Genomic DNA, 255230 nt, shown 5'->3' with positions numbered 1-255230 from the left:
ATCAGCCCTTCTTTTCAGTGGGCTGCATACCTGATGAGCCCAGAGGGGTTGGGAGGGTTGGCTCCAGCCATGGGCACAGCCTGGCTGGTCTCCAGGTGATGCCCAAGACTGCTCTGTGTAAGCAGGAAATCTCCAATTCCTGCTGGGACATCTCCAAGATAAGGTTAGGGCTGGCTAATAGGGCCAGAAGGCACCCCACATCCCCTGGAGACAGCACCCATCTCCTCTCAATCGCTGTGTAGAGGCCTGTGACACCCTCCAAAATGCAGCAGGCCAGCAGTGGAGTCCAACAGGCCACAAGTTGATGCTTGTGAGAAATCCCTCTAAGGCATTCCAGAGCACCCCAGCCTTGCCCAGGGCTCCCCCCCACCTCACCTACCCGCTCTCTCTCCTCCAGGGGCAGGTTGGAGGGTCCCAAGGTCTGGATTGATCCAATGATTTTCCTCAGCTGGGGGTCACTGAAGTTGTTCCACTTGTCGCCATAGAGTTCCTTGGCTTTCTTCCCCCACAGCTCTGTGAAGTTCTGCTCCCTCAGTGATGCTGTGACCTGCATGGTGAGAGAGGACGTGGGGGCTCAGGACCAGCCCTGGGACACGCCACCACCCAGGCGATGGCTTGGGGGCCAGGGACAAAGCCATGAGGGTTTGTGGAAGTCAGAGGTGTCAGGACATGGGGTGACAGGCAGGGCTGTCCCCAATCCATGGCACCCATGGACAGAGACAGCAGTTTCCATTGGCCCTGCAGTGTCTGCAGCCCCTGCTCCCCTCTGGAGCCCTCGATGAGCACCTGCTGGTGGCCTGTGAGGGTTTTAGGAGGGAGCTCCAGGGTCTCATTTGGGATGGGAGTGCTGGCATTGGGTGTCCAGGCCATGCAGTCAGGGTGTCTGGGTGCTCCTGGGCTGGCTTTGACATCTGCTGGACCCTGGTTTTGGAAGGAGCTCTGAGGTCTGGCTTAATTTTATTTCTATTCCTGCTGTCTCTCACTTTCACAGAAGCCAGAAAGATAACTATAAAGGTGCCACATTCACCTTTCCCCTTCCTGTATTCCTCACTGTGTCTGCACACTCCTGTTTCTGTAACTCCTCAATTGACTGTCTGCACCCTGTGGCCTGTGAATGCCACATCTGGTGTTCACCCATTTGCTCTGAGTCCCCAGTTTTGGGGGTCTCTCTGCCACCCAACTCCTGCCAGCCCTGATCTCCCTTCCTGGGGCCATGGGCTGGCAGTAAGCTGCCAGCACTGTGGGGTGTTATTTGGGCAGGGGTTTCGGGATGGGGTGCATTGCAGGCTTGTATCCCAGCCTGATCAGTGTCAGCTGTATTTTTGGGAAGCTGCAATCTTTCCAGAGTGTCCTGGCCTGGTGCAGGTGGAGTGAGATGGTGCAGAGTGCCTGGTGGGGTCCATGTGCCGTCCTGGTGTGATTTATGGAGCTCATTAGCTGTGACTTGTGGCATTTTCAGCCTGGCTTCAACACGCCTTGTTTGTTTTATTTTAATCTTCACATTCCCTCAGCAGGCAGCAGGGAAGGAAGGGAGTTGTGGTGTGGCAGAGTTGGAGGCTGCCCGGGGCAGATACCCACACAGCTGTGGGACATGAGGGGGGGGAATGCCAAAGGTGCCAGGTGCCCCTGGCTACCCAGCACTGCTCCCACTGTTTCCCTTGGACATCCCAGTGCCCACAGCATCGCTGGTATCAACTGGCTCCAATCCCCCAACATGCTAGGACATGCCAGCCCCACAGACACCCCGCTCTTGCATCACCCCTCTGAACAGGAGATGCCTTTCCCCCTTCCCAGACCCCGTGCAGAGCTGGAGGAGCTGGAGGAAGCAGAGCTCAGCTGTGTTTTGTTTTCTCCTTGAACAGGCACCTGTGTTTGGTCAGGCAAATTGTACCCTAAGCTCTCCTGACAGCTCTGGTGGAGTGAGTTGAGGCCAGTGGTGCTGCCTGAGACACCCTTGCCGTGGCCATGCCCACCAGTTCTGGCCCTTCACCCCCTTTTCTGGGATCTCTCTCTGGAGGGGATTCCCCTGTGGGGGGCTCAGAAGCCCCTTGGCACCCACAGCCCCAAAGCCTCCCTGCCAAAAGCTCTGCCCCAGCCCCTCCCTGCTGGGTGCACAGCGAAGGCTCAGGATGCAGCTCAGGACACTGGGACTGCCCTGGCCCAGGATCTGCTGGAATTCTGCACCCAAACATGAGCAGCCCCCAAGCCCCATTGCCAGCCTCTTGCCCAGAACCCCAGCATGTGAAAGATGGTTCATCTATCTGTCTGTCCAGCATCCCTCTGTCCATCCCTGTCCCTGCCTTTGATCTCCTGCCTTTCATGTCCCCTTTTGTGGCAGGCCCCAGAGCTGCCCGTGTCCTGGTGGCCTGGCTCGGCCCCTCTTGTGTCATGGATGTGTAGGGTTTGCCTGGCCCAATGCTCTCCCAGATCCCCCAAATCCAGCCTTTTGGGTCCTGCTGGCCCGCTGTTATTCCTTTAGCAGCCAGTGGCTGCCCATCCCACCACACCTCCCTGCTGCCCCACCAGGGACTGATCTCAGGGGTCCAGACCCCCTCGTCTGCCTGGGCTGGCTTAGGAGCCTTGACATTGCAGGGAGCTCCTGGACATGATCCTCACACATTAAATAGCTCATAAAGGGGGGAAAGCTGGTCTGGAAACACCTTCTGAGAAAACGCCATGCAAGGTGCTCTCCTGGCCTTAGTTATGGACTCGGTGTAGCTGGGACGCTCCTGCTCTGCCCCAAGGTCCCCCACCCCACCCCATCTGCAGCTAGAGCTGGATGCCTGCCCAGACATCACATCAGCTTGACAAAAAAAGGCTGAAGGGGCACCTGGGCCCTCTTGAGTGTCCTGCCAAATTGGCAGTGCCCAGACCTGGCAGTGATCTTCCCCCTACACAGGAAGATGCGTTTCCTTCCTGCACAGGACACGCCGTGCTCCATCCCCACGGGATCTGGAGGGTTCAGGGCTCTGTGTGCCAGCCCCTGCGTGGCACTGGGCTGGCCCAACACACCGTGGTCACGAATGGGCTGCACTGCCCCTTGTGCCCCTCTAGCCACGGGTCTGGCAGATGTGCCCCGAGCTGTGACTTGTCCATGACCCCGTGCTGGGGCCACCTGCAGCTCCCCGAGCACAGCTGGGACCGGGGGAAACCACTGCAGCCTGCCCACCTACGACCACTGCCTGGGCTGGGCTGGGCTGCAGCTCAGCCCCGGGGCTGTTCCAGCTCCCTGCCCCCCTGAAAACAGCCCAGACACATGCCAACCCCTGGGAGAACACACACAAGCCTGTGGGATGCACACAGCGTTGCAGAGGCTCTTCCTGCACTAACCTGATGTCTAATTCCTACAGCCTGGAGTGCTTTCCCACCACTGTCTTTGCCCCCGTGGGCTGGGGACACAGGGACGAGAGGTGGCAGCCTCAGTCCTGATGCCACCCAGCTGCTCGTGTGCACTTTGGGCTCCTGGTGTCGGCCCCAAACTAAAACCCTCAGCGCTGGGATGGGGTGACACCAGAGAGGGACAGGGACAGGGACAGCTGACGCCTGGCCCAGTTCTGGGAAGGGGAAAGTGGAAGGTGCTGGGAGCAGGGAATCACCTCTAAAAATAACCTTGACTCTGCTCTGGGACCAGAGCTGTCATTCTGGGGCAGAGTCTCTCTGAAAGCCAATTTGGGGCAAACCCCTACTGCTCCTGGACTGCAAGTCCCAGCCTCGGTTTGCCACCCCGAGGTGCTGAGACAGAAGCCCGCAGGGAAGAAGGGAACCACACCAAGTGTCTCCACCGTGCCCCAGCCCCCCCAGTCCCCGGTGCTGGTGGTGGCATCGCCCCGGTCCCCCGTGGTGGCATCGCCCCCGTCCCGCCACCCACCTGCAGAGCAGCATTTTCGGCCGTCAGGTTGGTGTTGTAGTTCCAGCTGGCCGAGACGCTGTCGAAGAGGACGCTCTCGGCCGTGGTGTTGTAGTCGCTGGCGAAGAGGGCGGCCCCTTTCTCGGTGGCTTCGTACTCGGGGGGCTCGATGCCGGAGCCGAGGGCACCTGCGAGGCTCAGCCCGAGCAGCAGCCCCAGCGCCGCGGGCATCGCGGCGGGAGCGCCGCACCGAGGGGCCCCGTTCGGTGCCTTCCGAGACAGCTTTGCCTCCGCCGCCGGCTGCTTATAAACCGGCAGCTTTCGCGCAAACCCTGCCCACCGAGCCTGCCTCCCCTCGCAGATAAGAGCCGAGTATTCCGCTCTCCCTCCGGCGGCTCCAAGGCTCGCGGGAAGGAGCGGAGAGCGAACCTTTGGGGTTCAAAGTCCTTTTGGCTCCTGGCAGCGCCGCCAGGGAAGGGGAAAGGGGCTGGGGCAGGAGGGAGGGAAGGAGGTGGAGGAGAATCCCGGGAGAGGCAGAAAAAAGAGAAAGGAGAAAGGCTACGGTGGATGGGGTGGGTGAGATGCAGCTCCATCCCTGCAGGGTCCCAGTCCCCTCCCGATTTGGCGCAGGGGGATGCAGCTCAAGTGGTCCCTAGCAGAACATCGCCCCTCTCCCGCATCAGCATCGCACCGCAGGCGCCCCTCGGCAACATCCCGACCACCTGCGGGGGGCTGCAAGGGCAAACACGGGAGGGAAGCTGTTCCTGTGGGACGCAGCCAAGGGTCTGTCTTGCACTGCTTCCTGCTGAAGGGATCTCCTTCCCGACAGAACCTCATTTTTCAACAAAACAAGAGTATTTCTCCTGGCTGTAAAGGAAATCACATCACATCACACCAAGTGTTTTGGACTTGGAGGAATTAGGCTGATGACAAATGAGTAACAAAAAGTTCCTTCAAAATGAAAACCAGACCCATGTTGGTGGGCTTGATAACTCCTTTGTTTTGTTTTGTTTTGTTTTCTATTTAATCAACTAAATCTCTTTTCCCCAGGGCCTGGCCTCAGCCCTGGGAATGGTGCCTGGGCTGAACTTAGGCCCTGGGTTGACTGACCTCACGACGCCTTGTTGGAGCAACCACCCCACAGACACACAGTGAACACCTGCCAAAAGAGAGCTTTTTTGGGGGGGAAACAGGGGGAAATCCCTTGACCTTTTGTCCCTGCTGGGAGCTGCAGAGCAGCTGGACACCATCACGGCCCCTTGGAGTGAGTCAATGGGGTGACTCCATGGGGACAGCGTGGCCACTCAAAAAGGGACATGTCCTCCTGTCAGCCCTGGGCACCCTATGGGGTGTGCACAGCCATCAAAAACAAACAAACAAACAAACAAATCCCCACAAACAACTTAGAAGACTGCAACCCTCTGATGTCTGTTAAACCTCACTCCAAAAATCCCAACTTCACACCCTGTTCTAGCACCCTCCACCTGCACAGGCTGATGTGGGCACATGGAAACCCTTCATCTCCCTGACCCTAAGCCCGTGGGGGAATCCCCCACGCACCAGCACCACCTGTGAGCCTGGACATTGTAGAGCTGGAGGCAGAGTCAGCATTTGCCTCCAGCCCCCCCTTGCTGACCCCTTTCCCCACCAGCCGCAGTCCTCTGGGAAGTCCACTTTACTGGGAAGTTGGAAAAAAAAGGTTGGTTTGGGTCCAATTTGGCTGGAGACCAAGCGCCAGTGAATGGAGGTTTCCTGTCCCCCTCCAGCTCTGTTCCCAGCTGCACCAGGGAGGGGTTTTCCCGGCCCTGGGTCGTGGGGCAGCCTCTGGCACCAGGGGGGGTTCCAGGAGATCAGTGAGGCCGAAGCAGTCTGAGCAATGTCACTGGTACCCAGAAATCCCAGCACCCGAGGCCTTTTCCGAGGCTGATGTGTCCAATGGATGATCCTTCAGGAGAAGGGCAGTTCTCCATCCTTTTACACAAGAGTGTCTTCCAAGGTGCAAGAGGGGCTGCTGCTGCTGCTGGACTTTGTGCAGGAGAAAAAGTTCTTCTCGAAGGCTGCATCTCCAAGGATGCCCATGGCTCTGTGTCACCCTCTCTTACAAAACTCCAGCTGCGTCAGGCAGAAAAGTATCCCACATGTAGGATTTCACTGGCAGGTTATGTGGCTGCTGGTCCAGGCAGGCAGGTGAGATGCCTGCAAGCTGTCAGATGCTCCGTGCTGCCCCAAATCCATTCTGTGCTCCAGCACCCACCCAGGATGGCTTCTGAGTCCCCTGGGGGCATTCTGCGGAGCCCTGGGACCAGTCCCTACCGTCCCTGCCCCTCCCAGGGGTGCTGGGGTGGGTGATGGACATCCATCTGCTCCCGGCCTGCAGGGTACGGGCGCTGCCAGCGCCACAGACCAGAGGGGCAGGAGACACCGAGGGATGCGAAGAACGCGTTGCCACGGAGACGGATGCGGAGCCGCGGGCTGGGGGACGCTGGGCGAGACGCGGTGTCCCCGGCAGCTGCCCTGGCCCGGAGGATGCTTCCCATCGGTTTGAATCGCCATCATCGCTCCGTGGAGACTTTTTCTCCCCCCTCCCTGGAGCACGTGTGAGCGGACACGTGTGCGATGGCCGGGCTGTCGCCGCAGCGCGTCGCGGGGACACCGCGGGGACACCGCGGCGCCGCCGCACACACCAAGGAGCATGACTCGCTCCCAGCATTTCGGGTCAGTCCCTCGGCTCGCCACACCTGCAAAATCTCCCTGCCCACGGCCAGCAGTGCTGCAAGGGGCACTCACTGGCGCAGCCCAGAATTCCCGGAAGAAAGAAATAAGGAGTTTCGACAGTAAATGTTTCTTTGGGGGGGCTACAAGGTGCCCACGATGGTGGCGTGATGGGAGACGGTAAGCAGGGGTGGTGGAGCAAAGGAGCAGGAATCCGGGGATGGCCCTCGTGCTGGGAAGATTTGGTGATTTCTCTGGGTGTATCCCAGCACTAAGGCCTCTGGCTGGGGATTCTCAAGCTTGTTTCCCCCTTCTTTCATTATAAACCACATTTTTGGCTTCTCCATCCCACCATTTCTTAAAGGGTTCAAGGTTGCTTCATGACTTCTGTCTGATCCGTCTCTCTAAAGAACCAACGAGCTTCTGGAGGGGAGAGAAAGGGTTCCCTTTTACAGAGAAATCATTCCTTCCTTATTTAGACCCAGAAGGAACGTCTTTTGTGTCCAGAGTGCAGTGCTGTGTGTCACCTTTCCTGGTGGCTGTGGTTTCATGGGCAGGATGACTCCCGCACCTGTTGGTACAAACCCCTGCATTGAGAATTTTTCCTCCCTCTCCAGACCCTGAGTTTAGAGGTGGCTGCTTTATTTACTGATGAATTCAATCAATTATCATAGCGTATAATTCCCTAAGCTGCTTTTCCAGCTGTGGTGATGCTGTTGCGAGGGAGAGGGGAAAAAACCACCCCTCCAGCCCAAATTTTTCATCCAAACAAATAGTTGTTTTTGGATTTTTTTTCTCAGCCTTCCAAAAAAAAAAAAAATTAAAAGAAATGCCCGAAGAAATCAGGCTTTTTACCATTAATTTCAGACCTCTGATTGCTAAGATAATTTTCAGCTATTCCAGTGAGTGCTGAGGCTGGTGGAGCCCCTCGAAGTCACCTGGATTTGGGGATTGTAATGGCAAGAGGACACAGAAGTCCTTGCTCCTGCTGTCTGCTTGCAAAAGGTCTCTGCTGAGCAGTTTTGGCACCACTGTGAGGCTGTTTCTGGCTTTTCCCTGGATTTAAGGTGTGTTGAAAGCCTGGTGTCCCCTCTGAGTGGGGATGGGGGGCCATGAGCTGTAGGGGAGCTCACCCTGGCCCCTGACAGCAAGCGTTGCTTCATTACTCGACATGCACACTCAGTGCAATGCATAGAAAGCTCCTTATCTTCACAATTTCCACCCCACCCCATAAAAACTCCCTCTAGCACATATCTGCCCTAGGACAAGGGTCTATTGTCCCGTGAAGACTGGACCTGGCGCAGGTGTGGGGACACATGTGACCCAGGCTGGCTGCACGGGGCAGCCTGAGAGGGACCATGTGTTTTCCCCAGCTGGGCAGCTCGTTGGGGCTGGAGGTGAGTGGGAAAGGGACAGACATGTGGTTTCCACCACCAGATCTCCTCAGCCTCATTCGCAGCCTGGGACCAGCGCCAGCAGCTCGGGGATGTGCCCATTACAAAGAGAGAGCCCTGAGGATGTGAGGTGATGCTGCAAGGCCCTGGATGTGCAGCGTGCTGCAGGCGCCGGTGGACTCAGGGCTCCTAAATGATTCCCATGTTTTGGAAGGGTCCTAAATAAATGTAAGACCCCACTAGTCCAGCCCTTGGGGAGCCCACAGCCACAGGGTAGGGTATGTGCACAGTGCCAGGCACACAGGCAGGAACATCACAGGGCAAGAAGTAAAAACCTGGTGAGAAATCATTGCTAGTTCTTCATCCTTCATCCTTCATCTGTCCTCCTTCCTCCACATTAATTTCTCATCTTTCATCTCTCATCCTTCACTCTTTGTCCTTCATCATTCATCCCTCATCCTTCATCATTCCATCCCCCATCTTTGCCACTCAGCCAGAGCTGGGCATGACACAGGGCGAGCAAAGAGGCCAACATGTTCCCCTCTGCACCTATCAACCCGATAAAACATGGCAAAGTCCATTATTCCCCCCCCACCTTTAATAAATGAAAACAATCCCAGCCCTGAGGCGAGCGAGCGTGACTGTTCCAGGAGCATTAATCATCCCCTGGGAGCCCAGCACGGGTTATCGACGCTGTTTATCCAAGCTGCTATTAAAAAATGGCCATAAACTTGCCTTCAGCCTCTCCTGAAGGAGATGAAGTGTCTGCAGGGGCTGCGCTGGGCTGATTGTATCGTCCACCCCACGCAGCAAAGTTGTGTTCCTGGCGAGGAGGAGGACAGGGTGGCTTAATTGCTGCCAGGAGGAGAACCAGAGTCTTTTCCAGCTGATTTGCAGCCTGGGAAGGATCCAGGTTCTTGAGGAAGCTTTGTCCCGGCAGGGAATTACCTGTTTTTCAGCCCTCACAGCATCCCAGGGAACTGGAGATCAAGCTTTTTCATGTTACCCAGTGCTTAATCCCAAGCCACCCCTCAGCCACCCTCTTGGCAGCCACTGAACCTTCCAACGTGACTGTTATTTTTCCTCTTATATTTAGTGAAAAATGGTTAATTTAGCCCCAGGTTTGGGGTTTCACATGGAACAGCAGCAGCTTGAGGTTGTTTCAGGCTGCACCTCGGCTCCTCCGAGGCAGCTGGGCTCTTGAATTGCAATCCTCAGGGGAGGCATCTTGCAAATTAGCATTTCTTAGCAATAGGAATTTGATTTAGGAAGGACAAGAAAGAAACCAACCAAAAGAAGTTAGATCAGCAAAATGGTAATTGATAATCTGTAGCGGAGAGAGGGAAGATGCCCATGCCAAGGTGGGAGGCACAGCTGGGCAAGGACAAGGACTGCTGGTTTCTCCATGAACTTTCAGCTGGTGATGCTCTTATTGATCCCTGGATTCTTGACAGCCCAGGACAAACCTGGAAGGGGTTCCAGGCTCAGCCAACACCTGGGGAGCTGGAGCAGCATCTCCAGAGCCACTTCAAGTCACTGATCTGAAGGAAGCTGTGGCAGGCCCAAGCACACCTGAGCATGCTTGAACACCTCTAAGCATCCCTGAACATCCCACAAGCATCCCTGGGCAGCCTTGAACATCCCTGAACATTCCTCAGCATCCCTGAGAGGCCTTGGGCAGCCCTGAGCAGCTCAAGAGGTCTCAAGCATCCCCTCAACCTGCAGGTCCATGCCAGGACAGCCAGCACAGGTCCTGGTCCCTTAGTGACACATCCCCATGCCAGCAGTGCCACAAGGATTTCATTACCTCCAGCCTGGGGAAAGCTTCAGCAGATTTAATAAAGCCATTACGCCCCTGGCAATGCCTTTAATTAAAGAGCTCGTTATAAATGGCTGCTGCTCCCTGGTAAGAGGAGCTCAGCAGTGAAGCAGCACATTTGTGCCTGGATTGGCTGCCACCACGGCCCTCAGCAAGCACTGCCGTTGTTCCTGCTGTATGGATGGGACAAGATCCACCTCCATTTCATCCTGGAGGCTTGAGGGCTGTTTTCTTTCCTTGTCTGCTGGAAGTTGAGACGGTTCAGCTGGACACATGTTTATAAACATTTCTAAACCTATTTGGTGTTGGGTTACACAGCGCTGCTCTCATCAGGGCGAAGCTTTATGTCTTGCCAAGTATCCTAAAGGATGAATCCCCAGTTCTCATCCTCTTTGTGGATTTTCCAAGGGTCTCAGCTGGGCTGTGCTGGGGGGAGTCCCCCCTCTGCTCTGGCCAGCCCATCCCAGCCATAGCACAGCCCCATGGCTGAAGGTTTTCAGTTTGTGCTGACTTTTATGGCTTTAGCAGATGACTCTGCCATAAACCATTTTCCAAGCAATGATAAAGCCCAGGGCAGGCTGGGCGCTGACAGTGACTCCTCTGGCAGGCCGTGCCCCATATCTCCCAGCTCACCTCCCTCTGCTCGGGGTGGTGGCTTTGGGACTCTGCCCCGGGCTGCAGCGGGGCTGGACTTTGCTGCTGCTGTGTCAGGTCCCCACCAGGCTCTGGGGCTGCAGTGGGGTTCCAGTTCTGCTGAATCACGCCGCGGTGGCAGTGGTGGGTCCCCATCTCCTGGGGTTTGTGCCCCAAAGCACAGGGCCCTGCTGGGCAGGGAGAAGGGAATGGGGATGTTGGTGGGGGGGACTTTGGGTGCCTTTACTCAGGGTTTCTGTGCGGATGACAGCAGACTCGAGTGCCCAAGAGAGGGGCTGGGGGAGCAGCCCTGCACCCCAAGAGAGGCTGTTCCACCTGATCTTCTGCACCACGGGAGCCCCAGATCCCAGCAGCCACCCCAAGTCCCAGGATGCTCCAAGCTCCCGCGGGTGGTTGAGGGCAGAGGGTGCTGCAAACCCCGCCATGAGTAGGGGTGCGCTTGTTCGCCAGGGTGCTCTGGGGGTGCCCCGGGTCCCTCTGGGGGTCCAGCCTCAAGGCTGCTGCCGTTCCTAGCCTCTCCCTGCCTGCTCTCTGCCTCCTACGGGTGATCCAGGGCGGAGGATGCTCCAGATCCCCGGGGCGCTCCCTCCCTCCCTCCCCGGGGCTCTGCGCGCCGCGGGCTCCTGGTGACATCTAGCGGTGTCACACACAGGGACAAACGCAGGGACAGGCACGGGAACACGGACACACAGACACAGCGAGGGGAGGGCGGGCCAGGGGTGCTGCTCGCCCCGGTGCGCAGCGCTGCACCCCCGGCGGCCCTGCCAGGAAAAGCTGAGATGGGGCCACCCCTCCTCTCCCCCCAGTTCCCGTAGTTCCCCTCATATCCTGTCCCCAGGCTCTCTCTCCCTCAGGGATTTCCCGCAGGGAGTGCAGGACGTGCCCGGCAGTGGAAGGGCTTGCGGTGGGGCAGATGGAGGTGGGGCACGATGTCACCCCTCTGCCACTCCTCCATCCACCACTCCAGTCACCCCTCTGCCACTCCTCTTCCACCAAGGGGTTCTGGTTCCCAGGATGTCACTCCAGGGCTGCTGGCCCGCGGGGATGAGCCAGCAAGGCCCAAACACAAATTAAATGGTGACAAAGCCCGCGTGCAGGGGACAATCCTCGGCGTGCATCCTGGCCCGTTTGGGGCTGGGGTGTCACAGGGCGCAGGGGCTCAGCTGGGTGCCTGGAACAGCTGGGTTGGGGGTGTCACACACTCTGTTAGTGAGCCACCTCCTCGGGGACTGTCCCCAGAGCACACAGACCCCACTTGGTGGTGATCCCCCTCTCCCCCACCGCCTCTGCTCCTGACACCCTCCCTCTGCAGCCGTGCTGGGGTGCAGCTCCCCCTCGCTTTGTCATCGCTGCGTTGCCGTGCCAACGGTGGCCCTGTCCCTGCTCAGACACTGCCACCGCTGGGCCCGGCACAGACAGCAGCAGCCGGCACCCACAGGTAGGGCTGGGGGACATGGGGGAGCAGCTGTGTGGGTGTCTGCCTGCCTTCAACCCCTCCAATGCGTCACTCAGACCCTCCTCGGCTATGAACTGGAGAGAATCCCCTCCCCTGCATGAGCACATAGCCCCCGTGGAGAGCAGAGAGAGTCCCTGAGCCCCCCCTGGCATTTTGGAGAGCCCGTGAGGGGCTGTGGAAGGTGCATCCTCCTGCCCAGGGCACGTGGGTTAAGCAGATGAAGCAGAGGAAACACCCTGCCAAAAGCAAGGAGCACTGGGCTTGCCCTGGGAAGGGGGAACTGCGGATGCGCTTGGGGCTGCGGGGGAGACAGAGGTTGGGAGGGGAGCAGGCAGGTCCTGGAAGGGGTCCAGTCACCTCCGGTTTTCCCAGCACTCAGTGGTGGCTAACGGGCAGCTCAGAATATCCCGCTCCCACCGGCACGCCCTGTGTCCCGCTGCTGGGGGTGTTCACTGCCTGTCCCTCCATCCTCAGTGCTGCTGGGGACTGTGTTTGCCCCGTGTGACTGCCAGCAGGGCCAGATGCTTGCATCTGCTGGGAGGGCAGGGCAGGGCCACATGGGTCCCCATCTGCAACCCCCAGATGTGCCAGCAGCCCCTCGGTGTGACGAGAGTTTGGGGGAGGCTGTTGTGATATGGGGGAGCCGGTGCCTCTCGCTGTCCCCCCCCAGCCTGGTCCCCCTGCCCATCCCAGAGCACCCCATGGCCCCAGGCAGTGAGGCTGGACACAGGCGGCCTTTGCAGTGCAACTTAATGGGATAAACCAATTCCCTTAACCCACTTATCTGGCTGATCCAATAAAGGTGGCTGGGAATAAAGTGTGTGCGTGGTCTTAATGCGTTTCCCCCTCTCCACGCTCCCCCAGTCCTGGCAGCATCTTGGGTTTGTCTGCCACAGCTGGCAGGGGGCTCCTCCCCAGAGGCAGTGCAGAGGGACCAGGGCAGAGAGGGGACGTCGGACCTGGGGACAAGGACCTGCTGGCTCTGGGTGCCAGGGAAGACGAGAAGTGGCTGTGACAGTGGTGGAGGTGTCTCTGATCCACTGAGGGACAACCCAGCACGAAGCACAGCACAGGTGAGTTGTGGGGGCCATGGGAAGGGTCTCTGGTGTAGGTGTGGTTGCGTGACACCATGTGTTTGTCCCCCCCCAGCACAGATGTTCACTCAGCCCCGTGTCCCCAGGGGCCATTGCTTTTACCGTGGAGGGGGTCCCTTGCTTACCCCTGCACTTCCTTCCTCTCAGGCTTTGGGGCTTGTTGTGGGGGTCTGGGGAGGGGGTAAAGGTGGGACATGGAACGAGCATGGAGTGGGAGGGATGGGGCTGGAGGGATGGGGGATGAAAAGGATGGAGGCAGGAACAGGCAGGACAGGCACAGAAGGACAAGGATGGAGTGGTACGGATGGAGGGGTACGGATGGAGGGGCGGTGGTTGCAGGAGGGCTGGGGCAGGAGGAATGAGGCACGCAGTGCAAAGGCAGGGGCAGGAGGGTTGGGAAGAAGGACAGGAGCAGGCAGGAGGTGCAGAGCTGACGGGGATGGGTGTGCCGTGGCGGCCGGGAGCCACCTCCAGGTGTGGGTGACGCAGCGAGAGCAGGAAGCGTCCGGCTCCGTGGCAGGTGAGGGTGGAGCAGAGCTGACGGACGCTGCTCGGAGCAGGACCTTACCCCAGCTTCGGCCAGCCGGGACCTGCCGTCGCTTGGGGCCACCGTGGCTTGGCTGCCCCCTCCTCTCTGTCCCTGCAGGCTGCCATGGACGGGGCGCCGCCGCCCCCCAGCCCCAGCGGGCTCTCGGCGTACGTGGCCGTGTCGCAGCTGCTGGGCCTGACGCTCCTGGGCACCACAGGGGCCTGGCTGGGCCGCTACCGGGGCGGCGTGGGCTGGCACAGCCCCCTGCAGTTCAACGCCCACCCCCTGTGCATGGTGCTGGCCATGGTGTTCCTCCAGGGTGACGGTGAGCAGGACCGTGGGACACGCGCCCTGCCCCGGCTGCAGCCCCCAAAGCCCGGAGCTGCGGCCAGGCAGGGGGTGAAGGGGACACGGCGGGGACCAAAGACACGGGGAAGGTGCACCGGCACCCCTGGGCGGTGCTGGGTGAGCCCTGGGGATGCTCAGGTGGCCTCTCTGTGCAGCTCTCCTGGTGTACCGGGTGTTCAGGCACGAAGCCAAGCGCTCCACCAAGGCGCTGCACGCGCTGCTGCACGGCCTGGCCCTGGTCATCGCCCTCGTGGGTGAGAGCTGGGCTGGGCTGGGCTGGGATTGATGGGATGGGATGGGATGGGATGGGATGGGATGGGATGGGATGGGATGGGATGGGATGGGATTGATGGGATGGGATGGGATGGGATGGGATGGGATGGGATGGGATGGGATGGGATGGGGGATGGGATGGGATTGATGGGATGGGATGGGATGGGATGGGATGGATGGGATGGGATGGGATGGGATGGGATTGATGGGAGAGGTGGGCTGGGCTGGGCTGGGATGGGATTGATGGGATGGGATGGGATGGGATGGGATAGGATGGACTGGGATGGGATGGGATGGGATGGGATGGGATGGGATGGGATGGGATGGGATGGGATGGGATTGATGGGATGGGATTGATGGGATGGGCTGGGAGAGGTGGGCTGGGCAGGATCAGCCCTGCTGGTGACAGGCTCCTCTCCACAGGCATCATTGCTGTCTTCGAGTCACACCGGACCAAGGGCATCCCTGACATGTACAGCCTGCACTCCTGGTGTGGGATGGCCACCTTCGTGCTCTACCTCCTGCAGGTGAGGAGGGGGAAGCCCCTGGCCCCCCCAGCAGGGAAGGGGCTCTGCAGCGCCTGTGACATCCCTGTGTCCCCACAGTGGTTCCTGGGCTGTGGTTTCTTTCTGTTCCCCGGTGCCTCCTTCTCACTGAGAGGGTGGTACAAGCCCCAGCACATCTTCTTTGGCATCACCCTCTTCATCCTCTCCATCACCTCCTGCTTGCTGGGCATTACTGAGATGCTCCTCTTCAACATCAGGTGGGTGACTGAACCGGGGTGAGGGGGTGGCCCCCCAGACCTCCAGCAGAGGGATGCCCCTGTCCCTGCTCGATCTGTGGCTCTTCAATCTCCCCTCGAGGCCTTTCTTTCTGCTGCTGCTGAGTCACCAGATGAAGTTCAACAAGGGGCTGGATCCTGCAACAGCTTTCTTTGGGAATGTGGATAAAATGCCCCCTGCCACTTCCCTGCGTATAGGTGTTTGCAGAACCACTCAGGGACTCGCACCTGAGACCTCTGCTCCTGCAGCTGGAGGACACAGTGATGACCCCAGCTGCACACTGGGGTCACCCCCAGCCCCAGCACTGTGGGGACAGGGCTATGGGGCACCCCAGGAGCCACTTGCCTCCAGCAGGGAGGGTACTGGGCTGCCTATAGCCCCAGCACAGGACTGTGCCACCAGTTTAATCTGCTGTCACCAAGGGTCTCTCCCAAAAGTGAGCAAACCACCAGCACTCCTCTCTTGCTCTGATTTGGGGAAGGGACCTTCCCCATGGTGTGTGCCTGAAGGATGAGGATGGGGATGAGGATGAGGAGGGGGTCCCAGCCAGGATAGGGATGGATCACCCATCCCTCAAGGCTTGAGCATCCCTCTCTATGCCAGCAGTGATTCCTACAGCCACTTTGTGCCTGAGGGCATCCTGGCCAACACCCTGGGGGTGCTGCTGGTGGCCTTTGGGCTGGTGGTAGGCTACGTGCTGACACGGGAGGAGTGGAAGCGCCCACCACTGGCAGAGGAGCTGGCCCTGTCCATGGACTTCAAGACCCTGACAGAAGGAGAGAGCCCTGGTGGTGGCAGCCAGTGACATCTGCAGCTCCTGGTCTCCAGCATGGGCTTCTTGTGATGTCTGAAATGTTCCTGTGCACCCTGTCCCTGGTGGTTTGCATCTCTGCCCAGCCCAGGGTGACGAGGACAGCTGGGGAAGGACATGCTTGGTGCAATGCTGGACTCAGCTTGGCTTGGCCTTAATCGTCCTAAGCTCTGCCCTGTGCAGGCCCTGGTGACCCCAAACCCGTCCCAGCCCTGTGGGAATGGCAGTGCTGTGAGCAGGGCAGGGGCTGGCAGGGGCACAGGAGAGGGGTCTCCAGGCTCTTCCTCTTCCCTGCTCTGGGGACAGAGTGGGAGCAGAGATTTCTGCACTGGGGGCCAAAGCCTGCAGGCTGTTCCCAGTGCTGACGGGCAGAGGGGATGTTTGCCAGCACTGGGATGTCCCACTCACCGGCAGCCCTGTACCCATAGCCACGGCAGGGGGATGCTCCCCTAAAGGGCTCCCTGGGGGCTCAGAGTGACCCTATGCCTGTGCAGGTTCAGCAGCTTCGTGTCTGAAGTGTTTTCTCCCCACGCATGATGTGCTTGCTCAGTGGATGCTCCTGACCTAATAAATGTTTGCAGCTAACCCTGTCCTCCTGACTCTGCCCCCTCAGATGAGTTTTGGGGTATCCTCGAGCTCCCACACGCCGAGGGCAGCTGGAGAGGAACTGCCTGGGTGGGTGTTAGGGGTGGGACTGTCCTGTCCAGCGCTGCAGACCTCAGTGGCAGCTGTGTGAGGAACCCCATGGGCACATCTCCAGGGTCTGGCCACGCACTGGGTGTTATAATTATTATCCACAATACCATTATTTGCCTTTTGCTGGCGGCAGCAGTAGCCCTGCCTCCGTCACCTCCCTCTCCTGGTGCTTCCCAAGTCTCTGCTGCCACCCCCATGCAGTGACTGTGAGACCCAACTCCCACACCATCACTTCCACACCGAGAAGCATCAGAACACTGACCCCAGCGTGGGAAAAACAGCAGCCCAGACACCATTTCCAAGTGTTAACCATTTATAAATAGGTACATTTTTTCATACATACAGTTTTCATTGTACAGATTACAATCTGTATACATTGGGGGGGGAAATGCATTCTTTTGAACTTTTCACATCTATCTCACAGCTCACATGTACAGACAAGAAAACTCTGCTCAAGCAAATACAGCAAAGGAAAAAATATGTTTTCTTCTTTCCTTAGAGATGAGAGGCGAAGGCCTCTGCTGTTGGCAGGGGCTGCTCTTCCCACTGCACAATATCACAACTGTGTGGTGTTCAATATATCAGAGAGAACAGAACATGCATTGGATAATATACTGTACAGAGAGAAAGTCCTTTACATCTGAATTATAGAAAAGCTAAAGGAAAATTTAAGTGTCTTAAAGATCTTCCCAGCAAGTGTCTCAGAGGATGGCAACCAGGCAGTTGTACAAAGCACAAGGCAGGTGTAGTGGACGTGTTTGTACCCAACTCAGATCCTCTTGGATGTGAAGACAGAAAGGAGATGGAACGCTGAATGCAACACTATGGCAAAGAAAAGGCTGGACAGGGATGAGCCCGGCAGTACTGGCAGAGTCCACACCAGTCTCTGGCTTATCAGGGTAGCAACACAATGCGCTTTACGTAGCACACAGTGCTGCTCTCAGTGGCTGGCTGAGCAGTGCACAGCGAGGCAGACCTATGGGGACCCAGCTCTATGGGCACGAGGCTTTCCCACCTACCCATTCCAACCCTGACCTGCCTCCCCCCCGCCGTCCCTGGACGGCATCTCCCAAAGGGACGAAGTCTTTTAGCAAAGCAGCCCTCTGTGTTCACAGCCACAGGGTGTGATCCCATCAGATGGGACCCGGCTGCTGACTCCCCAGTACTGTGACAGCTAGAAAACAAGCAGGAGGAAGGACACAGCTGGTGGGCTGGGTGTCTGCTGGCTTTCCCCGCGACAGCCGCGCTCGCTGTGACCTCCTGGGTCAGTCTGTACCAGTTTGGTGAGATCCAGCTGTAGAGTCAAGAGTTGGACACGAATGCATCTTGCTAAAGAATTGAGCCCTTAGTGGTTTATATTAGAAAAAAGAGTTTGATTGAATGAAAATCCAGCAATTATTCACATAAAGCTGAAAAAAAACGCAGATTCACTTTCAACCATTGTGCTTTGTGTCCAGCACACCCTCCACCAGCCTGCGAGGTGCAGCCGGCATGGGGCGAAGGCTTTGATTTGCAGAGGTCCCAGCAGGTACAGCAGCTCTTTCCCTAAGCCCTTGGGTAAAGGCTGATAAACCAGTAGAAGAGTTACCTTGAATTCCCAAGAGCACAACCACCAAGGAGCTGGCGGCAGCGCACTATGGACCCCCGCGGGCGAGCAAGGCGGAGGACGAGCAGGCACGCTGGCTTGCTTGGTTCTCTAGATAAGGCAGAGCTGGCACTTCGGGTTTTAGCTAAACTTCTCCTGGGTAACCCTGAATACACAGCAACCTTTGCAAAGGAGACCGAGGCCGCTCCCAGTTTGCCACCCACCCTGGTTGCAGACCCAGTCCCAGCGTGACTGCGGTGTTGGGCACGCGCGCGCTCACCCGTTCACGCCAGCCACACGGTTTTCTTCACGGCCAGGTTAAAGAAAAATAACCAAAAAAAGTTCAGCGCCCAGGCAGACTGAGCTGGGCACTGGTGCCACAGCAGACAGACAGATGGACAGACGCACATCTCAGATTGTTGGAACAATCACAGTCCTCCCAAACAGTGACACAGAGAAGGCAGCTCAGGCTGGACCTCCTTCGGAGACAATCTCAAAGGACCCATCTTTGTGAAACCCTCCTTTTCCTAAGCACTTTGACGCCCACTCAAGACTATGTCCAAAGCCCTCTGATGCCACTCCCAGCCTGGCTGGTGGGATCCTGCAGAGCCCCCCACCATGTGGGTGTCCACTCCCCTGGGACCACAGCATCCTCCTGACCTGGCAGAAAAGTGAGAGCCAAAGAACCCCCACTGAGGGATGGGGCAGACACCCACACCTGACGCTGGGAGAGAAGATTCCAGCTCTGTGGCAGCGCACCTGGGTCTCAAAGCAGCCACAGGTGAGGATGAGAGACACCTGGTGGGAAGGTTGGCTAAAGAAAGGGGTCAGCTTCAGCGTCACTTTTGGCACTGCCTTCTGCCCGTACCCCAAGAATGAAAACTGGGGTTTCAATGTCATCAAGAACCTGCTTTACTTGGCGGACCCAAAATCCTGCTTGCTCGAAGATGGGGCTTGCCAGTGGTACCACTGCAGTCAGGAGGGCATGAAAGCACCAGCTGGCAGCATTGACCTGCATCTTAATTACTCAAAAAAGTAATTAAATACACAGCACAGACGTACAGGACAGCTCAATGTCTGAAACTGAGTGTGATCCCACAGTGTGGCCTGATCCTGTCAGACCCAGATCTAAGAGTAGAGGATGAAAGGCCCTCAGGATGAGATCTGACCTTGTGCTCCCCCAAGCACAATGGGGCCATGCCAGCACAACACAGAATGACCTCTGCTTCTCCTCATGCAAAGACCAAATCATGACTTTGAAGACGTAGGGGATTGAGCAAGAACAGCTTTTCCAGGAAGAAATGTGCTTCTTACCCACCTGGTGACCACAGCAGCCATCCTGCCTCACGTGTCCCTAAGAGAATTGCCAGGGAAGTGCTTTAAAACCACTGGAAATAATTTTGTATTCAAAAATTACTCAATCTGTTGATGCTTATATACAGGAGTCAGTTCTTGTGCTATAAATGTTATGATTCATTGCTTTGCTTCTTTTCTCTTCTGTTTTTTTTTTTTTTTTGAAAAATACACTAAGAGACATGAGCTGTTTTGCTATTTTTCTAATGAAGACACTACTCACGCTTAAATATCCAGTATTTATCATAGTAACAAATTCAAACAGTAAAGTGCACCCATTTACAGAGAGAACAGATGGAAAACCATTAGTGCAAGAATCCCGTGGAAAACGGAACACGTGGAATCGTGACAAAACCTGCATGCTGCAGTGTTCCAAGCCTTCTTCAGCTTTGTGGCTGTGTTAAAAGCGTGAGCTGTTTTCTTTTCCCTAAAAACATCTCCAGAAACTGGGAAGTTACAGGAGTGCTGTGGGGGGATGTTCTGAAGGGCAGCACTGGGAGCACAAGGCAGTGAGTGGTGGAAGCAGAGCAGGGGCAGTTCTCCTGTCACTGCCCCTGGACCCTGCTGGCGTGGCAGGGGAGAGGAGCACCCGCGGCCGCGGCGTGTCTCACTGGGCCGGACAGCACAGCGACAGGGCTGGACTGGGCTCCTTTTTCCTTTCAAAGAAGCAACTAAAGGTAGGAAGCCACTCACTCGGGCAGAAAGCTGGAGGATGGGAGGCACTAAGCAAAGTGACTGATGCTGCTCCAGACCCAGGATATGTCTCCCAGCTATGGGCACGTGGTTTGCAGAGGAGAAATCAGTTATTCCTTACAATACAGAGCACGTCATTTCAGAAATGAGAGGAAGAAAGAAAACCATCACACCCCATTGGCAAGGAGAGAAACCATGCACAGACCTGGGTGTCCCCACGGGGTACCCAACCCATTGAAAGGGTCCCAGCCAGCCCACCATTTTACAGAGCTCTGGCATAAAGCAGAATCAGCACTGGGTTGCACCTCAAGGAAGAAAACACCAACCTCAATCCAAATACTGGCTTTGACAAAGACCAAATGGCCCCCGGGGCGTCCCAAAACCGCCAAAACTCAGAGCAACCCCCCCTTCCAAATGCTCTCACATGAGACACAAGCCTCCCCTGGCCCTAGGTGTGCATGTCCCAGCTTGCTCTGAGCAAGTTAGGCAATGAAATAGCAATGAGATGTGCTGAGCAACACACAGGGGGAAAAAAATGCCCTATCAAAGCCAGGGTTTGCTTCAAGAGCTCCAGACCCTGTCCTGAGCTGGTGTGAAGTGGTGCAGCTGCAGCGATGTGTTGCTGGGATATGCTCACTCACACCAGCAGAGGTTGGAGCCCGTGATTTGGTTCAAGAAGTCTTGCAATCGATTCACAGTAGCCCTTTGGAGGTATCGCTCCCCTGCTCAGCACTGAATCGCTCCCAAGAGTTGATATGAGTGAGGTTCTGCATTGGGCAACAGGCACTAGTTTGCTTTAAAACAAGCTACAGCGTTATCACTCTCCCTCCCATCATCCCACCCTTCACCCTCAGAACAGAAAAGGCAGATTACAAACCCACCAGCAATAAAGGAATCGGGAAAGGAAGTCCTCCCCCCCCCCCACCTCAAAAGAAATTTTCAGCAACTAATTGAAAAAAAATTTTGGAAATCCTATAAAAAGGATTTTGGAACCGGCCTCTGCTTTTCACGTGACTTGCATTTGATTACAAAACCAAAAATAATAGAAAAAACCCAACCTGAACTGGAAAATGTCCTGAAATAGATAACATAAATAAATTATAAATAGGTGTCTCTGAGCTACAGCTTCTCAAAAAGCAACACACGCTCTCTAGCATGTACAGATATGGAACAGGTGTCCCTTTCCAGGATTTTGGGAACAGAGAATCTTAGAGGAGCACAGCCCTTGCTACAGCCCCTGCTCCCTGCCAGGACTGAGCCAGAGGGAAGGGATGCTGCAGGCCTGGGGCTGCAGGAGGACCCTTCCTCTTTTGGGACCATCATGCCACGTTCTACATCCTCATCATAAAAAAATGTAGGAAAAAAAAATTAAAATTGCAATTTTCCTCTTTGGATACCATTTCCTAAGTCAGATTTTTGCTCTTCCTTGCAAGTGATAAATCCCCCCCAGATGAAGTCCCCAACACTGACTTGCCCTGTGCAAATGCTGTGGGGGAGGTGAAGTCTGCCAACAGGGTGAAGAAGTCAGTGCAACCCCAGCTCATGCACAAGAGGCTTCCCTTGGCTGATTAAAACACATAACGAAGGGCCAACCTTACACCCTCAATGCTTGTGAAATGCCCCAGAGCAAAGAAATCAGTGTGAGGGCACCTGGCAGGTACTTGGAGAGCAGCAAAGTGCTGTGTGATCCCCACCCCTTCTGGCCAGTGACGAGTTAAATAAGGAAGGAAAGGGCTGTAAGCCAGCAGAATCAGAACGGGTATTGTGGGTGCTGTGCATAGCTACTGGTGTTAAATCACATCTCCCAGGGTAATCCACTCTTTGTGGCAAAGAGCCAAACAGCCTGGCTGGCACGGGGACCTTGGATGCCGCCTTGGGAAAGGCTCCTGTGGAATTCCCTAGGAATTCCCATCAGAGTTGAGTAAGAGATCACTGAGACAAAAGAAACCAATTTAAATCCAAGGCAATTGTCTCTTGAAAAAGAGCTGGTTACCTCCTGCTGCGTAGGGATATCTCTGGACCACCCCACACCATGGACTAAGATATCCTGGTTGGAACTTTGCTGGAATTGGGCAAATGATACTGGCTCGGCTGATGTTGGCTTCACAGTCAGCTGGGGAACAAAAGGGCTGGAGCACGTGCATGGCTGTCTGACCACCACATAAAGTACCGGAGAAACTCGATCATGTAGCTATCAAAGAGAAATAAAAATAATAATAGTAGTAATAATAATAATTATAATAGTATGCATGGAAATCAAGCTTGGAAGTGTGTGCTGAAAACATGAGGGTCTCACTCCAACAAGTGTCTTTTACACATTAGACTCCACAAATGGTCTCTTTGGTTTGATTGGGGACGTCTGCCCTTGCCTGGAGTCCCTGGAGAGCTGCCTGTACAGGTTATCCTGGTAGGCCTGCGCCACGGGCAGCGTCCTTGCCACCTTGACGTCGGGGTATGAGGAGGCTTGGGTGACTCTCTCCAGGAGGTCTCCCCGGGACCCATTGGCCAGCATCCCATGGGGGCTGTAATAGTCTTCCTCTAGCAAATGGCCATTCTGTGCATTGTTGGTTTTGTTATAAAAGGCAATGTTGCTGATTGAAGAGGGTGGGCTAAAGGATTCCGGCTGGGGCAGATTGCCAGGAGACGTAGGACTAATGACAGTGTCCACTGACGACACAGCCCAGGTCCGGTTCTGCTGATGGAGATGGGGGTACTGCTGAGTCCGAGCAGTTTTATCTATGATTCCCATGAACGGCGTGGTCCGGGAACGGGCTGGCTCGCTGGGGTAGCCCCCCTGCGTGGGCGAGACCGGAGACAGCTCATCGCACGATCTGTCGTAGGCTGGCTTGAGGGGAATCTCCATTTGCTGAATCGAAGCAGAGGGGCGAAAGTTGGGAGTCAGGTTGGAGGTGGAGGAGATGCTATTGCTGGAAGGGGAGAAGCGGAGGCCAACGCTCTGAGAGTGGAGTAGAGGCCTTGGAGTCGGTGGGTGAGGCTTGATTTCGCTGGGATTGACTGTGATGGGCCTTCTTATGAGGTGAGACACATCTGGAGAGCCCAGCTGGTTGGCGGGGAGGGAAGAACGCTCCAGGTCAAGTTTGGAGTGGCACACCGGATAGTAGGAGGCGGACTGGCTTCGCCCAATCTGAGGCGTCTGGCTGTACCTCATCCCCCCTCTGTAAGCCGAGGACGGTCTCTGTGGAAGGTCTTCTTTGGCCAGCCCTCCATGCTGACAGATGGCTCCGGCGCTGAGACTCGCCTGCACGTGCTGCACGGGCCTGCTGTCACCCACGATGCCCCCGATGGAGCCCTGGTAGACCAGGCGGCTCTGGCTGACCCCCATGTCCCCCGATGATGACTGGTACTTGCTGGCCATCGAGTGGGCGACCTGGCTGTACGCGCCAGTTGGGATGACGGTGCTGGAATGGACGGCGGAGCTGGGCTGATTGCTCCTCACGATCTGCGCCTTGGCCGGCTGCAGCCTCAGCCCCGGCTGCGGCACGGCCACGGGGAGCTGGGGCATCTGGAAGGATCTCTGCGTCATCTTGGACAGCGGAGACTTGGGTCTGCCGGGGAGCTGGGAGACGCCGCTGGGCTCCTGCTGGTAGCGGACCGGGGAGCCGGACTGCGAGCGATAGACGCTCATGCTCTCTGCGGGGGGACTGGCGCGGTACTGGGGGCCTCTGCGCAGCGGGGACGGCGGCGGGCTCTGGTACTCCTTCCCCTGGCTTCCCACGGGAGGGGGGCTGAAGCGGTAAGTGGAGCCCTGGTGAGCTGGGGATGTGTGTGGAGGGCTGGGTCTGTAATGTGAGTTTTGGTGTGTTGGAGACAGAGCAGGAGATGTGGACTGGTAGCCCTGCCTGGTCGGTGAACCCACAGAGCTGTTGGACCTGAAATCAAAGACCTGATGAGAGCCAAGAGGTGAGCCGGAAATATAGGCCGAGTCCCTGTGAGCTGGAGATGGGGGTGGGCTCTGGATGATGGGCAGCCCTTGGTTTGGCCTGGACTCTGTCTGTAAGCCAATGGAAATATTCTCTACATCCTGCTCGAGGTATTCCTCCTCAAAGATATCTTGCACAGAATACAGCTCTTCATGCTGGGCTTCGGGTTCTGGCTCCACGGGGAGCGGAGGTGATGGCTGCTGCTGCTGTTGCTGCTGCTGCTGCTGCTGCTGCTGTTGCTGCTGCTGCTGCTGTTGCTGCTGCTGCTGCTGCTGCACCTGCCTGCACTCCTCCTCCACCCGCATCAGCAGCCGCTGGATCTCACGGTTGTTAGGACACAGCTTGATGGCCTCGTTCAGGTCCTCCAGGGCTGCTGAAAACTGCCTGCTTGACAAAGGAACAGAAATGAGAACTGGAAGTACTTTGGATTTGGATGGAGCTGTTTTCAGAGATTCCTGGGGAATAAAGTGGCTTGTGCATGTTACTGAGGGAGAGAGCTGTGGTTGCTACTGCTTGCTGCACCTCTCACACGCTGCCTTATGGGCCTCCCTTGGATTTACGTTACCCAAACAGAGGGAAAATTCTGGAGAAGAAGGGAACACAGTCCTTAGATGGCACAACCCAGACTAGCAAACACTCCTGCCTCTGCAGCTTACGTTACGGGCTAATTAATTACTCCCCCTAGCATCACCATGAGCTTCACCTCTGTTTTAGAGAAGGGGACACCAACACATTGATCACCACAAGCCCAGCTCACCAACTGCTGTAAACAAGCTCCGACAGAGCTACAACCACTTGCGCCAGTGAAAATTTAACTCCTGCCTGATGCCAAGACCACACAGCGTCAGGCCTGGCTCCAGAGCTCAGGAGCTCCCACAGGTCAGCGCTCTGGGCAAGGCTTGTCTCTCCAATTTTGCAGTGGATTTTGGCTAACTTCTTTGGAATGAAGCAATCAAGCAATGTGCCAGAGGCTGAGAGCCCAGGGAAGCTTTTGTGAGGGAAAGGCCAGCCTAGGAGGTGTAACAGGGAAGTGGGGGTTTGGGAAGGGGGCTGTCATTTACAGGGACACTGTTCACTCTGGAGCAAAACTATGTGTTTGAGCATGACTGTGATCTGGGAAAACCCACCCAGATGGGGGAAAAGCTCCCATCTGTGATCTCCTCAGCACCTCCCAACACCGGCCTAATCTTCTCTACAAGCCACTGAAGATCAGGAATAAGGAAAGGCCTCCTCTTCTACCAGCTGTGTGACCCTAAGGGTGCTGCTGGGCAGAGACTGGGACAGGAAGAAGTAAAGCCAAAGTGGTGACAGTTTCTGTTGGAGAGACCCGGGGAGAAAAGGACACTGGCATGTGGGAGGCTGATATCATCTGAAAAGGACATGGGTCTTAAGGTTCCTCTTAATGTTATGGGAACAATGGAGAGGAAACCATTAAAGGAAAGGCATTCGGTGTGTGTACAGCTCAGCTAGCAGGGCTGCTCTGTGGAACAGAAGGTTACACCTTCACCTCCCACATCATGATCTGGTGGACCTGGACCACCTGGGCCAGGGGCCCAGTTCCACACTTGCCTCCAGCATGGAATGTCACACACTGGTGGTGTTTGCTGAGCTGGGATGTTTGCACAGAGGGGCTCCCATACCTGTGCTGCTACGTGAGACATTGTGGCTGCCAATTAAACAGAGATGCAGTGGCAGGGTGCCCAGTCCTTGAGAACAGGACTCCCAAGCAGCCCTGCTGCTCATTAGGAATGGCAAATGGATCTAATCTCACATCTTTTAGCCTTCAGGGAGGTAGGTGAACAGGGAGATCCCTGTGCTGCAGCTCTCCAGGAGCTGGCTGCAGTGCACTGGGCACAAGTTCTGGCTGGAGGCTCCCTGGCCAGTGCCTGCCTGCAGCCATTGCCCAGCTGGTCAGCAGATCTGCTGGACAGAAAGGGCTGCAGGACAGAGACACACAGATTTTAAGGCTACAGGAGACCACTGTGATGAATGAGTTTTCCCCCTTGTACAACACAGGCCATGAGTCATATTCTGCTTTGAGTCCAAGCTGTGGTCAAACTGAAGTGTACATTGAAGAAGAACACCCCACTTTGGTGCACAGCTCTCCAGTGCTGTAAGATGTCCAGACAAAGCTCTGCTAAGACAAACCTCCCAAAACATTTGGACTCAGAAATCACCAAATGAGGGAGGGCACTACTTTGGACTTCAGGATGATTGTGATCTCACTAATGAGCTTTCCTTGGCCATTTCTTCCCACGGGGGCACTGCCTGGCTCTGCAGGGTGGGTGCCCACACTTGATGTGACAGGCTCACAGAGCCTGGCCCCTCACACCCTCTCTCTGCCCCTCCTCACCTGCTGCTGCGTTTGGCCCTTGCTCTTGCATAGTAAGCTTCGTAAGACTTCGGTTTCAGCTCCAGTGCTTTAGTGGCAAATTCCTCTGCCATTCCAAAATCCTGTCATTTGAATAGGTGTGCAGGTAAGTAACTGAATAAATTCAGAAATAAAAAAATACATACAGCACGGAAGAAAACAAACTTAGTATGGATAGTATGGACTTTTTTTTTTCATATTGCATGGAAAACGTGATGGTTTTGGAATATTTTACGTGGATTCAGCATCATTTATAGACAGGGAGCTATGATGGCATTTCCAAAGACTCAGGCCTTGTTAACCCAAGTTGCTGTCATCACCCACAGAGGCCAGCAAGCCTCACTGTGTCCCCAACATGTGCATGTAAATCCCTCTCCAACAACCTACAGTCTTGAGGAAACATCTGGTCTTGCAGAGGCTGGAATTTTATCTCATGAATAATGTTTTTCCATGGTTGAAAGCCATGGGAAACCTTTCCCATGCCCTTCTGCTTCCCTGAGCAGACTGACATTCTTTGAGGGACTGAAGAAAATTTCCTGTGAAGGACAGGGCTGCATTAGGTGCAAACAGGACTTGCCTGGCAAAGGTCTCCTATGAACCCCACTGCTCCTCATTCTCCACGACAGCTCACCTGGGAGGATAGCTTGGGAGCAGGGAGAGGGTGACAGTGTGGGATGGGACTGCTCTGGGTGCTTTCCAGGGGCAGTGCCATGAGACCAGGTTATCAGCTCTGGTTCAGACCCTGTCACCACCCTCCCCTGCCTTGCTCTGAATGCTTCATGGCCCACTAAGCTCAGCACTTGTGAAAGAGAACTCCTCCTAGTGGGGAGGATTCCATTTCACAGCCAAACATTGCTTTGGATTGCTGCACTGGGCTATGACCTGAGCAGCTCTGGGAGAAAGGACTGAATGGTGCTGCTCCTGATTTGTTCAAAAACTTGTGAGGCCAACTCTTGCTATGGGCATGCCCTGCCTGGGGAACCTTACACTCTGTTTGTACCTGCAGTAGCAGTTACTGTCCAACAAACTGAATTGGGAATGCAGTCATGAGACAGGTATCTTTATGGTCTCATCTATAGGTGCAAAAAAAACCTGCAGACCTGCAGGAGCAATTACAACCCTCTAAAATAGTTTCTATCACAAAACCTGGCATTGCCAAAAATCTTGTCCTCAAAGCACAGGACAAGAGCTGGAATTGATTAGCTGTGAATTGGCTGATTTACAGAGAAGCTTCACACTTTGTTTGTTCACCAGCATTAAGATTTTACTCCCCTTGTTTTCCATCTTTCTTCCTCACAGGGAAAAAAAAAAAAAAAAAAAAAAATAGTGTCCCAAAAGCTCCTTCCCCTCCAGTGTAACCTCAGCTGGCTCATGACCTCAGCTATGTCACTTTTTGAGCTTATGGGGACTTTAATTTGTGGAAGTGAAAGTCCCTGCCCTCCAAATCAGAGAAGGGGGGCAGAACAGGCATCTGCACGAGCTGGTTGCTGGATGCTGCCAGATTGCAGTGGGGAGAGTGACAGGGATCTGGAAGTTCTGGGCTGAGGAGGAGTCTTGTGGAGGTGTTTCTGGATGAGTCACTGCCCTGGGGAAGTGCTAACCCCCTAAGCATATGCTCCTTCATTTGAAATTAATTAGTATTCAAAGGAGCATATCTCCTGGCTCCTCCTCACTGCTGTCCCAGAAATCTGGAAAATGCCTCCACCCCCATGTGACGATGTGAATATCATCATCAAAAGGGAGTAATAAAAAATTCAAAGAGCTATAAACACAGCAATGAATTTTTAATCATCTGAAACACATACCAAATCACTACTGCTTTGGAATTATGAAATGTCAGTGCTCTGTGAAGGACAACCAGGTTACAGAGAGGAGAGATCTGAGAGGCCAAAGCACGTTAGGGGTGGACACGTCTCTGCAGAGGCACAAAGCTGTCGGGCTGTGCCATGAAAAGAGGGGACACTTACATTCATTTTCCTTCGACACCGGGACAGGTTGAGAAGCAGCGACACCTTCAGCTCACGGAAGGTTTTCAGGTCTTCTCCAAACCCTTCTCTGGGGAATTTTTTCAGAGCATACTGGTAGCGCTGGGCAGCCTCCTTCACTTTACCTTTCTATTAGAGGGAAAAACATGTCAAAACTCACCCTCGGATTGAGTGTAGCACCCTGCTGAGAATTCACTCACCAGCCCAACCAATGTTTTAGGTGGCTAAGGAAGCACAACTTCACTACTTAGCTCCTTCCTAGAAAAGAAGGGCAGAACATTTGATCAAGGGAACATCTGAGCTGGAAAGGCAGATGCCTTGCACAAGTTGAGATCTCCCACTTTCATACAGAGCTGTCACGCTACAGCAGGAAACGTGGAGAAATGGTGTTAACTCGATACAACTCCATCTGGTTCTTGGCTGGATGGTCTTTTGAGCTGGGTGATCAGTTACCCGTTCCTGGAAAACACCTTCCACCCAAAGCTTAATACACATCCAGGAGGGGAAGGAACACAAATTGTGGGACTTTGGGTGGAGCTCTGGGGCTCAGAGAAGCCTCTGCAATAGCAAAGACAAATGTTACGGCACTGCCATGGCTCTGAACTTGGACAAACAGGGTGAGATTCACCTCCCTGGACTTCAGATGCTTAAAACTCTACATCTAAGTCTGTTAAGTGGGTTCCGTTTATAATTATTGGTATGCAACAGTCACCTTCAAAGGTGACTCATCTCTGCTATTTTGGGCAACTAATTTCGGGATGGGATGATGTGCACCCTGAAGGGGGGCAGCTGACAGGCAGGGTGAGAGAAAGAGGGCAGGATGGGATCTAGGACACACACAGTTCCTCAGCACCCCGACATAAATTTTGCAGCTACAACCAGTGATTTTTAAAAACTTGTAGACTCAGGTTTCTCAGCTGTATCATGCATCTCTGGCAGATAACTCCTACTACAATGCCAGATTTTTGCATTTGTATTTTCTGCTTCACCCTTAGAGCCTCACAGTGAATCATTGTTGTACTTGCACAATTTCTACGTGTGTGCAAATCACCAGGTTTTAAAGGTTGGCTTAAAACAAACAGAGAGCAAAAAAAAGACTACCTAACTGTAAAAGTAGAATGTCTCCCATGGGCTAAAGGATATGACAAAGCCAGCTGTGTCCTGACAATCTCTTCTCATTGCAAGGAGTTTTTCTGGGATATTCTATCCTGTTGCCTTGATCCCCAACAGTCAGCCCACTAGGTAATGACAAGGCTGCCAGACCTGATGCAATGGCAGCAGCACTCCCAACGAACACTTGAGCCTGCTGTTTTCAAAGAGGAAATGAAGTGCTGGCTCTAATCCAATGCAACTTGGCTTTGCTTCAGCTTTGTTACAGATTTGGGCAATCAATCCCCTCTTCTCCAACCCCACTAACCAAAACCAAAGAGTTGAGAACACAAGGAATGCTGGGAGTGGGAGCTTTTACTTGCCACGGGTTAAGGCAGCAGCATCAGGATCACAGAATCATTTAGACTGGGGAGGACCAACCACTGACCCAACATGGCCAAAACCTCACACCAAGTGGTGCTGCAAGCCGTATCTGTTCCATGTTCCAAACCCACCCTTCTCACCTTATAAAACATGTCTCCCTCCTCCATCAGCTTGCTCAACAGGATGATCATGATGTCTGGTTTGGAGGTTGCCATTGCCCAAGTTGCTGGACCTGTAGTGTACAGGATGCATGATGGGTAAAGAACTCATACAATGCAAGGGTGGTAGGAAGCTGGGTGGAAAAAAATACCCTGGGGTGGGAATTTCTGCTGGAGAGAACAACTTGGCATGGTCAAAGGGCAGAGTGCTCCAAAGGACTGAGCTGACAATTCCTCTGACACCTAAATTAATGTCATCCCCCTTGCAGTGGTTTTCCTTTGCAGTCATTAAGGCTAATCCCAGTGGTCTGGGAAAGGATGGAGCAGTTTCCACAAGAGGGCAGTGCTGAATATGGGACATGCTGAGATGGGGGAAACAAACTGTACTTAAAGGAAAAATCAGAGTGGTTACATAAAAGCATTTCTAAACTCAAATCTATGGAAGTGTACTAGGGAATCTGCAGTCTGACTGTTGATAGGTGGTTTGTGGTTAAGTGGATTGTGATTTCCAGCTTCACAGGATGTGAAAGACTAGAGTAGAAAATCCATTAAGGCAGAAAAAATTACAAAGGAAAGGTTGCATGTAAGTGCTGCTGGTGTTGAAGGCGTCACTGGGCTGGGGCACTGGCTCTGCACAGGGGCCACCCTGCAGAGCCAGCTCGTATCTCAAGGACTAATACTGGGAGGGAAGGGGTGGCAAAAATTTGAGGACAGCTCATTAGTGTGGGTGAAGAGTAAGTCAACAATATTCTATAAGTAGATTCAGTACGTTTCGGGGGAAGGAGGTTAGTTTTTGAGTTCAAGTTATTCTCTGCAACAGTCATTAAAAAAATTATTTGAAGGTGAGGTAAATTAAAAGATTAGAGGTGTTGGGGACGCATGCAGACTAAATCAAACAGGAGAAAGCAAGGCTAACAAAGCTATCAGATCGAAGCTGATGCTGACAGCAATGAGATATACCTCGTGGGCGACTCGGTAACGTCTGACAACCTTCAAAGAAAGGAGAAAACAAGAAGTTGTAGGAGAGAGGGGGGAAAAAAATGGATGAAGGTGAAAAAAAAAAAAAAAAGAAAGGAAAAAAGCAGCTGTGAGAGGCAGGCAGCGAGGAAGCCAATGCACCAGCAAAATCCCCTTTCACAGGAAACGTAACGTGAGCAGCTGTGTGGCGCAGTGCAGGTACACTGAGGTCTGGAAGCATACACAGAGCAAGTGAACGCAGCAGCTCACAGCAAGGCATGGACAGAGTACACTTGGCAACTCAGACTAGTAAAGATAGAAAAAGCGTTACCAGAGGAAAGACCTTGCCAAAGAAACAGTTGTTTATTGATTAACTTTTGCTAAGTAATATGACAGGAAAAAAAAAAATCAAGTCCCCATTTTACGAAAGAGAACCAAGTAGTCCTGACTCGCCGTCTGCTTTCAGAGCATAAAGCAGTGGCTGGGGCTGAGCCTGCCTCTGGGTTATACTTGTGTTTTTTAGGATGCCAGCCCCACTGTTTGAGTCCTGACTGAGCGCAGAGCTGATGGCAGTGCCCCCCTGTTCCTACCTATCTTTGCTCCTTTCTTCAAGAGGGTGACGACGACCGAGGTGTTGCGGCAGCCCACTGCTCTGTCGAGGGGCCGCATCCCACTGTAGTCAACGTGCTCGATCATGGCCCCATGGTCCACCAGGAACTGAACCTGCAATGAGAAGCCCAGCAGTCAGTTCTGTTCTTGGCTGAGACCCCCACACGCTGCTGGGGATGTAGGATCAGCAGAAGCTTGCTCTTCTGCACTGCCTGGGCTAAAAGCACGTCCACGGCGTCTGAGGGTACACTGTGGGAAGCAGGTCGAGGGAGGGGATTCTGCCCCTCTACTCCATTCTGGTCTCTGGTGAGACTGGAGGGCTGTATCCACCTCTGGAGTCTCAAGCACAGGAAGGACATCAACCTGCTGGAGCAAGAGAAGGCCATGGAGATGCTCCAAAGGCTAGATCACCTCTGTTAAGGAGGCTGGGAGAATTGGGATTGTTCAGCCTGGGAAAGGCAAGGCTCCAGGAATACCTTAGAGCCCCTTCCAGTGCCTAAAGGGGCTCTAAAAAGGTTTAGGAGGGCCTGGAATGACAGAAGAAGGGGGAATGGCTTTAAATTGAAAAAAGTGGGTTTAGATTGGATATTAGGAAGAAATCCTTCCCTGCAGTGGTGGTGAGGCCCTGGCACAGGGTGCCCAGAGAAGCTTCCCCATCCCATGAAGTGTTCAAAGCCAGGCTGGACAGGGCTTGGAGCAACATGGGATGTGGAAGGTGTCCCTGCCCATGGCACAGGCTGGAACAAGATGATCCTTAAGCTCCCTTCCAACTCAAACCATTCTGGGATTCTCTGATCAGCTTCTGTGGAAGCACCTTCCCATACGGAGGGCCAGGACTACGTGTGCTCACTGCTGCATCAAGCTGAACTGTACGGTTTTATGGCTTTTCCAGCAACTGCCCACTCTGTCTGGGTGTGCCACAGGCCACTCACCACCTCAGCATCGCCGTAGAACGCTGCCAGGTCCAGCGGCGTGCGGCCGTTCTTGTCCGCGTGGTCCGTGGCAGCTCCGTTCTCCACCAGGGAACGCACCACGGGCAGGTGGCCCTTCAGGCAGGCCCAGCTGAGGGCTGTCAAGCCCTCTTTGTCCATCAGAGAAATGGAGGCACCTGAAGGAACAAGCAGCAGGTCACTTCAGAGCTCTCCACTGTTTAGCACTGTTTACCGCAAACGCTCTGCTCAGCAATGACGGCTTGTTTTCAGAGAGCTCTGTACATAATTATTAATTCCTTTATTAACGTTTCTCCCACCACAGATCCCACCCTCTGTGGCAACTTCAAATACACTGATGGGAACTGTGGCGAATGAGTTGATTCACACCAAGCTGCAAACTTTTTCACGCCTACCTCTGCGGGCTTTCCTGGCAAACATCTGAGTAGCATGGTAGATCTGACTTCCCTCATCTCAGACATCATCTTTTTAACGTCTTTTTTTGGTTTTTTTTAACTTAATCCAACCCCATTCCAGCCTGTGTGAGTCAGAGATGAAGACCATTTTGCTGTTTCAGCAGGTCACCATGGGGAATTAAGTCAATTCAGCTCAGTTCTCCTAAAAAAGCACATATTCTCCCTTCTTCACTCCCCTCCCCTTTACCCAAAAGCACACAATTTCCAGCAGTACTTCTTCCTGAACTTTACCCAATATAAATACAACGTTGTGGGATACACTACTGCCAACTGCAAGCCAAGGAGAGGAGGACTTGACGTTTTCTTGGATGAGGAAATGGCGCTGCCATACCAATGGGTCAGTACTGCTCCACACGGCATATGGATACGGATATGAGAGCTGAACAGCAGTTTTTTAAGTGAACACTCCTCTTCATGGCATGAAGACAACTCCTGTTGCCATGGCACAGCCATGGCTCTGGCTCTGGAGAGTGCAGAGATTATCTGTATCAGCTCTGCTCCTCCAGGAGCTGCAGCTACCTGCGGGATGCTCCTGCCAGCAGCTGGGATGAATTGCTGCTGCAGTGCTTCTCTCCTGGAGGCAAACTCTAAACCTCTCAGCGTGAGATTCCCTGCCTCTAGAATGTTCAGCAAATGTGGGAGAGATGTGAATTTCCTAAACGCTCCCGTTCATCCCAGCTGACACATCCCTGGTCTGCACAGCTTGCCCAGCTGAGAGCAGACTAAAAGAGGTCTCCCTGCTGGCACAAACTCTTTGTGGAGGAGTACAGCATGGCAATGTTTGCTCCAGCTGTGTCCAGAAACCTCTGGCCAGAGCTCTCAACAGCATGGAGTGTCGGGGGGGGAGGAGGCAAACAGCACCTGGAGCAATCAGAAATGCCAAGGTGGGACACGGGTTGCAAGGTACAGGCTCAGGGAGGACAATGTAGAACCACAGACTCAGAGATCTAAGTTGGAAAAGACTTTAATATCATTGAATCCAACTGTCCCACCAGCACTGACAAACTCTCCACTAACCACACCTCCAAGTGCCTCATCTTTAAATCCTTCAAATCTCTCCAGGGATGGGGGCTCCACAACTGCCCTCAGCAGCCTGTGCCAGGGCTGAACAACCCTTTCATCCCTCCCCTAGAGCAACTTGAGGCTTTTTCTTCTAGTGCCTTATTCCCTGGGAGCAGAGCCCGACCTCCATCTGGCTGCTCCCTCCTGCCAGGGAGTTGTGCAGAGCCAGAAGATCCCCCCTGAGCCTCCTTTTCTCCAGGCTGAGCTGCTCCCAGCTCCCTCAGCCACTTATTGTGCTCAGACCCTTCCCCACCTCTGTTTTCTTCTTTGGACACGCTCCAGCACCTCAATGCATTGCCAGTCTTTTCTCATGTTGCCCACATGTACCCAGGAACCATTCTGAAGCTGTGGGAAAGCCTCTCCAGATGATCCTGAGCTGACCCAAGCCCAAATTTTGGTGCGGATAAAGCCGGAGCTGGTGTGGTGGGATGCACCACAGCTGGTCCCCAACACCTCCCAGCGTGTGCTCTAACCTTGTGCAAGCAGGAACTCCACAGTGCCCAGGTGTCCCTCGGACGCAGCCATCATCAGTGGTGTCCTGCCCTGCTTGTCTGCCATGTTCACATCAGCACCGTGTGTCAGCAGGAGGTCCACAATCTGCAGCACACAAAGCCAGGACTCGGGTTACACATGGAGACACAGCTGAGAAGATGCCAGAGCCAAGGAAGAGCAGAACAGACCCCACATTCTAAAAACTCCCACCTCTACAGGCACGTAGGGGATTGCTGGATGGATGATTCAGGATTATGAAAATGAAGGGAGGTACAAGGACAGGAAAAATGTTCTTGTAAGTCATGAGCATCCCGTTTGCTTCTCAAATGGTGACACAACCAGAGAAGCTGTGGCTGCCCCATGCCTGCAAGTGTTCATGGCCAGGCTGGATGGGGCTTGGAGAAACCTGGGACAGTGGAAGGTATCCCTGCCCATAGCAGGGGGATGGAATTAGATGATCTCTTAAGATCTCTTCCAACCCAAACTATTCCATGATTCTATGATAACACAGGACTTAAGCAAAGCTGTCTGCAGCCAGCCAGAGCTTGGGGCGATAGAAGAACCAGTATCACTTCTTTTTGCTCTGACCTCCCCCCAGAAGAGCTGGGGCTTGTCTTCTCCATGCCTATTTCCAGCAAGACAGAAGGGATGGCCTGACCCACCACCTCCAGGCAGCCCAGGGCGAGAGGAGCCCACTGACCTGCCAGTGGCCCTGTCTGACGGCGCTGAAGAGCGGGACGACCCCGCGGCGGTTGGGCTGCGCCACGGCGGCGCCCTGCTCCAGGAGCAGCCTGCACACCTCCAGCTTCCCGCGCCCCGCCGCCGCCGTCAGAGCTGCACGAGACAGGAAAGCAGTCAGGGAAAGAGCCACGTGCCCACGGGAGTGTTTTCCTACCTGGAAACGGGTCTTTCTGCTGGATACCTAAGTGATGGGGCCTGAAATGCCAAAGCTGTCTCATGGCAGGAAAAATCAACAAAGAAAATGGGCTGGATTGGTACAGCTTCCACTCTTGTAATTTTAGTTACCTCAAAGGTCAACTCTTCCATGAAAAGTCTGCATAATGTCACGGAACGAGGCTGTTTGGGACAATCAGCTTTTACTGTTTTCTGCAAGTCACAGTGAAATGGGATGAGAACCCCAGGAAGTATAAAATAATCTACAGGCACTTGTAACTGAGGTTCAAGGGGTGTCTGAGGTCCAGACTGACTGAGGTGAAAGGTGTGACTTAGGTTCAGGTTTAGTTGCAAAGAAATGTGATCATGAATCTGTTCCTGTTTTCCTTAATGCCAAAGCCACAGGCTGTGAGGCCAAATGTGTCTGAGTAGGGGCACAATATCCAGAGAAAAGAAAGGTCTTCAGGTACTTGAGAAGACCTTCTGCAACCTGGCATTGTCTCATCCCACCATGAGTACAAGGGAGCAAGTGAGGGATCAAGCAGGAGGCACTGACAGATCCTGGTATCAGTCACATTTGTGGCTTTTCTTTGTCCAAATAAGCACAGAGCAGTGTAATCCAGATGGAGGACTTTTATTTTCCATATCTCACTTTAGTCTGTAGATCTTTGAAACCAGGGGAACAACAGGAAAGAGAAACAGGGTGGATTTGTTCACCTGTTTTCCAAGAAGAACACTATTTCTTTGTTCTGAGGCTTTGTTTCTGGCCAGGGCTGATCCCACCAGCCAGGGTCTTTGTGCAAACCCAAAAATATCTCTCCTTTTCATATGCTCATGATATTACAGGAGGGTAGAAGCAACACCTGAGACTTCTTTCTCTGATAAAATGTGCTCTGTTAACTCAGAAGTGTGGTTGAGTTAGAGAACACATATTCAATCTCAAAATAGTTCCAAGTTCAGGACCTGCCGGTGCCTTGTTTCAGTATTAATTTTAGACTTACTGGTTCCTCCCTCTCCCTAACTTTCTGTGCACTTCAGCACAGCTCCACTGGCTCCACGTTCTGCTGCTTCTGGTAGGAGTTGGAGCAGAAGGTGGGAGTCTATTTCTGACTGATGTCGCTTGTTTTTTCTTTGAAGTACATTTCTGTGGGTTGGCCGATTACAAGGTGTTGATGGGTTTCCAACTGCAACACTGTTAATGGTGGGGGATTTAATTAATTCTCAATTCTCTTCCTTATTATGGCTGAATTTTCTTCACTCGGCGTTGAGAGACACCAAGAGTTAAATGAAAAATCATTTTGCTGCCACAAGCAGAACATTCTGCAAAATCTATAATCAGATCCATGTGGGTTTTAAACGTAAGCTACAAATATAGAAGGAGGCAGAGGGATTGGCATGCAGGGCTGCTGGGTTCCACTGCTAAACCTGACTGCACTTGAAATGTTGCAGGTTAATTTGAGGTATTTTACATCAAAATTACTTATGTTTGCAACAATGAAAATATTGTGAATCACTCCAGTGTTTGGTGCTTGTTCTTTGGAGAAGACTTTACTGAAACGGAATGATTTGATCCATTATTTCTCTACTTTCCCTTGCAATTCCTTCTGCTGTAGTGACACATCTTTCTGCTGCTCTTGGTCCTCAAGGTCCAAGCCACCTGGAGTGGGTATGTGGCTCCAGCCTGTCCTTTGCAGCTCCAGCTCAAGGGAAGCTCAAAAGCTGCTGTGCTCATGAGCAGCCAGACCTTGCTCCTCCAGGAGGAATTAAGGAGGATGAAATTGGGTTGGTTTGAAGTTTCACAGTCTGCTGGAGAGCTCCCATGGCCCAGCACAACCGAGGTGAGTCCACTGAGCCCAGCCAAGGGGCACCAACCAGGATCCAGTGCTGGTAAACAGGAACTGTGCAGCTTTTCCATGAGGATGCATTTCCAGAAGGACCACTCACCGTGCAATAACCAAGTCCTGGCATAAACACCACACAACAACTGCTGTGTTTCTCAAAAGAGCTCCAACAGAGCCTGAGACCAGGTTCAGCTGTGGATGTGCCCATCTCCATCAGCAAGCAACGTCAAACCACGGCCTCCTACACCAGGGATCTGCAATTCTGCTCTGCTGCTGTGTATTCTGTTTCTGCTGCTGTGTTTTCTTGTAGAAAAAACAACTTTATCTGGAGAAGGAATCATTAAACTGCTCCTATCCAGCACGTGTATCTGTTTCACAGCCTGGCAGCAAGACAAACACTTTGATGGAGATGTTTTTTGCACCTCCAACTCTGATGGAGATAGCATGAGTGACTCAGACACTTTTCTGCTGGGTTTTGATGTTAGTTCTGTCCCAGGGGGAAATGCTCCATCTGGAATTGGCTATAGTGTGCTGTCAGCAGTTCTTAAACTTATGATGTCACTTGGCACTGCCATTTGGATGATATCAGGCTGATATCATTGAGCCAGGCATTTGGTTCTGCTGCGTGGAAGATGAGACATGAGCAACAAGTATCAAAACTCAGACAAGTTAGGATTCAGATTTTCAGAGCAGATTGCTATTTTTAGGTGGAAACCTGAATTTCTCTCCAAATTTATTTAAACACTCTATTTACTTTTGGGAAAATAAATAATACAGTTATGTGAAAGTGAGTCTTGAGTTTCACATGAACTTACAGATTTGTTTCATGTAGACAAAAGGCTGCTTCGTTTGGTGCTTGGCTCATTTTTGCTCATTTTCTCATCATACCTACTACCAATTTTAATGTAAAAGCGCATGTTCCTTTGAGATGGCTCCCCAGTTTGTTTGTGATTTGTCGATCACAAATCCACATTCCCAACTCTCCCAGTTACTCAGAAACCCCTCTCTGATAAAAAACTCCAAGATGTCTGGTTAGTCCAGCTTTTTGCATTTTGGGGGGCAGAGGTGTGGGACAACAGAGATGGAAAAGGGCAGGCTAGGAATGTCAGAGCTACCCAGGGAAGGGAAGGGAAGGGAAGGGAAGGGAAGGGAAGGGAAGGGAAGGGAAGGGAAGGGAAGGGAAGGGAAGGGAAGGGAAGGGAAGGGAAGGGAAGGGAAGGGAAGGGAAGGGAAGGGAAGGGAAGGGAAGGGAAGGGAAGGGAAGGGAAGCCACAGCTTCTACAGAAATCACCTGTCTCTCCCCAGAGGCTGTCAAAGCTGTTGATCTGTGCCCTCTCCACCTCCTCTTCATCTTTTTCTGGAAGATCGAGCAGGTAGGAGACGATCTAAAACAAAATGATGTGTCAGATCATGAACCCGAATGTGTTACACAGGAACTGCTGACACCATCACACGAGCTGCTTGTAATACACAGAGGGATGGGAACAGTCTCTGCCTGGCACCTTGAGATCAAGGAATTATTCTTTCTGAGATTAATCACTAAACTTGCTGCCCTGTACAAGCACAAAACCCTAACCAAGTGTCTTGATATGATGAGACTTGGTAGGGCCAGTTCCCTGTGACTGTGTCAGTTCTGCTGGAGATGACCTGGTGTGTGCCTTGGGTGCATCTCTTGGAGGAGGTGAGGCTGAGAGGAGGTATTTGGTAGGAAAGAAACTCATTTTAAGGAAAGGAGAAGGAACTGCGGGTCGCTGGGGCTCTTTGGAGTACTAATAGCAGTGGTGGGCTTGGCACAGGCTTAATGGTTGGACTCAATGACCTCAATGGTCTCTTCCAACCTAAACCATTCTATATATCATTTTCCCCATCATAAATCTTCGTCAGGATGGCAGGAGGAAGCTCTCTGGCTCTTCTCTCCCTCGACACACAGTCCAAAGTCACACGTTCTCACACTCCCCATCCGTGCTGCAGGAGCGGTGTAGGCAACGTGTGTCCATCCCTGCTTAAAAGTTTATCCCAAAAGTTTATTCTGACAACTTAAAGGCTTGTTATCCTTCCTCTCCTGGATGCCTGCCCAGACCACAGGGTTTGCCAAGGGATCTGTGAACACTGGGATGGGACAGGGAGGAAGAGCAGGACAGAAGTACTCTGGACTCCACCTCCAGACGTTATCTGGTGAGTGGGCAGGAAAAGGCCAACCCTTGGCTTCCCTCCCTGCAGAGGCAGAGTCGGTCCTACCTCGGTGTAGCCCATGCTGGCAGCAGCAATGAGGGCCTGCTGGATTGCGTGGCTCTTCTTGAACACTCCCTGCTGCTGGCCAGCCATGCTCCAGTCACACTGGATCAAGAACTTCACCACCTCCAAGTGTCCCCTGAGAGCGGCATGGACCAGGGCACACTGCCCGTTTTTGTCCAAATGATCCACCTTGAAAAGAGATGAAAAAAATACAATTAAACGAAATCACGAGCGACACATCTTTGCTTCTTCAGAGTTTCCAATCCCTGTTTCAAAATAATGCCACATGTGCAAAATGTGCATTTTTCTGGTAAAGTATCACTTCCATGACCAGAAAACAAACACTTCCAAAGCAAGGTTCCAGGCTCTGGCATTATCTTGGCCACAAATGTTTGCTTTGGGGAAAATATCATTACTTTTTTAAGGTTTCTCCAGTTTTCTTCAAAAACTCAAAGACCACAAAAATATTTTTTCCTTTGTGTCCTGAAGTCCAGCATTCACATTTTCTTGTGCATTGAAATATTACAACCTGGTCCTGGACACTTCTAGGGATGCAGGGGTAGACACAGCTTCTCTGGAAACCTGTGCCAGGGCCTGACACTAAATTACAATTATATAATACATATGAGAAATATTTAATATATTAAAACACATTCACATCAATAATATATCAATATTTCTCTTTTTTTCAACTCCTTCAGTAATCAGTATTGCAATTTTCTGCAAATATCTCAGTCTTCAAACTACACCAAACTGTTTTGGGGTATTTCTCAGTACTGTTAGGGATATTCAAGGAAAACTACGAGTGGCAGGACTCACACCACTAAACTCTCTCAAAATATCCAACAAAAGCAAAATTCTTTTTTTCCTTCACACTGTCCTCACATTATTACAGACAACACAACCCAGCAAGCTCTAAACACTCCCTCAGTCATCCTGACATCCGTACCAAAACTACATAAACCCATATTTTGCCTTTTGAACTAAAATTAAAGATATAGAGAAACCACAAATTGTTTTCAGGAGGCTCCGCTTGGAAAATCAGCATAATTTTCTTCTTCAACAAAGTATTTTGACTTGACTCATAATATACAATTAAAACTCCACTCATCACAAAGCTAAACAAAGGGGATTTTTCTAGGACAAGTCTGATGAAAATTTTAGGAGAATGTTTCTCAGGGAGATATTTAAAGAATGTTTTTGTGCTGGAAAAGCAGTGTTGCCATTTTAACCTTGTGAAGTTCAAGGATTTCTCCAGAACATCCTTATGCAGGTCACCAGTGCAGTGTCACCAGGCAGCTCCTACCTCAGACCTGAATTCCAGACACCAATTACTGACTCTCAGGAGTTGGTGTCAATGTGGGACTTTGAAACCCACTACATTTTAGCAGAAAAAAATCAACACCAAAAGCAGCCTCCTGGCTTCATCTGCTGGAGGATGCTCCCTAGCAAGTGCTCCACGTCCTGCCTGCAGCTCCTACCCAGCCTTGAGCAAACGTGGAGCAGTTTAGATCAGCTTTTGGGCAACGTGGGTCCTTTACCTTGGCTCTTTTCTTGCACAGCAGCACCACGATGCTCAGGAAGCCGGCGGCAGCCGCGTAGCCCAGCGGGGTCAGGCCGCTCTCAGAAGCAGCATCAACGTTGGCCCCAAACTCCAAGAGCAAGGCCACCATCTCTGCGTACCCCAGGTGAGATTGGACACACAAAATGGGGGCGTTGTTCAGAACTTCCGTCCGATAATTCACGTTTGCACCTCCTAAAATCAGCAACCGACTGACCTGCGCAAGGAAGGAGAGCCTTAGGATGAGCTTTGCAGAGAGACAGGAGCACAGTGTTTGCAGGGCACCCCCAGAGAGGGGAGAGAACGATGCACCTGACTCCATCTTATCAGAAGGCTAATTACTTACCTTAATTTACTATATTATTCTATATTATATTTCACTATACTACATTACATCTAATCTGAATCACAGAATCTCGTGGCTGTCAGCGACAGTCCCGACACACACACACAGGCTTGGCCCTGACAGGCCAAGGAAACAAAACACCTTTGGGTAAACAATCTCCATACTGCATTCTACTTGGGCACAAACACAGGCACAGCAAATGATAAGAATTGTTTTTCCCTTCTCTGAGGTTCAGAGAATGTGAAATCCAGAAATATTCTTGGGAAGAACTGTGCCTTGCTTTTCTCTGTGGAGAGAAATGTGGTGACACGGGAGCTTATCGCCAGGGCGACACCACAGCAGAAACCAGGGCCTTGACACACCTCCAAACAAACAGCAAAGCACATAAAGTGCTCAGCAAAACCAACTGCCCAACAGATGGTCCATTTGATGCAGATGGAGCAGTTTCATCATTTCCCAAGTGGCTAGGAAGTGGGCTGAAGGGTGCCGCCACCCTTTGTTTTGGAACAAAGTCACTCCAGCCCCGCTGCAGCATCTGGGGACATGGCAGGGACAGGGAACCACAACACACAGCTGGAGAGAGCTGTACTCAGCACCCTTCCCATGGGATTCCTCTCTAGGGCTGGTCTGGCTGTCCCACCTCACGGCTCCCTTTGCCCTCTGCACCAGTGGAAAAGCCTGCACCTGATGCTCGAGAGTGACAAGGAAGGGACATGGGGACAGACACTGAGCTCACCTCGCCTGGCTGGGAGGGACCTGGGTTAATCATCCTCCCACGTGAGAAGACAATTCCAAACCTGTATCTCTGTCTGAAGTCCTTTCTGCTGTAGAGATGGGCTCGCTTAAGACAACACATTCATCTTAGCACTGCAAAAGAAGTGCCTGATCCAGCACATGGGCATGTGCTGTTGGATTTGGTGTCACCTCAGAGTTCATGCCTATCTAAGCCAGAGCCCTTTACATGTCAAGTTCCAACATCAGGTATTGCATTCCACATCTTTGGGAAGGAAAAATCCCATTTTGCAGAGGCACAAACTCACTATTTACTCATTGCAATGAAAAGGAGACCCTTCGCCAAAGTAGTGGAGCTGACAGACCACCTCACAAGGTAAAAAAATCTCAACTGACTAAAGGCCTCTCCTGAGCTCAGGACAAACACCCAGCAAGCTGCTCAGCCTGGCCAGGACACTGGACACAGCTCCAGTGAACACTCTGCATGGTCACTGCCCACTGCTGGAGCTTCTTGTGTGAATTCTGAACCCCCCCAGCTCTCCAACTTTTTTCCAGTACCTTTATGTTTGGGGTGTAGAGGTTTCTTAGAGATGCCAACGCCATTGAAAGACCTTCAGTGCTGTAGGAGATCCAAAGCCCTTGCAGGATAGAGGAAGATACCCCAACTTTTTTACTCAGACCCTGAAAAAGAGAAAGGAACTTAGATCCACACTTACAAATCTGCTTAGTCACACTGGGCAGATCCTCCTGGGTCTCTGCACTTCAAAGGAGTATCAGGACAATGATGACTACACCCAAGATAATGTGACAATTTGCCAGATCTGACCTTCACAGTCAATTAACAAGCTTGCAGAAAATTACTTGTAAAGGTAATGTAGCCATCTCCAAGGTCGAGGAAAGGCAGGATCTAAGTGTGAGCAACCAGATCCATTCAACACCCTCACAAAATGCCATGTTAGGAACACAGATTGCTGCTTTTTTTTCTTTTTCAACAAAGTACACAGTATCTGCTCACAGTGAGATAAATTCAGGAGCTTTCAACCACAGCCTGAAGCAGTATGCCCTGGTACCAGATCGTCTCCAACTTTTCTAGTTGGTGCCCATGATCAGGTTATACATAATATATTGAAGGTCTGATGTATTTTCCAGCACCCCTAATTGGCAGAACATCGTTAAGCAGGTTTCTCCCTCCTGTGGAAGGAGCCATAATTTCTCCACAGCCAACAGATGGGAGTGAACAGCTGCATGGAAGAGCAGAGGGGTGGGATGGCGACTCCAGCAGGAGCCATGCCATGAGTATGCCCTGAATGCTGCTGTTCTGCTACTGATTTCCCGTGAAAGCCTGCTGATTCCATGGAAACTGCACAGGCATCTTGCACTGCACATTTAATTCTGTTTCGAGATGCAAACCCTGATTTCTGCTTTCTCACACGCCGGGTGGTCACTCCCACCCCTGTGAAACAGCAGGGTCCCGGCTCCGGTTTGGGATGGTGCTGGATGGGATTAGGATGGTGCTGGTGCCACCAAACCTCAGCACAAGGTGGGATTTGTTTCCTCTGGAGGAAGATGTGTGGGAATCATCATCCCAACCCCTTGCTGGACTCAGCTGCAACCTCTAATTCCTCTGTGTGAAAGATAACCTGCAGCATCACCCTGGCCGTCAACGGATTTGTCATTTGAAACGGTTTTATCACCAAAAGAAGCAATAGATTAGACAAGCTCTTATAAATAACAGCTCCATGTACTTGTTTCTTTAAAATTCAGGCAGCTAAACCACAAAAAAATACCTGCTTGTGTTGAGGGAAAAAGAGCTCAGGAATTTGAGCCACTGCTAAACACTGCTTTTGAAATGACACAACACAGGACATCAGAGGTCAATATTAAATTCCATGAACTCAGGACGGTGAAATTGGAAAGGGAAAGCATTTTTATAATAAACAGTTAAAATCATTTAAAAATAGCTGTACTACTATCAAGCCCATGAATAAGCTGCCTGAATCACCACCAGGACCAAGGAAAAGGGTAGATATTTTGGGAATAGCCCTCTGAAGATAATCACAGATGCTATAGAAATCTTAACTGTTGCATTAGAATATACATATATATATATATATATATATATATATATATATACACTTAGATGTTAGTGCAAGACATAAAAGGTGACATTCACTCCTTAAAGAAGAAGTACATTCAACACCATTATCATTCAGTTACCATTCAGGCAAAAGCCTGCCCTACTTCTCATTTTTTAGCTCATATCTTTCTTTTCTAATTCCCCCTTCAGAACAGTGGGGCAGAGTGAATCCTTCAGCAAAAAACAAATCCCAGCTTCATAAAACATCTAATCAAAACACCACCAGTGGTTCCCACTTCATTGGGACCATCCAACACAAGACCAGTGTATGGTCTGACAATTTGAGCAATTTTGCCAGCCCCCACAACCCCGGTGTTCAAACAGCTGGTTTTTCCTGTCCTGTCTTGCAGGCAAGCTGTCAGCATCTTTAATTTTTACCTTATCACTTCCTCTGCTATTTGGCCATCAGCACCTTACAGAATCCCAGAATTCCAGACTGGTTTGGGTTAGGAGGAACCTTAAAGTCCATCTCACTCCATCCCCCTGCCATGGGCAGGGACACCTTCCACTAGACCAGGTTGCTGCAAGCATCACCCACTTCTGTATTACTGATATTTTAACTAATTGAAGATTAAATTAAAGCCTTCTTTTTTGATGATTTGCAAAACATATGTCATCCTGAAGTTTGGATCCTCCTGTACCACAACTGCACATTTCTCTTTGTGCCCTTTTATTCCAAGCCAGGCTTTTCAAGTTGGCTTTCTAAATGCTCCTGTTAAGACTGGCAACTGATTTAAAAGACTAAAACATTTGTACTTTTTTTTTTTTTCCCTGAAAGGTTTGAGGATGTTTGTGTTTAAAAGAGAAGACAAACCATCAGATCTCAGCCAGCAAGAGAAGATGGGAATGTGAAAGTGTCTTCCCACCCACGTGTCAGGTCAGCACTTTGTGTCTGTGCACCACTTACTTTTTTTACACCTGGAAATTCCAAGTGTTCCACCATCACCTTGCTAAGGTACCAGTGGATTCAAACTAGCAAAGATTGGAGAAGGATAAACAAATTTTCTGCTCTGTTTTATTGAAGTTTGCCTCCATACCCAGCTCTCAGTGGCTGGACAAAATGCTTTAGCTCTGGTCTAATATCCTCCTGGCTTCCTGGTGAGTACATAAAATGGAATTATAATGGCACCAGGCCTTCATAAATACCTTCAAAATTAGGATCCTTGTGTCTGCAGAACAATCTTTGTGTCTGCTGCTGTAACATGGCAACTTGAGGAAAAACACCCTGAATTGATGACCTGACATGCTCCCTGCTTGGCAGAAGGACCACGGCCACATTGCTAATGGCTTCAAAAGCAGAAGATCAGCCAGAATGAAAAGGCTGAATGGGAAAAATGCTTGTTTAGAAACAAATACAGTCGGTAACAATGGGCAAAGAGTCTGTGCATGTACTCTTGGAAATGTTTTCTTTAAAGAATGCTCAGGCTCTTAAATATGGTCTGCAATATTCCAGCCTAGTGCCTCCTTCAGAAACTAATGCAGCTCTTATTTCACTCAGTACACACTCACAAATGCTCAGTAAACACTTGTTAAAATAAGCAATAAAAATAAATCTATTCAAGGAAAAGCAAAATACTAAGCTACAGTTTCTAATCTGGCTAATTCAAACCCTTTCAAAACTTTGTAGTACTTGTAAACAACATTCTGTTATGCTTATCAGTCACTGTGACATGGTCTTCCTGCTGATTCTGCTGAGTGATGTGGAACAGAAGGCTGGATTGATACTTGTCATATGCTAACTAGCATTTTCTATTATTGTAAACACCACTCAATTAAACCTGGAATCTATTGGAAACTTGTCCACTTAATGAAAATTGTCATTTGCTCTGAGTCTGAACCCCTGTTACTGGTTCCCACTGTGGATGTGTGAAATGAAGAAGGTTTGGAACCAGATTCAGATGTAAATGGCAGCTGAACAGTAAACTTGGCTTTGGGAATGTAACTAAAAATGTGAAATTGATACCCTGAGGGGCACTGCACCAGTCTGGGGCTCTTCCCTTTGGCCCCAGCCATTGTCCTGCCAAACAAGGAGACTTTGCTGCTACACCTGATGGTGAATCTGGCACAGGGAATACAATAAATAAATCCAACAGGACTGACACCAGGCAGAAATCACCTGTTAGCTCCAGGAACAGAAGCTGCAAGTCTATAAAATCATACAGAGACCAGATGAAAATACAGCCCTGTTTTTACTAGTGTTAAGCACCCACAGATCCTAACACTTTTAAGAAAATCTGCATTTCCTGTGACCTTACAAATCCACCCTCTCATTCCCACCTTCTGGTGCCTGGGCCAGCAGGAAGACTGATATTTAGTTTATGGGTCATACTGATACAGCCAAGTTTGCCTTTCAATTACCCAGGCCTTACATATCAGTGTGAAGAGCAGGATGGACCAATCAGCCAATTTCAACAACAACCAAATTTTCCCTAAATTTTCATTAGACTCTTCAAAACTGCTCTTTTTAAAGATTCCCTTTTTTTTTAAAGATTTCCTTTTTTTTCTAGATGCTGCTACAAGAATTCATCTTTCAGGGCGAGAAGCATCTTATGGTGGAGAGCAATTTTAGGTAAGGAGGCTATCTGCTGAATTTACCATCTGAAGGAGGGTTTAATTTGAAGGATTTCTTAGGTATCACAGCCAATTTTCTAAAGCTCACTTCTCCAGGCTTCAGCAGCCTCAAGCAATCACACTTCTTACACCAACCCCACGACGAGACGAGACCGAGCGCTGCCGGTGCTGCGGGTGAGGTTGGTGTAAACCTCCATCTGAATTTTTGTTAAAAAATTATGTTAATTTTTTGTTAAAATTTTTGTTAAAAAATTACCTTAAAAATATGTGCTTTGAGAATGTGATGTCCCAGTTCAATAGTCTGCTGTCTATTTAATTTTCCTTCTTGTCGAGAAAACCAAAAGGCAAGTAGTGTGTGGCCACTCCTAAAATCAGAAGAGGAAAAAGTAGGTTAGTATTTCTCATTACACCAACAAAACAACTTTTGAAGGCAAAAATGCTAATCCTTCAACCACATCCAGCTTTGGGAAACAGAGCTTCTCACTTGTAAACCAACAACTAATTGCATCCTTTACTACTGGTGATCACTGACAGCTCAAAAGCCCTCAGACATCAGCAGACAGCAAAAAAAAAACCCAAACCCCAATATATTTTATATATATATATTTTCTATGAGTAGATGTAAATTTAGAAACACCAGAGGTACAATGTAATGAAAGCTGCAGGGTTGCTTTTATAGTCATTTCATCGAGGCAAAACACATTTGCAAAGCATGTAACCAACTTGAAGCCACTAGAAAATGCCATATTTAATATCCACACTTTGAATAAAATGTCCTTTAAATGATACCTGCACTCGCTACCCTGTGGACAGTCCCATGGAATGAAAAACTCTATTTCTTTGTAAAACTCCTTCTAAACACGTTCTCAAGCTTCTCCAGTAATAAAGATGCTTCTGGCAATGCCCTACCAGATTGACAACCACAGCAAATTAACTGAACTACACACCAAGTCCTCTTTAAGGGAAAAAAAAAAAAAATTAAAAATCAGATGATAACTTCTGCTGCTAAAGATCATTTTACTGACATTTTTAAACCTTTAAATATTTACAGGTTTCCCTCTTGTAATGCTGCAAGTTCAACATGGCTGAATCTTCTCAAAGATGCGAGAAGACGACTCTCCACAGACACCAAACACACGCGATGCACAAGTGTGAAGTTTTAACACCATTTCTGGGTGAGATCAGTAAATACCTGCTCCTGCAGGTGCCCCAGGCACACGTGAATGCCACAGCAGGACATGCAGCAAGCAGGGCAGGAGCCAGAGAGGCTCCACCCTGGGACCTCAGTTGTCTGTGTGATGTTTTTTTTTTTGGTTTTGCCAACAAAATTATATTCTTCCTTAAGCCCCTGGCTGATCCCAAGGGAGCCCTTTTAAGCCACTTCATTTCTGGAAGTACATAAAAATGGGACTGCACTAAAAGCAATCTAACCCCTTCCAGCCAAGGAAAATAAAATATGATATCAACTGTGGCTTTAAAAGGGCTTTTAAGGACAGGAAATGTTATTAGCTCATCCCTGTCTGGCAAAGCAAAGAAATACCTTGGATGGCCAAACATCTAGTAAATATTACACAAGATAGAAGCTTTCACAGCACTGGGGATTTACCAGCTCATCCCCATTCAGGGATGAATACTATCCATCTCAAAATAAACTCAGAAAAAAAAAGTGAATGACTTCTAGTGCCCTGGCCAGGTTTTTGGCAAGGTGTCCCCTGAGCCCTGCCAATGAACCTCCTTCTGGATTGGTAACACATGGATTTGTGTGAGCAGAGCCCAGTGATGCTCTGTCAGCCCTCATGGTGCTGGGAGGACAAGAATGTGCCTGCTGGAAAAACAAATAACAATTTTTCTTACAAGGCAGGACTCGATCCTCAGGTTTGGACAGGTGAGAGAGCACCACACCCCATTTACAGGTAATAAAACCGTTGCACTGGTGGGGAATTCTGTTGTGCTTCATTCCAAAATGCAGCTCTGTTTCTAGAGGCACCACCAACTCAAATAACAGTTTTCTGAAATGTTTTTATTGACTTACAGTACTTTCACTCTTAGGTCATAAAAAAAAAATTGAAGAAAATCCCCTTTTTTTGCCTGTCAAGCTGCTCTCCACACCTTGGCCTGGCACACAGCCCGTGGTGGGATCCCATTGCTCCATGCTTCCCCTGACTGGAGGAAAAGCCTCTCCAGATGGTGACTCTGCCCATCCCAACACTGCTCTGATGCCTCAGCTGAGTGCTGAAAACCCATCACCATGCCCTAGTGCAAGGGAGTGCCTCTGATCCCAGGCATCTGCGCCGCGAGAACTCTCCAGATAGCACCACCAGAAGGGACAAAACATAAAAAGCTGGAACAGAAGGGCCCTGAAAGTGGTTATAGCACCTTGAGTCAAGCCCAGCTTGTTGCCTTGCCTCCCTTTGGCTCTCCCCCTCTTTGGAATGGGAGGAGAATGCCAGGTCTCCAGTTAGAGAAGACAGACAAATACATTTGCTCGTTACACCGGTTAACCTCTGGGGAAGAAGGAGATACAGGTCAGAAGGAAACAAGTGACTGCGAAACACAGCTTGAGTGTTGCCAGATACTGCTGGAGGTCAAGTGGAATGGCAATTGCTGGGCTGGACCCAGCCCCATTCTGCCAGATGATGAAAACCTCTAATTGCTGTAATGCACTCAGGCCACCCCATTAACTCATCAGATCCACAAGGCTGTGATGGGTTTTGAGAGGGGTCAAGGTGCTCAGCTCCACCCAAAGGTTGGTGGAGCAACTTCAAGAACTTGTAGGTCACCGACCAGGGAGCTGGAGAGAGACTTTGGACAAAGGTCTGGAGTGATAGATTAAGGGGGGAACAGCTTCAAACTGACCGAGTAGGTATAGATCAGACATTAGGAAAACACGCTTCCCTGTGAGGATGGTCAGGGTGCCCAGAGCAGCTGTGGCTGCCCCATCCTGGAAATGTCCAAGGCCAGGATGGACCGGGTTTGGAGCAACCTGAGACAGTGGAAAGTGTCCCTGCCCATGGCAGGGGGTTGGACCAAATGGCCTTTAAGGTCCTTTCCATCACAAACCATTCTAAGGTTTTATGATTCCACGATTCAGAGCCGTCAGCTCCTTCCCTTTCTGGGGAGATGCCCAGGCAGGGATCAGGAGCTGCATCCTTCTGCTCCAGCCTGTGAGCAGCTGTGCCCAAGGACTCTTCAGCCACACCCTCGGCCTCCGTGTTCCACATCACAGGAGAGCAAACCACACCAGCTTTTTGCTTGCTGGTGAACAGCTCTTTGAGAATGTTTAGGAAGGCTCTGAATGGATCTGTAACTGCATTAATCCTAAGCATGAACTGAAAATCCAGAAGCTTCTGAGGTGCCTGTTCTTCACAGCAAGAGCTGAAGTGCAGCTCCTGCCTGACACACCAGTGCAGTCAGCTCCTAAACTGCTCTTCAGCTGCAGCTGGAAAGGCATTTACCTAAATTTCATGATAGACATGACTCTGGTGTTATGAATAAGGCAGGTCTGAACTACTCCAGAATAAGGTACAGCACTCATGAGTAATACATTACCTCTGCAATGCTTCCCAGACCTTGCCTTTCGGCTGCTTGATAAATACTTGTTCTGTCAACATTAATTGGACACTAAACCAGACTGCAACAGCACAGGCTTTTTTTTCCCCTTTAATACAGCAGAGTGGCAGTAATGATTTCTACATCAAGGAGCTCAGTGAAATGATATGCTTTGAATTTCACCACTGCAGAGTTTATAATCAGAGATTTTTCTATTTTTAATGTAAGATTTTTATTTTTTTTTTGGGGTGAAAAATTAATAGCTCTGCCAGCTCAGCTCCTGCAGCTTTAATCTGCTCTCCGTGCCTGTATCAACTCCTGTCATGGTCAGGAGTCTGCCTAGACAGGCACATAAGAGTCTCTCTGTGTGTGTGTGCATATATACAGTGTGTATATAGATAAATAATTATATATGTGTAAGCATGTATGTATTTATGTATGTAAAAAAGACATAAAAATGAGTCTCTAATCATTCCAACACCCTACACAGCATGAACCAGTGCACACCTACAGCAGCTCTAAGGAAGGTAAGAGAAGGCTGCACACGAGGTTATGTGGAATTATGGAATGGTTTGGGTTGCAAGGGACCCTAAAGTCCATCCAGTCCAACCCCCTGCCATGGCAGGGACACCTTCCACTGTCACAGGCTGCTCCCAGCCCTGTCCAGTCTGGCCTTGGGCACTGCCAGGGATCCAGGGGCAGCCACAGCTGCTCTGGGCACCCTGTGCCAGGGCCTCCCCACCCTCAGGAAACAATATTTTCCTAATATCCAATTTAAACCTACTCTCAGTCAGTTTGAAGCCATTCCCTCTTGTCCTGTCACTCCATGCACTTAAAAATAGATGCTGGATCTGATCTCTACACAAGTGTCCCTTATCCACCCAAACATGAGTCACACACAGCTCTGGGAGCAGAGCAGGATGATGCTGGATGTTGGTACCTCAAGCACAGTCCCCAGGTGACCCCATTCCTCACGTCACAGATGGAAAAGGACAAAGGCTCACTGATAAAACGCTGGTGTGACCAAAGAGCAGTGAAGGAGAATGATTAAATACAAAAGAAAATATTAAAAGCTTCCAGATCTGTGCATCATCTAAACTCTTCCACTTCTCAGGTAAAAAAGATTTTAAAGAGTGTAAAATTACTCCGGTGTTAAAGCATTGCAACACCAGAGTAAAAGACAAGTAAAAAAGAAATGAGAATCAGTCCTGTTCACTTTTGAACCTACCAACGTCCAAATTCCCTGATTTATACCCACATCTCCCTTCTTCCAGCTAATCCCATGAAAACATTCCCAAATCAAGAGATTTGACACCGTGCCCAGTGAATCTGGTCTTCAAAAGATGTGTACTCACATTTTATCCAGCTCTGCCAAGTGTAATGTCATAACTGCAGTGCAGAGACTGATGTGTGCTCTGACAAAGCCCAGAGCCTCTTTCCCTGCAGAAGGATATCTGGATGGCTGTCCTGCAGAAAGGCCCAGCTCAGCTCCAGGAGCCCCTCTCAAAGGAACAGTTTATCACCTAAATTGATTTATTGATTTTTTTGTCATGTTGTTTCCCTCTGATGTCATAACTGCAAATTAACTTGGAAGGAATTCACGTTATGAAAAAAACCCTCAAATAAAATAGTCAAGGCTACTCTCTCCTGCACTGCTGGAGGACGATTTTGCTCTGAAAGTGGGTCTTAATATTTGAGGAATAAAGTAACAGGAAGAAATTCAGCAGCATTTCTTTCTTCAATCGGTTTCTGGTTAACTCTACTCCTCTCTTCTTGGTGGCTCAGTGCCACAGGATGAATTATTCTGTGCATATTTTCTCCCATTAAGATGTGGAAATGGCCCAGCAGACAGCAGTTTAAAGTCCAGAAGAAAAGAAAAAGAGCAGATTTTATGAGGACAGTAACTTAAAATACTGAATATATTCAACCCCTCACTGCATCCCAGTGCTGAGGTTTGCATGTCTAATGAGCCAGTTAAAATGAGCTGCTCTGCTGATGTCCTTTATGGTGGCAGTGATCACATCTGCTCTCCATCTCATCTGTCATCGTTTATAATCTGTGCCTTTTCTCCTTGTCTCTTCCAACTGACACTGCAGCTGCAGTTCAGGGCAAAACCTGCAGGAAAGTCACCTCACTGCACTGCTAAATCCCTGTTACAGATTCCCAGCTTGCTACCAACAGCTTCAGTAATTTATTTTTGACCTCTGATTTCTGCATGAGATTAGAAAGGGACTCCAAGACAGCTGGAGAGGGCCTGGAGTAACAGGACATGGGGGAATGGCTTTCCACGGCCAGAGGGCAGGGTCGGATGGGATATCGGGAAGAAATTGCTCCCCACGAGACTGGTGAGGCCCTGGCACAGGCTGCCCAGATCATACGTGGCTGTCCCATCCCTGGGAGTGTGCCAGGCCAGGTTGGATGGGGTTTGCACCACCCTGGTGTAGTGGAAAGTGTCCCTGTCCACGGCAGGGGTGGAACTGGATGGGCTTTGAAGCCCTTTGATCACAAATCCCTCCATGACTCTGTGACTGGAGTTAAGGTCTTGAGATGCCGGAGATGCGGGATTTGCATATGGTTATGCTCACTTTGTTATTGCCCGTTCTTTTTACATTTCAAAATTACTGGGTTCCAAGTCGTGCAATCAGAAAAAAAAAAATGTTTTTTGGAAGACATATGGGAGGCCTAAAAGTTGCACTCCATACTTGGTGAGCAGATTGGGTTTGCCTCTCCAGTTTACTGGAGGACATCATGACGGACTCATCGCTGTGATTCACAAATATGGCACTCAATAAATATGGCTTGGGGGGTAAATCAAAAGAGTGAGAAATGTCACACTCCCCTTCCCTTGCAATGGGTGCAGAGGACGTTCTGCCTGAAACGACAGCCCAGCCACCACTTCTACCACACTTCTGCCAAAATTAGAGCTGGGGAAAAGATCTTGAACAACCAGACCCCACCGTGATCTGGTCATTAACTGCACTAACTGAGCACAGGCCTTGCACAAGTGCAGATGACCAGGCAGCAGGCTGGGCAAGGAAATAACCTGACCTCACGTATTTTGGTGGCATGTGGCATCCAGCCTGTGGCTGGGAATGGCAAAATAACTGAGAACATGTCCCCAGTGGCTGGGCTGACGTGGTGAGTGCTGCCTGTACCTCTACCTGGGGCACTCGGAAAGCCCACTGTGAGCTGCAACACTTGCAGAGCTACAAAACTGGCACTCTGCAGCAATGAAAAAGATTTAAAGAGAGGTAATTCCAAATGGAAAGCAATGCCAAATAATGACAGCAGCCCCTTTCCAATTTGAAAAACCTGATTATTCCATCTCTGGCCCCACAAGGTACTAGTGGGCACTGCATTGTTTTTAATTTTCTGCCAAACATATAAGGAATTCAAATAAATTCTAAACCCATTATTGTGCTTCACCTTGAATTCAAACAGTACCTCTGCTTTGCTGAGTAAAATCCATCCCTCACGGATGTGGAGAAAACAATGAAGACCTACCCTGGGTTTTGGTGAACACTTGATCATTTCAGCTAACAATCAATCTATTTGAAGAGCTTTTTGAGAGTCTTACAATAAAAAAAGAGAAAGAAAATCAATTAATCCATGCACCATAATGCCCAAGTGATGGCCATATGGAGGACTGATCGGGGGGTAATTTTTAAAGAAGCTAAGAGGTGTAATGCAAGGACCAACTCCCCATCTAAAGCCGTTTGTTATATTCCTGAATTGCTAGAAATATCACTTTCACCAACTTCTTTTCTCTCCCAACTTTCTAAATGAATTATCTTTACACTGAGGACTGTTATTTGTCAATCAGATTCAGCATTCCATCAAAATAAAACAAAACCCCCCAATTTTGCTCTAAAGCCTTCACTCTATCATTTTGTTGGGTAATACATAAAAACATTAATTTAGTGCAGGAAAAGTCTCCACTTGCAATGTGATCCCAGGAGAAAAAAAAGGAAAATGTAAAATACCTACAGAGTATTGTACTGAAAGACAGCTCTGCCAGAAACCATGGCAACTCTGGTGTTAGATGAGAGCTGTTTCCTTCTGCCTGGATTGCTGCTGCATGTTTATCCACGCAGTGTATCTTGAGCTGGGGTTTGGCAAAAGGATTTGGTTTATGAATGTCAAAGAGGAGGGAAGAGGCGAGGAAATAGCCTTCTTTTGGGTTCACAAAATGCTTATCCTTCCAAACACACTGCCCTAGGAACAGCAAACCTACACCGAAGGCAGCACCTCTGCTGCTTCCCATCTCTGCACAGGTCACCTCCCTGGGACAGGATGTCCATGCCTCAGTGTCCCTGGAGGCCAGGCCAGGGACTGGGGTTTGGGCTCCAGCTGGGGTTTGGGCTCCAGCTCACCTCAGTCAGCAGCCAGAAGAGGCCAGATGAACTGCTCCAAGGACTCAAGGAGATGGGAATGACTGCCTGAGCAACAGACACCTGCACGGCAGGCCCTGAAAATTAGGTGAGTTTTGGCTTCACCATGCCAGAGCTGAAGCACTGGAGGTGAAGATCTAAATTGTTTCATTTTGCTAAGGTCCCACGGATGCTGGGACACCCCCATGCAGCACGAAGAGCCTCTTCCCTCAGCCACCACCACAGCACACACAGTGTTGGTTGGTCCGGTGCCACCCTGAGACCCAGAAGCCCAAACTGGGATACTCATACAGCAACAGCACTGAGAGTATCTTTATCCCACCCCAGCTTTCCTGAGCAAGGGAAGAAAATCTGTGAATCTGCTTCTAAACCTTGTGTGTGGAGTAGAGGAGCAGCCTGGAGTGATTCACTTCATCCAGCGCTGTCAGTACTGGAAACATCTCCTGGGGATCCCACCATCCTGAGATTCCTCATAACTCAGCTGGAGGAGATGCTTCCCAGGCACTCCTCATCTGACCTACTGCAGCCTTTTAGCTCAGGATGAAATTAATCACTCTAATTTCTCTCCTCTGACTATAAAGCAAGTCTAGACAAGTAACTCAGACGTTTACACTAAAACCTGGATAAAGTAATTTCACTTCTGGGGTCCATATCTGACTACAGCTCTCTTACTGCCTTTGCCAGGGAAAATCACTTCATTTCTGTCCTGCTCATGGCTCCTTCAGCAGCAGCACAAGGATAAAACATTTATTAGTGTTGTAAAAACATGGAAAATAATTGCATAGAAGTTTCTGTTTAAGTCTGGGCAGAAAAAAAGCAGTGCATTAGAGCAGAGTTTAGGTTTAGAAATACAAGTGTAGGAGGAACGTGTAGTAAGAACCACTTTCTCCAAGCACCAGTCACAAAGGATTGGGTCTTTCCCCAAAATGTTTCATGCTATTTGTCAAGGAAGCCACTTGGTTGATGTGCTGGCCTGACAGGCTGGGGAGGTCGTTACTGCAATGCTGGTTAAGTGCTCTGACAAAAGCCTCACTGGAGGCCTGTGTTAAAAAATGGAGGGGTTCATCTCTGGGGAGAGCAGCAGTGAGAACGTTACCCTTCAGAGCCAATTAGCCTTTGCTTTGGACAGCAAACACATGATGAGGGTTCAGAGAAGAGGGTCAGCATCTCAATGGGCTAACCAAAACCCCAGAGGGTGGAGAGCTGCTGTTCTTCTTAAAAGCATAGAAAAATGTGGTAATTCCTGTGTTCCTTCTCTCCCCTCCCCTCTTTTCCATGCTTCTGAGAACATGAGAACTCGCTCTCACTAATGAAATCAGGAAGATTATCCCAGCTGCAGTGCTGGGATATGAGTGGACACGAGGCCCATTATCCCAATTTCCTTCATAATGGTCTCACACCTGGACACTCTGTCAGGGTCAGTCAATTAAAAGCAGCTTCACAAACCCACACTTCACTTCAAAGCTCTTCTTGCAGGGAAAAATATCAGCCTCAGCAACCTTAGTGTCACCGTCCTGACGCGGTACGGTCCCACTGCTTCACGTACGACAGCCCCGAGGACTGCTCGGTACAGTTGTCATGTCTGCTCAATTCCCAAGTGAGCAGAAAGAAATCCATCTGGCTGTGAACAAACCAGATGCAGACAAATGTTCACAGGCTACTGCTGGGAGCTCTGTCAGTGGCCAGCTCTGCTTCTCTTCCAAGAAATAAAATGAAAAATCATGACTTATCTTGATTGTTGCTTAGGGTTTCCCATGCTCTGAGCTCAGTATCAGCTGGACAGGAGGATTTTGTGGAGTGCCATAGCTCAGGGATCCCTCTCTATTAATCCCTGGATTGTATCTGGTCTCATTAGTTACCATCAGAGCATAATGCAATTAGTGCACATTATACATCAGAGATATATATTAGTCCTCCAGTATGTATGGGCTCATGCCTGTGGTAGTGAGAGCCTGTTGATGCAGTGGAATCTCTTTTTGCCTGTGGAGAGGAGCTAAGCCAGGTCAGCTCTGTGGGGATATCCTGCTTGCACAGAGCATGAGTGGTCCCCATGAAGTCACCATTAATTTCCTCACATATATGAGATGGAAAGTGTTATCTGAAAACCTCCTACATGGTCTTGAGGGCAGCACAATGTGTTTGTGATGCTCAGGAAAGGCAGCACCAAACCCAAATGCTGGGCAAAAATATTTCTGGTGACTAGTTGAGTGAACACGGTCCAATTTGTGCCTTCACGTTGATTACACACTTTGTTTCAGTGCAAAAACATCTAAAATGCAGCACATGTGAATTTCCTTCTGAATCTGGTATTCTGAGAGTGCCCTTTTCCACCAGTGTGAGGATGAAGAGAATTTCTGGACCCACAGTCCCCAGGTTACTCAGCCACAGGCACTGCTACCACCCACAGCACCCAATACACGCCTCACCCACCAGGGAAGCATCCTGCACCTGGATTCTATTTTCATGGTACTGATGGAAAGCAGCGATTTGGAAAGCAGCGATTTGGAAAGCAGCGATTTGGAAAGCAGTGATTCTTCCGAGTTGCTATTGTTAGGGATCATTCTGGCAGGTGCTGCGTGATCAGTGATAATTGCCAGGAGTACTGGCTGCTGTCCCCTCACCCAGCTCACAGCAAGCTCTCTTGCAGCCAGGCCCCACAAAACCAGTAGCACCAGTTGGGAGTGACTGGGATGGAGGAAGCTCTCAGCTCCATTGGAGCAAGCACTGCACAGATGCTGCAATCAGGGTACAACAGCAAAACCTGGTGGCAAGCACTCAATGACTTCCAGGTAAGGATATTAAATAACTCTTTGATGGATCTGAAGGCACCTGCTGCTGTGAGATGCTTTACCAAGGGTTCACTCAACAGGAATATTGTCAGACCCCACTAAAAACAAGAAGATGCCCATTGGGAGGAGCTGTTTTGTATTTTTCTACTGCAGCGTGTTTACCTTGAAATTTAAAGTTGTAAATTACTCTGACACCACTAACAGCCACAGCTGCCTTGATCAGCCAGGTGCTTTCCAGCTCCAGCAGATACCATGAGATTGTCTTCAAACTGACCACTGGGTCACTGGCACATCCTTGAATGTGAGTGTTTCCCTGATGATTATAATTATATTTTAAGAAATGGGCAGAAAAATGGAGCAAAACTTATGAGGGTAAATGGTGAGAATTACAGTCAGATGGTCTGTTTCCACTTGTCACCAGAAACAGAAGTCATGTTGTTGATAGAGATCACTGGGCTTAGAGAACATAAATCTAACTGTGATTAAATTCTGTTCCCTGTGAGCTAAGCCAGGAACTCAGCTGCTGTCAGGACAGAGATTACAGATGCATTTACAGTCCAAAATCACTACAGAACAATTCTGCTCTTTGTTTTCAAAAAAACCTTTAGTAGAACTACGAGGAGCACAACTTGAAAAATAAGCAAATACAAACGATGTATCCACACTACTTATCTTTCCACTTATCTTCTACTTCCTGTGCCTTTGATACCTTTGGAGAAAGGGACAATGATGCCCCCCGATGCCCCTTCCCCAGGACTGAGCTGGCAGGAGAAACCTGCCCCTGCTGATAACTGAGCTAGGCAGCCTGAGGCCTTCTGAGGAACAGCTCATCTCACTCTAAAGATGACTGTTATGTTTGCCAAGTCAGGTGTGTGCCCAGGGGTGCTTGTTTCTTTCCATGAACAACATAAAGACCTCAGGTGACCAGGACAGAGCGCAGAGACCTACAGTGTACACAGAGAAACTCTGTGTACGGAGTAACTGCAGCCGTGCACCACCTCATGAAGTAAGATGATTCAGGTAACAGTGCAGAGTAACACACTGGTAAGCTCTGATTTCTCAGAGCATTTGCTTACCTTGGATCACAAAGAAACTTGGTTTTTTCACCTTCTTCTCTCCAAATGAGCCATTCTCGGAAAGAGGGATGAACAAACATTCGCGTCATGTCTCTACGTTTGATAAGAAACATAGAAAGGTTCTCCATCCTCTGCTGAAAGTCCTCCCACTCCAAAGTGCCCTCAATGTTACCTGCATTAATGGCCTGAAAAATATGTTCATCTGTTAATGGGTGCAGAGAAGCCACTGCTACGTTCAAGAGAGGCATGACCCGATCAAAGGAAGACTGTGTTGGGAACTTCATATTGCACTGCAACAGGTACACTTCGGACAGGGACACTGGGACCACTTTGTAGCTGGAGCTTTTTAGAACTAGGTATCCTTTCTCTATGAGATCAAAAGTAAGTTTCAGGTATAGGTAGGACCCTTGGCTCAAGGTCTTGAGGTGAGAACTGAGTTTGCCAAACGTAGTGTTGTCCATTTTGCCGTTGAGCGAGATGTTGTTCTGGATCTCCGAGCTGCTGTGTATCCGGTGAAGGATGTATGCCTGCAGGTCCTGGTCGATGGCTTCATTCTCTTCCAGTCTATCCAAAAATATTCTGTGGAAGGGCAACAGCTTAATTATTTCCTACAAAGAAAGAAAGAAAAAAAGATACTCATGCCTGCAGTGCTTACTATTCATTAAGTAAACTTTGTTTCTATTACAATAGCACCTTTGAGACTCCTTTAAGGCCTTCCATCAGGGCAAGAACACAAACAGCACTTTGTGCCCTCAGGCCTCACACTCCCATCTATAATCAAGCAGGTTGTGTGTGACACATGAATCTAAAAACAAGGGACACTTTCTAACAGTACGTCCATGGAAAGGGCTGGTAAATTCACACAGGGCAGAATTATTCCTGTTATTCCTATCCCTCCCAAGCACAGATTGAGCTCCCATCCCTTCTGCTGTCCAGGACATCCAGATGACAGATCTGAGGCCACAAGAAACTTGCTGAAGCTGAGCCCGAGAACCTCCCTGGGAGCATCTTTCTGCATTCTACATCCACGGATGCACGGAAACATCAGGACAGACAATTGTGAGTATTTTCCAGCGCAAAGCAACTGTGTCTGTCTGCTGCACACCGCGCTCAGGGAATGCTCATCTACTGAACTCCCTGGTTCAACACCAACCAAAGATCACCAAAGGCCTCTCCAAAGAAATTCTTGCCTCACGCGCTCTCAGCTGCTGCGAGGAGAGGAGAAGTGATGCAACAGATCTGTACAAGGCCAGCTCCAGGAAAGCCATAAGCTCTCCAACAAAACAGAGAGGGGGAGCACAGTGCAAACTCGAGTGGCAGTGAAGACTTTATGGATGCAAAAGCCTTAATTAAATGAGGAATTCAAGTCATCGGGATCCAATTTATTTACAATTACAAAATTATTTCTTCCAAATGATATTTAATTTACTCCATTACTGAGCAAAAAATGGACCCCAGCACTGAACAGCAAATAGTCTGTGCCCTCCTGGATCTTGGGAAGCAGCTGCCATTCCCAGTGACAATGACTATGTGGGGGCTGGCTGCCCTGATGGGGCTGGAACCACTCAGCTCCCTGCTGACCTGCTCAAGGTCAACAACAGTCTTGAGCTGAGTAACGTCTTGGCCTAATCAGACTGAAATCATCGTGCTCTGGGTCACGCTGAAAGGAATGAAGATCTGAATTCCTTTGCCCTTCCACATGGAGCTGAGGATGTTGTTTAGCTGCACAGGCTGCCAGACACCAGGCTCTGCCTTCCTAATGGCTCCATGAGTCAGGTCCTACTGGCATGTGAACAGTCTCAGAAAATGATCTGAGCTATTTGCTGATAAACATTTATTTACATGAATAAGCGACGATGGATTAGATCCTTCCAAAGCTGTAGAGTGAGCCTAGGGACGTGGATGTAAATCCAAGAATAAAAAAGCCAAAAGGATAACCTGAAATAAAGGTTTTGAGCAAATCCAGAACATAACATCCAGCAAGATCTTCTTTACCAAAGTCCCATCATGACAATGACACAGTTTATCCCTGTTTTGGGTCTCAACGTACCTGTAGACTTGTCCTGACTGTCACTACCAGCTTCAGCCAGGAAGGGAATTTTCCAATCATTTTGCTCAGGAACGATACTATGGTGTCTCCGTAATCTGGCTTGTGAAATTCAGCCTCATTTAAACCGTCAATTAATATAATGAAATCTTCATCAGGGATCTTCCTCTCTGAGAGAAAGAGAAAAAGCATTTATTGGATAGGCTGTAGACAGGCAACCATAATGTACTGCAACATCACTACAGAGTTTTGAACCATGACCAGATATTGCCAAAGAAGAAAACACCTACAGTAGCAGCACCTTTTTAATGATACATTAATTGCATATTGACCTTTACAGGTCATCTTGTTCCACCTCCAGATGGGGACAGGGACATCCTGTTGTTGTTCCAACCTGGCCTTGAAAATCCTACAAAAAGTAAATCATGGACTGTTTAAACAGGATTTTTTTTTTGCTGGAGAGTACAGTAACCCAGGTGATGCTGACAATGCAGTCATTTTTTCTATGGCAGACACTGAGAGCTGAGTATGGCTTTACAACTAATGGTAGAGATACTTTTGGACTTGTATCTTAAGCTCAAGGGGTACCTTCTCAATGGTAATTTTGCCTAGTAAGACTCAAAACCAGGTGTAAAATGTGAAATCTGAGTCTATTGATGGCATATGCTATTCACATGTACCACATGTCAGAATTTAGGGCAGATGGGGGTCAACCTCCTTGAGAAGAAAAATAAGAATCCTCCAAAACACCCTGAAATCAAGAGCTGAAGCATCTTCCAAGGAGCTACTGTAATAACCAAGAATGATTTTCCTCTAGAGCAGTGGTTCCTAAATGTATCCTTTTTCTTTTTCTTTTTGCCAAGAGTGATGACAGGAAAGAGCAACCACGCTCCTTCCACAGTGACATTTCTCCATGCCAGGAAAACCAACCACTGGCACGCTGTGCTGGCTCTACATATGCTGTGTGCCTGGTGGAACAGGGCAGCTTGGACCCAGATGCTGCTGCTCAGAGCTTGGACACAGTTCTGAAGAGCTGATTTGAACATCAGGGCTTTGAATCTGCCACAAGCTGCATCTACTTCATGTTGCATCTTACGCTGTAGTGTGTAGGGTGGTAACAAAATTAACTGAACTATTTTTGCAGCCAAGATGCAGCACAGGCACAGTAATAAACATGATTCTGCAGGACAACAGTCTTGAACTCTGCAATGCTCTGACAGTTTTCATGGCAACGAGCAAAGATCTTAAATTTAGTGACTGTCACAATGAATTACTTATAACTCGCAGAGGGGAGAAAGAAAAGAAGACAAAATCAATGCTGTATTAGAAAAAGCTCTGTTATCAGGATAAGGCTTGTCACCAGCTCCCCCAGAAGCTTTACACAGGGTGTCCATGGACTTTTCTGATACCAGTTCTTTGGTGAAAGCTTCAGATTCTCCAAAACCCACTAAATAGTGACAGGGAAAGGGAAAAAAATCACCCTTGCACAAATAAATCAGAATATTTTGCTGTAAGGAGTGCTGTGAATGGAACTGGTCGCTTGTTTTCACCTTGAGAACTGCAAGGACAGGTCTGGGATATGAAAGAAGCAAGAAAAGGGAAGGCCAAATGGGATATTGGGAAAAAATTCCTTCCTGTAAGGGTGGGGAGGCCCCGGCACAGGGTGCCCAGAGCAGCTGTGGCTGTCCCTGGGTCCCTGGCAGTGCCCAAGGCCAGGCTGGATGGGGCTTGGAGCAGCCTGGGATAGTGGAAGGTGTCCCTGCCATGGCAGGAGGTGTAATGGGATGAGCTTTAAGATCCCTTCCAACCCAAACCACTGCATTATTCTCAGTCTTCCCAGCTTCTCCAGATCCCACCTCTTCTCTTCAGCTCGAGAAGCGACGCAGACAGATGAACCCATCGCTTCGTTTCAACGCCCAGAACCCAACCGAGCATCACTTTAAAAACCACCACAAAAAAAAGGTGCAGGGGAGGTTGGGGCACGGCGGAGGAACAGCAGTACCTTTGTGCAGGCTCTCCAGGGGCTCCAGGACCCCCCTGCGGAAGGAGGCCATGGGGTCCTGCACGCAGGAGCGGAGGCTGAGCAGGCTCTGCAGGTGCGGCTCGCGCAGCAGCTGCTCCCGGTAGGCGACGAACTGCGGCGAGCGGCAGAGCAGGGCGGCCACGTTGTGCACGAACTCGGGCACCAGGCAGGTGTAGGCGTTGTCAGCCTGGCAGTAGTGGTAGGCTACGACCTAGCAAAGAGGAAAGAATGAGAAACTCCGTGTCTTCATCAGAGGCACGCTGGGACAGCTGGAAAAGCAGCGGTTTTCCCTTTGGTGAGTCTGAGCTGCTCTGGCAGGTGAAGTCTTTAAGAGCAATGAGTGTTAACTGCCTATGACAAGAATCCAGACAAATCAGTTGGTAAAAACAGGCACTGATCCTGAAAAATGACTGGACCTCCCCCTTGAGGAATAAATGAAATTAAGCTGTAGCTGTTTGCAGAGACAGACAGTGACAGTGACAGTGGTTGACGTCTCTGAAGTGCTGTGCTGAGCTTGTGCTATGCTCTGAGTTCTGTTTAAGAACTTGGTGCCAGTAAAAACCTGTGATTGTTTTCTTGAACTTACCCTTTATCTGCTTTGATCTCACATGTCAAGCTCTGTGGAAGTGGCCAGACAGCACTCCCTGACTCCATCATAGTGAGGCAGCACCGTGGGTACAGATTCCCCTGAGCTGGGGGCGATGGCGGGCTCACTGTACTTTACTCATACATTGTGATCCCACACTTCATTAAAAAAATTAATTCAATTTAAGAAAAAAAAAAAAAAGTTCCCCTTTTCCCAGCTTTCCTCTGATTTTTCCAGCTCAGCAAACTCTGCTAGAACTCTGCTACATTCTGCCCACTTATTAAAACAAGCAGAAAACCAGTGATATCTTCTCAGGCCATGCTGCCAACTTTCTTGTTTTCTTTTGCAATATAAAAAAGGCCCTCAAAAATCTGTCTCTGCTTGTGAATCCCCTGGGAAGCTGCTCTGGCACCACTCCAGCCCAGCTTCTCCTGCTCCCTTGTTGCCTCCAGCCTCAGGCACTGCCTGCCCATTTGGAATGAGCCTCTGCCAGGGCACAAAGCTTTTCTCCAGCTCCCATTCTGGACTGGGTTTTCTTTTCAAATATCACTGAGTATCCAAAAATATCCCAGCAAGGCAGGTGGGAGCAGTTCTGTACCAGAACCACCACTGCCCTGGAGCACCGCAGCACAGAATGTTGCAAAATAAATTGCATTTTTGAACTTGGGAAGGATAATATAGCTGAGGACACTGTGAAAAGGAAAGGCTCCTCTGGAGCTCAGGGCAGCTGGGATGAAATGTGCCCATGGCTTTGGACACGAGGAAGGCTTTCTGTCCCTCCACCTCCAAAACCTGTCCCTTAGACTGCAGGAGGCTCCAGGGTGGCTAGGGCAGTGAAGGATAGTACCAAGGAATGAATCAGGCTGTGGGGTCCTCACCCATTGCTAGCTCAACACTGGCTTTTAATTTTCAATATGAAATTACCCACGGGATGTAATGCAGTAATTTCCTCTCCCAGTCAAAACGAGGTGTGACACATGCAGTGATGAGAAAGCTGGGCTGTTATTTCAAGCATCAAGCTCTAATACATGTATTTAAGTTTTAATGGATACCTCCAAATTCCTTACAGAATTTTTCCTACCAGATAGTTAAAATATAATGAATTCCCTTAGAGAACAGCACTATGTAAAGTAATTACAGAGGTAATGATTTCTTTTCATCAATCCTATTTATTTGGGGATTATAACTTGTGCATTTCACAGAATGAAGTTTGCAAGTTGCCATTCCTTGATACCAGGTTCCACTAACAGAAATTACTGTGATTTCCTATGCAATTTGTGTGTAGACACAAAACTAAAGTCTCTTTTAATGAGAGGCCAATTAATTTCTTCCAGGAATCTGAAGAGTCGTGTCATGGAAAAAGGGTCACGCATAATCATCATCACCATCAGATTTTGGGACACACATGCAATTAAAACCCAATTAATTTCCGTCACTTGCCATGCATTACAGTTAGACTTGATGATCTTAAAGAGGTCTTTTCAAACCTTAGCAATTCTATGATTCCACGGTTCCTGATCCCTGTGCTCGATTTACTGGTGTATCAACTAAGCCTTATAACCAGCAGGATAAACATAATGCTTAAAGGGTGGATCTGAAGCTACAGCAGTGAGCAAAGGAAGATTCCGGGAAGCCAACCAAAGCACAGGCAGAATGACGTTCTTAGAAAACGCAACCTGAGCCAGAATTTCATCTTGATGTTATTTATTCTCTGTGACATTTTCTCTATCTTCAAATCACAGAGAGGCTGCCAAAAGCCAGTGCTGCGAGTGGAGCCTGGTGCTGGAGATGGGGCTGAGAACCAGGCTCCTCACTTACGTGCAGCTGGGTGGGAAGCAGTTTTCTCACACTGTAACACTTTTCAAGGTTTCCAATCCTGTTCCACCCTTGGGAATGAGACCAGGTTACTGTGAGAAGTGAGTGTAAGAGCCTCCAGGATGGCCAGGGGCTGGTGTGGATGGGACTCTTCCCCAAACAGGTTCAACCTGTTCTTTCTACCCTGTATTTGCTGAATGCCAGTAATGCTCTGGGAAAGGTCCCTTTCCAATTCTATCACCTTAAATACTTCATTAATTGTTGAAGGTTAATTTCTCCAGGAAGAGGGATGGATTACCAGCTTCACTGCTAATGATTCTCCTCTATGATATGCGAGACCACATGCAGACTTTGCTCAGCATCTGAAATGACCACTCTCTGTTCTCTGCCACAATCACTTCCCAACTCTGCCTTCATCCAGCCTCATGTAATAACCTTCACCTTCCTGCTGTCCCAGAGAAACAGTTGCTGGATGAAGGATGTCAAAAGCAAAACAGCTCTTCTGAGGAGAACGGAAAATGCGGGTGGATGAGTGGGCAAGAGCCACAAGAGGATGAGGGTGAGAGGGCAAAGGAGAGGGAAAAATGAGACACAAAAGAGACTGTGTATCAGTCATCAAGTACAGAGGGTGAGAGGGGACTGAACTGTGAGGGAGGAAGAGAAAAGAAAGAGAAGGGGAACAAGTGACATGGCAGGAGAGGGAGAAGATGACAGTAACAGGAAAGGCTGGAAGGACAGCATGAACATCAAAGGAGTGGGAGGGTCTGGAGATGTCTCAAGGGAAATAAGTTATTTTTAATTATTAGCACAGGCCAATTTTATGCAGTTCTTCAGCAATGCTTCTGAAACGGAATCTACTCCATTTAGGCAGCATTCCTTTGCCATCACACCTCCTCTGTGGTTTGTCTTGGCTTCCTTCTGGAAGTGTGTCGTGCAAGGACAGCCAACCCCCCTTGGACCAACTCCCAGACCCCTGAGCTCACAGCAACACCCCACTCTCTCCAGTGCTCTTCAAGGGCTTCAGCATTGTATTTTAACGTTTAACAAGATTTTTTTTTTTAACCATACAAAATAGCTTCAAATAAATGCAGTGTAACACTTTGACCTGCCACTATGCCACATGCCAGGCACAATGCTGGCTGGGAAAATGGAAATGGCCATTGGCACTGCATGTGACTGTGACCCAGTACGTGGCATGTGGTGACCCAGTTTATTGGGAATGTTCATTGCCTTTACATAGCTGAGTATGCTGGTAAATGCTTTCTGATACTCATTAGTGGCCCAGGGCATCAGGGCTCAGCAGCAGTGAATCCCTCCACCTCTGCGTAAGGCAGGAGCACTCTGTTTTTATATGCCTGCAGCAATGTTAGTGATGCTTTGGATATGGCTTGGAGGGTGGGGAGAAGAGCCTCTGGAACCACCAGCTGTGTTCAGCATCAGAAAAATGAACTAATGCAATGGATGTGAAGCTTCTCCACCAGCTGCTCTGCACGGGGTACAACCCATTAGTGCAGCTGAGCTGGGTTTCAGGTCCATTTGTTTAAGTGCTGCTACCACAAGCCACCACACAGCATCCAGGAGCCCGAAGAATAAAGCTGTTCAATGGGTTAGTTAAAACTGGGTAGCCAGTCCATTAAAAATCCTCTGTAGCAAAGGATAAACCTTCAGGGAAAAGGAAAGGTCAGCATGGCAGGACCCAGTCGAGCTTGCCAGTCAGCAGTTACTTAGGTCTAAAATTAATGGTTTGTTCATCTCTGACATTAAGAGCTAAATGCAAACTTTGCCCCCAAGAATTTACTGTACAAAAACCAGGCATAAAAGTACAACCCTGAGTAATCCAGAGGAGGAAAAGCAACTGTTTGCTCACCTTTCATTTCTGTCATCATAGATACACAACTTCTAAATATTGGGATAAGTGACATTTTCAGAGGGAAGGGGAGTGGGTGAGAGGACAACGAGCTTCCCACCAGCATTCTGGAGCTTGCACCAGCCATTACCTAAGACTGTTTGTATATTATTAATCTGCTTTTGTAATGATGTGCATTTCTCCAGCACAGGGACCTCAGCCCAATCTGAGAACATTCTGCTCTGCTCAGCGCAGGCAGAGGTGGAACATCTGCACACAGCTTTCTCCAGCTCCTCACATATGGTTCATCTAGCTCCTAAAATAACCCTGACAATTGTGGTTGTCCATCACTGTCAACACTTTCTTCTGTGCTTCAATTCTGACTTCAGTGTAAACATAACTGTAAAACACACACATCCAAGAAATACTTTTCCATCCAGATAGTCTGAAGGACCTTAAAACCCTTCCTAAAGAGTCTGCAGCCAAGGTACAACCTATCTTCACTTTAATTTTGGCTGTAAGGATTGTTTTTAGCTCTTTCTCCAGTGATCAGAGATGCAAAAAAATCTTCAGTGAGTGATCTATGCCATGGATGTGACACAGTGTTTGAAAGAGCCATACTCCTTACCTGCTCCAGGAGGAAACTGAAGCTAAACCAGCATCCATTTATCAATTACATACCCAGCAGGATGACTTAAGCACTCAGGGGAAGTGATAGATGAGGTATTTTAAGCAGAGACAGCACACTTTACTGCCCTTTCTGGTAGTCTGCAGAGCTTCAGATTTGCAAGGAATACAGTGACTAATGCAACCTGAACAAAACCAGACCTGGGCACTGCATTCCTTTCAAGAACTCCATGCGTAAGAGGAAAGAATAAAATCTTAGGATTTGTTTATGCAGCACGTGCTACCTGCCTGGCCATCTGTGTGCAGCTGGAAAGCAGACAGGACAAGGCAGTATCTGGCACAAAAAGCCAAGCAAAAGATGTCCTGATAATAACCTAGAACAGAGACTTTTCTTGCTATTTTCCCCTCTGAAGTGGGAGCAGGTGACAGGAAAGCATTACCTGCTCCCATCCTCCCAAAAGGTGGAGGAGGAGCAAGAGCAAACGCCTTGGATTTCAAAGCAATAGAATGGCACCTTCCCACCACCACAGAGCTAGGGTTAAATCTCAGTAATACAATAAGATGCAAGCTGTAAATCTTACGTACATAAGTGACAGTGTTCCATATGTTCCATACAAACCATTCCTGCCAAAACAGCAAGTAATTTGTGTATTGTTCCAAAGGCTATGGTCTACTTTGGAGAATTTTCCAAAAAAATTCCCAAGTGCACACACAGCATTAACACTCAGCTTGTGCCTTCCCCAAGTACAGTACCTGCCCTTTTCAAACAAAACACTGCTCAAGCACTGGGCAATTTTGTTCTCAGTGCTGAAGAAAAACCACAATAATTTCAATAACTGTGTCGTATCCTAACATTTGCAACGAGAAAGTGGGGTGGCTGTGAAAGACAAACCCTCAGAGTAACAGGGAGGTGTATTTGATGTAGAGGGAGTTTCATTTTAGGGAAATAACTTCCCCAGCTACTAGAACTCCTTCCAGAAGTCACCCTCGAGGCTCCCCAAGCGAGCATCTGAACGCAGGCATTTTCCCAAGTGATCTTTCAATGACGTTTCCGAGCGGGAGGAGTTCCAAGGAGTGGCACTAAAGCTGCCCTTTTCCCAAGGAGCCCGGAGCCCCCAGCCGGGCACGGGGCACTGCCATACCTGCGATGCCAGCCTCCGCATGGCCTCCTCCTGGCGCCGGCGCATCTCGGGCGTGCCCGGGCAGCTCCCGCTGGCGATGGACGCGTGGGCAGAGGGCGGCTGCGCCAAGGGCAGCTCCCGGTTGGCATCCACATCTGCCCAGGGAAAGAGGTTAGGACAAGCACTGACATTAGTATTGAAAACCAGGCAGCTGCTGTTTCCACATCTGCCCAAGGAAAGGGGACAAGCACTGGCATTATCACTGAAAACCAGGCAGCTGCTGTTGCCCACGCATGGCGGGTAAAGTACTCCCCACAAATACTCTGGTGGGGATTTCAGGGATTTCTAGGCCACAGGGTCCTCAAGAAACTTCTTTTGGAAGCGGAAAAAGACCACTAAGGAAAAGCCTTGAGCTCGTCTTATTCATCTTCCCCACTGTAATTTCATTGACTTCAAAATAATGACAATAATGGAGTGAACTGGGCCCTCTGGCAGGCTCTGCCTTCAGGTTTGGTGGATTTGAGTGCAGAGCTCTCCTGCTCTCCACTTCTGCCAATAGACCTTCCCTTGTTATGAACAATTGCTGGTTAATTTGGTTCCAAATCCTCCTTCAGCACAGACAGCCAATTTTTCTGAATTACAGGCCTACTTTCTAACATAAATAAACGAAGAGCCCCAGCTAATACAGCCATCTGAAGCCCATTAATTTAATCAGGGGGAGAGGAGCAGGAGCAGCACAAGGATCTGGAAAAGGCTTGCAAGCAAATAATAAATTATCCTGGAATAATCTCTGGCAAGTTTAACTGTGTCCTAGTGCATTTTAGCTGCTTCTTTTGCCTGGTAAAGCAGAAATTGGTTTTACCAGCAGATTGCTACAGAAGCTCATCCACCTGGCCTTTATGGATAACATTCCCAAACTATTTTTATTTTCATTTCAAAGTACTCATATGGAAGGTTTTTGAATGACACCACAACGAGCAGCACTTGGTGATGTCTAATTATTGATTATTTTAAGAACACCACCACTCTGAAGTGCAGTCTGTGCTGGCAGAGGGTTCTCCTGACTGGATTGCTGCAGTGCATCCCTGAGCTTGACTGGAAATAATCATGCAAACAATGACCCATTTAATGGCAAACAACAGAGGAGAACGACGGCTGCCTCCATAATTAAACCCTGAAAGTGTTAGAATGAGGCACATTCTTGATTCTGAGCATAACACCACTGTCACCTGTATTCATTTTCTGAGAGAGGAATTAGAAGTATGAGGCTGCATTGAAGCCAGTTTAATTAGCTGATTGCACAACTGCCGTAGCAGAGTCAGACCACCTGATTAGCACGCATTAATTAGCATAGACTTAATAAGTATAATAGATTTTTTTTTCCAGCATGTGGAAAAAGAAATGACAAAGAAACTTATCACAAAATCAGAGATGAATCATAGAATATCCTGAATTGGAAGGGACCTGCAAGGATCTTGCAGAATAATTATTATCTTCTACAGCTAGACTTGTGATCTCTTTAGGAAATCAAGTCTAATTAATTACTGATTCTGAAGGTTTCCATCCTAATAACTAACACTGAGAAATCACTCGGCTTTCAACTCCATGGACACACCAGAGTGAACTAAACAATGTGTTAGGTGGGACCAAGGATCTTCATCATCTGTGGACAAAGGGTGCAAGGCACCCCACGTGAGAAATCCAGCTTTTAGTGCAGAAGGAGTTTAGCACAGCCGTATCTTTAATGTCCACCATCATCCTAAGGAGACTGGGGACACACACTCGCAGCTGGTGCGCCGCAGAGCTGCAGTTAAAATATAGAAACAAGCCCTGCTTTCACTACACATTGTTTATTTAGCTCTGACAAGTGACACTGTTCAACATGCCAGTCCCGGTGACATTTCTGCTCTTCTGATAGGGCAAGAGCACAGCATTTCCAGTAAACAGATTTAACTACAGCTTCACTGAGATACAGTGACCTACATCCTTAAAGATACCTTCAGGTACCTAGCTCAGTATTTTTAGTCCTGTCTTACTGACTCACTGAAAGCTGAGTGATTTTAAAATGCTGTCATCTCTACCTGCAAACCTGCCAGTGCACAGTGATGGGAATTGGATGGGACCAGAGGAGGCAGAGCAATGTTGGGTCCTGAGCCCACAGGGGCTCGTGACCTGCATGGAATATTTACACCATTATTCAAGGAGATAAACAATCTGTATGGGAAGAAGAATGCATTGGCATGCATTCATAATCATAGAATACCAGCAGCCTGATCTGGCTGGAGATGTCATGAGCAGGGGGATTGGACTACATGACCTTTAAAGGTCCCTTCAAACCCAAACCATTCTGTGATTCTATGATTCTAAAATTGGAGTCTTCCCAGCCAGAGAAAGTCTGTGATGTTTCTAAGCCAGACAAGTCAGAGACAGACTATTCTGACTCTTCAAAAAGCAGCTTTGGAACAGGAGCAGCATAAAAGCTGCCTGCAGCAGTACCTAGAGGGACTCCAAGAGAGCTGAAGAGGGACTTTACACAAGGACATGGAGGGATAGGACAACAGGGAATGGCCTCAAACTGAAGGAAGGTAGATTTAGATTAGGAAGAATTTAGATTAGGTATTAGGAAGAAATTCTTCCCTGTGAGGGTAGGGAGGCACTGGCAGAGGTTGCCCAGGGAAGCTGTGGCTGCCCCATCCCTGGAAGTATCCAAGGCCAGGTTGGATGAGGCTTGGAGCAACCTCGGATAGTGGAAGGTGCCTCTGCCTATAGCAGGGCGTTGGAATGAGATAATCTTTGAAGTCCCTTCCAACCCAAACCATTCAGGGCTTCTATGGCACATTTCTCAAAGGTCCTTCCTTTGCTTAACAACAAAGGCCAAGCTGATTCCCCGGGCCTGAAGAGAAATGTGTTTATTTCCACCAAGACCACTCTAAAAGCTGCCCTGAAAGCTCTGAGTTCCGGAGACCCGCGTGCTGCCGTCCTTACGTTTTGGAGAGGCGTGGGGGCTGTCTGAAGCGATCTGCCTCATCCTGGTGCCGTGGCAGCTGAGCGCCACCAGCCTGGAGATGATGGCGGTTTTGCCGAAGCCGATGTTGCCGACGATCACCACGCCGCGGTTGACGCTGGCGTTGGAGCTCTGCAGCTGCGCGTCGATCTCGTGGAACACCCAGTCGCGGCCCACGAACACCGACTCGGTGGTGATGCTGGGCACCTCGAAGAGCAGCGGCTTCAGGGAGATGTCGGGGGGTCTGTAGGGAGCGAAGCGCACTGGAAAGGGAAGACACGGGAAGAACATCAACGTCCGCGCCAGATGGGAAGGCAGAGTTTGGAAATGGATGTTTATCTCACAGAGAAATCTTTCTGCTATGAAAGGTGAAAACACAGCTCTGTATCACCCACAGGTTTGTTGTGAAAGCATCTGTCTCATCCACAGTATCTTCCACTAAAGGCGTTGAGGATTTTACAGGGAGTAGCTTAGAGCTGGGGAAAAATTGTGGCTGGAGAAATGACTTTTATTCTTAAACCCAGCACCTTTGAAGGCCCTGGGCAGAATGCTGCACTCTGCACAGCATCTCCTGGGAGACAGGACTGATGGCTGAACATAGAGGCACACAAGGGTGTCCACCTGCTCAATCCAACGCGCCCGCAACAATCTCAGCACCTGCAAGTGTTAATTCAATCTAAGCAAAGTCATTTCAATTCTTCTGGAGTAAGTCAGCTAAGCCAGATCGTTGACAGGATATTCCTGTTTGGCAATTAAATCATCTTCTCTTTTCACAATGAAAAAGGATGCTTTAAAGCACCATAAAATTATCAAGAAGAGCAAGAAATACCTCCCCAACAGACCATGTGTGCTGGTGCTGAAGAAATACTGCACAACTTCTGCAGAGCCCAAGCAACAAATTAAAAAACTGAACTGAAACATTGCCCACCACATGCAACTGAGCTCTTCCCTGGTGCTGAAAACTTCAATTCAAGCAACCCAGATCTGGGTGTATTGTGTTAAACTAAGCAAATATCTGAGTTTATTTCCTTTGCTTGCTTTAGACTGCAACTTTTGGATAGTAGGAAAAATTTATTCCCTTAAAGGGCTGCTCAGCCCTGGCACAGGCTGCCCAGGGCAGTGGTGGAATCCCCATCCCTGGAGGGATTTAAAAGGATGTGGCACTTGTGGACATGGCTCAGTGGTGGCCTTAAGCAGTGCTGGGGGAATGGTTGGATTTGATGAACCTACTGGATGCATTTCAAATCTTTATGATTCTTTCAGGAGTCACCTTAAATATCTACATCCACTGGGATGAAACCAGTTCCTTTTTTTTTCTGCAGCCTAAAAAGGCTAAACTATTTTTTAGTGTTTCTAAGAAGCACATGAAACTCTCTTACCCACAAGGCAACAGTATTAAACACACACTGTGAGTAAAATCCCTTGAAAACGATAAAAACAACTTAAGGAAAGCATACCCACTGCCATATTACATACACAGATCCACAATATATTGGGGAGTTGGAACTCCATCCCAAACCTCACCCAAAAATCTTGGTTCTTCCCATCCCGCAGCACTGCTGACATTTGCTGTCTGGAGAAGGAAACCCATGGTACATCACAGCCATCAGCTTGTGCCTTAGGTTACAGCAACCTGAAGAGCCTCAAATCCCCAGGGGTGAAAATGGGGAAAGCAAAAATTGCCTTCCCCATCCCATTAAAAAGGTGTCACTGGGGCGCATCCTTATCACACTCTTAGTGTTGGGATTCTTCTGTTGCTCCCCTCCTTAAAGTAACTGACTTAACAAAAAATAGCAGAGACAATCTCCCATTTAGTCTCTCACTGGGATTTTGGAACACTGGGAACAGACAGTGGGCTGTAATGTGTCCCCCAGCACAGGGCCACGAATGTCTTCACTATTTCAGCCCAGAGCCAAGACTAAGGATATTAAAATTAAACACAAGTTTAGGATTTCCAGCTGGAACAAAGAGCTGCAGTTAGTAACAGACCAGATTGATGCAATTTCACAGCAATAGCTGCAAAATGCAGCATTTCAGGGAAGAGCCCCCCCCTTGCATATGCAATGACATGAAAATATTTCCAAATAGTGATGGTTTGCTTTTTCACATCTTCTCCTCCCTCTCTTTTTAAAAACAGCACAGCACCTCAGGTAGGATAAGAACAAACTTTAAAAAATTGAAACACTGCTGCTATTCTCATGCAACTGTCACAAAAAGGGGGGAAAAAAACCTCAAAACACAGAAGGAAAATATGTAGTGCTACAAGGGTTTCAAAAGTGTGTCTGGAAAACAATTTGATTCTGTTCCTACAATAAAGTTGAATGTTTTGGATGCAATCACTGCAAATTACACAGCCTTGGCAAGCTCCTGCCTCCGAACATATGGAAATTTGGTCTGTCAAACTTTGCTTTCTTCACTTACTGCCTGCTAATGCACTTCTAGAACTGCCTCAGCAGCCAGGAGGATTTCACTGCAGACTGCCATCCCAAGCTCACAAACCCACTCTTTGGGGGGCTCATGCCTTTGGTACAAAGTCCCATCAGGCTGCACCAGGTTGAGGATGTTGGGTGAAAACCCAGCCTGTGCCTTCCCAGGTCCTCCCCCAAACCCAGCTCCCCGGGTCCTCACCCTAAGATGGTGGGCTCAAAAAAACCCCTAGAGAACAGGAAAGTTTCAGGTATGACCAAAAGAAACCCCTCTTCTATGCATAAAACCAGTCTCATGGCACAGAAATGACCTAAAAATATCCCAAATGAGCTTTCTTGGCCACTTACTCATCTGTGCAACAAAAAATGATGGGGCTGAAGCATCAGCCTGGTGATCTGCTGCAGACTCAGGACTGTCACAGTGACAGCTCAAGCACGTGGTGGAAGACTGAGCTGAGATTAGAAGAGGGATGTAAGTTGAAGGGTGGGCTGAAATCCCAAGGAGATGGAGCAAATCGAGCTAGAGCTGCCTGGGAATAATAAGCAAAACACTAAAATGTCAGCCCTGGCTCCTCTTCTCATTGCTAACGTCTTGTTTGTGGAATTTGCCACAAAGAACCACAAAAATTTCCCCTTCAAAAGGCTTTTTAGAACTCAAAGAGCTGCCTGAATACAGGCATTGTGAGCAACCCTACAAGCAGTGGCTGAGCTGGTGGCCTCACCACTGCACTGGGCTCCTTCCCCAGTGGCACACTGCAGAATGCAAGGGGGAACTGCAATCCCTGGCCTTGACTGAAAAAATATGACAAAACAGTAGTAGCCCACAAAATTTCTCATTTTTAATGACTTATCAAATTATTAAGCCCAAGGAGACCAGCTGAGAGCTGGGGTTATTCATCCTGGAGAAGAGACAAGAGAAGGCTCTGGGATGACCTTACTGCAGCCTTTCAGTGCCTAAAGATGCTCCAAGAGAGCAGGAGAGGGACTTGGGACAAGGGCCTGAAGGGACAGGACAGAGGGCAGGGCTGGATGAGATATTAGGAAGGAATTGTTCCCTGTGAGGGTGGGCAGGCCCTGGCACAGGTTATCCAGAGCAGCTGTGGCTGCCCCTGGATCCCTGGCAGTGCCCAAGGTCAGGCTGGACAGGGCTTGGAGCAGCCTGGGACAGTGGAAGTGTCCCTGCCCATGGCAGGGGTGGCGCTGGATGAGCTTTAAGGTCCTTTTCCACCCAAACCATCCTGAAATTCTGGTTTTCACAGGGACACGGATGAAGTTCCCCACGCAGACACCCCAGGATGGGGAGCCCCGAGGGCCCCACTGTGCTCCTACCTCGCAGGTCCTGCTGTGCCCGGGCGCTGGCCACGCTCTGCCGCGGCATCCGCAGCGACGTGCGCAGGGGAGTGTGCCTCTGCTCGTCCAGGTACGCCAGGTCCTCCAGGTGGGCTGAGCTGGTGGCTGCCACGAGAAAGCAAAGAAGGACATCACGCCTGGCTCTGGGATCTCACGCTCTGGTTACTGCGTTTTTCTGGTTTTAATGAACATACCATGAGACAACAGAGCTGACGTGAACCAAGAACCATTTCCCCTAGGAAGAAGTAAAGTGGTTTTGGTATTTGCTCTGGTCTGGTCTCCCGTTGGTGTTCCCAAATAAAAGAAGACAGCTTACACCATTCCAGAGTGCTCCAAGCCCTCTGCAACCCAGCCCTGGACACTTTCAGGGATCCAGGGGCAGCCACAGCTGCTCTGGGCACCCTGTGCCAGGGCCTCTCCACCCTCACAACACCCCCTGTGTTGTAAGAACTGCTCCCAGCTGTAAACTGCTCAGTGCCACAATACATTCAGTGAGTGTACTTTGTAGGCTGCTATAAAAATGGGTACTTTCGTGCTGTTTTGGAAGATATTTGGGGAGAATCTTAAAAAAAAAAATAAAAGAAAAAGAAAAAAAAAGGAGAAAAAAAATCCAGCAGATGTAAGTGCTGCCATGCTTTGCTTCCCAAGAACAGAGTGTATAGAAACCCAACTGTATTTGAAAAAAAAAAAAGAGAGAAGAAGAACCTGTTTTAGCAAAGCTGTGAATTCATGATTACCCTAAAATGTGGAATACCATGGAATACCACTAAAAGAAAGGCAGCTTTTTTCCCCATTCCCAGCTACACTGTCTCCACACTGATGACCTTGAGGCTCAAAATTAATATACCTATTTTCTGGTGAGTTAATTTTCAGTTGGATTAGTCATCTAATCTGGTTTATCACGTAGTTACCCAACATGTGTCACTGGAGCAAGGACATGGAATTGGCAGCTCAGCATTAACTCTTTGAGCAATGTCACATTTGCAGACAGACTCAAATCAACTCTGAAACTACACCTGGCTTCCCTTCCTCATCATTCAGGCACAAAGATAATGAGGTTAAACTCTTTGGTGAAAACCACCCATATAAATCCACTACCCAAACCCCATAATTTTCTGGTGCCATAAGCAGATGGGAGCTGATATGTGATCATTTGATGATAAAATGTTAAGCCAAATCTTGAATTCTCATCATACTTCTACGATTTAACCTGGGACATGAACTGTGTTAGCTGACAACAGTACTTCAAAGCAGCAAAATCTCTGCCAAAAAATAAACATCTAGAAGGAAAAGCTGTCCCTGAACTTTACTGGATAGACAGTTTCCTCTTGAAGCAGTACTTGCCTCTAAGTGCAACAAGCAAGTCAACAACTTCCAAAGACAATTAAATGAACACACATGTATTTAAATTAATGGTGCCCAGCCTACCCTGTTTGCTTTGGAAGATGTTTACACAGTGTCATTTGTAAGGAATTCATCTAAAGCAAGCAGGCTGTGGAAGCAGAGTTTTCAAGTTTTTTCTATGCCCTCTGAAATCAGTCTGAAACCTCAGGTTTTCAGTCTGTGCTGCACCTCCATGCTCTGGGTTTGTACTTCACCATCTATAAATCTAATTTCTGCATGGCTTTTAGGTCTGTGACCGGCCAAAGCGGGATTAAAAAGGAAAACTAATCCAGTTATGCAATGCAGCCTGGTGCACCAAGGGATGCTGGTTTAACAGACAATACCCAGGCTCTTTGGGTATCTCTCAGAACTGTCTCTGGGTTTTCTGGAGCAGCGTCTGCCAGGACTCAGAATTCAAAGTGTGGATTTCTCCACATGTCTACACAGACACACAGACAGCACGTTTTATCCCAGAGAAGCTACCCAGCAAGAAAAAAATATAGGGCAATAAAGGAACAGGGAGTAATTCCAGGCAAGCAGCTTTGCAGCAAAGCTTTAATATTTCTAATCCCATCTCTTTTTTTCTGCCCTGCTGTTACCAGCTTCAGGGGAATGCTCAGCAGGCTGGTAAAAGGCATCAATAAGGTATGGCACAACATCATTTAGAAATGTTTCAAAGAACAGACATGAATTTAAATGAAATCAAGGTTGATTTTATGGCAAGACAAAAAATGTCAGTCACTAGCAAACGCCAGGTGCTGCGAGGTGTGAGACATTTGGGGCACTGTCCACCAGGAGCATTGGGACCCAGAGCAGATCTTGTGTAGACAGAAAGTACTACCATTCTCTAAACTCCAGAGCTCCTAAGCTCTTCAGAGAGCATGAGACAGGTTATTTTACTTGCAATTAATCCTTTGAAATAGTAGAAATGGCTATGATGTCATGGCACCTTAAACCCAAGACATTTGCATGGTAATGACAGTAGAGAATCTGGCTTTTTCTTTTTAAACATATTCTCCTGCAATCTTGTACAATTTTGTAAGAAAGGGATCATAAACTGCTGAAATAACCATTAAACACCACCAGAAACAGTTTTCCACAGAGCAGTTTTTCATTTAGAACCAATAAATCAAACGAAAAAACCAATTTTTGTCATTCTTAAGTACGATGACTCCGGGAAGGAGATTTCTTCTTGGATAAGGAAACACAAGAAGGGCTGTGGCATCTGTGGGCTGTGTCTGGCTCTGACCTAAAGGCACAAACACAAATTTCTTACCTGCTACTGAATTTGGCCGTGGCATAAGGTACAGAGGAATTGACTGCACTGACTGGGACAGGACAGTCTCCAGGTTCCTCTCGGGGATTTTGTTGAGGCTGTAGGTGGAGGCTGACATGTTCTCATCCACACGGTACAGGCAGGAGTCCATGCTGGATTTCTGGGATTGCCACTGCTTCAGGTTTCCCCCAGACCCATGTTCCTTACTGCTTTCCCCTCCATATTTAGTGCGTTCCACATTTTCAGAGTAACTTGTCAATGTAGCTTGAAGGAAGAAGTGATAAACAAAATGAGTAACGAAGAAAGAATGGCTCGAACACACGCTGCTCAATGCTGAGCCGAGCCATGCAAGAGCCAAAAATGATCTTCATCAAATTGTCCATATCCACATAAATCAGAGATTATGGATTTTAGTTTAATGATACTGTTTCTGCTGACGACTTCTAAAAGAACATTTAAGCTCTAATGTTTTGGCTCATACTGTTAAAAGCCATTTGTAATTACAAAGAGTATTAAAAATTCTGTGCTGCATTGTATTCGAATACACCATTCCAGAAAGAGCAGGAATTATTTAGGAGGAAGCATTACCACGGCTCCTCATGTCTTTTACTTGGCATCATAGTTTCTACTTTTCCTTTTCCAGGGAATGTTTGCAGAAGTTTGCAAGGTCTTGTAAGGTCTGACACTGAGAAGCCTCCAGTGACCTGCCTGAACAACCAGCTCCCATGGATTGGTTTGGTTCAGAAACGGAACCCCTTATCTCATTTGACTGACAGTAAGTTTTTATGAAGATTTAACTGTGATCCACTCAGTTTCCCCTATATTACTGCATTTTACACATGAGGACTGTTGCTATATTGACTTTCCTACTGGGAAGTGACACCACTCAATTGATCCAGAATATCCCCATGCTCTCCTCATTTGTATTTTCTCTTCTGGATTTCAGCATAGTTACCCCCTGGCTGTAAAATCCTTTGAGCTATTAACTTTTCTCTCATCTTTAGTCTCCAGTATATTCATTCAAGGCCATAATCTTAGTCACAAATTGGGACAAGGTCCCAGCACTCACACCAGCTTATCTGAGTGTGTCAGAGAGTCACAGAATGGTCTGGGAGGAAGGGACCTTACAGACCCAGTCCCACCCCCTGCCATGGGCACCTTCCACCATCCCAGGGTGGTCCAAGCCCTGCCCAACCTGGCCTTGGACACTGCCAGGAACAGAGCAGAAGCAACCTGGGATAGTGGAAGCCACAGCTCCTGTGGGAAACCTTTATCCATCCTAACAGACCCCACAACAGCTTCAATCTTCACCCCTATTTCTATGGCTTGGTCAGTATTGGGCTTCTTTCTAAGGAGTGGGCTCAGTATCTTTGCATCCCGTCAAATGTTCCAAAATTTAGTTGCTTGCAACGTATTTTGAAATTTAAAACCAACACATGAAACTGCTAAGAACTGGTATTTGTTTGTTGGCATTTATACACAGGCTTGCTGTCAGGTAAACATATTTATGATTTAGGATAAGAAAATCAGATAAAAGCAGAAAACAGCTATTCACACATTTCTCTTGCTCCCTCAAATTGTCTGAGAACTATCTTTGAAGTGATTCTCTATAAAAAAACTCCATTTCAAAGACTGGGTTTGCAGGGCAAGGCACGCCATGTTTTCTATTCACAGAAAAAAATCCCCATTGATCCATTAGGATCCATTAGAATCCGTTAATTTGAAAAGCCTATCTCAGTATGTGTCTAATTAGACTTTGTAGAAACAAATCAGCAGCTGACATCAGTCATCTTCCAACACATCAAACTGAGGAAAAACAAAATAACCATGTGTCAAAATAAGTTTTCTTTAAGTGAAACAACAAAAAAGAAAAAAGAGCTATTAAGTCCTGCTGCCCCTTTTTCTAATCAGCAATTTGTGATCATTCTAAACATAATTTTCTCAGGTTTACACTAAAGCTGTTTTATGTGCAAACTCATCATTGAAGCAGATATTTAGGACTGTTCCCTGTGGATTAATTTACCTGCTGAACAGCCCTGGATGATCCAAGTGCTGCTACACACGCTGAAGTGATGGCTCTATGGATTTAATCTCTTCTAGGAGCTATTTTAAACCAAAATAATTTTAACTTCAGTTAAAAAGCAAAAGCATCAGGTTAGCTGTGACTCAGCAACATGAACTGACATGCTGAGCACATCTCCCATAGCGTGACCCCCCCCAGAGCTGCTCAGACACTACACTTCACAGTGACAACTGGAGAAAACATATTTCAGAAAGATAATTTCAGAAAATTTACGTTACCTGCCACTACTAAGGTGCAGAGTGATATTCAGGGGAGAAAAGTTGTGAACACCAGACTGGCAGATAAATACAATGAAAATGCAAAGATTTGGGCAGCCCTGAAATGGTCAGGGAGTTGGATCAGGTGGTCACTGTAGGTCCCTTCACAGTGAAATATTCTATTCTATTCTATTCCATTCTATTCCATTCTATTCCATTCTATTCTATTCCCATCCCATCCCATCCCATCCCATCCCATCCCATCCCATCCCATCCCATCCCCTTCTTGTCCATTCCATTCCATTCTGACAGGATGAGAGGAAACAGCCTCAAATTGAACCAAGGAAGGTGAAGGTTGGACATCAGGGAAAATTTCTTGAAAGGGTGGTGAAGTCCTGGAACAGGCTGTCCAGGCCAGTGATGGAATAACCATCCCTGGAAACATTCAAAAAACATGTGGATGTGGCTGGGGACACTGCAAGGGGACTGAAATTAGCTGGTCCTTAAAGGTCCTTCCCAACACAAACCACTCTGTAATTCTCTGATTTTTAAACACAAGGACACCTCATTAATCAAAAGCTCAAAAAAAAAATATGCAACCTTTGAACTGACAGATCTAAACTGGAAAGAGATAAACTGATGAACTCAAATCTGTCAAACAGCAGGAATTTTTGCCTTAAGCCATCTGCAGAGAGGCAGATCCTTCAACCCCAGCCTCCAAGGGACCCAGTGCATCAGGTGGGACACTCTGAGGGTGCCACAGGGGCACGAGAGGCTATGGAAGAACACTTGAGGCTCTTCAGTTGCTAAATCCAGACAAAAAAAAGCACAACCGTGGTGAAAAAAAATCAATCTTGCCGTGCCTGGGCCCTGCTCCATCAGGGATCACGCCGACCACGGTGTGTGCTGGTGAGCTGGGAGCAAACAAGACACTGCAAGGATGGAGAAGGATGGGACAGCGTGTGAGTCACGCACAGAACAAGAGAAACCTGACGTGCACCAACAGCTGAGGTTCTCTACAGCACCCAAGTAATACCACAGGGACATAAATATACGCGTGTGTGCATATAGATCTGTGTATTTATAGACATATAGCCGTGTCTCCAGTCTCCACTGGTGCAGTCTCACACTATTCAATGTGAGCACAGACAGAATTTGAGGCATGCAGATCATCTGACTGCTGGAAAACACATAGTGAATGATATCCCGTGGAAAGGCCCTGGGTGAGTGCGCAGGCAGGGCGGTGCCCGTCTGCAATCCTGTCTGCAGCTTTTTCCTGGGATTTGCTGAATCTCTGTCCCCATGATCCCAACCCACCCACAGCACCAGCACCACCTGCACCAGCTTCAAGCAGCTTTGCAGGCACGTGGACTGTGGTGCCAGGAGGGAACACACTCCAGAAGTGCTGGAGTCACTTCACAATCCCACCCTGCTTTGAGCACTCAAGATTTACTCCTGTGTTTCCTCCGTCAAACTTTCCTTTTCCAACGTGGCTTGTTTCCCTTGGAAACAAGAGTTCTGATTAGAACTTTTTGCAAATAACATGGGTGAAATATTTGAATTTCTTTGGGGAAATAACAGAGCTGTACTGAAGCAGCAGCAGCCCCCTCAAGACAGCACCTCAGCACTACGAACAGCACTACAATTCTCAAGGCAGTTTTGTGTATTTACAGGCCACAAATATTATTTCTCATTTAGTTGCAAGCTGGCCTATGCCCTGGGAGGTTTTCAACTGAATGTGTCTCTAGTCAAACACACGAGGGAATTTTTACCATCCCATCCAATTCTCCTCGAGGCAAAGACCATGCCTGGAAAACATCAACCTTTACATTCACCTTCCAGCTGTAACTGCGGCAGAAGCATTTTTTGTAGGTCCCACGTGACAATGACCAACAGCTGTATCATTAATTATATGGAAAGATTTATAGTGCCTCAAGTAAGAAACAGGGATTTTGTTGATTTAAAGGAATAACTGCAGCAAAGCAATGAGCTTTCATATGCTGCACTGCAATGAGCTACAAACCCAGCCTGAATTAACCTCATTTCACTTCAGCACCTCTTGCCTCATTCCATTAGAGATGTCCCAGCTAACACGTACAAGTTGGCAAGGAGTGAAATAAATTTTTTACCCTAATCTACATAAGCCTCCATAAACTCAGCCACAGAAGGATACACCTAAATATAGCCACATCACCCCAGACCACTCCAGCTGCCAAACAGAAAAATTTGGCAGGCAGAAAGTGGAAGTCCAAACCGTTCCCAAGGGCAGGCAGCAGCCTCGCCTGTGCCCCAACAACCCTGGTGCACCTTTAGAACATTATTCTCTGCTGGACACCACCAGACAGCGAGTTTATGGAATTTCCACACCAAAAAACCCAATCCCAGAACCCCCGAGGTCTGTCCTGCTCAAGGCTTGAGGCCAAAATCCACACCACTTGGTGGATGTTTAACTTCTCTATCGACAGTGGGCTCAAATAGGAGAATAAGAAAATTAAGAATCCCACAAATAGACAGACATTAAACAGGTAAAGCCACTTCTGTGTCAGGCCTGGGGGTGTTATAAATCATGGTGAGCACGCAAAAGGTCTTAAAACGAAATGAAAAATACCTCGACAGTAGCATCACCTGACCCTAAATCCATTCTGTGCTAGATCTGAATTCCCTGCTGCACCAGCTGACAAGCAGGATGAGGAATGGGATGAAGAATGGGATGACAAATGGGATGATTGCCTTGCAGGGCTCTATCCTGGCTGCTACTCAGGCTAAAAATGCAAGGTCTGGGTAAAACAGAACTGCAAGAGAGTGAGACCCCCCCACCTCCTGGGCCCAGCTCCCTGCAAACACTGAGACAGAACAGCTCAGCAAAGGCTCCCTTTAGAAACTGCAGATTTTTACTGGCAGAAACAAGGTAATTAATGTTGGAAAGCACACTCCACTATTGCAAACATGAAAGAAATCTGTTAAAAAGGTCCCAACTCTAAAACAGAGGTAGCAGCCTTAATGATCTTTACCAAAACATCAACTCTCTTTGGGGAATGAGCCCAACTAGAAGCCACTGAGATTCAAAAAAAGATCTGTACTTCTCAGAAATGTTATTCATTATTAACAGAGCATTTCATAATACTGATGAGAATGTCAGAATTCAAATGCTTTAACTGTAAGATCACAAAAATATTTAACCTGAGTTAAATTTATCTTGATGTGCCTTTTGAGCTTCGTTCCCTTCTCAAAGCAGACAAAGTTGGAAACAAATCCATCTTGTTTCATTGTCAGCAGCATCTATTCTGCTTAGCAGCATCTATCTTGCACAAATTTATTAACAAACCTATTTTAACCCAGAAACACATACATCTGTAGAAGGCAGCATCTTGATGATAGCTTAGGAATGAAAGGAAAAAAATAGCAAAAAAAAAAAAGAGTAACTGGAAGAGGCTACAGGCCAGGGATTCCCAGCAGGGAATGGGGCTCCTTTATATGTAATTTTCCATCAAATAAATCCTCAAATTTTAAGTGAAGACATCTCATCTATACAGTAGCAGACCTGTGCACTTCACCAGAGCAGCAGGGCTAGAAGATTTTCACTGCTGACTGCTTTCCCTTTGGAGCTGCTCCCCTCATACCTGTGTCCTGTGTCCCTGCACAGAATGATCCCCTGACACTTCAGCAGGGAACAGAGTGCAGATCATCACAGGGAAAAAGTGTGGCCCCATTTCAACTTGAAGTGCATGAACACACTTCTACAGGAAGATGCCACATGGAAAACAGCCATTCCTTAGGAGGTTGCTGCTAAACATGTAAAGTGCTGCTTGAACATCACCTGGATAAGCTCTGCATACTGGCAAGAAAAGTTTGCAGGTAATTTCAAAGGACTGCTAGGACTGGTGGAGGTTTTCCTGTATTCTGCTGCATTCCAGCAGCAAAGTTTCCACGCTCACACTGGAGGGGTTGTGAGGTGCAAAGTTCCCTCAGAGCAGCACATGATTCTTTGACCAGTTTTCTTTTCAGTAGCAGATTTTTGAACATTAACAGTTGGCTGCTTTTACATAGTGAGAGCCAAAAAATCCTGGAAGCTATTCAGAGGTTACAGTCAGGTCAGGATTTTCACCAGCCATTCTGTTTTATATGGAAAGGATTCCATGGCATCCAGGAGAAAGGGCTGACTTGCTCCTACCTCTGCTCTTGTCTCACCTTCTCCCCCATTCCCCATTGCTATTCTCTTACAAATAAATATCTGAATTTGAAGATCTGGGCCTTGTAACTGTTTTTTTTTAATCCTTTCAACCTTTGCTCAGCTCTTAGAACCAACTGACAGCTGGGGCAGAGGCAGGACCCAGCTGGGATCAAGCACCCACTGGTACTCACTGTGACCCTCCAGCCCAGCCCAGCTTTGGGGTTGGATGTGGGAGAAGGTGCAGCTCTGATGGTGGGATATGGTGAGCAGGGAAGTGAGGGGGTGGGATCCTGCAGTGACTTTGCCCAGGATTCATTAACCTACTTTGGCACACGGCTCAGAATAGCTCACCCATTTGCATTTTAAGATCACGCAGGCAGAAGTGCTGCAAGGGTTGCTGTGGCATCCAGGAGCTGAACTAAGCCCAGATTCCCTGATCAGCCAAGCAAAATGTTAACCACTAGTGCAACTAACCTCCCTAAATTATCAACCTGCCTTTCTTTTTTTTTTTTTTTTTAATATGACATAAATTGTTAGCAAAATATAATCTTCTTAAGCTGGGGAAATAGCCTAGAACACGTGGCAAAGACACCCAAGTGACAATCATTCTGTTTGATATCATACAAACATTAATGTTTTCCCATTGTGCCTGTACAGTTACTGAACAAAATTAATCTGTGTATATTTTCTCCAGATTCTTTACACCTGCAACCCACAGATCACTCAAATGAAAAACCTGCTACAGCACCTACAGAAATTCACTCAAATTTGTGATAATTTAGTTCAGCTCCTGCCCAAGGCTTCCTCTTGCACCATTTAAACAATTTCCAAAAGTAAATTAATTGACGCAAAGCTATCAATCTCATACATCCCAATTTTCACCAAGCACTATGTAGTTTTACCTATGAGGAATGGAAGGTGGAGGGGTACAGATCACCTTGGTCACTGCAGTACAAACCTGAATAATGTAAAACCATTCCCCTAATTAGCAAACGCAGATCAATATTATTATCTAAATAGAGCACTGCATCCCCCTGGGGTCCCCAAGGGACAGGAAACAGGGTGAGTCCAGAGCAGGTCACCGAGTTGATGACATGCCTGGAATCCCTCTGCTCAGGAGCCAGCTGGGAGACCAGGGGTTTTTCAGATTGGAGAACAGAAGGCTCCAGGGAGACCTTAAAGCCCCTTCTGGTGCCAAAGGGGCTCCAAGAGAGCTTGAGGGGGACTTGGGACAAGGGCCTGGAGAGACAGGACACAGGGAATGGCTTCCCACTGCCAGAGGGCAGGGAGGGATGGGATATTGGGAAGGGATTGTTCCCTGTGAGGGTGGGCAGGCCCTGGCACAGGTGCCCAGAGCAGCTGGGGCTGCCCCTGGATCCCTGGCAGTGCCCAAGGCCAGGCTGGGCAGGGCTTCACCTGGGATAGTGGAAGGTGTCCATGCCCAGGGCAGGGGGTGGAACTGATGATTCCTTCCAACTCAAACCATCCTGGGATTCTCTGACTACAAACCAAGCCTTGTTAGACCAGCCCAGCACACTGGGGCTCAGCCAGCAGCAGCGAAGAGGAGGAGGAGGAGGAAGAGGAAGAGTACGGCCCGGCACTCACCGATGATGCCGCTGTCTCTGCTCTCCAGCGTGGATGTGGGGCTGGTGACAGCCCCATAGGTGCAGTCCTTGGCCGTGACACTGGCACTGACGGGTGGCAGGGTGGAGCAGGGGCTGCTGGCGGGCGGCGAGGCCGTGCTGCTCGTCAGCGTGGAGCAGGGGCTGATGCGCTGCGTCACCGCCGAGCTCTGCAGAACGGGGAAGCAGGAACACATCACTCACCACAGGCACTGCGAGGGGGAAAGGCTTTCTACAGCTCACACTCGAGGATTTGCTTTGTCTGGTGAGGTTAAAAAGTGCTTTACAGCTTGAAATGAAAACATCCGCTAGGCCGCCCCCCACCTGTGGCAGACACTGGGCTCGTTTTCTCCTTCACGCTTCAGAGATCCCAGGCTCCATGTTCAATAGGAGCCACAGGAAACATAAACAGTGGTATTTATCAAAAGCCTGATTCCATACTTGATCAGGAGTTTTGGTTGTTTTGTTAGCACCGAACTGAAAGCTTAAAAGAAAAAAGCACAAATAAGCAAAAACCGTGACAGAAAGGTAAATTTGGTGCCTCTGTTGAAGTGGAAAGCTCTGGGGTGAGAAACACACAGTGTGATCTCACCTTTACTTACAGTTACAATCACCATATCCAGGAAATCCTACAAAGACCTCTGGGCCATTTCCATCTGCTCAGGATCCTTGTGGGGCTGCAGTTTTTATTTTGCTCTGTAAATGTTTCCTCCATTCCAGGAAAACAACAGAGATCCTTTATCTAGATACCAGATGGCCCTTCCCTGCCCAGGCATGCTTTCCCCACCAGATAAAGTTGAAACAAACCCTCGATAATATGGAAAATAAAGCAGCACAAAGAAGATGCTGGTTTAAAAGTGATTTTTGGTAAGACCCTATAAGATATTGTGTGCAAGGAACCTGGAGGAGTTTATCCATCTGATCCTGTGAAGGGAGATGGATTTATTAAAAATCCAAAATCATTCTTGAATTCAATTTGAAACATGACAGAGCCCTTGTTTTAACTGCAGGCTATTGGATACAGAAGCTCCTCTGGAAAAAGCTTCTCCCTGCTGAAGGCACGTCCTGGAGCATCTGCAGGGGACAAAACTGCTACGCAGGGTCAAGGTGCAGGTGGCTTCTTGTGTACTGAACACACCAACTTCATCACCCTTACACTGGACTTCAGAGCTTATTTTTTTTAAATAAACAGGCAATTTCAACATTTTCCTTGCACGGGACTGAGTGACAGAACAGGCACCCACTCCCAGGGTGGGCACTGGAGGAGGCACACCCTCAGGAGGGTCAGTCCATCACCCCTCGAGGATGGGCAAAAAGCAAGCATTAAAAAATGGGACTTTCAGCAACTCCCTCGAGTTCATCTTTAGGGCTCTGCAGAGGGAGGTGACCCCACATCTCCCTGGCTCAGGGGACAGCGCAGAGCACAGCAGGTTCTCCTGCTCTGCTGCTGCTGGCTGAAGCTGGGCTCAGCAGGCAGCACTTCACTCACCACACAATGAGCCTGGTCCCAAGGAAGGAACAGCAGAGGTTCATTCCCCACCTGGAATTTGATTAAATGAGATTTCTTTTATTCTGTGGGAGCATCCCCATGTAATTGTGGGGCTTTGTATGCCCTTCTCAGTGGATTTGAAGGAGACCACAAAAAGCATCATACCTGCAAATTGCATAACAGGCTTGACCTGTAATTTTTTTTTCCTCCTCCCTATTCCATATTTGAAACTTAAAAAATGTCTGGGAGGGACATTTTTTGAGATGAACACAGTGTTTTATATTAGGACACCATAAGGGCAGCTACCACGTGAAGCCACCAGGAAAAAGCCTACTTTGTCCAAGTATCCTCATGGGTTTTGTAAAAATCCTTACTCAGAGAGTAACTGCCCTGGTGCTGGAGGCAACACAGAATCCCTGGCAGGGGGGATGGGGCAGCCCCTTGGCCACCCCACAGCTCTGCTCTCATGCCAGAGAGAGCTGAATCGACCTCAGCCTAATTACAGAATATCCCCAACATGGATCAGTGCATCAGCAAAGCAGGGACAGAGTGCCAATGTCACAGCTCTGCTGGCAGGTTTGTGTATTAACACAGACATCCCAACACAGCAGAAAATGAACTGTGTGAGTGTTTCCCTGCTCATTTGTAATCCCCCTGTGGTATCCATCAGGGTTGGTCTCTTCTCCTAAGCAACGTGCATGAGGATAAGGGGAAATTGCCTGGAGTTGGGCCAGGGGAGGTTCAGGTTGGATATTAGGAAATATTTCTTCGCTGACAGAGTGGTCAGGCCCTGGAAGGGGCTGCCCAAGGCAGGGGTGGAGTCACCACCCCTGGAAGCATCCAAACAACAAGCAGATGTGGCACTTTGTGATATGGCTCAGTGACGTGGTGGGACTCAGTCAAAGGCTGGACTTGATTATCTTGCAGGTCTTTTCCAACCTGAATGATCCAGTGATTCTACAATACCCACAGTGTGCATGATGGCTCCCAGCACATGGTCATCTCTACTGAAGCAGACAAGCTTTGCTGGGTCAAGCAAAGCAACACTCTCCTCTCTCCATCCCATTTAAAGGGCCACTGATAAATCCCAATTTTTGTTATTTTCCATTCTTTCACATTCTAGGCACTTACCAGCACCTCTCCTTTCCCCCCAGTGCCTTCTAGGAACTGCAGGCAAGCTGACTGCTCTGGTAATTTTGGCTCTCTGAACATTCTGGTTTCACACATTCATTACTTTACCTGGCATGCACTTTCTCTCTCCATGAACCTTTTCCATATCCTCATACTGCAAGTTTTTCAGATGTTTACATACACCACTGATTTTTCTAAATCTGCTTTTAATTTTACAAAATTATTTCTAGCTCATTCATCGTAGTGACCAAATTAAAAACTACTTGTGTGTCATATTCAATATCCCATTATTTTTTCCCTTTAAAATTGATGGGGTTTATTATTATTCTTAATATAACCTAACACAGGGCTCTTTTTGGCCTGCTGTTTGGCTTGTGTCACACAGATGTTTTCACTGAGCTGCCCATCACAGTGGGACTATCTTCTGATTTATCAGAGCTGCTGGGACTCCATCAGCACACCTCAGCCATTGAATCAGTTTTTCCCAGTATTTTCTTTGACTCGCTGACAGTCCAATGAACTGCATCAAGTTTAAGGTAATGTAACTGGGGAGCTTTGGACAAAGCAGGCCAAGGGTATCCTGGGCTGCATGTGGAAGAGTCATGCTGGCAGGGGAAGGGGGTGATGCTCCTCTTCTGCTCAGTTCCATGTCCTTTTTACGTTGGGGGCACCGGAATTGTACAGAGAATTCCAGGTGGGGAATAACCCAACCCAACCTCAGCTGGCCCTGCTTGAAGCAGAAGGTTGGTTTAGATGATCTCCAGAAGTGCCTGCCAATCTCAAACTGCAGCGTTTGATCAGCCCACAGTTGGGATCTTCAAGAATGTAAAGCTTTATTACTATTATAAATTCTTTATGGTGGAGTTTTTCTATGTCTTTGTTTTAACTTGTCCTTTTAAACAAATCCCCACTGAAACTTATCTCAGTACAAAATAACATCCACTAACTTTAAAACATAGAAATCATTGCACTTTAAAGCAAATTAAAATTCAGTGCAAGGATGGTACACTTATCTTCCCTCCAGCTGATAAAACTACAGTTTCATGAAATGCCAGAAGTGATAGAAGTTCCTTCATTTGCTGCGTTATCAATGCAGCTCCTGAAGAATAAGTTCCTTGCAACTGGAAATTATGAAGTAACACAGTATATCACTTGGCATTGATTGACATGTTTTATTTTTGTATTGATATAGAAAAATGTTCCTCTGTGTGAGTTTTAAATATAAATTTCCATTGACAGAACATTCTGTATTATTATTGCTGCTGTTTCATCTGTCACATTTTCACTGAACTTTGAAAAATTACTCTGTTCTGCCAGAACCTCAGTGTCCTTCGTGCTGCTCTGGCAGACAACACAGTTAGAAAGAATTTCCCAGAAAGCAGGAGAAAAAGGATTTAATCCTCAGCATTTGGGATCTCCCATTAAGGAAACCATGATTAAAAGCACAGAAAACATACTATTTTATTACAATCTGGATTAGAGAATATCTCCTTGGATATATTCAGAATAAAGCAACTGGGGGGAAAGGCATTGTAGAGATGTACAGATTGGGCAGTTTCAGTGCAAATACTCCCATTCCTTATCTTCCTTTCAGCTTAAGCTCTGGTGAGATGGCAAATAATTATAGTCTCGCCTGAGAAGGCAAAGCATGGCTGGAATAACAAGCAGCAGCTTTTGATACAAAGAATGTTTTCTTTGCTGAGCTCATGTAAATTAACACATTAAAACCCAAAAATTGTTCTAATTTTTAGATTCAAGTGCAAACTACTGGTCAAAGTCTCAATCAGATTTTAATTAATCAATGGCTAATAGAAGAATTCATTTATTTAATGCAAATCCCATAAACTCTCATTGCGTGATTTTCAACACGACTGGAAGTAAGGTAGTGGAAGAAATTCAGTGTGGGATGGAGATCTGGAGAGGCTTTCCCAAAATTTGCTGCAATTCAGAAGCAGCTTTAGCTGGGACAGGATTTGTTTGCTGAGACAGCCAGTGGGAGATGGCAGAGTCAGAAGAGAGCCCCAAAAGTGTGGAATGGCTGGGGCTGAGGGGAGAGGCTGATGGAGAAGGTTCATTCAGCCTACAGAAAGGACAGGGACACTGGATCCAAGCATAGCTGCACCCTTTCACTATCTGCAGGGCCTGGAGAGAAGACACAACCACACTCCTCTAAGAACTGGAAAGGGAAAGGACAAGGAGCTACAGCCACAGCTTCCATCGAGGACATCTTCTACTAGGTAGAAGAAAAATGTTTTTCACAGTTAAAAGTTGGTGAGCCCCAAGAGAGGCTGGCAGGAGAGCCTACTGATCTCCATCAGTGGAGATCTTCAAACCCTGCCTGGATGAGCCCTGAGAAGCACGGTCCCTCCCTGAAGCCAGCCCTGCTTCTGGGGGTGCATGGATGGGTTGACCTCGTGAGGTCACTCCCAGCTTTGAGTATTCCAGGATTCAAGGCAAGTGCTGACATCAGGAGACACTTACAAAGGAAGGAAAAAATTAACTTGGTAATTGAGGAACCAGCCTCTCTTTATCTTCTCCTGAACATGAATAGCATTCAAAGGCCCTGGAAAACTTTTTCATGCAAAAATTAGCACACAGCCCAAGATACCAATCTAGTTTAGAGGACAAGTCTGCTACTTCTCTTTAGATTTTTTCTTTTATTTATTCTCCAAAGACATCTTTGGCTTTAGAAAAAAAGACTGGATTTTAATTTCTGTCAAAAGGTAACAACAAAAGGAACCATTTATAGCAGAAAGCTCTGCTTGGCTTTGAAGTATTCAGTTGAAATAGGCTCCTGTTAAAAGGACATTTTCTAGCCCAATGTATAGTACAGACCATTTTAAATCCACAACTTGCTTTAAAAAATTGAATGGGAAGTGTTAAAAGTGTAACATATGTGTTAAAGGCAAAAACTTTACAAAACCACATTTCTTGGCTCTCAATCAAACTAGTTCATGCAGGAGACCAAAAACGTCTTGTGTCAGTCAGTCAACCCAGCCTGGCCCTGGGGCACTGCCAGGGATCCAGGGGCAGCCACAGCTTCTCTGGGCACCCTGTGCCAGGGCCTGCCCACCCCCACATGGAGGAATTCCTTCCCAGTATCCCATCTAACCCTGCCCTCTGGCAGTGGGAGCCATTCATGTCACTCCAGGTCTTTGTCCAGCTTCCCTCTCCAGCTCTCCTGGAGCTCCTTTAAGCACTGGAGGGGGCTCTAAGGTCTCCCTGGAGCCTTCTGTTCTCCAGTCTGAACATTCCCAGCTCTCCCAGCCTGGCTCCAGCACTTGCACCAACTCCGTGGCCTCCTCTGGACTTGCTCCAACAGGTCCACATCTGTTCTGTGCTGAGGACAGGCCACTTTTCACTTTCTCTCTCTTTAAGGAATTCAGGTTCTCTGAATTACATTTGTGTTAAATTTCTCAGTGACTCATGCAGAGTCACCCAATGACAATTAAAAGAACAGAGAATTGGAAGTGGTTGATGAGTTTTGTGCTCTTCTGTTACATACCGGACTAGCCATCTGCCAATTTAAATACAAAAAGAGGGCGGGGAGGAAAGGCCTCCTGCTTTCACTCTCAGCAAAACTGCTAATTGTCCATACCTGAGGAAAAGGAAGGAGATACTCAGGCTCAGACAGCTTCTACAAAACCTGCATCATAGCTCAAAGCTTTCCAGCCAGCCAGGGGTATAACAAGCTGCATCACAATAAAGATTTTATGATTTGCCTTCTTTATCTGTTTTCAAGCATGAAATCACCTTGTTGGGCAAATATGAGCAAGAACCATGACTATCTGTAAAATCAGGCTATTACTATTTCCCTCTGCAGAGATGGGAAGTCTTTATGTAACACTACTGAAGTACTTCTGAAATATCACAGAGAAGATACCAGGCAAGTACAGATTATTTTGGTCACTATAATCTGATTAGAAACACTGCCCACTCCTGCATTTGCAGAAACAGAAAAACAACAGAAGCTGTCTCACATGGCTGATCCCTGAACCAGGGCCTGCTGTTCTGTGAGGATGACTCACCCTGAGATGAGGAGATACACCCTTTACCTCAGCACCATTACTTCATTGTTACGTTGAGACACCTGGTTGCCGTGGAATTAGACAATAACCACCCTCTCCCAAACCCCACGGTGATCCCAGCCCACGCCACTGGGGGTCAGGGGGAGCAGGGCCATACCTGGTTCTCGTCCTGCACCTCCATGCTGTACTGGGGCCCTGGCTGAACCTCCGTGACTTTCTCTCCGAGGAGGAAGCCCAGGCGAGTCATGAGTGTGTTCGCTGCCTCATCTACGGATGGAGGGGGTCCCAGCTCTTGCTCGGTATCACCTAAACACAAGAAAAACAGATTCAGGCAGGAATTGTTTACTTTTGGCTGCTGCTCAGCAGTTTTACCGACACAACACCTGTACCTGTTGTGTACCCTCAGTATCCGGGTTTTCAGGTTATTCACGTTATTCAAGTCTGTTTTACCATTCCACGCTGGTCATTAATTTTAGGTCATGTACCACAGACATAAGATTTCTCCAGTGTTAACTGTTGCTTCTCCTCTCACTACTCATTATTTTCTCAGCACCTCCCATGGAAGCACACCTAGCTATCTTGTCCCTGTAGCAGAAGCACCAGAGCTACCAGGGAACAAGATTTTCTGGGCCAGCATTGGAGAAGAGTGGTTGCTCTCTACCCTCTTTTTCACAGAGAAGTTACTCACAGAGAAGACAAGGCTATGAGAGCCATTTGGAAGGTGCTCCATGAGCTGCAGAGCAACCAACCCGTGCAACCTGTGCAACCGAGTAGTTAACAGGAAAGACCAGGACAGAAAATACATTTGTGGAAGTGCAACTTCCACTGTCACCTGCTGTCCCCAACACACTCATAGTCATACAGAAATCAAGTCTCTCCAAATACAACTCACTTCCTGCACTCACGCTATGGGCCATGCCACAAATTCCCCATCAAGTCTGCAAACCAGGCCAAAACCAACATTCCTAATGATTTTTTCTATTTTTTTCCCCACCACCTGTAGGAAAAGCAGCACAGATGAGCTTCCAGCTAGCAATGCACACTGGGAAAAGGCCTGGCGTGTATACTGGCATGTCTGTATCCTTTTAATTTTATAACAAAAAAGGAGGAACAAAAACCAGTGGAGGTTTTTGACTTGTAGTATCACACATGCAATTTGGGTTCTGAATGTCAAGCTCCTTCCTGCTCATGCCAATAGCAGGGTTAAAGCCTGAAGGTCAAGTTCTTACCACTTTACACTGAAGTAATACTGTGCTTAGTGCAGTTATAGGAGACTAATTAGGATTTGCAATTAGTCTACAGTTAATTATTCATCTGATAATGTACAATCTGGAAAAGAGCCCATCTCCATTTCCTAGCTCTGTCCTGGTTTGGGCTCTTCCAGCACTCAGCCAGCAGCAACAGTAAAAGGATGCTACTTTAAATAAAATATTGCTTTTTGATAACTGTAACTGAAACCCACAAATCATGGAACCTGGGATATATACAAAACCTGAGGAAATTTAAGCCAGTTGCTTCCAGAAATTCGCATTTAATCTCATAGAGTACAGCTCACAGAAGCCTACAGCAATTTCTGGATGTCTCATCTGCACTACTGCGAATTAAAAACCCGGGAGCATCTCCCATGCTACCACAACTGCATTCCTAAACACCACCAGCTCTGGGAGCTGAGCATCTGGAGCTGTCCTTCCAGCGTGGCTTCACTGTTATGAAAATGGATGATGCAGTAGGTCCACGTAAGCTGTGTGAGTTACTGAATCCCCATTGTACTGCTTGAACCAAGGCTGACGTGAATCCGATACATTCAAGAGAGACAAATTTAAACGGATGGCCCAATTTGAGGAACTGCTGACCACCCACAGGCAATCTGTGGGCATTCACTGGCTCTAGGAGCCCAAGCCAGAACAGAGACATTTATGTACAATGAAAATTAGAGACACTATTATTTCCAAGGTTATTCCTTTCTTTAAAAGGTAGACTACCTTTTTAAAGGTAGATTTTTTTGGTAAAAGACTTTCCCTGGATATGGCTCCACAGCTTATTGTGCATTCCCATTCTGTCTTCACAACTAAGATATTAAAAATATTCAAATTATGCTGACTTACACATCTGGGGCAGAAAGGAACAGCTGGATCTACTTCTATACTGCTCACCTGGGAGGATTCAGGAGCACCAGGTGGGGCAGCTGCAGGGCACTGGGCACAGCCAGTTTCCTTTGGCTTAGTGCTGGGAACAACTCCCAACCAAAATTCACTCATTGGAGGTTGAGTTAATCCTTAATCCCCTGCTTCTTTTAAACTACCCTTAAAACATTTCCAAGGGGCACGACCCTGGATTTCACCTGTAAAATACAGAGAACTACAATCTTGCCTCAAGTCATTGTAGAGGTACATGGAAGATTTAGAGGACAATAATTATGTGCTTTGAGAACAGTCCCAATGGCAGGGCGTTGGAACCACAGCATCTCCCAGATCCCTTCAACCCAAACCAGTTTGTGACTGTAATTCACAGAATCATGGAAAGGTTTGGCATGGGAAGGACCTTAAAGCCCATCCATTGCCATCTCCTGCCACAGGCAGAGAGACCTTGCACTGTCCCAGGGTGCTCCAAGCCCCACACAACCTGTCCTTGGACACTCCCAGGGCTGGAGCAGCAACAGCTGCTCTGGGCACCCTGTGCCAGGACCTCACCAGGCTCCCAGGGAATCATTTCTTCCTCATATCTGATCTAACTCTCACCTCCTTCAGCTTAAGTTTCTTCTGCCTTGTCTTGTCACTCCAAGCTCCTTCCCTGCGAGATGCTGGTCATGGTACAAGGTATCACCAGCTGAACCACAGAAGTGGAGCTGTGAGACCTCCATATTCCATACAGAACTACCAATTATTTTATTATAACCTGGCTTTCAAAGTACAGATAAGTCTGAATTTAAGCAAAGCGCCATTGTACTGGATTATCCCTTCCTAAAGTCTTCAAAAATAACTGGAATCATTTCACTGAATGTCAAAGAACAGACATAACAGCTCTGAAGTGCCTGTGAATGGGTATTATGGAAAAAAGCTGTATGTTGCCTTTCAGGGCTGACAGTAAGACCTAATACTCTCTTCCTAAGTTCAGTGAAAGGGCATAACTGGCTTCTTCTCCCTTCTCCTGCGTGTTATCCAGTTGGTGCTGCAACCACGTTTTACTCCTAACTTCAACTCTCAAATGAGAGCTTGTGTCTTGGCTGATTTCTACCCCTAATGAGAGGTCTGCTGCAACAAGTGGAGATACCTAAGGCTCACACAGATACCTTTTTCTCTTTATTTTGAACAATTTCAGCAGATCCCAGCAGTGAACACCCCCATACTTTCCATCTACTTCTGCCTCTTTTTTAGTTAATGACTTTTTCTTTGACTGAACTGCAAAAATGCAAATTAGAAATACAACCTGAGCTTGTCAAGCAATTTAATACCTCTGATCCTCCCTTCAAAAAATTCAACCCACTTTAAATATGTCAGCAGATCTCTGCAATTCACCCTGGAATTTACCTGATTTAGGCCATTTAGGAGCAATTTTACAGAGCCTGGCAGCTCTCTCAGATGTCTTATCTAGAAATACCCTTTGGATTTCTGAAGGGGTCAACTCTTAACACCTCTGCAGGCATCACATGCAGCAGGATTGAGTTCATAAGTGCTCATAAATGTTCAGAGTATTCCTTGAAAACCAAATATATCATTTTACAGCAGAGTTATTAGGTTTGCTCTTCTCAAGAAACCATAACACTCAAAATGTCCGATGTTTTTTTGTACATTGTCATTTTCAAATAGTGTTTCTGTTACCTCCTTTCAATTCCTGTATGAAAGCTGCCACATATTTCAGCTGCAATTGCTTACAAGCAAATGAAATTTCTTCATGATTTATTTGGTAATTCTGTGACTGGTTTGATAGCCAGCCTCATCTAATTCTAGATAAATGGTGGAGGGTAGTGCCCCTGGAGACATTAGCACTGCATCTGTAGCCCACAGAATATTTGCAGTTTAATTGCTATAGTTTTACTTTCAATCCAGCTGACACCTATTTCAGTGAGTGGCTAACAAGAACTGGGGGTAACAGTTCCTTTAGAGGCACCCGTCCCCAAATCTGCCCGAGTATGAGACCGATTTACCTTCAGGAAATCAAAAATTCTTCAATCAGCAGCGAAAAAAAGAATAGCTACGTGCAAAAAGCACTTATGGAAGGGCAGAAATAAAATGATACCATTTAGGACCCTGATCTTCAATTACATAATGGCAGAGTTTTATCTAACAACTTCCCTACCTCCCTGTGACCTGAATCTGTCCCATTATTATGTACATCTGCTTTAAATTATTCTGGATACACTGAGCTGAATTTAGAAAATATCCTTGACCATTCCTGCATATCCCCCTAATCTCAGAACTAATGGGAGATTTTTTTCATTCGTTTTGTTTACATCAAGAAGAGATTGAAAAAAATTTAACCACTAAGGGATGAAGGCGGCCCTATATGCATCTCTAAAAATGTAAAAATGTCAATTTTTTTGTACTGCTGCACCTCCAGTCCGGGATCAGTTTTGGGGAAGATATTGAGGGGCTGGAACAGGGAAGGGAACAGAGCTGGGAAGGGTTTGGAGCCCCAGGAGGGGCTGAGGGAGCTGGGAAAGGGGCTCAGCCTGGAAAAAAATGAGGCTCAGGGGGGCATTTCTGGACCAAAGAAAAAAGAATGAGGGAAATGAGAGGGTATTCATCACTGAACATTCATTATATATAGATATATATATATATAAAAATGCCAGTTATCCTAAATATGAGCCTGGGCATCTGGAATATCTCCTGGAAGCAGAATTACACTTTGATCCTCAAAAATATTCCTGAGCTCTTCAACAAATCAAGGACACCAGGACAGAAGCAGTAAGTTCCCCACTGATGGAAAGCAGAGATGAAATTGTTTCTTTCTTTACAGTTTTTGGCACTTAAGCTCAAAAAAAAAAATGAATATGGGGCTGTGCTCCAGCCCCGGACATCCAACACTGGATGTCAAAGGCCACCCATCAAAGGCTTTGGCTGGTAAATAAAGTTGTTTATATTTATTTTTAGGTCTTAAACTGACCTTTTATTCCAGACAAGTCTGAGGGTAGTGGATTACACTCTTATTGATGCAGAAGGCTTTTTTAATATCAAAAAAGAAGAAATACTCCCTTAAATACCATGTGTTTGCCAAAGCCTGTTTATGTTTTTGCCTGTTTAGGCATGTGTCTTAGTTTGAAAGACAGGTGCTGGCCAAGGAAGGTGGGAACCTCCCTTGGAATGGAGAATGTGACCCCCTTCACTCCGAATTGCTGTAATCTGAAATTATGGAGCTTTCAGGCAAAGGTACGGGAAAAGAAACCCCAGCTCTTTACCAGGATGTATATGCGTACACAAGGCAAACAAACAGCTGTGGCACTGTTAAAAACAGGACCAGACTCCTGGGACTGAAGTGATTTCAGCGTTTATTATAATAAAAAGGCCAAAAGCAAGGGGGCCTGGGCCGAGCAGGAGAGTTCCTGTCGAGGATCAGCACTGGGGCTGCTTCAGCAGCGATGTCCCCGAGGTTCCAGGTGGAGCAGCACAGCTTCCATGGGTCAGATGCCCCTTTTTCTCCTGTTTTTTGTCCCTTTGGATTGGTTTCTTTTTGGATCCTTCACTTGCATGAACGTTTAAGGTGCTTGACTGGCCCATTACAGTTCCGTCCAGGCTGGCTCGATTGATGTCCCTGATGTTCCAGGTGGAACGGCACTGATTCAATGGGTCAGATTCCCCTTTTTATCCTGTTTTTTGTCCTTTGGATCGGTTTCTTTTTTGGATCCTTCATGCAAATCCAGTTTTAAGCGCTTGACTGGCCCATTGCAGTTCTGTCCAGGCTGGCTCATTTGACATCCCTGATGTTCCAGGTGGAATGGCACAGATTCAGCAGGTCAGATTCCCCTCTTTATGCTGTTTTTTGTCCTTTGAATTGGTTTCTTTTTGGATCCTTCATGCAAATCACTTTTAAGCACTTGACTGGCCCATTACTTCTGTCCAGGCTGGCTCTTTCTGCTTGGGGAGTGATGCACTTGACTTAGGCGCATTATGGTACGTTAAGTGCTGTATTTCTTATAACCACCCTTTTCACCCCTTTGACCACAACCAAACTAACAGTACATGCTTAACAATTATGAACTATTTTTCAGCAGTTTCTAACCTATTTTTAACAGGCACGAACACCGGAGCGGAGCTGGCCTCAGCGCGGCCTCAGGCTCTGCACCGCGGGCTCGGCCGCCTTTCCCCTCACGGCAATGGCGGGCGGGCGAGAGGCAGGCCCGCCGCCCGAGGGTGGCAAACAACATCCACCAGACAACGCCGCAGCCTTAGCAGGAGCCGCGGGCGTCCGATGGACACGGGGCGCTGGGGTTGAGTGTAGCGGAAAGCCCGAGGCAGCGGCAGCCGGGCTCCCCCGTAGCATCTGCCTCAGCCGGAGGGATGCGCCCCTCGGGGAGGGGGCCTGGGTTCTCCTCCGAGGCACCCGAAGAGGTGGTGAAGGTCCGGCCCAGTCACGCCGGGTGTAATGAGTCCTGGTTCAGCAGCTGCTCTTACAAGGAAAGGCTCACCCACGGCAGGAGAAGCAGTGGGACAAAAGCAATGAATCCAGAAGCAGTGAATCCAAAAGCAGTGAATCCAGCAGCACCGAATCCAGAAGCAATGAAGCCAAAAGCGCCGAATCCAGAAGCGCCGAATCCCGAAGCACCGAATCCAAAAGCACCGAATCCAGAAGCACCGAATCCAGAAGCGCCGAATCCAGAAGCGCCGAATCCAGAAGCGCCGAATCCCGAAGCACCGAATCCAGAAGCACCGAATCCAGAAGCACTGAATCCAGAAGCACCGAATCCAGAAGCCCTGAATCCAGAAGCACCGAATCCAGAAGCACCGAATCCAGAAGCACTGAATCCAGAAGCACCGAATCCAGAAGCCCTGAATCCAGAAGCCCTGAATCCAGAAGCACTGAATCTCGAAGCACCGAATCCAGAAGCACTGAATCCAGAAGCACTGAATCCTCCAGGCAGGAGCGCAGGCCGGCTGTCCCTCCTCCGATCCCAGCCCTCACCCCCGCCAAATTCTCCCAAATTCTCGCAGTATCTCTGCCCTTTTCAAGAGAAAACCGCTCAGGTAAGGGAGTAGCCAGCTGCACCCTTCTCCCTCCTCCTCCCAGCCACAGCTTTTGTTCTTAAGAATCACTGGTTATTGTCTCTTAGCAACAAATGGGACAAAATTTCAGAGAGAGAGAGAGAGAGAAAAAAAAAAAAAATAAAGAAAAAAATCCTAACCTTCACCAGCATGTTGCATCACAACCACCCAAATAATCTCTTTAATTCCAGCAACTCTCTTTCAAAACCTCTCACATTCCTTCCTCTTATTTTTCACATCATTTATTTCTATCAGGTGATAGAAATCTGACAAGAATTCTGAAAAACCTGCTCCCTTTGTGGTAAGGCCAACCCTGGCCAACTAACGGGCACAAAGAAAGTTGTGGGAGACATATATACACATATACATATATATAAATGTAACATAGTATTTCCACCAATTTCTTGGGGAGAAGAGTCTGTAGAAGAGGATTTTGACAAACACCTTTCCTTCTTCCAAGGCATCTTTGCCAGCTCAAAACACAACGAGCATTAAAATGAGCCAAATGTTTAGCAAGGCAAATGACATTTACTGTCACCTTTGACCACTGTTAAGTGGGAGGTCACGAGCAAGAGACAAGACAGCACGAAGACCTTGTCCTTACCTGATCTGATCTATTAGCACGTTCCCAGGATAAATTTATTAAAAGCAAATCTGCCTAAATTATGGTCTTCACGTTTACAACACTGACAACAATCTTGAAAACCTACTATTACATACCTGAATAAGACTTCAAAAGTTCTGTTTGGATGTAGTAACTGCTACAGAAATAGACTAATTTACTGTTGTCAGCTTTTAAAATAACAAGTCAGACTGAACAGAGCTTAAACCTGGTCTAGTGGAAGGCTCCCTGCCCTTGGCAGCAAGTGGAATGGTCCCTTCCAGCCCAACGCAGCTTGTTATTCTCTGATTCTTTGGGGGGCTAATTTCTAACAGAACCAATGTCTAGGGCTGTTACTAATTGTGTACCTTCAGTGATTGGAGAGGGAAAACTACTGTCCATATGGATGAGATCAATTTAAATTTGCTCTTTCTGTAAAACAAACGGTATTTATGAAACTCTTACCCCACTCAAATAAAATAAAATCACCCACACTGTCCTCACAGTGCCCTGAAGTTCTACAGAGCAGGAGCTGTAATTTCATCAGTAAAATGTAGGTGGAGAAACACCACTGAAGTTACTGAAGGGGGCAGATACAGGTGACAGACGTGCAGGTAACTGCACACATCACCACAGCTCCTCTTGCCGGGCAAGACGGATGCCAAGAATAGATGGGAACAGAGCAGGGAGCCCAGGAATGCTAGCCCAGGCAGACTCTGCCAGCAGGCAGGAGTGGAGAGCAGCAGCAGGGACCTGCTCTAAGTGCTGGCCATATGTGGTGGGACAAGGCTTCCCCACAGGGATGGGGTTCCTCATGGGAACATATGGAAGAACCAGTGGGGACTTGACTCTGAGAAACAAAAACAGCAGGCACAGGAGTCGGGGAGGAAGGCTGCTACAGTCTCAGTCCAAATACAAAGATTTTGGAGCCTGCAGTAAGTTCCAGGGCGCTGGAGGAATTTGAAGCCAGGCTGGTACAACCAGGGCTTCCAAGCAGGGCTGCACTTTCAAACTGGCAGCTGGCCAAAATGGTCATGTTTGGACTCAAGGTAGTTATTTTCAAGCGATTTGGAGTTAAATAATTAGTGATATAAAACGTCAAAAATTCTGCTTAATGAGGTGGAAAATCTACTGTGGTACAGGAGGTTATGCACAAGTTGATCTCCTTTCTTCAGGGTCCAAGGGCAGCTGTGCTGCCCTGGAGAACAGAGCAGATGGGACAGAGGGACTGCTGACGACTGAAGCCAATTTCACCAGGGGAACAACAGTCACGCCAGATAAGAATAAAGAAGTTCTTGTTCTGCAGCCCTGGGGAGGGCGAGGAAGTCACAGCAACGAGCAAGAGAGCACAAGTCATGGTGTGGCTTTCAGAGCGCTGCATATTTTCACTTATGGGCAGCTCTCCATAGCATCACTGAAATTCAAGGACTTTCATCCCTAGGCACCGGGACATGGGAACCAGGCTGATGAAAGAAGGGAGCAGTTTCCTACAAATGCAACCAACCCTTCTTCTATTGTTACAGCTAACAATAATGGTAAAATGAATACTGAGGGGGTTGCCTCCACAAAGAGGTGAAACAAAATAACAGCATCTCAAAACACTGTAGGAAAAAAAGTAGAATTACTGACCACTTCCTCTTTCTGTCCCCTCTCCTCCACCTACATTTCTATGACAAAAACTTCTGCTCCTTTAGAGCACAGCATGGACACTTGCTGGGACTGTGCCTGACAGCACACACACTTCCTAACAGGCTGCCCAGAGAAGCTGTGGCTGCCTCCATCCCTGCAAGTGTTCAAGGCCAGGCTGAATGGAGCTTGGAGCAACCTGCTCTAGAAGGTGTCCCTGCCCATGTCAGGGGGCAAGACTGGATGATCTTTAAGGTGCCACTCAACCCAAACCCTGCTGGGATTCAAGAGCATCAGTGTGGGCTGCTCCTGTTGTCAAAAAATAATATGCTGGAAAAGGAAACTCCTCTGCCAGAGTCACTCGGTGAGAAATCTGCCCCACCTGCTCAGATATGGAAGAAAAGGTTTTACACTGATCCCCGCAGGCCCAACAGTGACAGTTTCATAACCATCAGGGTTGGTTTGCTTATGTACATATTTATTCGCTGGCAGAAAGCTATAAATATTCAAAAAGCCAAAGTATTAGCACAAAAATGTTACTGTTTCCCAAGAGATCAGTTGAAAGCAAGCACTGCTGCTCGCTGAGGCAAAACAACTCCTTAGATTCCCTGGGATCCATCTGGATGGGCAGCCAGAGGTGCTGGGCTGCTGCTGCTGAGCTATCTGAAGCAAAACACACCTCAGGAGCCATCTAGGTTACATCTGTGAAAACAGTCACAACACTTTAAAGTTGGGCAGTTCATCACAAAAACAGAATTTGGATCATTTACAGCCTTTTTCCCTTTTTTCTCCTCCAGGCAGACTGAACCCAAGCCCTGGAAGGGTTGGGTATTAACAGATTGCACCAGGAAGCTGCAAGAAAAGCATGTTGTCTGCAGTTATTGAACAGTTCAAACATATGGGAATAATCTACAGCATTCATAGTATTTTCACTTCTTATCTTGAACAACTCTGCTTTGATAAGATTCAATAAACCCTAAGCTCCAGACCCTGCCACTATTCTCCAAGTTGCAACTTTCAGTTCAAGCAAACTCGATGACACCTAATGGCAACTGGTCCATGGCCAATCCCAAAAGGATTCGCACCCAGAACTCCAGCAATGCCTTCAATATTCCTCCCTCTGACCCAGAATTTCAGCCCAGACCGGGGCTTGTTTTGTAACACACAAGTTTATTCTGAAACGGGTTCCATCTCTTGATCTAGCAGAAGGAACCAACAGCATCCTCCCAGGAACAGCATGAGAAAAGTCAATCGCTTCCATAGCAACCAATGTGCCAAATTATGGCTCTCCTGCAATTAGGGCTGATCACAATGATTTCCCATTCCCTTCAGGTCAGTAGGCTTGACAGTGCTGGGACAACCACAAGATTCAACAGTAAAACCATTTGTCAGATCACGGTTGGTTTGATTATTTCCTCTCCTTCCCCCCAGTTCATCACTGTTCAATATGACAGAGGCTGGACCAAAATCCTGCTGGCTAAATTTGTTTGGGGTTTTGTAGGATTTTTTTGGCTCAGTGCCTGTATTTTCACAATGAAAAATCAGGGAGTGTGGAGTGCTGGTTCCCGCATTCCCTCTTAAAGGGCTTTTTCTCAGACCTGAGAAGCATTTTGTTGTGTTTAGGAGAAACACGTGGATAGCGTAAAATGAAAAATCCACATCTTACATGATAAAAAGAGAGAAGCAGCAGCAAGCAGATGTCAAGCTCAACGATTCTTTAACCAAAGGAAGAGAAAAAGGAGCGATGAGATGAACACAAGTGCTGCTGCCATGGTAAATCACTCCCCTCCCTGTCTGTGCGGGAGCACCGCAGTGATTCCTAACTCAATCAGGGATGAAAGCAGACGCCTGCCAGCCTAACGTGCAACAAGCAAACCAGACACTCAAGATCTGTGCCCCAAAATTTCTGAAGAAGGAGTTAATCAAATTAAAAGATAATGTCATAACAGACTTAGCCTTTGGAACACAACACCAAGGTAATAAATTACATAAAATGCAACTACAAGCATTAATCTGAGGCAAAAGGCCATTACCTGAAAGCACCATCCATCTCCAACAGATTTTCTGAGCACTTAGAAGTCAAAACGTGTTTTAGCTACCATGAAAAACAAAAAGCAGTTCAAAGAAAGATGCCCTCGTGACCACAACTAAGAACCAAGAAGCCAGGACAGCATTTACCAGGCAAGCAGCGCTCCTTGGCAGGAGTGAGGTGTGATAAAGGAGGGGAAAAGCCCTACATATTAAACTGAGTTACTAGAATCACTGCAGAAAAGGTTTGACAGTTGAACAACAGAGGTTTGAATTCCTGCTATTCTGTGTTACCCTCCTTGAAGAGCAATGAGGGATGTGAGGGGCTCATCCCCAGCCTCCCTGCCTTCAGAGGGCTGCCAAGAGGGAAAACACAAATGCCTCTGTTGAACGGTGTCTGCAGGACTGGAGCAGAGACAAGGAGGGAAGATGGATCAGAAACCTTCCCAGACTCCTTATAAAGTCTCTGCTAAGTCACAGAGTCACAGAATGGTCTGGGTTGGAGGAGACCCTTTAGCTCATCCAGCTTCACCATCCACTAGACCAGGCTGCTCTAAGCCCTGTCCAGCCTGGCCTTGAACATTTCCAGGGATGGGAGACCTGTGCCAGGGCCTCATTGCCCACACAGGGAAGAGACACGGAAGAACTCCTTCTCCACCAGAGACACTACAAGTCAAGGACTGAAATCTGAACAAAAACATCTACAGAAACATAATCTGTCAACTCAGTTTATTCTGTGACAATTCTGGTAGAAAGGGGTTTTTCAAAGTCATGGAACAGCTTTTTTTTGCCATCATCTTAGTTGCAACAACTATAAAATACAGGCCAAATTCTAAATTCATTTAAGAAGATGTATTAATTTTTAAGTATCTACATTCTTTTCTCTATACAATGAATGTAATAATAAAAAAAAAAAGAAATTATACCAAGCTTAAAACTTTACTATTTGTGCTTGGTATTAGAATGTCCCTCCACGATACCACTCGGTGATCCTCTTCCTCCTTGCTCGGCACTGGAACGTCGGGAGCACGTCACTCCCCCACACTGACTCACACTGAAGATGTCACCAGCAAATCTTCCCCCCAGCAGCATGAGGGGCCGAGCAGTGGCACTGCAGTTGCTCAGGAAACCACCTCCCTGGAATGTGCTGAAATTTGCCTGAAGCCTTAAAATAAACATTTTGATACTGAGCAAAATTTCACCTCTCGGCATCTCAAATTGAAATCGTTCTTCCTATATATGCAGAGTAGCTAATGTTCTTTTTTCTTTGCTATTTAATGTTTTAAACTGCTTTCAAGTGCATAATTAATTACATTTTTTGTCAGGGATCACATTAAAAACCACTCCACCTCCCCTCCATTGCCAGGCAGATCATCAGCCTAGTTTTTTCCCCTTCTTTCAACTCACACCATTATTCTTGGAAACGCTCGGGATTTAGCACGGTGTGCCACATCTTCACAGGATGCACACATTTTAGAAGAGGGTTAATGTAAGCCTAGCACAGAAGAAAGGAGTCGTATTTCCTTGGAAAACTGATTCCAGGCAGTGCCTGAAGCTTTGCCATGATCCAGAGTAGGACTCTTCCTCCACCTTCCCATCAGGAGCTGGATGCTATGTCCCCTTTGGCTCCTGTGTCCCCTTTGGCTCCTGTGAGTTGACCACAACTTACTTACTTTCTTCCTTTCTTTCCTTCTTTCCTTCCCTCTTTCTTTCTTTCCCTCTTTCTTTCCCTCTTTACAAAAGGATCCTCTCCCAAGAGCCTACATCTTCCAAGGTGGTGTATCTTGAGCTTGGAATCCAGCCTTCCAGACCAGCAAAACCTCCAGCCCCCACATTACTGCTACTATCACAGAAGGATCCATAAATTTGGGCAGTTTCTTCCATGAACAGCTTCAGAAATCCTTCCCCAGTGGTTTCTACCCTCCCCTCTTCCCCTGCCTGTCCCAGCTGCCAATACAGACCTGGCCACAGTCCCTGGACATGGCACACATGAAGAGAGTAAGTCCTGACAGGTCCCTGGGGTCACATTTAAGGAAACTGAAACAAACTGAATCCCCAGCCTGCAGTTTCTACTTTGACTCCAAGTCCGTGCTCTTCCCTGGCATGTGCTGTTCTGCTCTCACCTCGTTTCCCTTTTCCAAGCACACCAAGATGGCACTTGGGGACACAGTCTCATGGTGGCCTCGGGTAAGCTGGGCTTACAGTTGGACTCAATAGCTCTAAAGGGCTTTTCCAACCTTACTGGCTCCACTGTCACAACTCTGCCATTGTCACTTTTTTCCTTCCTTAATGACACTTCATGTTCCTTTGATGACACCTCAAGGCAGTACAAAACTCCACTTTTCCTTTCAGATCACTAAGCTATCAGCAAGAGAAGGAGATCAAACAGCAGAAAAAGAAATTAAAGAAATTGCAGATCCCATTGTCAAAGCCCATCCCTGGGCTTGGCAGGAGTCCTGCCCTCCAAAGCTCTGCAAGAGGGGAGGCACACGTCTGGGTGTGGGAATGTGGAATTTATGGTTTTTTAATCTTACAATGCAATGATAATTCTCTGTGGATGCAATCATAATAAGTTTATAATTATTAGCAATTATAAACATGACAGCTGAAGCCGTTCAGTTAGAAAAAAGGGCTGCAGCAGCACAATTTTAATTGTAATTCATGGTGACTGAAAAAGGAGCAGCACTTTTCAAGGCAACTGTGGTCTCAAATTATGCATTGCCAAGCACAGGAACTGTCTTTTGATTTTCTGAGACAACTTCCCTTTCTGACAATACATTCAAGAAAGCCCACATTCAAAATCTGGACAACAGTCAATTAATTCCTCCAGTTTTAAGTACTCTACAAGTTCTACAAGTTCATCAGCCACAGGAATAAGCAACACCCTGATTTCACAGTCATTTATTAATATGACCTTGGCGACTGCAGCTACAGATTTCAGAGGCAGATGTCACACACTTGCACACCATTTCAACATATTAAACAATCTTTTTTCCATCCAAAGCCTATAGTGAATACGGATCCCTCTGGTTCATTATCAAGGAGAGCCAGGGGAAGAATCTGCAGAATTCAGCACAGAATCCACCAAAACACTTGCTGCTGTGTTCAGCCTTCTCCCAGCACCTCCACAGTCTCTAGCCTTCCCCAGGTTGCCACTTCCAAGCGAGGAAGAATCTGGGAAATGATACTGAGCTGCAGATTCCAGGCACTCCCACGTGCTGGGTTTGCTGGGGCTCGGGGGATTTAGGTAAAGCCTGCCCGAGCTGACAGACATGAACAGGGTTGAGCCAGGGAGGGACATGACCCACTTTATTTATTTTTCAACCAGAGGCCTCGAGCAACATGTACGCATTTCAGAGCAACTGCTACAGGATACATAAATTAGAAGGTATTTCTTAACAAAAGAAAGTAAACACCCCAATATTCCTGGATGCAGGTAACAAGGTCCCACAGTTTTGCTTTAGCTGATTTATGTTTCTGAGACGTGGTTTCATTCCAGCCTCTCTGCAGACCAGCATTAAAAATTAAATTTAAAGCAAGTATGTTTATTGGCTCATTTTTATCTTCTCAAAAGCAACTCTCTAGACCTTCTAAATTATTGTGAGGGGGTAGCAGCCACATGCAAAATTGCAAGAAACAAACGTAAATGAGCAATTATCAGAAATTAACGCTTATTCAAATTTCCAAGACAGTGAAACTTGGTTAGGGAAGGTCCAACCAACCACCTAGCCAAAGGAGCCATATTATACATTTAAAAAGTCTTTCTGCCTGTTGCCCCTGTTCACACAGAGCCTCTGCATGCAGCTTACCAGGGCAGAATGCATCAACGTCCAGCTTCTGGGCAGAGAGGGTTGGGGAGCCAAGCTCAGACTCTGGGATTCGAGGGCTCTCAACAAACTTTGCTTTCCTCAGAGGGGCTAAAGGAGAAGGAGGGGGAGAAAAAAGGAGAGGTCATGAGTAAGGGAAATAGCAAGCAACAGATGGAAGCACTTAACTAAACGACACTGTCAGACTCATATCAGGTTACTTTTTTTTTTTTTTTTTTTTTTTTTTTTTGCCAGGAAAAAAAAATTATCTGCATTCTTTACAAAGGAGATGGCTCTTGGTTAAACTTTCAAACTGCACAGGCTGACTTTAAAGTGTGTGAACACTGAGGCACATTCCTGATACTCTGAAACATTTTCTTTTCTCCTACTTTAATTTTTTTTATAGGAAGCGAATGAGCCTGGATCCAGCCAGCAACTGTGGAAAAGCAAAGATCATGGAGAGGTACACAGAGCCCATCAGGTTTTAGGATATTTAACATATTTAACTGTAAATATCTGAACTGAACACATAAATGCTATGTTCAGTAATTGTTTCCTTGAACATAAAATTTCAATTTCAAGACAGTCTCATTTGTTGGACCAAACAGGTTTGGTGTTCAACACAAAAGAGCAGAGCAAAGCTAACACTGCAAGCCAAAAAGAAGCACTCCACTTTTATCCTCATAAAGATCAAGAGACTTAGGAGAGGATGGGGAAAAGGTAAAAGTGTCTGTAACAAAGCATCACTGACCACTAGTGCCAGAAAAATGGGATTTTCTCCACGTTTTAACAGCCTGAACTCTAAAAGACATGAAATTCTGCACAACATTTTTTCGAGTAAAATTAATAAAAGTGGTTTGGTAAAAGTCTTTAAACATATTCCAGACCAGAGAAAGAGAACTAGAGAATTAAGTTACATGCAGAGATTGTCATCTTGCATTTCCAAGTTAAACTCTCATGCCCATTACAATGAAAGGCTCATTTGAAAAGCCCCTCAGCTCTGATTCTGGGGGTCAGTGGCTTCTGCCCCTCCATTTCCATTACTTATCTTTATAGCTCCCTGTCTTGCAAATTAAATTTGGGGTCTGCAGCTAAAGATTGGGAGGTTGTTCTTTTGCTTCTCCTGTAATAAAAGCTCAACCAGATCAGAGAATGATCTCTGAGGCAGCAATAAATCTCTTGGTTTTAGGGAGCTGCTGTGGTGCTAGGAAAGGCTGAGAAGGTCCAAGGATGGGGAGCCTGACGGACAAAGCACAACCAGATCACTCAAACTGAGCTACACATGAGTGATGATCCCAGGTATTTTTTTCAAATGGAGTATGCAAAACGAGAGATGCAGACTGAGGTATGGTTTTTCAACAGGAAGGCTCTGTGAAGCAGAAGAAAGGCAAAGAATCAACCCCCCCATCTCTGCACCAGAACAGGTGAGCTAAAACCCCTCCTCTCTACCCCCTCGTGATCCATCTCGGGAGATGTGCTGAGGGAAAGCAGGTACCACACTTCTATTTGACACACAAAATCTGGATGGATATGAGACACGCTGCCAGCACATTCCCTGCAAGCCCATCAGGGTGGGTGTAACAGGAGCCCTGCAGGGCAGGAGGAATGTGAGAGACTCGGGAAGATAAGGACAGCCTGCAGCCCCTTCTCCCCCCATCCCACAATGGCCATGATGAGCAGCACCACTCAAACACTCAACCTGATGCTAAACACTGCAAGCCAGCAGTCAATTCTATATAATATATATATATAATACCCCCAGAAATATATAAAATATGTATATAATATATAATATATATATTTATATTATTAATTACAAATTATTACTTATATTATACAATACATTATATATTATATATTTATATATAATATATAATCCCCAAAATATATAAAATATATAAAATATATAAAATATACATTCATATTATAAATTATAAATTATTATTTATAAAATATCTATAATATATTATATATATAATTATATATATGTATGTATGTATGTATGTATATAACCCCGCCAGAAATATATAATCCCCCCAGAAAAAAATCCCACATGTGCACACACAAACACCCCACAGCCACAAACTGGCCAACACCTGAGAAAAATCAGCCCCAGTAGCAGTCTTGTGCCAGATCCTGATGTAATGAAAACATTTTAATATTGAAAATATTATTGCTATGGCCTGAAAATTGTTTAAAATAATAATTCTGCACTGGTCAATCCTTTAATGTTTAGTTTGTAATTGCAATTTAAATATATATGTTTCACCACAGTCTCCCTAACAGTAATTTCTATACTATATATTAAATATACACTCTTTTTATCATTTCTGGCTGACACCAGGACCATATATCATCCCATGCAGATGTGGCAGTGCTCACCGTGTTCTAAAACACAAAACTCACAGAATTTTCACAGTCCAAGAAATGTTAATGACTGATGGGATTGTCACTAGAAGGTTTTGCACTAAAAAGTCTTTTTAAAAAGAGGAGGGAGAATTTAAATAAACACAGAGAGGGCAATGTGATTACTGCCCCCCTTGCTGTGTGGACACACGGGTCTGTGGAAGATGCAGGACCTGCACGTTTTGACACATCAGCACTGAACAGTTTGCCTCTCACCTGTAAGGAAGGAATTGATCTCCCATTCCATTGGGTTTTATTTCTACGTTTACTCTGGATCTCTTTTACTCCTCACTGAGGTGCCCATTGCCCCACTAATTCCTGCCTTCTCCACTGATGACAGCAGATGTGGATCCTGCATCCAACAAACTGATGAACCATTTTTTCTTTTGAGGGCAATAAAGAACATCCTATCACCAATGAGGTGAAATCTCCATATACTGCAAGTTCAGCCATACACATAATTTTAATACATTTCACAGCATCACGAAATCACAGACTGGGGTGTGCTGGAAGGGAATTTAAAGCTCATTCAGTTCCACTCCCTGGAACTGGGCAGGGGATACCTTCCACTACACCAGGTTGCTCAGAGCACTGTCCAGCCCGGCCTGGCATCTATTTTATTATGTTTCTGTTCCCTCAAAAGCACAACTTGAGCCTTAAAAACACACTTCCACCAGCCAAGACACAGCACGTCACCATGACTCACAGACAACAGTTTACTTTAAAATGCTCCAGTCAATACAACCCTGTCCATGTAAATACAGGTGGGGAAAAACCACAGAAGGAAGACTTTCTGTTATTACAAACACCCTGAGTGTGGAAAAGACAAAAACTCCTCCTAACTCACCCATAACCCAATTACAGGAAAGGAGGATTTTCACATTCAAGAATTGAGCACCCCTGACTTCATGTTCAAATGAAGATTATCCTGACAGGTTCAGATTTGGGCATTAGTCTTCAACCGAATAAATAAATGGAAATATCATAAACTCTGAAATCTGGTTTGACACTCTACAGCCAAATGTTAATGGATAACACTGATCTTTTTACAGAAGTGGCTTTTCAGGGCACAACGGTTTGCCTCGGTCCTGAACCCCTTCCTGAGAGCAAAGGCAAATCTTGTGATCACAGTCATGGGATGAGCTTCTGGCACAAATTATAGAAACTAACAAAAGCATGAAACAATTATTTGAAGTATTCTGTACCTGCTCAGTCCTTTAAGCCTCCTATTCCTGTAAGGATTTTCTGTATGAAACTGACCAACTCCAGGTGTTAAACAGCATGAAAACAGCCCTTCATGTTACACAACTGGAGTTTTTCTGAGCACAGAAAATTACATCTTCCACGAACACCAGGAAAAAGGATGTCTGCAATAACCAGTTATAAAAATGTAATAGATTGAGTAAAGGTGGCAGTCACTAGCAAAGCTGGCTTTCTAGAACTGCAAAACTAGCATTTAATTCAGAAAAGCACACTGATGACATGGAGCCTAAAGTCACAACCGTGTTCCTGTCACCAGATGACAGCCCAGGAGCTGGTGGCTGCAGCCCATGATCTGTGTCCAGCTCACAGGCCAGCCCTGTGCCCAGTGCCTTGATGACAAACACGTTTGCATCACACAGGACCTGACCTGCTGCTACAGAAGAAGGAACTTCAGTTTCAATGGCTGAGACGTTCTTCCAAACCAATACTGCACATTTCTGGGGCCAGTGCTGCAGTTCTTAGTGAGATTACTCCCCACTGGTGTCCAGGCCAGCAAAACAAAACTGAAAATCCTTCTGTCGATGAGAATAAAATTCTCATTTGACTTTGCCAGCAACTCTTCCTGCACGAGGAAAGTGATGCTTATTCCGGGGTAGGAATTAACCATGTAATGCAAAACAGGGCCAGCAATCAGAAAATTCAATTAACTGGCTCATTTATGGCACTTTCTGCAGCAGGCTGTCTGTCTTCCAGTGGAGACAAAGTCTGTTCCTTATGGGAGTGGGCACTGGGTGCCCACAGCAGCTGTGGCTGCCCCTGGATCCCTGAAGTGTCCCTGGCCAGGCTGGGCAGGGCTTGGAGCAGCCTGGGACAGTGGAAGGTGTCCCTGCCGTGGCAGGAGATGGGACCAGATGTGTTTTAAGGTCCCTTCCCACCCAAAGCAGGGATTCTGTGACAGACTAACAATAGGGAAAGGATTTCATCAGTAACTGCAATGTCAGCAGCCTGACTTTTTAAGACTCTCTTTAAAAACAGGGAGCAAACTAAAGAGAGGAAAAGTGGGTGCTCGGTGCATCCTCCATTCCCATCTTTCACTCATGCCAGAGCCTGACTCATGTTTGGAGGTGTCCCAGCAGCTCTGCAGTGCTGAGCAGAGCTGACTTTATTGAAGTCTCCCTCGAACTGAAATGTTTTTAGTGCTGCAGAGTTATTGATCCACGGAGCTCCTGGAACAAATAACTGTCACATCCAGCACAGCTGCACAAAAGCCAGCACAGGGGTGATGAAGCTCTGCTCCTTCCTCTGGCCCAAAGGACCCTTTATTTGGCTGAGGTACGAAACAGAAAGAGGAAATTACAGACCACATGATTATTTTTGCTGTGGCACTAATCCTGGAACCCTAGAATGGTTTGGGTTAGAAAAGACCTTAAAAAAATCATCCAGTCCCACTCCCTGTCACAGGGAGGGACACCTTCCACTAGGCCAGCTTGTTCCAAGCTCCATCCAAGCCAGCCATGAACATTTCCAGGGATGGGGCAGCCACAGCTTCTCTGGGAAACCAGAAGAAATAATATACCAGCTGTGTGTAATAAGGATTTTTAGGTACATTTAAAAAAAAAATTCAAATTAAACCAGTGACAATACATACAATGAAGGTTAACATCCTCTTTACATAATTCAGCATTATTTTATAGAATCCATTGTGTAACAGCTTTTTCCTCTTCTATTATATGAGACTATAAAAGCTTTTTAAATTACATTCCCCAGCCTCTCTCCTCTCATCCCACATTATCACAGCAGTGAGGGCAGGGCAGCACAGAAAAGTGGTGAGAACAATGTGTTGTCTGGAAACATCATGCTTGTTCCAAAACTTTCAGAAAACGTGTTTAGCTTAGGAGATAAGGCCCTGAAACAAGAAAATTGAAGGAAACATAGGTGGAAAGAGGAAAAGAATAAATAAAAGCAGGAAGAGAGTTCAGCAAGCTGGTGATAGCAGGACAGCAATGGGAAAGGAGAGCTCAAAAAAGCAACTGCATTAATGTAGAAGTTCTTCTTTGAACTGCAGATGTCTGTAACACAAAGGTTTTGCCTATTTCTGCCCCTGAAATTTATTTTTCCTTTGAAAAACTGAGGAATAACCTTCTCTAAAGCAGTGGATTCTGCAATCCCATGGGACCACAGAGACCTCTTGGAACATTCTTTCCTCCTCTCTGTCTCTCTCCAGATGAACAAGGCACAGCAAGAATACCTTCAGTGACCTCAAAAAGGAATGAGTCTTCTGAAAAAGTATAATTAAATCAAATTATTTCCCATCTCAACAAAATTATTACAAACCCTCCTAAATAATTGATCAAAATGGTCTTCTGTCTGAATAGACATCCCTAATCAATGTTCAAGGGAGAAAATCACCCCGTTTTGAAAAGGCTTGTATGAATTTTAAATATATGTAGAATAAAATAATACAGCTTTCTGCCTGAAGCGTTCAGTAATGGCAAGACAATGATGCTTACAACACATGTATATATTCAGAGAGAAAAGAATTCCTCCTAAAATACTAACCTGGCCGTAGTCTGTGCTTCCAAAAGGAATTCAGCTCAATTTCCATTTTGCTCATTCTTAGAAACCATTTTCTGTCATTCAGAGAAGTGGAACAGTTGTTTTTCCATCACACCACTGCTGGAGACAGCAGCCAGCAAAGTCCCCTCCCCCAGCTCAGCCCAAAGGGCTTCGTTTTGGAGCATCCCAGTGTCAATCTCCTGAGCAGACGCTCCCTGGAATACTCTGGCAAGCCTCAGGAAGAAAGCTGCTCCTATTATTGATCCCAGGAAGAAAAACACACCCTCAACTTTCCCCCTAGGTAAGGCTTTCATCCAACATGAGCTGCCAACAAGTCTTTGTCCATGTAGGGGATAGCTTTGAGGAGAAATCAGTTATTTAATTAATACACAGACATGGCAGCAGGAGGGGATGGAACTTTCCTCTTCCCATCCCAACTTATCAAGTCATTTTGACTCCTTGGAGCTGTGGCACACTGTACACTTCTCCATGTCATTTCCCATCGAAAATCCTTCTTTTCAGCATCTTCTGAAGCCTCTCAGAATTGCCTTTTTTAGCAGAAATTCCTCATCTGTGACTCAAGGTAGAACCCTGTGCATGAGACAAGGGAGATGAAAGCAGAGAAAGGAAGGCAGCACCACGTGCTCCAGCTTTCTAAGTCAGCTTGTTATGAAAACAAGGAATAAATTTCTGTTGCAGTCACTCTTGAAGTTTCAGACTTTGTTTGCACTAAAAAAATATATAAATAGAGAGACTGGAGAGCTGGGACTGCGGGATGACCACGTCATCAGTATTTTAAGCCTATGTAAGATCTGCTCAAATACCCCAAAGATCCTCCCAAATGACAGAAACAGGGCAGAGCTGGAGGGGAAAGAATTCCTCAACCCCTCTATCCCTTTCCCCAGCAGTTTTATTTCATTAAATGTTAAATTTAAAACAGATGAGAGGAGAATACTACAAAACACAAGTGCTGAATTGCATTATTCCCATTGAGTCTCCTACTATCCTGGAGTTCTTTCTGTAGTTCAGTGACTCAGATGACACTGGCACTAAAAATGAGGAAAAATGTCCAAAAAGGACCTGGATGTACTATAAAGGACATTTAGTCTATAGAGAGCAGCAAAGAGTTCTGTCACTTTAATCAAATTATAGGCAACCCTGGTAATTCACTGGTTAGAAAGAACCTGTTACACCAATTTCTAACAATGCTCAGATTTCAAGCTAAACTTTCAAGCTGACAGAAATCAAAAACTAATTAAGCATCTACTGAAGCAAACACATTTCCCTCTCTCTTGCACGAAGCTGACAAAGCTCAGGGAAAGCTGCCCAGTGCCACTGTGTCCCCACCAAGGGGCTTTTCAAAATGGTCTATGCTGAACATGGCAGTCAAATCCTTTCTGGACATCGACAAAGCTTAATTTAACTCAAGGCACTAGAAAAAGAGAAAATATTTTTAACTGATGATTCTTCCCATGGAAGAAAAGAGCAAGTGAAGTGCAAACAGTTCTGAAATGCAGATTATCTCCCTAGTGTTTCAGCTCTTCTAGAACAGCTTTAGGGTCCCTTCTTACCCAAACCATTCTGCACCTCTGTGATTCTCTCCACCTTTCTTTCCACTGAGAAGTGTATGCAGGAAGGTATCCCAGCCCATGGCAGGGGTGGAACTGGATTCCCGTTCAGGTCCTTTCCAACCCAAACCATTCTGTGACTCTGTGATTAACTCTGCCCTCCAGACCTCCTCCTATTGACATGTTCCACATACACACCAGGCCAAAGGGCCTGCAGCTTCCCAGAGCTCCCTCCAAGCCCTTTTTAGCACTCATTGCCACAACCACCACCTGTCAGCTGCCTGGTGCTAGGAGGGTTATAAATGAGCAGTTATCCAGCAGAGAAGTAATTCAGCACCCTTGGCCACCTCATGCTCAGCCCAGTTTGCTTTCCTGGCCTGCTCTACCTGGCCAGACAAAGCTCTGCCATCCCGACTTTGCAGTGCCTGTACCCACACACTGGGTACCCACTGCTCTGATTCTCTGTCATTAGAGCAGTAAAAAATTAAAACCTGCACGAGGGGTTTGGAAAGGAACTGAAAAAGAATAACAAAAGCACTCTAGACAGCACTGCAAGAGCGCCGCTGAACTATTTTACGAGGAGCCAAGAATGATCAAAGGTAGGTATCAAATTATACCAGCAAATTAAATTGGAACAGGAGGGGCAGGGCAAAGGCCAGCAGTAAGCCTAAGCTGCACATAAACAGAATCTCATTCATTGTCCCACCATATCCTTAAGATCTAACCAAGATATTGTAACCATAAAAGAGAGAAGAGTAAACTGTAAAAAATCTGACCATTCACAGCCCAAGTAATCCCAAGTTAGAGCATGTGAGAGACTGGATCCTGTTCACCGTATAAACCACTGCTTATGATCAGGACTACACAGCTACAAGCCCAAATAAATTCACTCCTTGATAACAGCATTTTCAAATAAAGGCAAGAGATTAAGAACAGCTAAGGTAATTTTATTTCTGGGCAAGCCATTCAAATTTTGTGATGCTAAAACTAATTTAGTTGGGTTAGTTGATAGCACCAGAGCTGTAATTACATTGACACATATGCAAAATTCTTCTATTCATATGAAACTGGATTTAGGATCCCTATTGCTCCACTGGTAGCAGCATCACAGAATATTCTATCCTTAAAATGAAGCTGCTTATCTGGCAAGGCACAAGCCTGAATTAGCTGAACTTGTTTGTTAACACTTGAAAAACTGCATTATGCTGCATTTACAAGGTGGGTTTTACCTTAGAAAATTTCTAATTCAGCCATCTGCGGTTTTCAGTAATTTATTTGCTTTTCCAATTCTTCATTTCCTTGCAAAATTAAAGGAGCTGTTAGAATTTTCTGCTTTAAGGAGTGATGACTGCTCATCATCCTTTCCTTCCACAGAGGAGCAGGGACAAGGACACATGGCATGCCTCAAGGATTTAATTGAAATATCTAATAACCATGGGATTATTTGTGTGAACACAGATGGTTGAAGCAGACTGTCACTGACACAGGAGTGCCATGCTCCTCATCATGAGCGGATTTAAGACCCAAAACTTCTCTGAGGCTCTGGTGCACACGAATCCTGTGACACCACCAACGTCCCAGGACCAGGGGACACTAAAATGTAAATAATGGGAAGGCAGCACTCGCAGGGCCCCTTTCCAAGCTGAAAGGGCAACAGCCATGACACGCAACAGGGCCAGGACCATTTACTGACAGAAACACACCCATCTGGTGACTTCCCTTCTAAAAACCACTTTCTCACTTACACCTACTCACTTCCATGGCTGAGAAGATAAAAAAGAAAAGCATAACAGGGATAAAACCTGTTCTGTCCTAATCCTGCCTTCATCTCTGCAGAGGAAATGCTTGTAGAAATTTCAAGTTTAAGCCTTCCACCACAATCAGAGGGGTGGGGACATCTTCCACTATCCCAGGTTGGTCCCAGCCCTGTCCAACCTGGCCTTGGACACTGTCAAGGATGGGGCAGCCACAGCTGCTCTGGGCACCCTGTGCCAGGACCTGACCACCACTGCAGGGAGGGATATCTTCCTAATATCCAATCCAAACCTACCCTCTGCCAGTTTAAAGCCATTCCCCCTTATTCTGCCACCACAAGCCTTGGTAGAAACTCCTTCTCCATCTTTCTTGCAGCTCCTCTATCTAGGAATCTAGGAAATGTATCTAGCTCCAAGCTATCTAGGAATTACTGAGCATCAACAGCTACTCCAGGAAAATCACCACAGAGCAAGGAAAGAGAAGTGCCAAAGCAACGGCTCAGAGCCAAAGATCCAGCTCAGTCCTCAACCTCCTGTATGGTTTGAGCATCACTCGGGGGATCTGTGATGAAAACTTGGCGTGTGACCCTGCAACGACCCCACCAGGACCCTGTTCAAGTTGTGCTGGAACATCTCGTGCGTGGCATCATCCCAAACTCGGTGATAAGACCATGAGTTTAACTGAACCTGATCAAGGTTTCCCGCGTGGTTAGAGCCAGCCAGGTACAAATCACATCAGAAATTAACTTCTGCAAAAAAGTAACGCTCAATCTTTGGGCAAGTGACTCAACCCAACACCTCAGTGTGGTCATTCCTTCTTCACACAGGAAGAAGTTTCCAAAACAGGCTGTCCTGTTGTGACAGAAGCAGGAGAGGACCAAAGAACGTGCCCAGCTGGAGACAAGGCCTTTTCCTTAGAAAACAAGTAGCCCAGGAGAATGCAAGGGCTTATTCCACACGAGTGTATCCTGTGAATGCCTTTCTGCTCTCAAGTGCACAGGACACCTCTGAAGGCACGTTCCAGGAGTAGGAGGAAAGACGTAGCCCAGGGAAGAGTGATGGCCTGATTTAACTCCACAGGAGGCTTTCCACACCACCTCCTCTTGCTATAGAAACCTCTTAGCTATGTCTAAAAATTAAGAATTCTCACACACCAGAAGTGTAATTGTGACAGATGCTCCATTTTGTGCAGCCCCAGTGTGAAATAAGGACAATTTCTCTCTCTGAGCGTCTGAAAACCCATGGAGTTAAAAGGCAATTTTTTTGCCTTTTAAACACTATCTTCACTAGAGAAACTTTTGGGGTTCTCCCTCTGTTTAAGCATCTACACAAGTATCTGAAATGCAGAGCTATTATCACCTTTTCCCAGCTCCAGTGCTGTGATGACATGTTTACCACATCCTCTGCAAGGCTGAGCAGTCCAACAGCCTTGATGCAAATAAAAATACCCTTGGGAAGAGCAAATTCTAAACATTCTGCAACACCCTCACACCAGCACCAAGGGAAAAACATGGGATCTTCTGCGTATCCCTACTGCAGTTTCTGCTCTGTCAAAATGAAAGACAGTTGGGTGTCAAAATGAGACAGATAGGGCTTGTCTTGAAAACAGCACTGAGGAAAATCCATGCTAGAACTGGTAAGTGTCTTTCAAAAGCCAACAAATATGATATGCCAGTTTTTCCCTTCCCTTTATTTAAGAAAATAAAAGTTACATCCGAACTATCCTGAAATTAATGCAGAAATGTCGTGAGTCTGACAGGTCTCCAACAAACAAAAACCCTTGAACACAGGATTTGGTTTAATTCCAAAAATTACAAACAGACACACTACTTATCTGCATAAATTTCAGGGACAGTTTTGGAGCTCCAAAAAAAATTTAATCAGAAATTTTCTCATTTCCCACAAAGACTTACATTGGTTTAATAGAGATAAAAGTCCATCTGTGAGTACACAGGGACACATTCACCCACCTGTTTCATCTCTGCAAGCCCAAATGATTTCCATTTGAGTATGTGCCTGTCAAAACAAATCCCGAGTCCCAAAATAATGGATGAAGAATCCCAAAAATGGATAGTAAGAACTGACACACCAGGAAAAATACACTCGGCATATGTTACTGTAACTGAACGAGGATCCTCCTTCTCCAGCAGGTTTCGTTGCTGGAGACACAACCCCAGAACCACCGAGGCTGGAAAAGACCTCCAAGATCATCAAGTCCAACCTGTGCCTGACCCTCATCTTGCCACCAGTCCAGAGCACTGAGTGCCACATCCACTTATTCCTTGGACACCTCCAGGGACAGGGACTCCCCCACCACCCTGAGCAGCTCCTTCCCGTGCCTGACCACCCTTTCCATGAAGAAATTCTTCCTGAGACATCAGGATTTGCCACATTAAGAGCATAGAACAGGACGGAAAATCCAGATGGCCAAACCACAATGAAAAGTTGTGTGTATTTTAGGTCATTTTTTTAAAAAGGGACAACTCAGTTATTCTGACAAAACACAAGTTTTCTACTCATGAAACCCCTAGGCAGACAGAGAATGCAGGGGATCAGGGAAACTTCAACAGAAAATTAATTATGCCCAGAAAAAAAACATTTTACACCTAGAACCTGAAATCTAATGGCACTTTGCAGGTAACTGGGGCCTTGGCACTGCTATGCATCCTGAGACACGGGGTGGGCCTCCCACCCAACCTGCACTCCTACACAGGAACAGGAATTTCAGATCAGTGTCATGCTGACAGCATGACAGAGATTTCAATGAAAAGAAATGTAAGCCTACTGCAAACACTACGGGATAAAAATACTTTAAAAAAGAGCAAAGTCTCTCCTGACACCAACAATTTCAAGCACAATATCCTTCAAAAATTAGCTTCAACATGAGCATCAGGCGCTCCAACAGCTTCTCCTGAAATTCTACCTTGGTAATGATTGTTTATTTACTTTTATTTCTAGAAGCTCACTCTTTCAGTGAAAAGCAAATATTTCTTTCCCTCAGCACAAAGGAGTTTTATAATCCACTCAAATCGAATTTTGTGGTCATTTCAGAACACAAAAGGAAAACATTATCTCAATCCCATTGTTCTAACATTTTGAAAACAAGCGACTTGGTGTCTGTAGCATTTTCAAGTCTCTCCTCAGCAGTTCTAGTTCAGCAATGCTCAGAAATCAAATTTTTTCATTGCATTCATTTTATGTTTCATATGAGAAATTCTGCACATCTGAGCAAGGAGGTGACAAGCTCAGATTATGTAAAAACGATTGCAACAACTAAAACACAAATAACCACCAGCAGCATCACTCTATCTGACACTAACTCCCTCCTAGTAATGGCTTCCTTACCAACTAGGAGCCCCACAATCCCTTATTGTACATTGATTTTCTGCAGTTAGAGGAGGCTGAGCAATGCCCAGCACAATCCCAACCAAAGACAGTGCACGACAAATTGTCCAAATACTCACAGGGCTTTGCTTGCTCTCCCCATCAGCCAGGCTGGGGATTCAGGGGTACCGCTGCCTGGAGAGCACTCTGGCACAGATCCTCCTCTGATCCCTCCCTCTCCCCAGTGCTGGCTCCATCCTGCTGCTCCCCACGTCAGGGTGATGTTACAGGTGACACCTCCCGCCGCTGATGTCAAGCTCTGTTCCCAAAAGCACAGGCACCGTCTCCCTGCGGCGCTCGCTGCTCCTACAGGCATCACCTGCACATCCTCTGGGTGCCAGGAAGCCAGCTCCAGCAGGATTCCAGAGCTCCAGCAGGATTCCAGAGCTCCGGCAGGATTCCAGAGAAGCTTACATGGACACACAGCCTTCCCTCTTCGTCAAGTCTCCCAGTGTTACAGAGCTGCTTTCATTCCTACCCGAACGCTGCAGCAAATGCAGCCTCTACGCCTCCCCTGGGGGGAAAAGGAAGGATTTTTACAGTTTCTTTCTCTGGTGCAGCTTAATTTGCTCTTTTCCTAGAGCAAACTGCTGAAAAGAACAGGGAAATAATGGATCAGGAGACCAGAGTGACTGACTCATGGATGCTCTCCCGAATATTTGGGAGTAAGCCGAGGGGCTGGTGATGCAGCCCAGGACCAGAGCTGATGAATGGCGCAGTGCTGCTGTTGTCATGGCAACTAAGAGGAAAAGAAAAAAAGGCAGCACCATATTAGGAGTTGTGACATGGATTCTGGGAACAATTTATACTAAAAGGCTCTAAGCCCTAGGATACTTTAAAGCTGCAGCACCCCCTTGGTTGGGGATGGGTTTCATTGTTCACACTGAAGCGGTGGGCACAGATTTCAGACAGGAGCACATCCAGCCCAGACACGTTTGCATCAGCAGGGCTGCACCAAAACAACATGATGCTGCAGTCTGTGCAAATAACTGGAACTGAAGTAATTGAAATTATTAAATGGCTCGACACTAGTAAGGACCCAAACTAACATCTGTGAAAACAGAGTACCCACAGGTAGGCACAGCCCCACTCAGGTGAGGAGCTCTGTCCTCGCAGAGCCAGGCTGAGATGAGCCAAACTGCAGCACCATCCGGTGGCTGAGTGCCTGAGCAGCACTGCCACCAACACAGATCCTGCCAGGCCTCCTAGAGACAGGAGAACATTCCCAAATTAACCCATAACCCAGGCACTGCTGGGCAAGGGAGGCTGGCAGAGCCCCCAAAGCACCTTCAGGTATGGCAGAGCAGGGAAAGGCAGCTCACACACACCTGCTGTCACAAGCTGTGGGCAAGGCCAAGGTTTGTATTCCATGGGCAACACTGGGGAAAAAGACATTATTTACCAGAACCATCATCAGCTGCTTTTCACTTAATGCACGTGCTCAAACAAACAATACACAGTGAGGGAGAGAGAGGCCACTGTCAACCCAGCAGGGCTGGGGCCTGGGCTCAGCAGCTGAAACTTTGTCAGAAATCCTTCCCATTGGTGATTTATTTTATTTTGAAACACAGAATCCCAGAATGGCCTGAGCTGGAAGGGACATTAAAGATCAGCCAGTTGTCACTGCTGTGCCCATGGGCAGGGACACTTCCCACTGCCCCAGGCTGCTCCAAGCCCTGTCCTGCCTGGCCTTGGGCACTGCCAGGGATCCAGGGGCAGCCACAGCTGCTCTGGGCACCTGTGCCAGGGCCTGCCCACGCTCACATCACAGAATCACTGCTATGGTTGGAAGAGACCTTGAAGATGACCAAATCCAACCATCAACCTTGCAACACCATCACGTTCCACACTGAACCGTGCAAGCAAGTGCCAGAGCCACACACTTTTTGAGCGCTTCCAGGAGTAGTGACTTCACCACTTCCCACATGTGCCAGCACTGACAGCTTCCCCCCAGCACTCCCACCCCTGAAGCTGTGCCTCATCATCTCTCACGCTCCCACCCAGCTGAGCTGGTACAACAATTTGGAGAGAACGTGTGGTCCTGGGGGCTGCAGTCATTAATCTGGGTTTATCACCACTAAACAAGAAACAAGAAAGTTTTCAAGTAGAGAGATCTGAGCTTTTTAGCCCCACAATGTCAGTTAACATCAAAGAATATTGAACCATTTGCTGAAGATTTAGAGAAGGGAGATGTCACATTCCTCGTGGCTACTCCCAAGAGATGCAAGGGTATCCCATGAGGGATGGGGAGAAGACAAGACCCCAGCACTACAAATGACATGTGTGATGGTGGCACAGAAAATGTTGTGTGCTGAGGTCCCCAGCCCAGATGGACCTAGAGGGTGTTGAGAACCACAGTGGTGGATCCTCACTGGCATCACTGGGAAGAGCAAGTCTCCATCCTGTTTAGCCCTTCTCTCGACATCTCTGAAGGATCTAGTGAAAAAAATATACATCTTCTTCAGGAAAGAGGCTGCTATCAACTGCCTGAACCCACTGATTTATAGGAATATTCCTAGTGACTTCTATGAACTCTGTTCTTAGGGAAAGTTCCCACATTCCCCAAACACAAGGGAGGAACGCTCTCAAAGAGAGGATCTGTAATGAAACCAGCTCCCCAGGCCCATGCCTTTGAAGACACTGAAGCAGCTAATTCACACTGGATACAGCAGGGTAAGGCCTCTGAGAATCCAAACCCAAACATCCAGACCAGGTTTTTGTTAGAAAAACATGATTTCTTTCCTGAATTTCTCGCTAATATTCTCCCCTCCTCTCAGGCACTCACACACATGCTCTTTCTAAGAGAATCCCAACGCTTGCAATCTGTCATTCAACAGAAAAAATAGCAATAGCCAAGTACAGTGATGAATAAAATTATCCCTGCGCATATAAATGTACAATATGTAAATGAACACTCCTTCCTGAGGAGGAGGAGGAGGAGGAGGAGGAGGAGTGGGATGCAGCACAGGGCTTTGTGCAAACCCTCTGCACATGGTGGGTTCCACAGGAGTGGAATAAAACGTCATGAGCTGAGTCTTTCAGCCCAGCATCTCCTTTATTAACCTAATGCATGTATTTTTGGCATTGATCCCCAAAAGCACTCACATACATTCATCCCTGAGCACCCTCCTGGAAAGCACTGCTGTCCTCGAGGCAGGTATACAGAGCACCTGCATTATTTTCATCCCAGTTATGGCTTTGAGTCAGCAATAACACACCCCTGATGTACAGCAGAATATTTAAGCCCATTGTTTCAACAGCAGTTGCTCTTTGTGCAGCAAGCACGGTAACTTTGAGGTGAAAGTTTTATTGCAGACACAAACCAAAATGGTGTCTTCCACTACTTTACCTGGGCTGGGAGGGTGGGGAGTTTTCTTTCCCCTTTATTACATATTTTTCACATTATTTTTTGTTAATAAAGCCACTATTAAAAAAAAAAAAAAAGAAGAAGAATTAAATAACACAAACTGAGCTTGAATGTGCTGATTTAAGTATCTTTTAAGTATCTTTCAGTGCTAAAGAAGAGGTGGCACAGGCAGGAGGGGGAGAACTGATTACTTATGCTGGCTATTACTTCACCCCTCAGAGTGACAACGATCTTAGTTTTTCTTAATCACCAGACTATTCAGCAGAGTGGAAATGGCACCCACATGGAATATTTATCACCCTCTGAACCCAGCCAAGGCTTCAGATCCAGCAAACCCAGATACCAAGATGTGAGCGAGTGACCTTAGCTCCTCTGGGTAGAAAACTCTCACTCTGTGGAATGTGTTCCTGAGGCTTTTTACCAAAAATGGACATTTTTAACTTTTGTGGGGATGAAAAGCTGCCTTGGTTAAAATCAGACAGATTAAGAATTTTTAAAGATTATATTATCATAGAGTTATGGGATGGTTTGGGTTGGAAAGGACATTAAAGCCCACGCCTTGCCATGGGCAGGGACATCTTCCACTGTCCCAGGGTACTCCAAGCCCTGTTCAACCTGGTTTTGGACACTTCCAGGGATCCAGGGGCAGCCACAGCTTCTCTGGGCACCTGTGCCAGGGCCTCACCACCCCCACAGCCAGGAATTTCTTCCACATATCCAATCTAAATCTCCCCTCTGGCAGTCTGAACCCAGTTTCCCCCTGTCCTGCCGCTCCAGTTCCCAACAGAAAGTCCCTCTTTGGCTGTAGGCTCCTTCACATACTGGAAGACTGCTCTGAGTATCTAGTAAATGGTCCTAGGACATAGATTTTTATTTAAAAAAACAAAATTTGAAAGATAAAGATTTTTATGTACCATAAGGGTGAGAGTCCCATAAGGGTGAGGTTCCCAGCCCCTCACCAACCACTCTGCAGACATGGAATTATGATAGGAACAGAATCTCTCTCCCCCAGCCTTTCCAAGTTCTCCTTTCACCAGAGGGCAGAGGAAACAAAAGGCACCAAGTGCGTCAAAGCTCCCTTTTGTACACACAGATCAGATTATATTCCAGAAAAACTCTTTTTTGAGATTTCCCTCAGCACAAGCACAGGACCTTGGCTGACCATAAAGCTGGGCACAGAGGGGGTCAGACTTCAGGCAAAAAGAGAGTTTCTCAAAAACTGTTGCCAGTAGAAATACTTCTTTTCAGGCTTTTATATGGATGTTGGACTCCAAGTGCTTTTGAAAACCACACTAGTGCATCATCTCTAGGTATTCATACCACAGTCCTGACAGGTTAGATAAACAAAGCAGTATCTAAAAATATGCATGAACCAAAAAAGAAAATCACTTAGCTATAGAAGTTCATAATTTCTTTGATGTTCTCTCAACATTCAAAATTTAAGCATCAACCTCTTTAAAATCACTGTAATGCTTCCACTGTGCATAACAGCAACACAAACTGGAACTGAAACACACTCTGATAGAAATTTCTCAAAAATGAGAGAATATTTGTAAACCAGAGAGACCTTTTTCAGCAAAGAAAGATTTCTCTGTCAACACAAAAACCCAATCCATCCCCAGGTTTGACTGAAGCCGATGCTGTAACAAACAAGGGAAACGACTTCCACACATAAACCATTCAAAGCTTTTTTTTTTTCTTACAGATTTTTTGCACCAACGGACCTTAAAAGCCCCAGTGAACTTTATTTAAGTCCTTACCAGTTAACTTCTTCACAGGTTGGAGCCGAACACTGATAGACTGATGTGTGAGTAAGGGGGAGGATGGAAGGGAGCGGGACATGCCCTCCATTATCCGAATGTGCTGCATACCTTCGGTCACTGGGAGTGGCGGAATTGCGTAGTCAGGTTCAAAAGCACAGTCGTTCTCTGTGGAGGTGCCTGATGGGGAGAGGAAAAGAAAAATTAATAGGTTAGAATGCAAGGGAAAGAATCCTGCTTCCGTCACTCCAAAAGGGCTGGCTGGAGGGAGCCCTGTGCAGAGCTGGCTTGCCAGCTGCTTGTTGCCTTTGCACACTCGTGGCACATCCCTTGAAGAAATGTTAAAGAGCATCTCAGGACCCTTCTCTGTATGATGAACAGCAGAACCATGAAGAAATTCTTTCAATGTTCCTAATTTGTCTTTCAAGAGTGTTAGAGTCACCAGTTTTCAACATAATGACCATAGTTTTTAGATTGTTGGTTTCTAATAAAAAAACTCCCAGCTAAATTAAATTTCAACAGGAGAACCTTTAGCCTAAAAAACCCCACAAACCCCAAACAAAATGAAGAACAAACGCCTCTAAAAACAGCCACCAGCTCCAACTCTCCCAAGAGACTCACAAGGCCCACGTGGGGTCGCATCACTACACATCCACAACGGAATACACGGAATCGCACGAGAACAAGTGAAGAGAGAACAATAAAAGGACTCGACCCTAATTGTAATCAATATTAATGAACAGTGAAGGGAAGGTGCTTCAGATCAGCAAGAGTCAGGAGCCGTAAGGTTCCTCCTATTAGCAGCAGATATGGAAACCTTGGGGTCAAGGATGCCTGGATCTCCACTCTTGTCAGTAAGATGAACAGCCTAACCCAGACAACTAATAATTCATATGCAAAACCAACCCAAACTGTTATCATTAACAGTTCACTAATTTTTCAATAATGTTAGAAGGCCAGACTTGTGTCTCTCTGTTACAAGATAGATTTTAGCTCTCATTGCGTGCTGATGTTTTCCCTCCATAAAGACACTCCTCACTGGATTTCCAGTGGATAGCTGTGCTGTTCTCAGTGGCTTGTGAGAGTGTTTTTAAAAGAGAAAATGTTTGCTGGACAGAAAGGGAGATGGGCAAGAAGCCTCAAATGCATGGTACTTCAGAGGAGATGATGGACGACCTGTGCTCCCAATACCCAAAGTACAATGTGAACAACCCAACTATATTGCTTACAATCAGCAGAAAAACCCGCGTTGAAATAATTGTCAAAAATCTTGGACCACTTCCCGAAGGGCTCTAGAGGGCTGCAGCACCAGCGGTTGAAATGCATCCATTCCTGGTGCCAGCAATCAGGGATGTCTCTCAGCTCTGTAAGGCTCTTCACATGAACGCCAAATGAGCACTAACACCCTTCACACCTTCACTGGTTTTGACAGTTCAAAACACAACTCACTCCCTGCTTGCTCAGCTCTCACCAGTTACCAGGAGCTCTCTGCGGGCTCTGCCAGCCTGGCCAGGCTCACCAGGAGTGTCAGGGAAGACAAACCACCATCTCTGCCAAAACCAGCGTCCAAAAGGCCAACCCATGATGGGTTTTTAAAATACATTTGGCACCGGGCACGAAAAAACAGACTTGCCACCAATGATTTTGATTCTTAAAAATAGTTTCAATTGCCTCAGGCTAACTTTGCCCATAAACCATGGGCATCTCCTGCAGCTTAAAGTCTGGAAAAGATTTACAAGTCTATGTGCATTTCACTGGTTATTATGGTGCAAGTTCCCAGTGTCTTTGATCAATCTACTTAAAATCAAGGGTAGTATGTTATATAAAAATAAAAGTAATTATAGGTGGGCAAAGTTTTCCTTCTTAAAATTCAAAGGCTTTACAACAAAACAAGTGAACTCACAAAACACCCACAAGGTACTACCTTCATTTCATACATCCAAGATTTCTCTCTCCTCCTTGGCAGAGTAAATAAACACACAAGCAAAACCCCCAAAACAGTCTGAAATTTGTTTTGATCAGAAAGAATATTTGGCTTATCAAACCCTGGAATTAGGGCTCGTTGATGGCTGAACTGGAACTTTAACAGCTTGGTTACATAATATATTTAAATAAAATGTTACTGCAAAGTGCATATTTGAACTCATAAACTATTTCTGAGAGCTTTACAAGATTACCACAGAATTATTCAGGTTGGAAAAGACCTTTAAGATCGAGTCCAACCATCAACCCAGCATCACCACAATGTTCACCACTAAACCATGTCCTTAGGTGTCACATTCACACGTTTTTTGAACACTTCCAGGGATGATGACTCCACCATTGCCCTGGCCAGTCTGTTCCAGGGCTTGAAATTCTTTCCATGAAAAATATTTTCCTGAACCAACCTAACCAACACCTAAACCTCCCCTGGCACCAGCTGAGGCTGTTTCCTCTTGTCCTGCCAATGAAGCTTTGAAGACACCTGGGCATCACACACGGTAGCATGGAAGGTCAGACAGCAGGAAGACAACTGCTCCATTTCAGCTGGATGCTTTATCCAAGGATAATAAACTTCCTCAAGCCACCATCATGAAAAATACCCATTAGCACATGCAGACAGATTTCAAGTGATGGACACAGAGCTGGAAAAGTTAGAGATAATGTTTCTATAGAGCAGAGAGACTTCTCCTTCCATGATGCAGAAAGCCTGCCTCTACAATTGCATCCACTGATCCAAATGGAAATATTTAGCTCAGAAGCTTGTTGCTCCAAGAACTTGGAAGCTTTTTAACCTTTTCCTCTTCTATTCCCTCTCACGCTGAAACTTCTTGCTGGTTACTGCAGCTCCTTCAGTCAGTCATCCAAGAGGTACAGATTGGTGATTCTTGAGAAAGGATTTGCAAAAAAAAGATCCCCTCTTACTCTGCCAAAACCCATGCCTTTCCCACAGCAGCAGAGACCCAGAATAGATGGGTTGAAAGGGAAGTTGAGAGAATAGAATGTGTTCAGATCGCTCCCAGCAGCGGCTGCGTCTGAGCTGCTCTGCCCCATAACAAGAAACCACTGGACACAAGGCAAACACAGAGGACACGCCAGGCACCCACAGCAGAGCCTCCAGCACACAGCTACACAGCATCTCCATCTATACAACTTCACCTGAGCTCAGGGTGGGAAAGAACAGCCACTCTCTCTGAGCAAAGCAAAGCACTCCTTCTGCGCAAGCTGCCATGGGATATGTACAGCTATAAATTCCCTGGTTCCTTCCTAATTTTACTTTAACTCTACTTTAAAACAATAAAATTAAAAATAATAAATTTAAACGCAGTAGTTGAAAGATCCTATGTGAAAAGAGCAGTTGACACTTCTGAGCTTCAGGGTTTTAACTACCAATTCTGATCACCCTAATTCTCATCACAGCTTCAATGACTCAAAATCATCTCACCCAGGCAACACTGGAATACTGCCAAAAAAGGACAATTCTCTGGAGAAAATGTCCCCATAATAAGTCATTAGGACACCATGACAACAACAGGCTTGAGCCTAAATGAAAGGAAAATTATTGCTGCAATCCCAAAGACAGAGTAAGTCAATGAGCATAGAACCTACCAGAGCCCTTACTCACAAAAAATGCTGCTCAGTCTCAAAGCTGTGTGAGAATACAACATTTTCACAACCCTCACAAATGAGAAAATGCTTAAAACTTCGTAAAGCTGCTTCAAAGGACACGTAACCCAGCACAGATCTAAGACCAGCTGCTGCCAGGGACAGAAATCCCCATTGCAGGACTCTGTGTGGTGTTAACCAGTCACCAAACCTACTCTGAGTGATGGATACTCAACAAAAGAGTCAGTTGGATTGTTATTTAAAGAATATAAACCCTGGTTTTAGTTCTCCCTCCCTTGGACCTTTTGTCCTCTTCCTGTGGGATGAAACAAACCAAAGCAAAAGATGTAAGGTGGGGCTGTTCAGGGGCACAGGTACACACAGGTCCTTCTCCACCGCATCCCAGGGCTTGGGGAGGGATAACCTGGTGATGGTGAACCTGCCTGAAGCTCTCTGGTATCAGGGGGAAGACAAGCAGAAACTTGGAAACCAAATGCTGGTTTGGGCTGGTATGTGCTGAAGAATTCCAGCACCACCAGCTGCAGCAGCAGAACACTCTGCACCTCCGGCTGCAGTACGGGGGTACCGTGCTCTGCAGGTCCAGCTGTGCTGAGCCAGGAGCTGGGTTAAACTCCTTCAGCCGCTCAAAGGCTGCCTGGTTTGTCAGTCTCAGTCCGTTGGTAGCTGTGTGGATCATAACCACGGGGGCAAAGTCCGTCAGGTCACACGGTTTGACAAGAAACACAACACGTGGGAAATAGCAAAGGTGAACGAACGAGAGGAGTCCCCGAGGCAGAACAACACTCAGGTTTTACCTTGCCCAGCTCGGCTCTGACGGGAGTCTACACTTGCCTGTCTTCGGTCTGGTGGCTCCTCGTTCCCTCCATCTGCACGAGAACCAAAACAGCACAAGTAGAACATCATAGTGGACAGGTCAGGCAGATGCAACTTTTCCTTGAGTCCCATCACCTATCTCAGAGGAGCAGCAGGACAAAAGGTCCCTCTGGCAGACTGAAACTGGGCAAACTGCTGCTTGACTCTGCTGCTCCTTCCACCTTTGTCCCAGCTCACTGCAATGAAATCCATGAGGTCCTCGGGGACAGAAGGAAGGTTTTACTTGCTCCTATTGATGCCACAGACATCTGAATGAGATAAAAACCAAACTGTGCATCTTCAAAGAGTTCCTTCCCTTTGGACTGTTATATCAAAATATAAAAATATTAAGCATTGGAATGAAGAGATCCAGAAAAAAATTAAAAAATATTTGAAATCTGAAATTTGAAACTGTGTCCCTTTAAAATTATTTGTCCACTAGAAACCAGGAAGGCTGGGAAGAATAAAACCTCTTATTACATCCTCTTGAAACTGTTTAGGAAAGCAGCTACAGTTAACAAATCCCTAATCCATCAGTGTAAATGCAGAGTGGGACATGGTGTACAATATTATACAATTAATTACAGGCTGCTCTTCATTGATCAACTGACCAGATTAGAAACAATAGATTCACCCATCAATACAGATGCTTGAGTACATGGAGTCTCTGGCAGCTGAGGGCAAAAAGAAGCCCAACTCCACAGACTGGGAGAAAGCAAAGCCAGGGATTTCAAATTCAGGCTGTATTTCAGCAGCTCTTTCCTTGTGGCAGGGGAAGGGGAAAAGGGGAAGCTTTTAAACTCTTTAAAACCAGTTTTGAAATAACTGAATTCTTAAATTAACTCAATAGCTGGTTTAGCATTGATGTGTTTTGATGACACTAAAAGCAACTGCATTTTGATATCATTGTACCTCTGGATAGCTCTACAGAAGTTCTTTGGTGGAGGGGCCTGTTGTGCCACAATTTAACCTTATCAACTCCTGCTACATCTGAACTATCTCTGGCTTGATGGGAAGTTGTGGATTGCAGCACAAGAGCAGAACTAAAACGGGACTAAAAATTTTAGTCTACCCTCACCCCCAAAAAGAGAGGAACCACACCCCTGGCCAGGAGAGGTTTTGTGCTCCCTCCTCCTTTGGTGAAATGCTCCCAGCCCTCAGTTTTCCTGAAGCAATGCTCAGGCACCTTGAACACATGCCAGCCAGGCCATTTCTGTCACCTTTGCATCTTTCCCTGCTGACACAGCAGCTGCATGTGAAGGTCGTCTGGCTACAGCAGCCCAGAATCCTGATTTTAAATGAGCTGCACCCACCCCAATAAGCCAACAGTTGCCAGGGGGCCACAGAGCACGACACTTGCCCAGTTCCCTTTGACACTCTGGTGGCCAGAAGGATGTCACACTGCAAATACAACTGCAACTGCAATACCATTATCATCATCATCATCATCATCATCATCCCTAATGGCCCTGGCTATGAGCCCCCACAGACAACCTCTAAGTCATGGAGAAAACAAAAATCCTTTTAAGCTATGAATATAAATCCAAATTGTAAGGACTAAACATTTCAAAAGACAAGAAAGTCCCAGTATTCAAATCAGGAGTAAGCCCCTGTATTTATCCAAAAACACACGATCACCAGCAAAAGACAAACTCCCTCCCTGAAAGTTTCATCATCCTTGCAAGCGTTCAACACCAAACTACACGGGCCTTGCTGGGTGGACCTGGATGAGCTTTAAGGTCCCTTCCAACCCAACCCTGAGATCTCTGATGATTCTATGAATCAAACTCCTCGATCACGCGGAAAGACAACTCCTCTGCTGTATGTGACCTAGGTGCATCAAACCCTGCTGAGATCTCTGATGATTCTATGAACCAATCTCCTCGATCACGTGGAAAGACAACCCCTCTGCTGTGCAGTGACCTAGGTGCATCAAACCCTGCTGAGATCTCTGATGATTCTATGAATCAAACTCCTCGATCACGCGGAAAGACAACCCCTCTGCTGTGCAGTGACCTAGGTGCATCAAACCCTGCCCTGAGAACAAGCCACGGCCAAGGGAGGGGCTGGGGCAGCAGATCTGGGCTCCCACTCCCCCAAATGCTCCAACACTCAGTGGTGGGACACAAAATGGTGACAACGGGCTGCCAAAGCCATCGGGTTGGAGGAGACGAACAAAAATCAAGAGTCTGGGATGGATCTCCCTGCAAGTTATACAACATATTAAGGGGGAAAGAAAGCTCACAGTAAATTAATCTCCAAAATGCATTTAGCGGGTGGGAAAGGAAAAAATAAATCAGATGACTCAGCAAATATTAAACCTTTAGTCAGCATACAACTGCTGCTGCATTTGATTTGGATGCAGCAAAGGTGGAGCTTGGTGGAAACCAAGGATGGAAAGGAACAGACACAGTTAAGAGCTGAAAAAATTAACTACTTAATTCTTTTTCTCTTCACTACAAATAAAAAATGTTGAGCATAATCTGTTCCCGGCAGTGGAGGAGCAAGGTTAGCAGGAACAACACCACGCTTAATTATGAAGTTATCTCACTGTACATGCAGAAAAGGGGAGATTACTGTTTCTAAGGGAGTATTAATTCTCCCATTTTTTGAACTTCCAAGTGCTTGTATTTACATCCACCTCTGTGTGAGCATCGGGACTCTGTCATCTCAGCAACACTCCCAGATATTTCATTTATGCGTGATTTTAGGTAGTTGTTACTATTTGCTTCAGCAATAGCTGTTTATAGACATGCCCTACTATTCAGACCACATTTATGGGCAGTATCACTCCTGAAGTTCAATTGACTCAGTTGCTGTAATGATTGCCAGCGTGGTGAACACCAAAGTTATTGACAAATCCTTCAATGCAACAGCTAAAATAGGTCACCAGAAGTAAATCAGTTGTGAAATCATTGCTAGAGAACACAGCTATCCGTGTTAATTTAAAATAAAGATCAGCACAGACTGAGATGAACCTGTTTAAGGAGCTTTACAGAGGTTATCAAGCAAAAGAGAGAACAATCAAATGCCATGAGGGAAGTGAATAATATTCTAAATATTGACTCAGTAATTCATATTCTCTTGCATCTCACTATGAAAGGGAGGAAAAACTTTTGTGATCTTTAAAAAAATCTCAGTGTTAAGAAAATCCATTAACTCTTACACAGTATTTTAGTTTTTGAAAGCTGCTGTCTCCTCAGTGTCCAGCATCTGTCCACCTGGGATGCTGGACACAGGTCAGAAACCCAACAAGGCTTCTGAGTGCCTGATTCTGAGTCAAGAACAGAGTAAACAGTCATGGCTATTAACTCTTTCTCTCAGTTACAAGGAGATGAAGGGAATCTCAAAGATCATGATTAGTCACGGGATCAGCAGAGCAGCCTCTCCTGCTACAGCCAGGTATGAGAAACACTCCTGCTTCCTCTTCTCCCCCCATCCCCCTTAAAAGCAAGACACAACAAATCCTCCCCAATACACAACTGGATTCTTTGAACGGACTGCTTTGACAGGCAAAGAAAATCTTAAGGTTTCAGCATTCCTAAACAAATCCCCTGCACAAAGCACCACAATTAGTATGAGGGGGCTGCAAACAGATCTGCACCAGCACATCTGATGTCAGTAAATCCCACAGCACCTCTGGCATCAGCTCTGTCAGCACCTCCTGCCAGACATTCTCGTTAAAGGCAAACATAACAAGTTTCGTACAAAATCAAGTGCTAGCAGCCCAATATTTCTGGTTTCCTATTTAATTAAAAGGCCTTTAAAAACCACACTGTGACTAAACGTCTCTCAAGATCTCTGATCTGACAAAGCAATTTTTAAGGCAGAAGAATCCAAGGGTGGGTGAGGCTGCTCCACGCATGCTGGGGAATCTGCGGCAGGAACCGACTGCATTGGATGTGCTGCTGCTCTCACAGCAACCAGCAGAGCACTCTCCACTGTAAGAGCTGAGAAATCAATAGTTTAAATCCATATTGTATCAAAATTGTATCTGGAAAAGGTGGAAGACTCACACAAAGCCAGTCAAGCTGTTAGGGACGGATCCAACTCCAGCCCAGCCCAGCATCCCTGCAGAAGCATCCCTGTACGCACGGCACGGCGTCTGGAGATGCGGCTCCCAGCTGCCATTGTGCTCCCAAAACAAAGACACAGGGGAAAAAAACCTTGAAATAAATAAATCAGACAGCTCCAGGGGCTAGAGCCCACCGGGAGGATCCTGGAGCTGCCGGCACTGCTGCTGCAGGAGCCAGCGCCGAGCCTGACCCCGGAACCCGCCGCAGCGATGCCGGCTAGGAGAGGGAGCTGCAAATCTTGTTCTCAGCATTCCCGATGGATTCCAGCCTGCTAAGAAGTGACACGTGCCACATGATCTGCCTGCTGCTCTCCCAGGGTGAGATGTGCCTGGAAAGGGGCAAAGTGTTTCCCAGCTGGAGCAGGAGAGAAGAGGGAGCCCAGTGTGGTACTGAAAACAATTATTTCAATCAAAAGTCCTTCCTGATCATTTAGTTTGTGAGTATTTTTCAGCCTCAGAAAACAATATGCATCACCATTACAAATTCTTATCATGCTATGATTAATTCTATTATAAATTCTATTATATATTCTATTAATTCTATTAAATATTCTGTTAATTCTATCATTATTATCGTTGTTGTTGCTATAAAACAGCAACGTGGCTAAAGAGGTGTTGGCCATTCATAAACATACTTAAGTCCATCCATTTATCATCCAAGTTCCTCTGTCTTTGAGGAAAGTCACTTGGGCAGAGCAGGAATTACAGATTTGTTTGGTTTTTCGGGGGAGCTCTAACACGGACCCAGGGAAGCATCACCCAGCAAACGTGATGCTAAAATGCCTCAGCACCTCCCAAAAGTTGGCACTTTATTCCTCCACCTGCTCCTGCTACTCTCTTATAGTAAAAACTTCCTCTTTTCAGGAGCAGAGCATGGACACTTGCTGGGACAGTGCATGACAACAGAGGCACTTCCTACCTAACAGGGTGCCCAGAGCAGCTGGGGCTGCCCCTGGATCCCTGGCAGTGCCCAAGGCCAGGCTGGACAGGGCTGGGAGCAGCCTGGGACAGTGGAAAGTGTCCCTGCCCAGGGCAGGGGGTGGCACTGGATGGGCTTTAAGGTCCCTCCCCAGCCCAAACCACTCTGCAATTCAATGACAAATGTCAAGGTCCGTTGTGGGATATCCTGCGTTAACTCCCCACGCTGCTTATTAGTCATGAAAATCCACAGGAAAAAAAAAAAACACAACAAAAAAACCCAACAAACCAACAATAAAACCAACCCAGTGGTCAGAGGGCAAAATACTTCTTAGAGCAGCGACAAATTAAAAAAAATTATTTGACTCTGCAAGTACATTTGTGTTTATTTTTATTGCTGCAGTACTTGGAAGCCTGAACTGAAATTAAGGTCCTACTGTGTTGGCAGCTTGTACAAAAAACACAGCAAGAAAACACCCCTGCCATATTAAATTTATTAACTCAAGTCCTATCCTACAAGAGACACTGCCAGCATTCCTGCCCAGGAATTTCAGACACGAGTACAAAGGAGGTTTTTCTCCAGCATGTATAGGAAATCAGAAATCATACACGCCAACATCTGAGTTATTCTGGAGCAGAACGAATCCTGAGTAAGTTCACACATCAGTGACACAGATATGTGCCTTCATCATCTCAGAAGCTGTTGGAAAAAGCAGGTACAATTCATCTCATCTCTATTTCATACAGAAGAAGCAGCATCCTTGTTTCCATTAACATCAAGTGGCTCTTTTATCCAGAGACACCTATACTGAGTATGTAAATCAAACCCAACAACCCCTCCTTGTTTTTTTTTTTTTTTTTTGATGTGGGAAGATGACTTCATGACAAAAATATATGGAGTAAAAAACTGTGTTGCTAATAATATTTGGAAATTATACAGCGTATTTCATTCATTAATTTTAGAACCACCATAACTATGTGTAAGTTGAAAGCAGACTACATTTGGCATATAATTAAATTGTGCCACTTGAAATCATAACCAAAAAAAAACCCCAAATATAAATTAAAAGCCTGTTTTTAAATCTGTATGTTGGAATCATGAGATAATCTGTGATCTTTATTTCTTACTCTGAGAATGGTCCAAAGGTCCAGTTCAACAGATTAAGTTTTGTCTACCAGCAAATCAGTAAGAGAGACTCAGAGGAGAAGTGATGGCTGATAATCATTCTGAAGTCACCTAAAGAAGATTTTCAAACCTATTTAGATGACAAAAAGTATGTTCTGCTGAGGTCTGGACACCTTATCAAAGCTTCTAATAAAATGTCCATAACTTGCTTCGATTTTGAGGGTTTTTGGACACTAGGAGAATATGGGTCGGCTTCTATACTGATCTCATCCTCAAAAAGAAAATTATATAAAAGGAAACAAAAAATCCTCCCACTTCAGAAAGATCTTGCAGCAAAAATTTCCACAATTCCTTCAAATAGGTCAGTTATAGATGGAAGCTCTAGCAAAAATTATCCATGAGTTATCTAAAAATATATCTGATACTAAAAAAAAGAGTCCTCACAGACATGCTGAGAGGAGAAGTTTGTGCGAGCAGTAGAAGAGGCTGAAGAGGAGAAACTCCTGAAAAGGTGCAGCTTAAAAGTCAATCCTCTCCCAAAGAAAAGATGATTTTTTTTCATTAAAAGTATTAGTAAGTTATAGACATTTAGTCTTCCTTAAGGAAAAAAAGGAAAAAGGAAAGGCAACTGCAACTCCAAAAGGAGAATTTAATGATGGAATTGCAGAGTCATCCCTCACACCTGGCACAGGTACTTCCTGCAGCCAAGAAATGCTTTATGTGAGCCAAGTGGAACGTGGAAAAGCTTCACGTATACAGCGCTGATCGTAAAAATCCCTCACAAATAAAACCATTAGTCACATCTGGAATATAATCCTAAAATGGATCAATGCGGATTCAACATCGAGCAATATAATAAACAACTGCAAGAATCTGCACTAACACTTCCCAGGGACAAGCAAGGCTGAATATAAATAATATTTATCTTTAGGAACTGGGGAAAAAAGGGAGATATGGAAAACTCTCACATGTTGGACAAGAAAACATTTATTCAACGCACTGAGGTAAAATGGCAAAATCAACATGTATGTGTTGAATATTCCTAAACCAATTTATTTCTTTAGAAACATTTAATACTTAGTAAGTTTCTAGAACTGTGAGAAACATTGTTTTTAGGTTGCTTGTATAAAATCCAAAAATCCATTTTAATAGATCAGATTACAGATTTTGTTTAAATCCTGCTTTAAGGAAAGGAATCCAAGTTTGTTCCTGGGGCCAGGCCTCTTCCAGCAGGAAACCCCCCAAGTTATAAGACATCTCAGTGATTTCTTACTGATTTTCCAGATGAAAATGTTGAATTCACAGAAAAATACACATTATTTTCTTGAAAGACTTGATTGGATTTTTAAACTATTACAGATATGCAAATCCTTGAGGTTTCCTCAGACATTCTGGAAAGGACATTCCACTTTCCCAACAGTTTGGCTGAACAAATCCCTCAGATTGATATTATTTCCTTTTGAAGGTAGTCTGTATATTCTCTTTGAATTGCACATGAGAGTACCTTTTTTATGTTGAGTAAGAGGGGACAAGGTCATTTGATGTGGGAAGATGTAACTTCATCTCCTTTGCACATCAGCACCGGAATTTCAGTGGGATTGGATGGAAAACTCCTGCTCCCTCTACTGGCTTCAACATTTCATCACAAATCTGCCAGTAAATGGGAGCATAGAAATATAAATACTTTATACAGTAAATAAAAACACCACAAAATCCCACACGGATCCAAAATGTGAGTCCTGTGGCCTGCGTTCTGGGGCCCTCACTGCAAGAAAGACCATGTCCAGGGAAGGGAAAGGAGCTGGGAAAGGGGCTCAGCCTGGAGAAAAGGAGGCTCAAGGGGGACTTTTTGGCTCTGCACATGTTCTTAGAGTTGGCGATAGCCACACAAGTGAAAATATCTTTCAATCAGAAGGATATAAATACATATTATTCTAATACAGGCTGCTAAAGTTCCCTCTAGGATGGGAGAGCAGGAGAGAAGCAGAAGCTTCATCGTCCAAGCATTTTGTATTTGTCTGGGAAAAGAGTTTGGTACGTGACCAAGACTTATTTTGATCAAATAAATCAGAATACTAGGAACCAAGCATGCCTACGTCTTCCTGATACATTGCCTTCTTCAGAAGGAAAACTCTGAATTACATAAATGCAAAACAAACTTCCAGGAAAGGTCAGTTCATGCCTAAACAAACTCAAGGACAAACTTTACTGTGGTCAGAGGATTTGTCAACATACTCAAGCCTTGTTTAAAAATGGATTTATGAAAAACCAGCCATCTTTGTGGAAGAACAGGATCTGAATTATTATTTGGGTGGAATACCTTGAACATGTGGACATAGTCAGTATTCAGGACCATAATACATGATGGGTCTTTTAATACCTCACTTCTAACACTTCATTAAATTAAGTTACCTGACATCTATAGGACCCACCAACTGGATCTCATCACTCAATTTCTTTCAGAAATTAAATTGAAAAAGCAGTTGTGACCCTCAAACTCTCCTGGGGTAAAAGTTATCCTCAACTTCCACAAGAGATCAGATGGCTGAGAAACTGCACAGAGATGTGGCCAGGCAGAAATGAGACCTTCACAGAAATGCCTTTTATCTTCAAAAGGCAGGAATCGAAGGAGAAGAGCATTTGACAGGGGCCCTTTCAGTCCCAGAATTAAAATATAAAGTGGCAGGTTCCAAAAAGCCCTATAAATACATTGGAAGTGAGAAGTAATTGGGTCTTCCGTGAACCAGGAAAGAAGAAGAGGTTTTTTAAAACCCTGCGCCAAAAATATTCTGAATGACAGGCAGGCTCCTGGCTGGGAAGCTCCAGATAAAAACTGTGCATTTTATAGTCAAGAATAAGCAAGATGTAATTCCTAACTCACTCATAAGGGAAAAGGAGACCCTTTGGGCTAAGGATTACATGAGAGCACTTGCCTTGCCTTGATTTTTTTGTTTGTTTTTTCTGCGTGTGGGTAGGGTTGTTTGTTTTTCAGTGTTGTTGTTGTTACTGTTGTTTTCTTGTTGTTTCTTTGTTTTGTTTCATTGTTCTTTAGTTGTTGGTTGGTTTTGTTTTGTTTTCCCCCTGGTTTTTTTCTTTTGTTTAAGGTTACATTTATCTTGGCCGCTGTCAGAAATAAACAGCATAAATTCTTGGGCTTACTCCTCACAAAATGAAGGGAAATACAAAACCAAACAAAATGTGCGGTTTTGCAGCTGAATTTTACCAGGTTCTAAAGGGAACCCAAACTCTTACAGCAGCATTAATTCAATGTGATAATGTAAGAGGGAAACAGTCCATCTGCTTGGAAAGGAACAAGGATAACCGTAACAGGTGGAATGATGAATCCCTTACATGGACTGATTTCCCTAACAGGATACTGGAATGAGTACAAGCAAATTGATGTGCACTACTTCAATATACACCCAGACCAAGGAATGATTAATACAAGCAAGAAAACTGCAGATAAATGAGACAGGTCCTTAATAAAAACAAATGAAAACAACAGAGAACTTCACAGTCTCTGGACTCGGAGAACAGAACTGCCCCAGAAGAACTGAATCGGGGGGAAGAAGCCACAAACATCTCTTACAAGCAGCAGCAGCAGGTTTGCCTTTCTGCAGATTAAAACACCTGCTAGCCCTGACCATAGGGCTCTGGCCACAACAATCCTGCTGGATCTTCATCCAGAAGGATTAACACAGGAGCAAACCAGTCCTTTTATACTTAAAAACAAACACACGTAATATAGCTCTGGATATAAACAAATGAGAAAGCTTGTATGTCAGCGTATCTCGAAGTTAATTTACACTGGAGAAACAAAGATAATCTGCAACCATCCTGAGATCAGATTTCAGCAGCACAGATGCTATCTGGCAGCTTTGTGGAATATCCACTTATATCAGAAAAAAAAAAAAAAACAACCTAATCAAAATACTGTTGCAGGCATATTGTGTCCTCAAGGCGTGGCTGTGAACCATCCCGAGCACTCCTGAGTCATGGGAGAATTTTCCTTAAGACAGGACATTAAGTGTGGGCACACACATGTGCACTGCGTGTCCAGAGCACACACTGTGAAACTCCAGCACTGAAGCTCTGAAAGGACGCCCAGACACCCAGAATTAATCACAGGAGATTACACAGGCTGATGCTGCAGGAGGAATTAATTGATTTTAATTAGCACTACTGTATGTAACTGTCCATTCAGATGCATGTAATTGTATTCTTCTTCTATAAATATTTCGTGTGTTCCTGAATCCCATGGAGCAGCAAAGGGGAAAACCCACCCTGGCTGAGGTAAAATAAATGTTATCACAGTTCTCAGAGAAGTTGCTTGGCAGTTTCTGAAGGAGGAAAATTAAGAAGGCTACTGCTGTCATTACCAGTGTTCTTTTAATCACCAAGAATTACCAAAACCACATCACGTCTAGGAATCATTAGCTTGACTCCACTGCTCCTGTTTGTCAAGTGCTACTGCAAAGAAAGACACAGCAAAGCACAGGAATTTCAAAGGCCAGCGTGCTCCTTTGGATTCCCCAAGAAAAGAACACGATACCTTTAACCCTGCTTGAAAGGTTTATTCCCACACTGGAATGCAAAATGACTGGAGTGTAGGAAATGAAGAGCCAGTACAATTTCAGAGAGACATCTGGGTGGGCTGTCACCAACCCACAAGACTCAGACTCAGGATGTGGCACACCTGAAACCTCCAACAGACGATTTTCCTAACAAGGAGTTCAGGATTTTGTTCTCACTTCTCAGAGATGGGTGTAGCTCTGATGGGGCAAATCAGAGCACCAAAACCATCAGGGAAGCTTAATTTCCAGCTTCTAATTAGCATTCTAAATCATGTTAATGATAAACAAAATTTTAAAATTTCAATAAACACGTAATCTTCTTAAGCATTTGAATGAGAAAGCTGCAGTGTCCCACCTAGGTCCCTGTAGAAACTGCCAAGACAAAACCCAGCCGTGAAGATAACGCTGTTGGAAGGACCTGAAGGATGGCACCGAGTACCAAAAGTACCAAATTTGTAATTTGCCAGAACTGCAAAGCAAATAAATACAGCAAGTTTCAGGCTTCCAGTACTGCATGCAACACGGAAAATGTACACTGAAGATTTACTGATTGTTTTCCTTACTGTGTTGCGAAAAAATACAGACAAATATTAAAAAAAAAAAAATCGAGGCAGCAATGAATTCATCTAATGTCATGTAAGAGTTTAGAAATTAACAACTATCTGAAAAATTATTATGCAGCGCAGGGATGTTTGCCACTTAGTCACAAACAATATAAACAAACCTGATCATCTCATTTTCCCATTCCCTCTCTTGCCCCGAAGAATGCCAACCAGAACTTCTCAATAAAGCAACTTATTTCAAGGGCAGAAGTGCAGTAAATTTAACACACACTCCAGTCACCAGGCATTAGAGAGAACCTCATCAATTCAATTCTGTCGTATTATTTTTCAATATATGAATAAGAAAACCCATCTCCTCTTCTGCTTTGCCCAAAACCAGACTGTCGAATCTCAGTACTTCAGAAGTGACATTTTTCATTCACAAAATAAGAAACAGGTATTTGCAGAGCTTGGCATATACAAAATCCTTAATATTGCTTCTGGGAGAGAAGCCAAAAGGAATACCAGGGCCTGTTAGCAGCACATCTGACAAAGAGAGGGCTTTGTACAGAACCACCAGATAAGGTGATTTGTCTTCGTACAGTTTTCTAAAGGTATCATCAAAGGTCTTGTACTTTCAAACAGCAAACGTGACACAAATCACAAGAGGATGGATCCATCTGCTCACATGTCTTCCACAAACCTGTCTTTTCATGCAGGTACCTCCCTCACACCAACCACTCCTGCTATAAGAGACTGAGGAGCTCCCCTGGGAAGGAAATCTTCTCCACAAAAGCAATGAACAGCCACCACCTCAGGCCTGAATTCTTACGGTGCCTTTGCAAAACAGACTTTTACCTGGTCCACATCAACTACAACACCACGGTGCATGCTTGAACTGCCCAGGACAAGCAACTTCAGGACCAACCAACACCCCACAACTGTCACCAGGCACTGGAACAAGGGACTGAATTCTTATGGTGCCTTTGCAAAACAGACTTTTACCTGTTTTGAGATCCACATCAACTACAACACCACGGTGCCTGCTTGAACTGCCCAGGACAAGCAGCTTCAGGACCAACCAACACCCCACAACTGTCACCAGGCACTGGAGTAAGGGGACCACTGATGTCCAAGGCATCAGTGCTGCCCAACAGGAAAGCCCCACAACTCTCCTTCCCCAAATACGACACGGCCAGGAAGATATTAGCAGATGGGAAGATATTAACAATGGCCAAATTCTGGCAGCAGAAACACAGAAGAACTTGCTGAAACCAAAGGAAAACAGCCTGTTTTCCCACTGCCTTTACCAGCACTGTGTCTCCTCATCCTCACCTCTGGTTTCTCAAGGAACATCCATATGAACATCCGTAACATAAATATCCACATTAACACAGATGCACGAGCACAAATAAACACTGTATCCCAAAATATTTCAAATGTGCTGCCAGATGGCTTTAAAATTCAAAATGAAAGATCTAATTAAAAGCTCTTCTCCTGCCAACACTCCATTTTTGGAAAAAAACTATAGAAGTTAAATAAAAATGTTTTTAAAGCCTATCAGTATTTTGTAATGTTTTGGTTTACAATTACAATCTTCCCCCAATCTCTGTCATGGATGAAACAGGCCAAGTCACATGAACCAACACTAACTATAAACTCCTTTCCTGAGACGGTGGAAAAACGAAAATGATGTAAATGATGACTAAATTTGGGCAATTTCTCCTTTAATTTCAACTATTCCCATTCCTCTCTCTGCCTCCTGTTTAAAAATAAAAGCTTAGAAGAAATTACTGCTGCTCTCACAAGTTTTGGCTGTAATTAAGCAGGTTTCACTGCCACAAGTCATCACAGACATTTCAGAAGAAAAAAAAATTTCTTACTTTCCATAACTGAAACGTGAACCTCGATGCTTGTTCACTACAAGATTATGTAGAACTTTTACTTGGTTTTCCCTGCATCTTACCTCCCCAGTAAAACCAGATGACGGGTTCACATCCATTTAAAAAATAAATACACATCTAGTCGCAAATTAAAAGCACAGCACAACATTAAAATGAAGTATAATGATGTTTGGAGCCTACAAGACCGTCAGCTGAGTACATCTGTTCATTAAGAAGAAGAAAGTGCTGCTAAGACCAGAACAAACATAAAAGGGATGGTTGCAGAAGTGCCAGTACTCCGCATGCACGAGGAGGTGAGGGTTACTTACCGCTGGACCTGTTTTTGCGGTTTGACTTCCCTCCTGTAAGCAGCATCTTGAGACTGTTCCGAAACATGGCGATCCTGTTCCACTTGGTTTATTGCAAACGCTGTGGGAAGCAGAAGAACAGACACACAAAAATCAACGCTCCCATCTGAACCACTGGCAGCCATAATGGAGAAAAGAAGAAGGGCTAAAACCAGGATGAAAGGATGAAAAACTAAAAGTAAAAACTAAAACACACAACTACGTTTCTACAGAATGCAGTGTCACTATTAAAGAAGAGCTAAAACCAAGGAAAATGATGAAAAACTTAAATTAAAAAATTAAAACACACAACTACACTTTTACAGAATGCAGTGCCACTATTAAAGAAGAGCTAAAACCAAGGTAAAATGATGAAAAACTAAAATTGAAATTGAAAAATTAAAACACACAACTACATTTTCACAGAATGCAGTGTCACTATTAAGGAAGAGCTAAAACCAAGGTAAAATGATGAAAAACTGTTTTGCCAATAAAATTCTTAACAACAACATCCACATAAAGTCTACCATTCAGTTTGCTTTCAGTTACCAAGGCTTTATTTCCAGGGCAACACAATTCCAGTGCTGCTGGAAGAGCCATAACCAATTTTGCCAAATAATTTATCATCACGCAGAAGTGGGAAAGACACAGCATTTAGCAAATTGCCTCCATTTCCCACCACTATTGAAGCCAAACCCATCAGAAGGAGCTGCTGCCCTTCCTGTTGCCCAGAAAATCAATCCTGCTGACACCAACCACAACTCCAGGTGCTCTGCAGCTCCTGGGCTGGCGACTGTCAAATTCTCCTGTGAGTTGAATAAATTGTCATGAGGAGACAAGTCACTCAAACCCAGAGTAACTGATGCAAAAAAATCAAACAGAAACTTTATCCCTATATTTTCCTTGCCGTATATGTCTCGGGAGAAAAAAAAAAAGGTTGTTTGAGTATTGCTGAAGATAAAAGAGTGTCTGGGATCACCAGGCACACTGACAGCCTGTGCTGGGGAACAGCCACTTATTAAAGCATGTAAAGCATGAAAACACCTACAACAAAAGCAGTTCAAACCAGACCAAAAGAACTGTGAAGAGTCTTTGATCAGTACATACAATAAACCACGATTTTCTTTCTATTGTACACATGATATTCCATAGCTACAAGATAACACATTCACCTTGTAAAAATAAATAATGATTTTTTTTCCTGTAACGATATTTGGCTCCTCTTGGAGGATGCTCAGTAAATGCCATCTTGCATTTCTTCCCATTTGTCTGATACTTTCAAGTCTAATAATACAATAATGCTCACTTCAAAGAGCTTTATATGTGCATCTAAAGCCACTGAAAGTCCTTTTAATATGGTGTACTCACTCCCTGAGAGACACCAGCATTCCAGGGCAGCAGCTCGGAGTCCATCCATGCCAAGCCCCAGTGAGCAAACAGGGAGGGCAGCAACTGCAGCCTTTCCTGACACAAGCTCCCGTTCACTTCCCAGATTCCACCAACACATTTGGGAGTCTGTGTACCTGCGTGGATGAGTATTCAACATGGAATTGGTATTTCCTTTGCATTTATGAATCACTTGAGCATCCTCTGGCACCCTTCTGCCACCAAAACACAAGGAGCTGGTGCTCAGGCTCATTCTCAAGGCTCCTAAACGAGGCTTAGGTCCCCTTCAGAGCATCCCACTGTTACATGACTATCAAAAAAATTCCATCTGGGTACACAGACAATTGTCTCATGACTTTCCCCATACTGGCTGGCACTGCAGAGAGAACTGAGCAGAGCTATGCCACCAGTGCTGAGCTACAACTGAATTCAACCAAATTCTGTCAAAGAAGCCGCCCAGCCTGGGCCTGGGCCACGTCAAAGGCAAGCCTGATGGTTTGCTAATAATTATATTTACCTGTATCTTGCACATGGCAGAGTCAGGAGGGGCTGTGCTGCTGCTGGGGCTGAATTAAGGCTCTGCACAGGGCACAGACAGAGTCTCTGTGAATTTGCTCCTAAGAACCCCAGAGTGGAGGGAGAACTGATGTCCTGCATAGAGACCCTGGGTTACCAGCCAAGGGACATCCCAAGGACTAATTCCATACTCTCAGGGGACTGCTGGACTACAGGAAGATGACTCTGCCCACACCAGGGGGGTGGAACTAGGTGGTCTTTAAGGTCCCCTCAACCCAAAGCACTCAGTGATTCTGTGACTCTCCTTTAGCTGCAGCTCCTGAGTGGCTCCTCATCGTCACTTACACACAATTCTGATGGATTCTAAGTGTAAGCACTCATTAGGCTTACACCCTGATTAATTAAGGTGTTCACAACACAGAGGAGCAGGTGACCAAAATCAGCTGCTGGTTTTCATTTTCATGCACAACCGAGTCCCTTTGTGGCTTTGAGCAAACATGGTCACAGCTCTTCCTCTGTTCAGCCAACACCACTAAGCCAGAAGTAATATTTAAGAATAAGCACTCTAAATTAAAAATCCTGTTGGTTGTATTAGTTCATGGAATTAGAAGCACTAAACAGCAAACAGAATTACAGTATTAGGAAGAGCTGGATCAGAGAACTTTTCATCCTAACCCATGAACTCCTCCATCTCACAGCCCAGGTTAATGCCTTTCTCCAGGATCAGCAGCAGCTCTGTCAGCGGAAGCAAAAGCTGCAGGAATGTGATGGGGATCCTTCACACCTCCACTAACACAGGATGCCTCTGGCAACAGTTTGGGCAACCAAGAGCTACTACACTTGATTTGTCCTTCATCTTGTCATTTGTAAGTTTACCAAACGAAATGAAGACACTGTATGAGCACAAGTCTCCAAAGAGTATCAGCAGATGAATAAAAAGATATAATCTCCATGCAGCATTTTTAGAAAAAACAGCTCAAGAATCTCCTGGTTTATGTGCAGACACTCTGACACACGTTGTCTGATCTTCTAACAAATCTAAATTTCAATGAAATACACAAACAATAATAACTTTCTGGAGCATGAGAAGGCAGTAGTACAAATATGAGGAGGAAAAAACCACAAAGTGGAGGGGGTAGATGCAGACTGAGCTCTGCAAGCTGCAAACTTACACTAAATGCTAAGCTTGAAGAAGTCAGCAACGTCTCATTAAATCCTTTGGGTTGACTAAGGCCTATTTCAGTGTTTTCTTAAGACAGAGTTTGTAGACAGGCTGCAAAAACCACCTCATGTTTTCAGTGGCTACACATTATAGCCCACAGAAGCAACTTTTCCTTCTTTTTATAGAGATATTGTCTGTCAGACACAGAATTACAAAATCAAAGCAAATATTTTTTGCCTACATACCACCAGTAGAACAACCAGATTCCTGTATTCTCCTCCTCTCTGATCGCCCCACTAAAAATAAAATTTTATTTTATTTTATATAAAGCCGATTAGCAAAGCTAAGCTCTTGTTCAAAAGAGTGTTTGATGTCCAGTGAGTCGTACAAACATTGCTGGCAAATTTGGTGCATGTCAGCGTGAGAAGCTATTAAATGTATATCTTAAGATTAGAATTCTGTGGTTTTTTCCAATAAGACCAATTTCTTGACAAGTGGCAGAAGTTCCATGAACTCCATGACGATCAAATCCATTAAACTCTGCCTCACCACAGGGGTGGGAGTAACAGATTACAGCAACACTAAAGTCTAAGGAAATATATATTTATAAGCTTGGTCCACGCACATTTAAACACACAGGAGCAGAATTTAGAGATTAAGTTTAGAGATTAAATATTTCCAGGAACTTTAGGAATGAAAACAGCCCTGCTGTGACCTAGCAAGCTTGCCAAGAACTTCTAGGATTATTTGGAAATACAAAAACAGCAAAGGTATTAAATGCACTAAACCCTACAAATTAGAGGTCTTTAAGCAATTAAGAGTTTATTAAACAGAGTTCTCTAATAGGCTTTAGAACAACAAAATTAATTGTCTGATGTTATGTTTCCTCACAAAAGCATGAACACCAATAACTATCTTGGGGGGCCTGGCATGAAGGCCAATCTGCTGATCCACTCTTAAACAAAATACTTGGAGATCTCTGGACAGGATCTTTCCTACAGATCCTGCATGGACTCCCATAATCCTAGAGCTCCTGCACTTGTGCTCTCTCCTGTCCTCCTGATATGACCTGTCTTTGCTTCTCCAACTATCCTTGACAGAAATACATAAAAATACACCCATAAAACACCTAACAGGATTCCCACTGGAAAAACGTGTGCAGGAGGTCAACGTAATGCTCCACAAGGAAGCAGGAGGTTGGCCTCAATCCCTGCTTTTATTTTATCAAAAGAAGCAGCTGTTAGTGCTCCAGTTAAAAAGCAATTCTGAGAGCATACCAAAGTAATATTCCCGTGTTTGTGAAGTTCCCAACAACAGCCCTAAGGTGAATGTGGCCATACAAATTTCTTGATGAGTCTGTGGTGGTTATGTTCACTCAAAGTCTGCGGCATTTACGTTCAGAGGTAATTTTTATACAGTTACAGCCTGGGAGGAAGGAGACAAGCACTGTATTATTATAGAAAGCCACACAATTTAGCAGAGGAACAGCTCGTTTTGGTGCTGTGCTTGGAAAGGAGCACTTCCAGAGGCTGAAGCTGTTTGTACCTGGAGCTGCAGCACCAGGAAGGTGCAATGCTCAATCCCTCAGCACACATGTGCTCCGTGCAGGCTCGAGCTTCCCTTCTCTGCTAACTGAGATTGTTTTTCTTTTTGTCTGGAACACAGTCATACTTCAAGTAAGGACAAAGGAGAACAAAAGCACGGCTGCTCTCCGAGAAAGACTGCACTGACAGACAGCTTATGACTCACTCTGAATCCAGAGAAACTCACTACTCTCAAACAATAACGATCCCCCAGGTGAGATAACCCTGCCAGCCACAGAATACCAACTAATAGACTTTGTAACCATAACTTTTTGGTCAACATTTGAATTCGCTTTTCTGGGAAAAAGATTTCTGCAGCAATACTTGAGTGTTGACATTTAACACCTATTTAAAACGAGATCAGAAACACTGCAGAAAAGAATGCAATCACTCACTAGGAGAAAGCCCAAAGTCAGTTCTCACCTCAACATGAAAATGGGATGACCTTGAAATTGAGGAAATTTAATTTTGAACCAGGCTTTGTCATTTTGCATAACCTGGTTTCTAATTCTAGATTAATGATACAGACTGAATTCCCAAAGGACACTTCCATTCTCCATATACAACGTCATAATTACCCAGCCTTGGAGAAAAATGACAACCAAACAAGAGCTAGAAATGCCATCACCTCACTTTCATCAATTCACCCAAGGTGCTTTTAGTGTCTTCTGTGTTGCTCATAACAGTAAAAATTATTGCTTTGGTTTTAAATATTACTAGTAACTGCCTCCATCATCAAGTGAAAAGGTACCTAAGCTTGAAATAAAATGTGGCACAGTTCTGCACAAGCTGAGTCTTGCTAAACTGCCTTGAAACAAATCTTAGGGCACTTCTTACAAGCTGGAATCATAAAATGGACAAGACTGGAATGGACCTTAAAGTTCACCTGGTCCCACCCCCTGCCATGGCAGGGACACTTCCACTGTCCCAGGGTGCTCCCAGCCCTGTCCAGCCTGGCCTTGGGCACTGCCAGGGATCCAGGGGCAGCCACAGCTGCTCTGGGCACCTGTGCCAGGGCCTGCCCTCCCTCACAGGGAACAATTTCTTAATCTAATCAAACCCAATATGTGCAAGCTCTTCCATCTTTTCCTCTGAGACAATCGGGTTAAGAATTGGTAAAACTGTTACAGAAAGACAGTGGCCTTGTTCCACTTTCAGGTGATCACACGTTAACAAAGAAACAACAGAGGACAACTGCGACTCTCAACAATTAAATTATGGCTGCAAAGAACACATGCGATTGTAGGAAGAAAAATTTTTCCTACCTTGATATCTTTAGACAAGTTAAATCTTTAGCAAGAAGTGTCCTCCTCCATTCACTGCAAGTCCTGCAAGACAAAGAAATGCAATAGAATTTTGTAGCATCTTCTCAGCACCCGCTGTGCCCCACCCTGTCCAGATGCACACACAGAGCTACAGTAATGCCATCCCAGGAATAAACTCACAACTTTTCCAGAGGATTACTGTGTAAGCATCAGGTAGACCCCACTTCTCAGCACCCTCTGTGCCCCACCCTGTCCAGATGCACACACAGAGCTACAGTAATGCCATCCCAGGAAAAAACTCACAACTTTTCCAGAGGATTACTGTGTAAGCATCAGGTAGACCCCACTTCTCAGCACCCTCTGTGCCCCACCCTGTCCAGATGCACACACAGAGCTACAATAATGCCATCCCAGGAAAAAACTCACAACTTTTCCAGAGGATTACTGTGTAAGCATCAGGTAGACCCCACTTCTCAGCACCCTCTGTGCCCCACCCTGTCCAGATGCACACACAGAGCTACAGTAATGCCATCCCAGGAATAAACTCACAACTTTTCCAGAGGATTACTGTGTAAGCATCAGGTAGACCCCACTCTTCATCCTTACACTTAGAAAGTTAATGCTCCTGCTTTTTAATCGCTGTTAATCAGTACTACCTTTGGGCACTAGCCTCTTCCTTCTCACCACCTTTCAAATGGGAAGAGGAAAAAAGCAGATATACTGCCCTTGGACACACATCATATAGTACAGGATTTAACAAGTGTATTTCCCTTCATCCTATCAAGTTCTCCAGCTAAAATCCTACAACCTCCCCACTGTGTTTTTTTTTTTAAACTCAATCCTTACATAAACATAACTCCCAAGAGGGATCCAGCACTAAATCAAGGGTTCAGTACTCGGCCCTTGCTCTGTCATCATGGACTTAGAACATGAAGTTCATCAACGAAAAGCCACAAGAAATATATCTTGCCACTTACTGAAAAAGATGACAGCAGCTATTTTATTCCCAGGCTGTGTTTTATTTGTGCTGACGATATTGTATTACAGCCTCCACCAATCTATTGTTTTAGAAATCTCAGTTGAGAACCAGCAAGTAGAAGGAAATAGAGACACAATGAATTTGTCATCCAACAAACAAACAAAAAGAATCAAAGTAAATCGAGGCCACCTTGTATTTGCAAGTTTGAAGCAAAGTAGAATAAGTGTTCAACTGCATCAGTCAGGTTTTTTGCTCTCCTGCAAGAGGATTCTGAGAAGTCATTGTACAGATTTACTTGGGATTCATGGTGCTCCCAGAACCATAACAGCAACTTCTCCTATGGTTTTAAATTAATACTTTTGTATGTAAAACTAAAACATTCTATAAATTAATCTACACCCCTGTTTCATCTCTCAGGGCTGCCAATTACCTCCCTGCTTTCAATTTTTCATTTCTCTAGGAAAACAAATAAAGAGCTAGCAACCAGCACAGCCCCTCCGTGGGAGCAGGGAGGTTTTGTTCAGTCAAGCAAGGGAACACCTCCAAAGGCAGCTCATCCTGCAGCACTAAGGGGGATCCCTGTGCTGGGAGGAATGTCCCACAGCCCCTGCCAGAGACCCCAGCTCCCACACAGCCCTGCCCTGGCCTCTGTCCCATTCTGCTGCTCTGCCAGAGGATGCTCCTTCTTCCAGTGCCCTTCCTGGCTTGTACAAACTGCCTGTGCCCCAAATCACCTGAATGGCCAAGCGTTCAGCCTGTGGCACAAACCGTCTGCTCAGAAAGACTCAGCTACAAATTCTTCAGTGCCCAATCACAAAGAGCACAAGAGCAGCACGGAGCCTAAACCCAAACAGGCTCAGATCAAGCAAGACTTTTATTAGATATTATTTCACATTATTTAAGTCCCTAGAGGGGGAGTTTTTGTAAGGGCATGGGGTGACAGAACAAGGGGAGAACGGCCTCAAGCTGAAGGAGGGTAGGGTTAGATCAAATACTGGGCAGAAATTGTGTTCTGTGAGGGAGGTGAGGCCCTGGCACAGGGTGCCCAGGGAAGCTACCCATCCCTGGAAATGTCCAAGGCCAGGTTGGACAGGGCTCAGAGCAACCTGGGATAGTGGAAGGTGTCCCTGCCTATGGCACAGTGTGGAACTGGATGAACTTTAAAGTCCATTTCACCCCAAACCATTCTGGGATTCTATGATTCTAAAAAAAAAAAATCCTCTATTCCTTAGATCCTAAATAGACAAAAGAAAAAACAGATCTTAAAATAAAGATTTGGCCTTCACAATTCTTTTAAACAGTCCAAATCTGGGTACTTGCAAACACCTCAGGTGAGCGAGTAATTTTTTTTCAAAAGCAGCAACATTACAGTTTTTAGAAAACTGAAAACATTCGTGGAATAACTAAAAATAAATCCTTATAAATGTTTCAGTGTGCTGCCATCTATCTTCTTAATCCAGCTCTAAATGTGATACCCTGTAAAACAAAGAGCAGGAATGGCCCGTGCTGTGGGAGCTGCAGACAAGCACTTACAACCCATCATCGGCTCAGGAACTCCCCATCTGCATTCCATGAGCAGATCCAATGAATCTGCTTTGCATTGAGCTTTCAAACAGCAGAGCTTTTATCTGCTCACAGGATCACATTAGAAATCTTTATGTGAATGCAGCAGATATTAGTGGGTTGTCAATAAAAACTGAGCGCCATTAAAGCGCTTTAATTCTTTAAATGCCTTTAACTCTCTAATTATATTTGCAAATTGTGCTGCTGAACTGTAAGAAAGTTATAAATTCTCACATGTTGTATCACAACAAATACATTTAGACACTAAAATACAAACAGCTCTGGTGGCAGAGAATCCCTTTTAGGATGATTCCCTCTTGATTAAAAACACAAATCACCAGCTAGCATGTTTCACTCAGAAGCAACATTCAGTCAGGGTTTCTGATGAGTTTGGAGGGTTAAAACCTGTGGCCGACTGCAAGTATTATTATTATTATTATTATTATTATTATCATTATTATCATTATTATCATTATTATCATTATTATTATTATTATTATTACTACTCCTTTTCTTTTTATTCTATCAGCATTGTTTTTCCAAGTCCTGCTACACTTGGCAGGGAGATGTTAACTCTTCCCTCCCCAACCAGTAGCTGACCAGGTACCACTTGGCTCTGCTGCTTTCCTTCCCAGGCACAGGGTGTGTGTTGGGGAACACAGTCCCTGCCAGGCACTGTCCTGCCAACTGCTGAACTGCTGCAGTCTTCAGACTCCTTCTGCCTCTCCCCAAGAAGCCAATTGCTGCCAAGTGGGATTTTTTTTGCCCATAAAATCCAGCTAGGAATTGCCAGCTATCAACTCCAAATTGCCAGCCAGGTTTGCAAGTGTGAAACACGACCATGGAATAGGAATACTCCCGAGTTTCACCATAAAGATAATAACATAATGAATGCTTTTTTGCCAACAGGGTCAGGTAATTTATGGCAGGAACAACATAAAGAAAACCCTGGGAGTGTCACAAGCCCTCCTGTGATACAGAACAGCAGGAAAACACACTTTGCCCATGGATCCTTTCACTGACTTTGCAACCAACTGCTGATTCCTTTTCTTCTGAACAATCCTCAGCCCAGAACAGAATCCATTCAAATATACACTTCTTATAGCATGTTTACTGTTCTAGTGCATCTGTCACTCCGTTCACATCCAGCACTCTACAGAAATTATCCAATTCAAACAGTTTTTGATAATTCTCTGTGTCTGGGACCTTTTCACTGCTTCACACAATTTCTGACTGAAGCCATCATGGACAGAGCTGCTCAGACAGCTGAGAATAAACAGATTATTATGTAATTTCCAGAGTAAGAGAACAAAGGAATGCTATTAAAAAGTACAAGCCCGTAATGTCACAAAGCCAAGTAAGCAAACACTTAAAAACTACACACTCAGGAGAGGAGGTAGTTAAGTAACTCAGACACCAACTAGTGATCCTGCAGTTCCAAATAATTTCTTGCTTATATACCTCTGTTAGGTAATAACCACTGAGTTCTTCTGCAGAAGGCTGTGTTAAAAACAACTGAGGTGTAAAACAGTAAAAAGCTGCACATTCGTCATCTCTCTAACATCCTTCACATCCGTGTTGAAATAGTTCTTTAAAAGAGCTTTTCTTATATTCTGGTAAAGCTATAAGTATATGGCACACATATTTAACTCAATTTTTGAATATCTTAGAGAATGAATGCACCCAAAAAAAGCATAAAATCAAAGCCAGCTGAGTGACTGCCCAAGAGAAGGGCTCCTACCTAAAGCAGGAATTACTGAAACAGGCAAGAAAAAAAAAAGTTTCAATATTGTCAATATTTTCAGGTGTCAGAATTAAGCACCTTCCTGTCACTCTAATACAGAAAACTGCCTATATCAGGAATGAATACTTTCAGCTACAGCAACACACATTGTAGGTGCAATATTTTCCTGTCAGGCTAAAATCCACGAAGAAAAAAAATAAAATTAAAGCTTAAAGATTCGAGGCAGGAACCAGAAAAGCTGCCATCCATGGAAACTTGACTACATAGTCTGAAATCACACCAGAATGTCTGATTCCACAGCAACAAGTTTGAGAAGTATCTTGAGATACCTTGAGCTGAATATGACCCATCCTATATTTGAAAATACTGAACATTAGTACTGAGAAACACCCAAATAAAAGGCTGAACTAAGATTAGTTTTCTATTCATGCGAGAGTAAACAAAGGAACATTTTTCCCCCTCAATCCAAGCAAGCAGGTAAAAATTCACAGCAATTTTGAAAAGCTAATTGAATCTGAAGCCTCTGGACCAAACACAGCACAGGTCACATGTATCCTGATCTCAACAGTTTAATTATATTTTCCCAGAGAAATTAGCAACTTACTCATACTTTTATCAACAGAACATTAATACACAGGCGTTAAACACAATGGCCATCTGTCTCTGAAAACCAAAACTACCCCAATGATCAGAACATGCTGCTCAACCAGTCCTGCTGGAAAGCAAAGGCTCGAAAATGCTCTCATGAATAGGGATTTCCATCTTTAAATGCAGTTATTTTTCTAGTTTTGGCTGTCAGATGCACCAGCTGGTATAAATTGAGTAAGCCGGGATGGTATTCTAAAATCAAATCAGATCACAGTTTAAATTCTTCGCACATATATACATGTTGGAAACAAAATACATACCGACTAAAAATAATCTTGACTTCAGTTCTAACTTGCATAAATTAATTTTTAAGCAAAATGTGTGTTTTAATGATGTCTGTCACGTAACAAATCAAAGATCAGGAAAAGGACAGCATTCTGTAAATTATTGTCACGTAACTATGACTGACCTAATTTTACTGGGGACTAATCCGGAAAAAAAAGTCTCATGTTTCCATCCTGACAAAGAGTTTGTCTTCTTAACCTCATATTCTCTAATTTAAAGTTAAGATTTGAATCATATGTTACCACACATAATGACTGCACTTACACAGTTCATTACACAGGAAAGTAGACCATTGATAAATCAAGAATTCCACAAATAAAACCATACAACATAACACTCCAGTCCAGAATTAGATCCCTCTTGGCTGATTTTCAAAAGTATTAAACAAGCATCCACTCTACCATATTTTAAGTTGGCAACAGTTTCTTCATGATCATCACTCTAAATAACTATGGGAAAGCATCCAGACCTCAATGGAATCATGAAAAAAAATCAGAAAACTGACCATGCTTTGAATTAAGATTTTTTTTTTTTGCTTATCACGTATGCCTTAAAAAAACCCACCCTGTGTGTTAAATCTAGATGACATCCACATTCTGCTCTTCACAACTCAGGCTCCTGCTTTTATACTGCAATTATAAGGAGCTCCCATTTTATTTTCTGCTCATAAATAATTCCAACCTATTCATGAAGGATTGCACTTTTCAGCATCTTAATCATGTTTATCAAAATTTCCAAACTCACCTATTTACCACCTTTTCCCCAGCAATCTGAGGCCAGGAGCTGTTACTGTTTTACAGTACCTGGTGGTCCCCAGCCCTCACCTCTCTCATATTTTCACACTCTAATTACCAGCTTATGTTTAATAACTCTGACAGACAGAGACTGTTAGAGCCATGTAGGAGTTAGTGGTGGTGCCACAGCAGAAAGGAGCAATCAGTAAGTGAAAATCTCGGGTCATGCTACTCTTACCAGCAAATCTGCTCAATGGCTTTAGATGGAGAACAAGTGTGAGTCAGTGTTGATTATTTCTTGACTGGTCTTCATTTCAAGTATTCCAATACTGCAGGCTCCAGAAGGAAAGCAAGCCAGCTCTTTTTGTTGTTTTTTCTTGTTTTCCTTGGTTGTGCATGCTCTTCAATGGCGAGAAACGGACAGGATTTGGGATTTGCCTCAGTGAATGATGACATAAGGTACTGATGATTATCCATGCCTACATTTGCATTCCAAATGCAGGAGGAAATACAGTCCCTCTCCTTCCATCCCTAGGAGGCATTTGATTTCCTCCACAGGAGAGACTATAGATGCAGTTTAAAAAATCAGTTTGTTTTTGTAGTTATGCAACTTTATGGAGTAATCTCACCCATCACTGCCAAAGCTTTATTGAAGCTAAATATGGGGGAGTGGTGAAAAGGCTTTGCCTAAAACCCCAAACCAACACTGCAGTATTCAGCCCTGCTGTGCTATCACTGACTTTGATACACACTTTCTGATACTCCTTGACCTCATCCATGAATCACGCACAGAGCATTTCCTTTCCCAGAATGAAAGAGAACAGTTTCCCCGAGCATGCTGGTGCTGGAGGGACTCAGAAAAGCACTGGAACTGCAGCATCACCACCACCTTGGCTCTCTGTGAAACCAGGGAGAGGACCACGCAGTAAAGCAGGCAGCAGGGGTAGGCCAAAGCAAATTGCACCTCAGGTTTTTCCAGTGCTCCTGTGCCAGCCAGCTGAAGTGACTGAGGCACTTCTGAGCCACAGGCAGGATCCTGAGGCTAATATAATGTTTTGGTTTACAACTGGGATAAGTTAAGAGGGTACTTGATATTTAAAGCCGAATTCCTAAGCCACGGTAATGTAGTTTTCAGGAGTCACATTGAAAGTCACTCAGTCTTGGATTTAGGAAGTGCTCAGCTTACTCCGGCTCTCTCATATGAATGTCTTCTGCCTGCTACTGTTTATCTCCTCAAGGCTTTGTGGACTTTGTTCTTTGATTCCCTTTGTGGACCCCAAACAGCTTGCTTTATGGTTAGCTGATTTCTCCTGCTAAAAACAATCTCACTGGGCTTTCAGTTCTCACTTGCATCAGAGTGAGGAAGCTCAGTTGTTTCTGCCAGAACTGTAACTCTGTATATCTCCGTTTTTGCTGCTGGTTGTGGGATGAAACCATAAACTCCTGATTGTTGTTAGATGAGGAAGGCAGTGTGAAGTGGAGCTCGTGTATACAACACTGAATTCTTTTGAAGCCTGCTATGTGCTGTAATTTCAAATATACTCATACAATGGCTTCATTTATAACTCAAAGTTTAAACACACTGTCTGAAGTAACCCCTTTGGTTACATTCCAAATTCATTGGTCTCAGCCTTAAACAGCAGCCCATTGTCTCCTCTGCTGTAGCTAACATAGCCAAACTGCCTGATTCACCTTTATTAGACTCTGAAACAACGTCTATTAAGAAACAATGGTCTGAAATTTCCTCAGGCAAGTTCTGCAGAAAAACGTTTCTGACACCAAGATGCGTTACAGCAAATGCAGCAATCCCCTGGCTGTATCAGCACCCATGTCAAAAAGGCTTTCTTCTTTAGCAAGAATGAGTCTGAAACATGAAAAACAGTTAAATGTTCAGAATCTCATAGCTAGATCAGATTATCTTACATCTAAATTAAGTATGGATAGCACGTTTTCCAAAGTTTATTGCTTTTAAAGCCAAACGATGCAAACGATGGTGCAGAAACCACTTCAGGATAGTCTTAACACAAATCTAAAAAAAGGCATATTTCCTCAGCTACCAGAGAGACTTTATGCTCTATAAACACGCACAAGGAAAGCCAAGGAGGAAAATCTCTGCTCTCAGCTTTTGGGCTCTTGCTATTAAAGCAATATTCATAATCCCTACTGCCCAGCTGTGTGATACAGTCATTTAACTTGTTAACCTTTAGAGATCACAAGACTCATGAATAAATCCCTCCTTAATACATGATGGAAGCAACTCCCCAGCTCAGCAACACCTCCCAGGAAGTGAGCCAAGGCAAGGAGATGAACACAGATACCAAAGAACACAAGAAAAGTGGCATGACCTCACTTCCAGCAAGGATTTAAAGGGCATCACGCTGAGAGAAAAGCATGGTATACACCATGTACATACATAGATTCCACTTGAAATCTGTGCTTCATGCACTCTTTTCCAACAACTGGTTTTAAAACCCATCTCCTTTCTCTGCTACACAGCTCCTCTGTACTCCATCATTCCTTTTCTACCTAAGCCATGTCCTGTCTCAAGTCTTCCTCAGGTTTAAATATCTTCTGCTAAACAACTGAAACAGAATGGAAGTGACTCTTAGGAAAATTTCTTGGTTTACTTTATTTACAAGTTTGTTTCTGTTACCCAAACCACTGAGCACTACGAAATCCCTCCAGATCAACTGATATAGATCTCAAAAATTCCTGTAAGGTGAAACGATTAAAATACTAAGGGAAAACATAGGAAAGCTGATGACTAAGAAATCATCTCCCTCCTCTATGAAGCCCTGGCAATTAAGATCACAGTAAATGAAGCCTGCAAAAAAAAAAAACCCCGAAACTCTTCCTTCTCCCAGCCAGCTCATTCTGCAGAGCCAACAGCAAGTGTTTGCCTTTGGTTTTCCGGGTATAGGAAGTGCATTTCCTCTGCTGCTCCCTGCTCCTGCAGCCCACGGCGGGAGAGATTCACAGAGCAACAATGACCAGAAAAAGAAACTAAAATAAGAAAATCTCAACTGAGTCAACAGCGAACCTAAAATTACTCCTTCAGTGTCAAGCTAAGGTCTCTCCTGTTAAAAGGTTACTCTGCTCATGAGTGGTTTTTGTATAATAATTATTTTTAATACACTTATACACACAGGCACAAACAGTGTGGTTTCGTTGTAGACCCTATGCTGCTCTATCAAGAAAAACAAGGATTTTTCCACTTCAGATCAAAGAGGATTCCTCCTTTCCAACACAGTTTGAATCATGTATCAGTATGTGACATATAATACACATTCAGGGTTAGTTCTAGGTAATTTGACAGGAGAGAATTAGATTCCCAACTTGAAATCCTTCTTGGAAGTTATTACTGCTACAAAATTACTATAATATGACTACTGCAACAGTTAATTAAAAAGATCTGTCACCACGTTCAGGAAAGAGTTTCCTCACAGGCTGTTTTTGCTATGAACTCCACCTGCTTTAAGTACTCACAGTATATTGGCAGTAAAGTGGAATGCTTAGCTGAATCTATGTAAGCAAAGTTAAAATAACTACACCCCTGAAGTAATTAAAAGAGGAAGATAAGGAATGAATTTCAATATCATTAACAACACCCCCTCTCTTTAACTCTCAATTATATTTGTTTGTATAAAATCATTTGTGGCAGGGCACATTTTATTAGCTTGCTCTAAAACATCTGTAGAAAACTCAGGCAGCAATTAGACAGATGAATGTCTAATACCGAAGAGTAATTTACCCCATTCCCCACTGCCAGCTAAGAAATGCTACTCAGTCCTCTCTAAATGAACTCTTGCTACATTTTTCCAGACTACTGCAGAATATAAATCATGGCTATAAATACACACACATAGAAAAATTTTAAGGACTACATCAAATTGTTAGAAAAAGGGAAACCATATAAAATTCTCTGCTAAAGGTTGCGGTTAACAAGACACCAAGCCCCAAAGACCTTGTTACAAAAACACATAAACAGAATGGTAAATTCAGAAGAACTTGGGGGAAAAAAAGTCATGAAGATTAACCCGCTTCCAATACTCAGCTAATAATTAAAGATATGAAAATCCAGTGAACATGCACTGAGAAGATGCTGCTTGGAGCAAAAAGTGACCTGTAACCTTTACTATGAGGGTGTGTAGAAAAATAATGCTGATTTGCATTCCCATTCAGTCTCAAGCCTGCCTGCCCTGCAGATAAGATAAACGCATCTGTACCACCAGGCAGTTTTCATCAGAAACAAATACACAACTACATTCCTTACAGCTCACTCTCAGCAGCACCCACCCCTTAACCACTGCCCCACACACATAATTAAAAAAACCCTTTTGAAAAGTGCATTAAAAGGCCTTTTCTCATATTTATTTAGAAATAATAATAATAATAAATAATAATTTTTAAAACCTTTGATCCAAGGTGCCATGAAAGGCACCTTGTGTGTGCATTCAAGGAGAAAAAGCAGCTGCATGTTGATCCATCATTGATAGGGAGTCACCCCGAGTGCAGGGACCCGTTCTGCTCAGAAGGATGTTGACTGGCATTTGTAGCACAGGTATAAATGTGTCAAAATCCTGTTTGACTTCTAAATCACTCAACCGAGTCCGTCTTAATCTTCAGATGAGCTTTTGTTCTCTCTAAATGCTCCATTAGGAGATTGGGAGCCTTTTGCACACAAGCTTTGCAAAATACATTATTACTAAGTTCACCACTTTCAGGTTACTCTTCCCACCAGCCTTTACACGCAATTATCTACTCAGGAAACACATTTACAAATTCAGAACCATTTTGTTGCTGCTCTCTCCCTCCATGTTATCTTCACTACCTGAGTTCTCCGATAATTTATTTGCTCATCTTCCTTCACCCTCAGGATGCACAACAGTGAGAAATATAAGCCCTGGTATTTACAGACCTGCAGCTGCAGGAGCTACTCGCAGCAAGGGAGAAGAAAATAACATAACTCTCACACACAGGCAGCTCCTGGGTCATCTTCACAAGCAGGACAGCTCAGGAGGGAAAAGTAACCAGGAATGCTGGAAAAATACAGAGATTGCCATCCCAGAAAAGATTTCCTTTCAGCCTACTGAAAGGCACAGGGCAGAAGCTGGAGCTCCCAGAAAACAGGCTCTCGTAGGACAGGGATGACAACCTGACATCTTTCTGGGAGAGCTCCCAGGATGAAGGACAAGCAGATTGGCTCAGCCCAAGAGCGTTTTGAAGGTGACACTGCAAACAGCAGACACACCACTCAAGGCCTCTCAGTCCTGCACACCAGCACAGACTGGTGCCCTTTGGAAGAAGAACAATTTCTCATCCACTTCCTTCGTTGTCACACACATGGCATTCTCTCGAGGCCAGGTAGAAACACTTTCCCACGGCTGCTTTTAATGGCTTAAAAGTTTGCACGCTGATGGAAAAGTGGGAAAGAGCTTCTCTCTGTGTGATTATTTACTTAAATCCTTCCCGTTACTAACAAGCAGAATGCTAAAACCACCTAAACGTGAGGAGGTGGAAGATTTCATTTCACATAAAGGGTTTAATTCCAGAAGATGTGAGCACGCACGAGCAGAAGGGAAACCCATGGTGTTTGGGCAGCAGGTCCTGCCCAAGGCTCTGCTGCCCACCCACAACTCGCTCTGCACCCAGGGGGACCAGAGATCAATTCCTGGCCCTGCCACCCCGATTCAGCAACGCCACGAAGATAAAACAACAGCAGGATGAGAAGGGGGAGGGAGGAGGAAGAGGAAGAGCACAAATAAAGGAAGGAAAACCAAGCTGATGTTCCTCTAATGAGTAATGCAAAAGCTCGTCATCTGAGATCTATACTGGGTGAAAACAACTTTTGGAGGAAAAAACAAACAAAACACAGTTGAAAAAATACCAGGTTCTTTCTGGAGCTTTCTTACAATATTTCCAGGCTACTCCACATTTTTGCCTATAATATTTCTACATATTATTAGTAAAACACTTCTAGCAAGCTACACACAGATAAAATGCATCTTCTCAAGGAAAATCTAGAATTCCCAGAGGTACACAAGTAACACAGTATGAAATCTGGAGATATCTTTCCTTTATCTAAAAGATAAACAGCTATAAATCTTGCATCTTTCCATCAAATTAGGCACATTAAACATGTAAGTGAAGTGACTGAGATTTTAAGTGGGTTTTTATTTGGAAGAAAATAATAAAATTCAAATTTATTAAGTATTTACACTTTCAATAATTATTTACTGTTTCTGTTTAATATTAAAAAAAAAAAAATCAGATGAAATTCCACTACCACGAGCACTTCAGATAGAACAACTTGACACCAGGAATGGAAACTCAGATTTTTCAAGAGGGCCACCCAGCCAAACCAGCCCCTATACACTGCTCCATCTCATTTTTAATCACATCCTGCACTTTACACCCCAACCAGCCATCCTTTCTTACACATAACATTAATATTTATTCAAATTTTCTTGAAAAACTTATCTAGAAATCGGTCGGTCAACAACTTGTCGTGATTTATGGTTGGGGTTTTTTTTTTTTGGGTTGTTTTTTTTTTTTCCCTGACTATTCACAAAGAGTCTGAGCTCAGAATATGGAATAGCAGGCCTGCTGCCAGCAGACTTCCTGTGCTCCAAGCCTGAAGCATATGGATAAGCTCTTAATACAATACAGAAAGACACTTCTTGAATGTAAGCAGGCAGGATTGCTTTGCACAGAAGTTCAGCACAAGTGTATAGACTACGAGCAAAGTGCCAGCAGATATAAATCTGGGGGTTTATGGTATAGATGGCTGACAGGAGAGGTTTAAGCTGCCCGAATTCCAGAGCTGCACGTCGCAGCCAGCACTCACGTCCGTCAGACACGAGAGCACAGGTGGCAGAATGTGACATCTGAGAAGGGTAAATAAATGCCCACATCCACACTCAGCTCTACTGCATCCACAGCTGAGCAGGTAATCCTTAACAGCACAAGATTATTCTGAATATTACATTACTCTCAAACTGAGGAAAACCAACCCAGAAGAAGATGACATGAAGATGGACTCATCACTTGGAAGCTTTGCATGGTTCCTCAGCTTCCAGATAATGATGAACAGCTAAATAAGCTTATGTTACATGATTTACTCTTCCTTTAAAGATTGTTTTATCCAAACTTGGAAAGGTTTCTTTGTTTGCCTCCATTTACGAAGAATGTTTATTTGCACCTGATTTTTAGTGGTTATGCTGGAGTAAAAAACCTCGACTACACAAAAAGACACGGACGTGTCACCAGTAAAGGTGACAGCCAGCTCCTTGTAGGGCCTGATCTGCTTTTTCAGCTGCCTGTCCGTGAGGACAAAAGCAATGCAAAAGTTTATTATAATGGCTTTCTTAGTGAAAATTTTAATTGTAACCAAGCAACATTAGAGAACACACAGTATACAGTAACATACAAGCCATACCATGGATTTGGTTTAGGTGAGTGCTGAAACTTGCCACAAAAAATTAACTAATTAAGGTGACTATTTCAAAATGGAATATCTGACTTAAACTGCATTTCTTAATAGAAACAATTTGATAAACACATTAAACAACTACATGCACACGCTTACAAAATAGCATTTGTTAACTCACCAAAAGAATCTGCACACGTATCCACCAATTCCAACTCAGATTTCTACCCCCAAAGGTCCAAACTACAGTAACACAACGTGGAAAACTGACTCAGTGCAAGCACTAGGGGTGTATTCAGTAGGCTTGGACAGAATCTTTATTGACCAGATTTGGTAAACTGAGCTTCTGGACATTTACAAGAGGCAGAAGCAGTTAAAAAAAAAAAAAAAAAAAAAAAACTAAAACAAACCAAACCAAAACAACAACAAAACCACCACACAAAGAAATCAGCAAAATCAGAGTCCAAAGCAAAGCTTAGACATGTTATGAGGATTCCTGCAGCTCCAGCTGGGCAGGGGCTGGGAAGATCCCAGCAAAGTCCCTGTGCTGAGACAATGCACACTGCTGGGAAAGCAGCTACATCTGCCCAGAAAATCTGATGAAGACCAAAGCTCTCTGTGAAAGCCTGCCTGTGTCTGTGCAGAAATTTTCTCCACACTGATCTAAAGTGTTGACAGAGTCTGAGCAAGTCTACAACAAGAACCCAGGTCTGAAAAAGGGCACAAATTCACAACTCCCCCTAAATTTCCCTTGCTCTGTGTACATGCAAATGATATTTTTCAATTTTCACTTCGTTTAACAGCGCTTTGTGCTGCTCCTGTTCTTCTGTACTTATAGCGCTGACCATTTTTATTCAGAATAAACGCTGAGAAATTAACTTGCTCATACTCCAAGCTTCTAATTTTTTCAAGACCGATTTGAATCTAATCCTTTCTTCCTATCCCTGCAGCATCCTGAAAGCCAATGCCATGCACAGGTTTTACCAGTACACTCTCAATTCCTCCATCCAGGTTACTAAGCAACCTGGTAACCAGCTCTGCAGCCACTGCACAGCACTTCTGATTATGTCACATTCAACTTTTCAAACAAAAATACCACAGACCACCATACTGAAGTGATTCCAAAAGCAAGATTGAGAGTTTTCCACCGTGTTACAAAGTTCCTCTTATTTTAGAGCAGCAATTTGTTCAAGACTAGAGCCAAAGACTGAGATCTTCAGGCCACACTGGGTAAAGTCTAAATCAAATCAACAGACCACTCCATTATATAGCCTTTAAAAAAAATTTCCCAGTTTCATGGATTCATCAAGTTGAGGCTTACATAATACAAAAAAAAAAGCCAATTTTTTTTAGTGCCTCAGAGCTGGTCTAGCAGGCATCACAGCCATACTCGTCTGACTTACTCCCCTGACACCTTCTCTCAAATGCCAGCAACTAAAACCCCAGCAGAGCCCCCCACGACTGAAAATACTTCTCAAGTTGGCAAAAATAAATACTTGCATCTCTTTCTCTTTGAAAACGTACACTGATTTAGAATGACACCATTTGGCCTGTGATCACAACTTGTAACTGGCAAGAACTCCCACTGTTATTACTTTTTGGGATAACTGCTGCCCACACAGTGCCAGATGGTCCTTTCCACCTCTGCTGAGGAGGTGGAGCAGCACTGCCTGCTGTCAGCATTACAGCTTCTTCATTTTCCCTAAATCAAGACAGAGATGACATTACCAGAATGAAGAGAAAGCAGGTGGGCACTTGTAGCTCCATTACCGTTTCAGCCTTCAAAGAACAACAGTCCTTTCTTTCGTGGTGCATGTTACACTAAATCCCCACTCCAAGACAAGAAAACAAGGGATGTCATGGCCCCCATGCAGGTATTAAGCAAAGGCTGGTGCCAGTGAAAAGCTGCTCAGAAAGATTTCAATCAAGCACAGATGTTCTGACTGTGAAGCTGGGTATCTCATTCTAACAACTGTGTGAAGCAGCAGGAAGCTGAGTTGGGGTCTTCTAATCAAACCTTACACTGAAAATTAAATAGGAAAATCATTTGAGTAAGAGGAGAAAAAGCCATTAAGTAAGAAAATGGGGAATTTCTCCCTCAATAAAATATAAATTATCTATTAAACTAAGATTATGTGGAACTGCAAAAGCTTCTGGGAAAGATAATCAGCATTAGACTCCAACTTATACAGAAACTTATAGATGAAGCAGCACACAGCTACACACACAGAATACCTGCCACAACCCAGATCATTCTGCAAATATCCTTAAAAATAAAGTCACCTGAAGAACACCAGAGCCTGCAAGCTGGGATGAACCAGCAAAATCTGCAGACACAAGCATTTATACTGATCCTCCAATCACTATCCACTTGCATCTGCACCTCTTCACAGGCTCAGTTTAACAACTCTCATAAAAGTTACACACACACACATCCTTTTGTCTCTCTTCTCCAAGCATCACTGATTTCTAAACATCTATCCTCACTATTTTCCTTTGGTTTTCCCTCTCTCAGAACCCTTCCATATTCTGTACCAGAAAATCCCTGAAGGATAGAAAGTTGTTTATCTGTTTGCCTGCTAAACTGCCCTTTGCTAAAGACTTTCCTCTAGAGCACTTGCAGGAGCAGCCTGGCTAAGCCCATTCCAATTATCTACTCAGTCACTGACCCCTTCTGCTCCCAAATCTTCTTCTGCTCAGACACTGAGCAGAGTGTCTGAGGCAAGACAGGGAACCAGCAATGTGCCTGCTCTGAAGGAGCCTGGAGAAGCAGGAGTGGCACAGGGGTCTAAAGCCTGAAAATACAACACTTCTTGACCAATTTCAAATTCCAAGCACCCTAAATAAGTAAATGAATAAATGCTGCCATGCCCCTGTCCTGGTGAGCTACAGAACACAGGCCTTCCCTACCTCTCAGCATTAAAAACACAGAAGTCATTTCTACAAAAGCACTTTGTACCTTTCTCTTCTCATTACCTGGCCTCCTCACACTACTATCTGGAACATTAAGGGCACCTGGCTATCAAAAATAATTTCTAGACAGAGAATAATCCTACACAAGACAACGGAAAATACGGCAAAAGGGAAAATCATTTGTTATAAAGAGGTAAATAAAAGGAGCAGCCACAGGGATTTGCACGCTTCACTGTTCAGCACACTCTGGTTGCACATTGTTCCTTCACTTTCTTCTGTTTCTTCACTAAAAATGCCAGCTTTGGGAGAGCCAACCCAAGAAGCCAAAAAAGCAGAAGCTCATTTTTATTCATGGAAAAAGCTGCACCAGAATCTCCCGTGCCAGACTGGTGGGACAAAAGAGGACTGTTAACTCCACTTGACCAGCTCTACCAGTGAGCAATTTCAGGGCAAGAACACCAGAAGGAAGGCAGTAAAATGTGATTATTCTTTTCACCTTACACCCAGACATCTGGTTCAGCACAGCTGAGAAACCAGCAGCTTTCAGCAGGAATCACCAGCTGGATGATGGACAGGGCAGGCAAAACCTCCTCAAAGAGCAATAAAAGATAAGCTCTGTTTTCTTTGGTGTTGCTTCTCTAAATAATAAAGCCAATAAGCAATATTCCATCTAACAAATGCAGAAAGAATCTAAATCCTCCAACATTTATACCCCCCCAGATACAGAACCAGGGATCAATTCACATTTATTTCTCTCCAGTGTCTTCTCCCAGTTTTCCTTGTATTTTCTCCTTGACTTCATTGGAAACAGTATTTCATAACTCAGCCAGGGGCAGCCCTTTGGAATTGCTAAGCATGGCAACAGAGCCCATCTATTATATATTATTACCAATATTTAAGAAAACTGTTCAAACACTGACCACAAGATCCAACTCAATGAGCTTCACACTCCACAACTCAAGGACAGAAAATTCACCTCCAGGGAAGTCTGGGTTACCAACAAGGTGACTGGCAGGAACAGCAGAGACCGTAATTATTTCCACATTAAAGACATTATGACACTTTCAAGAATATAAGTTAATGCTTTTCAGCCTATTAGAGGCAATGCACAACTGCTTTCTGAACCACCAACACTACAAATGTTCCAACTCCCCTTCTGAAAGATATTATACTCTGTCTTTAATTTTGGGATTTTTCACATGCACTGATGGTTTCTCTGTTCCGTATGCCTCATCAAGGTTCTCATCCAAACTAGGAAGGAAACACAGATTTTTAGGAAAGACACCTGAAGAGAACACAAAAAAGAAGGAAACCATTTATACCCATATACAAGCCTTACTCATTAAGGCATACAAAAAATATAAATTGCAGCAGAGGTGTTTCCTACTGATTGCTTTGTAAAAGCACTTGGCTTGAATGATCTGAATACAGAAAAACAGCAGCAATCTGTCAAATATTATTGTACCTGCCATGGAAATTGTACAGGCATGAAGGGGAAAATCAAAGAAATACCCAAAAGACTTAGAAAGAAAGTAAGTAAACAAGAAGCTCCCCCGCATAAAACAAAAATTAACCGTCTCTTTTCTCACACTTCTTAATTAATAACAAATACTCAATATGACTTGTACTGCAAATAACATTTCACCTAGCCAAAATACTTTTTTCATTAATGAGATCATTACAAATCTTAAATTTGAGATCACTACGATTCAACCACAATTAGCAATTACAGCTGATGTAAGTAAAAATAAGACAACTGAGTATTCACCCATTAAGTGAGGAACTCAGAGAAAAGTGATGCATTTACCCTATTCATTGTTGTTTGGGAATTTTTCCACAACTGTCAAGCTATTCTAAATTTTAATCCTAAAAATATTCCCTGCAGATGAGGGTAAAAGATGCAGTTCAACTAGTCAGCTGAATTTCATTAGTGGTGTGATATGAGCTTCAGCTATTACACACTGGAAATGTGCAAATCTGATCTCTGAAAACCAAGTCAGCTAATTCCAATGGCAGAAAACCAGAACACACGGAAATCTGGACGTAAAGACAAATAACTCCAAATGACGAGCAGACCTCTGCTTGTCTCACATGCAACCTACTCTAAAAGAAATTATCACAAATTTACGAACTAAAAACTCAAGGAAGGAGCGGCAAGGAGGCTTGGCTGCGTTCTTCCAAGCTCTGGGAAGGCTGGGCTAATGGCAGACACACTTTTGGTATTTGCAAACGCTTGCAGCACAGCGAGGAACAAACACAGCTTTCAGCCCGCTCCGCTTTGATCGGCGCAGTAAGGTCACAAATGCTCATCAGATGACTTTTAGTAACTTCTGAGAAATGGGGCACCATGAATAGAACTGCTTGTGGTGCAAGAAAGGATCATTCATCTAGCCCAGGTCCTCCACTCCGGACATACCACTCGATTCTTTCTCATTAAGGACAAGTGAACAACTAACGAGCAACAAGTTGCTCCAAGACTCTGAAATGACGTCTCTGAAAGATCTCTCACAACAAATCCCTCCACGGCCAGACAGCAAAATTAACAGCGAGCCTGCCCTCACCCTGCAGAGCTCCCAGCCTGCTCAGGAAGATGCTCCTTCGGTCACAAATATGTTCTTCTCATAAAGGACAAATAAATAACAAACACTGGTAAGAGCTGAAATGTCAACATGCATGATTCATTGCTCTCTTCATTAATGATGCCAGCTCGAGAGACAGCGCCACTCTCCCAGATCACTTCCCTGCCATTAGCTCACACAACATCACTCCTCAGCAGCAGCAGGGCTCCAGCAGCGTGCAGAGACCTGCCCATATAGGAATAGTAACATGAACTCACCAGGATCCTGTATGTTCCTCAAGTATCTGCATGTGCCTCTGCCAAATTGGCTCTTAAGGATTCCTACCTCAGGTTACTTCTTCAGTAAAGCTAAATAATAATCCTCACCTTTACAATGCAACAGGATGGATGGGAGAGGAAGGGCGGGGAAAAAAAAAGAAAAAGCTACTCAAATTTAAAGTTCAAAAAAAGCAATATTTTTTAGAAAATAAGCCCTACACTCAGAGCAGGAAACAACTCTGCCAAAGTGTTATCAAAATTACTGAGGAAGCAAAACTTAGACCAAAGTTTGCTTTATGCAGAATATATAGAAGCCCAACTATTACATACATTTTATAAAAGCCATTAATAAGTAATGATTCCTTCAAAACCAAATAATGATGCAACATGGCACAAACCCAAAGCTGAGTCAAATAAGCACATGGTACTTTTTATGTTTTATCATTACTAATTAATGTTTTCTTACAGAGTATTTTTCAAGATAGAGTTTCTCATGCCACAGCATAAATTCTGTTATTTGATGAATTTTTGAAAGATAGGGAACAAATGCTACCCAGGAAGAAAGCCAGGCTGCTCAGGGGACTCAACAGATTCTTCAAAGATTTCTCTTCCTGAGGAGCTGAAACACCACGGTCCCATTACCACAGCACCCAGAACATGCAGCATTTTTATTCACAACCTACTAAACTAACTTCTGCTCTCTCCTCAGAATCCCACAGGCAATTCCACCCTAAATTCCTCTCCAGCATCCTTGTTAAACTAGATCCTTTCATCACAGGCTGCTGAAGTAGAAACCTGAGGAACCCAGGGATGGGACAGCTTCACAAGGGGTAACTCCAAAGCTGAGCTCTAAATTCCCAGTTTCTCCCTTTCTAACACAAGCCCACAAAACAAGTGCTATTTCCTCTAAGTCATGTAGAGCTTGCATTTAAAGTAATTACTTTTTAAATTAATGTAAAACAAACAACTGCATTCTAGCCCCATACAATAATGGGACTGGAACCATTCTAAGGAACATAACTAAAATTTGGTTTTTTCCCAAGCTCATAAAATCCAGCTGGCAAATAAACCAGAGACAAATGACCCGGTTCACTGGATCAAGTATTTCCAGGTGCAGTGAGCTCCAAACACTGATTTATCTCTGGTGAGTGCAACAGCAAGTGCTCCACCTTCAAGTTAAAATGAAGGTGCCATTCTGGGTTGGCTGGAGCTGATTTTCTTTGCAGTAGCTCACACAGGGCCATGTTTTGGTCGAAGATTTGAACTACAAGAGTCAAAAACAACCAGTGGGCCCAGTTCTGTTAGCACTGATGACCACAATAACCTCCCAAAGCCCTGAGTGGCAATGTCACCACGTCCTGTGTCACCACAGAGCCTCACGTGTCCTGTGGATGCTGAGAGAATTCCTAGAGGTGGGCACACATTTATCACATTGGAAACAAAGCAAAGACAAAACAACCTGAAATTACTGATCAGGCTGACTGCAAGGGTTATAACCAACGAGGTAACAAAGGCTGCAGGACTATGAGGATTTGTGGAGCACTAAACATAAACCACTCGCTTTCTGTACCCCAAAAGGTGCCATTTTAAGGCTTTGTGCAATACTCCAGACACAAGTTCCACACTGGCATCAACCATTGAGAGATAAGGATGAACCCAGCCACTCTGTTTCCCACTCCTGCGTCCTCCTCCTGCCACTTGCAGGCTCCCCGCAGGTGAAGTTCAGTTTGTCCATCCAGCAAGAAATGAACTCCACGAAATAAAACAGCTGTCATTCACGTAACAGCTGCTCAAAAGTACAAGGCAGCACACGACAGAGCGTCCACAGCACTGAGGGTGGGAGAACAGGAGACTGATTCATTCTTAAAATCTACCTAACCTCACCAAGGAACAACACTCAAAGCCACTTGCTCGTCTGGATGTCAAAGGAAATTACCTTGTCAAAGGAAATAACCATTGTGCTCTAAAGCAAATTCATCCTCAAAAGTTGAAAGGATCAATGTTTATACATCAAAGAGACAAGAACCAAGGATTTTGCTTTTGAAAAAATTCAAAGCAAAAGATTTTTTTTTAATAGTGCAAAATATGGGATTACAGGTGTTACCAGGCTCTCAGCTGATCTCATGTTTAACCACCTCTAGAAAAGGCAAACCTTGATAAAATTCTAAGAAAGGACATAATCCTTCTCTTTTTCTAATGAGAAAAACCATGCACAAATTTGGGAGAATCACAGGTCCATCTTTTTATTTTTAATGTACCAAGGGGTTGTTCTAGTTTTCTGGCTTCCCTCTTATTGCTTTTCTTTTGCAGTCTAACAAAAAAAGTAAGATAAACTACTATGAATTTTAACAAGCATCCTGAAATTAAACAAAATACAAGACTATAAACTAATGAATACACAGTATATATAACTTAGATGTGTCACAAGCAGGCCTGGCATCAAAGTGTTCTTCTGGAATTATATATAAACTCACACCTGCAAAACTCAAGAGTAAACAGTGCATAGTGCTGTGCATGACACATATTTGGGCCTTAAACCATTTGCATTTATGGTCATTAATATTGATAAGTGAGAATTTGCAAGCAGGAAGTCGGGGATGCTTGGCTGTAATGTATTAAAAAATTCATCTTGCGAAAATTCCCTGCACATAACAGGTATGCTCGTGGATTTCTCAACATTAACATACGTATCACTGGTATTCCTAAAGGTTTCGCTGAAAGTAAATCTAGTGTACGCAACCTGAAATTTAAAACAACCCAGAAGCTCACACACAGGATCATGGGAAAACCACTGGAAAAGACAGAAAGATGAGAACAAGAGAGGAATTGCTACAAGGCAATCAATACTGATAAGGAGTTTATTTTATAAAATTATATTAGTCATCCAGTTACCCTGAATATGTAAGCAGTAATTCACACGGTAATTACAAGCCTACATTGCAGGCCAGTATGCTCTAATACTCCATGGCCACGGCAGAGATCCAGACAGGATACGACCCTGCCACGCCAACGAAATTGGGGTAAATTTGGAGTACACAGTCTATCCCTGTGGAGGATGCCCTTAGGATGAATCACTACAGAAAAGAAGCGCAACTCTAAGTAGTTTGTTTATTTTCTTAGAAGCCCAAGAGTCACAAAAGCCACAGACCTCAAACTGGCTAAGATAGTCTTTGCCTAAGCATTACCGCTCTCCTTCCACCAACAGTTTGTTTGCAGAGTCAAAAAATGAGATTTTAATTATGGCAAATGGCAATATATTGTATTTTCTTCATTCAACCACAGGTCTATCATGCATTTCCTAGGTAAAAATTCCTCCACACCAACTGCCCATAATCTAAGGTGTCTCTCGCCACACAGTAAAAAGCCTCATGTGACTGTACCCAGCAAATCCTCTTCAAAACATTCTCACCAAAAGGCACTTATTACACCAGCTCCTTTTTCCTTTTTAACTCACACCTTAGGAACGGATGCTCCCGGGTGCAGGTTTCGAAAATAAGTTCTGAAGATGAAATAAGGAAAATAAACAACACCCAACCTTCAGCATTTTGCAGGAATCATTCCACACTCCAGCCTGAGCAATGCTGCTGGCAGGGTCTCCTGGCCATGGTGCTCTCCACTGCACACTTGCAGCATTTCTTCTTCTCCTCCCAACCCAACATTGATTTGCCTTCGCTCCTACACCGCAGCTACGTTGCACTCCCCGGCAGCGCTAATTAGCCTCCATCATTTATTTAAGTTCGCCAGCTATTTCATTTCCCTTGCACTATTTCCACCTTGATAAAAGCCTAAAACCCACACTGCTCCATCATTGTCTAAGCCAGCTCGCCGACACCAGCTCCGGAACTTCCCAACACCAACGGCGATGAGAATCTGCCTTTTCCTTCCAAAACACCCATCTGAGCGCCGTCTGCCTCATCATCTCGCATTGCTTTTTTGCATTTTAGCCCCCACCGACCAACCCACGCCTGTAACGGAGAGATCCAGCGTGTGTCATTAGACTCCACACGCCTTACTCACCCCTCGGAGGGCGCCGAGGGAGGGGGTTTAACCCTCGCGGTGCCCGCAGCAGCAGCGGGGGCGAGGCCGGTGTGCGCCCGCATCACGTGCGCGGTACCTGCGGCACCTCCCGCTACACACCGTGCGGGAAAAACGGCCTCGCCACAGCCTCCGCCGGGCCCGAGGGGACGGATCGGCGTTCCGCAGGGCGGAACGAACACCGATCACCGGCCCCTGCCCGCCGCTTTCTTTTGGAACGAAACCGTCGGTTTCCTTTTGAACGAAAATAGTCAATTTCTCATTGAAGAAACAGAATTTTGGGGAACTCGCCGCTCGCGCCGACCCCGCCTTTCCCGGCGCTCGCCGCCGCATCCCAATAGAACCAGCGAGGCACCGACAGCGCCGGCTTCCCCTGCCCGGGAACGGCGGGGAGGAGCCCCCGGCCCCAGCCCCGTTGTTGCGGTCCCCTCGGCCCCGTCCCCCGCCCGCGGGAGGGGCGTGGCGGGGATCGCGATCTCCCCCCCACCCCCCTCACGACCGCCGGGCGTTGCCCTCTCCCGGTGTGTGCCCGTCGTGTCCCACCCTCGTCTGCGGCCGAGGGGGTTCACTCGCGCCCGGCGCCGTGCCGGCCCTTACCTGGCGCGGGAGGCTCCCGGCGGCCCCTCACAGAGCGCGGCTGCGCCTCCCTCTCACCGCATCGCCGGGAGCCGCCGCCGCCGCGGCGAGCGCGCGCCCGAATGGGAGGGGACGGGGGGCGGCCGGGCTCGCCCCTCCCCGGCGGCTCCTTCACCGCCCGCTACAGCGCCCCCTCCGCCCGCTCGCCCGCGCCCGCCGCGGCCTCCTCGGGGAGCCGCCGCTCCTCCCCTGCCGCTTGTCCTCTTCCCTTCCCCGCTTCCTTCGCTCCGAGCTCGCCGCCGTCTCACGGGAGCCCGCGGAGGGCGGGGAAGGGAAGCGGCGCACGGGCGCGCGCGCTCCCGGGGCTCCCTGCCCGCCGCCCCCCATGAGCGCACGGAGGGGCGCGGCCAAGCGCGGATTCGTGACGAGGGCACGGTTATACAAAACAGGCGCGCCACGCTGCTCCAGAGCGCTGCGCTGCTGGGGGGTCCGCGCTGCGCGCATTGCCTTTCCTGCTTTTCCTTCCTCTCCTTCCTCTCCCCACCCCTTCCTCTCCGGCCGTACCTGGCGCGGCTGCGGAAGGCGGCGGGGGATGCGCCTCGCTGACACCCTGCCGCCTGCACTCAGCCCCGGCCGGGAGCGGGGAGCAGCGCCCGCGCCCGGCCAGCGACTGAAACTTTGGGGGCGGGCGGGGGCCGGGCAGCGGCGGCGGCTGGTGCGGGGCGGGATCCGCCGGGGAGCGGGGAACGCGGCCGTGCCCGTGGCCGTGCCTGTGGCCGTGCCACGGGATGTGCCCAGGCCATGTGCGCTCGCAGCCCGATCGTACCCTGGGTTGCCTCCCCCACCCCGTGTGGGCAGCAGGTCCCCTCTGCCCCGCTCTGGTGACACCCCAGCTGCAGAGCTGCCTCCAGCCCTGGGGTCCCAGGAAGGACATGGCCTTGTTGGAGGGAGTCCAGAGGAGGCACCAAGATGATGAGAGGGGTGGAGCAGCTCTGCTCTGGGGAAAGGCTGAGAGAATTGGGATTGTCCAGCCTGGGTGACCTAATTGTCCCTTCCGCTACCTGAAGGCAGCCTCCCAGAAAGATGGAGATATTTACAAGGGCCTGGGGTGACAGGACGAGGGGGAATGGCTTCAAACTGGATGGTCTTCAAGGCCCCATCCAACCCAACCCATTGTATGATTCTGTGAGCTGCAGGGAGGGTCGCCCACAAGGGAGGGAGCAGGAAACACTTTCCAGGGCAGCTCCACGGGCCAGGAACAGGTCTCTGGCAGCTCCAGGCTCTGTCAGGACCTGCGCAGGGCCAAGGCACCAAAGCCACCTCTGAGAGTTGAACCTGTTCCTGCAGGTACTGCTCGGCCAGGGCTGCCCGAGGGATGTTTGGGCGCTGACACGTCATGATGGGGTGGAACACGATGACCCTGCGTGCTCCTCCAGGTACCTCTGCATGTGTGACAGCACCCTCACTGACTTCCACTGCTTCTTCTTAACAAATGAGACTTCTGAGAATAATACCTGGAAACCAAAATGTTTTACTGATCCTCACATACAATTGAAGACCAGAGGCACAAGGAGCACACAGGAAATGCTGTATTACCTGTTAGTGCTAATATAAACATTTATTTAATTACCTAAATAGTGTAAGGTAGCCACTGAAACCAGCGATCCAATCAGCATCTTGGCATTGCTTAATTGTTCATGTGAATGAAATGCAACTGACAGAAATTTGGAGTTCTTGTCAAACTGAAAAACATTATTTTTGCACAATAAAAAGATATGGTAAACAGAATATTGGGTTTTCACTGGCTATTCCCCTTTAAGAAAACTAATATTTATGTCTTAAGTCAACAAAATAATCTTTTTAGTCCAGTACAAAATGTTCCCTTTAATTAAATTATCTCCACTCCCTTGGGATGGATGCCTCATTAAACCTCCTGGGTGCAGATTGCTTGCCTCCATCTCACCCTGGAATGGTTAAGAGCTTTACATCACATCTGCCCACAGTGCCAAATTAATCACCAAATAAATGAAGCAACAGGGTAATCTTCAGTTGTGAGTCAAGAAAATGACTTGTACAAGAAATAAACTGCAACAGAAAGAATCCTACCTAGGAGGTGTTAATGAAACCCTGAGAGTGCTCTGGTTTGGGTTTTATGCATATTTGTAGCAGAACTGATGGACATGACGCCAAGGTTCTGGAATGAAGCTGGGATCAGAGTGAATGAACTTGTCATCCACCTTATCTGTCAGTGCAGTCGCTGGGGTTTGCCTTCACAGGAGAGCAGCATCACAGGAAACGGTACAACAAGCACTTAAACAACAAATTGCAGTCGGGAAATCCTCCAGGAATGTTTTCCTCTAAATCTATACCCTCCTGCCTCCCTTGGTCCCTATGGCAATAGTACTGCTTTCCTCAGCATCCCATCCTCGTTGCTTTTGAAGTCCACAGAGGACAGTGACAGGAACTGGTGACAGTGTGGCTGGGTGGCTTGTGCCGCTCCAGAGCCTTTTGTGGCACTTCTTCCCTGAAAGAAGGTGATGTGATAGACCAAACCCCTCTGTACACAAACAGGGACACTAGAAGGAGTTTAAGCCGGAATAATTTGGGCCACCACTGGAACCTTTCAGCTCATGCCTAGAGCATTTTTTTATCATGAATATCTGTTGTGTAACAGCAGTTACTTTGCAGCTAATTTTTTTAAGGTAAATCATATTTGAACAGAATCAAAAATAAGCAGGAGCTAAAATATCTGCAGTGCTGGGGCTGTGCCAAACACCCACAGATTCTGTACCCTGTACTCAAGCCTTGTCAAGTAGCTCAGCACATCTTTATTCTAATCATTTACTTTCATTTTATACCTAACAGAGAATTGTCCTGATTACTCAAGCAAAGCACAGCAAGAAAAGCACAGAAAACATTCGGTCAGCTTTGGGTCCTTGGTGCTCCTGGCATAGCTTGATCCTCCAGAGTCCCTTACTGTGAAAGATTTCGGTGTATGTGCAGTGATCACATAGCTCCTGACTAGATTTCCACTAAATCTCTTCAATAAGTGATTGGATCCCTCTAAGCAGAGAGGCAGCAAGAGCTGCTGGAGGTTACAGAGTGACTTGAGCAGCTGAAGAAGTCCAGAGGTTCGTAACTCTTTGGGCAATGCAATTCAGCCAGGAATTTAGTGTCCCACTCCTGGCCGTGGACACCCTGATGCAGCAGGGGATGGACTGAACGAGCACTTTTCACTGAGACAGCTCTGCACCTCTGCACAGACACTGTTCGGTTCGGTGATAAAATCGCAGAGCCACGGAATCATTAAGGTTGGAAAAGACCTCTCCGATCATTTGATGATCCTGGATGTCTTTTCTGACTTCAGTGGTTCTAGGATCATTGAATCCAACCACCAGCCCAGCACCACCACCACATTCACCACTAAACCATATCCTCGAGTACCACATCCACGTGGTTTTTGAGCACTTCCAGAGATGTGAGTCCACTACAGTCCTGGGCAACGTGTACCAATGTTTTACAACCCTTTCTATGAAAATATTTTCCCTAATAACTAATCTAAATCACCTCTGGAACAACTTGAGACAGTTACCTCTCCTCCTGTCAAAGACAAAGGCACTTAGTCCACATTATAAAGATGAGCATTACAGAACACTCATCTCACACACAGGGAGAGGTGCAGTGCAAGATGGACAGGCAGAGCCCCAGGAGCTAATGAGGGGAGCAGGGTCCCCAGCCCCGCTTGCCAGTGCCTTGGACGCAGCTGGAAAAGGAGCTGCAGCAGCCTCAGCTGTTGAGTGAGGATATTTGGCAACTCCAGCACCAGCACCAGCCTCTACAGACAAGTCCATGCAGCCTTCTGCTCATATGGCAGTTCCCTGGCATGACCAGCATCACCATGGGAACGTTTCTGAAGTCATTATAAAGAGTTCAAAAAAAATCTCTGTTCTGGTGAGAATGGGCACAGCTACAGAATCCTGGAAGGGTTTGGGCTGTTGTACTCACTTTTACCAGGGGTGGAGATCATTCTCACTCCAGCAGCCAGGCTCTGGGAGAGGAGCTGCCCCGGCTGTCCTTGCCAGCACTCTGGATTAGTAGGCACAGGGAATGCTGACTTTCCAAAACAAAGAATTCCATGATAACATGCCCAGCTCAAAGGCAGAGTCTGGAACAGGGGGAAAGGCAAGAGCGAGGCAAAACCAAACAGGAAATGTATAAACTCCTGCTGTTAGGGAAAGGCTGAGAGGACTTTGTGCTGCAGAGCAGCAGGTGTAAGGCCCAGGGCACTACAAATGGCACCCTGGGCTGGTCAGGATGAGTCCTTACATCAGAGACCATGGCACCCTGGGCTGGTCAGGATGAGTCCTTACATCAGAGACCCAGGAGCACAACCCTCTGGGGTGTTAATACCCTGCCCTGGGCACTGCCTGCAGCTGGTCTCTATGCCACTTCTTGAACTGTCCTACCCCCAGACACTCATTTTCACAGAAGTGCCTCACCTTCTAATACTCAGTTAATGATTGACTTTTTAAAGTATTCCTCAGGTCACAATAATAATAAACCTGCCAAATAGTGTGACCTGAGGGGCAAAAGTAACCTTGTCCTCCATCTTTCAGGGTTAGAGCTTCAGGGCTTGTGCCCTGGAAAACTTTGGGTGCAGTAGATTAAAAGTTAAATCAAAGTTAGAACAATTAACTTGAAAAAAAAAAACCCCTACAAATTCCAATCATTCAAGTACTCAAAGTTAGGGTGGTCATGAAAGGAAGAAGCCTGAAATAGTATGTAAGCACTATTTGAGCAGGAACCTGAAAATTCCTATGGGGAATAGGCTATGATTTCAGTGTATTGTGGTGGAGCAATGTGTCTGCTACATACAGCTAATACACAGAGACTCCTGGTGAGATCATTTGATCAAGGCTGGATTTCTTAGAATAGGAAAAAAATAAGTGAATGTAAAAAACACCTCAGATTAAAAAAAAAAAAAAAAAAAACAAAAAAAAAAAAACAACTCAGCTGAAAAGCAGTAATTTGCTGAAGCAGAAGGATTATTTTCCTGGGACAGAGATGACGTGCACCAAGCTGAGGCACCTGGTAAAGGTAACCCCATGTGACCTGCTCCTCACCACGTGCCCCAGCTGTGCTGCCCATGCTCAAAGTGTCCTGCATCCACACTGCCTCTTTTACATTCCCTTTTAATACGGGAAAAATCCATAGCCTGGCAAATGCTGATAGTCCAATCCCAGATCTCCATATTGACATACCTGAGTGCTGCTCTTATTGACAGAGCCCTTCTCCAGTGGCTGCCATCAAAGCAGTCGTTTATTCAGCCAACACTGTTCAAACACAGATTGTTTATTCAGTTACTGCTGACATTTCCTGTGGTTTGTTTAATCCACCACAGGGACCCCGACAGGGGAGAGGGGGCATATTCACCACCAGTGGGAGATCCCACTGCCTGACACAGCTCCCCCAGCCATTCCCACTTGGTTATAAAACAAGAGGTAATTTTAGCAGCATTCTTTTTGGTTTTTTCTCTGTTTAGACAACAAAAGTTAAACCTTCTGAAGGAGATTTGGGAGCTCACTTGCCATTCCTACCTCGAGAGCTGCATCCAGCCCTGGGATCCCAGCATAGGAAGGACAGGGACCTGTTGGAGTGAGTCCAGAGGAGGCACCAAGATGATCTGAAGGATGGAGCAGCTCTGCTATGTGGAAAGACTGAAAGAATTGGGATTGTTCAGCCTGGAGAAGAGACCAAGGGTGACCTAATTGTGACCTTCCAGTACCTGAAGGGAGCCTACAGGAACGATGGAGAGAGACTATTTACAAGGGCCTGGAGTGCCAAGACAAGGGGGAAAGGTTTTAAACTGCCAGAGAGCAGGGTGAGATGGGATATTGGGAAGAAATTGTTCCCTCTAAGGTTGCCCAGAGCAGCTGTGGCTGCTCCATCCCCAGAAGTGTCCAAGGCCAGGTTGGACACTGGGCCTAGAAGCAGCCTGGTCTCGTGGAAGGTGTCCCTGCCGTGGCAGGGGGTGGGACTGGGTGACCTTTAAGGTCCCTTCCTACTCAAACCATTCTGATTCTGTGACACCACAAGTGATACATTGACCTCACCAGCAGCAACACAGCTAAAAATCTTGGATTCTGGATCAGAGTGCAGAGCTGTCAGGACACTTGCTGAGGGCAGGAGCTGCCAATCTAGGAGATATTTGCCTTTCAGCCAACACTTTTATTCACATGCAATAAAGGTTTTCCCCTTTTTCATTGCTTCCCACTGGCTTTCCAGATGCTATTTGGCTGAGTGTTTGCCACAGATCTGTTCAGAACTGTGAAAAGCCAAAGGTTTTTACACCAGCCACGTCTGCCACAGCTCCACTGGAAATTCCCACCTTCATGCTGGGGCTTTGACAGCTCAGTGTAAACACACAGTTGCAGGCATGCAGGTTAAAGGAATAATGAAGAGAGAACAGCTGGAGACAGGAGTCCAGTGCAGCATTACCTCTGCTTTACACACTGAGTTATTCCTGTGTAGCCAGGCTGTGGAATTCCTCCAGCAGTAACGTGGAGGTGGTTGGTGCATGCTTGGCCCTGTGTCAGTAACAACCCAACAGGTGATGGAAAACAAAACGAAACGTGTAGCAAGGACAGCTGAGGCCTAAATAATGAATGAAACCAATCAGGAGCCTCAATTTCCTCATTTCTTAAGCTTAAATCCTTGGCTTTGCAATTCTAACATCATTTTCATTTAATGCTTAATATTATTTCCTAGAGTCTCTTGGTTTGTTGTTTTTACAGGAATAGGAATAGGAAATGCTTCATCCCCTATAGGAGAATTTAAATGGGTCAGAGAATTTTTACAAAAGTATTATTATTAGGAAAATAAGATTTAATTTAATCACAACTTTTTTTGAAAAGTAAAATTTCTGTTTGTTTAATTTTATTTAATTTCAGCTGTGCTTGAAGAAAGATTGCTTCCAAACACGTTTCCAGGCTTTTGCAGAGTGAGCTTTCCCTCCTGACATACACACACACACACTTCTCTACTATTTTCCAAATTTTTCCAGTTGGAAGACAGTAGAAATATGTGGGAAATGCTGTCAAGCTGTGGAACACTTTTCAAATTAAAACAACTTTCAGTTTCGAAAGTAACACTCACCAGGTGTAAAGGGTTTGACGGGTTCATTGCTAAAATGACTGACTGCATAACCCCAAGGTGGTTTTTAGGCTGTTTGGGTACAAAATGTCAGGGTCCTGCTCCAAAGAAGCTCCAGAGCTCTTCAAGATGAACAGCCACATTTCTAGAAAGGGAAAAGAGGCTGTTTACAGGAGGGGACACCAACACCTTCCAGTGTCAGCTGGACCACAGGGTTGGAGAACACCCACCTCTGCCCCACACAGATAGGGGTTGTATTGCTCAGCCAGCAGAGGTTCAGGCTGCACATCAGGAGCAATTTCTTTGGAGAAAAGGGTGGTCAGGCACTGGAAGGAACTGCTCGGGGAGGTGGTGGAGTTCCCATACCTAGAGGTGTCCAAGGAACGACTGGACGTGGCACTCAGTGCTCTGGTCTGGTTGACAAGGTGGGAATCAGTCACAGGCTGGACTCAATGAACTTGGAGGTCTTTTCCGTCTACAATGATTCTTGGATTTTCTCAAAGCACTGTGCAAAAAGACATAATAATTTAAAAGTAGCTGATGCATTTTTTTTCCTTTAATCAAATCAAGTGCAGATCTGTGTGATTACATGATGAATTATGCAGTAATATTATGACCCTGCCATAAAAATGGAAAATCAGTGGGCAGTGTGTGAACTCAAAGTTTTCCTGAAAAACAACCTGTAAATATCTGCAGGGGAAGCAGCATCTTTGGAAAACAATGATTCGTCCAGGTTTTGTTTTCTTTCCTTGCCATCCTGAGCACAACAGGGAGCTAACATGGATAGTAGCTGCTAGCAGGTTTGTCTTACACCAACTGCTTCATGTCTGAGAAGAAAAGGAAGCCTTTAAAACATGGCAGATAAATATTTGTCCTGGTTTTTCTTTTTTTTTATTATTATTATTTTCCCTTGAATGAAGCACTTCATTTCCAGTCACTTCTTCCCCGCATGTCCTGGCTTTTGATGGTTTGTTTCTCTTTCTCAGAATTCATTAAATCAACATTTTGCCATAAAGAGATTCCCAAATAACCTGGAATGGGTTCAGATGAGGGGGGAGGGATCAGCACGTACAGAGAACACAGAATGTAAATATAATTCAGTCCCAGGTGTATGTCAGAGCAGGATGGGTTCTCTCAGCATAACCCAGAGAGGGGAAGATGCTGACCTACAGGTGGATCCTTTTAATCTCCTAGTATAATGTACAGATTGAAGTAGGAAAAGGTTTTCCACAGCAATCACCACCTGGCATAGCTGTGTTGCTCCTGAACAAATATCTTTATCTTTATTCTCACTGTGATAGAATGTTTAAAATGAAAGTAATATACTGAATATTGACATTAAGTCATGTGACAGTTTGAGCTGGGAGGGTCCTGAAAGCTCATCTTGTTTCCACCCTGTGCCCTGGGCAGGGTCACCTTCCAGTAGACCAGGCTGTTCCAAGACCCATCCAGCCTGGCCTTGGACATTTCCAGGGATGGGGCAGCCATAGCTTCTCTGGGCAACAAATCATAGCAGTGTTACCCTTTATATTCTAAAACTGTTCAGGCAGAATCCCTCCAGTATAAAACAAACCAGATTTTAAATGGGATTTACAGTGCTGGTGATTCACAGGCAGTCAGAATCCACTCACGTGTACACAGATTGTGGATAAATGGGAAATTGTTACCTTTAAAGCTGTCTGTTCTTCACCAGCATTTACTGCAGAAGGTTAAAAGAACCAGTTACAGCTGACAACAGACTGGATTGAAGCTGTGCAGGTCCAGGAATCTGCTCTGCTTCACTGAGGCCATGACACACCTCATTAAAATAACCCTGGTCCACTTTTGTGAAGGTGATAAAAATGTATTCTCTCAAAACAACAAAGATCAGCTTTCACAATCTGTTTGCTAAATAGGTGGAATGTGAAATTACTTCCCCTGACAATGAGCATTCTGGGGGGACAGTACACACACAGCACAGCCTAACAGGAAATTTGAAATAAGAGTGCACAGGGCATTATGAAGTGTCACCATTCGTTGGTGCTGACATATGGGACTAATCACAGTCCCTTTAGGGTTGGTGTTAAGTTTATCATTTTTACAAGGATTGAGTAATGTTAAATATCACTGTGGGCAGGTATAATTGTTATTTAAAAGAAAATTGATACCAGATATGAAGGATCATGTCCACCGTTGGTGTAACAAGCTGGTACTGCCTCTCTCAGGACAGCTGAGTGATCCCAAATAAAATCACAGGATCATCATGGGCTGGAAGTGACCTTAAAGATCATTTTGTTTCAGCACCTTGCATGGGCAGGGACACCTTCCAGCAGATCAGGCATCTAGGAGCCTTCTTGCTGTATCCAAATAAATTCTCACATGCTGCTAAAAAATCTCCAAACTCAATAGAAAAGCTGTGCAACCAAATGTAGTGTTTACACCTGCCTCAAGAAGCACAAGCACAAATAATCTCAGGCTTTGGCATACACGAATTCCATGGCCAAAGTTAAGGGCTTGCCCTTGAGTTCAGAATATCCATTAAATGGATCATCACCATCTTCATGACTTCCTGTACTTTACTAATCCACATCCTTCTCCACAAGCAGATTGTTATCAAAACCCCTCTGAGTCCCGGGCAGGTAAAACAGAAGGAATGAGAATCAGAGCAGAAACTAAGAGAAACTTCCAAAGAGCGTTTCAACACCTGCATTTTGGGAGGCTTGTCCTGGAACACGACATTGGATCAGGTGCAGAGCTGGGAAGCAAAGGATGCAGCTCTTTTCACCCTGGCAGATAATCTGCCTTTAATTATTCTCCAGCAGCATGTGTTGAATACAACAGGGTTCTTTTGGGGTTTTTTTTTTTGGTGAAGAAATGGACTGCTGTCTTTGCCTTCCTGTGAATGTTCCCATACTGAAAATCCATGTGAGAGAAACCATGGATGGAGGGGTCCCCACAAAACAGGGGTCTGTCTATAGTACTCCACAGCAATTATTTTGCATCAGAAAGACCAAAGTTGGCAAAATGAACATATGATCAAATTCCTGGGCAATATTAAAAAGCACTGGCTGCATTTCCCAGTTATGGGAGCATAGGAGTGGGTTGCTTGGTAACAGCTCCTGCCACGATCTGCTCGGAAATCAGCCTTAAAAGCAACTCCCATGCCATTGCAGCGTTGCTACAGCAACATGTGCAAGTGATGGATCCCGAGTTAGAGACACACCTTAAGCAAAAATATGTTTCCTGTCATTTTAAACACTTTCCAAACCCATAAATACGTGGTGTCTGCCATTCTGAGCAGCTCCCAGCAAGGCTGGCTCCCAGGGGCTTTGTCAGCGTTCACATCAGTGGAGGATTTGTACGTGTAGGGAAGCAATTAGCAAGGGGGGGAAAAAAAAACCTAAACCATGATGTCTGCAGCCCTGGATTGCAGCACTTCATCAAAGCCTGAGGTGCCAGCACAGCAGCCGTGTCACTGCAGCCACACAGGGCATTCAGGAACAGAGGACAGGTTTCTCCCTGTAGGTGTGAGCTGCACTGAGGCTGCAGCAGGGACCATGTGCCAGGGGGGCTGTGGCTTAGAAAATCCTTCAGGGGCTCAGCAGAGATGCTGCAGGTCCTCCTGTGCCTCACACAGGTGGGATCTTTGGCCCACAAGAGACACCTGCAGCAGACCAGGTGCCTGCTGCCTCTCAGCCCATGGGTAGAGTCCTCGTGGGCTAGAGGTGAAGCCTGAGACAACCAACCGAGTAGGGAGGACCTATTTTGCAGGACAGCAAATCACACCTTTGGATCATTGACCATGAACTTGCTCTTCAGGACCCCTGAGTGACACAGGGTAAACAGCTCACATGGAGATACCTGTGTACAAGACACCCGTTTTGATCTGAGAACCTGTCCTGCTGCTCTCTCAGTGCCCCTGTGTGCTCAGCTGTAACACAGTTATGCAGAATCATGGAAGGGTTTGAGTTGGAAGGACCTTAGAGCCCATCTCATTCCACCTTCCACTGTCCCAGGCTGCTCTAAGCCCTGTCCAGCCTGGCCTGGGACACTCCCAGGGATGGGCAGCCACAGCTTCTCTGGGCAACCTGTGCCAGGGCCTCCCCACCCTCACAGGGAGGGATTTCTTCCCAATATCCCATCTAACCCTGCCCTCTGGCTGTGGAAAGCCATTCCCCCTTGCCTGTCACTCCAGGCCCTTGTCAAAAGTCCCTCTTCTGCTCTCTCAGAGCCCTTGTAGGTACTGGAAGGGTCTCTAAGGTCTCTCAAAGCCTTCTCTGCTCCAGGCTGAATACTTCCAGCTCTCTCAGTCTCTCTCCGTAACAGAGGTGTACCATGAAAATTAACTAAAGAGCTGTCATGTCCTAAAAAACCAGTCAGATGGGGAAAACCTTTACCACAGCCATGTAGAAGAGTAAGTTTGTGGACTCCCAGAAGTAAGTCTTTGCCCTGAAGTGGAAGAGTTCAGTCACTTTGCAGCACGTCAGCCTTAACCCAAAGTGTGCTTCCTTGGCTCCAGCAGCCGTGTCCACGACCTCTCCTCCACACAGAGATCCTGCCACTAAACCAGACACTTACTTTGACAGGGAGCTTCACTTTTCAAAGTCAGTCAGTGCCAGTGTATAAAAACGTCAAGTCCGTGTTCATCTCACGGGTGGTGCTGGATCCCCAGGCAAGTACTAAGTGCAAATGATGAGCACAGACACAGAGCTCCTCTGTCTGTGCTGCGACACGCCGGTGACTGGCAGCTGAGTATGAAGGGGATTAACAAAAGCTGAATTATTTTTCTCTGGAAACGTCTAAAATGGCCCCACAAACCCAAATTATAAAATAATTACACTCTGCCTTGAGCTGAACACAAAAAGGTTATTCACTACAAAGCCCTAGCAACCATCTTAGCCTTAAAGGAAAAGAAAGCAGACTGCCAAAGCAGTAATGAAATGACACACAACTGCTAATTTCATGTCTGTTTTTCAGAGGTCTGTAATAATAACCACTAATTCCTTACAAAGCATCCATTCTTGCTCCCTAATTCCCACCTGAGGATATTGAAAGGCTTAACCATTCCCTGGCTGTATCTTTTAGGAAGATAATGTCCACTTCATGCCTTAAGTATAGGTAGGCTTATTCTTTTCTAAGGGAAAAAATCAAGTTTATAAGGCTCTAAAAAGTGGTCAAGTGAGTCCAAAGGGCTAAACAAGGACCAGCAATGACACCTGGGCAGGTGGATTTATTTATTCCGTGGCCCAGCACGTGGCAGTTCAGTGGCCTCAGCACAGTGCTCCAGGGCAGAAGGTCACCTTGCAGAGCCTTGACAGCTCTGGGCAGAAAAGAACGAGACCTACACCAAACAAAGCTGCACAGGTTTATGTTGTAATTAGCTGAAAAATATCCTGTTTCATCGTCACCATTTGTGTGTCTTCCAAGAGGCCACGTATTTATTACTGAGTAAACAGAGATCTGAAAATAGTAGCAAAGACAGGCAGGATTAGGAAGAACTCCTCTAATTGTGCCTCAACACAATGCTACCACATAATCACAAAGAATTCAGTTCCAGAAGCAGAAATCTTTGTGCAGCTCCTGTGATCAGCCACTTGAGAGATGGAACTGCCTCGAAAGATCGATCCTGCTGTCTGACTCAGGATTGACATCAATAGGTCTGCTGGTCTCACCCCACTGCTCTGAGGTACACAGGAACAAACCGGGCTACAAAGATACTGGTGGCGTCAGAAAAACACCAAACATATTCACATAAGGTCCCTGCTCAACATAAACAGATGCAGGCACACAAATGTTGTGAGATTAAACAGGAGGAATTTCAGCGAGCAGCCACCAACAGATGGCTGCCACTCCTTGAGAATTCATCCAACACTCATTCACCTCCTCGGCATCCAGCGCAGGGTCTGCTCTGGTTTGAGATGGAGAAACCCCCAGCGTGCCTGGGCAAGGCAGTGGCTGCACAGGCTCAGCCACTGATTGAATTCCTGGGGCTCCAGAACTTGAGCTCCTTGTTCTCTCTCCAAAGGACAAGTTGTGCTCTTCATCAGCGGGATGCAATGATCCAACCCTCTGCCCGAGCATCACATCAAGCAGCAGCATCACACCATCTCCATCATCCAACACTCATCAGCCCCTGAATGTATGGGTTTAGTCCCCAGGGCCAATTTCTGCCTCATGTTCCCTAGGAATTCCAAAAGGTAACCTGGAGCACAACACTGCAACTGCTCTCTGTCACTCTATGCTGGCTAAAAAGCAATTCAATGAGCATTATGTTTTATTTACATCTGAAAGAGCTGAAGCAAAATATTCTGGGCAGACCATGCATAAATACACGAAATTTCTTGTTCTTCACTAATGAACTATTGTGTTTAATAAAATTAATCTCATTTCACCCATCTGGTTTAATTTTTGAAGCGGGGAAATTTATACATGTAATTTGTAGCATGGGGGAGCCAAAATTCAAGAGATTCACTTTAAACCAATCAGGCAGTTGTTTTATTTATGTAGCACCCTTCAGAAGAATTATCTGAAGGCACTTGACAATGCAAAAATAACTCCACTTGGCAAACATCCAGGAGGGTGGTTGCTGCTGCTGCTGCTGCTGCTGCTGCCCATGACTTCAGATGCTGCTCGTATGGCAAGCAGATTCCTCAAGGCTGGCTTTTTCTACCCAAATTTGCTTTGTATCCTAAAGTAACAACTCCAGTCACTCCACACAGGTTTTTGTTGAGAGCTCAGGCACACAACTTGTCTGTTGGCCAACCCCAGCTGGCCTGTGAGACTCACCTTCCTCGCCCATCATTTGGGATATCAGTATTCCCTCCTATGCTCCAGGCAGGGCTCTGATTTATTTCTGCATTTGAGAAGGCGATGGGAGGGGACAGGAAGCTGGCTGAGCCCTTTTTTGCATTCTGCATGCACTGGTGTAACTAACACAGGGCTGTGTGTCCTGCGACAGAGGAACTGCAGAACAGATGCTCTGGTGAAGCTGCACAGAAAATACTCACACAGCAGCCTCAAAAGCAAAGTCGAGCTCCCGGAAACACAGCAGAGCCTCAGGAAATGCTACACTGACTTGTGCCAGCAAGCCCTGCATGTTTTCATTATTTATAGAGAGCTGGAGCCAAGCACGGCAATGTGCACTAGGTACAATGCACTGTACAAACAAGAGGCAGCTCCAAAAATGTACGGTCTGACAGCACCAAAGGAGCTCAAAAATCAACACAGAACACACTGGGGTGCAGGGCAGCATTTCGAGGGGGAAGGTACCACAGAACAGCGTGAGTTTTAAGAACCATTTTTAGAAAAAAAATGGGTCTTTGTGAACTCTGGATTAGAACAAAGGGGAAAGCACAAAGCCAGTAACAGTGAGAAAAGGGGGAGAGAAGGATCATGAACTGTGTAGGACTCAGGATGCCAAAGGCACTAGGGATACGCATCAGAAGAGAGCACTCGACAGCACCTTGAGGAGCTGGATCGTGGAGTGGAATGGATCAAGAACCTGAACCTACCAAACGAAGCAGCACAAGATGTTTTAAACAAGGGGAAATGAGCCCTGGCACAGCCAGGAGATGCTTCACTGTTAATTTTAATTTGGAGGCCCAGCAGCTAATCTGGAGTTTAAAGCTGTGCTATCAAGTGGCATATCAAAATAAAAACAGTAGCACTGGCATGTAGATTTATGCATCATCATACAGGATTAGTTGCAAATGGTTTTTGCTACGTGGCTTTGTCTCCTCTGCACAGCTTTCTGAAGGAACTGCTGGGATTAGGTTCAAGCTAAAATTCAACCTCAGCTGTCAGAATCTTCACTACAAGAACATCTACCAAGCATTATAATGAGATGGAGATAAAGAGCCTCAAGGGGTACAATGCAACAAGTACATTTATTCTGCAAAGATTGATGCTAAGGATTTTTTTCCAAGTATTTTAGCCCATTCTGGATAAAACCTTCCACACACAGACTTGATTAACGAAGGCCTCCCATGCAAAGCCATTTAATTCAGTCCCTCCCCTAACCTGGAGCTGCCCCTGCCCCAGAGTGGGATATACAGTGGGTGACTGGACCCCGAGTCCTCTCCATGGGGAATGACATCCCTACGATTGTTCAGACCTTAATTACAGCATTGTCTTTGCATCTCTTATCTCCACTCTGCATAGAATCCTTCGTTAAACGCTGATGTCCCAACAGTTTCTGTGCTGAGCTCCTGGCCCTGGCTGAGTAAAACACACTGCAGCAATAACTGCGTTCAGAAGGTCCAAGGCACGGACCTGAGGCTTTGGTGTGCACTGTGTGGACAGCACTCGTGTTTGTACAATGAGGGGTGCATTGAAAGGTGAAAAGCAGGATGTGTTGAGGAGTTAACTCTCCAGTACCCTGCTGGGATCACTGGGTGTACAGATTATACTAAAGGCTCCTCAATATTTAATATATATTATATATTATTATATATTGTTGTTATTATTATTAAATCATTATTATTATTTTACTAAAGGCTGCTCAATATTTTATTATATATTATTATATATTGTTGTTATTATTATATATTAATATATATTATTATATATTATTATTATACTAAAGGCTCCTCAATATTTATTATATGTAATATATTGTTATATATTGCTATTATTATATATTATTATATATTATTATATTTATTATAATTATTATTCTACTAAAGGCTCCTCAATATTTAATATATATATTATATTAATATATATTGTTGTTATTATTATTAAATCATTATTATTATACTAAAGGCTGCTCAATATTTTTATTATATATATTATTATATATTGTTGTTATTATTATTATATATTAATATATATTATTATATATTATTATTATTATTATACTAAAGGCTCCTCAATATTTAATATATATATTATATTAATATATATTGTTGTTATTATTATTAAATTATTATTATTATTATACTAAAGGCTGCTCAATATTTTATTATATATATTATTATATATTGTTGTTATTATTATTATATATTAATATATATTATTATATATTATTATTATTCTACTAAAGGCTCCTCAATATTTATTATATATAATATATTGTTATGTATTGCTATTATTATATATTATTATATTTATTATATTTATTATTATTATTCTACTAAAGGCTCCTCAATATTTATTATATATAATATATTATTATACATTGTTCTTATTATATATTAGTATATATTATTTTATGTTTATGTTTATGTTTATTGTTATTGTTATTATTCTACTAAAGGCTCCTCAATATTTTCTACTGATCACATATTACGAAAAATATGTGCTTCAGCAGGGGGAAAAAAAAATTGGCAAATGTTGGCATCGACCCAAAAGGCATCAAAGGACGGATCCTGAACGGCAGACAGTAAAGTCAGTGCAAAATCAGGTCCTGCAGCATTCCAAGAGAAGCACTGGAACAGGTTGCCCAGGACAGCTGTGGGAACCCCATCACTGGCTGAGGCCAGGCCAGGTTGGACGGGGCTTGGAGCAAACTGGGATGGTGGGAGCTGTCCCTGCCCGTGGCAGGCAGGGGGACTCGATGTTCCGTAAGGTCCCTTCAACCCAAACCTTTCTGTGATTCTGTGCTTGCATGATCACTGGGTCACAATAGTTCCTGGCTCATCATTGAATTCTGGCAGCAACAGGGACACCCTGCTTTTCCCAAAAAACTCCGACACCACCAGTGAACTGAGCAGTACCATCCTCCCCCTCTGAAAAATGCTGTCTCCAAGTTCCTGACAAGTTTCTCCCAACACACTTAACACTTAATTTGGGACAGGGAAAAATGGTTGGAGCCCATTCTTTTCCCCAGGAAAGTCTGCCAATCCCTCCTTCCTTCTTTGGGAGGGATTAATCCCAATATTTTTGAGGGAATGATGCTTAGCAAGTTGGAACAGGAATGTGCCACACCAGGGGAAGGGAGAACTTTGTCTGTGATCTCACCTGAGTTACCAGGTTGCCAATACATGCAACACTTAGTCAGACAGACTTTAAAACTCTTTCAAACAATTCAGAATTCCCCTTTCTCTCCCCAAGTGAGGCGGCCAGAACAGGAGAGGTGACACAGCACAGAACAGCTGGCACAGAAAAGCCTGTCCTGTTCTTGATGGGGCAGACTGTGCCTGGTGTAAGCTGAGGGCTTTTCCTTCACTCTACAGATTTCCCAGTGTTTTTTTGCACGCTGCTTTTGTTGGTTTGGGGTTTGGTTTGGTTTTGGTTTGGTTTTTTTTTTGGTTTTTTTCTGGCTTAAGACATGTTGTTCAACAGAGCTTTTTCCATTCTTTTCTGGGAAGAACACCCTATTTTGGGGAATTTTCATCCAATGACCACTAAAAGGAAGGAAAGCACAGGAGTGAAAATCAAGAGGTTCAATCACCTCAGCAGCCTTGGCTTTTTTTTTTTTTTTTTTTTTTTAGGAATACTGGAAAAATAGACTACTGTGGGGATTCCCCTCCCACCCCCCACCAAAGTGCACATTTTTGCATTTTACACGTATGCACTGTGTATCTACAAGACTCAAGCCAGTAACAGACCCTCTGCTGGCAAAAACATCGCACAAAAATGTTTGGTGGGCTTGAAAACACTTGAGGAATAGCTTTCTGAGACATGTCAGCAAGACACAGAAAATAAACTCCTCAACATCCACTGGGGTTTTAACATGTGTTTGTCTCTCCTCCTAACCTTCCTGAAAACACAAGAGGTGTGGGGGGAAATATATTGCATTGCAGTCAGAAGGATGTAACATTATCTTCCTGCTCCTAATGAAGTTAATGCAGAGTTTATAACTGAGCAAAGCCAAAGCATGATTGAGTCAACCCATGTCGCAGACAAAACCACAGAATATCCTGTTTATTGTTTTTAAAGTATATTTTCTCCTCTCACTGCCTGAAGCTCCATTAAAATTCTTGAGGCCATACCAAAAGGAAATTCTGCCAAAAGCTGCCCATTAACAAGCAATTAATATACAAGCTTTAAAGTACAAGGTTGCTCATACCATCCCACAGAATATATTCTTTGCCTGCAATTTCTCACTGGAGACATTTTCTGACAGAACATTCAAACTCTGCCAGGGATTTCCAAAAGTAGGCTATAATTCTCGAGAAGAATAAAGTCTATACTTGCTCACTCTCAAAATACTTGATTAAACTTTAATCTCGAAGGCTGTTTTCTGGCCCAGTTAACAACTGATGTAGTAACAGAAACGACACCATTAGCTCTGCACAATCTGCCAGCTATTAGACCAGGGGAACAAGGCCATTCAAATAGAAATCCTGAATATGTAATTTGTAACGTGAGGATTTGGGGGAAGAGCAGGGGGACTATTTGGGTTTGCACCATCAGCATTTATAATGTGGTCTCACTATATTCCCCAGGCGATAAAGTCCTGACTAACATCCCAGCATTTCTTTGGATTGATGACTCTCAATATGGGAAACTGCAGAGATGAAGCAGCAGCCTTTACAGAACTTCTGCTTCACATCCGACCCCTGTGAGGGCAAGGGAGGCTGTAAGAAACAGAAATGGTTTTTTATTTCAGTCCCTAGCCATAATAACTACTTTCAGTGACTGACCATAGCTATTTATTCTTTAACTGGGATAGGCTGGAAGGTCTGAACTGGAATCCTCATCTGCTCGGGGCTGACACCAACGTGGTGTCTGTGCCCAGGCTCCTCTGTCCTTAGCCAGCAGCTGTGAACCTGCACAGTCAACCCAAGAACAAAAGCTGAAGCACAAAACCCCATCAAAAGGGCACACACACAGCTCCGCATTCCTCAGAGGACAAAGAATTGTCGTGGTTTTCTAAGTAAAACACAGCTTATGACAAAAACCACCAAATTGTGTGTTTTACCTGGTAAGAAATAGGCTGAGGCCAGCAGCAATTACTGGCCCATACCTCAGAGTCCAACAGTGCTGGAGCTTCTCCAGCTGCATCATTCAGACCTGCCAAGTGCCACTCATTGCAACTGAAGCATGGAAGTCTTTTGGCTTCAATCACCAAAACCCAAAAGGCCTCGCTGCCTCAATTCTGCGATACCCGAGCTCGTACCAAGCTTAGCCCAATGACCTTCCTCACGTTAAGGGACACAGAGCTGACTTAAAAAGGCTTTTTTTTTATGACAGCTGGAGGTTTTGGGGTGAGCTGCTGCACACACCCCTTGCCCACTGCCCTGCTCGCATTGATAGTGACAGACAACAGCTGCTGCGGCACGCAAAGGGATTTTCTCACTTCTCTGCCATTCTTGCTCCTGGCAAAAATCAGTCACAGGTTTCCTGAGCCACGTGTTGCATTAAGACCATCTCAATATTCAGCAGTAACTGATGGACCCACTCTTTGTTCATGTGGAGAGCCCCTATCTTTATAAGCCAACCTCCATGGGACCACTTCCATACTTTAATTACACAGCATTTCATTAGTTTATTCATCAAAATGAACAAAAACTCTTGGGATAAAATTCAGTGCATCAAACAGTGATTAATTTTAATTACCTTGAGACATGCGTGCATGAAATGTATTTATTCTCATTCTAACCACTATTCCTTGTCTTCTAATGAATTGTTTTAAAAGCATCTTACTTTCATTCCTTCTTTTCTCAGTTTTAAGTGTGGTGTTATTAAAGCACCAAAATGGTTTTAGCCAGCAAGATTTGAGTTTAAGAACATCCTACAATGAAGCACTACTGTTCTTTTTTGTATTCATCTCCAGCTTTTCTCAACTCATTTATGCTTGCACGCCAGTTTCGTGCAAGAGAATGCAGCTTTAGAACACGATAAAAAAGTTGTGATCCTCTTAAGAATATATCAATTCCCAGATGGTAAAAAAAACCCCAACTAAACCAGATGCTCATGTTGAGGTACAACTCTTAAAAGTTTCCCCCTAGACAGTGGGGAGGCCTGCAGAAAGCAAGAGCACAAACATCATTACATTCCAGTTTTCCCAAACACTGCTGGTTTCAGCCTCATTCAAGTTCTTGCTGTGGCCACACCACAATTTTGAACAAAATTAAAGACTATTCATATGCAGAAACAAACTGAATTCAAATGCAACTCTTCTGTGAGTCAGGCAAGGTTTCTTGCTGTTAAGGAAGATTTAATATCCTTGAGATAACACTTCATAATCAAAATTTTTACCTGTGTGTGCCGCACTGTTGGCAGCACAAGGCAGCAACCCTGATGGTGGGACAGCTCCAGAACCTTCCCAGCAGCTGCAGACAGTCACCCTGATGGTGGGACAGCTCTAGAACCCTCCTTGCAGGTGCAGGTAATTAACCTGATGGTGGGACAGCCCCAGAACCTTCCCAGCAGGTGCAGGTAATGACCTTAATGGTGGGACAGCCCCAGAACCCTCCTTGCAGGTGCAGGCGATCACCCTGATGGTGGGACAGCTCCAGAACCTTCCCAGCAGCTGCAGGCAGTCACCTTGATGGTGGGACAGCTCTAGAACCCTCCTTGCAGGTGCAGGCAGTCACCCTGATGGTGGGACAGCTCCAGAACCTTCCCAGCAGCTGCAGGCAGTCACCCTGATGGTGGGACAGCTCCAGAACCTTCCCAGCAGCTGCAGGCAGTCACCCTGATGGTGGGACAGGTATTTAACCTGATGGTGGGGACAGCCCCAGAATGCCCTGGTGCACCCCCAGCAGCTGCAGGCTGTTACCTCAGTCAGAAGGTCGGGATGGTGTTTGGAGGCTGCAGAGTCACAGGTAAGAATTAGGCAGGTATTTATAGGATTTTTTTAGGGCTTTCAAAAGATATTTTATGATTTTTTTTTCTGCACGTGTCTTTTAGGTATTCTCTAGGAATGTTTAGGGTACCTTTAGGGTTTTTTCAGGGCTTTTAAAATATTCCTTCTAGGATGTTTTAAGGGCTTTCTTACTACCAATCACAATTTTTAGGGCCCTTGGCCCTCAGGGACCAGGGACAAGCTGCCACCTGTGCCAACTCACGCTGCTTTGAGAGTGCCCATGGAGCTCTGCAAACTGAGACCAGGAACGTGGGAGGGTGAGTTTTGTTTTCCGGGGCAGAAGCCTTTGTCAGTACCAGGTAGGCCCTCGGCCCTTAGGTGCCGGCTGCCTGCTGGATTTCCACGAATATCAAGATGGCGCCCAGGGACAAGCTGCCACCTGTGCCAACTCGGGCTGCTTTGAGAGTGCCCATGGAGCTCTGCCAACTGAGACCAGGAACGTGGGCTGGTGGGTTTTGTTTCCCAGGTAAAAGGCCTGCACCCCTTTGACACCAGTTTTCCCCAACAGCCGCTGCAGGCAATGACAGTAGTGGTTGGACAGCCCCAGATCCCTTCCAGTAGTACAAGAAAAATTTAGGATGACCTACTCTCTGTAGGCTAGAGCGTGACAGGTAGAGTTTGGAGGCTCAATAGGATTTTTATATTTTTGTTGGTTTTTTGTTTTTTTGTTTTTTGTTTTTTTTTTTATCTGGGCTTTATAAGGATATTTTAGGGGTTTTTGTGGAAGTTATTTAGGAATTTTCTGTGAACATTTAGGATACTATAAGGGCGTTCTCAGGGCTTTTAAAATAAATTTTTAGGGTATTTAAGTGCTTTGTAACTACTTTTTGTATTATTTAGGGTTTTTTAACATCTTCTTGGGGCTCTTTTAGGACTTTTGAGGGTATGTTGAGGACATTTTTAGGACTCCTGGTTTTTCCCCATTCCAGATTCCAACCAGGATCCAGTCCCAGAGTTCCCTCATTCCATATTCCACCCTTATCCAGTCCTGGTTTTCCTCCATTCCAGATTCCAGCCAGGATCCAGTCCCGGTTTTCTCCCATTCCTGATTCCAACCTCGATCCAGTCCCAGTTTTCCCTCATTCCAAATCTCACCTTTATCCAGTCCCGGTTTTCCTTCCATTCCAGATTCCAGCCCGGATCCCGTCCTGGTTTTCCCCCATTCCAGATTCCAACCAGGATCCAGTCCCGGTTTTCCCCCATTCCAGATTCCAGCCCGGATCTAGTCCTGGTTTTCCCCCATTCCAGATTCCAGCCCGGATCCCGTCCTGGTTTTCCCCCATTCCAGATTCCAACCAGGATCCAGTCCTGGTTTTCCCCCATTCCAGATTCCAGCCCGGATCTAGTCCTGGTTTTCCCCCATTCCAGATTCCAACCAGGATCCAGTCCCGGTTTTCCCCCATTCCAGATTCCAGCCGGGATCCAGTCCCGGTTTTCCCCCATTCCAGATTCCAGCCGGGATCCAGTCCCGGTTTTCCCCCATTCCAGATTCCAACCAGGATCCAGTCCTGGTTTTCCCCCATTCCAGATTCCAACCAGGATCCAGTCCTGGTTTTCCCCCATTCCAGATTCCAGCCCGGATCCCGTCCTGGTTTTCCCCCATTCCAGATTCCAGCCCGGATCCCGTCCTGGTTTTCCCCCATTCCAGATTCCAGCCCGGATCCAGTCCCGGTTTTCCCCCATTCCAGATTCCAACCAGGATCCAGTCCTGGTTTTCCCCCATTCCAGATTCCAGCCCGGATCCCGTCCTGGTTTTCCCCCATTCCAGATTCCAACCTCGATCCAGTCCCAGTTTTCCCTCATTCCAAATCTCACCTTTATCCAGTCCCGGTTTTCCCCCATCCCTGATTCCAGCCCAGATCCAGTCCTGGTTTTCCCCCATTCCAGATTCCAGCCAAGATCCAGTCCTGGTTTTCCCCCATTCCAAATCCCACCATTATCCAGTCCTGGTTTTCCCCCATTCCAGATTCCAGCCCGGATCCCGTCCTGGTTTTCCCCCATCCCTGATTCCAGCCCGGATCCAGGTTCAGTTTTCCCGTTATTCCCAGAATTTCTCCCCACAGCAAATTCAGCCCGGGGAGGCTCAGGCAGGCCCGGAGTTCCCGTCAGGAGTTCCTGTGAGTGGCTCCTCACCCAGTGCACACCCCCTGCGCTTTTCCAGGCCTTGGTGCTCCCACCACAGCTCCCACCCCACATTCCCTGCCCAGCACAACCTCCCACATCCCACAGCAGCTTCCCGACCTTCCCCTGAAGGATTTGGGCAGAAGGAAGGCTGGAGGAAGAGGAAAAGGAGGAGAAAAGAGGGGACACCTGGAGATGAATCAGAGCTCTACAAAGCTCTTGATCAAACCTCTCCCCCTGAGCCACCTCCTCCTTTCCATGGGCATTCCCCGCAGGAATTCCCTGCTCATTACCATCCCAGCAAAGCTCTGCTAATTAATCCCAGGATAAAATCCACATCCTCCCAAAATCCCCCTCCCTTTCCCTCACCAACTCCCCCTGCTGCTGCTCTGCTGGGAATCAGCATGGAGCCTGCACACAGCTTGGGAGGGAAAACCTGGGAATTCCGGGCTCCCAACCACATTTTTGGGGATAAAAAGCCAGAAAAGGGAGGGGGCACCCGGATTTGAACCGGGGACCTCTTGATCTGCAGTCAAATGCTCTGCCCCTGAGCTATACCCCCACCTGGACAGGTGTCCCAGGTGAGGCACCTTGTGGCCAGGTGAGGCTCCCTGTGGCCACTGATGTGGCTCTGTCACATTCCAGGCCTGGCTGTCACACGCCAGCTGCTCCCAGCCCTGCCTGGCACACCCAGCCCTCCCTCACAGCACACTCCAGGTAAGGCAGGTACTGAATTCCCACCTGATTCCCTCTAAAAACCCCAAATGTGGCTAAAGGAAAGGAACATTTCCAGCACTGACTTCAAAATGTCACCACAGGCTCTGTTTGGTCTCAGGGCGTGCCCAGCCTGGCTCAGGAATTACTGCAACACCTAAAACCCCCCCCCCCCAAAATGTTTAATCCAACTCTGGAAGCCGTGGAGAAATCCTTCACGAAGCAGGAAAGCAGGAATGTTAAAACTGATCCACAAGAGCAGATTGATTGGGGTTTTATTGGGGTGGTTCCTTGCACGGAGCAGGTCCCTGTGATGCCTTGAGAAGGCTGAGCTAGAACTGAGGCCAGAGTTACATTAAATTGGGAATTTATTCAAAGGATCTCCTCCATGGATGCACCTTGGGCAACACAAAGAGCCCAGCCAGGGCTGCACCCAAGTGAACCCAAACGGTCACAAAATGAACCCAAAATTAACAAAAATGGTCACAAAATGAACCAAAATTAACAAAAATGGTCACAAAATGAACCAAAGATGAAGCCAAATGAACCAAAATAGTCATAAAATGAACCCAAGATGAACCCAAGTGGTCCCAAAATGCACAACTGCTCCCGGGGTCTCTCCCTTGGCTCAGTTCTGCTCCATTTGCACCTTGCAGTTCATTGTCCCGTTCCAACTTTATCCCATCCAGTCCCATCCTTGTTTTCCTCTCTCCAGCCCACGCTGTTTGTGCTCCTGGGCTGGAGCTGGATCATTTGTCCCTGGTCCCCAGCTGGAGCAGGAATTGTTTTGTCTCCCTGCTCTGTGCACAGAGCTCACCATCCCATAATATGAACCCAGACCCACACACCGAAGCAGAATTTTTCAGAATATGAAAAATATAAAAATTAAAACCTGAGGCACCACCTGCACCTCTGGAATGACAGTCACTGCTTGGGAAGATACAAATCCCCTCCAGCTGCAGGTTTGGGATGTTGGGATCACCCCCAGAGCAGCGCTGGGCCCTTCCAGGGCTCCAGGGAATAATCCAGCTCCAAAATCAAAAATAAAAAAAAAAATTTTAAAAAAATGATCCTGCTCCAAAACCCTGTGGAGAACAGAGGGAGTCACCCTCAGCATGTGCAAATCCTCGGCCAGGTTTGCCCCTGCTGCCTGCACCTGGCTCTGGGATATCCAGAAATATCCAGGAATATCCAGGAATGGTCAGAGAGGTTTTTAAACCTGGTTTGAAAAGCAGGTCGGGGGATTTGTGCAGCCTTCCCCGGCACGGGGCTGCTGAATCCAGGAGGTGTCGCTGCCTTCCCGCTGTGACCGCGGCACGGAAACGTCGGGAGCGGCACAAAATCATCGGGAATGGCACAGGAATGCCGGGAATGGCACAGAAGGCATCGGGAATGGCACGGGAATATCAGGAATGGTACAGAAACGTCGGGAGTGACACAGAAGACGTCGGGGATGGCACAGGAACGCCGGGAGGGGCACAGGAATGTCGGGAATGGCACAGAAGGCATCGGGAATGGCACAGGAACACCGGGAGTGGCACAGAAGGCATCGGGAACGGCACAGGAACACCGGGAGTGGCACAGAAGGCATCGGGAATGGTACAGAAACCTCGGGAGTGTCACAGAAGACATCGGGGATGGCAGAGGAATGGTACAGAAACATTGGGAGCCGTATAGATGGCACAGGAATGTCGGGAGTGGTACAAAAGACATCGGGAATGGCACAGGAACATCAGGAGTAGCACAAAAGGCATCAGGGATGGCACAGGAATATCAGGAAGGGCACAGGAACGTCGGGAGTGGTACAAAAGACATCGGGAATGGCACAGGAACATCAGGAGGGGCACAAAATCATCAAGAATGGGCGCCGCCGATGGCATCAGGAATGGCACAGAACCATCGGGAATCTCCAGAAGTGCAGCAGGGATCAGCTCGGTGCCAGCTGGAGGAGGGAAGTGCCCCACGATTTGGGGTCAGGGCAGGCATTCCAGGCACCAGGGCCCCAAAGGCACCCTGTTGTCACCTGCGGGCCAGGAAATCCCAGCTCCCACCCAAACCATTCCTCCTTTTGCTGCAGAACACCCCAAAGAGCCCGAGCTCTTCCCTGGACACCCCTTCCCACTGTGCTCCTGCAGGTTCCAGCTGACCCCGAGCACAGCCCAGGCTCTCCGAGTGCCACCGAGGCTTCAGCCGCTCCCCAGGTGACAGCAGTGGCCTCCCCCTGTCCCCAGCCAAGGGACATCCCTCAGGTCCCTCTGTCCCGCAGCAGCTCAGCCTCAGGCACTGTTTCACTCTGAACAGGTAAAGTGCCCATTCTGGAAGAAAATTCCGGGATTTCTGCAGTTCTGGGAGCTCCAGCACAAGGCACAGACCCCTCCCAGCTCCCTCAGACAAACCATCAACTCAGGATCACCCAAATTTGAGCCACTCCAGAGATTCCTCGTGAACCTGCCCAACAGCAGAACTGTGAAATCCCCCAATCCCACAAATCCCCTCCCAGCCCAGCCCTGCTCCTGTCTGGAATGAAACCACCATGCAGTTGGTACAAGGAGTTTTATTTTGTGTCCCGGCCAGGGCAGGATCGGGATCAGGCGATGCTCCCGGCGTTGGAGGCGATCCTGGGCCACAGATCTGCACATTCCTTGGCCACGGGGCCTGTGATGGCTGAGCCTGGAAAACAGGGACAACACCCCAGGGTCAGGGAGGCTGACCTGACCCCTGAAAGGCCAGGATGCAATTCCCAGAGAAGCTGTGGCTGCCCCTGGAAGCGTCCCAGGCCAGGCTGGAGCACCCTGGGATAGTGGGAGATGTCCCTGGGATGAGCTTTGAGCTCCCTTCCGACCCAACCATTCCGGAATTCTGTGATTTAGAGCTCACGGGTGGTTCAGGGCAGCATTTCCCAGCCCAAATCCCACTCTCTGGGGGGAATCTTGAGTCCTTTCCCCTCTGTGGGACACAATTCCCAGGCTCACCTTTCATCTCCCCTTTGTTATTTACAATCACCCCGGCGTTGTCCTCGAAGTACAGGAACACCCCATCTTTTCTCCTGTAGGATTTCCGCTGCCTGATCACCACTGCTGGGTGCACTGCGAGGAAAAGAGCGGCACAGCCCCCTCAGGATAAACACACACTGCACACAGACCCCGCAGGAACCACACCCACATTCGGGGTGGCTGCTGTTTTCCACCTCGTATTTGTGGTGTTTTACTCAGAAGTTACATTTTATAGTCAACACTCCCCTTGAAACTGATCATGAAATGCCTGCAGCTGCAGCTACACGTGGAAAACCCGGGGTTTTCCCATTTGGCACCTTTATTTGGAAGTAAATTATTAATTCCCAAACAGTATTCAGCAAAAACTTCTCTGGAGCAGGAGCAAACCCATGGCAAGGAGTGAACCTGGATGAGATTTACGGTTCCTTCCCACCCAAATCATTCCATAACTTTGGATTTTACAGATCCACGACATCGCTTTTCTTTTACTGATGGACTCAGGAGGGGATTCAGGGAAGGAATTCCTCCCTGGCACAGGTTACCCAGAGCAGCTGTGGCTGTCCCTGGGTCCCTGGAAGTGTCCAAGGCCAGGCCTTGGAGCCACCTGGGGCAGTGGAAGGTCCCTTGCCACTCTTCCACCCCAGGATTCCCAAACCCTCTGTCCCACCGCGGATTGAAATCAACAGCACCAGCAGCTGCCACTTCACCCAAAAGCGGCGCCTTTGCTCTGCCCTTCCACGACAACTCCCTGAGCCACGGCACGGACCCAACGAGTGCTTTAGAGAAGGGGTGGGGGTGACTCGGTGACAATTCGGGACAGCAGCGGCGCCACTCACCCTTCTTCCTCAGCTCCGGCTTGCCCTTCTTCACCGTGGCCATCACCATGTCACCCACGCCGGCCGCCGGCAGCCGGTTCAGGCGGCCCTTGATGCCCTTCACGGAGATGATGTACAGGTTCTTGGCCCCTGCGGAGAGCGGCGCCGCCGTTATCCCGGGACACCGGGGAGCGGCGCCGCCCTCATCCCGGGATTCCCGGGGACACGCCCCGCTGCAGGGACACCCCACGGCGCTGCCACCACCACCACGGGCCCGGCGAGTCATTCCCGAAGGAAAACGGAGGTTTAGGAATTCAGGGAACGCCTCACCCTCGGGAGACCGAGGGGGCCTTTCCCGAGGGGCCTCTCCCGGGTCCCCGAGGGGCCTCTCCCGGTTCTCCCGCCGCCCCGCGGTCCCAGCCTCGCACTCACCGGTGTTGTCGGCGCAGTTGATCACGGCTCCCACCGGGAGACCCAGCGAGATGCGGAACTTGGCCCCGGACGAACCTCCGCGTCCTGCGGGTCGAGAAGAGCGTTAAGAGCCCGGCAGCGCCTCACGGAGCGGCCGCGGCCTCACGGGGAGGGCGACGGCGCCACCACCCGTGCTATCCGCTCCCACCCGGGCTCAGCCGCCTCTCCCCGGGTCCCCGCTGCGCCGGGGCGGCCACGGGGACACCGGATGGCGGCGGATGGAGCCGGATGGCGGCGGAGAGGGGAACCCGCCTCACCTCGCTTCGACATCTTGGCGCCGGAAGAGGCGGCGGATGTCACGTGAGGCGCCCGCCCCGCCTCGCTCCGCGCGCGGATCCCCCTGGCGGAGCCGGGAAACGCGACACCCCCCCCGGTACCGGCAGCACCGGGAGCAGCGGGAGGAGGCGGCGGGGACGGAAAGAGCGGCCAGGGATAATGGGGGTGAGAAAATCTGGGATAAAGGGAGGGGAAAAAAAATGCAAGAAAACAAGGGGGCACCCGGATTTGAACCGGGGACCTCTTGATCTGCAGTCAAATGCTCTACCACTGAGCTATACCCCCGCTGCACGACAGCGGCTGCTAGGTGACACTTTAGGGCTCGCTCGGCGCCGTTCTCCGTGTGTAACGGCGGCTGTGCGCGCGCAAATGCGACCTCGCCCGCCTCAACCCCCCCCCCATCTCCCGGAAATACCGACAAAAAAACCAAAAAACGGTTAAAAAAATTAAAAGCAATCTCTGAGGGGGCACCCGGATTTGAACCGGGGACCTCTTGATCTGCAGTCAAATGCTCTACCACTGAGCTATACCCCCGCTCGGCGCGTATTGCCCGCCAGGAATCGACTCTACGCGCGCCACGGACCCGAAGTCCCCCGGTTCGAATCCCGCCGCGCCCTCAGTGTAAACGCCTCGCGGTTTTTGCCTTGTTTTCAGCCCTTTTTAGGGGTGTTTCAGCTCGGCGCTGCCTTTCCGGGGGTGCGCACCCCGCTCGCACGCGCGGTACGTGTGCGCGCACGCGTAGGTGCGCGCCCCGCCCCCGCGGTCCCTCCCCTTTCCTCTTCCCCGCCGCCTCCTCCCCTTCCCGACTATTTAAAGTCGCGACATCGCGGGCGGCGGCTCAGTGGAAAGAAGAAGGCGGAGGAGGAGGAGGAGGGTGGGAGTGATTTTTTTTTTCTTTTTCTTTTTTTTTTTTTTTTTTTTTTTTTAAATTTCCTTCCCCCCATCCTCCGCGCGCGTTTTCCGCCATGAATCCCAACTGTGCGCGCTGCGGGAAGATCGTGTACCCCACGGAGAAGGTGAACTGCTTGGATAAGGTGAGCTCCGCACGGTCGCACGTGGGGAGTGGCGCAAGGATTTAGGGTTTTTCCCATAGGATCGCCTCTGGATGGGATGGTTTTCCCCCTCACCACCATTCCCGGGGGGGTTTTCCATTGGATCCCGTTGTTTTGGGGGGTCTCCGGTAGGATTCCCCTCCGCGGGTGGCACTTCCTTATAGACACGGCTCTGCCCCCCCGCCCTATTCCCGGGAATATTTCCACGCTTCCCACTCCAAACCCGCTTTTCCCGGGGGTATTTCCACGCTGGATCCCCTCGTGGTGAGACCCCAGGGGATCTGGGTCCCTCCCACCCCCCTTTCCCGGGGGTATTTCCATGCTGTGCCCCCTCCCCGTGTCCTGGGGGGGGTCCTGGAGCCCCCGGTGTCCCGAGGGTCCCGCCCGGAGCCCCAGGGAGGGGACAGGGATGGAGCTCTTTGCCCTGGGGGCTCCGGCAGCACCCCCAGCTCTTCCTTCCTTTGCAAATATTTCTATTTATTGGAATATCTCCCATTCAAAGGCAGCACATCCGTGTGGAGGCCCAAGGAAAGCAACAGTTAACGCTTCCCTGAAGCCGGGAACCTCATCTGGTTTCCATTATCGAGCTTTTTCCCCTTTTTTTTTTTTTCCTTTTTTTTTTTTTTTTTCCAAATCTTCCATCCCATTGCTACTTCCCTCTTCCAAAATCCCATCCCTACACTCCGGGGCTGCCTCCCTTAACCTGGAATATTTTTTGGAGTATTTTCCTCTCCAAACCAAAGCCCTGGTGGGAGCTGGAGGTGGGGAAGGTGATGGTGGGGCTCCATTCCCGCTGCTCTTCCCATGGGATTTCCTTCTCTCTCCTCCCCCTCCTCTCCCAGGCTTCTGGGACAACCAGTTTAGGGACTAAAAAAAGTAACTGGGAAGAAGGCTCCGCTCTCCAGCGGCATTCCTGAGCTCCGGCAGACCCTGTTGCTCGCATTTTTAAGGGATGATGCTTCTTCCTGAGGCCGGGAATGGCTGGGAGCTGAACTGTCACCCCTAAATCCTGGATTTGGGGCTGTGAGTGGCTCTGGGAGCCTCCAGGAGCTGCTGGCTGTTGAGACTGGGGGCAGTAGGAAGGGAAAAGGGGTTGGGGGATAACAGGAAGAGAAGGGAGGTTTGGGGGATGTGGATAAAAGGAAGGGAAGGGGGGTTTGGGGGTCGTGGATATTTGGAAGGGAAAAGGGTTTGGGGGGTTGTAGATATTTGGAAAGGCAGAGGGGTTTTGGGGTTGTGAATGTTTGGAAAGGAAGAGGGATTTTGGGATTTGTGGATATTTAGAAGGGAAGGGTTTGGGGATAACTGGAAGGGAAAGGGAGTGCTGGGGTTGTGGATATTTGGAAGGGAGAAGGGGGTTTGGGGGTTGTGGATATTTGGAAGGGAAAGGTTTGGAGGGTGTGGATATTTAGAAGGGAAGGGTTTTGGGGTAACTGGAAGGGAAGGGGAGTGCTGGGGTTGTTGGTATCTGGAAGGGAAAGGGGGTTGGGGATTTTCGGAAGGGAAGGGGAGTGTTGGGGTTGGGGCTAACAGGAAGGGGAAAGGGGTGCTGGGATTGAGGATAACTGGAGGGGAAGGGGAGTGTCAGGACTGAGGCTGACTGGGAGGGAAGGGGGATCCCAGGGTTGCCGCAGGGAAGGGGATGAGCCGTGGCTCCCTGGTGCTCGTGGGCTCCAGGGCAGGGTCTGTTCCAGCTGTGAGCTCCAGGAGAGGGTCTGTTCCAGCTGTGAGCTCCAGGGCAGGGTCTGTTCCAGCTGTGAGCTCCAGGAGAGGGTCTGTTCCAGCTGTGGGGAGCAGGGGAGGGTCTGTTCCAGCTGTGAGCTCCAGGGCAGGGTCTGTTCCAGCTGTGGGGAGCAGGCAGGAGCCCGCAGTCACCATCTTGTCCTCCTCGGGCTCCTCAGCCACTTCCTCTTCCTCGGAGCCCTGGTGTGGCTCTCCCCGCCCCGGAGCGCCTCTGGCTGCCCTTTTCCCGGAACGCTGCCCCGATTCCCATAAAACCGTGGGCAGGCCTTGGAGTGCCTCTGGCCCTGCTTGGAATTCCTCTGTCCCTGCTTTTCCTGGCCCTTGGAATTCCTCTGTCCCTGCTTTTCCTGGCCCTTGGAATTCCTCTGTCCCTGCTTTTCCTGGCCCTTGGAGTTCCTGTGTCCCTGCTTTTCCCAGCCTTTGGAGTTGCCTCTATCCCTGCTTGGAGTTCCTCTCTCTGTCCCTGCTTTTCCCAGCCTTTGGAGTCCCTGTCCCCTCTCCCTGTCCCTGTCCCTGCTTTCCCGGGCAGAGTCCGAAGTGCAGCCGGGCCATGCTGGCTGGAGGAGGGGACTCCACTTCCCTTTGGGATTGATGGAAAACCCAGAGCGTGCCCACCTCCCCACGGCCCTGCCGTGCCCCGAGTGGCTTGGGGGACATGGCTGTCCCTGCCCCCACGGGGACAGTGCCACTGCTGGCTCTGGTTTCCGCAGGGGAAGTGACACCCGAGGGCTGGGCTGGGCTCTGAGCCTCACCCAGGACTTGTCTCCTCCAGCCCAGGGGGTTCCTCCGGGTGTTGTCCTCAAATCCTGGGGGCTCCAGGGTGTGGGGTTTGTCCCCACAGGCTGTGGGGTTTGTCCCCAGCTGTGGGGTTTGTCCCCAGGTGTTGTGCAAAGGCTTTGCCTGGTGGAAAAAGAGAAGCTGTGGCTGCCCCTGGATTGCTGGAAGTGCCCAAAGCCAGGCTGGGACAGGGCTTGGAGCACCCTGGGAGATGTCCCTGCCCATGGCAGGAGTGGCACTGGATGAGTTTGAGGGTCACTTCCATCCCAAACCATTCCATGATTATAAATCCAGGGAATCCTTCACTTCCCCAGCGTGGATTGTCTCTGACCCACTCACCTGGATAACCTGGGAAGGTTTAGAGCTGTTTTCCTTTAAATTTGTGATTTCCCACTGAGGTTATGTTGGTCAAAATAGTTTCCAAAACGTGTGTTCACACCTAGAAATAAATCCTGTCCAGCCTGCTGGGATGTGGGATCACCTGGGATCTCCTCCAGGCTCAGGATCGGAAAGCACAGGACGTTCACCCTCCCCTAAAACCCCATTTGGATCCTGTCCTCTTTCCACAGTGAGCAGAACGTTCCTGGAAGCCAAAATAACTCCTGCTCCCCTGTGTCCAGCCGTGCTCCAGCCTCCTTTTAGTGCTGCCTCAGATTTTGTGGATCAGCATTAATTCCACTCCGTTTGTGAGACACAGAGCGGTGGCAGCGAGGCTGGGGACAGGGAAAAGTGCTCCATGGGCACTTCCCAAGGGATCCCAGACCCTAGATCTCTTCCCAGATCCCTTGGAAGGAGCCTCGGGCTGGGAATGGCCCTGCTGAGGAATTCCTGGTGGGAACTGGGGCAGGAATGTGCTGGGAATGCTCTGGGGTGGGAGCAGAGCCTGCCTGGGACCATTGTCTGCTGGGGGCTGGGATTGGGATTACAGGGATCTGCTGGATCCCAGGGATCTGCTGCTGTTCCTGGATTTGGGATTGGGGTCAGAGGATCTGCTGGATCTGCTGCTGTTCCTGGAGCTGGGATTGGGGTCAGAGGGTCTGCTGGATCTGCTGCTGTTCCTGGAGCTGGGATTGGGATCAGAGCATCTGCTGGATCTCGGGATCTGCTGCTGTTCCTGGATTTAGGATTGGGGTCAGAGGGTCTGCTGGATCCCAGGGATCTGCTGCTGTCCTGAGTTTGGGATTGGGGTTGTTCCCTGCTGGATCACAGGGATCTGCTGCTGTTCCTGGAGCTGGGATTGGGATCAGAGGGATCTGCTGCTGTTCCTGGGTTTGGGATTGGGATCCCAGGGATCTGCTGCTGCTCTTGGATTTGGGATTGGGTTTGTTTCCATGCTGGATCAGAGGGATCTGCTGTTCCTGGATTTGGGATTGGGATCAGAGGGATCTGCTGCTGCTCCCGAGTCTGGAATTGGGGTTGTTTCCATGCTGGATCACAAGGATCTGCTGTTCCTGCTCCTGCGTTTGGGATTGGGATTCCTTCCTTGCTGAATCACAGGGATCTGCTGCTGCTCCTGCATTTGGGATTGGAATCAGAGGGATCTGCTGCTGCTCCTGGTTTTGGGATTGGGGCTGTTTCCCTGCTGGATCCCAGGGATCTGCTGCTGGGCCAGATCCTCCTGTGGGCTGGGATTCCTTGAGCAGAAGGCTCTGGGGTTGTGCTGCCTCTCGGTTCACCCCTGCAGATCCGTGGTGCCATCCCTGGCAGCTCCTGCTGGGAAGGGCTTGCAAAGGGCCCTTCACCCCCCAGAACAGCCTGGCACTTCCAAAAAACCCCAAAAACTCCGGATCCAGCTGCTGATCCATCCTGCAGGAGCCCAAAAACTGGGAAGGGGCAAAACCACCCTGGGCAAGGATGGAGCAGCAAAGCCCCTGCAGCTGGAGGAGCTGCTGTGAGCAGAGGGGAGGAACAAATCCTGCTGAGAGCAATCAAAAGGAGGAGAATTGTCCTTTCCAGGGCTGAGTCACGTCCCCAGAGCCTGGCAGTGTTTGTGCACGGGGTGTGGCACCAGGGGAGGTGGCAGCAGGGCTTGGAGACACAGATCCAGGCTGGGCTTGGAGAGGGGAATTGGCTTCTTGGAGGTTTTTAAGTGGGAATCCCAGCAAGAAGCAGCAGCTGGGCACTCTGCGTGTGATGGCTGAGTGTTAAAGGGCACTTGGCTGTCCTCTAATTAGTGCTTGGAGCTGCTAATTGGGTTTTTGGCGGAGTTTTCTCTGATTTTTTGGGGGGTTGCCCTAGGGCAGGACTGGCAGAGCTGGCTGGCAGGGGTGAAGGTTTTGCTCCAGGCTGTGCTTTCCCTCTTTCCCTGCTCCAGGAGGAAATTCCCCTTCCTCTCTGGGCCCTGGGAATTCCCACCAGACCCCACAAATTCCCCTGCAAAAGTGGAGCCTGGACTCTGGCCGGACATTGAACTTGGTCTGTGCGAGCTCAGAATCACAAAATCAGAATAATTTCCCTCCCAGATCATCAAATCCAACCTTTACTCCAGCTCTGAGCCAGGTGGGAATCATTTCTTTAGGACCAGCCCTAAAAAAGAACCTTAAAACTCTCCTTTAGGGTTTGTCACAGCCTAGAGTGTGGGGTCAGGGTCTGGGTTTTTGGGGTTGTGTCTTCCACCTTGGATCTGTGTCTGCTTCCCATGAGAACCTTTTCCTGCTTGGCTCGTGCAGCCTCACCTGACCTGCTCTTCTGGCTGGCACCAGGCAAAGAGCAGCAATAAAAGAAAATAAAATAAATTTCAAAAACCCAAAGCAGCAGCTTTGAACCTTCAAACACAGCTGTTCCCTCTGCTGAGGTGTCACTTGCAGAGGGAACTTTTCCTATCCATGAATTCCTGGATTTATGGAAGGAAAAGACCTCCCCTGGCACTTGGGAAGATCAGGAGAGATGGGAATTGATCCTAAATTAACCAGGATATTCCCTGTGCTCATTTTTTTTTCATTTATCCAGAAGGATCCTGAGCTGTGCTTCCCTTTCCTGAGCTCAGCGGAGCCAAAATGTTTCTTAATATCTAAAAAAGAGCTTTTTGTAGCTGCTCCTGGCAGTTCTTGGAAGGAAAATCTGCTTTTCCCGGGGTCCCAGGTGGCAGTGCCACCATGCTGGGTGGGATCTGTGGGACTGCAGCGGCGTTTTGGGATCCCTGGCTCTGATGGTTGGGGTTTTTGTGTTGCAGTTCTGGCACAAGTCATGTTTCCACTGCGAGACCTGCAAGATGACCCTGAACATGAAGAACTACAAGGGCTACGAGAAGAAGCCCTACTGCAACGCGTGAGTGCCGCGGCCGGGGGGTTCTGGGGGTCCCTGCTGCGGGATGCTCTTGGGGGATCCTGCTGTGGGATTTCCTGGGGATCCCTGCTACGAGGTCTGCTGTGGGCTTTTCTGGGGATCCCTGCTGTGGGATTTTTTGGGGCATCTCTGCTGTGCGGCCTGCTGTGGGATTTTTTTGGGGGATCTCTGCTGTGGGGTTTTCTGGGGATCCCTGCTGTGGGATTTTTTGGGGGATCCTGCTGTGGGGATCCCTGCTGTAGGGCCTGCTGTGGGATTTTCTGGGGATCCCTGCTGTGCGGCCTGCTGTGGGATTTTTTGGGGGATCCCTGCTGTAGGGCCTGCTGTGGGATTTTTTTGGGGGATCCCTGCTGTGCGGCCTGCTGTGGGATTTTTTGGGGGATCCCTGCTGTGGGGATCCCTGCTGTGAGGTTTCCTGGTGATCCCTGCTTTGGGGTCTGCTGTGGGATTTTTTGGGGGATCCCTGCTGTAGGGCCTGCTGTGGGATTTTTTTGGGGGATCTCTGCTGTGCGGCCTGCTGTGGGATTTTTTGGGGGATCCCTGCTGTGCGGCCTGCTGTGGGATTTTTTGGGGGGATCTCTGCTGTGGGACTTTCTGAGGATCCCTGCTGTGGGATTTTTTGGGGGATCCTGCTGTGGGAATCCCTGCTGTGGGGTTTCCTGAGGATCCCTGCTGTAGGGCCTGCTGTGGGATTTTTTGGGGGATCCCTGCTGTGGGGATCCCTCCTGTGAGGTTTCCTGGTGATCCCTGCTATGGGGTCTGCTGTGGGGTTTTCTGGGGATCCCTGCTGTGGGATTTTTTGGGGGATCCTGCTGTGGGGATCCCTGCTGTAGGGCCTGCTGTGGGATTTTTTTGGGGGGGATCCCTGCTGTAGGGCCTGCTGTGGGATTTTTTTGGGGGATCTCTGCTGTGGGGTTTTCTGGGGATCCCTGCTGTGGGATTTTCTGGGGATCCCTGCTGTGGGATTTTTTTGGGGGATCCCTGCTGTGGGGATCCCTGCTGTGAGGTTTCCTGGTGATCCCTGCTATGGGGTCTGCTGTGGGGTTTTCTGGGGATCCCTGCTGTGGGATTTTTTGGGGGATCCTGCTGTGGGGATCCCTGCTGTAGGGCCTGCTGTGGGATTTTTTTGGGGGGGATCCCTGCTGTAGGGCCTGCTGTGGGATTTTTTTGGGGGATCTCTGCTGTGGGGTTTTCTGGGGATCCCTGCTGTGGGATTTTCTGGGGATCCCTGCTATGAGGTCTGCTGTGGGATTTTTTTGGGGATCCCTGCTGTAGGGCCTGCTGTGGGATTTTTTTGGGGGATCCCTGCTGTGGGGTTTTCTGGGGATCCCTGCTGTGGGATTTTCTGGGGATCCCTGCTGTGGGATTTTTTTGGGGGATCCCTGCTGTGGGGATCCCTCCTGTGAGGTTTCCTGGTGATCCCTGCTATGGGGTCTGCTGTGGGGTTTTCTGGGGATCCCTGCTGTGGGATTTTTTGGGGGATCCTGCTGTGGGGATCCCTGCTGTAGGGCCTGCTGTGGGATTTTTTTGGGGATCCCTGCTGTAGGGCCTGCTGTGGGATTTTTTTGGGGGATCCCTGCTGTGGGGTTTTCTGGGGATCCCTGCTGTGGGATTTTCTGGGGATCCCTGCTATGAGGTCTGCTGTGGGATTTTTTTGGGGATCCCTGCTGTAGGGTCTGCTGTGGGATTTTTTTGGGGATCCCTGCTGTAGGGCCTGCTGTGGGATTTTTTTGGGGGATCTCTGCTGTGGGATTTTTTTGGGGGATCTCTGCTGTGGGGTTTTCTGGGGATCCCTGCTGTGGGATTTTTTGGGGGGATCTCTGCTGTGGGACTTTCTGAGGATCCCTGCTGTGGGATTTTTTGGGGGATCCCTGCTGTGGGAATCCCTGCTGTGGGGTTTCCTGAGGATCCCTGCTGTAGGGCCTGCTGTGGGATTTTTTTGGGGGATCCCTGCTGTGGGGATCCCTCCTGTGAGGTTTCCTGGTGATCCCTGCTATGGGGTCTGCTGTGGGGTTTTCTGGGGATCCCTGCTGTGGGATTTTTTGGGGGATCCTGCTGTGAGGATCCCTGCTGTAGGGCCTGCTGTGGGATTTTTTTTTTGGGGATCCCTGCTGTAGGGCCTGCTGTGGGATTTTTTTGGGGGATCTCTGCTGTGGGATTTTCTGGGGATCCCTGCTGTGCGGCCTGCTGTGGGATTTTTTGGGGGGATCCTGCTGTGGGGATCCATGCTGTGGGATTTTTTGGGAGGACCCTGCTGTGGGGATCCCTGCTGTGGGGTTTGCTGTGGGATTTTTCTGGGGATCCCTGCTGTGGGATTTTTTAGGGGGATCCTGCTGTGGGGATCTGTGCTGTGGGATTTTTTTGGAGGATCTCTCCTGTGGGATCTCCTGTGGGGTCCTTTGGGGATCCTCCTGTGCTGTGGGCATCTCTCCTGTGGGGTCCACTGGGGGGATCCTGCTGTGGGGATCCCTGCTGTGGGATTTTTTTGGGGGGATCTTGCTGTGAGGTCTCTCCTGTGGGATCTCCTGTGTTGTCAGGGTCTCCTGTGCTGTGGGATCCTTCTGTGGGACCTCCTGCGTGTGGGATGGCCCGTGGGGGTCTCCTGCAGGATCTCCTGGATATTCCTCTCTCAAACTCCAGTCCTCACCCTGGAACGGGCTCTGTGGGGCACCCCGAGCTCTCCAGGAGCAGAAAACAGAGCCAGAAATTCCCTTTGTGTAGGGAAGGAGCCCAGCAGTTCCCTCTGTGCAGGGCTGGGCTGGGTGCAGCCACCTGAATTTCCTGGCAGGGAAAGAATCCCAAGGTAAATAAACCTGGGAGGTGAAATCCTTGGTGTGGGGGATGGAGGCAGGGCAGGGTGGAGCAAGAGCTCAGGGCCCTTTTTTTATTTTCCTTATTTTTTTTTTCCTCTGGGCCTTTTTTTTTTTTCTCTTCTTTCCTTTTTTTTTTTCTTTTTTTTTTTTAATTTTTGTTTTTGTTTTTCCTTTGGCCCTTTTTTATTTTTCCTGGGTCCTTTTTTCCTGGCCCTTTCCACCTGTTCCTGAGCACTGAATGTTCCCTTACAACCTTGATTTTTTTTTCCCTTTATCCAGAAGAGCCCTGTGGACCCAAAATGTTTTTTAATACCTAAAAAGCAGCTTGAAAATCCATTTTTTTAGCTGCTCCTTATGCACTGGCAGTCCTTAGAAGGAAAATTAGGGAATATAATCAATGTAATTAATTTCTTAGTGCTGGATTAGGGTGCTCTGTTCACAGGGTGCTTTAAAAATGCTGATCCTGACAAGATCCCTGTAGGATGGGTGTTGGAGGCAGGGAATTCCAGGGTGGGTTGGGTTGGAAGGGACCTCAAATCCCATCCAGCCCCATGGGCAGGGACACTTTTCACCACCCCAGGGTGCCCCAAACCCACCCAACCTGACCTGGGGCACTGCAGGGATGGAGCAACCTGTGCCAGGACATCACAGGGGGGGAATTTCTTCCCAATATTCCAGATTTTACTCTTGAAGTTCTTACTTTTACTCTTTAAATTTGCTCTGAGTTACACCGAAAGGAGAAGTGGTGAGAGCAGAGCTTGGCCAGACCCTCCCATTTCCGTGGTGGTTTTTTTTAGGTTTTTTTTAGGTTTGTTTTTCTTTTTTTTTTTTTTTGCTGGGGTTGGGTGCTGGGGGTGGCTGGGACTTGTCCAAAATCCAGGAATTCAGCTGGGCTGAGAGGAAATTTGTTCGAGTCCAGTTTGGGCAGGGAGTGGCATTTCTTGGGGTCTCACCAGGGTGACAATGCAAATAACTGGCTGGAAATAAATTCATTTATTTGTGGGGGAACAGCACTGATGGAGCTCCAGTTTTTTGGGGGAAAAGCAGGATATTCTGGGGTCTTTTTGGGTGTGTGCTAAGGCAGGTGGGCTCTGCCTTTGGGGGTGATGGATTTGGGGTGTGCAGGGACCTCACGGGGAGGTGAGGTGGGGAGGGTCTGGCCTGGCATTTCTTGGGGTCTCACCAGGGTGACAATGCAAATAACTGGTTGGAAATAAATTGGGATTTTTTTAATGGGGGAACAGCACTGTTGAGCTCAGTTTTTTGGGGGAAAAAGCAGGAAATTTTGGGGTCTTTTTGGGGGGAAATGTGTGTGCTGAGGCAGGTGGGCTCTGCCTTTGGGGGTGATGGATTTGGGGTGTGCAGGGACCTCACGGGGAGGGTCTGGCCTGGCATGTCTTGGGGTCTCACCAGGGTGACAATGCAAATAACTCGTTGGAAATAAATTGGGATTTTTTTTTTTTTTTTTGTGAGGGAACAGCACTGTTGAGCTCAGTTTTTGGGGAGAAAACCAGGAATTTTTGGGGTCTTTTTGGGTGTGTGCTGAGGCAGGTGGGCTCTGCCTTTGGGGGTGATGGATTTGGGGTGTGCAGGGACCTCACGGGGAGGGTCTGGCCTGGCATGTCTTGGGGTCTCACCAGGGTGACAATGCAAATAACTGGTTGGAAATAAATCGGGATTTTTTTTTTGGGGGGGGGGGGGGAACAGCACTGTTGAGCTCAGTTTTTTGGGGGAAAAAGCAGGATATTTTGGGGTCTTTTTGGGGGGAAAATCAGGAAATTTTGGGGTCTTTTTGGGGGGAAATGTGTGTGCTGAGGCAGGTGGGCTCTGCCTTTGGGGATGATGGTTTTGGGGTGTGCAGGGACCTCACGGGGAGGGTCTGGCCTGGCAGAGCTGAGCCCCCCGAGCTGTTCCTGACCCAAAACTTTCCCCCCTGGCCCGCGGGATTTGCCCATGCCCAGGCTCAGGGTCCTGTTCTTGTGCTCTCCCTTCGAGGGAAGTGGGATAATAATGGGAAATTCCTGACATTCCAAGGAGTCTGCTCTCACCCCCCTCTCTGGGGGCTCCCTTTGATGCTGCTGCTGCTTTAACCCTTCCCGGCCCGGCACTGAGCACACAAACTGCCCCCAAAATCCTTCCTTCTTCCCATTTTCCTTCTGTAAAAGCAGATGGAGCAGCTGGAAGTTGCTGGAGGATTTTCCCAGGGGGTTGGGATGTGGGGGGAAAAAAAAAAAAAAAAGGGAAATTTCCAGGCTTGGATTTGGGGTTGGTTCCTTCTCAGCTGCTCCCAGGAGTGTCCTGGGACAGCAGAAACTGCCTGGGGACATCCCAGGAGGAGCCAGCCATCCCAAATTTCCTGGATTTGGAGGGAGAAGCCGCTCTGATCCAGGAGAAAGGGGGTGGAAAAGCAACGTTTATCCTGGCAGGGAAATGCTGCTCTTCCAAACAGGGTCCTCTCTGTTCGAGCCCGTGGCTCCCTGCCAAATTCCTGAGTTTCTTTCTTCTGGGAGAGCAGGAGGAAGAGGGCCGGGCTTCCTCCAGCCATAAATGCGGCAGGAATCTTCGGGATCTGTGGGAATGGCTGGGTGGCAGATGGGACGGTCCCCACCCCCCTCCCTGTCCCCTCCTTGGCTCCAGCTGGGGGCTCCTGGAGGTGACATCCAGGGCTGGGCTGGGCCCTTGGAGCTAAACGTGGGAGAAGGGAAAATCCAGGGAAGTCTGAGACTTTTCCAGATGAAAAGTGGGGAACAGCTGGATACAGGAGACAGTTGGGGTTCCAGCTCCAGCTGCTCCTAAATACCCATTTTATAGAGATTCTATATTAAATATATATCTTATAAATATTTTTATATTTCTATAAAATATAAATATTTTCTATATATAATATTTATATTTTATATTCATAAATATTTTTTATAAATTATAAATAGTTTTATATATATAAAATATATTTATATTTATATTCATAAATATATTTATAAAATATAATTATTTTCTATATATAAAATATATTTCTATTTTATATTCATAAATATTTTTATAAAATATAAATATATTTATATTTATGTATATATTTATATATAAATATATGGATGTTATATTTATATATTTTATATTTATAATTTTTTATATTTTTATATTTATAAAATATATTTTTCTATATTTAGAATACACATTTTATATTTATTTATATAAATTTATACGAATATATAATTTTATAATTTATCTTTCATAATTATATATTTTACATTATTATAATTTATAAAGGATAGTTATATTATATATTGTATATTATATTTTAAACGTATACTTTAATATATGTATATTTTAATAATGTGTTTAGTATAATTTTTTAATATTAATATATTTATATAGGATATATAATTTTTTACTATTAAACTTGCTGTGCTGAGGCTGAGGGATCAGGGAGATCCCCCTGTGCAGCACAAATCCCACCTGGCAAACCCCGGGGGAGGGCTCAAAGGTGAATTTTCAGTGTGATCTTCTCTGACCTGAGTCCTCAGTCCGGAGCCATCCCTGGCTGCTGGAGCTGCCTGGGCAGGGACAGGAGCAGGATCCTGGCCAGGGGGCTCTGGGCCGCTGGGATCAGCTGCTCCTGCTCCTTGGGGCCAGCCTTTGTCCCTGTGGGATTCTCTGGATTGCTGCTGGGGACAAACAATTCCCTGCTGGATGCAGCCCTGCCCAGAGGCCTCCTCTGGCTGCTGGATCCCAGGGATCTGCTGCTGCTCCTGGATTTGGGATTGGGATTGTTCCCTGCTGGATCCCAGGGATCTGCTGCTGCTCCTGGATTTGGGATTGGGATTGTTCCCTGCTGGATCCCAGGGATCTGCTGCTGCTTCTGGATTTAGGATTGGGATTGTTCCCTGCTGGATCCCAGGGATCTGCTGCTGCTCCTGGATTTGGGATTGGGATTGTTCCCTGCTGGATCCCAGGGATCTGCTGCTGCTCCTGGATTTGGGATTGGGGTTGTTCCCTGCTGGATCACAGGGGTTTACTGTTCCTGGATTTGGGATTGAGATCAGAGGGATCTGCTGCTGCTCCTGGATTTGGGATTGGGGTTGTTTCCCTGCTGGATGCCAGGGATCTGCTGTTCCTGGAGCTGGGATTGAGGTCAGAGGGATCTGCTGCTGCTTCTGGATTTAGGATTGGGATTGTTCCCTGCTTGATCAGAGGGATCTGTTGTTCCTGGATTTGGGATTGGGGATCCCAGGGATCTGCTGCTGCTTCTGGATTTAGGTTTGGGATTGTTCCCTGCTGGATCCCAGGGATCTGCTGTTCCTGGAGCTGGGCTTGGGGATCCCAGGGATCTGCTGCTGTTCCTGGATTTGGGATTGGGGCTGTTTCCCTGCTGGATCAAAGGGATTTACTGTTCCTGAATTTGGGATTGGGATCCCAGGGATCTGCTGCTGTTCCTGGATTTGGGATTGGGGCTGTTTCCCTGCTGGATCCCAGGGATCTGCTGCTGTTCCTGAATTTGGGATTTGGATTCTTTCCCTGCTGGGAGTGATATTTGGGATATGGGCTGGGCTGGATCCTGCTGCACCCAGAGCTGGTGAGCAAATCCCCGTTCCCATTGCTGGCCCCAAAACAGCCTTGGGATCAGCCCTGGGATTGGCCTGGCCGTGGGATTGGCCTGTCCTGCCCCCTCCAGCCCTGGCACCGGGGCACTGGGACAAATCCTGGAGAAGTCCTGCTCTCCAGGGTGGTGCTGGGCTCTCTGGAGCCGGGCTGGCAGCAGCTGCACACGTGCAGGGCTGGCCCAGCTTTTCCCTGGAAACCCTGGGAGGATCCCACCCCTCCTCCGTGCCCATTCCCGGTGGGATCTCTGCAGACTGGGGCTGACAAAGGCTCGGTTGATTTTTTTTAAGCTCGTCCCCAGAAGGAGCAGCCCTTTGAAAGGCAGGATGTGACCTCGGAGCCTCCTGGCAGAGCAGAGCCAATTGCTTCCTTTGTTCAACTCTCCTCCCCCGGATCGTTCCCAAATCCCTGAGCCGGCTGGGGGGTGGCTGTCACCCCTGGGAGCTGCAGGGACAGGGAGTGTTGGCACCCAGGGCTGCTCCTTGATGGGTCAGTCTGCCAAAATCTGCTTGAAAGCCTCAATGTAAGCAACACTCGGAGCTCCCGAGGTTTCTCCAAACATCGTTGGCTCTCGCATCATCCCTGGGGTTTTTTTGGGATCAGACTCAGGGTTGGGGGTGCAGGGTCTGCTCCTGGGGCTCCCAAATTCCATCAGTTGTCTCTGGAGAGCAGCTGGGCCATGCCAGGCTGCACTCCCAGGAGTTTTTAGTGCTGTTCCAGGATTTATCCTCATTTCCAGCTCGGGAAAAGCTCCAGAGGCAGCAGCTCAAGTGCTGCTGCTTGGGATGGGAAGTTTTTTGGGGGAAATGCTGCTTTTAGGGCAGGGATAGAATGGGGTGCGAGTGCTGGGGGATTCACCTGGATCTGGAAGTGGGATTGCTCCAAACCCCTCTCCTGCTGTGGGGTGGGGAAGGTGGGAAATTTGGGGATACAGATCCCATGGAAACCAGGCACGGTGCTGCTGTGGGAAGGAAGGTCTGGATTCACTTCCCGACATCCCTGTGGAATTTCCCTGCCTGGGGAGGTGCAGGAATTGCTGGTGGTCCCCAGACGAGCCCTTTAGCACACGGTGGTGGCCATGGGGCTGCCGGGAGCAGGCGGATCCTTCTCCTGGAGGGATAAATTCCATCCCCTGGGAATGGCTGGGAGGGATGAATTTCCATCCCCTGGGAATTGTGCTCCTAATGTGTGAGGGATGGCCAGGAGAAATGAATTTCCATCCCCTGGGAATTGTGCTCCTAATGTGGGAGGGATGAACTTCCATCCCCCGGGAATGGCTGTGCTCAGAGGGATGAACTTCCATCCCTCTGGGAATTGCTGGGCTCGGCCCCTTCCTTCTCCTGGAGGGATGAATTTCCATCCCCCGGGAATAGTAGTGCTCATCCCCCTCTTTCTCCCGGAGGGATGAAGTTCCATCCTCCTGGAAATTGCTGGGAGGGATGAATTTCCATCCCCCGGGAATTGCCGGGCTCAGAGGGATGAATTTCCATCCCCCGGGAATTGCCGAGCTCAGAGGGATGAATTTCCATCCCCCGGGAATTCCCGGGCTCAAAGGGATGAATTTCCATCCCCGGGAATTGCCGGGCTCAGAGGGATGAATTTCCATCCCCTGGGAATTGCCAGGCTCAAAGGGATGAATTTCCATCCCCCGGGAATTGCCGGGCTCAGAGGGATGAATTTCCATCCCCTGGGAATTGCCGGGCTCAGCCCGCCCCTAATGCGGGCGCCAGACGGGAGCTGTGCCCGGGGAGACTCCTCTGACCTGATTTAGCAGCTCCACAAAAGCCGCCTGGTCTGGGCTGCCTCAGCCTCCCGGGGCTCTGCTGGCTGCAGGAGCCACGGTTTTGGGGGGTTTTTTGGGGGGTTCTGAGGGTGGAAAGGGGTCCCTGCCGCTGTGGGGGTGCTGCCTGTGAGGTTGTGTTTGGGGTCCCTGCCATGCCCTGTGCTGGTCTGCGTGGAATCCTGGAATATCCTGAGTTTAAGGGACCCCCAAGGATCATGAGGCTGACCCCTGCAGAGGGAGGGATGGATGGATGGAGGGATGCCAGCAGTGAGGAGAGACCCCAAGGTTCCCCACCCGATCCCCCCTGGCTGTCTGTTGGCTCCACTCCCAAGATCTCCCTGCTCCTCTCCATCAATCCCTGGGATAATCCGTGTCTGGCCGGTGCTGGGGCCCCTCACACCCCCCCTGGGCACTGCAGCAGCCACGGCAGTGCTGTTCCCAACACCCACCACAATCTGGGTCCCATCCCGAGTCCCATCTCTGATCCCATCCCAACTCCCACCCCGGATGCTATCCTGGATCCGCCTCGGGCAGGGAGGACACCTCCTCCTCCAACCTTCAATTCCCTAAGGACTGAAACGCCTCCTCCCCAGGGAGCAGGGGGAAAAAGCAGTGCCAAATCCTAGGGGAAGAATCCTAAATCCCAAATTCCCTAAGGGCTGAAAGGCCTCCTCCCCAGGGAACTGGGGAAAAAGCAGTGCCCAATCCCGGGGGAGGATCCCAAATCCCCTAAGGGCTGAAACGTCTCTTCCCCAAGGAGCAGGGGAAAAAAGCAGTGCCCAATCCTGGGGGAAGATCCCGAATCCCAAATCCCCTAAGGGCTGAAGCGCCTCCTCCCCAGGGAGCAGCTCCCAGGAGCTGGGGCAGAAGCAGTTCCTGATCCCAAGGGAGAATCCTGAACTTTGTTCATCCCGCACCCAGCACAGACGGATCCCTGCTGCCTGCTAACTCAGGGCTGAGCAAAAGCTGCCTCAAATCCTTGCGAGATTTCCTCAAAATCCAAAGGAAACCTAATCCCAGCTTCATCCCTGGCTGTCTGCTGCTCCCCCAGGACACAGCTCTGCATTCAGTCCAGCCCGGCTGCTTCTTCTTGTTGTTGTTGTTGTTGTTGTCCGGGTTATTTTTAATTCCCTCCTCCTCCCGCGGTTTTCCCCTTCTCCTGAGCTCCACAGGGATGGATTTCTGCCTTTCCCAGCCCTCCTGGCCAGCATGGCTGCTGGGTCTCCTCCCGGTGTTATCGGTGCCCCAGGCAGGGATGCGGTTGCCATGGCAATGGGAGATCCCGGCTGGCAGGGCGGGGATGGAGCAGGGATGGTGTGGCCAGCAGGAGCAGGGGGGTCGTTCTTCCATCAGCACTGGTGAGCCCACCCCCCAAATTTAGGAGGGGCTGGAGCGTGTCCAGAGGAGGCAACGAGGCTGGTGAGGGGTCTGGAGCACAAACCCTGTGAGGAGGCACTGAGGGAGCTGGGGGTGCTCAGAGAAAAGGAGACTCAGGGCTGCCCTCATCGCTCTCACAGCTCCTGGAAGGTGCCTGTGCTCAGCTGGGGCTGGGCTCTGTCTCCAGGCACTGACAGAACCACAGGACACAGCCTCGAGCTGCACCAAGGGAAATTTAGGTTGGATAGCAGGAAAAGGTTTTTTACAGAAAGGTGAGAAAGTTCTGGAATGTTCTGCTCAGGGAGGTGATGGAGTCACCATCCCTGGGGGTGTTGAACAAAGCCTGGATGTGGCTCTGGTGCCAGGGTTTGGTTGAGGGGTTGGGGCTGGGTTGGACTCGATGATCTTGGAGGTCTCTTCTAACCCTGTAGTTTCGTTATTCTGTGAATTCTGGGGGATTAGTTTTGTTAGTTTTTTAGTTATTTTTGTAGTTTTGTTATTCTGTGCTCTGGGCTCTGGCTGAGCTGCTCTGGTTCCAGAGGAGCCTCTGCCCTTGGCTGGGCCGTGTCCCTCTCCGTGCCTTTCCCGGGGGATGTTGGGATGCTCACGTTGGGAATGTCAGATAAAAGGGCTGCTGAGCACAGGGAGAACCCTCAGGGTTTGTAAAAACCCCGGGCAGAGGTGCTGGGAATGCTCTGGGATTCCCAGGGGGAATTCATCATCTAGAATCTTCCAGAATCCCAGGAATGGTTTGTGCATGCTCTTGGCTCTCCTCACAGGGCTGGGAATGCTCTGGGATTCCCAGGGGGAATTTTTGAGTTGGGATCTCTCAGAATCCCAGGAACGGTGTGGGCTGGCTCTTCTCACAGGGCTGGGAATGCTCTGGGATTCCCAGGGGGAATTTTTGAGTTGGGATCTCTCAGAATCCCAGGAATGGTGTGGGCTGGCTCTTCTCACAGGGCTGGGAATGCTCTGGGATTCCCAGGGGGAATTTTTGAGTTGGGATCTCCCAGAATCCCAGGAATGGTTTGAGTTGGCTCTTGGCTCTCCTTTGGGGCTGGGAATGCTCTGGGATTCCCTGGGGGAATTACTGGTCTGGGATCTCCCAGATCTGCTCTGGGCTGGGTTTCCTCCCAGGGCTTTTCCTGGGAATTCTGGACCCTGGAAGGCTCTGCCAGGCTGGAAATGCTCCTCTTGCTGCAGGCAGAGCTGTGGGACCAGGGTGCAGGGCCTGGGGGTGAAGCTCCAAAGCTGGGAGCAGCTCTGGCTCCCCGGGAGCAGGACAAAACCCCTGGAATGTTCTCAACACCTGGGCGTGGCCCTTGGGGACACGGGTTTGGGGTGACAGGGGTTTGGGGTGACAGGGGTTTGGGGTGACACGGGTTTGGGGTGACACGGTTGGGCTCGATGATCCTGCAGGGCTTTTCCAGCCTGGATGACTCCAGGATTCCACGGTGGGAATGGCTCTGCTGTGCCTGAGCACCTGGGCAGGTGGGGACAGGGGACAGTGGCGTTAACAGGGCAGGGGACAGTGGCGTTAACCCTTTCCTTGCCTCGGCAGACACTACCCCAAGCAATCCTTCACCATGGTGGCAGACACGCCCGAGAACCTGCGCCTAAAGCAGCAGAGTGAGCTCCAGAGCCAGGTGAGCCCCTCAAATTCCCAAAATCCCCGTGGGAAGAACCCACCCTGACCTTTCCTCATTGCGTGTTGGTCTCTGAGGGTTCCGTGGTTTGGGAATTCTCTGCGTTCCCTCTCCAGAGGGGCCCTTCCAGCCCTGACAATTCCAGGATTTTCTATGTGCTTCCCAAATTCCCATGGGAAAATCCCACCCTGACCTTTCCTCATTGCGTTTCTGTCTCTGAGGGTTCTGTGTTTTGGGATTTCTCTGGGTTCCCTCTCCAGAGGGGCCCTTCCAGCCTTGGAATTGGAATTCCATGATTGACAATTGATTGCTGTTCCCTTCTCCCCTGTTCCCAGAGGGGGGAATCTGCCTCTCCCACCCCTCATTTGCCTTTTCCCAGCTGGATTCCAGGTGGAAAAGGGCAGGATCCTCACCTGGACAGGTGTGCACCTGTTGGATTGAGCCCTTTTAAAAACTTTTATTCCATTTTCAGTCCCATGTGAAGGGTGAGACAATACAGATGTTACAATTCATGTAACTCAGAATATAAATTCATATAAATCAGAAGCCAACTATTTCCTAATTACAATATAAACATTTCTTAATCTGTCAACTTTTTAACCACACTAAAAAATAAATGCCTGAAAACCAATCATCTAAAATTACCCCTCCTGAGTCCTACTACATCTTTCAGAATTTTATTTCTCCAGAATATCAAGTCTCATTTACAAACCCCTCCTTTAAAACTTATTTCTGATTTCACGTCTCTCTCAACAACGTCCATCCTGTTCCATAACATTCCCAAGCCAGCCTTCCTTATCTCAAAGCTCACATCCAGCTCCAAACTTTGCAAACCTTCTGTCAAACTCGAAAAAATTCCTACAAATCCATTTCCCACGTGCCCCCCTCCAAATGTCTCCTGGAACCCTGAACCTCGCGGGGCTTTTGGGAGAAGCAAACAGCTGGAAGAGGGAGCAGGGCTGGCCTGGAGGAGAATTCCTGGTTTTTCTGGGAAGAGCAGAGCCTGTGGGACAGGCTGCTGGCCAGGCTTTGTCCCCTGCAGGTGGCCCTGGCTCAGCCATTCCCTGCCGGGTCTGGGATTGGCCCTGTGGTGATCCCGGATTTCCTTTTGCTCCGGAACTCTGGGAAAAGGGATGGGAGCTTCAGTTTTGTAGGAGAACTGCTGGAAGGGCAGGAATGGGCATGGGGGGTTGGTGTAACCCTGGCTGGGGCACCAGGAGAGGCTGAGGGAGATGGAAAAGAAGCTCAGCCTCAGGAAAAGGAGGATCAGGGGGGTCCTTCCCCATCCCTACAAATCCCTGGAAGGAGCCAGGTGGGGGTCAGGCTTTTCCCCAAACTGACAGGATGAGAGGAAACAGCCTCACCTTGTTCCAGGGAAGGTTTAGGGTGGAAATTGGGGAAAAACCATTCACTGGAAGGGTGGTCAGGCATTGCAGGGGGCTGCCCAGGGTGGTGGTGGGGTCACCACCCCTGGAAATGCCCCAAATCCACCTTGGGGCCGTGGGTTAATGGTGAACTGGGGCATGGTTGGACTCTGAGCTCACAGGGCTTTTCCAGCTGTGACAATTCCACGTTTTCCTGGGCTCTGGCTGCGTGAGAGGCTCTGTGCATCCCCTGAGCCGTGCTGTGAGCTTTGATGTCAGCCCTGCTCACGAGCCGAGCTCGCTGTGCTGGAAGAAATCCCAGCCAGAGGCAATCCTGTCTGCCAGGAGAGCTCTGTGGGGCAGCTGCCCTGGCAGCCCCTGCACCCAATGCCCTTTTTTCCTTGGAAAAGGGGCAGTAGGACAGCCCAGCCTGCTGCCTCTCCTGGGCAGGGGGAGGGATTTTCCCTCCTGTTTTCTGGGATTTTTTCTCTGCTGTTTTCTGGGATTTTTTTCTGCTCTTTTCCGAGATTTTTTTTCTGCTCTTTTCCGAGATTTTTTTTCCCCGCTGTTTTCTGGGATTTTTCCCCGCTGTTTTCTGGGATTTTTCCCTGCTGTTTTCTGGGATTTTTCCCCGCTGTTTTCTGGGCTTTTCCCTGCCGTTTCCACTCAGGTTTCTGGGATTGGGATCAGATCCCTGCCTGCTGTGCTCTGAGGGATGCTGTGACCTCCTTCCTTCTCTTCCCATTAGCCTGCGAGTGGCAGGAGCTGGGGAGCTGAATCCTTGGGAATGCATCCAGCAGGAGGGGGAGGATGGGGGGGCCTCACCTGCAGGACCAGGGCCACCGTGGGGTCCCCAAAGCTCAGCTTTTGTCCCCAAAGCTCAGCTTTTGTCCCAGCCCTTCCCCCTGGGAGCAGCCCAGCAGATGCCAGGCTCAGGCTCAGAGCCGAGCCCAGCCTGGGGCTGGATTTGTGTCCGCGCAGCGGTGACAGGGACGGGGGGGATGACAGGGACAAGGGGACACCGTGGCTTTGCCATGGCAACCACGGAGCTGCTGCTGCTGCTCTGGAGTCTCCAGGCTTTTCCTGGCTTGTTGTTGATGAAAGCAGAGCCAGGGGAGGGGGTTGAGCTCTGCCTGGGCTCTCCTGAGCCCGGGGGGGACTCGCAGCCCCTCGGGAGCCGGGTGGGCACAGCCCTGAAGGGGACTCGTGTTCCAGGGGCTGGTCACCACTGCTCAGCCCCTGTCCCCTGTGCCAGGTGTGCCCAGGTCCTGGGGCCTGCCGGGCTCGGGGACACTGGGGTGGCAAGGATGGGGTGACAGGGATGGGACACTGGGCACCTGCAGGGACAGGGTGACAGGGATGGGGTGACAGGGATGGGACACTGGGCATCTGCAAGGGTGGGGTGACAGGGACAGGGTCCTGGACACCCACAGGGATGGGTGACAGGGGCGAGGTGACAGGGATGGGGTGCTGGTATGGAGCTGGGATGGGGTGGCAGGGATGGGACACTGGGCACCTACAAGGGTGGTGTGACAAGGATGAGGAGCTGCAAGGATGGGTGACAGGGCCAGGGTGACACTGGGCACCTGCAGGGGCAGGGTGCCAGGGACAGGGTGGGTGGCAGGGCCAGGCCACAGCAGTTCTGTGTCCCTCCTCTGTCCCCTCTATTTGTGTCCCCGAGGAGGCGCCTCCCGTTCCGCTCACGGGAAGCTGCTGGATAATGATGTCCTGTCAGGCCAAAAGTGTCCCCAAAGTGCCACCCTGGTGCCCACAGGCTGCTTTTCCCGGCCCACGTGTGTCAGGGAAATTGCAGGTTCCCATCCCGGGGCTCCTTTTCTGAGCCTTTCCCGGGGGGAGTTTGGGCACAGCCCTTCCTGCCCGAGGGTCCCGTGTGGGGGTGGCAGTGCCACTCCTGTCCTGCTGTGCCAGCCCCTCTGGGAGCAGTGCCACCTCGCTGCTGGTGACAGAAAGGGGAGGGTTTGATCTCTGAAGGGTTTTTGGAAGGGTTTTTCTGGCTCCCTTTGGATAACTCATGGATGGACACGGAGTCGCGGCATGGAGGGAGCAGCTCCCCCTCGGGAAAATTAATTGTGGGGTTAATTAATTTGTTAAATTATTCTCCTCATCGTCATGGGGATGCTGCCAGGAGGAGTTTTAGGGCTGAATTCCTGAACATCAGCAAGGTGAAAAACCAAGGGAGATGGAGCAGGGTGGGATTTATGAGGGTAAAAATCGAGGGCAAACTGGGGCTGGTAGCTCCAGAGGGATCCCCCAGCCCCTCCTGAGCCTGGCCCGGTGTCACCAGCTGTGTGTCACCCTCCCAGGGGTGGCTGCAGGTGCCCTTGGAGGGCTGCAGGTCACTGAGCAGTTGCTCTGAGCTGAGTGCCCCACAGGAAAGTGAAATCAATCCCGAGTGACCCCAGAGAGAGAGGGGAGACCCTTCCTGCCCAGAGAGGAGCGGGGTCTGTGGGCTCAGGGGAATGGTTTGGGTGTTGGGGCTCCTGGAAAGCCCTGTTTGCCATCCCTGGGGAGGCTCTGGGATGGACAGGGATGTGCAGGGATTCACTGGGGAGGCTCAAGGATGCTCAGGGATGTTCAGAGATGCACTGGGAGGTTCAAGGATGCTCAGGGATGCACTAGGAGGCTCAGGTATGTTCTGGGATGCACAGGAATTTGCAGAGATTCACTGGGGATGCTCAGGGATGGCCAGGGCTGCTCAGGAATGTTCAGGGATGCTCAGGAATGTTCAGGGATGCACTGGGAGGCTCAAGGATGTTCAGGGATGCACTGGGAGTCTCAGGGATGTTCAGAGATGCACTGGGAGGCTCAAGGACGTTCAGGGATGGCCAGGGGTGCTCAGGGATGCACTGGGATGCTCAGGGATGTTCAGGGGTGCTCAGGGATGTTCAGGGGTGCTCAGGGATGTTCAGGGATGCACTGGGAGGCTCAGGGATGCTCAGGGATGTTCAGAGATATTCAGGGGTGATCAGGGATGCTCAGGGATGTTCAGAGATGCACTGGGAGGCTCAAGGATGCTCAGGAATGCTCAGGGATGTTCAGGGATGCATTGGGATGCTCAGAGATGTTCAGGGATGTTCAGAGATGCACTGGGAGGCTCAAGGATGCTCAGGGATGCTCAGGGATGTTCAGAGATGTTCAGGGGTGCTCAGGGATGCTCAGGGATGTTCAGAGATGCACTGGGAGGCTCAAGGATGCTCAGGGATGTTCAGGGATGCATTGGGATGCTCAGAGATGTTCAGGGGTGCTCAGGGATGCTCAGGGATGTTCAGAGATGCACTGGGAGGCTCAAGGATGCTCAGGGATGTTCAGGGATGCATTGGGATGCTCAGAGATGTTCAGGGGTGCTCAGGGATGGCCAGGGATGCTCAGGGGGAGCCCCTGAGCGAGGCAGGAGCCCTGGCAGGAGCTGCTGCCCGGGGGCAGCCGTGGATCAGTCAGGGCCGGGCAGCCCCAGCCCTGTCCCTGCTCTCTCCTCAGTCCCGTTTTGCTGCCCCCCAGATCCGCTACAAGGAGGAGTTCGAGAAGAACAAGGGGAAGGGCTTCAGCGTGGTGGCCGACACCCCCGAGCTGCAGAGGATCAAGAAGACTCAGGATCAGATCAGCAACGTGAGTGGCCTCTCCTCCCGCCTGTGACACCGCCGCGACCTCCAGGGGCAGCGGGGAGGGGACAGCTGTGACACACAGCCCCGGGTCACGGATCATCCTCTGGGGGGAGGAGAGGGGAGGCTGACTCGGTGATCAGGGTCCGATTTTATCATGGGATACAAATGCCCACAGTAATTGGGCATTAACAGTAATTTTAGGGGGACTTAATAGTAATTTTTAGGGAGACTACTAATTATTTAATAGTAATTTTAGGGAGGCTATTCATTACTTAATAGTCATTTTAGGGATACTGCTAATTATGTAATAGTCATTTTAGGGAGACTATTCATTGCTTAATAGTAATATGAATATATTTTCATTACTTAATAGTAATATTATAGAATTGATTTTATAGAATATATTTATATAGAATATATTTGTTACTTAATAGTAATAATGAATGTATTTTAGGGAGACTAGTAATGTTTGCTACAGTGGTTAGGTTAAAATCACACACACAAACTTCATGCATCTCTTGCCCGCAGAGTTTAATGAGGTTTTCTGGTAAATGAGGTTTTCTTGTCAGATTTAATCTTCTTGCAATCTAGGTCTGATTTTCAAAGTTCCATTTGCTTTTGCCACGGGTATCCAAATGATCAAATCTCTTATCTCTTTATCTGTGTTATCAAATCTCTTATGCTAGCCAGGTCCCCCAGCATCCCAGCAACTCCCCAGCCTGACTGCCCGGGCATCTCCTGCCCCTCTCCTCCGTGTCAGGAGCTCTTTTTCTGCTCCCAGCACCCCCAGGATGGGATGGACTCACAAAGCCCAGGCAGGGAATGGGATCCAAGCTGGAAGATTCTCCCTGGGGCAGCTCTGAGCTGTGGGGCTGGCTTTGGGGCGGATCCAGGGGGGTTTGGGGACATCAGTGCCAGCAGAGAGCTGTCATGAGCCCGGCCCCGGTGGCTCTGCCCAGCCCCTCACCCTCTGCCAGCCTTTCCAGCAGCTTCCCGTGCCTGGCTGCCAGCCTGGGGTGGCCGTGACCCACTTAGGAGAGACACAGCCACCAGCCCTGTCCCCACTGGGTGTGCCGTTAACAGGGCCAGGGAAGGTGGGGGCAGCCCTCGGGGGTGGGGGCAGGGGGGAAAACCCCTGGGAATGGGGCTGGGCACGGCCTGAGCCCATCCTTGGGCTGTTCTGGGGCTGTCCCTGCTCCTGGGGCTGTTCCTGAGCCCATCCTGGGGCTGTCCCTGTTCCTGGAGCTGCTCCTGGGGCTGTTTTGGGGCTGGTCCTGTTCCTGAGCCCATCCTGGGGGCTGTTCCTGGAGCTGTCCCTGCTCCTGGGGGCTGTTCCTGGAGCTGTCCCTGCTCCTGGGGCTGTTCCCAAGGCTGTCCCTGCTCCTGGGGTTGTTCCTGGGGCCGTTCCTGCTCCTGGGGCTGTTCTTGGACCTGTCCCTGATCCTGAACTTGTCTTGGGGCTTCCCTGGGTCTGTCCCTGATCCCAAGGCTGTCCCTGTCCCATCCCAGCCTCCCGGGGGTCCCCACGGGGCAGGGGGTGCTGCCCCCGGGGTTCTCTCTGCTCCAGCCGTGCCCCCGGTGCCCTCCAGTCCATCCCTGTTTAACCAGGGCACACTCCCAGCTCCAGCTGCTTCCCGGTGGGAATGCACTCATTAACAGCAAGGAGTTAATTGGTAATTGTTCCCCTCATCGGGTTAACCCTTCCCTCGTGTCCCCCCGGCACTGGGGGCTGCGCACCAGGATTCCTAAAGGGGATTTTGCTCCATGCCCCCATGGTTTGGGAGGTGCATCTGGGGCTCGGTCTCATCCTGGAAGGGTTCCTCACCCCACCCAAGGGCAGGGACAGCTCCTCCTGTCCCCTGTGTGTGCCTGGAGCCGCTCTGAGCGGTGTCCCCGTGCTGGGGGCTGGGGAAGGAGCCCCCCGGGATTTCTTGGGGCAGAAGGAGCCCAGCTGGGGTGAGGGGAAGGATCCAGAATCCTCCAGGCTGGGAAAGCATCGAGCCCAGCATTAACCAGCGCTGCCTCACCAGCAGCCATGGGGCTTTTAACCCTTCCGGGGATGGTGGGAAGGGAGATCCTGAGGGAATTCTCCCTAATTTCCAATCCGACCCTGCCCCGAGGCCGTTTACTTGTGGCAGCCCTTCTTCCCTGGGAGAAGCTGCTGCAGCAGGGCCGAGCTCTGAGCTGTGCCCCCTCCCTGCAGATCAAGTACCACGAGGAGTTCGAGCGCAGCCGGATGGGCCCCAGCCCCAGCGAGGGCTCGGAGCCCGAGCGCCGCAACTCCCCCGAGAGCGGCGGCTACCGGAGAGCAGAGCAGCAGCAGCAGCAGCAGCACGGCCAGCCCGGAGCCACGGGTGGGTGGGGACAGCCCCGGCGCTCCTCTGCATCCCCCACATCCCAAAATCCCAGTGCAGGATCCGCCCAAATCCCAGTGCAGGATCCGCCCAAATCCCAGTGCAGGATCCGCCCAAATCCCAGTGCAGGACCCAGCCAAATCCCAGTGCAGGATCCGCCCAAATCCCAGTGCAGGACCCAGCCAAATCCCAGTGCAGGACCCAGCCAAATCCCAGTTCATGGATCCACCCACATCCCAGTGCAGGATCCGCCCAAATCCCAGTGCAGGATCCGCCCAAATCCCAGTGCAGGACCCAACCAAATCCCAGTGCAGGATCCGCCCAAATCCCAGTGCAGGACCCAGCCAAATCCCAGTTCATGGATCCACCCACATCCCAGTGCAGGATCCGCCCAAATCCCAGTGCAGGATCCACTCAAATCCCAGTGCAGGACCCAACCAAATCCCAGTGCAGGATCCACCCAAATCCCAGTGCAGGATCCACCCAAATCCCAGTGCAGGATCCAACCAAATCCCAGTTCATGGATCCATCCTTCCCTCCACGTCCCAGTGCAGGATCCCTCCAAATCCCAGTTAATGGATCCACCCACATCCCAGTTCATGATGCACCCACATCCTAGTTCCTGGATCCATCCTTCCCTCCACATCCCAGTTCATGGATCCACCCAAATCCCAGTTCATGAATCCACCCAAATCCCAGTTCATGGATCCACCCAAATCCCAGTGCATGGATCCAGCCACATCCCAGTGCAGGATCCATCCTTCCCTCCCCATCCCAATTCAGGATCCCTTTCCCTCCCATCCCAGTTCACTCCCTTTCCTCCCCAGTTTACCACCAGCAGCAGCAGCAGCCGCCTCCATCGCAGTCCTACGGCTACAAGGAGCCGACTCCGGCCTCCTCACAGCGCAACGCCCCGCCCGGAGGGGGGGTGAGTTCAGCCCAGCCAGCCCCCCAACTCCCACCCCTGGGGGTCCCTGTGCTCCCTCAGCCCCAGGAGAAGCCGTTTGGGGGGGTTGGATGCTCGCTTTTGGGGGGGTTGGATGCTCGGTTTGGGCACTGATCCAGCTCTGAGCCTGTCCCTGGGGAGGGGCTGTGACCCCTCTGTCCCCAGGGAGGGGCTGTGACAGTGACCCACCCCTGTGTCCCTTGAGGCTGTGACAGTGTCCCCATGTCCCCTGGGGCTGTGACAGTGACCCTCATGTCCCCTGGGGCTGTTCCATGTCCCCTGGGGCTGTGACAGTGTCCCCCTGTCCCCTGGGGCTGTTCCATGTCCCCTGGGGCTGTGACAGTGTCCCCCTGTCCCCTGGGGCTGTGACAATGTCCCCTTGCTGTCCCCGCAGAAGCGTTTCCGTGCCGTCTATGACTACAACGCGGCGGACGAGGACGAGGTGTCCTTCCAGGACGGGGACACCATCATCAACGTGCAGCAGATCGATGACGGCTGGATGTACGGCACGGTGGAGCGCACGGGGGACACGGGCATGCTCCCGGCCAACTACGTGGAGGCCATCTGAGCCCGGGGACACGGCCCTGGCCCTGTCCCCTCCCCGTGTGTGCGGCTCTTGTCCCCTCCCTGCCCGCTCCGCCCTCGGAGCCTGTCCCCGTGTCCCCTCCGGGTCCGGTTTCTCTCGCCGCCTCTGCTCCGTGGTGGCCCCGTGGGGGCTGCGGGGCTGTGCGGGGTGGGGTCAAAGCCCCAGGGCCTTCCTGCTCCTGTCCCCTCTGTCCTCTCTGTCCCTCCTGCCCTGCCCTCCCGGCAGGAGAAGCCTCCAGAGCCACCGGGGTGCCCGGACAGGGAGGGAGAGGCCACCTCAGGACCAAATTCCCGCTGTGGGGTGAGGCGAGGGGGGCTCAGCCCGAGGGTGGAGCAGCTCCCCCTGCTCAGCTCATCCCGGCTCCCTGCGCTGCTTCCCCTCCATCCTCGCTGCCTTGGGTGCCCGGAGCAGGGAAGTTCTCAGCTCAGATCTCCAGCAGAGCCGCTCTGCTCGGTTCCCTGCTCGGGGCAGCCCTGCACGAGGCTCTGCCTGCTCCGGCCTCGGCCCGGGCTGGCCTGAGCAGGAGCAGCCCTGGGGCTTGTGCTGGCTGGAGGGCTGGGCTGGGGTGAGCCCCCCCGAACTGGGATCAGCCCCCCCGAACTGGGATCAGCCCCTCTGAACTGGGATCAGCTTCCCCCAGACTGGGATGAGCTCCCCCCTACTGGGGTGAGCCCCCCAGGCTGGGACGAGCCCCCCCATACTGGAATCAGCCCCCCTGAACTGGGATGAGCTCCCCAGGCTGGGACGAGCTCTCCAGACTCGGATCAAGCCCCCCAGACTGGGATCAGCCCCCTGGAGCTCCAGCTCGCTCTGGCCTGGGGTCTGGGGGTCCCCTGGGGGAGCCTTTTCCCCCCACCCAGAATTTTCTTGCTTTTCTCCTCCTGCTGCTGAGTGCTGCCACCCCTCTGGGCACATCCCAGGTCACTGTCCCCTGGCTGATGCGACACCCCGAGCCACCCGCACATCTCACTCCCAGCGCTGGTGGCAGCTTTTTGGGACCACTTTGGGATCGTGGCGTGGACCAAAACGTCAAAGCACGTCCCTGTCCCTGTCCCCTCTCCCCTGGGCTCCGGAGCTCTGGGGAGGAGCAGGGTCGGGTCAAACTGGAACTGGGCAGGGAGGGAGGAGCAGGAGGGTCCCGGGAGCAGGACCTGGGGACAGCAGGGGTGTCCCCCTGCCACCCTGCCAGGACCTGGGGACAGAAGGAGTGTCCCTGTGCCAGGATCTGGGGACAGCCTCATGCCGGGATCTGGGGACAGCAGGGGTGTCCCCATGCCAGGACCTGGGGACAGCCCTGTGCCAGGACCTGGGGCCAGTGGGAGTGTCCCCGTGCCGGCTGCGCTGTGGGGCCAGGAGGCTCCCAGGGGGAAGCGCCGCCTTTGTTATTCCCAGAGGAAAATGGGGAATAAGGGACCAAAGCGGCCGAGTGAGACATTCCGTGGTCCTGCTGGGGACACGTCCTTGGGGACACTTCCCTTCCTCGGGGGTGGGGTTGGGGACAGCGGGGTCGGGGGCAGAGTCCCGCTGGGAAAAGGGAATTCCGGCTGCAGTGGGACGGGGACGGGGATTTGGGGTGACGCCGGGGCAGGGGCAGCCAGGAAGGGCTGCCCGGGGTGGGAATCCCAGCTGGTGCTAAAACAGGGAGCACAAGGGCAGGGGCAGCCACCTCTCCCTGCTAAATCCTCTTCTTAATCACGTTCTTGTCTGGGAAGGGGGGGACCCTCAATGTGAATAAACCCTTTTTTAATGGACCAAATAACACAGGAAATTCCCTTTTGGGATACAGATCTTTTTTTAATCCTCCCTCAAGACCGTTGTCCCTAAATTCTCCCCTCCCGTGCCCCTTTCACCCCCGCCATGGGAAACAAACCTCTTACTGCTTGATTTCTGCCTTTTCTCTCAACTTTATGCACTTTTTTGCCTTTTTTTTCGTAGCTGAAAAGCACCTAAACCTGTATTTAAAATAAATAAATAAATAAATGTGTTAAAAAAAATTACAAGGAAGAAGAACAATTAAAAAGCTGAATAATTGCTTCTCATCGTGTGTAAAATAGACCTCGTCCATCCCAGCTTCCCTGGTTGTGTCTCAGTGCTGAGCTTAGAACGTGTTTTCCTCGGGATCCGTCGTTTAATTGGGGTTTTGTCCTTGTGTCCTCCTTCCTGGGTTGAGCACCCAGCAGTAAAAAAAAAAAAATAATAATAATTTTAAAAAGTTTCTTGGTCTTTTTATCCAAAAAAAGAAAACCCATGGAATGGAACAACCCGACCGATTCTGTCGCCGGTTCACTCAGATTGAAAATAAAAGTTTAATTTTTACCTGCTGATCGTGCTGGCTTTGATCGCGGCCGCTTTTCCTGCTTGCATGGGACAAGGGGAGGCTCCCAGAGCTGGGGGTGTCGCTGCCCCGAGCCTGGGACACGCCGGCATCCCTGGAGACCCTCCTGGGCTGCAGCTCCCCGGCTCAGCCCCTGCCTTTGGACAGCCCGGGGATGTGTTTTGGAGCCTTGGGAATACAGGAGGGATTTCCAGCGGGGTTTAATCAACACCTGGCGGGGGCGTAGGGACGGATGTTGTTTACCAACAGCTCAAAAAGCGAGGAGAACAAAGCGGCAGTGCCAGGGAAGGCAAAGGGCGGTGCTGGGGCGCCCCAGGAGCACCCGCCAAGGTGACTGCGGGGTGGGGCCGCGCTCATTTTCTCATTTTCCCTCCTTTCCCCAAAGGATGGGCCCGTTCCCAGCTGCGGGCGGGCTGGGGGCGCATCCCCGCGGGCACCCCCTGAAGTGGGGAGCGCTTTGGGAAGGAAGGAGCAGGGACAGAACGAGCGCCGCGGCGGGGACAGACGGCCCCGGGCGCCAGGGCCGGGCTGAGCCCGGCTGCCCGCCGGGGTTTATCCCTTTATCTCCCGCGGAAAGCGGCTCCATCAGCTCCGGCATCGTCTCTGCATCCTGAGCGGAGCGGGGAGGGGAGGACGCGGGGGCGGCTCTGCCCAGCAGCCCTGCCCGGAGCCCCGAGCCCTGCCCGGAGCCCCGGAGCCCCGAGCCCTGCCCGGAGCCCCGCAGCCCCGCAGCCCCTGCCTCGCCGCCTCCTCCTCCCTCCCTCACCATGCTGGACATTTTCATCCTGATGTTTTTCGCCATCATCGGCCTGGTGGTGCTGTCCTACATCATTTACATGCTCTAAAGAGCCGCGGCCCGACATGCGGCTCAGCAGCGGCCTCGCCGGCCGAGCGGCGGCCAGGTGAGCTCCGAGCCCCTCCAGGTGCGAATTTCAGGGGAGGATTGTGCCGGGAGGGGGGGCAGGGGGCAGTTTGGGGGTGGGTGCGGTTGGATTTGGCCGCCTGCGCTGGGAGGGGGCCCGGGGGTGATGTTCCGATCCAGGCCGCTCAGCCCCGGGCGCTGCGCAGCTGCTGCCGGGCTTTCCCGGCCGGGTTTGTCAGCCCGCTCGGAAAAGCCGCTCCTGCGGCACGGCCCGGGGGCTTCTGCTCCTGAGCGGGGGGAAAATGGAGCAGCTCGGGGAGAAACCGGGCGGGATCCCGGCTGCGTCATCCTCAGGAGCCTCCCGGGGCCGGGGGCGGCTGCTCCCGCACGGAGCTGCTCCATCCCCTGTTCTCCCGCACGGAGCAGCTCCATCCCTGTTCTCTCACACCGAGCTGCTCCATCCCCGCTCCTCCCGCACGGAGCTGCTCCACCATCCCTGTTCTCTCGCACGGAGCTGCTGCATGCCCTGTTCCCTCACACGGAGCTGCTCCATCCCTGCTCTCCCGCAGCTCCATCCCTGCTCTCTCACACGGAGCTGCTCCATCCCTGTTCCCTCACACGGAGCTGCTCCATCCCTGCTCTCCCGCAGCTCCATCCCTGTTCCCTCACACGGAGCTGCTCCATCCCCTGTTCCCTCACACGGAGCTGCTCCATCCCCTGTTCCCTCACACGGAGCTGCTCCATCCCTGCTCTCCCGCAGCTCCATCCCTGCTCTCTCACACGGAGCTGCTCCATCCCTGTTCCCTCACACGGAGCTGCTCCATCCCCTGTTCCCTCACACGGAGCTGCTCCATCCCCTGTTCCCTCACACGGAGCTGCTCCATCCCCTGTTCCCTCACACGGAGCTGCTCCATCCCTGCTCTCCCGCAGCTCCATCCCTGCTCTCTCACGCCGGCCTCTCCTTTCTCCTCTCCCGCAGCCTCCGCCCGCCGCGCATCCCTCGGAGCCTTCTGGAACAGCGTTAACCTCTGCGAGCCCGGCGCGGAGCACGGAGCGGTCACGGAGCCGGGGACGGGAATGGGGGGACACGGGAGGGGGCTCCGAGGGGCTGCCCCGCTGCCGCCACCCGGCTGATCCCCCTGTCAGGAGCCGTGTCCTTCCCGCTGCCGGGACCTGGGATGCTCCCGGTGACGCACGCGGTGTCCCCAGGGGGATGCCCAGGGTCCTGTCCCCCCCTCGTGTCCTGTCCCCTCGGTCTGAGGCCGCTCATCTGGGCTTAATTTTAGGAAGTGGCTTCTATTTTTGATGAGCGATGTTCAGGGAGCGGAATAAAGAGGAATGGCACAGGAGAGGGAAGATGGCTCTGGTGTCACTGCAGGGGTGGGGGACACGCGGCTCCGGGGACAAACCCCGGGAGGGCAGAGGGATCCAGAACATCCCAGGAACGCCGAGAGACCCCAAATCCAGCCTGAGGCACCTCTGGTGTTTGGGGAAGCTCCAGGAGGCCTTGGATAGGAAAAGGAAGGCTTTTAGCACGATGGAAATTTCTGTGGGATGGAAAGAACATTTCAGAGCTTCATGTTCCCCCTGCTTGGAGATGCCTGGGGAGGTGTTTGGGGCAGCAGGAGGATTTTTCCTGTCCTTTTTTGAAGGCCTGCATCCATCCCTGCCCTCCCACCGCCACTCATGGGCAATGACTGAAAAAATTCACCCTGCTAGAAGGCAAAATTTTCACATTCCTGGTGTCTCCCAGGGTTTTGTTTTGTTGTTTTGTTTTTGTTTTTTTTTAAGCAATAAACCCCTGAAATATCCATAATGGGGAAAACTTTGTGCCCCTTCAGCTGTCCCTGGAAGCACCACACAAGTGTGTGAGAGAACAGGATCCAGGGAGAGCAGGGGGGGTCAGGAAATGCTGGAATGGGCTGCTGTGACTTTCAGGAGAGGGGGGAAAAAAAAAAAGAGATTTCAGAGCCTGGGAATGCTGGATGCGGTCAGTGCTGCCAGCTGAATGCTCGACATTGCAATTTCCTGTCGGTAAAACTCCCCAGAGAAACTCCAGGCTGGGGATTTCAGCCCGGGGCGTTCCTGGAGCCGCCCAGGGTGATCCCTCCCGCTGAGCCCCCGAGGTGAGGAAACGCTGCTCCCTCTCTCCAGCACCAAATATAGCCGGGAATCGGGAGCCTGAAATATTCCGGGAGGAATTTCTGCAGACACGAGTCGTGTTCTCAATAACCTCCCCTCCCTCAGGGCGTGTGCGGAGCCGACATCTGCGGGGATGAGGGCAGAGTGAGCGGAGAGGAATGTGTGGAATGGAAACTCAGCTGAGTGTGAAACCAGGAGCGAGCCTTTCCTCTGACTCCCAGCCTCACAGAGCCGCCAGCCCGGCAGAATTCCCTTCCTGCAGCCCCCAGCTCCGTGCTGGAAGGTGGGGAGGGGTGGGAAAAGGAAGCAGGGCAGGAGAGGGGTTTGCAGGCAGCCTGAGGGGCACGGAGGGCAGGGACGGTCCCCGTCCACACCTCAGGATCCAGCCCTGCCACCCTGGCACGGCGGGATTTGCTCCTGGCCCTGCCTTTTGCCCGCTCTCCGCTGCAGCTGTTGAAATTTGGCAGCAAAAGGAAAATCACCCTTTTCTCAAGCACCCCCATCCCGGCTCGTCTGGAGCTGGATCCTGTCAGGGTCTGAGCTGATCCAAGGGGAGCTGGAAAAGGAGGGAGCAGGGCTGGTGGCATTTCCAGCTCACCCCAAACTGGGCAGGGAAGCGGGACCGGGCTTCGCTCCTTTGGGAAGCAAAGTCCTGTTTGATGGAAATGTGACCAAAAAACTGTCACCAAACATCCCTGAAGTGTCCCAGGCCAGCCTGGACGGAGCTTGGAGCAGCCTGGAACAGTGGGAGGTGGCAGGGGTGGCACTGCATGGGCTTTAATGTCCCTTCCAAGGCAGCCCAAGCATTCCCTGAGGCGCTGGGAGCGCCAGAGCCGAGCAGTTAATGACAATTAATGAAGCCATCAATAATTCACCAGGAGCAGCGCCGGGCTGACATTCCAGCCCCGCCGGCTGCTCCAGGGAATCAAAGAGCTCCCTTTTCCCCCTGGCTGAGCTCTCATAAAGGCTCCCCTTGTGCCCGGCTGGAATTTCTGGCTGCTCCTGGCCGGGAATGACCCGGGACACGGCGGGACCGCTGGGGACACACAAAGGGCCGGGCTCCGCTCCCTTCTCCTGCTGCCATCCGCCGGGATGATCGCCCAGGAGCGGCTCCTGAGGATAAAGGGACAGACAAGGATCTGGGCTGGAGATTCCCGGTGGCGTTTTCCCGTCGCTCTTCTCACATCGAGGCGGTTTTCTCCTCGAATTTTCGGGTTCACTCCGGACACGTTCAGTTCCCGAAAAAACAGAGCCTGGGATTTCTCTCCCTTCAGAAATCACGCGTTGCAGCGCCCTTAAAACGTCACCTTCGAGCAGCCAGAGGGGGGGAAAAAAGGGATGTTCCCAGCGTTTTCCAGAGAAGGTTTCACCTCTGCCATCTACCGGCAGCACCGCCAGCGGATGTCCCGGAGGCAGATCCTGCCTGGAATTGCGGATTCCACAAACGCCGCCAGGATTTTGGGCGCACAAACTTCCCCGAGCTGCTCGCAGGTGGCGGCTGGTGGCAGCAGGTGGGGACAGCTGGGACAAATCGGTCCCGCTGCAGCTGTTCCCGCATTCCCGAGCCGAATGGGGGAAAGCTGGCGCTGAGGGAAGGTTTGGGAAGGGAATTTTCGGGTGGGAAAGCGGCTCTGCAGGAACCTGGAGGCTGCAAACAGCACAGACAGTGTGAGTGCCTTTTATTGCCATCACAGGGGCTGGTCTGGAAGGCAACAGAGCAGAAAATCAAACCCTTCTCTGAGCAGCAAACATTTATCCATTTCAATATTTAAATTTATCTATTTAATGAACCAGTGCTCTAATTTAATGTGTTTAATGGGTGTCTTCAACTTGGCTAAATCCTGAAACACTTCAACAGCTGCTGCCTGGGGCAGGGGGAGAGATTTGAAGTGTCTTTTGCTTTATAAAACCTGGAGATTGAGAGGAAGAAATGCCTTGGCTGATCAAAGCACTGGAATTGCTTTCAGAAATCACCTTTCCCTAAAGCTGAATGTACAAACTGTGGAGCATTTCTGTCCCAGAGCCCGAGTTAGAGACCTTGGCAAGCTGGAAAAATGCAGCTCCTCAAATTCCATCCCTCCCTTTCTCCTCAGATTCCCAAGAGAAAACAAATTTAAGAGCTCAGAATGTTTTGGGTTCTGGGCTAAGACAACACGAGTTGGTGTCTGCACATCAGCTATGGAAACCATGTCATTTTTATTGTGTGCAAACATGCACAGTGGGAAAAGAATGCAGTTTGTGTTCCCAGCCCTCTTCCCTGGAGGAGCAGAGCACACGGGGTGGAATTCCACTGCCCAAGAGCTCACTCAGCTGGCCTGGCACTGGAACTCCACTGCCCAAGAGCTCACTCAGCTGGCCTGGCACTGGAATTCCACTGCCCAAGAGCTCACTCAGCTGGCCTGGCACTGGAACTCCACTGCCCAAGAGCTCACTCAGCTGGCCTGGCACTGGAATTCCACTGCCCAAGAGCTCACTCAGCTGGCCTGGCACTGGAATTCCACTGCCCAAGAGCTCACTCAGCTGCCTGGCACTGGAATTCCACTGCCCAAGAGCTCACTCAGCTGCCTGGCACTGGAATTCCACTGCCCAAGAGCTCACTCAGCTGCCTGGCACTGGAATTCCACTGCCCAAGAGCTCACTCAGCTGGCCTGGCACTGGAACTCCACTGCCCAAGAGCTCACTCAGCTGGCCTGGCACTGGAACTCCACTGCCCAAGAGCTCACTCAGCTGGCCTGGCACTGGAACTCCACTGCCCAAGAGCTCACTCAGCTGGCCTGGCACTGGAATTCCACTGCCCAAGCCCTCCACAAGCTCACTCAGCTGGCCTGGCATGGATTAGCCCAACTTCTGCCACCCCAGCTCCTCCTGGGATGGGGATTTCAGAAAATCCAGAATTTCAGAAATTTCCGAGACTCGTTTGCAAAAGTTCAAAGGAGAAGAAAGAGGAATCCAGCAGGGACAGGGGAGGGCTCCGTGGAACTCAGGAGGTGCTGCTGGTGCTGCCCATGGCCAGGTAGAGGATTTCCTTGTGGAAGTTGGCCTGTGCATTCATCAGGTGGAACAGGTTCAGGAAGCTGCTGTCCTCCTCATCCCTCTCCCCTGGCAGGGCACAAAAAAGGAGTGAGATGGAGGAATTCACCCAGTTAAGCTCAGGAGTCCCCTGGGGGAATCCCCTGGGGCAGAGCTCTCAGCACAGGGAGGCAGCAGCCTGAGCTTTAAGCTTTGCTTTGAGCCTGAGCTTTATGCTGGGGTTTATCCTCAGCCTCTGGCCCATGGCAGCACAGGAGGAGCTGGCCCAGGCTCCAGAGCTGCTCCAGGAGCTGGCCAGGCTCCAGAATTGCTCCAGGAGGTGGCCCAGGCCCCAGAGCTGCTCCAGGAGTTGCTCCAGGCCCCAGAGCTGCTCCAGGAGCTGGCCCAGGCCCCAGAGCTGCTCCAGGAGTTGCTCCAGGAGGTGGCCCAGGCTGCAGAGCTGCTCCAGATCTGGCCCAGTAGCTGGCCCAGGCCCCAGAGCTGCTCCAGGAGTTGCTCCAGGAGGTGGCCCAGGCTGCAGAGCTGCTCCAGATCTGGCCCAGGAGCTGGCCCAGGCCCCAGAGCTGCTCCAGATCTGGCCCAGGAGCTGGCCCAGGCCCCAGAGCTGCTCCAGATCTGGCCCAGGAGCTGGCCCAGGCCCCAGAGCTGCTCCAGGAGCTGGCCCAGGCCCCGGGCTGAGCCTTACCAGCCAGCACTGCCTGCAGCATGTCCATGAGCATGCGGGCAAAGGAGTTCTCCAGGCACTGCAGGAAGTTGTTTCTCTCCCAGGGAGTGCTGAAAACCTTGCAGACCTTGTGCATCATCTTCACTGCCCAGTCCATGCAGTACAGGTCCTTCTCACACACCTGGAGGGCAGAGGAAGGATTTAAAGCACGGTTTTTACGATGTAAAATCAAACCTTGGCGTTCACTGCTGGCTCTGGAGCAGCTGTGCCAAGGCCTGGAAGATCAGGGGTTGTGATAAACACACAAAGGGAGTTCTGAACCTGTGCAAACCCTCCCCAGATCCCCCCTAAAATGTTCTGTGCCAAAAGTGAGAGATGAACGGGAGTTTGGGTTTTTTGGTTTTCAGGCTGGTGTTTAGTTTTCTCTTATCAACAGTTCAGCACACTGTCTACATCTCAGAGTACAACGAGAGGGCACCAGTAGTCACCAGACACACAGGTTCAAGGTCTTTTAAAGCTGTTCTGTCCAATTAACTCTTATAATGTATTTCATTTCTACCTCACTACCCAATCAGTAATTATTTGGCTGTTCATGCAACATCTGCATTGCAGCTTTTCCAGTGCTCCCAACACTGCAGAAAATGGAGCAGATGAAGAAGAAGAAGGAGATCAGACAAGGCCCCAAATCCTCCATCTTGTCTCCTATCCACCTCCACACTAAAACCCCAAAACTCTGAGTTTTTCACGCTGTGATAAACTACACCACTGTCTATTTCACACACAGCAGGCTCCAATCCATCCCAAAGTCTTGGAAGCTTTCTCCACGGGTGAAGGTTAAAGGCAGTGTTCCCCTGGGGGCCAGGACTTCTCAGGACAGGCAGAGAAAGACTCCCTGTGCCCCGGCTTCCAACATGAACCTTTTCCTGCTGCTGCTTCTCCTCAGGGATGGGCAGGACAGGGAGCAGAGAGGTGGAAGAGCTGCCAGCTCCTGGCTGGATTTATCCCTGCTGTGCGGGGAAAAACTTTTCCAGCCTGAGGCAGCAAATGTGGGGCAAAGAGGCTGAGCTGTACTCACCAGGACCATGAAGACCATGAGCCTGGCCAGCTCCACAGCTCTGCCATTGACAGCTTTGCTGGCCATGAAGGTGAAGCAGATGCTGTTCCCACTCAGGAGCAGCAGCCGAGCGTTGTTCTCCATCAGCCACTCCTGGGGAACCACTTCAGAACGGGGGGGAGAGAGGATTTCAGTCACCTCCTCTGGTGGGAAATGGATTTATAGGAAATTCTCACACCTTGACAGAAGGTTTGCACAGCGTGTGTTTGGATGTCAGCTTTGAGATAAGAAGTGTTAACTTGGAAAGGCTATAGAGTGAGACAGACGTTGTTGAGAGAGAAATGGAACTAGAAATAAGTTTTAAAGGATGGTTTTATAAATTAGATATTTTAGAAAAATAGAACTATGAAAGATGTATTGTACCACAACCTAAAGGAGTCATTTTAGCTAATTAGCTTTAAGACATTTACAACATAGTGTGACTAAAGCTGATAGGGTAAAAAATGCTTATAAGTTTATTGTAATTAAGAAACAGCTTCTGATTGTGCTAGCATGAATTATACCATCTGTATTGGCTCACCCTTCTCGTGAAACTAAAAACAGAATAAAAGTTTTTAAAACACCTCTCAGTTGCTCCATCTCTGGGTCAGAAAAGGGTACAGTCCAACAACCTCTGAGCAGAAAGGGAGCAGTGAAATTGCACCAATAATCCCCACCAGTGATGGTTAGAGCTCTCCACACCAACTCTGGGACACAACCTCAGCCAAAACCCTCAGTGCAGCTGGCAAAAATGCTCAGGAGAATTTTGCCAGAGCAAATTCATGTTTGGGCAATGTTTCCTGAATAATGCAAGGCAAGGTTTGAGTTTTAAAAAAGGTCTGCATGGGTTCTTAAAAGATTTCTCCATGGGGAAAGACAGCCTGGATGTGTAAAACAAACTGGGTTTGTCTCACCCCAGCCTGGCTTCCCAGTGGGATGACTTTTCCAGCTAAGCCGCAGCCACTGAGAGGAATTCTGCAGCACACAGCTGGGTTTGGAGGATGTGAGGATCCAGAATCCCAGGGATTAATGATAAAGGCAAAAACACACCTGACAGCTCATCCACAAGACTGATAACATCATCTGCTGTCCATTCTCTAGCTTCTGTACCATACAGCAGCTTAATGGCATCAGCTAAACCCTTCAGACTGGTCTCATCTGTTGGTCCTTCTATCATTTTCTGCCAGACCACGTGTCCTGGGTGATACATCAACCACAACTGCTGGTAAGTGACAGTTTTTAAACAAGGAAGGTGCTAAACCGAGCCTCACAGAGAGGCAGAGGAGAGGAATTCAGGTGACACCACTGAGGCTTTGGGATTATTTTCCATCTGTCATTTCAGCAGGGACAGTGAGTCAAACTTCAAGAAACTCAGTTTTAATAATTAAGTCAGAAAACCTGTTTTCCTGCAGGGAAATGGGTGCTTCCTTGAGATGGATTCAAGTCTCCCCAGGCAGAGGAAAATAGAAAAACAGAGATATAATTTAATTTCTTCATTGCATTGTAACTTGCATGTGTGTTTGAGTACATAATTTATATATTTTCTGTATGTTAGTGATGCCTGGTTGAGCAGAACAATTTTTTTCCCAGGCAATGCAATGGCTCCAGTGGCTTCAGATGGACAGAGGGCAGGTTCAGATTGGGTCCCAGGAAGGAATTCCTTCCTTTCCTTCCTCATGGGAGGATCCAGTGAGGGTGGTGAGGGGCTGCAATGGATTTCCCAGAGCATCTGTGGCTGTCCCATCCCTGCGAGTGTCCCAGGCCAGGCTGGGTGGGGTTTGGAACACCCCACACTGGTTTGGAACAGTGGGAGGGGTGGCCAGATGAGCTTTAACGTCCCTTCCATCCCAACCTATTCCATGACTCCACGATTCCAACCCAATCCCATTTTTTGGGCTTTCATGCCAGGAAATCTCCACCCCAATGGCTTCAGATGGACAGAGGGCAGGTTCAGACTGGGTCTAGGGAAGGAATTCCTTCCCTTCCTCATGGGAGGATCCTGTGAGGGTGGTGAGGGGCTGCAGTGCCCCATCCCTGCAAGTGTCCGAGGCCAGGCTGGATGGAGTTTGGAGCGCCCCACACTGGTTTGGGACAGTGGGAGGGGTGGCACCGGATGCGTTTTAATGTCCCTTCCACCCCATCCCATTCCATGACTCCACCATTCCAACCCAATCCCATTTTTTTGGGCTTTCCTGCCAGAAGATCTCCCGGGGGCCCACGCTGTGCTCACCATCGCGGGAGGACACGGGCCCGAAGATGATGTAGAGCAGGCGAGCCTGGTTCACCATGGGCCAGGGCTTGAGGATGCGGGTGAGCCAGAAGGCGGAGTCGCTGCGGCGGCTCCCGGGCGACAGCAGCACCCCCCGGCAGAACAGGCGGATCCGCAGCTCCAGCCTCCGGGCGCTGCCTGCGGAAAGCGGCCGGGATCAGCGATTCCCCGGCCAGGATCAGCGATTCCCCGGCCGGGATGAGCGATTCCCCAGCCGGGATCAGCGATTCCCCAGCCGGGATGAGCGATTCCCCATCCGGGATCAGCGATTCCCCGGTCGGGATCAGCGATTCCCCGGCCAGGATCAGCGATTCCCCAGCCGGGATGAGCGATTCCCCATCCGGGATCAGCGATTCCCCGGCCGGGATCTGCGATTCCCCGGTCGGGATCAGCGATTCCCCGGTCGGGATCAGCGATTCCCCAGCCGGGATGAGCGATTCCCCAGCCGGGATGAGCGATTCCCCATCCGGGATCAGCGATTCCCCGGCCGGGATCAGCGATTCCCCGGCCGGGATCAGCGATTCCCCAGCCGGGATCAGCGATTCCCCGGCCGGGATCAGCGATTCCCCGGTCGGGATCTGCGATTCCCCGGTCGGGATCAGCGATTCCCCAGCCGGGATGAGCGATTCCCCAGCCGGGATCAGCGATTCCCCGGTCGGGATCAGCGATTCCCCAGCCAGGATCAGTGATTCCCCGGCCGGGATCAGCGATTCCCCAGCCGGGATCAGCGATTCCCCGGCCAGGATCAGCGATTTCCCGGTCGGGATCAGCGATTCCCCGGTCGGGATCAGTAATTCCTCAGCCGGGATCAGCGATTCCCCGGCCAGGATCAGCGATTCCCCGGTCGGGATCAGCGATTCCCCAGCCGGGATGAGCGATTCCCCAGCCGGGATCAGCGATTCCCCGGTCGGGATCAGCGATTCCCCAGCCGGGATGAGCGATTCCCCAGCCGGGATGAGCGATTCCCCGGCCGGGATCTGCGATTCCCCGGTCGGGATCTGCGATTCCCCGGTCGGGATCAGCGATTCCCCGGCCGGGATCAGCGATTCCCCGGTCAGGATGAGCGATTCCCCATCCGGGATCAGCGATTCCCCATCCGGGATCAGCGATTCCCCGGCCGGGCTCCCTGCAAAGCAGCGCTTCTTCGTAGGGAGGGAATTTAATGTTTAATTCGGGTTTTGTCTCTTGTTTCCTGAGTTTGGGTGGTTTGCCCTAATTCAGGATCTGTGGGGGTTTGGTTTCTGGGGTTTGGCGGTGGCAGGAAGGGAGATGTGGGTGGAATGTTCCTCAGAATTCCCTTCTTCTGGGGAATGGGACAATTTCGAGACATTCTCAAGAGGAATGGGAGAATTTCTTGAGAGGCATTTGTCCCATGGGTGCTGGGGTTCAGAAACGTTAAACCTCCCTTTTTACTGCTTCATTTTATTCCTCATTTTTATCTCTAATTCCTCTCCCACCGACATCACTGTTGTGGGGTAGGAAAGACCCAAACCCACAACTGATGTGCAGACACGAGCTTGATTATGGGACGATTTCAAATCCCTAAAGACCTCTCAAAACAGATAATTCCAGAGACAAAAGCACTTCTCTCTGTTCTAGGGGAGGAGCCCAGAACTGCTGTAGATGCTCACAGTCAGAGACAGGAGCCAAGCCTGAATCCCACAACCAAGAGCCATTTCCCGGGTGGCACTTTTGGGATTTTGGGACTGTGCTGGCACTTTTTGGGGTTTTGGGGCTCGCAGTTACCTGGTTTGCTGCTGACAACCGTCTGCACCTTCCGGGCTAAATTGCTGAGCTCCCAGAGGAAGTTGAACACCCGGTGGCACTCGAGCTCATCCCAGCCCGCGGTCAGGATCTGAAGGGGAGGGGAAATGGGCTGAAAACGAGCAGAAATTCGGTTCCCGATGCCAGCGCTCCCAGCAGATAAAGACAATTTTATCCTGCACTCCCAGGAGAGGGAGGGAAGGAGGGAAGGGTCATCCCTGAGTGAAGGTGTTTAAGGACTTGTGCTAAAATTGGCCAGAAAATAAAATTTCTAACATGATCTGAAGCATTAGAAAGCGGGGATTCATCAGGTGGTGCTTAAGGCCTTGACAGCCAAATTGGCCAGCAAATAAACTTTTAAACATGATTTGAAGCATTAGAAAGCTGGGATTTATCAGTCTGATGCCTCCCAGAATCAAAAACTGCTGAGAGTGTCCCAAAATCTGATTTGTGGCTGTGATGTGGAAGGGATTTGCTCCAAAATGTCCCAGCACTAAGAATCACCCGCTCTTCTAAGGCAGGATTTTGATTTTTATATTTGGTTTACATTCATTTTAAGTTATCACAAACAGAAAGTGTTCTGGTCTTTGATGCGTGGAGCCATTTCCCTGGAAATTAAAGCATTTCTGCTTTTGATCTGTGAATTTGGGGCTGTGTGATGAAATGCTCCCTTTCTCCCCTGTTTTCTTAGGTAATAAATTGCTAATTTAAAAAAACCCAGACTGGTTGGGAGGGAAATCCAGGCCAAGAAATCCTCAGCAGTCAAATCAGCAACTTCCAGCACCAGAAAGAAAACTGTGTCAATAAACATCACTCAAAAAAACCCCCAAAAAACCCCAGTTTATACTTTAAAAACCTGCAAAACACAGAAAAATGCCTGAATTTTCTTTTTTTTAAATTCATGTTACTTGCCTTGAGTGCAGGGGGGATACTGTACCTGTAAGAAAACCCCATAGCACTGCAGCCCCAGGCAGTGCAGGGGACTGGCACAACCGTTCAGCTTGAAACAGGAAACCTGCAAGTGCAAACAGCAGTGCTTGGTCCTAATTAGCCAGTTTTTAATTGGAAATTCTCTGTGCTCCTCAATCCGGAGAGGTGCAGAAGGATTCTATGGAAGGTAACTTTTTAAAAAAGGCCAAAAAAAAAATCCTTTTGGCACCAGACTTACCCCTGAGAGCACCTTGTGCACGTACTTGAGCCTGTCCCTGGTGGGCAGCAGCAGGGTGCACCTCTTGAGCAGCAGCCCTGGGGCAGAGGGGAGCAGCACACACAGCTCTGGGGGTGCCCAGCCACGGCTGGAACATCCCCAGGAATGAAAAAAATAAAAATATAAACATTCCAAAACGCAGGCACAGAGAAAAAGCTGCTGCTCCGAGGCTGGCAGAGGCTGTGAGGAGAGGTGAGGGGCTGGGTGTGAGGTGGGAAAGGCGTCACGGGTGGTGGCTGCAGGTATTGGTGAGATTTCAGAGAGGAAAAACCTTATTTTCAGGGAGGAAAACCCCAATTTTCAGGGAGGAAAAAACCTAATTTTCAGGGAGGAAAACCACCAATTTTCAGGGAGGAAAAACCCCATTTTCAAGGAGGAAAACCCCAATTTTCAGGGAGGAAAACCCACACTTTTCAGGAACTTTGGGATGCCCAGAAGAGGCAGGACATACAGGATTTTTTCCCATAAATCAGAAATTTTAGGACACCCAGAAGAGGCAGGATACACAGGATTTTCTTCCATAAATCAGAAATTTTGGGACGCCCAGAGAAGGGGGGACGCACAGGGGTTTTTCCATAAATCAGAGATTTTGGGACGCCTGGAGAAAGCAGGACACACAGGTTTTTTTCCCCTAACTCAGGAATTTTGAAAGAATCCCAAGCAATTCCTCAGCGCTGGAAGGGATTCTTCTTCTCCTCTATTTTTTGGCCGCACCCTCAGCATTGCCCTGTTGATTCACGCCAGGGGTCAGATGTGGAGTGAGTTTTGCTCTCACCTAGAGCTCTGTAGTGCTCCAGGATGGAGGCTCCCTCTCTCCTGGCAGGGAGCTCCTGGTGGAAGTCCTGCAGCAGCAGCCGGCGGCTCGCGGATGAGCTGGAGATGTAATTGATCAGGCGGCCGCTGATGGTTTTGGACGCCATGCTCAGCAGGCTGATGTCCTTCACTGCAAAAGCAAAGCCCGGGACACTCCTGAACCCCTCTGCAAGGGAAAGGTGCTGATCACCACTCACTGACTTCTGCTGGCTTCAAAAAACCAGTCACTGACTTCTGCTGGCTTCAAAAACACTCAATGGCTTCTCCTGGCCTCAAAAAACCAGTCACTGACTTCTCCTGACTTCAAGAACCCCTCAATGACTTCTCCTGGCTTCTAAAAACACTCAGTGACTTCTGCTGGCTTCTAAAAACACTCAATGGCTTCTCCTGGCCTCAAAAATCCCTCAATGACTTATCCTGGCTTCTAAAAACACTCAGTGACTTCTGCTGGCTTCCAAAAACACTCAATGTCTTCTGCTGGCCTCAAAAACCCCTCAATGACTTCTCCTGGCTTCTAAAAACACTCAGTGACTTCTCCTGGCTTCTAAAAACACTCAATGACTTCTCCCAGCTTCAAAAATCACTCAATGACTTCTCCTGGCCTCAAAAATCACTCACTGACTTCTCCTGGCTTCAAAAATCACTCACTGACTTCTCCTGGCTTCAAAAATCACTCACTGACTTCTCCTGGCTTCAAAAAACCTGTCACTGACTTCTCCTGGCCTCAAAAATCACTCAGTGACTTCTCCTGGCCTAAAAAACCACTCGGTGACTTCTCCTGGCTTCAAAAGAACAAGGCCAAGAAATGGGATTTGTAAATAAAACAGGAATTAATTAGTGTTGATGTGCTTTGCCAGCGAACTGGAGTCATTAGGAGCTGACAGATCTAAGAAATAATTGACACATTTGACAGGCAGAACAACAAGTTCAAGTGGATTGTCACATGTGCAGCGTTCAAATATCACTGCAATTTTGGTCATTTAAAAAGCTGTAAATTCAGAGTTGAAGTCACATAAAAAATGATTTTAACTACTTAAAAGTGGCAATATTTTAAATAATAAAATAAGTTTGTACGTTTCAATACTAATTTACTATTAATATTTAATATTGAATAATTTAAGTAATTTAATATTAATAATAAAAGGTTTGTAAGTTTTAAAAAGAAATAGATATATAGATAGATATAGATATAGATATTGATCATAGATATAAATATAGATATAGATGATATAGATATAGATATAGATATAGATATAGATGATATAGATATAGATATAGATAGATATAGATATAGATAGATATATAGATATAGATATAGATATAGATATAGATATAGATATAGAAATAGATATAGATATATATTATATAGATATAGATATAGATATAGATATAGATGATAGATATAGATATAGATATAGATAGATATAGATATAAATATAAATATAGATATAGATATAGATATAGATATAGATATAGATGATATAGATGATATAGATGATATAGATGATATAGATATAGATATAGATATAGATGATATAGATATAGATATAGATAGAGATAGAGATATAGATGATAGATATAGATATAGATATAGATATAGATATAGATATAGATATAGATATATTTGTGGTAATTTTTAGATATTGGCGTTTCTGGTCAGGTGCTCACCTGAGAGATAGTTGAGCACCATCTGGAAGATCTCCAAGGGGAGCGTTTGGAAGTGCCCCAGCGCGGACGGAGCCGGGGGATCCCCGGCCGGGGCGCGGCCCGAGCGGCGGCGGCTCCGCCTGTGCCGCTGGCCCGGGAGCGGGGCGCGGCTCCAGGTCATGGTCCCCGCGGGCCCATGGAGCTCACCTGGAGACAAACGGAAACCATGGGTCACACTCGGGCTGTGAGGGGAAAAGGCTCCCTGGCACAAACAGAAACCATGGGTCACACTCGGGCTGTGAGGGGAAAAGGCTCCCTGGCACAAACAGAAACCATGGGTCACACTCGGGCTGTGAGGGGGAAAGGCTCCCTCAGACAAACGGAAACCATGGGTCACACTCGGGCTGTGAGGGGAAAAGGCTCCCTGGCACAAACAGAAACCATGGGTCACACTCGGGCTGTGAGGGGGAAAGGCTCCCTGGCACAAACAGAAACCATGGGTCACACTCGGGCTGTGAGGGGGAAAGGCTCCCTGGGACAGACAGAAACCATGGGTCACACTCGGGCTGTGAGGGGGAAAGGCTCCAGGGACAAACAGAAACCATGGGTCACACTCGGGCTGTGAGGGGGAAAGGCTCCCTGAGACAAACAGAAACAATGGGTCACACTCGGGCTGTGAGGGGAAAAGGCTCCCTGAGACAAACGGAAACCATGGGTCACACTCGGGCTGTGAGGGGGAAAGGCTCCAGGGACAAACAGAAACCATGGGTCACACTCGGGCTGTGAGGGGGAAAGGCTCCCTGGCACAAACGGAAACCATGGGTCACACTCGGGCTGTGAGGGGGAAAGGCTCCAGGGACAAACAGAAACCATGGGTCACACTCGGGCTGTGAGGGGAAAAGGCTCCCTGGGACAAACAGAAACCATGGGTCACACTCGGGCTGTGAGGGGGAAAGGCTCCAGGGACAAACAGAAACCATGGGTCACACTCGGGCTGTGAGGGGGAAAGGCTCCAGGGACAAACGGAAACCATGGGTCACACTCGGGCTGTGAGAGGGAAAGGCTCCCGGGGAGGTTAAAAGTTAAAAATAGATAAATATAATATACTATATTTTAGTCGATTATTATAATATATATTATATATATTATATATTATATTCTTAGTTTATTTATATTTATTTTTATTTAATTTTTATTTATTTATATCTAGTTAATAATTATATAACTATATTTATCATATTAATTATAATAATATTAAGTATATTATTATACTCATATATATTATATATAATGGTATTATTATATCATTATATTAAATATAATATACTATATTTTAGTATCTATTATATATTATATTATTATTAGTTTGGTTTTATTTCTTTTAATTTTATTTTTCTTTTTATATTTATTATTTATATAATTAATCATATTATTATATTATTATATTAAATATTATTACTATATTTTAGTATAAAATATGTTCTGACTACTTTATAATAAAAATTTATAATCGTATGGAATAAGAATAATATAATAAAAATTATTATATTATATTATATTATATTATATTATATTATATTATATTATATTATATTATATTATAATGATAAAATATATTTTATAGTATAAATAATCAAAACTCTATTATTATAATATAGATAATGTAGCCAATATAAAATATATAATACAATAGATAAGGGCAAATAATAAATAGATATAATAAATAATATAAACCATATGATAATAATATAGATAATATAAATTATATAATATAATATATAATGACGTATAATAGATATATAATATTATAAATTATGAAAATATATAATAATAATTATACTAAACACCAATTATTAAACAGAACACCAAAATTCCAGGGCTGTTACTGAAAGGATCCTCACCATTTCTTTTCAGTTTATTTTTTTTGATCATCACCCTTTATTTCACTTCTTTCCAGTCGTAATTACTGCTTAAAAACCAACCCGAGATCAAAACCCCAAAGTGATGCTTCAAACCCTCCTTTTTCTGCACGCCGAGTTGGTACGAGGCTGAATTTACTACCATGTATAGAAATACCTAAATATATACATAAAAATATACATCAATGGGACTTTTGGGGCTGGGCAGGCTGGGAATTGGATATTTCAGGGATTTTTTTGTGTCGCTGGGAGCGTTTTTAATTCAGCTCTGGGATATTTCTGCCTTGCTACAGCAGCTGAAAACTTCCACAGGGCTCGGGAGGAAATGTGACCGCGGCTCAAAGGAGTGCTTTGGGATTTTAGGAGAAAATTGCCAAAACACCCTGAAGAAAAATCACCTACCGCTAAAATATATATATATTTTTTAAATGCTTTTATCTTCTAAAAGGAAGGGGTTTTACACACAGAATTGTGCATTCCATAGAAATTCCTGGTGTGCCCCATAAAAATCAGCCCATTCCCTGTTTATGACCAGGCACCACTAAACTTGGCTCAATCTGCTGCAGATTTCTGAGCTATATCTATTATATATTTATATAATACTTTCTTCTCTTCACACTCTCCTTTCTGTCTGGAGCTTTGGGGATTTGTGGGATCTTTCAATGATTTTTTTTTTTTTTAAATCTTACCTTGGCTCTCCAGTTGTGGAAGGAAAAAATACTTTGCCACCAGCAAGGTTTTTGGCAAGGATTTGTCTAATATTTGTCTGTTTCTGTCCAATCTGGTCAAAGTTAAATTGATTCTCGCTGTTTTAATGCGGAGCAGAGCTAGATAAAATTCATTTAAATAAAAAAAGAGTGCAAACAGCCAGTTTTAAAGCCTTTCTTTCACTTCCTCTTTGACTTTATGTGGTTTTTTTTTTATTTATTTCTTAGGGAGTTGAGCCAGAGCGGGGCAATGGGGCTGTGCATCTCCATCTGCTGCAGGGACACCAGTGTTTGGAGAACTGCTTAATCCACACTGGAAATTGAAAGGTAAACGTTAAATATTTAACAAGCTAAACTCATAATATTAGCTAAGAAGGGTCATCTTATTTGTGGCTATAAACTAATTTGTTTACGAGGCAGAAAGCGTCAACTTCCACCCATGTTGGTCTTGAGCAGTTGCTAAACTCCTGCTAATGGATGCACTTTAGTCCTGATATTTCTTGGAGCCCTGTGTTAGCATTTGGCAAACATTTATTGCAAAAAAAGGTGTTTACTCTGGAGATTGGCTTGGGATGTTTCCCTTTCCCTTCCTCATCACCACAGCAGAAACCCAATGGCTTTGAATATTAACCCCATGGGGGTTTTAATTTGTTTTTCCTGATTTTCTCTCCTCTTTCGTGGTGTAAAAAGGAAATCAAATGGAGTGGAAGAAAATTAAAGGAAATAAAATAATCATTTTCAAGTATAAACCGAAGTGGGGGATGACAAACCTTAGAGCACTGAGTGCACCCATGGAGTTACCTTGTTACCCTTAACCTACATGGAAAGTTTTTGTTTAAAAAGAGTGGTTTTATTTATGATAAAGGTTCTGTGTAAAATTGATGGTGCAAGTCGGTCCCAAAACCTCCTAAATTGGAGAATAATGTGAGTATAAAGCAGAGCTGAGGGCTCCTGGCCTGGTTGTTGATGGTGGCCGGGTTGTGGTGTGAGGGGACTGGCTCCCAACAGAAGGGGAAAACCCTAAAAATGTTCCCTTTTTCCCTCACTCCAGCCTGGATTTGCTCCTCAACCTTCAATATTTGATGAAACGGGTTATTTGTGGTTATTTTTGGCCTTTTACTTGTGGTTTTGGGTCAGATTTGGACGGGCTACAGCCTTTAGGCCAAAGGATGGGCCAGGTGTGTCCTCTGCCATGGCCCCTGTCCCCAAGCTACCAAACTTCGTGGCTAAAGGACTGAAATGGGAGATCTGCACCCCAAAACCGACATAAAATTAACAGAGGATGTCTCACAGTTGACAGTACTCACATAAACCACTTTATCAGCCGTTTTTTACCTCAGGGAAACCCCCTCTCCACAAACACCCCCGGCCGGGCGCCCACAGCGAGCTCTGAGGGAGCAGCAGGGGATGGGGGTGTGGGGGTCACCGAGCCCCGTGTCCCCGAGGGGGAAAGAAACCCCAAACGGTCATTTTTAAACTACAATGATTTAAATTCAACTCTTCAAAGCCTTATTTCAGTCAAATGTGGCTACCTGTTGGGGTTAAAAGGGGTGGTGGTCCTAGGAGCAGAGGCGGGAGCGTACAGGCAGCACAGCTGTGTGTGGGAGCCTCAGCCGGGAGCAGAAAAGTTGGGAAATATTAAAAACCAGCACGGTAAGTTTCGATTTGGTAGCTTTCAGACGTCTTGGAGGGAGGAAATTATCACAGACAACAACAGCGCGCCTCTTCAGCGGTGTTTCGTTGGTGTTATTGGCGACTCCGGCCCTTTTTGAGGTGAATTTATGGGAATTTTGGTTAATGACGATTTTTCCCGCCTTTTTGCCCGGCGCGCGGGGGAGGGGGGAGGGGGGCGGGGCGCGAGCGGCTCGCGCGCGGCTTTTCCCGCCCGCGCTGTGCCCCGCCCATCTCATGAATATTCATACTATGTCACGCCCCTTCGTCATAACGGGAAGCTCGGTCGCCTGTAACGCGCCCGTTCGGCCACGCCCCTTAATGAATAATCAATGAGGGAGCTGATGCGATTTGGCGGGAGGGGCGAGGGGACATCGGGGGGTCCCCTCTGGTGTCCTCAGGGCTGGCCCTGCCCCGCGGGTGGGTACGTGGGGTGTGGCAGGGCAGGTGTGGGCGTGTCCTGGGGCGGGAGGCTCAGGTGTGTGGGGTACCTTGGATGTGGGGTTGAGCAGGGATGGGGTGCCACAGGTGTGGGTACTGCCAGAACGGGGTTCCACAGGTGTGGGGTTCCACAGGTGCGTTGGGTGTTGCTGCGTTTTGGGGTATCGCTGGGTGTAGGTACCTGGACCCCAGCTTGTGGACCTAAAACCCCACACCCTGCACAGTGGTTCTGCCTGAGCCCAGAGCCACCAAACCCATCTCTAACCTTCATCGCCAACCCTCATCTCCATCCCTCATCTCCAATTTTCATCCTTCCCAGAGCAGCTGTTGTTGCCCCTGGATCCCTGGCAGTGCTCAGGCCAGCTTGGGCAGGGTTTGGAGCTCCCTGGGATGGTGGAAGGGGTGCAATGGGGGGACCTTTGAGGTCCTATCCACCCAATTTGTTCCAGGACGGTGGAGTTGTCCCCTCTGAGCTGTCCCTGATCCCTGCCCAGCTGGGTTATCATCTCAGGAGAACCACACCGAGGTTCCTCTGCCCGATCACCCCACTCCTGCCCACGCTGCCTTGAAAACAACTCGAAAATTTCTTTTTTTATCAATTTTTGATCAATTCTGCTTCGGAAGCAGAACGGCAGAGTTCTCCCAGGACAGCAGCTGCAGCTCCTGGAGATCTTGCCTTCCCTGCTGCTCCAAAGGCAGCTCCCATACGATGGCAGCAGAGGCCTGCAGCTGCTCTGAAGGAATTTTTCCCAAGGATTTTTATTTTTTTCCCCAGTATTTTTATTTATTTTCCCAGTATTTTACATTTTTTTCCCCGGTATTTTTATAAGGCCTGAAATTCCCAGGACGATGGCAAAGCTGGGACTGCGACACTTTGGCTGCAAAGTTCAATTTGATAATTCTCCAAAATCACTGAACTGGAGCAGAGCAGAGCAGGGCAGGCACAGCCCCGAGCCAGGCTGCTCCCGGGGTTCTGCCTCCTGGGAGGAGGAGTTGGATGGAATATTTCCCTGGAATTGGACTGGATATAGCCCTGGAATTAGAATGGATATAGCCCGGGAATTGGACTGGATATAGCCCTGGAATTGGATTGGATATAGCCCTGGAATTAGAATGGATATAGCCCTGGAATTGGACTGGATATAGCCCTGGAATTGGATTGGATATAGCCCAGGAATTGGACTGGATATAGCCCTGGAATTGGATTGGATATAGCCCTGGAATTGGATTGGATATAGCCCGGGAATTGGAATGGATATAGCTCTGGAATTGGATTGGATATAGCCCTGGAATTAGAATGGATATAGCCCGGGAACTGGAATGGATATAGCCCAGGAATTGGAATGGATATAGCCCAGGAATTGGAATGGATATAGCCCGGGAACTGGAATGGATATAGCCCAGGAATTGGAATGGATATAGCCTGGGAACTGGAATGGATATAGCCCTGGAATTGGATTGGATATAGCCCGGGAATTGGACTGGATATAGCCCTGGAATTGGAATGGATATAGCTCTGGAATTGGATTGGATATAGCCCTGGAATTAGAATGGATATAGCCCGGGAACTGGAATGGATATAGCCCAGGAATTGGAATGGATATAGCCCAGGAATTGGAATGGATATAGCCCGGGAACTGGAATGGATATAGCCCAGGAATTGGAATGGATATAGCCTGGGAACTGGAATGGATATAGCCCTGGAATTGGATTGGATATAGCCCGGGAATTGGACTGGATATAGCCCAGGAATTGGAATGGATATAGCCTGGGAACTGGAATGGATATAGCCCAGGAATTGGAATGGATATAGCCCGGGAATTGGAATGGATATAGCTCTGGAATTGGAATGGATATAGCCCGGGAATTGGAATGGATATAGCCCTGGAATTAGAATTGGATTGGATATAGCCCGGGAATTGGAATTGGATATAGCCCTGGAATTGGAATTGGACTGGATATAGCCCTGGAATTGGAATTGGATATAGCCCTGGAATTGGAATTGGATTGGATATAGCCCGGGAACTGGAATGGATATAGCCCGGGAATTGGACTGGATATAGCCCTGGAATTGGACGGAATATTTCCCTGGAATTGAACTGAATATTTCCTTGGAATTGGATTAAATCTTGAACTGGACTGAATATTTCCCAGGAATTGGATTAAATCTTGGATTGGACTGAATATTTCCTGGGAATTGGACTGAATATTTCCCTGGAATTGGATTAAACTTGGATTACACTGAGTATTTCCTTGGAATTTGATTGAATCTTGGATTGGACTGAATATTTCCCTGGAATTGCATCCCACCTCCATAAATCCTATTGGGTTCATTGCACCCCTGTGTTCCACCCCTAAAAAAAAAAAACCCAAAGAATTCCAGATTGCTTCTTTACAACGACAGAAACTTCCAGAAACTCGGTAATTTCTAGAAATTATGAGAAATTCCATAGGGGAAAAATAAATAAATAAACAATCAGAGGTGTATCCTGGGACAGCTGAGGGAATTTTAAGGATTTCCTGAGGTTTCACCCCGTGTTTAACACCCAGAGCTGGACGCACACAAAGCCTGCAGTGATTGGGGTAATTAGCAGCGCGGGTTAATTGCGTCGGAGGGGTGACACCGTCACCTGGTGTTTGTGTGCAGCAGTCACTGCTGGGTTTGCTTTTCTCCTCTTTAATCCAGTCAGGGTTTGTGAGCCAGGCTGAGAAAAAAAAGGCTCAAAACCAAATTATCCCGAATTCTGAGGTTTGGGATCT

At 47.9% G+C, this 255230-nt stretch overlaps 6 protein-coding genes, 1 long non-coding RNA gene and 3 other non-coding genes across 33 annotated transcripts in view; 3 read left to right on the top strand and 7 right to left on the bottom strand.

Annotated features, from left to right (window-relative positions):
* ACE (angiotensin I converting enzyme) overlaps positions 1-4621 on the bottom strand; it is a 12476-nt gene extending 7855 nt beyond the window's left edge. Inside the window, exons 1-2 of the mRNA XM_038162850.1 lie at positions 3869-4621; positions 7-547 (exon numbers count right to left, since the gene is read on the bottom strand). Of these exons, the coding sequence (XP_038018778.1) occupies positions 7-547; positions 3869-4078 (751 nt within the window). The 5' untranslated portion in view covers positions 4079-4621. The remainder of the gene's footprint in view (positions 1-6; positions 548-3868) is intronic.
* A 7068-nt stretch (positions 4622-11689) lies between these two features.
* LOC119712343 (cytochrome b561) lies at positions 11690-16304 on the top strand. Of its 6 annotated transcripts, none has more exons than XM_038163454.1 (7): positions 11690-11864; positions 12779-12955; positions 13623-13830; positions 14009-14107; positions 14550-14653; positions 14732-14889; positions 15512-16304. In XM_038163454.1, the coding sequence occupies exons 3-7, from the start codon at positions 13629-13631 to the stop codon at positions 15711-15713; spliced, it is 765 nt and encodes a 254-aa protein (XP_038019382.1). In that variant the 5' UTR covers positions 11690-11864; positions 12779-12955; positions 13623-13628; the 3' UTR covers positions 15714-16304. The 6 variants fall into 6 exon arrangements, with proteins under 6 accessions (XP_038019382.1, XP_038019379.1, XP_038019381.1 ...); XM_038163451.1 differs by having other exon boundaries at positions 11751-11864; positions 12747-12955; positions 13497-13830; XM_038163453.1 differs by having other exon boundaries at positions 11757-11864; positions 12747-12955; positions 15515-16304.
* Positions 16305-16710: 406 nt separating this feature from the next.
* TANC2 (tetratricopeptide repeat, ankyrin repeat and coiled-coil containing 2) lies at positions 16711-174299 on the bottom strand. Of its 16 annotated transcripts, none has more exons than XM_038163435.1 (29): positions 174246-174299; positions 149940-150002; positions 144010-144109; positions 130505-130576; positions 126105-126284; positions 108110-108217; positions 93004-93152; positions 86182-86368; positions 78126-78389; positions 75446-75571; positions 71672-71953; positions 68708-68841; positions 62671-62902; positions 60672-60838; positions 58622-59229; positions 47073-47181; positions 42667-42789; positions 41011-41247; positions 39473-39658; positions 38526-38619; positions 35200-35333; positions 34481-34604; positions 32473-32648; positions 31522-31654; positions 30935-30964; positions 29957-30048; positions 28326-28472; positions 26341-26441; positions 16711-24371 (listed from the first exon to the last, which is right to left on the bottom strand). In XM_038163435.1, exons 3-29 carry the CDS (start codon positions 144074-144076, stop codon positions 22358-22360), a joined length of 6276 nt encoding a protein of 2091 aa, XP_038019363.1. In that variant the 5' UTR covers positions 144077-144109; positions 149940-150002; positions 174246-174299; the 3' UTR covers positions 16711-22357. The 16 variants fall into 16 exon arrangements, with proteins under 16 accessions (XP_038019363.1, XP_038019361.1, XP_038019367.1 ...); XM_038163433.1 differs by lacking the exon at positions 174246-174299 and adding an exon at positions 173703-174207; XM_038163439.1 differs by lacking the exon at positions 174246-174299 and adding an exon at positions 173703-174207 and having other exon boundaries at positions 126216-126284.
* A 22880-nt stretch (positions 174300-197179) lies between these two features.
* TRNAC-GCA lies at positions 197180-197251 on the bottom strand. Its single transcript has one exon. It is a non-coding gene; the product is annotated as a tRNA-Cys (tRNA).
* Positions 197252-199941: 2690 nt separating this feature from the next.
* RPL23 (ribosomal protein L23) lies at positions 199942-202015 on the bottom strand. Its single transcript, XM_038163054.1, has 5 exons — positions 201940-202015; positions 201644-201727; positions 201233-201361; positions 200376-200489; positions 199942-200073 (listed from the first exon to the last, which is right to left on the bottom strand). Exons 1-5 carry the CDS (start codon positions 201950-201952, stop codon positions 199991-199993), a joined length of 423 nt encoding a protein of 140 aa, XP_038018982.1. The 5' UTR covers positions 201953-202015; the 3' UTR covers positions 199942-199990.
* A 156-nt stretch (positions 202016-202171) lies between these two features.
* On the bottom strand, positions 202172-202243 carry TRNAC-GCA. The gene has a single exon. It is a non-coding gene; the product is annotated as a tRNA-Cys (tRNA).
* A 177-nt stretch (positions 202244-202420) lies between these two features.
* Positions 202421-202492, bottom strand: TRNAC-GCA. Its single transcript has one exon. It is a non-coding gene; the product is annotated as a tRNA-Cys (tRNA).
* A 311-nt stretch (positions 202493-202803) lies between these two features.
* LASP1 (LIM and SH3 protein 1) lies at positions 202804-231077 on the top strand. Its single transcript, XM_038163053.1, has 7 exons — positions 202804-202992; positions 208703-208797; positions 220949-221033; positions 225917-226024; positions 228224-228374; positions 229202-229302; positions 229715-231077. Exons 1-7 carry the CDS (start codon positions 202924-202926, stop codon positions 229886-229888), a joined length of 783 nt encoding a protein of 260 aa, XP_038018981.1. The 5' UTR covers positions 202804-202923; the 3' UTR covers positions 229889-231077.
* Positions 231078-232579: 1502 nt separating this feature from the next.
* On the top strand, positions 232580-234459 carry LOC119712289. Its single transcript, XR_005259807.1, has 2 exons — positions 232580-233164; positions 234083-234459. It is a non-coding gene; the product is annotated as an uncharacterized LOC119712289 (long non-coding RNA).
* Positions 234460-238148: 3689 nt separating this feature from the next.
* On the bottom strand, positions 238149-247810 carry FBXO47 (F-box protein 47). Of its 4 annotated transcripts, none has more exons than XM_038162978.1 (10): positions 247754-247810; positions 246048-246215; positions 245234-245310; positions 245003-245080; positions 244048-244156; positions 242263-242439; positions 241083-241229; positions 240015-240196; positions 238961-239120; positions 238149-238344 (listed from the first exon to the last, which is right to left on the bottom strand). In XM_038162978.1, exons 1-10 carry the CDS (start codon positions 247773-247775, stop codon positions 238226-238228), a joined length of 1239 nt encoding a protein of 412 aa, XP_038018906.1. In that variant the 5' UTR covers positions 247776-247810; the 3' UTR covers positions 238149-238225. The 4 variants fall into 4 exon arrangements, with proteins under 4 accessions (XP_038018906.1, XP_038018907.1, XP_038018908.1 ...); XM_038162979.1 differs by having other exon boundaries at positions 240015-240157; XM_038162980.1 differs by lacking the exon at positions 241083-241229.
* Between the last annotated feature and the right edge of the window lie 7420 nt (positions 247811-255230).

Source organism: Motacilla alba, chromosome 27, assembly GCF_015832195.1.
Source record: "Motacilla alba alba isolate MOTALB_02 chromosome 27, Motacilla_alba_V1.0_pri, whole genome shotgun sequence".
In the NCBI taxonomy this organism is placed as follows: domain Eukaryota; kingdom Metazoa; phylum Chordata; class Aves; order Passeriformes; family Motacillidae; genus Motacilla; species Motacilla alba.
Note: the sequence above shows the minus strand (reverse complement) of the source record. Positions and strands in the feature narration are given on the sequence as shown.

Coding starts and splice junctions, on each gene's coding strand:
- TANC2 (XM_038163435.1), bottom strand. CDS start 144,076: ATGTTTCGGAACAGTCTCAAGATGCTGCTTACAGGAGGGAAGTCAAAC. Junction 86,369..93,003: donor AGGTGCAGGACGAGAACCAG/GTATGGCCCTGC, acceptor CCCGTTCTGCAG/AGCTCGGCGGTGACGCAGCG. Junction 59,230..60,671: donor CAGTCAGGACAAGTCTACAG/GTACGTTGAGAC, acceptor CTTTCTTTGTAG/GAAATAATTAAGCTGTTGCC.
- RPL23 (XM_038163054.1), bottom strand. Junction 200,490..201,232: donor GCCGGAGCTGAGGAAGAAGG/GTGAGTGGCGCC, acceptor TTTTCCTCGCAG/TGCACCCAGCAGTGGTGATC. Junction 200,074..200,375: donor TAACAAAGGGGAGATGAAAG/GTGAGCCTGGGA, acceptor CCTGTTTTCCAG/GCTCAGCCATCACAGGCCCC.
- LOC119712343 (XM_038163454.1), top strand. CDS start 13,629: ATGGACGGGGCGCCGCCGCCCCCCAGCCCCAGCGGGCTCTCGGCGTAC. Junction 13,831..14,008: donor GGTGTTCCTCCAGGGTGACG/GTGAGCAGGACC, acceptor CTCTCTGTGCAG/CTCTCCTGGTGTACCGGGTG. Junction 14,108..14,549: donor CCTGGTCATCGCCCTCGTGG/GTGAGAGCTGGG, acceptor TCCTCTCCACAG/GCATCATTGCTGTCTTCGAG.
- FBXO47 (XM_038162978.1), bottom strand. CDS start 247,775: ATGGTGCTCAACTATCTCTCAG. Junction 245,311..246,047: donor GGAGCACTACAGAGCTCTAG/GTGAGAGCAAAA, acceptor CCTCTGCCCCAG/GGCTGCTGCTCAAGAGGTGC. Junction 245,081..245,233: donor TGCACAAGGTGCTCTCAGGG/GTAAGTCTGGTG, acceptor TTGCACTTGCAG/GTTTCCTGTTTCAAGCTGAA.
- LASP1 (XM_038163053.1), top strand. CDS start 202,924: ATGAATCCCAACTGTGCGCGCTGCGGGAAGATCGTGTACCCCACGGAG. Junction 208,798..220,948: donor AAGAAGCCCTACTGCAACGC/GTGAGTGCCGCG, acceptor TTGCCTCGGCAG/ACACTACCCCAAGCAATCCT. Junction 229,303..229,714: donor ACGCCCCGCCCGGAGGGGGG/GTGAGTTCAGCC, acceptor CTGTCCCCGCAG/AAGCGTTTCCGTGCCGTCTA.